Source organism: Lutra lutra, chromosome 4, assembly GCF_902655055.1.
Source record: "Lutra lutra chromosome 4, mLutLut1.2, whole genome shotgun sequence".
In the NCBI taxonomy this organism is placed as follows: domain Eukaryota; kingdom Metazoa; phylum Chordata; class Mammalia; order Carnivora; family Mustelidae; genus Lutra; species Lutra lutra.
In genome coordinates this window covers 142,346,712-142,635,069 of record NC_062281.1, presented here as the reverse complement: position 1 = coordinate 142,635,069, position 288,358 = coordinate 142,346,712, and the positions used below count along the sequence as shown (strand labels likewise).

At 39.3% G+C, this 288,358-nt stretch overlaps 1 protein-coding gene and 2 long non-coding RNA genes across 29 annotated transcripts; 1 reads left to right on the top strand and 2 right to left on the bottom strand.

Moving 5' to 3' along the window:
* The first annotated feature begins 65,662 nt into the window (after positions 1 to 65,662).
* SGIP1 (SH3GL interacting endocytic adaptor 1) lies at positions 65,663 to 285,318 on the top strand. Of its 25 annotated transcripts, none has more exons than XM_047726627.1 (27): positions 65,663 to 66,018; positions 66,827 to 66,954; positions 156,606 to 156,669; positions 162,300 to 162,324; positions 163,320 to 163,403; positions 169,064 to 169,120; positions 173,091 to 173,145; positions 173,857 to 174,032; positions 191,211 to 191,222; positions 196,993 to 197,004; positions 200,490 to 200,514; positions 201,435 to 201,486; positions 202,427 to 202,512; positions 205,584 to 205,676; positions 209,440 to 209,514; positions 211,641 to 212,141; positions 218,905 to 219,032; positions 219,875 to 220,001; positions 225,061 to 225,126; positions 226,045 to 226,104; positions 264,253 to 264,364; positions 272,040 to 272,195; positions 277,606 to 277,738; positions 280,301 to 280,503; positions 281,644 to 281,708; positions 282,297 to 282,461; positions 283,871 to 285,318. In XM_047726627.1, exons 2-27 carry the CDS (start codon positions 66,945 to 66,947, stop codon positions 283,891 to 283,893), a joined length of 2,565 nt encoding a protein of 854 aa, XP_047582583.1. In that variant the 5' UTR covers positions 65,663 to 66,018; positions 66,827 to 66,944; the 3' UTR covers positions 283,894 to 285,318. The 25 variants fall into 25 exon arrangements, with proteins under 25 accessions (XP_047582583.1, XP_047582584.1, XP_047582585.1 ...); XM_047726628.1 differs by lacking the exon at positions 65,663 to 66,018 and adding an exon at positions 66,207 to 66,524 and having other exon boundaries at positions 66,830 to 66,954; XM_047726629.1 differs by lacking the exon at positions 65,663 to 66,018 and adding an exon at positions 66,207 to 66,524.
* LOC125098155 (uncharacterized) lies at positions 173,955 to 175,873 on the bottom strand. Its single transcript, XR_007126741.1, has 4 exons — positions 175,801 to 175,873; positions 175,435 to 175,496; positions 174,758 to 174,946; positions 173,955 to 174,271 (listed from the first exon to the last, which is right to left on the bottom strand). It is a non-coding gene; the product is annotated as an uncharacterized LOC125098155 (long non-coding RNA).
* On the bottom strand, positions 175,894 to 181,810 carry LOC125098154 (uncharacterized). Of its 3 annotated transcripts, XR_007126740.1 has the most exons (5): positions 181,624 to 181,810; positions 180,327 to 180,390; positions 177,179 to 177,705; positions 176,424 to 176,547; positions 175,894 to 176,064 (listed from the first exon to the last, which is right to left on the bottom strand). It is a non-coding gene; the product is annotated as an uncharacterized LOC125098154 (long non-coding RNA). The 3 variants fall into 3 exon arrangements; XR_007126739.1 differs by having other exon boundaries at positions 176,424 to 177,705; XR_007126738.1 differs by lacking the exon at positions 175,894 to 176,064 and having other exon boundaries at positions 176,226 to 177,705.
* Positions 285,319 to 288,358: the final 3,040 nt, after the last annotated feature.

Below are 288,358 nucleotides of genomic sequence, written 5' to 3'. Positions count from 1 at the left end.
AACTGAGCCACCCAGGCGTCCTCATTCACAAATCTTTTTAAACAATTTTATTTTTAATGCTTGTCCCAAGGTTTACAATATTTATCATTAAGAAAGCATGTTTCCCTAAAATAATATTCTACTACTTTGAGTATTATTTAAGAACCTCATAGCGCATGCTCACAATTCCTCTCTCCCATATTTGATCTTGTTGCTGTCATTCATTTTCCTTTTATGTGTGCCATGATGCATCACTATTACTTTCACTTTGGACAGCCAATTATTTTTTTAGAGTGATTAGATATAGAAGAAAACTTTTATATTTATTTTTATTTTCACCATTCCCAAAGATCTTCATTCTTGTGTACATCAAAGTTTCTCTCTGATGGCAACTGCCTTTTACCTGAAGAGTTGTCTTTAGCATTTCTTATAGTACAAGTCTGCTAAAAAGAATTATCTTGGTTTTTGTTTACTAATTCTTTCTTCAGCTGTATTGATTCTCTCAATGCTTCCATTAAATTTGTTTTTCATCTTTACCACCCATCTTTTTTTTCAAGCATTTCTATTTGGCATCTTCTTTCAGTTTCCATTCTCGGGGTTGATGACAATCCCCATCTGCTCACGTATGTTGTCCATCTTTTCTCCCAGAGTCTTTAATGTATTAATCATTGTTAATTTAAACTGATGCCAGATGATTTCAATACCTGGGGCATCTCTGGGTCTGGTTCTTTTAATTGCCTTCTCCCTTGGCAGTGGTTGTATCTTTTTGCATGCAGGATGTAGTATATAGAACACCAGAGAGTGAGGCCAGTGTTACTTAGACCTGCAAATAGCAATACCTCATCTTCTGCTGGTGTTTGAGTCAATATGTTCAGATATTCAGCTGGTTTTAATTTTATTCTTGCTTCTGGACCTCACCAGTTTAATTCTGGTATGACCTTGTGCTTAAGGTGGAGGCTGGTTTGCCAGATGATTTTTATCAATGTTACTGCTCTACCCTCAGCTCTCAGCCTTCCTTTTGTACCTACATACCAGGGAAGTTGTCTCTCCAAAACTCTTGCCTTTCACTCAGCAGTAAATAGAGACTGCTTGTTATTTGATGGTTTCTGGGATGGTAGTGGTGGTGGAGTGTGGGGGATACTCTTTGTTGACATTTTTCTTTCTTCCTTTTTTTTTTTTTAAAGATTTTATTTATTTATTTGACAGAGAGAGAGAGAGAGAGAGGTCACAAGTAGGCAGAGAGGCAGGCAGAGACAGGGGGAAGCAGGCTCCCCGCTGAGCAGAGAGCTCAATGCGGGGCTTGATCCCAGGACCCTGAGACAATGACCTGAACTGAAGGCAGAGACTTAACCCACTGAGCCACCCAGGCACCCCATGTTGCCCTGTTTCTGCCTAATTATTAGGCAGGTCCTACATTAAAGGGTCTCAGAGTTGGAGCTTTCTTGGCGGTCTTGCCTTTCCCCCAAAGTAGGTAACCTCAGATTGTCTGGGCCTAATACAGTTTTCTAACCATCCTCTAGTCACAGAATTTTTTCTTTTTCGCTTCCCCTCACCTACATGCTAAGGGCAAGAAGGTTTGCTGCCCTTCCATTGACAGCTTAAATATTCGTTACTTGGAAGACCCAGGATTTTTTGCTTTTTCCATAGCAGTGTCTTCTCCCCTATCCAGGCTCTCAAGAAAACTTAGGGTTTTGTTGGATTTGGGGGAATCTTCTGTTGTAAGATAAGAACAACATTATTTTCAGCTTATCTACATCCCAGATTGAAACCAGTATTGTTTCTTTGTTCAAAATTGTTCTTTTGTTTCTTTGCTTACAAATTTGACACATGATCAATGCTAAAAGTTTCAGCCATTTTATCTTATTTTATTTTAAATTTTATTTATTTATTTGACAGAGAGTGAGAGAGAGCACAAGCAGGCGGAGTAGCAGGCAGAGGGAGAGGGAGAAACAGGCTCCCCACCAAGCAAGGAGCCCAACATGGGGTTTTGATCCTAGGACGCTGGGATCATGACCTGAGCTGAAGGCAGTTGCCTAACCAACTAAGTCACCCAGGCACCCCAGTTTCAGCCATTTAAAAAAAAAAGTAAGTTCATTGGAAATAATTTCACACAAATATAACTCCCTCAAGATTCATTTTTCTTGGCTCAATTATAAGCTTTGGAGAAAATGGCTATAAATTGGAATTAAAGTATAATAACCCTGGACCTCAGGGTAAGGTACTAATGCAACACTGGGTAAGAATCTGGACATAAAAACGTACCACCTCATGATGGACATGTTTCAATCTAATGGTATGGAATGAGTATTCAGTAGTGAACCATATGGAAATGATCAAAGTACCAGTGCTTGAGGACATACATTTCCTAGTTCTAACTAAATGTATCTGAAAGTAAAACTCTGCCTCTGTTGTATTTCTAGCACCTGGAACAGTGCCTGGAACATAATGGTCACTCCATAATTTTTTCTATGAATAAATTAATGACTGAGAAAGTCCTGTGTTTCCTGTACAATTAATTTTGAAGCTTCAGGGAGACACTGGACTTTCTGCTGTTTGTAAGATTATATGAGAGTTTTAGTCATTAATTAAAGAGATAAAATTAAAATTACAAATTATATCTCGGGCTGGCAAACAGTGTAGTTGTTTTTCTTTAACTGAGATTCATGCTGCTTTGTAAGCTTCATTTTCTTTTTTTTTTTAAGATTTTATTTATTTATTTATAAAAAGATTTTATTTATTTATTTGACAGAAAGAGATCACAAGTAGGCAAAGAGGCAGGCAGAGAGAGAGAGGGGGAAGCAGGCTCCCCGGCTGAGCAGCAAACCCAATTTGGAGCTCGATCCCAGCACCCTGAGATCATGACCTGAGCTGAAGGCAGAGGCTATAACTCACTGAACCACCCAGGCCCACCTTATAAACTTCGTTTTCAACCCATTATTTGTTCTGGGCAAATTACAACAAAAAAGAAGCAAATAAGGGAAATTAACTTAGAAAATAAGTGGTGGAATAAAAATTTTAAAGGAAGCATGTGGAAAGGGTAATTCAACAGGAAGTATAATTAGAAACTTTCTATTTGTTTAACTTTATACTAGGCACTATGGAGTGCAGGTGCAAAAAAGTATTGGAAGGAGTTTCAATCAAATAGCTACAGCAGACTTGGATGGAAGTTGATAGAGAAGTAAATCAAGAGAAAAAAAAAGAACCCAGATCTGCACACACATGTGCCTTATTGATAAAAATTTTTAAAAATTAGAAAAGAATTAGACAAAGAAGAAGTTAAACAAAGCAATTGAGACCCAACATCTGTGAATCTTTTAAGATTCCAACCATAGGGATTTATTGACCATTTTAAGTCATCAAAGAATTTCCAAAAAATATTGATCTACAGTAATTAATTACCTTTTCTCTGGCTAACCCACCTCTGAGAATCTCAAATGTTCACTAACAATAAGTTGTGTCTTCATCTGAATTGTTTTTCACAATAAAAAATAAATGTGTGTTAAAAATGCCATTTTTTGTGCTGCCACCTTAACCTTCTGTCACGGTCAGACTATGTTGCCTTGGCAACTTCACAAGACAAAATGTGCTGTTGTATCTACCTGTGATGTTATACCAGACGGCCTTGTCTTGGCAGCAGAATGAGATGGTTGCTCTCTCCTTAACAATTTTAGCTATTTTTTCTGGACTGTGTCAGCATCATTATTCATAGGAGGGATCACGCAATGTCTATTTGGAATGTGGTATTCTTTTAAGTAGTAGATTGTTCTAGGGTCCATCATCTTTCTTCCTTCATGTCAGACAATCAAAGCAGGACTGGAATATAGGGTGTCCCTGGAATATAGGGTTTCTACAGTTGATCCTGTTTGTTAATTACAAAGCATCCATTCCTTCCTTCCTCCTTCCTAATTTTGTTTAGGTAAACACTCCTCTCCACTCCCTGAAAGTCAGATTTGTGACTTTAGAATAGCTTAACTTATCTGTACTCCAGAAATGGTTCCCAATAACTAAGCCAAGTATGATAATTCTACCCCATAGCAATTGATTTATTCAGGGACCCAGGTTTAAGTGAATGAGTGCACAGGCATTTCCCTGTGACTGCACTGGTACAGGATTAAGCATATGATCAACTTGGCTCAGTCAGATTGCAAAGAAGAATCTCCATTCCAGGTTTGGAGGGAAGAAACTCTTTCACCGGTTAGACAAGAACCAGACAAGAACGAGAATTCTTTTTTAGAATTCTTTTAGAATTTTTTAGATTTTTAAAGAATTTTTTAGAATTAGACAAGAACAAGAATTCTTTTTGCCACAATTATGGTGAACAAACAGGTTGGATGCAAGCCCAACCCCAAACTGACACCTGGGAGAAGAGCAGAACAGAAAGAAGAACATAGTAATAGAGTCAGAGCCCTTGACTATGCTTGCTTGCAGACTGTCCCACTGCTGGGCTTCTTATTATTTAATATAATGCACCCTACGATTTTTTTTTTTTTTTTTTTTGCATCTTATGGTTGTTTAACACATCTTAGAATTTAGAGTCAAGGTTTTTTATAACCAGGAGGATTTTTTTTTTTTTTTTTTTTTTTTTTTTTTTTGGAGAGGAGAGAAAATGAGAGGGCAGAGGGAGAGAAACTTAAGCAGGCTCCAGACCCATCATGTAAGCCTAACACAGGGCTCATTCTCACAACCCTAAAATCATGACCTGAGCCTAAATCAAGAGTTGGATAAGCGGTTAACCAACTATGCCACCCAGCCACCCCTAAACAGGAACATCTTAATTCATACAGTTTTAGTATTTAGTAACAATTATATTATCTTGGATCCACCCTTTCCTGTCTTTGGGACTTAGCTCTTCCATTGAACACTTAAGGGCTTGGAGACGTGTCCTCTAAATTGTCCTAATTTTCTAAACTTCGATGTCTAAAAGATAAGCCATAGGTCCAGGCATCATGTCGTTTTTAAAACAATATAAGTCAAGTGGGCAGTTAAGGCCCAAAGTTTAGGACAAAAGACATGACAATGTATGATACATTTTAAGAACAATGAGACTTTGGAAGTTTACCTGAAGGACTCAGGGGGAGACACCCAAACTGCCCAAACTCTAGTTGTTAGAAGAAGAGCCAAGAAGAGGAGAAGGTAGTGAGTGAACCTTTTGGAAGGTACATAGTTTGAAAAGAGTGGCTGTTTCTTTCCTCACTTTCACCATTGGTGGAGGGGTAGCCAGTTGCTTCAGAGCTCAGGGGCCTCTGGTAGACTAGTTCATAAAGATTGGGGGTGCCTGCCATGAGGGGAGACCTGAATTTATTCCCCAATCATAAATCTGCATGGCTGGTGGTTTATTAATCTGTCCCTTTATCAGCATGAACAGAGGAGTAGAGAACTACAACACCGCGGGGCTGAGAAGGGGGCCAGAGTGAAGCAGTCTGCCCTGTGGATACCTGAGATCCCTGTGCATGGCACCAAGAAAGGTTTGTGGGCTTAATCTGGGTTGTCTGCTGAATCAGGGAGCCCAAGCAGGATGGAGTACCTTTTGGGAGGCCTGGGGGAATGGGTAAGTGGAACAAAGGCCGGGTTTCCCCAATCATGGAGTTGTGTAGACAAGAGATGTCCTGCTGTCCAGAGTGAGGACATGAACTTCTGCATGTCACACAAGGGCTGCCCGAATGCAGACGAAATAGTAAATGTTTTCAGAAGGAGGGCAGGAAAGGAAGACGTGAGTTGGTGAGTTCTCTTGGAGCAATACCATGCCTCCTGCATAATTATACACACACACACACACACACACACACACACACACACACACACACATTTTTTGAGGAAAAGGAAGATGATCAAGATGATATGCCCAAGCTCCTATTACTCTTCTTTATGACCCTATAGCTTAGAAACACTCATTTTCAGGCTCTGACCCCTTTCCTATGTTTTTCACTTCAAGTCCTGATACTCTTTCATATACACGTAGAACTCTTGGTGTCCTGGACCCACTTGCTGCTCCTGACGTATTCTGTGCCCTCTCACACTCACCTGGGCCTGAGCCCTAAGGCCTGCTCTCCTGGTCTGTCTGGAAACTCCTTCTCTGCTATTAAGAAGAGATTTTTCAAGGCTTTCTTGACAGTCTCTTATAAGATTTGGGTCTTCCAGGATACCCTGTGCATCTCTTTCCATTAATCTTTATTTATTTCCTGACTCATGTATACTTGGGACCTCTTGTGTAATCTAAATTTGGTATTTTTCTTAGCTTGAATTAGTACCATTTACTTTCCTCCGTATTTGTTTGCAGTGAACATGTTCCCACTGCTTACTTCCTACTGCTCTGTTGTAATAAAGTTATTTGGAATTCAAACTGCATTCTCCAAGGTGTTATCCACACCTTCTACTCTAGAAAAATGTTGACAGAGCTGCCTATATAATGAAATCTTATTACTTTTATAGATAGGAGGTTTGTTTAAAGATTATCTAATCAACATGCTTGTTTCAATGATTAGGAATCTGAGGTCACCAGAGGTGAAATTACTTCCTCAAATTTACAGAGCTGCTTTATATTAAAGCCAAAACCCAAACCTGGTATCCCAATTGACAGTAAGGTGTGATAGGTATTCCCTCCCCGCCACCCAGTACTATTGGCAAAACCAAACACACCATCTTAAATTGAACTCACTCATGATTCTATGACAAAATTACTAAGCGACAGCTGAGTAATCTCACATTGACTTCAGAACCTCTGGTCACAGCTTTGAGCTCAGGATACTCCAAGCCAATACACGACATGTTTAGCAGGATCACACAGGTCAGAAAAGATAAGGTTAACACAGGACAAGGTAACTAGCAAAAAATTTTATATATCCCCTGCACCATCCTTAGAATTTGGGATTCTTACAACTGGAAGGGACCCTACAAGTTACTCAGAGAAGTGCCTTCTATGTGTCAAGCATTTCCACAGGCCATTGACATACAAAGTCTTATTTATTCATTACAAAACAAATAATGTTGAAAAAAGTGTTAACCTCTGTTTTTAAGATGGCAGAACTTGGGTTGAGATCAGGTAAATTCGTTACTCAAATTTAAAGTCAAGAACCTAGAGGGCTGATCTACAAACACAGGTGTGCCCAGCTCTAAGACCTTAAACTTTTGTATCTAAATCAGATTTACTTCCTCCAATTACAGGATTCTCTTGTACAGATTACAGGGAGTTAGGTCCCCATCTTCAACCAGAACAACATAGTCTGGAGTGGATTCTGTTTTGAGAGGCAGCTCTTCTCTATTTGACTAGCTCTGAGTTTTCTTTGTAATTTTTGACCCCCAGATTTGCCTACCAGAAACTTCCACTGAGTCTTCTGCAGCTTTTTGGAGCAAACCTAAACAAGCTAATTCTTTGTAACTCTACTTTTCCCCAACTCCTGTTATTTTCCCCAACCCTGAGCCTTCATTTCTTTAGAGAAAACATCCAGTACTCTCTTAACCATCCTCTGTAAAACCTTCCTCGTGAGCTACTTCCCAGGTGGTGCTTCTTACACCTTGTATTTTATAACTGCCAGTGTCACTGTTGAAGCACAACACCCAGAACAGGACACAATACCCTACTTGTAGTCTGTTTTCAACTTGTTACAGGGGTATTAAGTTTCAATGAATGCAGTCAAAGTTTATTAGCTTTTCATCAGGATCCCAGCACACTAAGGACAGATTTTCTGAGCACCCTTTACAAGGCTTGAGGACACTCAAGGAACTCTCCAAAACGAAGCCAAAAACACTTAAGATTCATCCCATTAAAAGGAAACACTCTTAACATGCAGTCAAATGCAACTGAATTGGATCTCAAGTCCCAACATTAAAGACTTTTACAGGAAATTACAAGCTACTCAGCCCTGCATTACTTTTGTTCAATTAATCATGGAGCTGAGTTATACTTGGTAGAACTTTTGCCAGCATCTGTGTTGAGATGTGCATTGGCCTTCATCTGATGTCATTTCTATGAACACCCCAGTTACTGAAACCAGGCCATATGAATAAGAGAACCACAAATTCCAGACTGGGTCACCATATGTTAAGAAATGTAGTTTCTTTTTCTGACTGCACATTTTAAGACTGCTTTTTACCTTCATGGGTTCCCAGGTCACCTGTTGGACCCTTCTCTCCAACACAAGAGAGAGTCAGCAGCAACCTAGAAAAATCATTTTTCTCTGTCCTCGATAATCAAGAAAGAAACAGGATAGTCCAAGAAATTTTCAATCAACACCAGTGTCACACATCTTTTATACAGTTAGTGCAGAAGCGATGTGTTATAAGAAGAAAAATACATCTTTTGGATGTCACAGCTAACCAGTACTGTTAATAGAATGCTTGCAAAATAGATAGAAGGCTCAGCTAGATTGTAAACAGCATTTAAGAGCATTTCTGTCTTTAGCATCATGTTGCATACGTGGCAGGTAATGCCGTACACATTTGCATGAATAACTGAATGAACCAACACAAATGGTTGACGTTGGCTTGAATCATGAGGTTTGAGTGTTTCCCTGGTGAGGTCTTTAGGGCCTCCTTCAGTGAGCTGGCCTTTAGATTTTTGATGTCACTGCTGATTAGTAACACCGATAGCCAGTGCCCCGAGACAAAGTCTGATTCCTCAGTTTTATGTTCTTTCATAATTTAGTTGGATGAGTGAATGACCTTAGGTCCTCTACACATATGGTTTTATTCTTCTATCTTGGGAGAGATGATATGATCAAAAAGGGTATTTTCCATCTGGTCCAGACACAGACTTTCCAAGTTAATAAAATAGGCCTTATGTTATGAATAGGTTTAGGAAGAGGTCAGATGTTTTTAACAGTATCCTGACAAGATTATTATTTTGTAAGGAATAAGATAAAAAGTTACAGTAATAGGACAAATGTGTTTCCCTTGTAACTTGTAAGAGATATAAATTATCTTAGAAGAAAATAATATTTATTTCAGTGAAGAGTGCTTCCTCTTAGGTAATTTGTGATGTAATCAGATCTTTTTGATATAGAGAATAATTTGAAAGCAGAGAATGCATGGTCTTTCTCACTCACAGAATGAGACATCATACCTTTCCATTTCTCAGATATCAAAACCTGGGCTAAGAAAGTCCTTTCATGTCCAGGCAAAGAAATTGGCTAAGAAAAAGAACTGGGGCCCTGTTTTCAAGTGTAGATCTTCACACACACACACACACACACACACACACACACACACACACACACGCCCTCTACCACATAGCAGAGTAAGGAGCATTACAGGGGAGAAAGTGGGGTGTGTGAGTGTGTGTGTGTGTGTGTGTGTGAGGGAATCTGTTACACCAGAGCTATGATAGCATTTACATTGTGTAATTGTATTTGTTATTTGATTATTGAGCTAATGCTTTTTCTACACACTGAGGTCCTTTGCCCTGCTCCCTCTTACGTCTCTGCTTTCTAGCCTGATGACCAGCATGTAGTAACTTCTCTATTTAAACAAATGAAGGTTAAATACATAAATGAAAAGCTTCCTTTCTGAGTAAAAATAAAACCCACAGTCTCCCAGGTTGGAACCAGGAGGAGAATTTTCAAGGGTGAGGGAAGGCTGGTGAATCAGCCTATGTCTGTCCCGGTGACTGATCTTTCCCTTCAGGGTCTATCACTCATTGTCTCTGATATCTCCATGTGGCTTACACCCTCTTCATACTCTTGCCCAAGCAGGGACACTGGACCTCTCTCTTAATATCTCTTATTCCAGATGAGGCAGAACTTGAATATCCAAGTAAAATTTAATTACAGACTCATGGATCATAAAGGGGGAAATAAACACAGAGTTGTAGGAGCTTCAAAAGTCCAGCTTAAAGAGCTTTTTTTTGAAATTTTGAGTGATATAGAAATAAATTATCTGGTAGATTACAATGAGATAAAAGAAACCTAAATAAGTTAACATCTGTTTCTTACTAAAATATTAAATTGAGCTTGTAAATGATATAACCGTGAAATATTCCAGAACCTAGAATACCATGTGGTCCAATTTTCTGTATTTTCAGGGAATCCAAAAATATGAAAAGAATTGTCCACCATAATACAGGACTAGTGAAAGAGATAAAATTGAAATTCAGTCCTCTCTATATCCAGTTCCGTTCTTCAGTCACCCAAGAAAATGTTAATTACCAACTGCCAGACTCTTAAGGTCTCCATGGGCCCTAATCACTGAAATCTAAAACTGATTATAAATCAAATTAATTCTACTTGTGATATTTTTACTAAAATATGCTTTATCTTTATAACTTCCTATTGTTTTATAACTGGGGACATAACCCAATGCATTAAAAAAATCTTGATAGTTACTGTTAACTGACGAATTATTTGTAAGGTAGTAAGACAGGAGGCAAGAGGTTAATTGTTTAGAAAAAGAGTTCAGAGATCATTGCTACTTCTCTTTTAATTTGTCAGATGGAGTTTTGTGGGTAATTTAGGAGACAATCACATTCGGGAGATGAGCACATAAGAAATGAATGGACTAAATTGTTCTGGGCCAACAGTGTGATGGAAGAGGTGTTCAAGGATGGACTAAGATGATAACACAAAGGAAATGTTGAGTAAATTTGCCAGGGAGGAGCAAGGAGAATGGGCAGAAAAGATGGAAACAAAGAAAGTGAAGTAGTTAATTTACCTAGAATGTCTGCCTAGAAGCTTATCAATCCTTTCAGGTTGCCAGTTCACCTTTATTAGATCGTCCACCTGGAACTGGAATTGCACCATCAGTCTGTATCTCTAGGTGCATTGCAATCAGCAATGACTGTTTTGCTAAGTTCTTGGATGAACAATTACTAATAAGCAAGTTCAGTCATAACACTAGAAGAGAGAAATGACAATAATGATGTGTGCAAGAAAACTTCTGTCAAAGCAGCGTTTGGGCTAAACAATGGAAAGATGTTATCATTTCTTAAGGGGATTAGACCACATCATATGATGAAACCAGGCATGGTCATTAGGATGGGATGAGGGAAAACTAAGTCATCTACAGAGCCTGGAGAAGGCTAGAATGTGCAATGTTAAAGGACTGAGCAAGTTTGGATATGATTTTGACAAGCATGAGAATCAATGATTTCTTACCAGTGGGGTGGAGTATGTCCCTGGGAGTTATCATAGGAAAGGGGAAGACCCAAAATCTGAGTTATATATTGGACCTAGCCAGTAGGCTGTTACTAGACATAACTAGAGGACTAGGCAGAGAACCAAGGCAAAACATCTTGGAGTTCTAAGGACTGGGACAGCCACAGGAGTGTTGAAGAGAAGTACTTGGGATATACCAGGGCATTCAGGGTTTATTCAGTGTACCAAGGCTGAGTCTATGGCACCAAGGACCATCTACATTTGGTGCACTAGGTAAGGACAGTGACTTGGAGATTAAAAATATTGATTCTGAATCCTGGCTTTGCAGCTTACCAGCTATGAGGCCTTGGGGGCATAGATTAATTAAGCTATTTGAACCTCACTTTCCCATTTGTATAAGATAATGCCTAACTCGTGGGCCTTATCAACAAGATTAAAGGAAATACTATTTAAGTTCATAGTTCAGTATGTTCATGTCAGTGTTCAGCAAATGATCGATATATTATTTTAATTATTTTTTACTGATGAGAGCAAAAGTTGCTAATATGCCTGTGGCCCTAGCCAGGATGGACAGGAACTAGGTGAGCTTGCCTGACAGTGGTGGCATGAGCTCTAGATGAGCAAGCCAAGGAAATTGAGGAATTTATTGGGGGAAGCTGGGTCTCAGCCATCAAAGGGGCCACCTTTGATAGGAATCTATTTAGTTAATTCCTTCTTAAATTTTGTTGCCAAAAATAGAGTACAGAAATTTTCATGTCCCAGTCTCTGCAAAGTTTTATTGTTTTAAGAATCAAACAAAGCCCAAAGTTAACATTTCAATTGAAGGCTTTATTGAACATTATAGACAAGCCATTTAAACCATTGGAACATATGAGTATACTTGTACTGCAGACTGCTCTAAAAAACACTTGGATAAGAATTCATTTTGTTAAGTAGTTAAGCACTTCCCCTGTAGTCCTGTTCAGATTATCAATTGACATGGCAAAACCTTACTCCAGATAATGGAGAAAATATAGTTTAGTGCAATTTCTGCCCATACCATCACAAATCTGTGGGATCTGAATAAATGAGACTTTACTGTGTCTGAGAATATCAGGGGGTTTCCCAAGAGATTTACAAATATAAGTCAAAGTTAACTTCACAGTTACTAAGGATTCCTATCTCCCCATCAGTTGTGAACATGGAAGTACAGTGTAAATGTAATAATCCGGATAAGAAAAGTCATTCTTAGCTTAATTTAATAAAGAAGAAAAAAACCCCAAGACCAGGGGTCTGTTTCAAATCCTTTCTGAAATGTATAGAGTTGTTGACCTTTACCTTTGCCCAAGAGAAATTCAAGATATGAAATTATTTTTATCTATATATTCAACAAAAAAATTGAATTGAGTGTCTACAGCACTGGGAGGCCAAAGTGAGTACAAAAAATAAAGGGGCTGCCCTCATGGAGCTTACATTCTAGTACAAGGAGACAGACAATAAATATGCAAATATACTATAATTCAAATAGAGATAAAAGGAATTAGGAAAAAAATGTAGCAGAATAAGGGCTGGGAGATAAATGGGAGAAGATGCTTTTAAGAGACAGCATATCAGGGGTGGGGTCTCTATGGAAGTGACAGATCAACAGAGACCAGCATGAAAAGAGGCAGTGAATCTAGCAGAAGGCAGGCCTGGCAGGGTCCTCTGTGACATACCATCAACCCTTGTCCCCCTAGTCACAGAGACTCCTTTCTCAATAGTAATGCCATTTTGAGACCTGGGATATGACTCCTGTTTCCTCCAAAGATGCAGCAAGAACACAACATGTACTCTACCACCTTTGTCATGGCCAATTTTCATCACTTTCTACAGCCAACATTATTTTAATACTAATGCCCTGTCCCTATGGATTTACTAGCTCAGGATTTTAAGTACTGTTTATGAGTCTGGGTAAAAGGAAATAAAAACATATGCAAGAACTAATTTAGGTAGCTTGAAAAGTCTTTTATATCAGGAATTTTTCAAAGTTGTTTTGATAGCAGAAACCCTTTTCTCAGACACTAGATTGTAAAATAGATTATGTCATATAAAACAGGAAAAAAATAACTGTTTTGGATGAGGAAGACTGGAGGTCTCAAAGATGAGACTGCTCACAAATTCTTAGACCTTCCTCATAGCGCTAGGAGGAAGTCTCCTTGGAAGAAATAGAAAGAAGATGAAGTTCACGGATGGTGGCAGGGGGATTTTGTGTGTGTGTGTGTTTAAGATATTCAACATTCTTTCTTTGAGTTTCTGGTCAATACAATACACTGCCCAATAAATTGAGGACAAGAATGAAGAGTAGAAAAGAGATAAAAAGAAATCATGTATTGATCATACTCCTAAGGAGATAAGATAGTGAGATATAATGGTTAAACGTATGAGGTTTTAGTCAAATAATCTCAAAGCTCAGTTCTTAGTGGTGTGGTCTTACGTTAACCAACCTTACTATGCTTCCGTTTCTTCAGATGTGCAATGAAACCTATTGATTTGGTCCTTCATCACATTATTGGTGTTCTCTCCCAGGAGATTTTCTCCAAACACTATGGATAAATCACACTCCTCCTCCAAGTAAACTTCACTGGATTGAACAATAAAGAAATAAAAGTGAGTTCACTTTATGAGAATGAGGAATCTGGTGCCCAGAAGAATGACCCCATACTGGACCTATTCTGTTGTCACTCTTGGGCCCTAATTACCTCCTGTCTTAAGAAGTTATCCAGATGGAAGAGTTGGGCCTTTCACATGTTAGAAGAGATCAAGGCCTCTGTTCCTGACTTGAGTTCTTTTGCAAAGCTTTGTTTTAAAAATAAATTGCTGGAAAGCAAAGATCTCAATCAATTCAAAGCCCAATGCCCCTTGTGCTAAGTCTGCCTTGCACAGTCCCAGGCTGGTGGAGGGACCACAATAGAGTACTTGCATGGTTGGTCCTGCATTTTCAGCAACATCACTCAGGTATCAGATGCATTTCATTCTGGTGGCATGTAGAGGCCCCTTTCCCTTTGATAGCAAGAATATATCAGTTCCTTGATAACCAGCTTGAAGTCTGTCTTCCCGGTGCTGATAGAGGAAGGGAAAAGGCTTTCAGGTCTGTGGAGGCCTGTGGAAACACAGTGTTTGAGCGTGTGTGCCTATGTGTGGGGAGTAGCTGAGGGTAAGAGATGAATGCTGAAGGGGACTTCTTTTTATTTTATGATGATGATTATATTAAATAAAAGTATGATCATAAAGTACTTACCTTGCATATAGTAAGCATTCAGTACATGGTGGCTGCTCTTCTAATCGATAACCATGAGGCATGCCAGCATTGGTCAGGAGTCATCTGAGAGCAAGAAACAGAACTCTACTTTAAACTACCTTAAACAAAAGGGGAGTTTTCTTTATAGATTGGAAAAAACAGAAATCAAAAAAATCAGAGAGGAACATACATACGAAGTGGTTTCATGGGTGTTGGAGGCTGAGAGGACAAAACGGAACCCTGCACTAACACAGAGATGATAGCTGCAGAAAGAAGCTCCCTCCCCTAGCTGGGGCACAGAACAGAAGGGGAAGCTTAAAGAACCCTGGATCTCAGAGAAGTGGCTCTGTAGACCTACTGCTTAGACTTTTGAGAAAGGGAAAGCTTCCACCGCAGCTACTGTTGGTTCCCCTGAGGGTCTGTGATAAGTGAGCAACTGAAAGCCAGCTGCCACCATTAAGAAGACACTGATGATAACAGTCAAAAAACAGAAAGAAAGCCCCTGCTCTTCTCTTTGGGTCTACTTCTCTCCCTCCTGTCCCTCCTGTAAGCAACCCCTCAACAACAACAACAACAAAAAGCCAGCTGGCAGAGGGTTCTGGGAAATGCAGTTTGCGGAAAACAGAAAGGCAAGAGGGAGCTGAGAGACAACAGGTAAATAAGTGGTAAATTGACCTATGGGATGCAAGGAAAGTTCAACTCAGAAACTAGAGGGAAGAGGACCTGAATAATGCCTAGACTCCTTCTCTGTTCTCTAACTTGTGCTTGTCACTGCTCATCGACTTAGGCAGTCCTGTTCTTCAGGAACATGGGCTGTAGTCGACCAACACTGATGCCTTATAACTTTGGCCACTTAGGAAGGGAGCTTAGTTCTCCTTTTTCCCAAGTCTAGTTTTAAAAGACTATAGACTCTGAAAAACAATCTGAGGGTTTTGAAGGGGCAGGGGGTGGGAAGTTGGGTCAGCCTGGTGGTGGGTATTATGGAGGGCACGTATCGCATGGAGCACTGGGTGTGGTGCATAAACAATGAATTCTGGTAAACTGAAAAGAAATTTAAAAAATTAAAAATTAAAAAAAAAAAAAAGTCTTAAGAAAGACTCTAGCTAAACTTCCAGCTGGAAACAGGAGCTCCATCTAGACCAGCCAACTATAATGAAGGACATAGGAATTGCCACTGAAAAAAACAGAATTGGTGTTAGAGAAGGAACAAAGAAGTGGATGCAGCCAGGTCTCAGGATAGGGATCCTGGACAGACAAAACAAGAGATAGCGCTCACCATGGTAACAAGGGACCTAAAACAAGAAAACAACAACAACAACAAAACAACTGCTGCAGGGTGGGAAAAGCTTCTCAAATGGCTGGTCATGGAGGTGAGTTGTGAAGCAAAGGGCCTGGAGAAACTGGAGAAGGGCCTGGAAAGGGCTTCAAGGGGGAAGGAACATGGTTTGGAAAGATGTGGAGACCTAAAAATGCACATGATGTACAAGGCTCAGAAAATAATCAATTTGACTGCATCAGAGTGGAATAAAAGTGAGTATTTAATAATAGTTGAAAAGCTAAATTAGGGGCAAAACATGGAATGCTGGGCTGAATTGCACATTATTTATTCTTAGACTGAGAGGTTTACAGAGTTTTATGCTACAGAGATTTAGGAAGGATGGGTGGGAGGAGGAAGTAGAACAGGGGAAAGCTATGCCCTTGGGTATTTGCCCAGGTGAACTGAAACTTAACTAAATTATGTCTGCCTTGCTCTAATATGAACTTGACCCAAATTTGCAGGCTTTTCAAGTTTCTGATTTTTTTTTCTCTTCAAAGTGGAAGGAATAAAATTGTGCTGTTTGACTGAGAATATGCTTATGAAATACATGACCTTGGGCAAGTAGAGATGAGTGCATTTCAAACTTGGTAGTCACAAAGGGTATTTCTGTTCTCTTGTGTAACATTTCAGTGATGGATCAGTAATATTTTTGGAGACATCAAGGTTCCCAAAAGAATCAGACTTTTAGGGGCGCCTGGGTGGCTCAGTGGGTTAAGCCGCTACCTTCAGCTCAGGTCATGATCCCAGGTCCTGGGTTCGAGCCTCGCATCGGGCTTTCTGCTCAGCAGGGAGCCTGCTTCCTCCTCTCTCTCTGCCTGCCTCTCTGCTTACTTGTGATTTCTCTCTGTCAAATAAATAAATAAAATCTTTAAAAAAAAAAAAAGAATCAGACTTTTAGTCTAAGATTTCCTACATACCCGCTCTTCTCTCAAAATACTGGAGTTAATGCTTAAGCATGGATTCCATTGTGACTCCTTCCTTTTCTCTCACTTCCTTTTGGCCTGAATACCATTAACTACTGTACCATAATGAGAAGAGGAAGAGAAAGACCAAATCTGTGAAATGTAGTTCAGATTATGTTTGTTCTTTGGGATTCTCAGGAATTTGGAGCAGGCAAAAAAAAAAAAAGCTAACAGAGCCTAGTTTGCTGTTTTATGAGCTGGTGACCAGGGGCTTTCTCTGAATGTCAGTTTTTTCATTTTTATTGTGAGAATGATAATAATTATATTTCATAGATAATATTGATGAGGGAGCAGAAGGCAGGGTGGGGACAAAGCACAAGCTGACATCCCCTGCAGCCCCTTCCCCCAAGCCCCCACGTGCCATGTGTGATCTGTGTGACATTCCCCAGGCACTCCTAGCTGCCCTAAGCTAAGGGAAGGGAAAAACAAAGGGTTAACTAATAGAGATCACAGTCCTACAGGACAGGAGTCTCCATCAGTTTTCAAATGTCTTAGTGATTTACAAGGAAAAAGCATTCTTATCAATAGCCTAACCTCCAGAGGCCCATAACTCTATTTCCTGGAGCCCTAATATCACCCTCCCCTCCATGAGTGAAGTGGGAAACAGAGGCAGAAGGGAGTGTAAACAAAATTAAATTTCTTTGAGAGCTGCAGCCCATTGACAAAGATTTTTACTGGGAAGAGTATAACATTCCTCCAGCAAACTCCCAACTGTCTTAATGTTAAGGCTTTACTAGAGGGAAAAATAACATTAGCTTGACAATAGCAACAGCCTTCAGCGTCCTGAGAGTCTTCTTTAGCATCTCAGAGTCCTTTTGGACACCTCCCTTTTCCCTTACCTCCCCCAATTCCCAATCTGCCATTCCTCACAACCCTAGTGTGGCAGTACGTTCTGCCCATGGGGTCCTGTTCCTGTGCTTTAATAAAATCACCTTTTTGCACCAAAGATGTCTCAAGAATTCTTTCTTGGCTGTTGGCTCTGGACCTAAACAATATTCCAAAAAACTACATCAATATGAAGACTAAATGAAGTAACATTTGCAATAAAAAAAAACTCACTTCTCATGTTCTTTCTGGTTTTCAAACAGGGACACCCAGATGACCACATGAATAGAGCTGAGGCCAGGATTCACTCACTGGCCTATTTTTGTTCAGGTGATATTTGTGAACTTGTTGCTTGGCTTCTCTTTCCAATTCCCCTGCCATGTTTAGAAGCCAGCAGACTCAGAAGGTGTCAAGGTCAAAGATCAGGATGCCCAAATTTCTAAATCCTGAGAAGGACCCAGAATTCAGAAAAGTTAGCTACTCTGGGGGAAACTACAGCTGTAAGATGGATGCCTCAACTTGAAAGTCCCTGTGAGGATTGATAACTGTATGAACAAGTTGACTAACCAGAAGAGAATAAACAAACTAACAGAAAAAGGGTGAGTAGAGATACAACAATTATATCTGTTTCTTAACAAAGTTTGTTAATTCCAGTCCTGCTGTGTCTTTCCTGATACACAGTAGCTCAGCTAGTCACTCAAAGGCAGCAACTGTAGAACATCCAAGGACTTCTAATTGTCCCCAGGGTAAAACCCAAAGTCCCTGCCCCTTCTATCCAGGAATCTTCATACACTGACTGATTCATGGCCTTCACAATCCCAGTTTCTCTCCCTGGATTGTTCTTCCTCTATTCGCTCCAGCCTTCTCAGGACTCTGGGCTTCTGGAGATGGTGACTTCCTCTCCACAACTGCTCTATTACCACTTCTACTCATTTTTCATAACAGAGATCAGATATCACTTCCTCTGAGAAGATGGGCATTCTTACTTTCTCCCTCCTCATAAAATACAGCTATTAAATAGATGGTCTTTCAACTAGACTATGGGTAGTCCCTTGAGGGCAGAAGCTAGGGCTGATTCATGATTACATTCCACCGCCTTTTCTCTCTCCACTCCAAGTTTGGCATTTATAAAATTTTTAAAAAGAATGAGAAAAAAATATCTTTCTTGCATGAATATCTTTCCCTGAACCCTGTCTTTTCTGGGATCCCTCTTTCAATGAGAACGGTGGTAGAATGGAAAACAGGTTCCAGAGTCCCACAGACATTGTCTTAGCCCTAGTCTGCCACCTGTTAGCTATGTGACCATGATCAAGTTACTCAACTTCTCTGAGCCTCAGTCTTTTCATTTTTGTGATGAGAATGGTAGTAACTATTACATTTGGTAGAAAATATAGGAGGACCAAATAAAAAATATTTATAATTTTTAAAAATATAAATAAGAGAAATTAAAAATTACATAACAATTAAATATTTTAAAGGGGAAACACCTGTTATTTTAAAGTTATTTACTCAAGAGAGTATAGAGTAGGAAGACAGACAGAAAACAATAAAAAAAATTGAAAGAGACAAAGATAATGAGAGCATTTCGTCAGTGGCTTCTGGTAAGAGGTAAATAGAAGGGGCTAATATTAATGTCTGAAATGAAAGTTTGAAGATTTTTCCGGGCATTAATCAATCATTTCCTATGACAGACTCTAAAATTGGTGTTACTGTTTAAATATTGACATTCAAACCCAAATAGTAATAAAATAATTTCTAGTAAAAGGCAATTAAATGCAAGTTTATATTTCAAGAGCAGAATATATATATATATACATATATATATATATATATATATATATATTTAGATTTTTATTTATTTATTTGGCTGACAGATCACAAGTAGGCAGAGAGGCAGGCAGAGAGAGAGAGAAAGAGAGGAGGAAGCAGGCTCCCCGCTGAGCAGAGAGCCCAATGTGGGGCTCAATCCCAGGACCCTGAGATCACGACCTGAGCTGAAGGCTGAGGCTTTAACCCACTGAGCCACCCAGGCGCTCCATGAGAGCAGAATATATTTTTAAACACCTTTTCTTTCTGCCATGCTTCTCTGTCGCTTTATTCATACATCAACCCTTCAAAACCAGCTTCTCAGTTTGACTCCGCCCCCTTCTAGCCTACCCTTCTTGGTTCCGACTGTACCATCCTGTCTTTCCTACACATAAGGTCCATTTTTCAAAACTACTTCTCAAAGCAGCTTGGGAGATCTGATTCATACAATCAAGTCACATATAATCTCCGCTTAGATCAAATAGAGGTTGAAAAGGGAAAATCCTCAGTTTTCCTCCTCCTGTATAGGGAAAAACCCCAGTTCTTTCCTTCTATGGGTCTCTATCCCTGTGTCTCTTTCACTTCTCACCCAGGACACTTCCCTTCTGACATAAAATGTGTAGAGGCTTTTCCCCACAACAAGCAATTCTCTGTGACACCACCTGGGTGGCCTACAATTTATCTTCTGTAGAAAATGTCAGATCACACAGGTTAAGGGTTCAGTCCCATAAGGCTAAGATTGTTCCATTCCCACATATACTTTGGATGCCAGTTCCAAACCCACATTATCACCCACTGGCTATGAATCAGAGGTGCCCTCAACCCCCTCCTCAATTTTGATTAATTTGCTAAAGTGGCTCACAGAACTCCGGCAAACACTTACTTACCTTTAAACAATTGATGAAAGGACATGACAAAGGACACACATGAACAGCCACATGAAGACATACGTATCGTGAGGCCTGGGAGTGTCCTGAACACAGGAGCCTCTATCCACATGGAATTGGGGGGCATCACCCTCCCAGTGTGGATGTGTTCACCAGCCTAGAAGCTCTCCAAACCCCATACTATGGGGATTTTATGGAGGCTTCATTACCAAGGCATGATCAATTATCAATTCCATCCGCAGCCCCTTTCCCTTCTCTGAGAGGTGAGGCTGAAAATTCTAAGCTTCTAATCCTGGCTTGGTCTTTCTGGGGATCAGTGCCCACCCAGGGGCCATCCAGTAACCCACCCAGAGCTGCCTCATTAGAATGAAAGATGCTCTCAGTGCTCTTATCATTTATGAATTTATAAGGGTTTTAGGAGCCCTGTGCAGGAACTGGGGGCAGAGACCAATAAATATATTTTCTATAATCTCATGGCGGTCAATTCCAGGTATAAGAAAACAAGGTAATTTGGGAGTTATTCTAAGGACAGAAATAAAGTACATCAGGGAAAGCTGCTTCTCTTACCAACTATGTGAGATGATAGCTCAGATTTTAGGGGGAAAACAAATTCAAAGGTAATTGAAAGGTAAATTGGGACTCAAGGAGTAATAAAATAAAGGACAGTGATAATGAAAGTTATCCAATTATAATTCTTTGAGGAATATGAAATAATACTCATCAAGTTCTCTATCACAAAAGGCATTCATTTAAGTCCTGCAGTTTTGAATAATTATTCCAATTAAAGTTTTCCATGGGGTCACAATGGTGGTATATAAATACATAAACAATCAGTTAATGAAATGAGCCATAAAGAATGAGATAAACACCTTTAATATTAACTTCTCTCTTGTTTTCCTTTGCATACAGCAATGAGGAATGGGGGCTGGGTGATGGGTATAAGTAAAATTGAAATGTGTGCCCAGTAAAGCAGCATCACTTAGCTGGAGAGCATGTGGTTGGTTACCTGAGCTGTTGATGATAGAGTCTGATTGTCTGAAAATAATGGATTTGACAAAATCTACAAATCAAAGTCACATCCCTATGTCATACATCAACCTCCCAGGTCCTAGCTTACAATGTATTTATTTTTAATTTTTAAAGTAAACTTAATAGTTATTTGGGGTTTTAAAAAGATTATTCAAGGGAAAATTGTGTGATTTTTTAATCCTTCCTTTTCTTTTTTTTTCTATTTTTTTTTGGCTTAAAAAAAGAATACAGAAAAGTTTGAAGACAAAAATTAAACACCCACAGTAATGCCAGTACACAAAATAATCACTTTTGCTATTTTGTGTATTTTATTCTAATCTTGTTTTTCTTTGCATATGAATATAAATAGGTTGAGAAATGAAAATCATTCCCTACATGTAATTCATACCCTGCCTTTTTCATACTGATCGTTATTTTAGGCCCAGCACTAACAAGTTTGGTTGTCTAAAATATTCATAGCATTTTAGAAACAGCAAATTAGAAGAGAGATTTAGGGACCGTTAAAGGAAAATTTACTCTCAACTCACAAATGAATGTCTGAGAGTGTAGTAAGTTAGAAAAATCTTTGAGTGAATAAAATCATAAAAAGCTCAGGATTAGAGAGGAACCCAGAGAACATGCAATTCAACCCTTGTGCAAATGTTCAACTCCTTCTAAGGCATCTTTGTGGAATGAATACCTTAGGGACAAAGAATTTAATACTTCCCAATGGAGCTCTTCCCATTTCCAGAATGGTTTTTATGCTAGTTAGGGCAGGGCTCCTATCTGTAACAGATAATCTAGTCAAATAAATCTAGTCAAGTCAAGTCCAAAATGGGTTACCTAATGGGTAGCAGGCTCCCCTCCAGGCACTCATTCAGGGCCTGATCTCCTTTCATCTCTGGCATGTATCTTTCAAAGCTTCTAGTATCATCAATTTAAGGCCAGTGGAAGGAGAAAGTGCATGAAGGATTGTGCAAAGGAGTTATTTCTGGAGCAGGCCTGAAAGCAACAAATGTCACATTCCATTGGTCAGAACTCGATCACATGGCCATATCTAACTGCAAACAAGGCTGGGAAATGGGTCTAATTTTGTGCCTAGGACAAGGAGAAACACGTTCTTGTAAATGACTAGCCACTCAATGCCATAGTTTTATTCATTAGAAAGTTCATTCTCATGTTGAGCTGAAATTCCATGTAGATTGGTTCTAATTCTGCCCCCAAGACAATATAAAATAATTCTAATCCCTCTTCCACAAGATAACCCTTTAAATGCCTAAAGAATGATTTTAGATTTCTCATATATCTTATTTTCTTCAATCAAATTCCCCCAATTTCTTTAGTTTCTTCATGTGACATTACTATTAAAGCATAGTCATTTTGGAGCCATTTGTTATAGAAATAAGTACATTTTTTACATATCTGCATTCCCCAAAGGCATTAATTTTTTTAGGCATGTAAATAATAACTAATTATGCATAACAAAACTCTTCAATTACCCAGAAATAATTTAAACTTACAGGCAAAATATGTAACACAGTTAAAATATATGTCATTGAAAAATTATTAAAATAAAAAGGAACCTTCCCACTTTAAAAAGTTAAGTTTCATGTATCAGGATGTTACGATGGGACTTGTTTGCCTTATCTTAGTGTCAGCTCTAAGGTACTCCATTTTGTGGCTACACCATCTGGAAAAAAATCGCATCCAAAGTTACAAAAGAGAGAACTTGCAGACCTTTATGCCCACTCCCAAATGTTGCTGTGCAGGAAGGACCCACATCACTTTTGCTCAGACTACTGTTCAGAATTGGTCACATGGCTCCCTCTGACTCTAAGGGCCCAGGGCATGTTCCTTTGTGCTCAGGAAGGAAAGGAAAGCTGGGTGAAGTGGGCATGAGTTAGCTTGTGTAGAAACCACAAACCCCCTGACTCGCTACTGCAGTGTAGATAAGGACATTTAAGTTGCATTCCTGGGAGGGTCAGAACACTTCTGTTCCTGCCTAACTGGAGATCCAGCATTAATCTCATGCCTCCCTGAGGAAGTAACTCTTTGCATCCAAGGGAGAAGAGTGAAATAAGACACCCTTTCACTTTTAGTGAAGATAAGCAATTTGAAGAGAGGTGAGACATGGAGAGAGGTGAGAACAGTGAGGTCACCAAGAATGCTATAGGTTCAAATAGATGGACATATGCTTATTAGGTTAACAAATAATAGTGACCGGGAAGTTGCAAATTATGTCTAAAAGAATATTCTCCAAGGAAATCTCTGATAAAAATTAGTGTCAGGGGCACCTGGGTGGCTCAGCAGGTTAAGCCTCTGCCTTCAACTTGAGTCATGGTCTCAGGGTCCTGGGATTGAGCCCCACATCGGGCTCTCTGCTCAGTGGGGAGCCTGCTTCCCCCTTTCTCTCACTGCCTGCCTCTCTGCCTACTTGTGATCTCTCTCTGTGTGTGTCAAATAAATAAATAAAATCTTTAAAAATAAATCAAAATAAATCAAAACTAGTGTCTGAAGCACATATTAAGGATCATCATCATCAACCAGAAACATAACATAAATAGTGGTGAGATTTGTGACAGGTCAGTGACAGGCATTATTGTAATACTGGTTACTTCACTACACTCAATACACACAATATGCCCAGGAATAGGCAAGATGTTCTACAAACACTTTATCCTTATTACAAAACAAAGAATGGATTATGATACTTATTTTATAGATGATAAACAAGAAGAGATGAAGTCAGGTCATTAGAGCTAGGATTCTTTCAGCTGCAAGCAACAGAAACAATTGCTAAAATGATATGGAAATGCACCGTCTCACTTAACAGCAAATCCAGAGGGCCAGAGGGAGGGCCACCTCCAGGAATTGAGTCTCTACTATATTACCAGTGTGCCAAGGTATTTCCATCTTTCCATTCTGCCACTTATAGCATCTTTTTGGTCATAAGATAGCTGTAACCAGGAGATGCTTCCCAATTAAGATCCAGTAGGAGAAAGGAAAAAAAAAAAAAAAAAAAAGAACTGCTGTCCCTTTCTCAGAAGCCACCTGTTTTCCATCAGACCAGTGATTCTCAACTGAGGATAATTATACCTCCCCAGGGAAATTTGGCAATGTCTGGAGACATTTTTGGTTGTCATGGCAGGGAGCAGAGACATTACTAGCATCTAGTGGGTAAAGATGCTTCTGCAGGTATGTACAGGATAGACCCCCACAACCAGGCATTAGTCAATACAAAAGATCAATAGTGTTGAGGTTGAGGAACCTTGTGTTAGATGAAAGCTACATAAGGTCAAGAAACCACATCTGTGCTCTCACCTCAGCATGTAGCAGAGCGCCTGACTCATAGGAAATATGTAGTAAATATTTGCTTAAAACTGTTGCTGTAAATTTGATCCTCATGACGGTTCTCTGGTACAAGCAGGATCGGGATTATTATTCCTTTTTTTGCAGAAAAGGATGGTTAGATTCAGAGGGCTTAAGTGCCTGACTCACAGTCGATGTCACAAAATCAAGATTCAAATTTGACCTTTCTAAAAATGTTTAGTAGTATTCTTACCCTCTCCCCATGTTTCCCATGCTTCTCTACCAGTATAGATCTTGGTCTAAGAGTACCCTCAGCTAGATTTCAAAAAGCCAAGACTCACGTTGACACAGAGAGATGATCAGTTCCCAAAACTAGGTTGTCTCAATCTTGTACAACTTTTCTCTAGATACAGTCCCACACTTACTTTGCAATTAATTACTAGATTCTACCTATATGGAAAGCCATTTTCCCTGGCCCCAGAGACTGGGAAGCTAGTATGGTTTTGTTCTATGAAGAAGGCCTGAGATCTCAACTACACAGAAGACATCCGCTGGATGTTTTCAGAGCTCCTGTTCTTGTTTCTTTCTTTCTGCTCCTGGAAAGAATTTAGTACTTTGAGCGATCTATGGGGAAGTAGGGCAAGTAGTCAACTACCTGGATCTGATTCTGGAGGTTTTTATAAAACGTTTCTATATGAAAGCTTAAATGAGTGTCCATGGCCTGGGTTTCTTGACAAAATCTGGAATTTAAAAGGTCCCGACGATTAGGAAGAATCCTCAAGGATTGCTGAGAATAGATACTTAATTCTTAATGTTTTGTCACTCTGATCTTCCCTAAGAGATTACTGATGTGATAGGACAGCACACGTACGTCATCTCTTGCATTGTAGAAGTTCAATAAATGTTCTTTTCCTGTATTTTTTTTTCATCCCTGGACATTTAGGTTCCAGACCAGTCTTAAAACCAAAGAGCAAAGTTTGGGGTGGTGCAGAAACTCTGTTTTTAATGGCATGGAAGGGAAGTGCCTAAAAAATGAGCCTTATAGTAAAGAAGAGCTGGCTCTCACCTTCATTTCTCTTCTTGTTTACTTGATCACTCAACTATTTTAATGAAACATGAAAACTAATGATTTTTTTTTTTACAACTTGAAGAAAGAGGATAGCCTCTCAAAATAGTCACAAGGACAAGGATGCTATCTAAGAGGTGTAATGTCATCTGTTGACAAATCTTTATTGAAACTTCTCTGTGTGACACTACCCTGAACACTCTGCAAGCCTCAGAGAAGCTTTACACTCAGGTCCCATCTCCAGAAGCTCACGATACTTCTAACTTATAGTCTCACAGGTTGTACAAGATACGAACTTAGTAAAACTGAATACCAAATGTCTATAATTAATAGCAATCTATTACAACCCCCTAAAAGAAATCTCAAGGTAATATCGGGGGAAAAAAAACCCAGACAAATACAGGGTAATGGAAATTAATTTTAACTAATTTAGTACAAAATGGGGGTTGCTAAATCCATCTTTGACTTTTGCCAATTTTGGCTCCATTTGAGAAGTTTTCAGAAATCTGATCAGATATGAGATTATCTTTAAAAGATGCATAGCATTTAAGTAGAGTGAGTTCACAGCATAGTGCCAGGCCAGTTTGCCTAAAATAATTTCTTTATGGGAGTAGAAGTTGATTGAGTTTATTAGTTTCTAAAACATACACAACTCCAGGAAATGATTCATCATTTCTTGGTATTTTGTTTTTGAATTGAGATTACTGAAAACTCTACTCTAGAAAGACCAAATTCTCAAGGTAACTTCATATATATACACGAAGTTTATTCCATTGTTCCCTGGGGTTCTTCCTACATTGTTTCCAGGGTGTGAGTAAATATAACACATCAAGGAAATCATGAGTCAATAGTACCAGTTAGTAATTCTGAGCCACTACTTGCAGAATTTTAGAGCCCCATCCCAAACTCCCATTTCTTTCTGTGGTCTTCATGGTCTGAGTGACCTAAGTTTTACTCCTTTGGCCACTGGTGCCGATCTCTGATGCTACTCTCTGCCTATTAAACTCTCTTCTCCGAAGCCAGAGTGATCTTTCTAAAACTCAAATCTGCACATAACACTACCTTGATTAGTATAGTCAGTGGTTCCTCATTGCTTGTAGTTATGTTCTGCAGGGTTTATGTACTCCTGTGGATAATCATAAGCCAAGTATAGTTTTTAAAGAGCTAATTTCCAGATACCTAACCTTCATTCATATTCTTTCCTAAAGTTGATGTGCCTGAAAAGGCATCTGTGGCTAGAGAATCCCTTTCTCTACTTTCCAAAAAACAGCCAAAGTTCACACTTATTCTAAATTGCGATAGGAAATTCCTTAGGTTGTAAACAACTTCAAGGTACCATAAAAGGGAACAATTTGAAATATTAGTGTAGCTATAGAGAATGTGACTATCTCTCATGAGTGGGTAGAAAGACTCTATTGTAAGTTTGGTGAGTTCCATATTCTATTTTTGCAAAGATAGAAGAAGAAATTGAAAGAGAATTTAAATTGTAAGCTGGCAATTAAACATAGTTTGATAATAAATCATTATATAATTTTTAGGCATATAAAAATTCCAAGAACTTGGTAACATTTCTGTAACACAACTTCTTCCACATTCATCTACTAGTTTATATGAAAGACTTCTCAGAACCTAAATGTTTAAAAACAGCAACAAAACAATAGAGTTGATGCTTCCCTTGACTCATTAGAGCAAACATTAATATTTATTCATGGATATTTAAACTAACTTTTTAAAACAGCACTATCCTTTCCATTAAATTCAGTGCCAATGGAGTCCTAATGTTTTCTAAACATTTATCAAAATGTATAATACATTTTTGATGTTTGACAGACTATACATGTACTAAATCAAGTTTGGACAGTTTTACTAGCCAGATATATTTTTTGCTAATTTAGAAAAATGTTTTCATTTTGTAAAGTTTCAATTAACTTTTGACTTTCAGGATTTGGTGTAAGGGATTAAGATATTGCTCTTAAGCTAATAATTACAATGATAGTTCAATTAAGAAAAATGTAATAAAGATTTATAATTTCAGAAAAATTTTTAAGTGTTAAAATATTTTTCTTTTAGGGAACTATGAAGTGATCAGTGAAATGTTCTTGAGTAAAAGTCATTCAGATAAAATTCTGAACAGAGGGGCACCTGGGTGGCTCAGTCGGTTGGGCATCTGCCTTTGGCTCAGGTCATGATCCCAGGGTGCTGGGATTGAGCCCTGTGTTGGGCTCCCTGCTTGGCGGAGACCCTGCTTCTCCCTCTCCTCCCTGCTCTTGCTCTCTGTCACTATCTCTCTCTCTCTCAAATAAAAGGAAAAAAAAATTCTGAACAAGACCACATAAGAATAAATAGAGTTTAAGTTTATTCTGTATAGGAATAGAGTTTCACCCAAATGGAATAATTATTCCCTGGGGTTAGCCTTCTTAGAAAGATGTCGGTTCTAGGAGGGTTCAAATGGTGGCCTTTTGAATTGTTTGAAAAACATCTTTCTTTTATTGATGAGGATGTTATCCCTGTTTGGCTGGTAACTGTGTGTACTCTGAGCCATGTAAATGTTGAGAATAATTAGAGTATTCCCATCAGCAATGAAATTTTCAGAGGAGAGTGCCTCTTGCCAAAAGGAAGCAGGCCTGGAACTGAGCAAGGATGAACCCTGAAAAGAGAGCCTGAATTCAGGTTTCTACCTATGAGCTCTACCAGGAGCAAACACATGTTGCTCTCTGTGTGGTATGTCATTATTAGCATTCATAAGCCCCTTCCTCTTTCAGAGTTCATAACACGTTGAGATCCTAGATTGGCTTAAAATAAGGGGAAGACTAATTTGGTTGATCACCAAAGGACCAACAAGAGACCGGCAATGCAGCAGCTCAAGCATATTTAAGAATATTCCTTTAATCAGGTCTTAAAAAACATCCTACTGACAGCACACCATGACCCAATTTTCAAATTTTAGTTCCTTCTTGTAAAACTACACCCATTATACATAGGGTAAAGTGAGAGTAGAGGAAATAGTAGGCATGTCAGAGTAAATTAACTTATTAACGCAACCTTCACTCTTTTTCTTGAGACAATTATGTAAAATCTTTGTAGGCCTCAGTTTCTTCATCTGCAAAATGGGGATAATAGTAATTGTATCTCTGTATAGGACTGTTTGTGGGGATTAGAAATAATATATGCAGGGGTGGCTTTGTGGTGAAGTTGGTTCAGCCTCCAACTGTTGGTTTCGGCTCAGATCGTGATCTCAGAGTAATGAGATCGAGCCCTGTTACAGCTTTGCATTCAGCGCAGAGTCCTCTTCGAATTATCTCCCTCCCCCTCTGCCCCTCCTGCTCTTGCTCTCACTCTCTCTCTAAAATAAATAAATAAATCTTTAAAAAATAACGTGTTCAAATACATAAAACAATATCTAGAATATATCAAACACTCATCAAATGTCAGCACTTACTATTAACATAATGTCTGAGCACTCACAAATTATTCATGATTTATGAGCTGCCTCAAGGCCTCTTAATGGCGAACTGAGGAAATTATCCTGGAGCATTCCTTTGAATAACGGCCTAAGGAATGATTTGCTAAGCTTAGAAAGCTGTTGACCGAGAGAGGCTACCTCACCACACATCACATGCCTCATAATCTCCTGTTGTTTTTACTTCAGGTATTTTTGAAGTACAAACAGGAAATGTTTTATTCATGGATCTGTGGTTAGATAGCTTGTGTGCAAAAAAAAGGCTGTCTGGCACAGTAGTCCAGAAAGCCATGCTTTTGGTTCACAAACTGGCCGAGACATTTAAACCACGGAGATGGAAGATAACCAGTGGAGCTGCTCTTCCAAATGCCAGAAGTCACTGTGAGATTTGTATAATTTCACAGGAGAAGGGAGTTTGGATCTAGGTGGGGAAAGAATTTAAAAACACAGACACACAAAATGTTTAGATCAGAAAATACAGGAAATATAGGTTTTTGAAAGGTATATTTAGTAATAGCCACTAAAAATATGAGAACACAAGAAGTGAGTCTAACAGATATGTGTAAGATTTTCATGGAGAGAATGATAAAATTTTATTGAAAAACTCTAAAGACTGAATTAAATGCTCATGAATTGGAAAACTTGTAAGAGTTCAATTCTCCCCAAATCTTTCTGTAAATTTAAAGAAATAAAATATAAAATCTTAAAAGGTTTTCCATGTAATTTGATGATATGGGCTCATGTCTCTCCAAACTTCATATAATGAAGTCCTAAATCTGAGTACCTCAGATTGTAATGGTGTTAGGAGACAGGGCTTTCAAAGAAGTAATTAAGTTAAAATTGAGGTTATTAGGGAAAATTGAAAATAAGCATACCCTATAATCCAGTATTCCAACTCTTTGACATTCGAATGTGTTCATTTGAACACTTTTTTTAGAAAAATATTTTATTTATTTATTTGAGAGAAAGAAAGCTGGAGCAAGGGGAGGGGCAGAGGAAGAACAGGCTCCCCTCCCCACGGAAGAGCAGGGAGCACATTTGGGGGCTGGATGCAAAGCTTGATGCAATGGGAGGGGTTGAGAGAGGTTGCTCAATGCAGAGGGGCTCCATGTGGGGGACTCCATTTGGGGGGCTTGATTCCAGAACCCTGGGATCATGAACTGAGCTGCAGACAGGCAGACATTTAGCTGACTGAGCCACCCAGGTGCCCCAAACCATTCTGGCAGCTGCAGGATCCTTGAACACATTTTAATGGGAACACAAACACATGCACAAGAATGCTCAGAGAAGCACTTTTTGTAATGATAGATAATTGAATAAAGCCAAAATATCCACCTCCAGAAAAATGATGACATAACCACAGTGGATTCTATTTACCAATGAAAATAAATGTTTAAGAGCATCACAAATAAAAATGATACTTCCCACAATGGTAATAACTGGATTAAAAAATTAGGTTACAAAATATATATATAAAGAGATGCCACTAATATCAAATTAAAATGAAGCTATTGTTAATGGGAATATACATGTGACGTAAAAAAATTATTAAAAAAGAAATCAAAATTATCAAGATAAATTTGGAATAGTATTTCTGAGTGAGTAATGGTATGACCTGGGGGAGAGATAACACAGAAGTACCAACACTTTGGGTAATAATAAACAAAAAGGAAATAAAATTAAACTTTTTGTACTAGATTTATACCTTCTATATATCTTGAATTTATACTTTCTATATATCTTAAATACTTTATAAATAAAAACAGTGATTTCATTGTAACTTCTGTTACAAATTATTGATAACTTTATTAGCAATAATTACTTCCTCTAGCTATAATTTATCAATACCTATAATTTTTATTCTGTCTCAGAAGGATGACTTCCATAAAAATACAGATGCTTACATTTTAAATGGGTAAAGGTTGACTGTGTTGTAGAAAAATTTGACGGAAAGGCTATTCTTATCTCTACACTGAATGACAAGAAAATGCTACAGATAAATCTCTCACATGAGAGACCAAAGAAATTTTCCTTAGTAAGGATGACCAGAATTCATCAACCAAACAGGAACACTTTTGACAGTGACATAAAGAAATATTAAAATAAATGGAGAAATAATAAACCTAAAAGATGAAGTATGAAGAGGGACTGTCCTGGACAATCTATTCCCAATTGAGCACTTCACTGACGAATGCTCTTTGTTTCCTTCACCAGTTATTAAACCTGAGGTTTCTTTTTAAGATTTTTTAAAAAATTTATTTGAGAGGGAGAGAGAAAGGGAGATAGAGTGGAAGAGCAGGGGGAGGGAGAAGCAGACCCCAGCTAAGCAGGGAGCCTGAAGCAGGGTTTGATCCCAGGACCCTGGGATTGTGACCTGAGCTGAAGGCAGATGCTTAACCTACTGAGCCACCCAGGTGCCCTTAAACTGAAGTCTCTTTATTAATACACAAAAGTACCTGAATAAATGAAGTAGTTGTGCCCATCTCATAGTTTCCTCTTTATTAAAGCTGATGCCTAGATTTCTATTTCTGACAAATTGTTAAGTAGTCTGGAGAGAAGTTTCTGGTATATAATATGAAAAAGTGCTTGATAAAAATATTTAAAAGGTACTATTGAGCTAGAGCAAAATAAGGTCTAAAAATGCAAGCCAGAAAAGATAAGGAAGAGGGAAACCAGCAGGGTCAGGTAGCTCTGGAGGAGTAGTGACTTATTATAGTCTTTGGCTTAAAATCTAATTGATCTGATATAAGGATTTCCACCCCAGCTTTCTTTTGATGTCCATTAGCATGGTAAATAGTTTTCCACACCCTCAGTTTAAATCTGGAGGTGTCTTTGGGTCTAAAATCAGTTTCTTGTAGACAGCATATTGATGGATTTTGTGTTTTTTTTTAATCCATTACCATATCCTGTGTCTTTTGATTGGAGCATTTGGCCCACTTACATTCAGGGTAACTATTGGAAGATACGCATTTAGTGCTATTGTATTGCCTGTAAGGTGGCTGTTACTGTATATTGTCTCTGTTCCTTTCTGGTCTACTATTTTTAGGCTCTCTCTTTGCTTAGAGGACCCCTTTTAGTATTTCCTGTAGGGCTGGTTTGGTGTTTACAAACCCTTTTAGCTTTTGTTTATCCTGGAAGCTTTTTATTTCTCCTTCTATTTTCAATGATAGCCTATGTGGATATAGTATTCTTGGCTGTATGTTTTTCTCGTTTAGTGCTCTGAATATATCATGCCAGCTCTTTCTGGCCTGCCAGGTCTCTGTGAATAAGTCTGCTGCCAATCTAATATTTTTACCATTGTGTGTTTACAGACTTCTTGTCCCAGGCTGCTTTCAGTATTTTCTCTTTGCCACTAAGACTTTTAAGTTTTACTATTAGATGATGGGGTGTGGACCTATTTTTATTGATTTTGAGGGGGGTTCTCTGTACCTCCTGGATTTTAATGTTTGTTCCCTGGCATATTAGGTAAATTTTCTACAATAACTCACTCCAATATACCTTCTGACCCCCTCTTTCTTCTTCTTCTGGAATCCCAATTATTCTAATATTGTTTCATCTTATGGTATCACTTATCTTTTGAATTCTCCCCTAGTGATCCAGTAGTTGTTTGACTCTCTTTTGCTCAGCTTCTTTATTCTCCATCATTTGGTCTTCTATATCACTAATTCTCTCTTCTGCCTCATTTATCCTAGCAGTAAGAGCCTCCATTTTTTATTACACCTCATTAATAGCTTTTTTGATTTCAGTTTGGTTAGATTTTAGTTCTTTTATTTCTACAGAAAGGGCTTTTTATTTCTCCAGACAGGTTTTTCTAATATCTTCCATGGCTTTTTCAAACCCAGATAGCACCTTGAGAATCGTTATTCTGAACACTAGATCTGACATATTACCAACCTCCATATTGATTAGGTCTCTAGCCTTTGGTACTGCCTCTTGGTCTTTTTTTTGTGGTGAGTTTTTCCATCTTGTCATTTTATCCAGATAAGAATATATGAATGAGAAAATAAAATACTAAAAGGGTGGCAGAGACCCCAGAAAAATGTACGCTAGCCAAATCAGAAGAGACCCCAAATTGGGGGAAGAGAAGAGGTAAAAAGAAGTTAAAAAAAAATTTTTAATTAAAAAATATATATACATGTATATATTAGACTGGTGAATAGAACAGAGAGACCCACTTGATTTTGGGTGTATTTTGGTCTCTTAGAAGAAACTACCTCCCAAAATTTTAAAGAAAGAAAAACTTATATATATATGAAAATAAGGGTAAACATGATGAATGGATGGAATATGACTGTAAAGATGAAAATTTTTAAAAATTTTTTAAGAAAGGAATTGATAAGATAGTTGGTTGGAAAAAGACAGAAAAAGTGGAGAGAATTTGCTCAGGCTGGAGACTAGAACAAAACCCTGTGCTACATTTAGGGTATATTTTGATCTATTAGAAGAAATCATATCCCAAAAATTTTTTAGAAGAAAAAACACTGTATGTATACAAAAAATAAAGTTAGATACAATGAAGAATAAAGTTAGATACAATGAAGAATAAACTATGACTATAATAATGAAGGTAAAAAGATTTTTTTAAAGAAAGGTATTGTTAAGATAAACTAGTTTTTAAAAGTGTTAAAAGAGGAAAGAGGAAAAGTTAAAAAACTAGAATAAGAAAAAAATAAAATTAAAAAAACTAAAAAATTTTAAAAAATTAATTAACTTTGCAAGGCTAAAGAATCATGGGGAGAAAGTCATGAATTCCATGCTTTGCTTTCCCCTCCTATGGAATTCCGCTGTTCTCCTTGATCAATGAGCTTGGTCTTGGCTGGATGTTCTTGCTGATCTTCTGGGGGCGGGGCCTGTTGTAGTGATTCTCAAATGTCTTTGCTTGAGGCAGAATTGCACCGCCCTTGCCAGGGGCTGGGCTAAGTAATCTGCTCAGGTACCCTCTTGGGAGCTTTTGCTCCTGAACACTTTGCATAGAGCTCTGGAAGATGGGAATGAAAATGGTGGCCTCCCAATTTCCAGCCTGGAGGAGCCGAGAGTGTGGTGCCGCACTGAGTCTCCACTCCTCCGCCCTTGGAGAAAAGCAGTCAATTGCTCCCATCTCCCTGGTCTCTGCCTGCGCTCCCAGCTCACCTGGCCTGTGACCGAGTGTTTCTGTCTCTGCCACATAGCCCCATTTGGAGTCTCCAAAACCAGCAGATTCCTGCCGCTCTGCTCTTCTGGCAGATCTGCCAATCCTTCTGTGACCCCATAGGACCTGAGACCACACTGTCTCCGCAAGGGCCCCACCCCCGCTTAGCTTTTGTGCGATGTCCCTCAGTGGAGCAAACTTTTAAAGTTCAAATTTTGGGGGCACCTGGATGGCTCAGTGGGTTAAAGCCTCTGCCTTCGGCTCAGGTCATGATCCCAAGGTCCTGGGATCGAGTCCCGAATCGGGCTCTCTGCTCAGCAGGGAGCCTGCTTCCCCTCCTCTCTTTGCCTGCCTCTCTGCCTTCTTGTGATCTTTGTCTGTCAAATAAATACATAAAATCTTTAAAAAAAATAAAAAGTTTGAATTTTGTGCTCCATTGCTCCACCACTTGCCAGGAGCTGCCCCCCACCCCACTGTGGTCTATCTTCCCGTCACCTCAGATTCACTTCTCCGCACGTCCTATCTTTCAGAAAGTGGTCAATTTTCTGTTTCTAGAATTGTCTGCTCTTCTTCTCTTCAATCTGTTGGGTTTGTAGGTGTTCAAAATGGTTTGGTAACGATCTAGCTAAACTCCTGCAACCCGATGTCATCTCAGCCTGTTACTCTTTCTTCATCTTGACTCCTCCCCTGTGGTGAGCTGCATTTTTTAATTACCATGAATAGTTAACTTTCTTACCCTACAGTCAGGTTATTTATAAGTAGCTCAGAAGAATATATGGCTTGAAGTACCCCAAAGTTCTCTTTATAAAGTGAGTTGTTAATGATTTTGTTTAGTAAAAGGTACCAGTTATGTCTCAATTTCATGATTATGTTTTCAGAGCCCCAAATCAAAACTCATTGCCTGGGAAAAATCATAAACAATGAATTATGGATCACTGAAAAAAATTAAGTTAAATTAAATTAAATTAAATTAAAGAAAAAAAGAGAAAACTTCAGAAGAAAATGGAACAGCATATGTGAAATCCACACTCTTCCACATCTTAGGCTGTTCAGGCTGCTCTAAGAAATACCTGAAACTAGATGACTTCTTGTCAGCAAACTTATTTCTCACAGTTCTGGAGGCTGGGATGGCCAAGATCAAAGCGCTGGTTGATTCCATGTCGGGTGAGCCTACCTGCTCCTCGAAGCCAACTTCTCAGTGCCCTACCATAACAGAAAATGCAAGAGAGCTTTCCAGAACAGCTTTATAAAGGCACTCACTAACCTCATTCAGGAGGGTGGAGCCTCCCATAGATCCCACCTCCTAATACCATCAATTTGGGGATTATATTTTGACATATGAATGGGGGGAGGCACAAACTTTCTGATGACAGCATTCTGTAAAATTTGAGATGTGTAATTATTGGAACTGGACAATAATGCAGAGCTTTGCATCTGGTTAGTAGGATGAACTCAGAGAATACATGACACTCTATGGCAAATCCTTCTTGTGTTATTATAATGGCATAATCTAAAAGCATAGTCAGCCCATTTAAAAATCCTTTAAAAACAGCTGTGTTACTAGGGTTCCTCCCCACCCTGCCCCAACCTGGAATTTTTTACTCCTGGATTAAAATAAACAAGAGCCTCCATTCATGGTCTCTGGAGGCAGGCAGAATGGGGTTCAGGTTCTAATTCTTTTTCTTACTAGCTATTTGCCCTTGGGAAAGTATTTTAACTCTCTGGTCTTCAATTTTGTTACCTATGAAGTGGAGATAATAACATTTATATCATAACGGACAGATAAAAGAAATACTGCATCTCCTGTGCTTAGCATAGCGTTTGGCACAAGGTGAGCTCAACAAATGGCTGTAATTCTCATCTTTGTATTTCCATGTCCATATCACTTTTGAAGAAACTCAGTATTTAAAATCCTACTTGAACATTCCTGGTTTTATATTTAGCTGTGTACTGGGGAAAGAAGGCAAGAAGTCAACATCTAAGACTGAGTATTAAATGTGGAACAGCGCCCCCCTGAGGTCAAAGTGAATTTGGCAGTTGTAGTCAGCTCCAGTCTCTTGAAGACAACTACATTCTCAGGCAGGAAGCTGGGGATGGAAGGTTCAGTTCAGCTGTCTCTTGCTTTGGGACTAGAACCAGCTACTTAATTGTCAGGGCTTAGGGCAGAATGGAAAAGTGGGGCCTCTTGTTTAAAATTAACCAGAACTTCAAGAAAGCGATAGTAGAGCATTAAATCAAGCCAGGACCCATTGAGCTATCTATGGGGACTCTGCGATTGCACAGGTTGCCTGTCCAGGAAGCTGGCCCTGCCTAGAAACATCTCTCTGCTTTTACTCTTGGAGAAACAGGATTTGTTTTTTATTATTGAAACCAATGAATTTCTTATGTATGACCTTGAATTTCAACTTGGGACTTCCCTTGGAGGCCTACTTGAGACAGGTGTTTCCCTTCATATGGTGATTTTGATGTATAAATCAACTCTATTCATATTCTCCTCTTAGCATTGTATGTTCACACATCTTAATAGGAATAAAAATTCTCCATAAATGTAATTATATTTGGAGGCTGTCCTAATGAAAAATACCAAGTTTGTCATAATGGTAATCTCTGAGGAAGGAAAGAAGTGATGAGATTTTAGAGAATGTGGGGGAAGTGCTTCAATTCTATATTTCATTGCCAAATATAAAGACACTTAAATTTCAGTAAAGCTGGGTAGTAAGTACACATATACTAATATATGAAACTCTCTAAACTTCTGGGTTTGCTACATTTTACAATAAAAGTATTTCCAAAGAACCCAAACCAAAGAGATTATAATCTTTAAATTTAATTTTGGGGAGTTAAGACAACAATTTAAATTTCAGTTATGCCATGCGGTATGGTTGGATAACCTTGAACATGTTACTTTAACTCCCTGTGTTTCCATTCTCTTCTTGTGAATTAAGAAGGTTGAATGTATAATATTTAAGGTAATTTGGGGGCCATTAATTTTTGCTTCTATGAAACAAAAATACACATAGAATATAATTTGAAATGAGTTATAACTTAGGAATGTGGATTCAATTAGTTTAATTGATTGTGAACTGATGGGGCAATGTGATAAAAAATCTTAACACCCAACTGAAAAGATCTCTCAGATACCTAGATATTTTTCTTCTCTGATCTTCACTTTTAAAAATAGTTTTTGGAATTTACACAGTCACTTGGTCAAAATATTCGCCTGTTAACACAGGCGAATGAAATGAAATGAAAATTCAAATGCCTTTGGGTGAGACATAGATAACTGGATAAAAGATGTCAGTAGGACACAAGGGAGTGGTGGGGACTGTGACAAATTGGAGAGAGTGTGTTTTGTCTAATAGGACAGTCACCAGGCCTCTCTAGTCTATTAATCCTGTGTGCCAGTGAGCCCAATATTGACAAAGTTTTTTATTTATTAGGAGAAGATGGAAACCTGGACTTTTATGAGATTAATTCTGGTTTTTATTTTTTTGTCAACTAATCCAAATCTTTTTTTTTTTTTTTTAAGTGTATTGTTTGTCAGGTAAAAATATCAAAGGGCTTGATTTTTTTTTTTTTTAAGATTTTATTTATTTATTTGACAGAGAGAGATCACAAGTAGACGGAGAGGCAGGCAGAGAGAGAGAGAGAGAGAGGGAAGCAGGCTTCTTGCTGAGCAGAGAGCCCGATGTGGGGCTCGATCCCGGGACCCTGAGATCGTGACCTGAGCCGAAGGCAGAGGCTTAACCCACTGAGCCACCCAGGTGCCCCTCAAAGGGCTTGATTTAATTTATGTTTCTAGTGCTTTGCTGGCCTAAGACTTCTTGGCTAAATTGTGTTTATTGGTCTTTATGCTCAGTTTTAAGGTTTTTAGTAATATTACTTTTGTGCCAGGAGAATTGTGGCCATAATCTACTGCCTTCTGGTTATCACCCCACCTTTACATTTTTTAGGTGATGTCAGTTCCTGGCTCATGTACTTTCCACACACTTAAATTTAACTCTCAGTGATTTCCATATATGTATATACAATGCTTTCCTGGCCTGGCTGCTTGTCTGCTTAATATCTTTCTCCCACCGATCTTGCACTCACTTACCTTAGCCTCCTTACTCCCCAAGTCAAACTCGTCAAGATTGTTATCTGCAACCACGCCATATTCCACTCTGATCAGCACCTTTCATCTTTCCGCATTATTCTCTCTACCTGACTGCTCATTCCAATGATATTTTGACTCTTTAAGGCACCACTAATCAGTTGATCATTCTACCTTTTCACAATTCCTCATATGTCAATATCCTCTCTTCCTTTCTATCTGGCTTAAAATTCCAAAGTCAGTATTTATAGTCACTTGCTTGCACATACCAAATCCCTTGCCCATTGCTCACTTTATCTTACCTGCGGGCAAAACCACAATCCTGGCAATCCAACATTTCTCCAGTATTTCGCAGCTGCATCTCAGCTGGAGGTGCCTAGGGAAAAACTATTCACTTGATCTTAGCCAAAAGGCCAAGAAGCAATGGGGAAAACATTCAGTTCTGCTGCTAGAAGTCACCTTAAATTGCACACCAAGAACCTCCAGTAGGTCCTTAATGCTGCCAGGCCATTGCCCTATCTTTCTCTACTTGTTGTGGGCCATGTAGAAAGATACGAAGAAAGGTTATAAGCAAAATGGATAACCTTCTAAGTGCATGGCTAGGGAATTAGCATCCATGCTGGAAGTGCACTAGTCTAATATTCATTCAGGAAGAGGTTCAGGATTTGTTGAAGGTCTAAAGACTAAGCAAGGTGAAAATATTGTAGACAGTTCTAGTGCAGCTCTTGAACATGCTTTGGTCAATGCATGATTCAATGTTTATTGGACTCTGAATATCAAAGCAGTGATGAGGAGGCACAGAAGCACTGGGATGTGCTGTGGCAGCCCTGAAGAGCATCTGTGTGTGTGTGTGTGTGTGTGTTCCTGTGTGTGTGTGTGTGCTGGGGGGTGGGCTGGTGCTTAACTGCCTGTGCTAATTTTTAATGTTAATGAAACTGATATTTTTTGGAAAAAGTTCTCTGAGACAACATTCACCAATTCAAACCTGGGAAAATTCGACCTTGGCTTTAAACCTGTGAAGGAACAAATCACACTTCAGTTTCGTTAGAACTGCATCAAGGAAATATACATGAAACGCCCTTCCAACAACACTTTAAAGTTATAAACAAATGGATTCAGAAATAGCCTTTGGAGCCTAACCTGCTTTGTATTTTTAAAAGGAAAGATTTTAAAATTAAGTAACTTCAGTGATGACAAAAACATTCACTTTTAAGTTATGTTTTGTCATTTCTTGCAGGTCTTTTCATAACATTAGACTAAGAATCTTGAGGAAAGAAATGATATGCTTTGTCTTTGTATTCCTAGTATCTGTTAAAGTGAGCACTTAGAAAAAGGAATCATTGGTAATTGATTGCACAGGTATCATTAGATTCTAACACAACAAAAAATTCCCAAGAATGTACATATTTTATAGATTATGGCTAGAAATTTTTAAAACTTGTCCTTGAAAGGAGTTCAAGTACAAGGATGGAAGAATCATGTTTTGGCCTTCTTTTGCAGTTAACTATAATTCTGCTCTTCTCTTAGCATTTTGGTTAATTAAAAAATTGTGTTGTACTTTGAATTAACTTTTGAGAGTCTAATAGTGGAAATATGCTGTTCATCATGCTCAGTGCAGTTCCAAAATTAACATTATAGATTAAAGGACTAGAAACCAAAGTGCTCAATGTCCTTTTAGATATTAAGAACTGTTCATGCCAAGTATGTGCCTACTCTTTTTACTCACATGGCTTCATTTCTGAATTAATCTCTTTCATCCTTTATTATCTTACTTTTCCACAGGATCGTGACATATCCGAGGGTGAGGCAGATTTGAGAAATAAGTGATCCAGTTGCCTGAGCTTAGGCAACATAACACACATACAAAATTTCCCTGCTGTCTCAACTTCTTCATTTGTAACTTCAGTTCAATTTTCGAGTGCCTCCTATATTCTAGTAACTGGGCTTGGATATTCACAGAGATTGTCTGATTTCATCCTCGTAAGAATTATATGGGTAGGTCTTCTTATGTTCATTTTATAGAAGAGAAAACTGGGGCTCATGGAGATGAAGTTATTTCATCAAAATCAGATGATCAGCAAATGAATGAGGATTAAAAACTAGATTTATGTAATTCCCAGGCCCATGCATTTGCCACTTAAACCATACTTCTACCTTCCAGTAAAAGTGGTAGTGTGAGTGTAGTCCAATGAGAATGACCAAAATTAATGAAAATGAGTAAAAATAAGGAAGATATTATTAATCCTGAATGCAAAGAAAGATTCTTGCCTCATGCTATGGACATTGATTCATACTATTTATGTAAATAATACCAGTCATCCAAGCTAAAAATTTGAGAGTCAGGGCAGTATCCCTCATCTTCCACATCCCCCATATTCAATGTAGGTGTTTAATAGTACTACTTATTTTAAGAAAAGTCTATGTAAGAGGTTCAGTCATCCAAATAAGTTATAGACTCAGAAGTGAAGTGGACCTCCCCTCCAGTTCAACTGCTTCACTCCTCAGATGAATGAACTAAAACTCAGGAAGCTTAAGTCACCTGCCCAAGGTCACCTGACAAGGTAGCAAGTGAGGAAGAACTAGAACAGAGTTCTTTTGATGGTCTATTGTCCCCTTTGCAAGGGACGGCATGGTGCTATCAAATGATACATTCATCAAATATTTACTGAGCACCTATTATGTATCAGACACTGCGATATAATGGTAAAGAAGGGTATAGTGGTAAACAAGACAGGTCATAGTCTCTGTCCTCCTGGAATGTGCAGTGTAGAGGGAGTTGGAATTATTTATTAAATAATTGCACAAATGTGTAAGTACACTTTGTGATAAATGCTATAAAAAAGTACAAAAGTGCTGCTCTGAGAATGTAGTCAGTCTGATCTGACAGGGTAGGTAAGATAGGGGAAGTCAGGCTAAGTTTCTCTAAGGATGTGATGTTTGAAATAAAATTAGAGTGCTGGGCTGACAGGCCTCAGGAAATTCAGAAGGGTTTCTACCTACAGCTGCTAGGGTTTCCAAAAGCCCAAAGGATTAATGAAGCCAAAATCAAGTTCAAACAAGTAAACCCTCTGGTTCAGTCCAGGAACAGGGTTCCCCCAAGCCAGTGTAATGTCCTGAAAAGCAAAGTAAAAATGGATCTTTGAATCAAATGCTGAGCAGTTACTTTTGGAATTTGGTTCACTAATGCTAGGGAGGGTATTCAAAAGCAGACAGAGGTCAAACAAACAAGAATTGAAACACCAGGGTTATTATAGGTGGCAAAGCTGGACAATGGAAATTCATGAGTAGTTATAAAATTGGCTAGAATGCTGCATTTGTGGTCAACTTGATAGTATTACCATCAGTCCCTTTTGAGGTGAAGAACTACATTACCCAGAATTTCTCATCTGTAAGTTTCTGGGTTTGAATTTGCAGATGGAAGAACTTACATGAGATTTGAAAAGCAGAAGTGAAGCGGAAACTATTATGCTTGTAATATCATGGCAGTCACACGTGGCAGGTTTCCAAACTTCTTCCAAAGTTCCTACTTTTTCTCCCAAAGTGGCAGTTTTTCTTCTCTGTTCTATAGCTTTTGCTGATGTCAGAGCGAAACTTTCTTCCATCAGCCAGCCTCAGAATAGCAGATATCCTAGATCCCCCAGATCCTTCTAATTTGTAAGCTCTAATTTCTATATTAAGTAATAATTTTCATTATACCTGTCATAGCTCTGTTTTTCTGACTAAACCAAAACTAATGCAAATTTTAGGTTAAAAGTAGTCTTAGGGACACAGAAACTTGTGGATGGGAGGGTTGCATTGTTTCTCTGACCTGATTAGATTTAAAAGGATTAATAACTTTCATTTTTAGTGGTAGTGAATCAATGGTAGTTTATGGCTGGTGGTAAGAAAAGAAGTCACTTAAATTATTATTGTAGTTACCTGGCATCAAGTACCTATAGAAATCAAGGCTGGAAGCTTCTGCAATAGAACATTATAATGGAAACAAGTGCATAGTAACTGTTGGATGGGTTGGTTGCCTCTAAAGTAATGGGGAATTTAAGAGCCTTAAGGCTCTAAAATTCCTGTTTAAGGCTATGTAAATAATCAGAAAACTTTCAGGACTGCCCTGAAAGGAACCCTATCTTCTAAAGTCTCAAAGTTAAAGTTTCTGACAACCAAATCCAAAGTTGTTGTTTTTTTTTTTCCCTCATGTTAAATTTAGGACACTGATTGGGAAAGAGCAGGACCCTAAAACCTGGGCTGAGAATATCTGGCAGATTTTAATTAAGTGGAGGACCTGGAAGTTCCAAATTCTCCTGAGTCTGTCTTATCAGTAGAAATAGGCTTTCATTCGTGAGTAAAAAGGTTAGGCTGTTCTTGCCCACAGAACCTGTAATGGCCGCTCCAGAGAGAGTTTCCTTTTAGACAAATACTGATCCTTAAGACCAACCTCCATCACCTCAATTGATGCTAGACCTGTAATACAACTCAGTACTAGTATAATCCAGATTAATAGGCATTGCGTGTAAGGTTTTACAGATTCTGCCAGCAGAGACTTGAGAAATACAGATGAGAAGAGACCTTAAGAAAGGCAACAAAAGCAAAAAAATAATAAATGGGAACACAACAAACTAAAAAATTTCTACATAGCGAAGGAAATTATCAACAAAATGAAAATGTAACCTATGAAGTGGGAGAAAATATTCTCAAATCATACATCTGATAAATGGTTAATATCCAGAAATACAAAGAATCATATAACTCAAGGACAAAGAATAAAAACAAAAACAAATACAACTTAAAAATGAGCAAAAGATATCAATAGACACCTTTTCAAAAAAGGCATACAAATAATGGCCTACAGGTATGTGAAAAGGTGTTCAGTATCACTGATCATCAGAACTACATGCAAAGTCACATGTAGTAAGTCATAAAAGTAATGCAAAGTCACAATGAGATATCACCTCACACCTGTTAGAATAGCTATTATTAAAAAAGACAAGAAATAGAAAGTGTTGTTGAAGATGTGGAAAAAAGAAAACCCTTGTGCACTGTTGGTGAGAATGTAAATTGGTGCAGCAACTGTGGAAAACAGTATGTAGTTTCCCCTACAAAATTAAAAATAGAACTACCATTTGATCCAGGATTCTCACTTCTGGGTATATATCCAAAGGAAATGAAAATAGGAGATCAATAGGATATCTTTGCACACATGTCACTGCAACATTATTCACAATAGCCAAGACATGTGTACATCTTAAGTGTCCACCAACAGGTGAATGGATAAAGAAGGTGTGGTATATATGTACAATGGAATATTATTATTAAGCCATGAGATAATAAAAAATTCTACCATTTGCTACAACATGGATGGATCTTGAGAGCATTATGCTAAGTGAAAAAAGACAAAGACAAATAACCAAATTGTATCACTTATATGTGGAATCTTTTTTTTTTTTTAAAGTCAAACCCCTAGAAACACAGAATAGAAAAGCGGTTTCCAGGGACTAGGATGTGGGGGAAATAGGGAGAAGTTGGTAAAAGGATACAAATAATTATTTTTTAAGAAGGGATTTGAAGGGCATTAGACCAGGATGGGAGAAATATAATATTGAATCAGACTGAATTTATTAAAATAGATGCATCAACTAAAGATTCTGAATTCAGTGTACTAGCTCAACCAGCTGAGAATGCCTCTAAGAGTTTCTAGATGGGTTGGTCCAAATCTAGGCCCAGTAGTGGTCCATAAGTAGTGAAATTAAGATATTAAAACTTCCTTGGTATACTATAGAGCAGGGTTTTTCAAATTTAGCACTATTCACATTTGGAGTTAAATAATTCTTTGTTGGGGTTTGGGGGCAGATTGTAGAATGCTTAGCAGTATAACTATTACCAGTTTGATGCCAGTAGTATCTCCCCCAGTTGAAGTCAATGAAAAATGTCTCTAGATATTTTCAAATGTACCCTGAGGGATTGAAATTGGCTCCAGTTGGGAACCATTGCTATGGAGGAAGGTATCCAAAGGCTTATGGAACTATGAATGCTGGAGTGTATTTATTATGAATGGTCTGCTTAACAACCTGCTAGTTATGTCACCTGGGAAGGTGAGGCCCTTCAACAAGGCTTTGAGAAATAAATTGGTTAAGGCATTATCAGTATCCTTGAAAGATTCTATGGTGGCAGTTGTCTACAAATAAAGTAAGAGATTCTACCATGGACATAGGCTCTGAATTCAACGGGTGATGAAATCCCTGAGTCATAGGATCCAAGAAGTAATCAGAATGATTTGGCCTGTAGAAATCTTTAGTAGTGGCTAATTTATCATGGGGACCCTAGAACAACAATGAACTACCTACTTCATTCATATAAGCAAAAGAAACAAAACCCAAACTTGATTGGATGACAGACACCTGACATGAATCAATACAATAGTTGGACATGTTTCTCCACCAAATTCCAAACACAGATTAACTAAGGAGAGTAAGGTCTCCCCAAAGATGGCCACATCATAATATCTAGTACATTTGGATATGTCATATTATGTAGCAAAAGAGAAACCAAGGTTGCAGATAGAATTAAGGTTTCTAATCACCTGACCTTAAAATAAAAAGATTATCCTAGATTAGCTGAGTGAAACCAGTGTAATCACAAAGTCCTTAAAAGATGGCAGATAGGAGAAGAAGAGTCAGAACTAAAGAGTGACATTGGGATAAAGTCTACTGATCACTGCTGATTTTGAAGATACAAGGGGGTCATGAGCCAACGCAAGTAGCCTCTGCAAAAGATAAGTAAAATCAGGAAAAGGCAAGAAAGTAGATTGTCTCCTAGAGCTTTTAGAAAGGAATATAACCTTCCAAAAAACCTTAATTTTAGGCCAATGAGACCCACTTTTGAACTTCCAACCTCCCAAACTGCAAGTAAATAAATTTATATTGTATTGTTTTAACTCATTACATTTATGGTAATTTATTACAGCAGCCATAAGAAATTAATAACACACTAGGTCACTTTAAGTAAAGGGTCTGTATACTTATAAAATTTGTCTGTAAATCTGTCTCCCAACCTTCCCCAAAGGGACTTGGGTCCATTTACCAGGATGGCTGCATACTGAAGAAATGGAAATAGGTACACTTTCCAGGGATTAAAAGAAACTAACTCTGAACTGATGTTTATTCCTGTAGACCCAGGTGCCATGGTGGTCCAGTAGTCAAAGTAAGGACTTAAGGAGGTCAGCTGGTTGGTTAATGAAGTTTCAGCTCATGCCTATCTATAAAGCCATTAGGTCTCTATGCCTCTCACTGTTTATCTAGCTCTGAATACGTAGCTCAAATAGACATATTCAGACCTCTTATATTAGTACCTTAGTCTGTGGAGTAACAGATTATGGTAAGAAAGGCCTCTCTCTCCTAAAATAGTAAGTCAAAAATAATGCTGTATCCAAAACTTGAAATATAAAGGGACATTGGTTCCTACCACTTTACCCATTCGACCTACCTACTTGACCAGTGTAGAGAAAAGATAAATCTTGGAAATGACAGTGGATTACCATAAACCTAATCAGATGGTGACTTGAGTTGAAGCTATTGACCTCACGTACATTTTTACTGGAGCAAATTGACATAGCTCTTGATAATCTGGTATACAGCTATGGATCTAATGGAATTTTTTTTTCTACACTTGTTAGTAAACACAACCAGAATAAAGTCTTCTTTTACGTAAAGGGAGTAGCAATACACCTTCACTAGGTTACCTCACCTCACACTTCTATAATACTTCAGTCATCAAGGACCTTGATTGTCTAGCTACTCCAGAGAACATTATTCTGGTCTACTGCCTTGATGATGTCAGGCTTACTGGAACTGCTAAGCAGGAAGTAGCTAATATCTTTGAATACCTTAATAAGACCTATACGTGCCAGGAGGTAGGTCCATACAATTCAGAGACTGCAAACACAGTGAAATTTCTCAGAATTCTGTTGTCTGGGTTATATTGAAATCATACCTACAAAGTGAAGAACAAGGGGGTCCAACCACTAAGAAAAAGGTGTAACATCTAGGGTTCCTTTTTGGATTTTGAGGCAATCTATACATTGTTTAGGAATTATGCTTTGATTCATCCATTTACTGAGTATTAATCTCTTAATACTGACAGTCTTCAGTAGGAAACAGAGCAATGGAAAGCTATGGGACAGTTCTAGGGTTCTTCCTGTCCAAGCTGCTATGCCGCATAAGCCATATAACCCTGCATAGTCAATGGTGGTGGAGTGTCTGTAACAGATATGAAGGCAATACAGAGTCTTCAGTAGGTCCTTGTAGATAAATAACAATGCAGAAATTCTGAATTTTGGAGTAAATTTATGCTATGTTCTGAAGATCACTATTCTTTTGAGAAATAGCTCTTGGCTTGCTAGGTCCTGGAACAGACATTTTCCCCCTAGAAAACTAGACTGGACCCACTGGCTCTGGGTTCGGAGTCTATAGATTCTCAGCCCTATAGAAGCCCACCTTTCAGAAGCAGCTGTCTGAGAAGTCTGAGGGTAGGATGCAGCTCTGTGGATGTTGGTGAGTGAGGAAAGTGTATTTGGCACTCACACCTTCCTCCTCCAGATAGACCTGGGCCAGGTCAGAAAGGGCAGGCTTTTCTGTGAGGGGAACTCATGCAAAGCAACGATCAATAGCATCTATGTAATAGACAATTGCAGGTCCTTTCTTAATAAGATACATCCTGTTGCTTTATTCAGATATTTGTACATTTCATCCAGTTAGCAGAGATGGGGGCAGAGATGTTTCACCCAACAAGATACATGCACCTTCTCATAAAAGGAGATTTTTCTCACAAAATGTGTGTTGTCTAGCTCACCAAGTTATAAATTTAGGTAAGTTCAACATTGCTTCATCATCAGGTAGAAGCTGTATATACAAGATAAGGCTGAAGCAGGTCTTTTTTTAAAATAATGTATTATTTGCCCTGGGTGCAGGTCTGTGATTCATCAGTCTCACAGAATTCACAGCACTCGCCATAGCACATACTTCCCCAGTGTTCATCCCCTAGTCATCCCATTCCTCCCACCTCCTCTCCTCCAACAACCCTCAGTTTGTTTCCTGAGATTAAGAGTCCCTTATGGTTTGTCTCCCTCTCTGGTTTCATCTTGTTTCATTTTTCCATCCCTTCCCCTGTGATCCTCTGTCTTGTTTCTCAAATTCCTCATACCAGTGAGATCATATGATAATTGTCTTTCTCTGATTGACTTACTTCTCTCAGCATAATACCTTCTAGTTCCATGCACATCATTGCAAATGGCAAGATTTCATTTCTTTTGATGGCTGCATAGTATTCCATTGTGTATATATATAACACATCTTCTTTATCCATTCATCTGTTGAAGGGCATATAGGCTCTTTCCATAGTTTGGCTATTGTGGACATTGCTGCTATAAATATTTGGGTGCACGTGCCCCTTTGGATCACTACATTTGTATCTTTAGGGTAAATACCCAGTAGTGCAATTGCTGGGTCATAGGGTAGTTCTATTTTCAACTTTTTGAGGAACCTTCATACTCTTTTCCAGAATAGATGCACCAGCTTTCATTCCCACCAACAGTGTAGGAGCATTCCCCTTTCTCTGCATCCTTGCCAACACGTGTGGTTTCTGGACTGGTTAATTTCAGCCATTCTGACTGGTGTGAGGTGGTATCTCATTGTGGTTTTGATTTGTATTTCCCTGATGGTGAGTGATGTTGAGCACTTTTTCATGTGTGTGTTTATTCTGGATGTGATCTATTCTGGAGAATGTTCCATGCACACTAGAGAAGAATGTGTATTCTGTTGCTTGGGGATAAAATGTTTTGAATATAGCTGTGATGTCCATCTGGTCCAGTGTGTCATTTAAGGCCTTTATTTCCTTGTTGATCTTTTGCTTAGATAATCTGTCCATTTCAGTGAGGGGGGTGTTAAACTCCCCTACTATTATTGTCAATGTGTTTCTTTGATTTTGTTATTAATCGGTTTATATAATTGGCTGCTCCCATGTTAGGGGCATAGATATTTAAAATTGTTATATCTTCTTGTTGGACAGACCCTTTGAGTATTGATATAGTGTCCTTCCTCATCTCTTTGGCTTAAAATCTAATTGATCTGATATAAGGATTTCCACCCCAACTTTCTTTTGATGTCCATTAGCATGGTAAATAGTTTATCACCCCCTCAGTTTAAATCTGGAGGTGTCTGAGTCTAAAATCAGTTTCTTGCAGACAACATATCAATGGGTCTTCCCCCCACCCCCATTCTGATACACTGTGTCTTTTGATTGGGGCATTTAGCCCATTTACATTCAGGGTAACTATTGAAAGCTATGCATTTAGTGCTATTGTATTGCCTGAAAGGTGGCTGTTACTGTGTATTGTCTCTGTTCCTTTCTGGTCTGTTACTTTTAGGCTGTCTTTTTGCTTTGAGGACCCCTTTCAATATTTTCTGTAGAGCAGGTTTGGTGTTTGCAAATTCTTTTATTTTTTTGTTTGTCCTGGAAGCTTTTTATTTCTCCTTCTATTTTCAGTGACAGCCTAGCTGGATACAGTATTGTTGGCTGCATATATTTCTCGTTTAGTGCTCTGAATATATCATGCCTATCTTTTCTGACCTGCCAGGTCTCTGTGGATAGGTCTGCTGCCAATCTAATATTTCTACCATTGTATATTACAGACCTTTGTCCTGAGCTGCTTTCAGGATTTTCTCTTTGTCTCTGAGACTTGAAAAGTTTCACTATTAGATGATGGGGTGTTGACCTATTTTTATTGATTTTGATGGGGTTCTGTGCCTCCTGGATTTTGATGCTTGTATCCTTCCCCAAATTAGGAAAGTTATCTGCTGTAATTTGCTCCAATATACCTTCTGCCTCTCTCTTTCTTCTTCTTCTGGTATCCCAATTATTCTACTATTGTTTCATCTTATGGTATCACTTATCTCTCGAATTTTCCCTTTGTGATCCAGTAGTTGTTTATCTCTCTTTTTCTCAGCTTCTTTATTCTCCATCATTTGGTCTTCTATATCACTAATTCTCTCTTCTGCCTCAATTATCCTAGCATAGCAGTAAGAGCCTACATTTTTTATTGCACCTCATTAATATCTTTTTTTTTATTTCAACTTGGTTAGATTTTAGTTCTTTTATTTCCCAGAAAGGGATTCTCTAGTATCTTCTATGCTTTTGTTCAAGCCCGGCTAGCATCTTTATAATCGTCACTCTGAAATTTAGTTCTGACATCTTACTAATGTCTGTACTGATCAGGTCCCCAGCAGTCAGTACTGCCTCTTGTTCTTTTTTTTTTTTTTTTTTTTGAGGTGAGTTTTTCCACCTTGTCATTTTATCTTCTTTACATTTGTATCTTCTTTATTTAGAGAAGAATAGATGAATGAGAGAGCAAAATGCTAAAAGAGTAACAATGACCCCAGAAAAAGATACACTAACCAAATCAGAGAAGACCTGAAACCAGGAGAAGAAAGGGGGAGGAAAAATATATATATATATATACATGTATATATACATACGTGTGTATATATATACATGTATATATATGTATATATTCACCAGTCTAATCATATATATATATGATTATATATATATAATCCTATATCTAATCTAATCTAATATATATTATATCATACATCTAATCTAATTATAATCTAATTATATCATATATCTAATCTAATCTAATCATATATATATATATATATATATATATATATATATATATATATGATTAGACTGGTGAAGAGAACAGAGCCACACACTTGATTTGGGGTGTATTTTGTTCTGTTAGAAGAAACTACCTCCCAAATTTTAAAGAAAGAAAAATTTATGTACCTACAAAAATAAGGGTAAACATGATGAAGGGATGGAATATAGCTGTAAAGATGAAAATTAAAGATTTTTTAAAAAGAAATCTATAAGAAGTTAGTTGAAAAAAGAAAAAAAAAGGAGAAAACGTGATCATGCTGGACACTAGAATAAAGCCATATGCTAGATTTAGGGTATATTTTGGTCTGTTAGAAGAAACTGTATCCCAAAATTTTAAAAAAAGAAAAACTTACATGTATAGAAAAAATAAGTTTAAATACAATGAAGGGATAGAATATAACAATGGAAATTGAAAACATTTTTTAAAAAGGTATTGATAAAAATAAAATAATTAAAATAGGTTAAAATAGGAAAGAGGAAAACTAAAAAAAGATAGAATAAAAAAATAAAATTTAAAAAATCTAACTTTGAAAGACTAAAAAATCATGGAAAAAAAATCCATGAATTCCATGTGTTGCTTTTCCCTAGCTCTGGAGTTCTGCAGTTCTTCTCATTGATCGTTAAACATGGTCTTGGCTGGATGTTCTTGCTAGTCTTGGGGAGGGGCCTGTTGCAGTGATTCTCAAATGTCTTTGCCCGAGGCAGAATTGCTCTGCCCTTGCCAGAGGCCAGGCTAAGTAATCTGCTTGGTTTTGCTCTCAGTTGCTTTTGTTCCCTGATTGCTTTCCATACAGCTTTGGAGGACTGGAATGAAAATGGCGGCCTCCACTCTCTCGGAGGAGCTGAGAGCTCGGGGCCCCACTCCTCAGTGTGCCCTCAGAGAAAAGCAGTCAATCCCTCCTGTCTCCCTGGTCTCTGGCCACACTTCATGCTCACCTGGCCTGTGACCGAGCATTTCTATCTCTGGCACGTGGTCCCATTTGGAGTCTCCAAACCCAGCAGATTCCTGCAGCACACTCCCACACCACTCCTCCCAGTAAAGGAAGGGGAGAGTCTCCCCTGATCTGCCATTTGTGGGGTCCCTGCTTGAAAAGGAGTGGTCTGACTGTGACTTGGATCACGGTTTAAGGTAACTCCAAGCTGAGTCCCCTCCTCAGCTCCGTCTCTGCAGCCGGCTTCCCTGCTTTGATACCTTTGAGCTCTGCCACACTCAGACACCCACAGGTCCTGAGACCACACTGTTCCCATGAGTGCTCCCCCCAGCCCCCCGCTTAGCCTCTGGAGCAATGTCCCTCAGTGGAGCACACTTCTAAAAGTTCCGATTTTGTGCTCTGTTGCTCCACTGCTTGCTGGGATCCGGCCCCTCCCCCCGCAGTCTATCTTCCCGTTTGTTGCCTCAGATTCACTTCTCCACATGTCTTACCTTCTGGAAGGTGGTCTCTCTTCTGTTCCTAGAATTGTTGTTCTTCTTCTCTTCGATCTCCTGTTGAGTTTGTAGCTGTTCAGAATGGTTTGATAACTATCTAGCTGAATTCCCAGGACCACATAAAATACAGGTCTCCTATATCCCTGCCATCTTGCTCCTCCCTCCAAGGCTGAAGCAGGTCTTGAAAGCACAAGCCATTTGCATAGGAAATTACTAAGGCTCCTACAGTTCCTCCTACTGGCAGATCTCTTTTCAGTCAGCACCTCTAGCTTAAGGATGAGTCCCCTATTAGCAGTTCATTGACAAAAACCAAAGCTTGTTCACAGATGATCTCCATTATATCCTAGTGGATATAATCGGGCAGCTGCAACAACACAGCATCACTCAGGAGTGACCCTAAAGAATGCTGGTGAAGGGAAATCTTCCCAGTACAAAGAATGTTGAGCAATGTGCTTTATTATTCCTTTTTCTTGGACAGAACTATGGGCAGAGATATGCATCTTTACTGTTTTATGGGCAGTGGCTAACAGTTTAGTTAGATGGTCATAGAATCGAATTGCAAAATTGTTTACAAGGCGGTCTGGAGAAGAGATAAGTGGATGGAATTCTCCAAATTGGCATAGTATAAGGATTTATGTGCCCCATATAAATGCTCACCAGAGGACTACCATAATAGAGGGGACTTTCAATAGCAGAGGGACAATATAATCCCATGTGCAAATGTCAGTCTCTCTCCAGCCACACCTTCTCTTGACCAATGTGCTTATGATCAAAATGAGATGAAGACTATGCACTCATCTAAGGGTAGTGGCTATGGCCTCTATAGAGTACCCAACCAGCCAAAACAAAGATCAATACTGATTCCCTCCATATGGAGCCATTCCTTGGGAGAGCCAGCCAGCTGCATTGTGGCAGTGATTTGTCCCTACTGAAACAAACATTTATTCTGGATAGAGATTTGCCTTCTCTGTCTGCAATGCTTCTGCTAAGCCTACTACCTGTAGAGTTATAGAATGCCTTATTCACTGTTGGGTTTATTCTACACAGGTATTGCTCTTAGCCAAGGAAGTGACTCTACAGTAAATGCTATGTAGCTCTAAGTTCATGTCCTCAGAATCCAGAATTCACTGTCTTGTCATGTCCCCCATCACGCTGAAGCAGCTGACCTAATAAAACAGTGGCATTGCCATTTGAAGATGTAGTCCTATAAGTGCTTGGCAAGCTTTGCAAGGCTGGGGAAATGTCCTCAGGATAGTTATATGCTCTGAATCAGCAACCAACGTATAATGCTATTTCACTCATAGCCAGAATGTGTGGATTTAGGAACCACACAGAAGAAATGGCTACTCTCATTATTACCTCTAATGATCTACTAGCAAAATTTTCCATTTCCATTATTACCACTTGGGCTTGCTGCTTTTAAGATCTGAATTCCTAGAATCAGGGAACACATGATAATTATTATGAACTAGAAACTGTAACTGCCATCTGGCCATTATGGGGGCACCTCATGCCATGGAATCAACAACAAAGTAGGCCGTTGCTATAATGGTTGGGGTAATTCATTCCAATTATAGAGGGGGGAGTAAGTTGCCACTACAAAATGGGAGTAAATTGGGTATGACTAGAACCCAGAATATTCTAGAGGATATCTTAGTACTCATGTGTTCTGTGGCAAAAGATAATGGGAATCTATAGAAACCCAATATAGACAGAACTGCTATGATAGACATCTTCCAGGATGATTTTGGTAACTCCAGTAGGCAAAGAATCACAACCAGCTGAGCTACTTCCTGAAGACAAAGAGGCTAAGGGAAGTTTAGTACCAATTATGAATAAATTATTACTTGTAGAAACAATAATTGTAGCAATTATACACATTTTCTTTATTGCCTTTATTTATTTATATTTCTATAAATTAATGAATTATTTGTTTCTTTCTTCTTTCTTATACTAATATTAGTTATTTTAGTAATGGTTACATGTTTATTTCAATATTAAATTATAGGATTTCAAAGAGGTAAATGTAACTCAGCTTGAGAGGATTAGATATAATCTAGGGAGCGTCAACATGACATTTGGGACTTGAATCTCCTTTTCGGGAAGATTGCTTGTTGGTCTTTGGTTGTTAAAAGATGGTTGCATTGTGCCAATTAAGAGCATGATGTTGTTTTATACCGTATTGGGGGGTTAAATGTGGTAAAAAGAAATGGGCAGAGATGTCAAATTTCCAAAGGAGTCGAGGCTGCTAGATCATTGTCAGTCCTACCTTGTGAACCTGGAAAATACATTTCCCCAATTCTCCTTTCCTATATGGTTCTGGATTAGAATTTTCCAACGAGAATGACTTTCTTGAGATTTAGAGGTAGACGTGAAGCAAATGAATTTTTGGAAAGTCACTGCGACCCCACATGGCCAGCTCCCAGATGTCTTCCTCAGCTAGCAATCACGGAAGTTTGAAAACTGCCCTTCCCTGCTCCTTTGCTTCCGTCTGACATGTGTGACTGTTTCTTCATTCTCCAGCCTTGGTCATCAAGACTGATACTCCCCCAGCTCTTTCCACATTTGTGCAATAAGCCCCATCTTTGTTATTAAACCCAATTATGCCCATTAATCCTTGCAGCATTTCACCTATCTTGAAAAAACTCAGACTGAGGCAGGGAGAGATCATCTCTCGCTGTTTTATTCAGCTCATGGCCTCTGTGACAGTGATGTTCAGTAATGTAAGACTGCAAGTGGAAAATGGTTATCAGTTCTGTTTGGTAAGACTAGAAAAAGTGCCAGAATCCCTGACAAGCAGGTCCTATGAAAAGCAAGCAGGAAAACTAAGGAAAGATCAGGTATATGGACCAGGATAAAATGGTAGAGAGCATTCAGGCATTTAGAGATCACCCAAAGCACACTGATACCACACTGTAAACATAAATAATTGTAAGCTTCACCTGCTGGTAGGAATGAGTGCAATTACTAACATTCTTTCCAGCATTTGTCAGAGAAGATTTACAAGAAGTGCAGTTGAAACCACAGATGAAAGATATCAAAGATGCTCTTTGAATGGGACTGAAAAAGGCATGGTCTAAAAATGGGGCTACAAATACAACCAGGGTCATTATAGATCAGAACTAAAACTAGGGCAAAGCTTATCATCCACAATATTAGTTAACATGCTGAATTATTATCAACTATTACCTTAATGAAATTAACAGCAACGACATTACTTATTTTTGACAAAACAAATATATTTCTCATCTCAAATCCATTTTTCAGGTCCACTCATGTATCTAATTTATAGTGCAGAGTTTTCTATCTCATTTAATAGAATTTATATTCCTATTACTATTTATCAAACAACCCCAAAACTGAAATGATTTATTTGGCAAGCCCCTTTTCTTATTCCATTTCATGGGTTATAATAATTTAGTTAAATTGTCACCTTTAAAAGTGGTAAGATTTAGAGAATTTAGTTAATTTGTCCTTTTTATGGTAGAAACATTATACCATGGCCTAGTTCCAGTGAAGTGACTAAAGAGGGGGAAATTTTTTTCTCAAAGGAAAAAAAAATTGCATAAGCAACTCTGATGTTTTTGTGTGTAAATTCTAAGCCACTCCCAAACTTTAAAGCTTTCAGAGAAAAATGAGTGGTTAATATTACAGCTTGGGCACACATTGATCCAAATGAGCAGCCTTCAAACATTTTTGGTCATATCTTTGACTGTACTGATGGTAGATTCTGCCATGAGCTGGACTGGACCGTAATCACAGAACCCACAAGAAGCAACTGGAGATGCAGCACTTTTTACTGGACTATGGACCATGTGGAAACACTGCCCAATTTCAGTTGATCAACACACTTGCATGTGTGCATGCACGTGTACACGCCACACATACCACACACCCATATGTGCATATCACAAAACAGAGAGCGGGTCATACATGTGTTATTTCCTTCCAGCTAGAAAATCAGAGCAGTTTTCAATTTACTGCAAGTGACAAGTTTAATTGCAGCCGAAGCCACCAAGTCTCCTCCCACATCTGTCAGCGGCCAGCCATGCTCCCTCAGATGGGGCCTGTTGACAAGACACCTTCTGGACACTTGCTGACAGGGACAAGGAGCTTATGGGTTTTGAGTGAAAAGGATTTGCTAAATAAAGCTTCAGTTCAAGCCTTCACCCCTCTCTCCCAGAGGTCAGGGTTCTAAAGTCCTTGGTAGCTATGGAAATCACAAGGTGAACCAATGAATTATTTACATTTGAGAGCTTCCTGCTTGACACGGATTCCCGGTTAAACCCAGTTAGGAAATTAAGCTCATGCAATTATATTTTCAAAAGGAAAATACAGAGTGAGAAAGCTTCTTTTTTATAGTCAAATAATTTGTGGTGAGTATGCCTCTCTGATTTACTGCCAAAGATTGATTCCAGCCTAACCTAAACCTCAACACATCATCCTGGTGAAATTAAGTCTACCAAGAGCCAAGGCTATTTGTCTTCTATGAATAAATTCTCTATCACTTTAGTTTCTTGGTTAATATGACATATAACATACTCAAATGTCCTTATTTCCTTTTGATTCCTTCCTTTGGTCTGGCACATGATTTTTTTTAGTTTGTAGTGGTCATTAAAAAGGAGGTGGTGAACACAGTGAGAAACACCATTTTAAGATGGAGGTGGCTTCATTTGGGCTTGATTTTTTTTTTTTAGATTTATTTATTTATTTATTTGACAGAGAGAGAGAGAGAGATCGAAAGTAGGCAGAGAGAAGGAGGGGGGGAGCAGGCTCCCCGCTGAGCAGAGAGCCTGATGTGGGGCTCGATCCCAGCACCCTGAGATCATGACCTGAGCCAAGGGCAAAGGGCTAACCCACTGAGCCACCCACGTGGCCCCATTTAGGCTAGATTCTTAAGAAATGTATTGGTCTTACTCCATCCATGTCTTTGAGCTAAGTTGACCTACTGATTCTTATTTTGACTAATGAACTTTAAAAAGAAACAAGCTTCATTTGGGACTCCCTTGCAGGTGACAAATAACCAACCTGAATTTGCTTGAGCAAAATGAGAAAGTATTTGTTTTTCTAACTGTAGGAAGATGAGAAGTAATAGGAGAAAAAAGAGGTGGAGGTGCTCACAAACCAATGGGGCTGGTTCTCTCTTCCTCTCTCTCCTGGTCAGGTGCATTCCCTACACACAGGCTTTGCCCAGGGGAAGAACATGGCTGACATGGTTGCCATGGCTTCAGGTCTACATTCTTTTTTTTCTTTTTTAAAGATTATTTATTTATTTATTTGACAGGAATCACAAGTAGGCAGAGAAGCAGGCAGAGAGAGAGAGGAAGGGAAGCAGCCTCCCCGGTGAGCAGAGAGCCTGATGCGGGGCTCGATCCAGGTCTGCATTCTTATAGCTTGAGTACTTCATAGGAAAATGTTCCTCACTCATAAGTTTAGTTTCTTGAACTTCAGGGAAGAATTCTAATTGGGCTGGCTTGATTTATAACATGGGAAATAAGGAATTATTCGTTCATCTTAAAGGTATCTCTCCCTTGAGAGGATTGTGGATAAGGAGGTATAGCCATGTTGGGAGATCACAGAAACCATTTCTTCTTCATGATGGAGTGTAGAGGGAAGAAGAAAGGAATTTCTCCTCCCCAAAAGGGGAATGGTGTTACCAGAGCAAAGGAGGAATATTGAACCCCCAAGATAACAACTAATATTCTTAAGACAAATTTATAATCCTGTAATTTCAAGGTTAAGTCATGGGCTTTAGAATCAGGCCGATGTGAGTTCAAATCCCATCTCTGATACTTTCTGTTTTCTTGGACAAGTTATTTACTACTTTGGAGTCTCTATTTCTCATCTGTAAAACTGGACTAGAATACCTAAATCCTAGGTTTGGAGGGATTACTTGAAATAATGGTCATAAATTACTTAACAGACTACCTATAGAATGCTTAATAAAATATAGAATGCTATGAAGTGCTTAAAAACTCAGATATTATTACAATGCCCTTTGGGTTTTGTTTCGGGTTGCTCTAATAACAACCTCACTAACCAGATGTGGCTTTTGGATCCAGTCTAAGAGATGATTTTCTGGGTTTATAGTCCTAGTGGGATCTTTGTAGATCTCTCTCATAAAAAATCGATATATTTGTTTATCAAATAATTCTTGAACTCCAAATATGCCTCCAGCATTGTGTTATCTATCATAGGAAATGTCAAAGAAATGAAAGGTATGGTCCCTTTCTTCTAGACTTCTGTTGGGGTAGTAAGTAATAGACACAAAATAATTAGGAGACTACAAGCTATATAATCAGAAGCAGATGTGGTACATGCAGTAGGAGTTAAGATAATGAAAGATCCATGCGCTCAGTTTCCTTGAGAGGATTTGAGGTTGACCTTGAAAAAAGCATGGCATTTGTAAAGATAAAAGTAGGCATCTCAGGTGAGTGCAAGAAAAAAATGGCTAGAGCAGAATGGAGCAAGTATTGTTGGGTTTTGAAGGAGAGATTGTTCTCAAGGACTTACCCCTCCCACCTTACCACACATAAACACAGATTTTACTCTCGAGGCTCTGAGAAGTAAATAGGGAAGATCAGCACCCTTAGTAATCACAGTAAGAAGCAAATGTAGATTCATGATGTGTTAAGGCATACGTATGGTATGTGGAGGGTGATGAAGCGCAGATAAATAGTTGAGAGTACAAGGAAATCTACAGTGTGAAATATTGGAGATCAAGAAAGATGAGGTCCAAAATGTGGCTATACTTTTAGTGCCTAAGACTCAATGAAAATGAAGGTCATTGCAATTGAGAAAGTCAAGTGACTGTGAGATAGTATGTCAGATCATGGAAGGGATGCTGAAGTCATGAATAATGAGGACAGGTGGTGAGATAAAGAGGACTATGATACAGTTGCTGAAGTCATAGAGAAAAGTTTAACCTGAAGTTGGTCTGGGGTTGGTAAAAAGAGAAACAACTAAAATGGGAGAAAGTAAGCAGGATGGATCCTGGGAGATAGTTTGGTGATGGCAGCAAATGATTGACACAGAGGCTGAAATGAAGAACTAAGAAAATACCAATCACTGCTCTTCGTCTAGTGAGTTGGGGATGAGGATGGGACATGGGACAGGGAGATGGCCTCCAGTTCATTGTATATACACAGGCTTCCTTGGCCTCCTCTTTGCCCCAACTGTTCCTCCTCAGTGTTGCCTTTAGCTCAGAACACTTATAAGTCTGTGTTTAATTCTCAGTTTGCTCATCTGCCCCCCACACTTGTGCAATAAGCTTCTCAAAAGGTTTATGACTTTTTCATCTTGGTGTCCCAAAGCCTGAAAGTTCCTGGACATAGATAATTCTTAACCTATCTTTGTTGGATGAAGAAATTAATGGATGTGAATGTGGTGGTGAAATACACCATTAGCACATAATCCTGTAAGGTAACCCTTCCCCCTTATCCACAGTGTTTATTGGGTTGGTTTTCTGTCAGTCTCTAGAACAGCACTGTCTAGTAGAAATATGTGAGCCCCAAATGTGAACCACATGTATAATTTAAACTTGCCAACTCCTACTTTCATTATCTTAATTCCTACTGCATGCACCACATTAAAATTAAACATTTTAATCAAATATATAAAATATTATCATTTCAACATGTGATCAACTAAAAATTATTAATGAGATATTTAGATTCTCTTTGTTTTGTACCCTTGTCCAAGGCTGGTGTGCATTTCGAAGTTTAGACACATCTCAAACCAGACTAGGCATATTTTAAGTGCAAAGTAGCCACTTGTAGCTAATGACTAGATAGTATGTAGCTAGTGTAGTAATGCAGTTAGTGACTAGAAGGTGCAGGTCTAGATTCTAGAACATACCTAGTTCTTTCTCTTTTGATGGCCTCTACACTTTCCTCTATTTACTCTTCTTCTAACTCTTCTAAAAAATATGTATTTTGTATATCATCCATAAAAGACTATATACACATATAGTGTGTAAACATATGTAAATATTATACACTATATATAAATTATAAAATACATAAAATAGATATATAATATATAAAAATGTATGAATTATATAGAGATTAATACACTGGGGGTTTGTTTCTTGCACATTCCAAGTCTAATGTAGATCAGATAGCTGTCTACCATTTGGGAAGGATAAAGAGGCAAAAAGTATGTGTAGGATGTTTGCAAAGGCCTGAGATGGAAAATTCTATTGCTTTAATTTAGTCATATAACTTCACCAGGATGCTAGAAAGGCCAACAAATACAGTCTTCCTGCATATCCCAGTAGAGAAAATGGAGTGAGAAACACATATCACTGTTTCTGATACAATTTTATATCTTTTTTCTCCCTAATTTTTTGGCCAGCATCCATAGAACAGTATTAAATACTATGTAACAATGATGATAAAAAACACTTAAGTCTTACTCCTAATTTTAATAAGGTTTTTTTTTTTATTGTTGTCTCCATTTAACAGAGGATAGACTTGGGGAAGAGATTTGTGTATTTTATCATCCTAAGGAAGTTTTTATCTCTTTTTTGTTAATAAGGGTTTTATTTGATGAGGGATATAAGTTGAAATTTATCAGATATATTTTCAGCAGCTGTGTAGATGATAGAATTATCTTTTTAGTAGCTTAATGTTGTGAATTTTATTTATAGATTTTTTTTAGTGTTGAACTATTTTTTCTTACTCCTGGAATAGTCTAACATGATACACATATACATGTATATGTATAATATTTTTGAAAAGCTGGATTTTGTTTGCTGTTATTTTGTTTAAAAATTTTGCTTGATATTCAGGAATGAGATTTAACTATAGTCTCTTTTTTCAAAATGATTTTTACCAGGGTTTGTAATTCATAAAGTGAATTTTGGAGCTTTTTCTCTTTGTCTAGTTTCTTGAACTATTAAAGTTGCATCTGTGTTGACTTATTCCTCATAGAGACAAAGAATTCCACTGGGCCTGGCACAGTCATTGGTGCTTTGGGTCTGTGCTTTCAGCATTTTGCGCTGGGCCTATCAGCGTTTCTTCTTGGCATATTCACTATATCATTGATTGCAGCTATAATGTTTAAACATTTTTTAAAGATTTATACATTTGAGGGAGAGAAAGAGAGAGAGAGAAAGTGAGGGGAGGGGCAGAGGGAGAGAATCTTTCAATCAGACTCCTTACTGAGCACAGAGCCCAATGCAGGGCTGGATCCCACTACCCGTGAGATCATAACCTGAGTCAAAACCAAGAACCTGATGCTTAACTGACTGAGCCACTCAGGTGCCCTTACCATATCAACATTTCAATAAGAATGCTTTTTACCAGGGGCACCTGGGTGACTCAGTGGGTTAAAGTCTCTGCCTTCAGCTCAGGTTGTGATCTCAGGGTCCTGGGATCAAGCCCTGCATCAGGATCTCCCTGCTCAACAGGGAGCCTGCTTCCCCCTCTCTCTCTGCCTGCCTCTCTGCCTACTTGTGATCTCTCTCTCTGTCAAATAAATAAATAAAATCTTTAAAAAAAAAAAAAAGAATGCTTTTACCACTTTCATACACTCTTTCTGGCCCTTAGTCTGCTTTTTTGTTTTGTTTTGTTTTGTTTTGTTTAAGAGACAGGGCAGGAGGGGAGGGATGGGGGTGAGGAGAGGAGGAGAGGCAGAGGGAGAAGGAGAGAGAGATTCTTGAGCAGAGCCCCTTAGCACAGAGCCCCACATGGGGCTCGATCTCATGACCTTGAGATCATGACCTGAGCCTAAATCAAGAGTCGGATGCTTAACTGACTGAGCCACCTGGGGGCCCCCTACTCTTTTGTCATAGCACTCTGATCTTATTTATTGTTGCTATAACCCTAAGATTATATCAACAGTAAGAAATATATGTTTTAAATGCCTTTCCTGTTTTCTACATTTCCTCTGCTTTCAATGAGAGTGTTTCCTCTGCTTTAGTGAGCAGTAATTGTTTATTTTCTTCCTCTGTTGAAGCTGCTGACTCTTCTCATATACTCAGTCTTTATTGCTTAGCTTTATCCATGTACATCTAGATTAAGCAGGACTCCTAGCTGATACACATTCCTTAGTATTCAAGTAGGTCTGGGCAGGGATAGAGCGATGGGTGGGGAGCATACCAAGGCATGCCTTGTATTTGGGATAGGTGAGCCAAGAAGTACGGTCAGCTTCCTCCTACCCCACCCCTCCCACAGTGAGGAGGAAGATGACTATGGGGTCTGCACTTTTTCTCAGGATATAGTAAGTGAGAACATACGAATAACCTCTCAAGCATGCTAGATAGGATTAGAGCAGCATTTTCAGTCCCTGTGTATCATGAATCCTTGTGTAAGTTTTATCTTAGGTGAACTGAGTAATGTCCATGGCAAACAGCTTTTGTTTCACAGTTTCTCTCCCCACATTTACTCTGGTAATAGTGCTCCTTCTTTCTTTGACAATGCCTTTTCTACTCCTCCAGTTATATAGGGGATTCATAGTATTGAGGGTTGTTTGTCACAGAAATTTGCCTATCTCCTTCCCATATATAGTCACAGTGGTAGGCATGTGATTAAGTTCAATGTGAGTTTTGGTTTAAATTAAGTCGTTAATTTAAATGTTAAATTATGATACCTTGTCAACCTGGTCCCATTGATTGGTCCAAAGGATGAACAATGAGCCAAGCCAGTTCAATCAGAGCCCTTCTCCAGCAGTTTTTTGAAGTAGACCTTGAATAGTCAGGCTCTGAAATGTGAGCTTAAAGGATTTAAATGGCCATCTCTCAGATCACAAGGAGAAAAATCAGTAAGAGAAAACCAGCAGACATGCTGAAAGAAACAGAGTTGTGAGTACTTGATTTTGGTAACAAAGTTTCCTGGAGTGTTTTAGTACTTGCTTTCTATGAAGTCCTTCATATAACTCTGTGAGCAACCCAGATAAAGCCCCCTTTGGCCATGTTGGTTCCAGCTGGCATTCTTTATTCTGACATACTCAAAGGGGGTTTTATTTGGGTAGCTCATAGAGTTATATCATATATATATATCTATATCACACACACACACACACACACACACACACACACACACACACACACACACACATATATATATCCAAGCCGAATAATATATATTATTTCACCTATTTCATCCCAAGGAAATCTAACTCTTTGAGTGGGACCTTGCTGATTTCCAGGGATTGGACAATATTTTCTCAGCAGGGACAGCAAGAGGGACAGAATCAAATGCCATGCTAAGCTCACTATCTTGCAAATATATTTGTTTATCTGTATGTCTATCTACATCCATATAAATACATTTATTAAACATTGCCTCTATTTTAATTTTCTTTCCTTCCTTGAGAACTGCCTCAGTTCTCATGAATTTCTTTCTCTTTGTGAACTATGAACAGATTTTTCCTCACACTAAAATCGGGAAATTGTGAAGAAGTTCAACTTTTATAGTAAGAATACAATTTGGATTTGATTCCAAAAAGCATGTGTAACAGGGTATCACTACCATACAAATATTATTTCAGGAAAAACAAATTCCATATCTAGTGATGTTAACAATTAATTTTTTGGTCTTGGACTAGTTTCAGGCCCTGAGAGCCTGATATGATCTGGATACACACTCACCATCCTGGACTAAATCCCTAGGCAGTCTTTGCACTTTGATCCAAGATAATAATTTAAACAATCTTTTTCTTTGACTTCCATTTAAAATTTGCAAAAAAAAAAATTCCATTATTTTAGCAGCTAAAAGTTCCCCTTTTCACGTGATGGTAAGCAAAAATTGTACTAGGAAATAATGAAATTTGAGCCATAATATAAAGCGTTATCTTTGTTCGTGAGAAAAACTTTTCTTTTTTTTTCAAAAACCTATGAGAAGACAAAATTAAGATGCTTAATCTGTTCTGATAACATAATTGAGCAATTTATCTGAAGCAGAACTTTGCTCTTCTTCAGGTGTTCTTACAGTTGGCAATTAGCAATTGGTAATTACAGTTGGTAATCAAGTTTTACAAAGTTTAGCGAGTCTTCTGACTAGCCTTACCACCTTTAATGACACATCCCTTTCTCTGTCCTCTGACAATCATATCCAGACACTTCTTTTTCCTACAAACACCCCACTGATGGAAAAAAATCTTTGAACTATCTTCATTTCTAACTAGCTGGCTTGCTGCATGTTTAAAACAAATCTGTGTCGGGACGCCTGGGTGGCTCGTTGGTTAAGCCGCTGCCTTCCTCTCAGGTCATGATCCCAGCGTCCTGGGATCCAGTCCCACATCGGGCTCCTTGCTCAGCGGGAGCCTGCTTCTCCATCTGCCTCTGGCTGCCACTCTGTCTGCCTGTGCTCACGCTGACAAATAAATAAATAAAATCTTTAAACAAACAAACAAAAAACAAAACAAATCTGTGTCCACACTAAGTCTCTCCGAAAATTTGCCCTAATATACTGTAAAATGTACACTGAGTGTGGGAAGACAGGCAGCCTGGAGTTCTCTGGTTCTCTTGCCCCCTTACATCTCTGACAAAAATTCTCATCTCCACATCTCCATGTCTGCACTCACCTCCAGGTTTTATCTGAGCCATTTTTCTTATTTCAAACTCTCTATTTGGTTTAGAATAACCACTCCAAGTCCATTCCTTTTTTTTTTAAACTCTAAAATTCCATCTCTGAAAGTGACTAACCCCCTTTGTTTCAAATCTCTCTTCTACTCGCCTGTCCCTTGGAGCCTCAGAACGCTCCAACTTGTTCCACCTCTGGTTGTAACCCTTGGTCTTCCACTAAGTTGTTCTCTGTGTATGTGGTATAACTCTTGGTTAGTTACAAACTTCTCTGATGCCTCTGACAGCGCTTTGGTGGTAATAAAACATATTAAAAAGCTAACATGGGGGGGGGGTGGTTATTATGCTCCAGACACAATGCTAAGTAATTTACCGGCCAAGCATTTAGAATACTCCCTGGCATATAGTAAGTTATTAATAAAGCTTTGTTATGCTACTTTTTATGGCCCTATGAACTTGGTACTATTTTTATCTCCACTTTACAGATAAGGAAATTGTGAGGCACAGAGAATTACATAACTTGTCCAGGACCACAGAGCTCATTAAGTGGCAGGGACAGAATTGAACTCAGTCTGTTTGATGCCAATAGTTATTCATGTTTTTAACCACTACAGAAAATTTGGCTAAACACACACACACACACACACACACTCTCTCTCTCTCTCTCTCTCATGAATCTCGTTTCTGCAGGTTTCAGAACAGTGTAAGTTGTACGCAACACAGGTTTTACTTTGAAATTCTTTTCTCTTTTAAAATTCAGCTGCCTCATAGATATAAGGAAAAAGGCACAAGGATTTGTACCTCCCTGGAGAGTGTCATTGTGAAATTTCGAGGCCACTGAAATATGTATCCTTAGGGAGAATAAGAGTTTTTCAAAACTTCTAAGTTGCTAAGGAACTGAGTTTTTGGTGTTTTGTTTGTGTAACAGTAGGCTCTTCAGTCAGCTTTTAAAAAAAATTATTATTATTTTTTTAACTAACATATAATGTATTATTTGCTTCAGGGATACAGGTCTGTGATTCATCAGGCTTACACAGTTCACAGCACTCACCATAGCACATGCCCTCCCCAATGTCCATCACCCAGCCGCCCTATTCCCCCTCAACCCCCAGCAGCCCTCAATTTGTTTCCTGAGATTAAGAGTCTCTTCTGATTTGTCTCCCTCCCTGGTCCCATCTTCAGTCAGCTTTTTGAGTTGTATTTTCTTTCCTAGTTCTTAGCAATACCTCGTATTTGCTCTGGTAGAAAGAACTAGACTATGTCATGGGCTAAGCAATATTAAAAGTTTGTGGATATAATTATAACATAACAGATTAATAATAGCATTAGAGCCTCAACACCCATCGTGTAATGCATCTTAACTTCTTACAGCTATTTCATTGGATGCTCACGATTGGTCTGTGGTGTTATGGCTTTTCTCCCAGTCCTCTTGCTTGATTATAGAGGGAGAGATGCCCCACTTCTGCTGTTGTCCCCTAGAGTTCTAAGTAGGACTTTACTTTTCTTCTGATCTCCTCCCCTTCTCCTCCCTCCCATATGCCGCTGCCTGCTTCTTCCTTAGCTGTCAGAGCCTACTTGAAAGGAACCGAAAATCGCCGGACCCCAGGGCCTGAGGCCCTTTGAAAGGCTCCCGGGGTCCCCGGGGACCAGATTCTCAGCAGCCAGGGTGCCATAACCCTTCCACTTAGCAGCCCGGCACCCAGATTCCATCCCCTGGAACCTACAAACCCCTGAGCTCCACCCACCCCTCCAGGCAGAACCCGGCGCGATCGCCTCCCTTCGGATTTCCACTGGGGGGGAACGAATAGGCTGGAAGGCGGTTACAGATGCCGGGAGCGCCTTGCGAAAAACCGTGGTGTCCTCCAGAAGAAAGTCGGTTTCCTCCAGGGCCTGCAGTTGGCGGCACAGCCCCGCTCCACCTGGGGAAGGAGGCGGCTCCCGCGAGCGGGGCCCCGGGGAGGCGCGCGGCGGGCCCGGGAGCCGGGACTGGAACGCCGAGCGCCGCGGGGTCGGGTCCCGGCCGGCGGCGCGTCCAGGTTGCCTCGGGAGCAGAAGGCGTGCACAGCAGTCCTCTGGCGGGCGAAGGCCTGGCCGCCCTGCCTGCTGCCCTCTCTCCCGCCTCCCGCCCCAGAAATTATCTCAAGCGTTGCCAGTTTGATTCCAGAGCCCCACTCGGGTGGGTTCTTTTGTTTCTTTGTTTTAATGACAGTTCCCAGCTCTTGGGCATGTCATGCGCGATTAATTCCCTGGCTCTGTTGAAGGCAGCTGGGATGAAATTTCTTCTGCATCATCCTTTTGGGGATAATTGCTTATGATGTGACGTCAGCCGGATTGATTTTTCTCTCTTTCAAGAGGGAAAGGGAGGAGGGAGGGAGAGAGACTCACGGACGTGTGCGGAGGCCACAGACATTAACATTTGGAATTCCTTCAGGGCAAAAGGAGATAGGAATGGGAGCTTACAAGTGTGCGGCGAAGACATCAGACTGCACGGAATTATTAAACAAGTTTTTCTTTCAAAGAAGAAAAAAAAACCCAATCCCCTCCGCAGCGAGCCACTTAGGAGCTCCTTTCATGCCCGAGTCCCCCGTTAAGGTGGCAGCGTCTGATAATTAATCTCGGGTACCCAGCCGCTGCAATAGGCTTAAGAAGGCGAAGAGGAGGGGCGGGGAAGTGCGTCACCAGGTGGGGAAGGGGCTGTGCGTTTGGTGACAAGCGGGAGGGATGGGGGTGGAGGGGAATAGGGACGGAAAATAGGTTCTGTGTGCTCTCCCGGGGTATTGTGTCAGGAGATGCAGGCTGGCTACCATGTGACGCGGTCCAGAGCTGAAGGGATTGGCCGAGGCAGCGCAGGCGGTGCAGCTCGGCCGGCTTGCTGTTCCTCTCCCTTTCTCTCGCAGCATCTTCCTGGGAGCCTGTAGGTGAAGCGGCACCAGCAGCATCCATGGCCTGTCTTTGGGGTTAACACTTGTCTCCTTTGGCTTCAGCAGTGGACAGAGCGGACCTCTCGGCAGCAGCGTTGTGAGGACTTAGCTGGGACCTGGAATCTTATCCTCCTGTATTTTTTCAGACTCCTTGGAAATTAAGGAATGCAATTCTGCCACCATGATGGAAGGTAGGATGCTTTCTTCTGTGGTTGACTGGCTTCAGGCAAGGTTTGGGTAGACGAGCGTTGAAGAATGTGTGCAGCCTGGGTTTGTGGCTGGTCTAGAACCTGGTTGCCAGGATTTGCAAACAGAAATGCTGCAGTTTGCTTGCAGCAGACCAGGGCTCAGACTAATGGAATCAAACCACAAGGCTTCTGTTTAGCTCAGAACCTACGAGCTCCCAGCTCTTCTGGGGGGGGGGGGGGGGGAGCACCTAAAGTGCTTCCAGGGAGCTGAGATAGAGCTAAGAAAGAGCTCGCAGAGCAAATAAGTTGGGAGAGAAGATAAGGTTTTCTGCTCTGGGTTCCTGGGACTACATGATTAAACATTTACAATGGAAACTTGTTTTCTGAAATTGACATTAGATAGGGGAGGTCATTGACGGAGTTATCCATGCTGTCGTTTTCAGTGAACTGTTTAAGTTTTTTTAAAAAAAAATTCTTGTAAGACATTTTTATCTCCGCAATTTACATGTTATTGTTGGGGTAGGAAGTGCAGCAAATTTGGTCCATAAGCTATAGTTACACGGGGATGTCATTGCAACAGAACGAGCAATATGAGGAAAATATCTGGGCCTCTTAGCCCCGGATTCAGGGTCTTATCAGGTTAAAAAAAAAAAAAAAGATTTTGCTCTTCCTAAATGCATTCCCGTGCAATGATTCTTAGCCAAGCACCAAATAATTACTTACTGATTACCTTTTTGCATTCGATATTAAGTGTAAGAAGGAACTTTCCCTAGGGAGATGTTGTTTAAACTATATTTTATTCTACTAAATTACCCTTCTAAGCCTGAGATAGTTGACGACCAAGATTGCCTCAAAAAAGCAGCAAGCCGATTAGGAAAGAAGCAGGCAGCCCTACCCTGTCTTTGATTTTGTCTTCGCACTACAGGATGGTGCAAAACTCCTGGCCTTTCCTAAGATGACAGGCAGAAATTTGTCCCCAGCCTGGATTTCACAATGCAGAATCCAGTGCATAATGGGTCTCAAATCAGCCATGAAAATGGCAGAGAGGCCACCTCTTAAGCCAAGGTCTGTCCTACAGATTTTAAACATTCCTTAGAAATTTACCAAAATGGAATAAGAGGACGATGTTTTCAAAAAGCAGTGGTGTAGCCTGCACTTATTTGGTAGAAGTGAATTCTTTTTGCTCTCTCTGTCATCCTGTCAAACACTGTTAATGTAATTTGGGGGAGTGAAGAATTCTACAGTCATGGCTCACAGATTTTAGAAAATAACCTTAAAAGAGAGATTGGGTATCATTTTGTTTTGGAGCCTCGTCTTGTTTGCAAAGAGCTCTCAAGCTAGTTCTTTAAAATACAGGTCTAAATAAACTGAGATTACTAATGCCCTAAGATTAAATAATTTTCATTAATTTGAAATGAATTTAATCTTTGAATTACAAGGCAAGACAAACAGAAAGAGTATTACTGATATATACTTTTCAATTTAAATTCATGTGGATTACCCTTTTCAGGAAAAAAAAAAAGAACAATCTTATCTCTAGAGGTAGTATATTTCTCCAGCTAAATTTCATTTGTAGCATTTCCTAAAAAGAAATCTGCATACATTCTGATTAGGTCTGAATCTTACACAGAGAAGTGGAAGATCTTTCATTTTCACTTCTTGCCTTGCAAACTATGGAGTTAAAGTGTCTTTTTCGAAGGAAGTAATATTTATTGACGCTCATTAACAACTCTCCTGGTGATATCGTTTATTGTGCTATTCTAGAATGTCAGTTGGTTCAAAGCCCTATGTTAAGCTTATCTGAGCTGCCTAAACTGAGATGAGAACTGTAACAAAGACTTGTGTTGGAGCTGAATTAGCACTATTGCCCTGGGTCTGCCAAATTCATCCAATGAAGGATGTTTTTTAGCACCGTTTTGAATTAGAGGTGACACTATAGATGCAGTTGCCTTCTGTGAGATCCCTGCAAAAAAAAAAAAAAAAAAATGGACAGGTGTTCCTATTGGCTTCAAAATATAAATGAAACTAATCATTTTTATATGCCCACAGTTCCTACTTAAATGCTTTTCAAGACTTATTATCTTAATGGTTCAGTGACCTTAGAAAGGTGGGTTGGAACCTTATCTAGAGATCAATTTGCCTATCAACAGCCTTGTAACTTAGTTGCCAGTCTTTTTGACAATACATGTATGTTTCTGATATTGCACCCCAGAATTTTACCTCTGAATTGTTCGTGTCAGGAAGATGTGGCGGAGCAGTTATTTCCACTTAACTCACCCCTAGAGGAAGTAGACTGTTCCATCTATCACAATAACCTTGGAAAAATAAGGAACCCCTCAAAGTCACCCTAAAATCCTGTCATGGAAGCCCTCTGCTGAAACATCAGTGGGCTCTCAGGCTGTGTCACCCAACATTAAGATGGTTAAATGATGTCTCTCCTCAACTAGTACATTTCATCTACGTGCCCACATGCATACACACGGTTATGCACACATGCAGTTGTCAACACATATACATTATTAAGGAAGGGAGAGACCCTACATTTACACTGTATATATTTTGACATTCATCAAAGGGTTTAATTGGCTGCTCAGGAAAAACATGGCCATGGCAACTTTTCAAAGCTACTTCTCAACTCTGTAAAACAGGAGTAAACAAATATTCTTCAGAATGGCTCATAGTTTGTGATCCTGTTTTGATGGAATCAGATATGGGCTCCATTCATTCAATGCCTAGTGGAAATTCTGGTCGTAGATGAGGAACGTTACTACCTCCCTAGTGATGCTAACATCCCTGAAGGTAGGGAAATAATTCTGCAGGGACCTCAGACGTGTTACCAGAAGTTTGTGGCTCCATGATTCCTTTCAAATATTTTCATTTAAAAACATATATTTTAATTTGATACTGGATTCGCTGATTCCTGCTGTCTTTATTTTTTGGGTAGCGGTTCGTATTGAGTTCTGTCTTTCTCGAGGAATGCCACGTGATATGGAGCCTTCTGTATGAATGTGGAGGGAAAGAGGGTGAGCAAAGGGAGTTATGTGCTAAAAGGCTCATGTACTGGTTAAGCTTACAATGCAGTCTGTGTGATGAGGGCAACTCTTCAAGGATTCTGTCGTTTTCATGCATTCCTATTAAAGTTTGAAAAGGCCATTTTAGTTACCCCTTCCTAAGATAAGTGAAGCAAAGTCAGTGTTTCTTAGGACATCTCTGTGTTTGTAGGGCAACCTGGGAAGTTTTCCCTTGTCTCACAGAACTGTCCGCAATTACCTGTGCTTTCAGTTCCATAGTCAGGCTCTTAGGTACCGTCTTGGAAGGATGAGTTTTGGGGTGCCAGTGGTTTCATCCTATATAACAATTTTTAAAATTAACAAGTACATTGTTAAAGGGATGCTGGATATAATTGTAATGTACAGGGTGATTGAATAATTTTTGTAATATTTACTAATCATGATGGCCTATAAACAAGTGTATTCTGCAAGCAGTCCTTTTTTGAAATTGTAAAAATAAAAAAATAATATTTTGAAGCAGAAAATGGGCAGAAAGGAATTTGAACCCAATTTCATTTTTTTAGTTCATTCAAGTTCTTATAAATAGCATAAACCAAATTGGAGTTCTTTATTATGCCATGTATCTATTGCTTCCTTCAATTTTAGAGGAAAAACAATGAACCAGCATAGTCACCTGGATGTTTTGCATTAGCGTGTTTACCCCAGAAGACATAATTATATGGTTTTCCTGAATTCCAATAAATGGAGAAGAGGATTTTCTGGACCCAAGTTCATTTAACAACAATGCCTATATTTTTGATCCCTCATAACATTTTATAATAGGAACTTAAAAAAAAATTTGTATCAAGATGGGCATCTTAACCTAACTGAAAACTAGGAGCTAACTGAAAACTAGTTTCTTGGGTGGTATATTCTGTTTCTCTCTCTCTTTTGAATATGAATACCCACAGACCATACCTTTTATTTATTTTTTGTTTCTTAATACCTTTTTAAAAAGATTTTATTTATTTAAGTGAGAGAGAGAGGGAGAGTGAGAGAGTGAAGCAGACTCACCACTGTGCAGAAAGCCTGATGTGGGACTCCATCCCAAGATCCTGAGATTGTGACCTGAGCCAAAGGCAGATGCTTAACCAATTGGACCACCCAGGCACCCAGACCATACTTTTAATTCCTCATTAATGCCTTTTATCTCCAAAATTATTATTTATACAATTTCGAACAATCCTAGCTTAACTGAGCTTTTGTTGTTACAATGAAACTTATAATAATAAAGATTTTTTTTTCTATCTAGAAATAGAGTTTTATTTATTTGGAAAATTCTTTGATCTGATGAAAAAGGAATAAAGCATTTTGAAGCTGGAATTGTTCATTTTCTAGTTAGCTAAGAAGTTTTAAAGGGAATGCTTCTAACTTCCCAGAAAAAGTGAAGTTATTTTGGAAAATCTTAAGCATGCATATGAGATTCTAGTACATGGGCCATGCTTTATGTAATTTCTCTCCTTCCTCGAGGCTCTGTGTCAGAAAGAGACTTCTTATATGTGTAACTTCTCATACAATTCCAAGGGCCAACACTTTAAATCTCTAAAAAGAATATGCAGTCTTAAAAATCTTATCTTAGATAAACAATTCTAGAAGACTCTGGACAATTCTTTCTTTTGGATTTGGCACATACATTATCCCTGTTTCAAATAATAATTGCAGGAAGTCACCAACTCAGTTTTTATGTTCCTGAAAGTTTGTTTATGAATTGCTCACTTGAAACAGGTTTTCCCATAGGAATAATGATATATATATGATTAGAGTCTCATACGAGATGTTCAAAGGCCACTAACCCAGGATTTAGTTGATGTTTGCAATGAAATGTGTGAAGAACTATACAGTTACCACAGTAAGTAGCCAGAAGAGAACAATGGGATGAAATGTGTTTTCAATTTGAAATGTTGGTATTTGCAAAAAGGAAGGTTTAATTAGAGGACAATGAGAACATGGAAAGACAATCTGAAGAGTGTTTTCAGGTATATTTCCAGAAGTTTTAGAGGCTTATGACACTGGACTTTCAATTATGTTTAATTTTACTTCCATTCTCACGGTTTACCTTTCCTCAATTCAATTTTATTACATGTACTACTGTTAAACCCTGATTACTTTCATTATATAAACTCACAAATGGATTAATAAAAGAAGAGAGAATTTATTGAGATAATGGTACAGGAGTTGGAAGGGAGAAAATGTTGAAGGGATTATAATGGATTTGGGCTTATGTATCTGAAAAAGTCCCTGAGGAGAAACGAACTGAGATAGAAGAGAACTGAGGGGCATGAGAAGGGCAGGATATCCTTTAGGAGAAAGTAGCGTGTGTGGCAGAGGTGTTGGGTCAAACCAGTTTCTATATTGACTACCAAATACTTCTGTAGGCACAGGATGGTATGCTTACCAGGGGCAGAGCCACTAGGGATGGAGGTCAGGCTCCACTGGAGAGGGGTCAATCTCTATTCTCAGAACATGTATAACATTTCACTGTATCCACAGAATGTCAGGGAGATACTTAGAATCTCTATTGAAATACCTCATGTCATGTCACTTCCTTGTTTAAAAAGCTTCATCTTCTTATTTCTGTTAAAGTCAGTCACATAAAGGAGGCTGTCCACTCTGGCCTGACGTGCCTCTCCAAGCACACTGAGTGCCTTACTGCCGGTTTCAGAGTGTTTAAAACAGATACTTTCTTGCCTTAGGGCTTTTACTCCACCTAGAACACTATTTTGCCTATTAATGGAATAACTGATTTTCTTGTGGTCCCAGAAAAACCACCACCTCCTCAGGAGGACATCCCTATCCTCTTGTCATCCCAAGCTCTCAAACACACACCCTGTGCCCCTAGTACGTCCCAGTCCACCCTCTCTCCTCAGAGATGTATTTATGACTCATGGTCGTGTAATGGTGCATGGGCTGAATTTCTCCAGAGCCCAGCTCCACAAGGACGGGAATCTGGTCTATCATATTCACCTCCCATCCTTAGTTCTTGACACACAGTGGGTGCTTAGTATGTTCGTTCATTCATTGGAGAAGGGAGGAAACCAGATATAAATTACTCCAATGACTTCATATGGTGCATTGTAAGGTATTATTGGGGGTGTGATAGTCGATGTAGGAAAAATAAATGCTCAAATTTGTGTTCTCACTGGAAAATAAACATGAAATAATTAAGAAAAAATAATGTATTGTGGAGTGGGATATGGTGATGTACAGAAAATACTTTTGAGAAGCAAAAGAAAAGAAATGGTCCATTTGAAAATAAATGTTTGGGCTTGAATCATTTTGGTGATTAGCTCCAAAGAAATGATTTTATAATGGAAAGAGACGAATGATAGCACAGCCATTCAAAGAAATTCCCAGAAAATCCCAGGGGCAGTGCTGTCAATATGCTGTACATGTTTTTGCCTTTCTCTCTCTCCCTTCCTGCTTTCCTTTATTTCTGCCTTTCCTGTTTCTACTTCCCTCATGCTTCTACCCCATCTTTCTCTCCCAGGGCTCTCCTTTTCTCTGGATTATGACCAGATCTGAAAACACTGGCTTCTAGAGATAGAGTTTGACTTGGAATCTGGCAAAGTATTTTTTTTAAAGATTTTATTTATTTACTTATTTGACACAGAGAGGGAGAGATAACAAGTAGGCAGAAAGGCAGGCAGAGAGAGGGGTCAAGCAGGCTCCCCAATGAGCAGAGAGCCCAATGTGGGGCCTGATCCCAGGACCCTGAGATTATGACCTAAGTCAAAGGCAGAGGCTTAACCCACTGAGCCACCCAGGCACCCCTGGCAAAGTATTTTTAAATAAATAAAGGAATGCAGGTGAATGTAATGTTGTATAATGCATTCATACAATGTGATGGTAAATGAGGTTTTTGCCAAATTATTGCTGATCGAAGAACTCCTTAGTCTTAGAAGCTCAGTATGGTTGCTGAATTTGTGTAGTTTGGATTTTTTTGTGGAAAGAGCATGGACCCAGAAGTCAGACTTAGGTTTGAGTCCAAGTGTTGTGACTGCTTGGCTGTGTGCCTTGAGAAGGTTACTTTACCTTCCTGGGGTTCTGTTTCCTTGCAAACAAAATGAGAGAATTGATCTGCCTACCTCTAGAGCTTCTAGCTTGAAGAGTCTCTGGCACTCACTGAATGGTTTGGATTTCCCAGTCTTACTCCCTCCAAGGTTTAAATTGAATGATTGAGTCCTTTTCCTCCCATTTCAAAATGTAATTGTTCCTAACACAAAAATAATTCCGGTGTATTACTTTCTGCCTTTCAGTGGTTACTCCTCCTCTGCTGTTCTTTTGCGGCGATGCCCCAAGTTTGTTTTGCCCCTTCTCAGCATCAGAAGACAGAAGTGCAGTGACATCACCCTCATCCATAGTCCTTAGAGCATAGAACTGTCCGTGTGTTCATCAGAAAGTGCATGAATTGTACAAATGCGTACTAGGTGTTCAGCCCTGGTCTACATGCTAGAGCTTCAATAGTGAACAACAGCTATAAGTTCCCGCCTATACAGAGCTTCCTGTTTGGTGCAGGAGAGATGGGAAAATAAAATGGAACACAGAGTACATTCGATGGGGATCAGAACTTTGGAGAAGAATTGAGTGGAGAAAGGAGATAGAGGAAGTTGTGGAGGAGAGGAAGGAGTGGGGTAGATGGGATTGCGATTGTAAGGAAGGAGGTAATGGATAGCCTCACTGAGAAGACGTATGAGCAAAGACTTGAAGGAGGGGAGGGGGTGAGCAGCCATTTGGAGGAAGAGTCCAAAAAGATGGGAGAGAGAGCATGTGCAGAGGTTCAGAACATGGGTAGAGCAGCAAGTGCTTCTGAACAAAAGGAGAAGGGGACGTTTAAGAGGGGGACTCCGAGGTAACATATAAGCAGACACCCGTGAATCTTCAGTGGTATGAAAACCAGTTTCCTTTTGCATTAGTCAGTTGGCATGAGCCTGTGTTATCCACATGTCTAGTGACAGCTGGGCATTCAGAAGCCTGGTGTTCTGAAGCTGGTTCTGTTGTGTCTCTTGGACTCATTCTTTCCACGTACTTAAGTGAATGGGTGAATATCATGCTCTTCCCTTAGCTCGTGATTCCAAGCCTGGAGTTAGAGCTGAGTGTTCAACTATAATTTGAAGCTTGAACATTTCCACACAAGGGAAATGGCCCCATGATAAGGGTGACTCCAGAATCAGAATTACACATCAATTCATGAATGTTTTGGCTATGTTTGACCTTCATTTTTATTTTTTGTTCACATTAGCTTCTTCTCTTGTGTATCAGGACTGGTATTTTAGAATTTTTAAAAAAGAACCATGCAGACTGATTCATATTACCTATCTTTAACAGGCAGAATAATGAGTAAAATATTGTGCTCACTTAGGGCATTGTCATAAGATTGTGTGACATTTGCACACACTTCAAACATTCCAAAATGTGTCATTTATTCAAGAGGTTCATCAGAGGTTTATCCACAGTGCCAAGTGTTCTAGGCACTGGGAATATGACAGGGGAATAAAAAGGCAGCTGTGGTCTCTATCCTCAGAAGCTCAGAGTCTAGTACATGCTATCATACACTTCTGTGCATATCCATTTTATTCTCACATCATCATCTCTGTGGGGTAGAAGGAATAAGTTTACTATCTTTCTTTCAAACAGAAAAGTAGGGCCCAGTGAGGTTATGTGACTCGCCTAAGCTGACCATCTTACCAAGTGGCAGAACCAGCATTTATGTACCATATTTGACTCCCAGTCAAGTGGTCTTTATTTGTATAATGGTGTAACCAGAAAGTCCTACTTGTATCTGAAATTGTTTGGCCTGGGTCTCTGGCTGACAAATGTACAACAGATTGACCAGATTGGACATAGTATTTCATAAGCTTTGTTCAGTATGAAGCAAAGGATTTAATTAACAGATTATGATCCTTCAGATCAGCCATCAGCTTGAGGAAGGCCACCAAACACAGAAACGGGTACCTTTCAGTGGCACTCACTGGTTTCCCAGAATTTTATAATGTGGAGGGACATGGGATATCAAATTTCACAGCTCACCCTCTACACAATGTTTTATCAAAAAGCCTAGCTCCCACAATGAACAAAAGCCCTTTCTCCCTGAGAAGGACACCTCGGTGTTCACTGACATTCTGTGAAAGCCTTGGCCATTATCAGGAAAACATGATGGTGTGTGCTACCATTGAAGATGAACCAATCTAGTCCAACCCCATTTTGCACTTGAGCAAACCAGAGCCAAATGAAATCACTTACCCAAGGATTTTTATTCTCTCCGTAAGGGGACAAGTCAAATTTAATTTTAGTAATGATTCCAAAAATGTGAATAGACAAAGACTTGGAAGCCGTGGTGTCTTTCACGTTCAAAGGTGCTGGGACTGGTTGGGTGACTGCCCAAAGACACACAAATGAATGTGTCCCCAGGGGCCACCGCTCTGCTCCGTCCACACACAATGTGGCCATTTATAGCTCTCTCCTGTGCTTCCATGTCTCATGCGTCTGCTGTCAGTGAGTCAGCAGCGCTGTGTGGAGGGAACAACTGGGAATTGAAGGGGCTGGATCTCCTGACAAGCTCTATGACCTTGAGTGAGTTCTGAAACTGCTTTGGCCTCAGCATCCCCATTTGTAAGGTAGGAATGATGCTGGCTCTCTACCCCATGGAGTCGTGAAACTCTAATGAGATAATAACTATGAAAACCTCTGAAGAAATGTGGTGCCCATGCCAGTGATTTTCTCAGATGGCTCTCTCTCAGTTTGATTGTTACATGTGGATTCTTAACGTTCAGTGGCCAGGCATTACTGCTTGCTATTTGACCTGCCAAGTCGATTATTGCTGTACGTCTTTTGCAGTGGGACCTACAGATTTCTCTCTTCCCTTTACCATACTGTTCATTACTAACATATTCTATCATCCTTGATTCTCAGTGTCCAGGGGTTACAACTATCCCTTTCTTGACCTTGGAAGGTATCACCAATCAGTCTCAACCATCATGCTCTCTGGCCTTGGCATCTGTCTCACCATCATAGTCCAGGCCACCTCTGCTAGTTGTTTGGAATTGGCACATGGGATGATACGACATTGCTTTCCCTACCATGGACAGCTTCCCAAAGTTGAAGAACAATGAGTAAAACTGGGTTGTATGTGGTCTCGCTCTGCACCCAACCTTTACAAATGCCTTAGCCTATCACGAAAAGTGGCATGCTCACAGCACTAGGGTTGGTAGCAATGGTAGAAAATGGTCTATAAGCCCTATAACAGGTAGGACCCTTCTCTTGTACTATAGACTTTAACCACCAAGTTTTTCTTAGGCTCCATGGGCCTCCAGTTCAAAGAACTGTGTCTACCAGGTAGTCAAGCCCCAGGCTGTGCTTGGATTCATTCCTCATTTCTCCTTCCAACTTGCCACACAGCAGTTGGTCCTTTAGAGTTATAGATGATCCTTCCTAAAAGATCTTGGCTCTGTTCTCTCCCTTTTATCCTCTGCTACCATACCTGATCAGACCTTGCTGCTTCCCATCCATGCACCTCACAGCCATCAAAGACATCACTTTCCCCACCTGCCTTTGATTTTTTCCCATGCCTCTAAGATGAAGCTCAAATGCTTTTGTGTGCGGTGTAACACTTTCACACACCGGCTACCTCATCTCTTCAAAAACACTCTGCACCAGCCAGACAGTAGCTCCTTGCCCTTCTCTTTTCTTTGTATATGCTATTTCTTCCCTTATCTGCATGGGCACAGTCTGCTCTGATCATTCAAGGTCAAATAGAAGTGGCCCCTCTTCAATGAAGCCTCCCCATATTCTTCGTGTTGAAAGTGAGCTGCTCCTTGAGCTCACTTAGCTCTCAGTTCTTGCCCTCCTAAGGCCACATATCAGAAGGTTTAAGAGCACTGGCTTTGGAGTCAGAGTGACCTAGGTTAAATCTCATGTATGTAACCTTGAGAAGCTAGTGCATCTGCTTCCTCATCTAGAAGATAGAAGTGATAATAACAGTAATTTTCTTGTAGGTAATTTACTTATGTGAGGTTGTAGGATTAAATCAGCCATGCATTTTCCAGAGATACAGGACCAATAGGTTAAGAAGCAGACACAGAGAGAGAGAGACAGAGACAGAGACAGAGAGAGAAAGAAAGCAGGAGAGGGCGAGGGCCAGGGAGAGGGGGAAGGAAGAGGGAAAGAGAAAGAGAGAGAGGGAGAGAAAGAGATATTTTTAAGAACTGGTTCATTTGATGGAAGGGACTGGCAGGCAAGTCTAGAAGCCATAGGGTGGCTGGCAAGTAGGGGTTGATGATGCAGTCTTGAGGTAAAGTGTTAAACTCTTAATAAATCTTACCTGCCATTTTCCATTTATATACCTACTTTGTTTGCTCCTCTGCCAAGAACCAAGGACTCAGAGCAGGGACCGTGTCTCACTCAATTTTATATTCCCAATGTATGGCATGTGTAAGTACTCAGTAAAAAGCCAGTGAATGAATGAATGCTATTGAGGGATCGCAACTTTTTGGGAAATAGACAAGCTGCTCAGTGTATGTATCATGAGAATTATATGAGTTAATATATGCAAAACATTAAGAGAAGCATTTGGTTCCTATGAAAGGTGTGTTAAAGGTTACTCTGCTGGGAACATTGAAGGCTCCAGTATGGTTCCTGGATGCCAGGCAGTACCCAGGATCGTGCGCCCTCTCCTCTCCCCAGAGCACCCATCTGCTGTGTAGGCTCGCTCTGGCTGAGAGCCATGTTCTGGTTCAGGAGCGTGCAGTTAATCTAGTATCTCACACAGTCTGCCTGACTACATTAATTGTTTTGCTCTCATTTTAGGAGAGACCGGGTTTCATTGTAGAAAACTCAGAAAACAGGAAGATACAAAGGAGAAATTGAAATCACCAATTATCTGATTATTATGAAATAACTAACCACTGCAACAATTTGTTGAGTGTAGAATATGGACTTTGGGGACAATCTGAAGCCCTTCAAGCCTCAGCGGTGTTAGCAGTAAAGAGGGTAGAAAAACACCCTCCACATAAGATAGTGGGGGAAATTAGGGCACCTGGATGCCTCAGTTGTTTAAGCAACTGCCTTCAGCTCAGGTCATAATTCTAGAGTCCAGGATCAAGTCCCACATCGGGCTCCCTGCTTAGCAGGGGGTCTACTTCTCCCTCTGATCTTCTCCCCTCTCATGCGCGCGCGCTCTCTCTCTCTCTCATTCTCTCACATATATAAATAAAATCTTTTTAAAAAAAGATAGTGGGGAAATTAAATTAAAAAAATGTACGGACTTCAGGTGACACTTACCTGGCATAGTAGGTAAGCACTCAATGAAGTCTAGCTCTTAATAGCTTTACAGGCAAAATAAATACTTCAAAGGACCCAATTTGATCTGAACATATGTATGCACACATGTGTGTATATCCACATGCAGACACCTACGGCTTTTCCACTTGGCATTAGACTGGAACCACTGTCCTAGGCAGTGTGCCTATTTGTTAAGAGTAATGGATCTAGAGGCACACTTTCCAGATGTAAACTTTGACCCCTCTACCCTTGTCAGCTCTGTAGGCTTAGGCCAATTATTTAACCCCTTTGTGCTTCTGTCTCTTCTTCTGTATGGGATAATCCCTATCGGGAAAGGTTATTATAAGGACTAAAAGAGCTTAACGTATTATATACACTGGGTATTATTTTTATAATATATATTATAATTATATATATGTGACATATAATATATGAAAAACAGTATTTGGCACAGAGTGAATGCTCAGTCAAGAAATGCGAGCTCTCGGGGCACCTGGGTGGTTCAGTGGGTTAAGCCTCTGCCTTCGGCTCAGGTCGTGATCTCAGGGTCCTGGGATCGAGCCCTGCATCGGGCTCTCTGCTCAGCAGTGAGCCTGCTTCTCCCTCTCTCTGCCTGCTTGTGATCTCTCTCTCTCTCTCTGTCAAATAAATGAATAAAATCTAAAAAAAAAAAAAAAAAAAGAAATGCGAGCTCTCGTTATCATCCTCCTGAAATGGTCTTCACGAGCATTATTTGTACTGGTTGTAGAATATCCCATCGTTTTATCATTTATGTTACTCTTCCCCTGTTGTCAGACATTTAGACTGTTAGCTGGAAGTTGGTTTGTATATCGAGCTAGAATGGCTCATGTTAATGAGTCACGTGGTGTGTCATGAAGTTTTCGTTTTCATTTAGTAAGATAGCTGGGTGAGGTGGTCGGAGTTCTGCTTTGGGGTCTAGTCCTGACAGTGCTCCAGCCAGATGAGTGACTTTGGACAAGCTATCTAACATTCGGAAGAGGGAGCAAAGTAGTAGAAAGAGAAATTGATTTTAATTCAAAAAATTCTAACATCTCCTGGCACCATTCTTTATTAGCTATGAGGATGAGGCCAAGAATTTGCCAGGTGGGTGGGAATTGATTTTTTGTGTCCTCTTTGAAGGTCCTGGCTGTGTATTTTGGACAAGTCACCATCTCTTCTATTTTCCCATCTGTGGAATGGCAAATGAGCTTTCCTGCCTTTCTCACTTGGTGGTAAATATCCAAGCACAAAATATACGTGAAAATATTTTTAAAAGCAGTAAATATTTATATAAACGTAGTGTAGCTTTAGGGCTCTTGTTACATTTAGTATCTCAAAAACTGTTTTCAAGTAAAGGTTAGGTTAAATAATTTTGAAGGTGCTAGCTAGTTTTAAGATTCTGTGCTCTGGGGCACCCAGGTGGTGCCATTGGTTAAGTGTCTGCTTTCAGCTCAGGTTATGGTCCTCGGGTCCTGGGATCGAGTCGCCATGTCAGGCCCCGTGCTCAGCGGGGAGCCTGCTTCTACCTCTGCCTCTGCCCCTATCCCCACTCATGCTCTCTCTCTCTCTCTCTGTCAAATAAATAAATAAAGTCTTTAAAAAAAGAATTCCGTGCTCTACCAGAAGGGTTTCTGGATGTAACCCTACTAGAGTTAACTTCTCTCCCCATATCTTCCACCTTTCACACATACAAATGATTTTCATCATTCCTGGATACTGGGCCAAGAACACCGTCCCTCATTTGGTGAAATATTTATTTGAACAGGAAATGCTACATATAATTTTGTGAAACCGGGTAAAAATATTGTTTCTAATAATGACTATGTAGTGGGACAATTTAAAATGCATTTTAAAGTGTGTTCAGATGAAATCTATCTTGGCCTAATTACAAACACAAATATTGTCCTGTATGTGATCTCAGCAAGGTCTAATCCAAGCAATCCAATTGCCAGATCAAAATATTCAACTAGGGTTCTTCTTTTGAGTTTCCCACTATCTTCTACCTTTGTGGCAATGCCCCTCATGAGGGCATATTGAAGAATAGAGTTTGTTGCTCTCTCAGTGAGTTTTGACCAAGATACGGAGGACAGTCTCTAGTGGTGGTGGAATGCTGTGAGCTAGCCGTGCTTCTGAGTGCAGGTTACAAAGGAGCGAAGAGTCCTTGCTCTGGTGGGGCTTGCCTCCGACTGTGAGGGGACAAGACTCATCAACCAATTGAATAAACAAGGTAATTTCAGACGGTGGTAGAGTCAATGAAAAACAAAGACTCACTGGGAAAGGCGTGGGGGAGTGGGGATCAAAGCTGCTTTCCATGGTCAGGAAAGGCATCACAGCAGAGACTTCTTCACAACGTGACCTGTCAAGATCTGGGAGCAGAGTATTTCATGAGTGGGCACTGCAGGGCTAACCCACTGCCTGGGGACTTGGGAAGCTCAAGGAACAAAAAAAAGCCAGAGTGGTTGGAGGGGATGGAGGAGTGAAGGGAGGGAATGGAAATAGGAGAGAAGGAAGGCGAGATTCAGACCAGGCAGGGCTATGTGAGCAATGGAGATGGATCTGGAATTGAGTGGGAGGCAGTGGAAAGCCACTGGAGGGGTTTAAGGAGAAGGTCACATTTCCATTTGCATTTTTAAACAATTACTTTGGATGTTGGATGGACTGGAGTAGCTACAGATGGCCTTCTGGGTTTTTGTTGTTGTTCTGAGAGGAGATTGCCTTGAATCTGTCTTGGAGTAATAAATACTCTAACTTTATTTAAATGTTCCATTTATTTTCCGGAAAACTAAGAGAGATTGGAAGGGATTGCAGTAGCCTTCCCCAAATCCATTTAGCACTGTCTCTGCTGAGGTCCGAGGGCTCAGGTGATGGTTTAATTCAACTATTGAATAAACTCTTTCTCTAACCCAAATGGTTCTGATATTAGATTTTTTTCAGAGTCAGGTTGACAGGTTAAAAACGATGAAGATCTTTGAGTATATCATGTGCTTTTTTTTTTTCATGTACTTGTTTTTAAATGGCTGTGAAGCACTTCAATTATTTGATAGCCATTCTGATATTGAATCAGTTAGTTTATTAGGCTGGCTTTCATCACTGAAACTCTTTCCCTCTAAGCCAGATCGGAAAGATAGACATGCTTAAGAGATCTTACTGCTGACAGAGGTTGACCTCTCCGTGTTCCATTTTTCTCCAATGATATCTCCATTAAAACCCCGTGTGTCCTTGCTAAATTTCATTGATGGAGATCCCTATTGTCTCCGGTAACTGGATTCACCTGTGCACACCTCCGACTCTGTAGCTCCTCTCCTCCTATGTTTGGGAGCTGAAACTCTCTCTCTGCTCTGAAATCTATTTGTAACCCAGAGGAAAATATATGAAGCATCCTGTAGCTGGGACTTGTCCCTGTTCCAGTCTTCTTTACCCAAAGGGCTCAGTTTTTCTTTTCTAGTTACTTATATGATATAACAGGTAAATACACAGGCTTAGAAGCTAAAGCAGACCTAGGTTCAAATCCTGCCTCTTTAAACTACTGACTGAGGACCTTTGGGCAATCCTGAGCTTCAGGTTGTTTTCCTTCCTCCCCTCCTTCCTTTCTTCTTTACTTCCTTCCTTCCCTCCAACCTCCCTCCCTTCCTCCCTCCTTCTATCCTTCCTTCCTCCCTCCCTCCCACTCTCTTCCCCTCCCTCCCTCTCTCTCTTATTTCTTAGCTTTTTAGTCTATCAGACCTTGTAAGATTTTCAGCAAAGTATTTATTCGAGTTCTAAACATGATGCTAGAGGCTAGGTGCATAACTAAGTTACATAAACAGAAGCCCTGTGGAGCTTACAGTATGGGAACGAAGACATTAAATTAATAGAGATACCGCGGTCAACCATGGGGAACAGATGATCCTCCTCCTGACCCTCAGAAAGTCAGTCGTACCCTAACCCTAATTGGCACTGCCGATGTCATTCATCTCATCTTGTCTCATCAGGTAGGCATTTTATCATCTCGCATCATCCCAAGAAGAGTGAGTATTATACAATAAGATGTGTGAGAAAGAGTGACCGCATTCATATCACTTTGATGACAGTATAGTCTTATAATTGTTCTATTGTATTATTATCATTGCGAATCTCTTATTGTGCCTACTTTATAAATTAAAGTTTATCAGAGACATATATGTATATGAAAAAACAGAATCTATAGGGTTTGGTACTATCTGCAGTTTTAGGCATGCACTGGAGTCCCTCAGAGAAGGAGGGACTCCTGTATGGCCTTTGCATTCAATCAGTCATAGCTATGGTTATTGTTATTATTAACATTACTGTTGTCACTGTTAACATTGCACCACCCTGGACCTGAATATATGGGATTCGGTGAGATTTCCCAGAACTTTTTACATGGTGCTCCAAAAATGTCGATCGACCATGTTCTTGGTGACTTGCCTAGAACTGCTCTGCATCTGTGCTCCCTGACTCCTGCCAGCTTACTTCGTTTCTGCCCTGGTATCTGAGTAGTTTCTGGGGCTAGTCACTCAGCGTTTGGGTATCATCCATGCCTTGGCTCTCTCGGATTCCTTAGAAAGCTCTTGATCTTATTGCTCTACCTCCTAAATGAATGCCAACCAAATCCCAACATGACAACTGCTGTGCTGCTATGCTGTGCCGGGATCCTGAATGAGTGAACCTTCTAGAAGATTTTCTGAAAGAAAAGAGAGTGCCTCCCTCTCTCTTGAAGCCCTTTAAAGAGCCCATTGCTACACCCAGTCTGTACTATAAGCACCTGTTTGGGCTGAATTATGAGCCCGAAGGGCATTTCTTGCTTTTAGTTTTCCAGACAGTCTTTTGTGATTTATTCACCACTGACCTAGAGGCTAGGCCATAATAATCTGCAGACTTTTCCATTCCTCCATACCAAAGCCTATGAGAATATTTTTCTTTAAGTTTTGATATTGTCAGTGCATATGGGATAGATACATCTGCACATGGTCAGCTCTTGATTTTCCCATCTCTTTATGGCCATTATCTGAATCACCTCTTCTACTGGAGTCACTTATCACTGATTTTAGTTCTTCCTTTTTTTTTTTTTTTTTTTCTGTTCTTGAGTTAGACCTTACCAATAGGTAGTGGCCCTGTAACTTACCAGAAGATGGCTGTCCCAGAACAACGCTTGATCTCTGGCTATTGTAGAATAAGAAATACTAAGAATTTTTTCTTAGTTGCTCCATAATTGCTCTTAAAAAGTAGGTATAGCTATAACTACTGCCTTCCCCGGGAGGAGGAAATGTTCTAGTAAAGCTCATATTTACTAATACAAAAATATTAATGTAAAAATAGGATTAATAAAAAAATACCACTTCTTGAGCTCCTGCTCTGCACCAGAAACTGTTCTTATATTTTCTATAGGCATTGTCTCATTTAATTGTCACAATGATTCTGTGGGGTTCTACTATGATAATTATCTTTATTATATAAATGACAAAACTGAGAATCAGGGAGCCCATGACTTGCCCAAATATTTAGAATGTGTGTGCTGATCTCTCTGACTTCCAAACTTATGTTGTGAACCACTGAATAGTATTGTCTTTCAAACATTACCTTTGAGAAGTTTTATTTAATATATTCCCAGGCAAGGGTAGAATAGTGAGATCATCTGCACCACAACAACTGAAAGTAAGTACTGTTGTTACAAGGTGCTTACTTTTTTTTTCTTACCACACAAAAATTAAATCTGAGGAGATTCCTGTCCAGTTCCTATACTACTATTAAACACCTATAATACCTCACATACAAATTTCTGGGTAGTTAAAAAAAAGGAGTAAATAATCACGGAAGTAACGAAACTACTATCCAGAATATCTTTGTTCTGATTGTTTTTAATCCGGCTGGCTTCCAGTTTCTCACATTTTACTTTATAGGTTTCTATGGCACTGTATGTTAAAGCAAACTTTAGTAAATCGCATTGGATATTTCAGAGAAATTTACAAAGCTTTCTTTGGTACTTAATGCATTTCTCCCTTGCTAGGCTGAGAAATCTATTTCCTTGTCTTGCTTAACAATCTATTGAGTACATCTCCTAGTTTCAGTTATCAAAATTTTTTATTTTATAGCATTTCAGAGATAATTCAATCATCAGTTGACCTTTGTTTCATATGAAAAAAAAGTCGTTTTGACTGTGTGGCTTGGAAAATGTTATAGTTCCCAATTCCATATTAATAGCTCCATTGTAGCTAAGGCTTTAACATGCCTTTGATTGTAAGGTTTCTAACGGATACTCAGTCCTCAATAACTATAACAAAATGCATATTTTAAGAATGTGTGAAAATATGCAGTCATCTCCAAGTTTATTTATGAACTCGAAACAGCATTTATGCTGTTTACTTTGCAGTAACTACAAGCACAGCTCTTGGTATCACCTTTTTACCGGCACTCTGTGTTTCTTGTTTTCCTCACAAGTTCTTCAGTCGAAGCAAGAAAAACTACAGGAGAGATGAACCCCATATATAAGGCATGTGCATTCAAAGTGTGCAAAAGTTCAAGACTCTGCAGATTCTCTGCAGGCAAAAGTGGCCCGTAAAGAAGTGGGCCCCTCACCTTGTGGGGATAGTCGTGCTGGTCATTATCATTCCTGTGTGTAATGTACAAGTGTGCCGGGCTCCGAGTGAGGGCTGTACAAACGGCCTATCACTTGTCTCTCACAGTAACCCTATCAAGGTTATTCTTAATCCCATTTGATGAATGAGGAAAATGAGGCCCAGGGTTATGTGCACAACTAAGAAGTGGCAGAGCAGATTGGAATCGCAGATGAGTCCCCGATCCCATCATCTCCGAGCCACCGTGGTGAATGACTGCCACCCATCATCCTGGACTAGTCTGGGGCAGCTGGGTTAGTGAGGCTCTTGTCCATTGTCAAGAGCAGCCAACCTCTTTTAGCAACACAGCTTCTAGGGCCGTGCTCCTGGGTTCCCCTGCTGGGTGCTTTTCCGCACAGTGTGTGATTTTGCACGGTTCCACCCCTCCCTCTTCTCTCTTCTTTCCTCGTCCTTCCTAGTGTGAGTGGCACTGTTCTGTGTTTCCATTCTGAGCTCTCTGCTCTTCATGCTCCCCTCAATCCATCAGACTGGGTAGCACAGAGCCGTGTCAGTGAGGTGGGGGGCAGGCTTCTGAGTGAAGCCACTTGCGTCACACCCGGATCTCTCTCACTTATTAGCTCAGCAGTCTGGGCCCATTTACTTCTCTGTGCCTCTTTTTGCCATTTTCTCAGTTTAAAAAATCAATATAATGATACGAATACCTATCTCAGAGAGTTTTGCTGAAGAATGAATGAGCTCATGCATATCGAATGCTTAGTCTGTCTAGTACCTGGCACACATAGTAATTGCTCAACTAACCATTTTTTTCCTGGTTTTGTTTTGTTTTTACATTTGCATGATGGTAGGTAATTTATGTCAGGAAATCCCACCATATTTTTGTCACAGGGAGAAATGACTTCAAACACCCAAGAAAAACCCTGCCCCCAGGAAGAAAACAAACCGAGCTCTCCCTTTCAGATGCTTCCCATTCCTTCGTTGTCAAGTTCCCTTTGGCCACAAACACAAGTTGGCCGCCTGCCACTGGGGCCTCAGAGACCAAAACACCAGCCAAGTTTTGTTTTACTCTTAACTCTTGCATTTCCTGTCTCTCCAGTGCCCTGCTACCCACCTCTACAACGCATGGGTGCGTTGGCAATAGCTCCCTCCTTATGTGGGTGGTAGTTGACTTGGGCTTTGTGGTCTTAGGGCCTGGGCAGAAAGCTGGGGGAATAATGGCTTCCTGATTGTTTGCCCCACAGCAGACGTACCCCAGAGCATGTGTGCCGATGCCGTATGTGGGCTGGGAGGAGTGCTTGTAAAGATGAATTCAAAATGATCCTCAAAGCCAGCTGTGCCCTGTAGTTTTCACAAAGCGTTTCACTTAATAATCACAAGCTCCTCTTACAGATGGTATATTTTTTTTTCCCATTTAAAAAAAGAAGGTTGTCAACATTGAGGCCAAGAGAACATAAGTAATTTGTCTGAGGTCTACCTGCTTCCGACATATGAGCTCATCACTACCCACTGTCCCGCTCCCTTTGCTTTGCTATACGCCTTCCTTCCCACACTGCCTCCTGACCTCAGTGTCCTCATCTGCAAAGTGATAGGATTCAGCACAATGATTTGGAGGGCCCTTCCAGCTCTGACAATCGGCACTCGGGTCAACCTCTGAGCTTAGAGGCATTGTTGCCAGTGGTCATTCTCCTAGCATCTGTCCAGGTGTGTATGAACTGGCCCCATTGGCTCACTGCTGCATGATTTAGGCTGCAACAGTCTGTGACTCTGTCTCTTAATCATGTTCCAGCTCCCATTACTGTGTCTCCTGTACTGACCAAAGACACTTTGTTCTTTTACTCCTGAGTGAATCCTCTACAGACTCGAGTTTCACGAATTCTCTTCCAGTAGTTGTTGAATGTGTGTTGCCTTGATTCACGAGTTTGTGCAATTTTTTTAAAGATTTTATTTATTTGTTTATTTGACAGACAGAGATCACAAGGAGGCAGAGAGGCAGGCAGAGAGAGCGGAGGAGACAGGCTCCCTGCTGAGCAGAGAACCCAATGCGGGGCTGCATCCCAGGACCCTGGGATCATGACCTGAGCCAAAGGCAGAGGCTTTAACCCACTGAGCCATCCAGGTGCCCCAAGTTTGTGCAATTTTAGGAGAAAAGATGCTCCGCATAGTTGAAACAGGTTGGAGTAGAGTGTAGAAGAGAGGGAGCCCAACAGCTGTGAGCACCACTGAGTTGAATGAGTTGAATATCTTTTGCTTTGGTTTGTATAATCTTGTGAGATATGATATTTTCTCCAAGGCTCAGACAGAATAAGACAGACCCTATAGCAAAGAATTCAAATTTGAGTCTGCCTGTTATTTTTTATGTGATTCCGTGACCTTCCCCTTGATGTATGGTAGAAATAGGCACGAGAGTAGACATTTCATTTCGAGTTTGCTACTAATTTTTAATGTGCTGTTTTGATTAAGATGTTCTTCATTGATCAAATCAGTCTATAAAATTGATTATCTTTAAGCTGAGTAATCTGAGGGACTCTATTATTTGAGCCATGTTAATGCTTTAATTACCTTGACTGCTTGGGAAGACATAGGATCACCTTTTATTCTTTTTTGTGCTTGATCTCCTAGGTTCAGTCACCAGGTACTATGAGTTCTGATTTTAAAATGACTCTCTGTATTCTTCTTTCCTCTTTCTGTCACCCACTGTAGTAAATATGGACCTTATTTCACTCCTAGAATCCTAAAATAGATTTCAAGCTGTCCATACTCCCGGGTTCTACCCAATTTCCCTCCCTGTCCTTCATGTATGTCCTCTTTGTGTATATACGCTTCCTCACTTCTTACTCTTGTCCAAACCCTCAATCATTCCTTCTCTCTTGCTTGCTACATCAAGTTCTCCAGGCTTCCATCGGCACAAACTGCCCAAAATAAACTTTTTCTTCTTCCATGTCCACCATTCTTATCTTATCTCTGAACCTTTACCAAGGCTGTTTTCTGCAGCTCTCTTCATTGAATTCTCCCAAGTCCTTCAAAGCACAGCCTCAGTACAAAAAAAGAGCCTTATCCCTCTTGTTCATCAAGAATTCTGAGGGGCGTCTGGATGGCTCAGTCAGTTAAGTGTCTGACTTTGGTTTTGGCTCAGGTCATGATCTCAGAGTCCTGGGATCGAGTCCTGCATTGGGCTCCCTGCTCAGTGGGGAGTCTGCTTGAGATTCTGTCTCTAGCTCTCCCTCTGCCCTTCTCCCTGCTCATGTGAGCGTGCTCTCTCTCTCTCTTTCTCTAAAATAAAAAAATGAATTTTTAAAAAATAGATATCCTGAGCATAAGTGTGATGCCAGGCACATAATGAGCAATTAGTAAATATTTGTTGAATTAATGTGTGACTCCCTCTCACAAAAGTATCCTTGATTGCTTCATCCTACAGTTACGGCAGGATTCTTTCAAATGCCCTGATACCAATTTAGCATCTCTATAGTCTTACAGGGTCAGGAGTTGCTTTGTTTTCATACTAAATGAAGAATAACATGAATGAAATCAAAGAAGAGTCTTGAATTGGTCAAATCCTGGCCCTCACCATTTCTCTTACAAACTGTAGGATAAGGAAGTTCTTCCTGTGTGTCAGGCCCTGTTCTAATTGTTCTATCAATGCTTTACCTATTGAACCATTACAACAACAGTGTAAGGTACGTGCTACACTATCCCCACTATACTGATGTGAAAACTGAGTCCAGAGAGGTTAAGTAACTTACCCAAGATAAAGCTAGAAGATGGTTAAATCAGGATTCAAATTCAGGAATTTTGGCTACAGAGTATACAGTTGTCAGCATGGTACCATGCTACCTCTCACACCACCGCATATCCTAGGAAAATATTGAATATATTATTAGAGTGACTCCAATAATGAAAAACCAAACCAAACCAAACCAAACCTCTTCAGACTTTACAGTCAATGGAACACAATATTATCTTACTAGGAATGGGTAACCCTTTAGACTTAGCTCTCATTTATCCATAATCTCCAGTAAGATGCTCTCCTAGCTGTTTCTGAGTAGATATACTTATGTTTGGGCCTTAAATGACAACAAAGTTGTCCTCGCTGGAGCTTCTCTTTTTCCTTTAAGGGTTTTCTCTGGTTCTCTGAAAATGCCACATTCACATTTGCCTTCTTTAAGGAAGACCTACTTCCTGGAGCTTCTCTGGCACGCTGTCCTAGGAAGCTCGCTACTGCAAGCCTCTAATCTCCTGAATAAAAATGAAGTGGGCATTTGTATTTCCCCACTGATTTAGTTGGCTCAACCTGAGTAGGTTCAGATTCACAAAAGCATAGACAGGCTTGCTTCCAGGCTTGCAATGGAGATGGAGGAAGGCAGGCTGTGTGCCCGGCTTCCTTGCAAAGCATGGCTTTGGATATGTGTCGCTGGTACCCTTTAAGACCAAGGCTCCAGAACTCCCCTACAGCCACCCAGAAGTCACGGGATGATTTGTACAAGACGCCCTACTTCTGATGCCAACTGGACACTGTTCAAATAAACGTGTAGATCAGAAAATGTTTTTAAAGGGTGAGTGCATCCATCATGGATAAAATGATACGTAACATAAGACATCTCAAATTGTTCCCCATTGGTTTTCCAAGCTTAATATTCATGTGGTACTTGAAAGCTCTTTTCTCAGAAAAGCCTAATCTTGATCATGTGAATTCCAGTTACTTAAGAGAATGTCAGCCTGGTTAAATTATGTTTTCTGAGTTCATGCTTGACAAAATATTATAGTAGTATCTTGATATTTACAAGTTTAACATTCAGGTTTCCACTATTCATATAAAGCATCTTAGGTTGACAATAAGGAGTAATTTGTAGGTTTCCTAAGGTAGGAATATGAATCACCATGTAAGGATGCAGGGGTTTTGATGAGCATCAATTAGAGAGTAGACCCAGTTGTGGGTCCAATCTCCACATCTTTCTTTTTTTTTAAAAGATTTTGTTTATTTATTTGACAGATGAAGATCACAAGTAGGCAGAGACAGGCAGAGAGAGAGGAGGAAGCAGGCTCCCTGCTGAGCAGAGAGCCCAATGCGGGGCTCGATCCCAGGGCCCTGAGATCATGACCTGAGCTGAAGGCAGAGGCCTTAACCCACTGAACCACCCAGGTGCCCCCAATCTCCACATCTTAATGTGTTTTGTTACTCTCTCGAATAGGGATTATAATTTGGGGATTCTCTTCCAAGTGTCAGGGGTAAACTTGACATCTGAATCAGTGATATAGCTTTAGATTTTTGTAAACATGGTTGTACATAAGGCCTTTGGAACTTACCCACTCCAAACTCATGCCAGCTTTGCTAATCAATTACTGGCCTGGCCAAATGCAGCTTGCTTCAAATTCCTCTACAAAAGGTTAATTGGATTTGGTATTCAAAGATGTGAAAATTGCTCACTTACTGGGATTTGAAAGGTTTAAAATGAGCTTCCTCTTTTTTTTTTTTTTTTAAAGATTTTATTTATCACAAGCAGAGAGAGAGAGAAAGAGGAGGAAGCAGGCTCCCTGCCCAGCAGATAGCCTGATGCGGGACTCGATCCCAGAACCCTGAGATCAGGACCTGAGCTGAAGGCAGAGGCTTAACCCACTGAGCCACCCAGGCAGCCCCTTTTTTTCCTCTTTTTAATTTGAGCCTGACTTTAAGTACAGATTTCTCCATTCTCTCCTATGCACAAGTTTGGGTCTTGTAGACATTGCCATACATTCTCCAAACACATCAGGAAAATGGGTCACTTCATTTGATCTGCCCACCTCTGGTAATGGAATTGGGATAGGTGTTTTGGTAGGATATAGTGAAGAAAAAAAGGAATAGGGCCCAGATATCATGCATGAGGAAAATAGGTAAGTACACAATTGACAAAATTTCCATGTAGGCAGAATGATGCACCTCGTCCCTCAACCAGAAGCTTGGTTTGTGCTACCCTAGAACAACCTGCTTCTTGGCCTCATTTAAAAAGCTTGCCACACACACCAATAAATTTGTCAGGATGGAGAACTTTACTAATCTATAGAAGACTTTAGATTTTATGGATTGGTGATTCAGTTTCAAATACTTAATACTTTTTGGATTATTCTATCATCATGAGCTGCTGCCTCAGAATATAGACCTATTGTCATGTTAGTTTGTCCACTAAAGTGTGAGCCCCATTAGGAAGGGGGATGTCTCTTCTTTTCTAAATTCGTATCCAAGACACTAGCAGTGTACCTGGCATATGGTAGGTTTGAATCAAGAAATGAATAAATGATATTTAGTATGAATGGTTTTCTCACAATCTTACTCCCCATGAACCAACGCGGACCTGTTCCAGTGACAATTTCTTATTGTTGTAAAAAGTTTTCTGAAAGTAGAGACAACTGCATTGATTTCTCTTCTGCTCATTTTTATTCTGAGAGCAGGGCTGGCTTCACCAGTACAGTTGTGCAAATCTTAGAGGGGTCCGGCCCTTGATGTAGTGCTCAACTATTGCCTTCTTAAAATTCTTAACAATTCTTGGGGTGCCTGGGTGGCTCAGTGGGTTAAAGCCTCTGCCTTCGGCTCAGGTCATGATACCAGGGTCCTGGGATCGAGCCCAACATTGGGCTCCCTGCTCAGCAGTGAGCCTGCTTCCCTTCCTCTCTCTCTGCCTGCCTCTCTGCCTACTTGTGATCTCTGTCAAATAAATAAATAAAATCTTTAAAAAAAATTCTTAATAATTCTTGAGTTAGGGACCCTGCATCTTCATTTTGCACCAAGCCCTACAAATTATGTACCAGATCCTTCCCGAGTACCTGATACAGTGTGTGCCATATTGGCTGCTGTGGGTTGGCTATTCTTCCAATTCAGCTTTTCTTGCCCAAAGTTGAATTCACAAGTAATAGCTGTGTTTGTGAAATGTGGCTCCAGTTCTTTAATTAAAAGCCCTCTACAGCAGGTATAGTACAGGGAGAAGCATCCCTTTTCCCCTGGGCATCAAAGGAATTGTGCTAGAATTCTCCATGTAGGCATTGTGATTTTGGTTTCAAAGAGTCAAAGAGAAAAATCTTTAGAGAAGGGGACAAGGAGAAGAGCTAGCACATGTGAATGGCTTTCAGACCCTTCCCTCCAGCTAGAAAGAAGGGAAAGGAGAGGGAAGCGACCCTTGAAGGCTTGAAAGCTCCTCAGGAAATACCTAGGAAACCCTGTTTCTGGGCCCCTTTCTCCTGCCTTTCTTCCGGGACTCAAGCATCCTCGGATGATGCTTCTCCAACTGAATGTGTAGAGGAAACACTGACCAATCTTGTTAAAATGCATGTTCTGATGAAGTAGTCAGGGTTGGGGCTTGAGATTCTGCCTTTCAAGTAACCTCACAGATAAGGCTGACGCCTGCTGGTCTATGAACCACACTGGGCCCCAGGCTGACAGGTTTGCCATTGTTCAGGTGTTGGGAGAACCCTGAACTTCTGTTTTATCTTGGCTTAGGGGAGCTACCACCTTTCCCTAAAAGCAGTCTGGCTTTTCTTATGTGCCCCATACATGTAGTGACACATGTATGTCACATAAAATGACATATGCACGTTATGACGGAGAACGCACAGGGCATCAAACAAGAGCAAAGCCTAACTCCAACCACCTTAAACAATGAGGAGATTTATTATCTCACATAACTGAAAGGGCAGATGGAACAAAAAACAGGCACTATGAGCAGTAGAGTCCATGACTCTAGAGTATCATGGAAGATCTAGCCTTTCTTCTGTCTGTTGTGCGATCCTTAGCACACACAATGCCCCTATCTGTTACAGGCATTACTTTGAGATAAAACAGTGTCCAGAGGCAGAAAGAGGCTGTCTCTACAGTGTTTCTTTTTAGAACCCAGATCCATTTCCCAGAAGCCCCCAGGATACTGTCTAACATTTTGTATCACAGGTCTGTATCCATACGGGTCTATTCTGGATTCAGTGATTTAGCCAAGGGAGAGAGATGACAATGATTGGCTTAACCTAATCAGCATAATCAGGGTCCACTTGCTGGAGACCAGGAGGAGAGGGTTAGTGCCCTTTGAAACATATGTATATACAGAGTAGATCTCTGCAAAAAAGCCCAGGTTATGTTAGAAAGTAGAAATGCATTCTAACTGCAAAGAGAAGGAATGGGTCCTGGGTTTGCAACCAATCTAGTGTCTACTCACACAAATGCCCCAATAAAAAGCCTTCCTTCTAGAAGGGCAATAAACAATCTCGCCACACATCTGCAACCCCCATCTGGAGCCCCAAACCCTCTGTTTTCCTTCACTGGAGTACTTGTCTGCAAAGCTGCCACATAAAAAGTTTGGTTTGATTTTAGAAAAATAATTCTGACTGCTGGATTTTAGTGGGTAGCTGATCCTAATGCTTAATTATAACGCAGGACAGGAACAATTGTGTGACCATGAAAGTAGTACCAGATTGGTTTTGTTGTATACTAAACGCTTTTTGGGTCCACTCTCATATTCCTGAGCTCCGTTAGTTCCATTAATAAGGTCGTCTCTGTGTCGCATACACCTAAACAAATAGAGGGAACTCCGAAGTTCAATGCTCTCTTGATACAGGTGTTGAGATCTCACGGTTATACCAGCTTTGTCCAGCATAGCTTCTTATCTCATAGCTTAGACACAGGACAAATGCTACAGAAAGCAATTAAAAAGCAACCACACTTCTTGAAAACATTCCTGGAAGACCTAGTGAACTACCAAAAACTACTTTTTTTTTTTTTTAAGTATGCTAAGTCTGTCAGAATGGATAAAATCAACAACAGAAGACACAGCAAGTATTGGCGAGGATATGGAGGAAGGGGAACCCTCATGCCCTGTTGGTGGGAATGCAAACTGGTGCGGCCACTCTGGAGAACAGTTTGGAGGTTTTTCAAAAAGTTAAAAATAGAACTACTCTATGATTCAGCAATTACACTACTAGGTGTTTATCCAAAGGATACCAAAGTATAGATTCAAAGGGGTACATGTACCCCTATGTTTATAGCAGCATTATCAGTAGTCAAACTATGGAGAAAGTCCAAATGTCCATCAATGAATGAATGGTAAAGAAGATGTGTGTGTGTGTGTATAAATATGTATTTATTTATAAATATATATAATGGAATATTACTCAGCCATCAAAAAGAATGAAATCTTGCCATTTGCAGTGACATGGATGGAACTAGAGTGTATTATCCTAAATTAAATAATTCAGTCAGAGAAAGACAAATACTATATGATGTCACTTATATGTGGAACTTGAGACAGAAACCATGAACATGGGGTGCCTGGATGGCTCAGTAGGTTAAAGCCTCTTCCTTCAGCTCGGTCATGGTCTCAGGGTCCTGGGCTTGGGTCCCGCAACGGGCTCTCTGCTCAGCAGGAAGCCTGCTTCCCCTTATCTCTCTGCCTGCCTCTCTGCCTCTCTCTGTCAAAATAAATAAAATAAAATAAAAATTAAAAAAAAAAAAAGAAACCATGAACATAAGGAAAGGGAAGGAAAGCAAAAAAGGAGAGAAGGAAACAAGCTATAAGAGACTCTTAACGATAGAGAAGTGGGTGGGGGGTGGTTAGATGGGTGATGGGCATTAAAGAAGGCACTTGTTACGATGAACACTGGGTGTTGTATGGAAGTGATGAACCACTGAATTCTACTCCTGAAACCAATATCACACTGTATGTTAACTAAGTAGGATTTAAATTAAAAATCTGTTAATAGTATGTTAGGAGAATTTGTTTCTTGTTATAAATTGCCATAGTTAGAAAATGCCATTAAGTGAAGAAGCTTCTGTCCTCAGTTATTAATGAATGCCACTACTTAAAAAAAAAAAAAAGGTAGAGCAACATGGTGGGTAAAAACACAGCTTATAAAACCTAGTTGCTTGCGTTTATGCCTTAAGTTTTTTATTAAGTAGCTGTGTGACCTGAGGCAAGTTAGGTAACCTCTTTGTGTTTCCCGTTCCTCATCTGGGAGATGAGGCTAAGAAAAGCATCCCTCTTTTGGTTGTCATGTACATAAAATGTACATAAATAAAAGAGTGTTTCGTATAAAGTGGGCCTTCTGTAAGTATTAACACATTTACATGTTTTCATATGCCTTCCATGAGACAAGCCCTGTAGTACGCTTTGTCACTAATCCTCCAAACAAGATTATGCAGTATTGCAAATGCAAGTAGCTAGTAATAGCTAACATTAATTGAGGACTTCCTACATACCAGGCACTCTTTGGGGTAGGTACAAAGTAGGCATCATCTCACTGAAGCCTCACAATTACCCACAGAAATGTGATTTTTCTCATTTTCCAGATGAGGAAACTGAAGCACAGAGATCAATCAGAAACGATGTGCTGACCCTTTTTAGATGTGGAACACTTAGCCCCAGGGCAGGGCAAAAGAGCATCATTAGAAAAGAGAGAGAGATGAATTCCTTTACAAAATGAACTTGGACAAATCTGAAGTATTTAGGAATTTCCCTGGGGGGGGGTCATGGAAAGGAGGGGAGTGAGCAAGGAGTGAGGGACTGATGGAAATAAAGAGAATCGCCAGGTGGAAGGTTCTCGGTAACAATCATGACATGTGACTTTTAAGAATAGAAACACTTTAAAAATTCAGTTTTAAGTGACCTACTTTCCTGTAATGTAACCCTTTCTTGGTTATTCCCTATTCGTTGTTGTTAAAGTCTATTACCCAGTCCTCTTTAATATGTGATATTTAGGGGCGATTGAAAAAAAAGGCATTGTTCTGAAACATCAACATAAAGTACAAAGAAATATAAAAATCAGCCATGGAAAGAAAAACAGCATCAAGAACTCAGTGTAAATAGACTGTCTGAGTAAGATATGCCTAGGAAGAACCTAACCCTCCCAGTAAACTTTGGAGGCACCAAGGGGAGGCTCAGTGGGCATACGACGGTCTATGGGGTTGGGGTTTGAAGCATTTCTCTTCAATCCTGAGAGGTGATACACAGGCCAGAGGTTGCAGGGCTGTTCATTTGGCTGACTCCTGGGTTATTTGGAGGAACACAGTGTGTTAGAGCAAGAAGGGACTTAAATAACACATATCTAGTCCAGAATCTTAACAGATTTGGAAACCAAGACCAGCCAGGAAAGTGACTTGCTCAATTCTGAACAAGGAGAGCCATAGAAAAGACCACAACCAGATCTTCTGACTACAAGCCCGGAGGGCAGTTCACGCTGTCCCTATTTCTTTCACACGAGATGATTCTGTGCTTTGAGGATGCTTTGGGAAATTCCTAGTGATTTAGAGCTCTCCAGTGGGCCCACTGGCTTAGCATCTGGGAAATTCTGAATCCCTTCGGATGGAATGTTTTGTTTACTTCCTCCCCACAGTGTTAGAGGGGAGAAAGGGTTCTTTTTTTCCCTCCAGCTAATTTGCTGAAAACAGTAAATCATTTCCCAGTTCATCTGGTCTCACTTGTAACCAATGCCTTTCTGTGGCCATCTATGCTAGTTTCAGAGAAGGACTATGATTTGAAGTATATTTTCAGAAGTTAGCCAAGAGAAGGAAGAAAGTCTGTCTGGTAACTTCTCTTAACTAGCCTCTGGCTAGTAGCAAATCGTAACATCAAGCTCCCACGTAAGGCCGTCAGTACTTCCTGGGATGGAAGAGCACTTGGAGATTGTTGAACCAGGACCATTAACAGTCGTCTACTTCAAAAAAGAAAAAAAAAATCTACTTCAGTGAGTCAGAAGCTCTTTTTTAAACCAAGTGAAAGCCAACACCCAGTAAACAAAAATCAATAAAACTGGAGCCTCCCAGATTTAAGTTAGGGACCGAAAACACCTCAATCTCCTTCTTCCCCGGGAGTCTCAGTCCCTGAGTCAGGTCCCGAAAAAAGCAATTAGACAACTACTAAGCTTGTCCACTTTATTCAGTCTATCAGTAGTGACAGTCAGGTTTCAGAGTGACCCTCCCAGGGTCCTGTGGTTAATGAATGGCATGTCTGAACTTGAACTTGGGCCTCTTCAATCTCAGTTCTTAGACTCCCTGTGGTAAATGCATTTGATCTCTTTCAGAGAGTGAAGGGGTGAGATGGGCAGTATGTCTCTGTGTCCAGCAACCAGGGAAAATAAAGTGCCTCGGAGTCCGAGGAAGCTGGGGTTTGATCTGACTGATCTAAACTAAGGCACATAACCATGCAAACAAGACGCAAAGATTATATAGTGAAATTCTTGGGAGACTTGAGATTTCTGTGTCATCTGACATTTTCTCTTTACATTGGTCCTAATATGGTCCAAAGATGCCCCATAGTCCTGAGGAAATGACACATGTAGGAAATCAGTCCACTGGTTATTCTTTCTGTAAAAATGTGGTGGTCGGGGGCGCCTGGGTGGCTCAGTGGGTTAAAGCCTCTGCCTTCAGCTCAGGTCATGATCCCAGGGTCCTGGGATCGAGCCCTGCGTTGGGCTCTCTGCTCTGCAGGGAGCCTGCTTCCTCCCTCCTCTGTCTCTGCCTGCCTCTCTACCTACTTGTGATCTCTCTCTCTGTCAAATAAATAAAATCTTAAAAAAAAAAATTTTTAAAAAAATGTGGTGGTGGGCAATGTGCACCAGGCCATGCAAGGAGGAGAAGAGAATTAACTTTGACTGAGTGCCCACAGACAGTCACACCATCTACTAACCGTGGGACCTTAGGCCAGGTGCCTCATCTAGCTACTTTAGTCACCTCCCTCACAAGGAGAGAATGAGAGGGAAATGAGACAAGACACATGGATCCCTTGGCATATGACCTGGTAGAGTAAGCATGCAGTAGTAATGACTATTCCTACTCCTACTACCATAATTATGATGAAGAAGAGGGGAAGGAGAAAGAGAAGAAAGAGAAGGAGAAGAAGAAGAAGAAGAGAAGGAAGGAGGAGGGGGAAGAGGAAGAAAAGAAACTGACTTAACAGTAACAGTCCTTATAATAATTCTGTGGGATTTATAGTTACCAAAGTCCTCATTTTCCAAAATGAAGAAACTGAGATATGGAAAGGTTAAATACCTTGCGCCCAAGTTACACAATTAGGAAAGGACAGAAAATGTGACAGGAAACCAGGACCACCTGACTCCAATGCCCATTTGCTTTCTTCCACAACAGCCTCTGATAAATTTCTCTATGGGTTTAATTTCAGGGGGGAAAGGTTTTTGCCACTGCATAACTAGCAACGTGTATTAAGTTGTCCCCCTTCTTCTCAGAACCAAATTTCTGGCCCAAGTATAAATATCTCATTAACTCCAAGAAATTTTATTCTTTCCTTTTATTTACATGGACTCTTACTTTCTGAGACCTGGTTTTTATTTACATTTAAACGTAGTAGCATATTTCCTTTGAGTATATCTTTCCAAAAACTGTCTAGATTATCAGAAACAAGTGGAAATTCAAACTTGTGAATTTGAGGGCTGAATTAAGTTGTAGGGGGAGTAGAGAGGATACACCTAGGTTTCAAGAAACTTGCAATTTAACAGAGGAAAATAAAATATATACATGAAAATGACAAGTGGTAAATAAATTCCAAGTGAGGAGGTATGAGCTGAAATACAAGAGAGTTCTGGAGAGGGAGAGATTTCTAAAATTGGGGTTATAGTAGGAAGGACTTTCTGAAATTTGGGCTTAGAGTTCTAGAAAACAACGTGTGTCACATTGAAATCCAAAAGCTGGAAGACTCTCATCCCTCTAAGAAAATCACATAAATCATTTGCTTACTCATTTATTTACCTCCCCTATGCTAGTCTCTGTGCGGCTGCCAGGCAGTGAGTACAATAGGAATGGTCTTTGCTCCTGTAGAATTTAAAATCTAGTTTGTCAGGAAAAACTTTATTAATTCTGCCATTTTGTGCTTCTAGGAGGAAGCAAAGAGCAAGAGGTGCCAAAAAAGAATAGTCTAGTCTGAATTTTAAATATTCATCTCCTTTACATTTGCCAGCTCATTTTATTAAAAAGCAAATCTTATTCAAGTAAACTATTATGGTTTCAGTTAGGTTCAACACAGACCACTCATTACTCTGAGTGAAAGACGTATTAATTCTAATGTCTTCCTTTTATTAGGGGGAAATTTACCATTCAGCTAGAATGTATTGAAATTTAAACCAGTAACTATGTAAAATCTTATTATTGGAAGGGCACACGGGTGATTTCTCTGATGGTAAGCGACATACCTTAGCACACTCTGCTAGCTACTTTGCTCTTTGAATCATGGAATCTTTTTAACATCAGTATGAATAATAAGCAAGTGCTGTCCTTTAGGGCCATCAGCTTTCCTAGGAGATGATTCTTACTCCATTCATCATTTTTATTTCAGAAACATTTGGGATGACAACTGATAAATTGGAAAGAGGAACTTTTGTATTTTACTGCAAAATCATTTCTTTTAGCCAGCAAAAAAAAAAAAAAAAAGTACACTTTTTCTAGGGGAAGAATTCTTTCATTCATTTTTGGAAGAATGGATTTCCTAGTATGCAGAATGATCTAGTCCAGTGGAAGAACACGGGCTGAGGAAGAGGAGAACAGAGTTTTCGGCCTAACCACACCCCTCAGTGGGTTTCAGTTTTTTATTTATGGAGATAGTAATGACAATAGGATAACTGTGAAAGCATAGTACAAACCAGAGCATGTTTTAGTGTTTTTATCATCCTATAATGTGTTTGCCCTGTTTATAGTAGCAGTATTCAAAATTTCCTTTGGGATCTAGCCATTCCTGTACATGGCAAAGGGCATATGGCAAAGACCTAGCCAATCAGAAAATAAAATAACCCCAGTGATTAGATCAGGGATAGGACAATTATCCAAACTGGTTGAATCAGAATGCAAAAACAGTAATGACAGAGGGCATACTTGTCTTGTTCCTGATTTTAGTGGGAAAGCTTTGAGTATCTCATCAATAAGTCTGATGTTAGCTCTAGGAATTTTGTGTAGGTGTTCTTCATCAAGTTGAAGTTTCCCTCTGCTCTTAGTTTGCTGAGAGTTTTATCATCAATGGCTGTGGGCTTTTGTCAAATATTTTTCTTCATCTACTTATATGATCATGTGATATTTCTTTTTTACCTGTTGATGTGATTACATTGATTTTTTTAATGCTGAACCAACCTTGCATGTCTGGGGTAAATCAGACTTCGTTGTGTGTTTAATTCTTTGTATGTGTTGTGGGATTCAACTTGTTAATATATTATGAAGGATTGTTGCATCTGTATTCATGAGAGAGATTGGTCTTTAGTTTTCTTTTCATGTAATATCTTTGGTTTTGGTAACAGTGTAATGCTGGCCTTGTAGACTGAGTTAGGAAATATTCCCCCAACTTCTTTCTTCTGGAAGAAATTGTACAGAATTGATATAACTTCTTCCGTAAAGGTTTAGGAGAATTCACCAGTGAACACATCTGAACCCGACGCTGTTTTGAAAGGCTGTTAATCATGTTTTCAACTTCTTTAATAGAGACAGGGATTTTCAGATTTTGTATTTATTTTTGTGCAAGTTTGGATAGATTATGCCTTTTAAAGAATTGGTAAATTTCATATAGATTATCCGATTACTTGGCCCAATATTCCTTTATTATCCTTTGAATGTAATGGGATCTGTGGTAATGTCCCCGCTTTCATTTTTTATATTTGTTATTTTGTATCATCACCTCTTCTTCTCTTAGTTAACCTGGCTAAAGGCTTATTAATTTTATGGATTTTTTCAAAAAAAGAGATTCTGGTTTTGAAAATTTGTAATTAGTTTTAATGTTCCTAATTTTATCATGTGAAATGCTAGTTGACTGTCTGAATTCTCACATTATTACCATCCTAGGAACTTTCTAAAAATTCTGTATTATTTGAGGCCAAAAAAAAGTTAAAAGTTCATCCCTACATTCCTGTAATCCAGATATATATTCCAAGGAATACATTTATATTTATTTAGGTATTTCTTTATGTCCCTGTGCTATATAATTTGAAATATACAGTGTCAAACATTTTCCTATGGTACAAATGATAAATAGAGAAATATCCTGAAGGAAAGCCAAATTTGATGGATGTTTCAAATTTTCTCCCCAGCTATTAGTAGTGGTGTTATCACCTAATTAGTCTTCTGTTTTTGAAGCTTATGCACCACCTCTCCACCCTTCTATCCACCCATCCATTCATACATGCATTTAACAAGTATTTATCGAATACCTACTGCAGGCCAAGCACCATGATAAGCATTAAGGGTTCAGTATCAGGCAACATACATATGTCTGCTGTCACAGAGTTTATATTATTTTGTCCTCACCACTGTTCACATGCTCCAACTCTTATCTCCCATTTAAACTTGGAGTATATTTCCAATCATCTAATAATTCTACTCCAGAATTATTTCTTGAATATGACATTTCCTTTGTTTATCTATTGTTCCTGACTTAGATCACTTTCACTTCTTTGCTCCTGTAGTGCTATGATGCCTGATTTGCCTGCTACCAAAGTGCTTTCACCTTAGCCCATCCTTCACACAGTACTGGTAAAGGCATCTTGGAAGCAAATCTGATCATCAATCTGAGCATCCCTGTGAGTGCAGCAACCAGATAGTAAGTGCTTCTCAAAGGGATGCAATCTAAAGTATAGAATACAACCTATGAAGTATTCTTGTCTTAAAAATTGAAGCTGAATCCTTAGGCCCTCAAGAGTCTACTACCCATTGTAGGAAACAGGAAAAATGTAAGAAAAGTTAAATTATATCAACAAAGAAGCAAATAATAAATGCAATATGTGGAACAGATGCCAGGACATTATACCAAATTTCTTTTTTTTAAATTTTATTTATTTATTTGAGAGAGAGAGAGAGAAAGTGAGAGAGAGCATGGAAGGGGAGAAGGTCAGAGGGAGAAGCAGACTCCTTGCAGAGCTGGAAGCCTGATGTGAGATTCGATCCCAGGACTCCAGGATCATGACCTGAGCTGAAGGCAGTGGCATAACCAACTGAGCAACCCAGGTGCCCCCCCCAAATTTCTTTAGTAAGTCAATAGTATGGGAATAAAAGAGAGAGATGAAAAAAAGAAGAAATAATACCAATTCTTCTGAAGCTGTTTCAAAAAAATAGAAACAGGAAGAAAGCTTCCAAACTCATTCTATGAGGCCATCATTACCTTGATCCCAAAACCAAGAAAAAAAAAACCATCAAAAAGGAAAATTAAAGACCAATATCCCCGATAAATATGGATGTCAAGATACTCAAGAAGGTCCTAGCCAATAGAATCCAACAATACATTAAAAGGATTATCCATCATGACCAGGTAGGATTTATTCCTGGGATGCAAGCATGGTTCCACATCCACAAATCAATGTGTGATAGAACACGTTAATAAAAGAAAAGACAAGAACCATAAGATCCTCTCAACTGATGCAGAAAAAGCATTTGACAAAATATAGCATACTTTTTTGATTAAAACTCTTCAGAATGTAGGGATAGAGGGAACATTCCTCAATTTCGTAAAAACCATCTATGAAAAGCCAACAGTGAATATCATTCACAATGGGGAAAAGCTGAGAACTTTTAGGAACACAATGTGGATGCCCACACTCACCACTGTTATTCAACATAGTACTAGAAGTCTTAGTCTCAACGATCAGACAACAAAAAGAAATAAAAGGTATTCCAACTGACAAAGAAGAAGTCAAACTCTGTCTCATCACAGATGACATGATACTTTATGTGGAAAACCCAAAAGACTCCACCCCAAATTATTAGAACTCATACAGCAATTCAATAATGTGGCAGGATACAAAATCAAAGCACAGAAATCTCCTGCTTTTCTGTACAATAACAATGTAACTGTGGAAAGAGAAATTTGGGAATAGATTTCAGTTATAATAGCACCAAAAACCATAAGATACCTAGGAATAAACCTAACCAAAGAGGTAAAATATCTATACTCTAGAAACTATAGATCACTTATTAAAGAAATTGAGGGAGACACAAAAAGATGGAAAAACATTCCATGCTCATGGACTGGAAGAACAAAAATTGTTAAAATGTCTATGCTGCCCAGAGCAATCTACACTTTCATCATCATCCCTATTAAAATATCACTGGCATTTTTCAAAGAACTGGAACAAACAATCCTAAAATTTGTATGGAACCAAAAAAGACCCCGAATCACCAAGGAAATGTTGAAAAAGAAAAACAAAGCTGGGGGCATCATGTTGCCTGATTTCATGCTATATTACAAAGCTGTGATCACCAAGACAGCATGGTTTTGGCACAAAAACAGACACAAAGATCAATGGAACAGAATAGAATCTCCAGAACTGGACTCTCAAATATATGGTCAACAAATCTTTAACAAATCAGGAAAAAATATCCAATGGAAAAATCCTTCAATAAATGGTGCTGGGAAAATTGGACAGCTACATACAGAAGAATGAAACTCGACCATTTTTTTACACCATATACAAAGATAAACTCAAAATGGATGAAAGACCTCAGTGTGAGACAGGAATCCACCAAAATCCTAGAGGAGGACATAGACAGTAACCTCCACTACATTGGCCACAGCAACTTCTTTCATGACATGTCTCCAAAGGCAAGGGAAACAAAAGCAAAAGTGAACTTTTGGGACTTCATTAAGATCAAAAGCTTCTGCACGGCAGAGGAAACAGTTAACAAAACCAAAAAGCAACTGACAGAATGGGAGAACATATTTGCAAGTGACATTGCAGATAAAGGGCTGGTATCCAAAATCTATAAAGACTTCTTGTCACATGAATCAGCACAAACTCAACACCCCAAAAAACAAATAATCAAGTCAAAAAATGGGCAGAACACATGAACAGACATTTCTCCAAAGAAGACATACAAATGGCTAACATACACATGAAAAAATGTTCAACATCATTAGCCATCAGGGAAATTCAAATCAAAATCACACTGAGATACCACCTTATATCAGTTAGAATGGCAAAAATTAACAAGGCAGGAAACAACAAGTGTAGGAGAGGATGTGGAGAAAGGGGAACCCTCTTACACTATTAGTGGGAATGCAAGTTGGTACAGCCACTTTGGAAAACAGTATGGAGTTTCCTCAAAAAGTGAAACATGGAGCTACCCTATGACTCAGCAATTGCACTACTGGGTATTTACCCCAAAGATACAGATATAGTGAAGAGAAGGGCCACATGCACCCCAATGTTCATAGCAGCAATGTCCACAATATCCAATCTGTGGAAGTAGCTGAGATGCCCTTCAACAGATGAATGGATAAAGAAGATGTGGTATCTATATACAATGGAATATTACTCAGCCATCAGAAAGGATGAATGGCAACCATTTGCCATTGACATGGATGGAACTGGTGGGGGTTATGCTAAGTGAAATAAGTAAAGCAGGGAATGACAATTATCATGGTTTCACTCATATGTGGAACATAAGGAATAGCACAGAGGACATTAAGGGAAGGAAAGGAAAACTGAAGAGAGGGAAATCAGAGGGGGAGAGGAACCATGAGAGACTATGGACGCTAGGAAACAATCTGTGGGGCGATGGGTTAGCCCAGTGATGCGTATTAAGAGGGGAACGTGTTGCAATGAGCACTGGATATTATATGCAAATAATGAATCATGGAACACTACATCAAAAGCTAATCATGTACTATATGGTGACTAATATAATAAAAAATAAAAGAGGGAGAGATGAATAGGAAAAGCTCTAACTTAAGATTTTTAAGAATCATTACAACTTAATGCAACACAGGAAATTAATTGGGATCCTCATTTGAGTAAATCTACTGTAAAAAATGTATTTATGGGATAATTGAGAACATTTCAGTCCACAATTGGTTAAAAGACATTAATACAATATTACTAATTTAGTTAGATGTAAAAAATGTGTCATGGTTAGATAAAAACATATTCATATGTAGAGTTTCAGGGTGGAAAGAGATCAGGTGAGAAGTTTGCTTTAAAGTCCTTCATTTAAATATAATGAGGAAAAGTGGTAAAATCTTGATAATTGTTGAGTGGCTGATATAGATATGGTAATTTTTATACTATTCTTTCGTATTTGCTTTTTAAAATTTTTTTAAAAGATTTTGTTTATTTGAGAGAGAGAGAGAATGAGAGCGAGAGAGAGAGAGCGCGCATGAGAAGGGGAGGGTCAGAGGGAGAAACATACTCCCTGCTGAGCAGAAAGCCTGATGCGGGACTCGATCCTAGGATTCCAGGATCATGACCTGAGCTGAAGGCAGTTACCTAACCAACTGAGCCACCCAGGTGCCCTGAGAGTAAAATTTTTTAAATAGTCCAGCCATGTACCTCTTTCTCCTTAAAAAAATATCTGCTAATTCTCTTCTGGTTAAAGAACAAAATCTAAACACATAAGCTTGCCATGTATGTCCCTTTATATAGACTGATCCCAAATTGTTTTCAACCCACTTTTCTATTCTCTATAATTCTTTCTCGCATGACTCCCTTTTTCCTAAACCTGCCATGCCCTTTCATGACTCCAGATCTCTGCATCCTGTTACCACTGTCCAGAATTTCCTTGCTTTCCTTCTCACATAGCAAATGTGCTCATCCTTAAAGATGCGACACAATGTTTTTTCCATCAAGACAAGGAGCTCAGTTAGAATTAGCTATTCTCTCCAAATTTCCCTTTTACCCATGACTTTGTTACAGGTCTTAGCATATTCTGTTATAACTACCAAACCAATGTATCTATATCGTTATATTCTTGGCTCCACCACTGTGTCCTGGAAACAAGGGGTGCTTGAGTGGCTATCAAACTAATCCAATGGATGAAGTCAGTTCTTTCTTTGTGATTGTCCTCCTGATGACCAAAAGAGAGCAAATACAGAAAGAGTACTTTTCCTTTCTTGCAGTGTTTTACTCTTGCCTTGTTAATCTTCTCAGAAATTTAACTTCTCTACTATGGAAAGGCAATCATGGTTCTAAATTTCCAGGCTACAGAAATATGTTAATATTTCATTTGTAAACACCACCAACAAATTGACTCTGTCATTAAGATTTAATGATTTTTAGACTAGCTAGGATTTATCTTTAGAAAAACACTGAGACTTGATTCCTTTAATGAAGTTTTTTCGCTGACCCAGCAATACCTAATTTCTACTTAATTGCTTTGTGTTGACATTAGATTTAGTTCCTCGGGTTCCTCCTCAAGATACTTCCTTATGGAGCCTGCTGCCAGACTGTTTGGTTAAAATGCTTTTTTTTTGCTTAAAATTATTGAGTGAAAAGGTATGAAACCATGCTATCCTCTTTTTTTTTTCATTATTGGGGACTCATTACTCTGAAGGGAGTTTCAAATTGTCTGAGTGATTTTATTTATTTATTTTTTTTTTTTAAAGATTTTATTTATTTATTTGACAGAGAGAGACAGAGAGAGAGAGGGAACACAAGCAGGGGGAGTGGCAGGCAGAAGGAGAAGCAGGCTTCCCACTTGAGCAGGGAGCCTGATGCGGGGCTCGATCCCAGAACCCTAGGATCGTGACCTGAGCCAAATGCAGCTGCTTAACTGACTGAGCCACCCAAGCACCTGTCTGAGTGATTTTAAATCAAATAACAATTTTTTTGTAAAATGTCAATAATTGTTAACCAACCTACAAGAATTTGAATGTGTTTGTGTATTCTGTGGATAAATGAATCTCCTCATTATGGTAATAGAATATTTTAAAGAGTCTGCAGTGGAGATAATAAAAGATTGGGCATGACTCATTGACAAGTACGGTATGGCATATCCATACAATGGAATACTATTCAGCAATAAAAAGGAATGAAATACATACTACATGAATCACCTTGAAAATGTGCCAAGTGAAAAGAGCTGGTCACAAAAGACCATATATTTTATTATTCTTTTTATAGGAAAGATCTGGAATAAGCAATCTACTAAGACCAAAAAAGGGATTGTCTATGGCCGGGGGAGGTAGGGGAGAAGGGGGAGCGACTGCTAATGAGTTTCTTTGCAGAGTGACCAAAATGTTCCAGAATTAGATGCCAATGATTGCTTCAATTCAGTGAATTGTAGATGTAGGGTATATAAATTGTATTTCAATAAAGCTATTATTTTTCTTTAAAGTCTAGGCATGAGAATTCGATGCCATGTTTTTAGGGTAATGCCCGCTGATGCAACAAAATCAAACACTGTAGTGGTTTCACACCAGCAAATTTGTTTGTTTTCTCATTTATGTAACAGTCCAGGGCAGGTATTCCTGGCAGGCAAGAAGCCTCCCGTGCATTCTCTCAGAGACCCAATTCTTTCCACCTTCTGTCTTTGTTCATTGCTAGGCCTCAGAGATCTCTGTATTCAGCTGGCAGTGGGGAAACTGAGTAGGAAGAGGCACATCCATTTTTTTGCTCTCTCAGCTTATGAGTGCCCAGTGTCACTTCCACTCAAGTTCCATTGTGTCAAATGGCACACTTAATTGCAAGGGACTCTTGGAAATGTACCATAGTTAAGAGTCCAGGAAGAAGAGGAAATTGGTTTGGCAAATGGCTGTCCAGTTTCTGATGTGGTCTCCCCATACTTCCCAGTCCTATCCATCCTCTCTCCTTTCCCCTTCCTCTCCTTCCTCATCTCCACTTATTTGCCACATTTTACTCATCACCTAATATAATTTGATATCATATACATTCTCAATCCTTAACTAGACATAGGTAGTATACATCCATGAGAATAATTAAATTGTTTTTAATATTTTAAAGGGAAGGAGAGTATGGTTTTCTTTATACCCAGCACACGGGAAGTTACCAGTCTGCCCATTTGCTCCTCAATCAATAGTCTTTGTCATCAGACATGTCTTTCTTTAACAAATCTCTTGTTACTTCCTTTCTTAGAACATTCAGTGGCTCCCAGTGCAGATAGCTCTGGTTTTCAAATGCCAGTCTGTCAGCGGCTCCTGGTCCATAATGAAGTGTTCAAAATTAAGACAGGGTTGTGTGTGTGTTTTATTTAATGTTGCCAAGTGCCCTTGTTCAGTAACTTTAGCTGAATATTATGTCCTTCTGATCTTTGGGGTATTAAAATATTATTTTCTTTCATGAAGCTATGGAACAAGTTGATTAGTTTTAAATGTCCTTCCATTCTAAAATAGATTGAACCTTATACTTTGTCAAAATGTGGGCAAACATGTGCTTTAAGAGCCATAGAGCTTTCCATGAAGATGTCTTTGGACAGAAACACTGATAGAATTGTCACTTACAGAGTACTTGGAAGGTACATTGTAGTTTGATCACATGATGTGTGATTTTTGACCTTCTGCTTGGAAGGCTGGTGTCTATATGGAGTTCATGGGGATAAGAGTGAAAGACCTTCCAGGAATTTAGGGCATCTTGTGAAGAGGATGAGAGGGCTTCTACTTGGTCATGTGTGAATTTGCCATAAGATTGATTGTTATACAATAGTCTACAGAACTAACTATAGTCTGGAGAGGAGGAAAAACTTCTTTCTAGCCCCTTGGTTCTGTGGCAGGCCTGAGAACTAAACTGACATCAGACAGATTAAAAAGAAAACAGCAAGAAAATTTATTTAATATTTTTATATGCACACAGGGGTCTTAAGAATGAAAATGAAACCCTGGAGAAGCTGTTAGGTTCAAAAGCTTATACATCTTTTTACACAAGAAGTTGAATAAGTTGTGGGCATGAGACAAGACAAAACAGCTTGTGCTGGGGCTGTAAATTGTGGAACAATGACGGAGAAGCTTATGGGGGAAACTGATCAGGGTTATCTGAGTAGGTTTGTTTGCATAGGTCCATTTTGGCATTGATTCTCATTCTGTGGTGATAAGAACATTCTTCTCTTCCTAGTTCAGGGAGAGCACTATTCTCATGGGAAATTTTATGACTTGCTTTTAGGTAGAAATGGAGAGTTCAGAGACGGCTTCCTACATCTGTTGTTTCTCAAGTGCCTTCAACTCAAAGTAATTGATATGCCAAAGCAAAATATTTTGGCATGGCATGTTCTGAGCCCCTTCGAGTTAAAAATGTGCATTTAAAGCATCCTATTTTGGGTGCCTGGCTGGCTCAGTCAGTAGAAAATATGGCTCTTGATCTCAGGGTCATGTGTTCAAGCCCCACATTGGGCGTGAAGCCTACTTAAAAAAATAAATAAATAAAATGAAGAGCACAAAGTCTATTTTATTTTATTTTTTAAAAAGATTTTATTTATTTATTTGACAGACAGAGATCATAAGTAGGCAGAGAGACAGGCAGAGAGAAAGGAGGAAACAGGCTCCCTGCTGAGCAGACAGCCCAATGCGGGGCTCAGTCCCAGGACCCTGGGATCATGACCTGAGCCGAAGGCAGAGGCCTTAACCCACTGAGCCACCCAGGTGCCCCTCAAAATCTATTTGAAAAGCAATTTAAAAAGTCTTATTTTATTTGGCCAACTTTCTCATTCTCATGTTCAAGTTGGTCTTACATTTCTTTGTAGACACACCCCCAACTTTTCCTCTATTTGCTGTTGTTTTAGAAAAGAGTCAGTTAAAAATAATAGTCAAAAGCCTCAGAGCTATAGCACAAAGTTAGTAAACATCTATTCTCTCAAACCCATGTGTGTTGATATCCTGCACATGGCTCAGTGTGGGTCACTACACACAACACACCATCTCTTTGGGCCCCAGTTTTCAACCATTAAAAATAGAAGAGTGGGCCAGTGTCTCTTAATTTCTAACACTGGAATTATTCATGGCTGGTGCATATGTACTCCATGGTAGAATCACATCAAGGGCTTTATTTTCTACCCGTGGTTAGATTCGGATAAACTTCAAAGTGAATAAAATACGCGTTGTATATTTAAAGCTTAAATAGAAACCACTCGTCATGTGGGCATCTTGGAAAGACAACTAGCGACACAGCTTGTCTTTGTTATCCATTACTCATGCTCCCAACAGATCCAGGCCTCCCCTGCCGGTGACAGTTTTAGAATCACACCGGGAACGATGTGCAACTTATTTTGTTTCTAGGACTTGTCTTCCTAGGAGTGGGAAGGCACTGGAGCCGGAAGTGAAGGTGCAGAGAGCCAAAGTGGACCAGTATTATTTATATATTGCAACAAGAGGTTAAAAAAAATGAGAAGTGACAGTACACTGGAAACTCATATAATACTGTACCTTAATTACACTGGACTTAAATAAATAAATAAACAAACGATAGGGGACTTGATAGTAACAAGATGGAGATAGGACCTGGGATAAAGTCCTTCTGTATGTTTTTAAGTTGTGGTTAAGAGGCAAGAGATACTGGATTAGCATTAACATTTTTCTTCTTGAATCGGAGGTGCTAATAAAGTGTCCGTCACTTTGGAATCACTAGTGATGAGGAAGAATGAGAAAACCTGTCTATGGTAGGCAAATTGAAATAATTGTAACCAAGTAGCTTCCTATTGCTAAACTTAGGTGGTTTATCCCATTGCATTGTGCTCTTAGGAGGGACGCCTACGTGGCTCAGATAGTTAAGCATTTGCCTTCAACTCAGGTCATGATCTCAGGGTCCTGTGATGGAGCTCCATGTTGGGCTCCCAGCTCAGCAGCGAGCCTGCGTCTGCTTCTCCCCCACTTGTGCTCTCTCTCTCTCTCTCAAATGAATAAATAAAATCTTTTTTAAAAAGTTTAAAAAAACCCACAAAAAATAAAAAAAAAACAAAACCAATGTAGGGTAGGGGTCTGGGTGCCTAGAGTAAGTAACCTGGGTTCCATCCTTTTTTTAGGTTCAGTCACTTAAAAGTTTTATGAATCTGTGCAAGTCTGTGTCCTCATGTACACGATGGAGATGAGAGTATAAGTCATGGTAAGGATTTAAGGAGATAATGAATCCAATGAACACAGTCAGAACTCAAGGAATCGGTCGCTATTTCTATAACTACACCAACATTTCATACACATCCTAGGAACAGCCTCTCCTATCTCCACCAGTTTGGCTCGAAAAATCCATCTGTTTAAATGTTTTGAAACTATTTGTGGTTCTCTTTTCTTCTCTTCATGTCCTTTCCTTTTTTCTCATCCCTCTTCCCAGAGTAGGTAGGGATGGGTACTGGCTGCATGCCAAAGTGTTCTTGAAAGAATATGCCTTCACATTAGCCATGTATCATCTGAAGTTTGGGATCTGGTAATTATTCTTCAGAACAAACCAGACAAAAAGAGTAATTGTCTTATTTTCTCTCTTACCTCCTCCCAAGGTGGAGCTACTGCCTGCTCGGGCTGCCCCTTCAGCGGGCTTGTGACTGGTGCTCAGAGTGCAGCTGCAGTCAGAGCTGAGAAAGCGCCATTTTAGTTCTTAAGAAGGGCAACTGCCAGTTGGGTGGGTCACACTTGAGGGTCTTGGATAACTACCAAACTGCTACACTCCATCAGGGTAGGTTTTCTCCCACGTAAAGCTCCAGCTGCCACTATCCCCACCCCCGTCTTCCCATCATTGCTTATTAAATGTTTTCCCCATTTTTCGAAGTCCATTCCAAATATGAATTCCTCCATGAACGCCTTCCTTGGTCTGTTTTTTGGACTTCTTTCTCCTCTCAGCCCATAGCATGTGCTTATAGCACAGACTCATACCTATAAGTCTTCTTGATTAATTTGGTGAAGTATTGAAGGACCTCTTCATGCAAAGGAACCCCTTGAAGGACACTTGCCATTCATAGACTGATCCTGCACAATTGCTTTTAATATACTCTCGTATTTTGGTTTGATAACCGTTCTCTACTTTTAATCCATTCTAACTCTGATGCTTAAATTAGCTAATTAGCTTCTTCCCCCCCGGTTTCTGATTCCAACCACATGGGAAGATGGTCACAAGTGAAGTGCACAGAGAGAGGTCATGGGGCTATCTTAACTGGTGGTGTTACCTTCATTTAATTTGTATCACAAGGACAGGTGTACTTGTCCTATTTATGTCCTGTAAGCAAGATTTCAGAGTCTTGTTTATCTACATAAAATGAGGCTTTGAGCATAATAAATACTCAAATGTTTAATATTTGTACCTGATGAGCTATTTAGCAATCTAGAAAAGTGATACTAATCCAGGGGTGTGTGTGTGTGTGTGTGTGTGTGTGTGTGTGTGTGTGTGCGCGCGCACACGCGCGCGCGCGAGCGCACGCATGCGTACGATGCGATGTACACCCAGAGAGAAAAAGAGGAATAGGGAGAACACCATGGCAGCAGGCTTGTTCCTACATTACATTTTGACATTCATTATTTCTTTTGCACTTCTTATGTGAAGTCAGGATTCAAGACCAGATGATCAATTTTTTTCAAGATTGTTTTTTTTTTTGGAATCTTTCTTCTATTAACACCTGTTTTAATCAAAATATCACAAACTAGTGTGACTTTTTCAAAACCTTACTTCTTGCAGAGGCATTTTATTTTAATCTTTCTGCATTATCAAATATAAGTTCCTACTATGTCCTGATACTGGGCATTACTGGGGATGGAGAATATCCAGTGCCATGTAAGAAGAGTTTCCAAGTCTGGTGCCTTGTCCAAGTCACATGGGAGTTCTTATGCTTGAGCCCATATCTGGCAATTCTGAGTCAGGGTACCTGGGATGGGTCCGGTAATGGGAATGTGTATCTTCCCCAATTGGACTAATGAGCAACTGGCATGGAAACCACTGGAGTAAAAAGATTGGGTCCTGACCATTATGAGTTTATAAGCTGCTCAGGAAAAAATAACTCACAAATTATAATTACATTATGAGATATATAATTTACATGTGTAAAGTACTTTACCATTTGTGAAGCATTTTATAATGCTCTCATAGACCCCATTCTTTCTATAAAGTAGGTAAAGCAATTATTTTTATTCTATTGTTTAGTGGGTATTGAGGCAAGGACATCAACTGAATCGCCTAGAAACCCCAAATCCTGACCGGGTCCAGGTTCCAATGCCACATGCCCTTTACTCAACAAACTTACTCAGTAGTCCAAGGAATTTGATCATGGTGAAACATACCTAGAAGCAAGCAGAGAGAACTTGAAAGTCATCTACCAAAAAATTGACACTGTTGATCCAAAGACACATCGGTAACCATGTGTTTTCCAAGTTCTCTGGAAGAAAATCTGATGAAAGAAAAAGAGCAGAATATTTTTCTCTTCATCTTTAAGTATGCCCGACTGTGTTTTCAGTTTTGTCCATCATGGGGGGTTTTTAATCTGCATACTTGTTTGCCATCAAGATTAACCAAGTTTCATTGTTGTCATTTTTTTTTTTTTTCTCTTTCAAGAAGCTCAGGTGAGGAGAAGCCATTTCTGCCCATGTCTTCCTATCGTGCTCTTTCTCAAGGGTAGATGTGCTCAGTTTTACCCACTTTATACCAGCCAGGCCCTTTATATTAGTGTCTCAGGACATCCAGGAAACTATAAGGTAATAGGCATTAGATGGTGAACATGGGGGTGCCCAATACCAGAATTTTTTTTAAGGTTTTATAAAGTGATAGGGACAGACAGAGACATTTCATAGCACAGAGAAAGAGATCTATATGGGATTGGGGAAGCTATATAGGATTAGAAAACTAGTCCTCTACGGGATTATGGAAGAAGGCGGATTTCATATAAGAAGAACTTTATTTTATTTTTTTTTTTTAAAGATTTTATTTATTTATTTGACAGAGAGATCACAAGCAGGCAGAGAGGCAGGCAGAGAGAGAGGAGGAAGCAGGCTCCCTGCCGAGCAGAGAGCCCAATGCGGGGCTCGATCCCAGGACTCCGAGATCATGACCTGAGCCGAAGGCAGCGGCTTAACCCACTGAGCCACCCAGGCGCCCCAGAAGAACTTTAAAGATACGCTTTTAGACCACGGTTCTTGATTCTGCACGTTTGGTAGGGTACCTGTGGAATAAAGTGCACACGTGGAAGGCTCTTCATTATTTGGGCTCTGCTGGCCTCCCCAATCTTCTGCTCTCTCTTTCAGTCCAAACAAACCACTTGTGGTTCTCACAACATTCTTACCTTCTTATCTACCTTTGCTTTGGCTCATGGTATCCATTCTGATGAAAATAAGAGTCATTCTTGTTCCTGCTCCCTGGAGGACTTTCCCTCACTTGATAATATCTACTCGAGACTCTGTTCAAGTATTATGTTTTCCTGCAAAGCTTTTTTTTTTTTTTTTTTTTGGCAACATCCCCACCAAAATACAACCCACCATTCTATCCCCTTACATCTTAGTAAATAAATGTCAACCTCATTACTGCCATTGCTCTGACCAAAAAATTTTGAGTCACCCTGATTCTTCTGTTTCTCATACACCTCATCCAATCAACCAACTATCCTATTGTTTCTCTTGTCAGAATATATCCCCAATACAATCCCTTCTCAGCATCTCCAAAGCTTTCACCCTGGTGTAAGCCCCAGTCTACTCTCAGGTGGCTTATTTTAATAGCCTCCTAACTATTTCCTCTGTTTTCATCTTAGCCCCTATTCTTTACATGACAGTGAGGGCAATGCCTTTAAAAATATAAAGTAGATCATGTCACAGTTCTTTAGTATACTTGAATGGCTTTCCATCTCACTCAACAAAAGAGCCAAATTTGAACAATTGCTCAGGAGCCCCTATGTAACCTACAGACCCACTATTTCTTTGATGTCCTCTTCTGCCTTTCTCTACCACATTAGGATCCTTACTGTTTCTCATTCCCTCAAGACTTTTGCTACGCCTGGATCTTCGCACTTGCTCTTCCTCCTGTCTGGAACCCTCTTTCCTGATAGCCACATGGTACATTCCCTTACTTCCTTTAGGTCTCTGCTCAGAAATAACCTAACTAGAGAGGCCACTCTTGAGCATACCGCATAAAACAGTAACACTACCTCAAATACCTAGCACCTGATTCTGCTTTCTCCTATCCATAGTACTTCTCTCCACTAGACAAAAGATACATTATTTATTTGTTTGTCATCCATCTCTCCATATACAGCAAGAATTTTGTTACTCTGTCTTCAATGCTCAGTATAGTACTTGGTACATTTTTTGTGATCTGCCAGCTCTGACATGTAGAAAATTGATCATAGATACCAAAAGCTTAAAAATATGTATGAAAAAATGGAGAAACTTTTCCCTGTACATTTCTTCTTACTGTAGTTACTTGTTTTACTGGGGGTAAAACTTGACATCTTCTCACACTGTACTGAAATACTCTGAGATATGAGAGAAAATGATGAAACTTTATTACTTTAGACTGATAAAGCCCATTCTGTTTAAATTACCAACTCGTTCATTTAAGGCAGTGTAGTATAGTGATCCAGGCTATAGGGCCAGACTGCATATTTTCCAATTCTAGCTTGAATAGTTACTAGTTGTGTGTCCTTGGAAAAGTCCTTAGCATCTCTGTTTCTTGGATATAAATGAGGATGATAATATATTACGTCCTCATGTCAATGAGAGGATTTAATTATATGTATCCATGAAATACTTTATTTTTTTTTAAAGATTTTATTTATTTATTTGTCAGAGAGAGAGGGAGAGAGAGCAAGCACAGGCAGACAGAATGGCAGGCAGAGGCAGAGGGAGAAGCAGGCTCCCTGATGAGCAAGGAGCCCGATGTGGGACTCGATCCCAGGACGCTGGGATCATGACCCGAGCTGAAGGCAGCTGCTCAACCAACTGAGCCACCCAGGCGTCCCTGAAATATTTTAAATAGTGCCTTGTAGATAGTAAAAGCTTAATCTTAGCTATTGGTATTGCTATTATTATAAAATATAGTTTTTATTACTTTTTTTGCACATAACAACTTTCAAAAAGCTATCTTCTAGTAGGCCCTGCCATTCTTGAGTCACAAGATAAATAAAAATTAAGGTTAATATCTATTTCTATAAAAGTAATTTATGAATTAGGGCCCATGCATTCTTTCTAGTTTAAAATGCTTTGCCTTGGAGGCACCTGGGTGGCTCAGTGGGTTAAAGCCTCTGTCTTTGCTCAGGTCATGATCCCAGGGTTCTGGGATTGAGCCCCGAGTAAGGCTCTCTGCTCAGCAGGAAGTCTGCTTCCCTTCCTCTCTCTCTGCCTGCCTCTTTGCCTACTTGTGATCTCTTTCTCTCTGTCAAATAGATAAATAAAATCTTAAAAAAATAAAATAAAATGCTTTGCCTGGCATAACCTCAACTCAGCTCAAGCCAAGTCATTATACATTCTTCACTAGGAAGCTCCAAATTAGAGGAGTTTTGTGCTCCCTGCTGAAAACTAAAGAATGATTGTCTTAGTGTCATCAAATGTAAGTTTGGTCCTGACATAATTAACACTTCACTTTTAAAAAAAGAAGACTGGAGGGCGCCTGGGTGGCTCAGTGGGTTAAGCCGCTGCCTTCGGCTCAGGTCATGATCTCAGGGTCCTGGGATCGAGGCCCGCATCGGGCTCTCTGCTCAGCAGGGAGCCTGCTTCCCTCTCTCTCTGCCTGCCTCTCTGTCTACTTGTGATCTCTCTCTGTCAAATAAATAAATAAAATCTTTAAAAAAAAAAAAAAAGAAGACTGGAGACTTTTATCAAGTCTTATTTCAGCAGATGAAGAGAAAGTCAGGACATTAATTACAGATAAGTAAGTAGATTATAGTTTGGCTAATCCTTCTGTGTTGTAATCTAATTTTCCTCACAAAGTATCAGCTGCCCACACACACCTGAAGGTGCCCATGCACTTACAGGAGACGACCTCTCATTCTGTGTGTGGCTGGCTTACATCAGAGGATGTGGGACCAGGTGACCAGTGTGTACCTTGGAAAGCCACAACATTTCCACTGATTTCCACGGATGGGTGTCTTACCAGAAACAAGGCTAGGTCACCAACTACTTTAGCATCAGAATTACACAAAAAGAAAAGGAGAAACATTGAACAATAACTCAGAGAGGAGGAAAATGATGACTTCTGATTCCTTCCAGAAAGGAGAGGGCCTGCCTTGTTAGTAGTGTTGACAGGATTAGATTCTGTGTCTCCACAGGTCTGCTTTGGGCCCCTTCCACTTTCTGCTCATGGAGCTGGTAAAGAAGGTTGTGGGTCATTTAGAAATCTAGGGAAAAGTCATCTTGATTTTAAAAGGGCTCATAAGGGGCGCCTGGGTGGCTCAGTGGGTTAAAGCCGCTGCCTTCGGCTCAGGTCATGATCCCAGGGTCCTGGGATCGAGCCCCACATCGGGCTCTCTGCTCAGCGGGGAGCCTGCTTCCCTTCCTTTCTCTCTGCCTGCCTCTCTGCCTACTTGTGATCTGTCTGTCAAATAAATAAATAAAATCTTTAAAAAAAAAATAAAAAAAAATAAAAGGGCTCATAAATTCTGAATGAAAATAAATGGACTAGAATAGTAACAGGATGGATAATATAAAACATCACTTATTGTGTAATGTTGCCTTTGAAAATGAATGGCTCTGCTCTGAGGTATTTTTTTTCTCAGGGGAAGTGGCCAAATGAACTGGCAAGTGAAGATAGAAGGACTTTACTGTTCAACATCCCTTCCAGGGATACTCTGTATGAAAACGGGTCAGGTCCCATGACTACAAATATGAATGGAGAGTCATTGTTCTCTGGGAGGTCTGGAGAAAGGCATTTACCTCTGTTTTTGATTAAATGAAGGGAAAACACACTTCACAGACTGAACATAACTTTTTCTTTCTTGAAAAGGGCTTTGCCAATTTACGTTGGTGGAAAAGCAATTAACTCTTTCTAGCCAAAGACATAGGAGGCAGTAACGTTATCAGTGCATAAAATGAGCTAAAAAGGTGACCCACCTTGAGTAATCTAAGATTATGTTAAAACAGGCTAACCTCCACATCGCACTCTTCATTTACTTTAACACAATGACAACAATTGTACGATGCTACAAAAAAAAGTATTAACCTACAGGTACCTGTTACTTTAAAACAAATGAAATTTAAATTCAAATTTGTGAAAAAAATATAAATTAAGGAATGGTTTTATCTGATAAATATTTATAGAATTCTTTAATACATCAAGTCTCTTATATGATGTTTCACATCAATTGATTTATAAATATGTGAATTACATATGGCTTTTTACATCTTGCCTAAAAATTATGTGCCAAGAAAGTGACAGATATGCCTATAGGCATCTCAAATATAAATGATTTCTCAAATGAGACACTTAGCTATAATGGTAGGCTAGAGATTCTAAGTGCTTCTCTTGAAGCTGGAATTGTATAGGATATGAGCCATTAGCTCTAGAAAGCAGTAGGAGAGCTGGGAATATTATCACAGTGTGGTTTCTGAATTACTTGCCCTGGAATCCCCTGAAGTGCATATTACAAGTTCCAATTAAACCCAGTCTTGTGCACGTCAGGGAGTGGGCTTCAGTACTGAATGAGTTCCTTAGTTTGTTCTTATGCATCCTGAAGTTTGTCAGCCATCAGGACTGACTATTCACCTAGAGGTTGAGTTTCACCTTTGCAAAAATTGATGATGCTAGGGACACCTGTGTCAGATGGCCAAGCAACTGCCTTCAGCTCAGGTCACGGTGCCCAGGTCCTGGGATCACCAGCTTCCAGCTCCCTGCTCTGCGGGGAGTCTGCTTCTCCCTCTCCTTCTGGCCTCCCTCCTGTTCATGCTTTCACTCTCTCTCTCAAATGAAGAAATAAAAAAATCTTTAAAAAATTGATGATGCTAACTTTTATTTTAATAAATAAAAATCCACATTCCTGAGTTTTTGATCAAATATATATAAGCATCATCCTCTGAGCCCAAATACCCACTCATCTGGTGCACCCTTATGCTGTTTCAGCTGCATTTTGTTTACCCCTTGGCTAAGGCCTTCTACTTCCCACCAAGCAGAGATTAGCAGTATATCTTTCTTCTGCATCTTCTTCTGTCACCCGGTATGACATCTGTTTACATGGCTAGCTTCTGTCTGACCCCCTCTGATCCCCCACGAAAGAAGTAAAATTATTGCTAGGAGATCATCTTTTATTAGTTGGTTAGTTATCACTAACTAAAGAAAATGGAATCACTGCATATTTATTTGTCCCCTTGAAGCATTAGAGTACAAAATTAAAATAACAGACAAGGACTGACCCTTATACTCCAACTTGTCCTGACTCATGGTCAGTCTCTTAGACGGTTCTCGCCCTCTCTCTCCCTCAATGTCTTCAGCTGCAAAATATGAAAATATTAGAACCTTCCCTACTTCAGTGAACTGTTGAAGAGAAAGTGGGCAATGGTATTTTAATGTATTGTGAAGGAAAGATTTATTAATATGCGGGATTTCTCAATATCTGAGGCCAAGTGATGTAAGGCAGAGATATAGTCAGTTTAATAATATATGGTAATTTGGTTTTTATCAGAAAATAAAATAAATAAAAATTCATTGAAGGGAGTTAATTTTTCACTGTTGCTAGCAGATCTTTCTTCCTGAATCTTGCATTTCATTTTAAATCTGTGATCTAGAAAGCTCTGCGGGCGGTTAAAGGTGCAGTTAATAACATTTACAATGTCCCATTCTCATTCTTCTTTCTTACCTCCCTTTTGATTTCACATTTAATTTGTGTTTTAGTCTTTGCAGACCATTAGCAATAGATTCTTCATTGAACATTTTCTTAGAAGTAATCAAAATACCATTATTATTAAATGTCCTTTAAATTTTTAAAATAAGAGGAGTGTACTACTTCCTTGGGTCTTACACTTAAAAAAGTAAAATTTGGTAGAAATGTGTTAAGAAAAGAAAAATCCTTCTACCTAACACAGGAAACAGCAGCAGAACGCTTACCTTCTTAATTTTTTCCCCAACTATTAAACTTAAGCCTGCTTTCATCAATATGAAATCACATATATGTTCTGTTTAGCATCTAAATATGTCATCATTAGTTTTCTTCACTTAGATTCCTAATATGTACATGGTAACTTCCTTTCTTGATGAGACTGAGGGTAAAGAGAGGGTGAAGAACTCAAGAATTTCTCATGACTGGAAGCAAATAGAACGAATTAATTTAATGTTTGCTGAAGAGGCTAAGACCTGCCTATTTTAGACTTTGTTTCCTTAAATCATCTGGGCACAAAAATTTCCTCTCTCATCAACGCCAATTTCTCTTCTTCTTCTTCTTCTTTTTTTTTTTTTTTTTAAAGCAAAACAAAACAAAACAAATTCCCTAAACACTGGACTAGAAGGTCAAGAGTCCTTAAAGCAAATTCAAACAGTCGGCCTTTCTAGTCCATGAATTCCACAAGGACTGGTTTTCCCAGGACCTCAGGACCTCGGAGCTTATAATGGGACCTTACGCCTCCCCACCATCTAGACTGCAAAGAGTATCTAGGGTAAAAACCCAAAAGCACTCTCCTGGTGCTCCTTTCCTTTTTTTCTAATGACCCTAAGCCCTGAAGACTCAACCAGTGAGGTGTTTGACAACATATTCCTAAAACATTATCTTTAAGTAAAGACTTCAGAAATCATGGGAATGGTTGTTTGTTTGAACTTTCCACGGCTTTGAAACTCCACACCTCCTTCTGAATATCAAGGTCCTTCCCAGTACTATGGCCTCACTGAACTCTTGTCTCTTCTATAAAATTATTATCTAATGTCTCATAAACACAGAGTTTGCCACATGATAAGAGAATGTTGTGTAGTCTCTTTTATTATCTGTGTGTTTTTACTTCCTCATCAAGTTATTTAATTCCTTGAGAACAGAAATTAGATTAAGACCTCAAGATTTTGACATCCCCTCCACCACATCTAATTCAAAATAAAAATGACATTATTCATTCAAATAAGGGTAAGAAACTCTAGAAAATTTCAAAAATTTCTATACTTGTTTTGGGAAATGTCATTCTTTAAGGTTTTTCTCCCCCTCATTTTGGTCTCCTAAGCAAATACATAGATGGCCTTTTGGATAATCCTGACCTGTCTGAAGATAAAAACAAATATTATCCTCCTTGTGTGTTCCCAGGAATAATTGGATTCTGTCAGCACCTGTTTAATTAATGGTGTCCTGTAGTAAATCTCTATAAAATTAGAAGACACATTAGAAAATAATTTTCATCTGAATTATTGGTTTTAGGTATATTTTCTGTGTATCTGATTTTTTTTTTAAGAAGAAGGATATTCTATTTCTGTCAGTGGCCCACGTGTCCTCCTTTTTGGTCTGCCCTAACTAAAAGTCCACTCTCATCAATGCTCCTGCATTAGTGAGTGATATGAAATTTGCCAAATATTTTTTAGGGGTGATGGAGGTATTTTAATATCATACACTCATAATAAACTTGAAATCTTCTGTGTTCATTGATTTTTCGCCAAAGTTGAGCACTGACAATATCACTGAAGGGGCAAGGGGAAGAGGTCCCTGACACTTCTGTCAATGCTATAGTCTCTCTCTACATTCTGGATTTGGTACTAAAGTCCTGAAGCATCTTATCAAACCATTTCCAAACAATGCAAGATTCTTCCTTACCAGGAATCTTCATCCAATTGCTAAACAATACAGTTTTCTCAGATAACTGTACCTCATTTAAGCCAATAATATGATTCTTAAGCTCAACATAAGCCTGTGGGAATGATCATGTCCAAGAGATGGACAAATTTTTTTGACTTCCATTTTGAAAAATGCCCTTCTTTTGCTGATTCTGTTCACTTTTTATTTTCTTTTAATAGAACATATTTTAGAGAAGTTTTAGGTTTGCCCCCCAAAATTGAGTGGAAAGCACAGAGAATTTCATATCCTCCCTGTCCCCACACACAGATACCCTCCCCCACTATGAACATCCATTATCATGGGATATCTGTTACAACTGATGAACCTACACTGGCACATCATTATCAGCTGAATTCCATATTTTACACTATGGTTCAGTCTCTGCGTTGTACGTTCTATGGATTTGGACAACTATATAATGACATGTATCCATCATTGTGAAATCCTACAGAATAGTTCCATTGCCCTAAAAATCTTTTATGTTCCACCTATTCATCCTTCCTTCCCAGTAAACCCAGGCAACCACTAATGTTTTTACTGTCTCCGTAGATTTGCCCTTTCCAGAATGTTATATATTTGGAATCATACAGTAGGTGGCCTTTTGACTCCTTTCACTCAGTAATATGTATTTATGCTTCCTACATGTCTTCATAACTGAGTCACGCATTTCTTTTTATTTTTTTAAACTTTATTTTAATTTTTTCAGTGTTCCAAGATTTATTGTTTATGTATCACACCCAATACTCCATGCAACATGTGCCCTCCTTAATACCCATCACCAGGCTCACCCAACGAATGCCCCATCCTCCTCCCCTCCAAAACCCTCAGTTTATTTCTCAGTGTTCACAGTCTCTCATGGTCTCCAATTTTCCCCAACTCACTTCTTCTCTCCATCTCCTAATGTCTTCCATGTTATTCCTTATGCTTCGCAAGTAAGTGAAACCATATGATAATTTATTCTCTCTGCTTGACTTATTTCGCTCAGCATAATCCCCTCCAGTCCTGTCCATGCTGATACAAAAGTTGGGTATTCATCCTTTCTGATGGAGCAGTAATATTCCATTGTATGTATGGATCACATCTTCTTTATCCATTCATCTGCTGAAGGTCATCTTGGTTCTTTCCACAGTTTGGCGACTGTTGCCATTGCTGCTAGGAACATTGGGGTACAGAGGGTCCTTCTTATCACCACATCTGTATCTTTGGGGTAAATGCCCAGTAGTAAAATTGCAGGGTCATAGGGTAGCTTTATTTTTAATTTCTTAAGGAATCTCCACACTGTTTTTCAAAGTGGCTGCACCAACTTGCATTCTCACCAATGGTGTAAGAGGGTTCCCCTTTCTCCACATCCTCTCCAATACTTGTTGTTTACTGTCTTGTTAATTTTGGCCATTCTAACTGGTGTAAGGTGGTATCTCAATGTGGTTTTGATTTGAATCTCCCTGATGGCTAATTATTTTCATGTGTCTGTTAGCCATTTGTATGTCTTCTTTGGAGAAGTGTCTGTTCATGTCTTCTGCCCACTTTTTGACATGATTATCTGTTTTTTGAATGTTGAGTTTGAGGAGTTCTTTATAGATCTTATATATCAGCTCTTTGTCTATAGTGTCATTTGTGAATATCTTCACCCATTCTGTGGGTTGCCTCTTTGTTTTGTTGACTGTTTCCTTTGCTGTGCAGAAGATTTTGATCTTGATGAAGTCCCAAAAGTTCATTTTTGCTTTTGTTTCCTTTGCCTTTGGAGACATGTCTTGAAAGAAGTTGCTTTGGCCGATGTCGAGGAGGTTACTGCCTATGCTCTCCTCTAGGATTTCTTTTTAGCAGTGAAAAATATTCTGTTATCTGGAGGTACCCCAGTTTATTCATCCATTCGCTTACTTAAGACATTTTGGTTGCTTCCAGATTTTATGAATTTAGCAATTATAAATAAAGCTTCTATAAACATTTATGTACTTTTTTTTTTAAAAGATTTTATTTATTTGACAGACAGATCACAAGTAGGCAGAGAGGCAGACAGAGAGAGGAAGGGAAGCAGGCTCCCCACTGAGCAGAGAGCTGGACACAGGGCTCGATCCCAGGACCCTGGGATCATGACCCGAGCCAAAGGCAAAGGCTTTAACCTACTGAGCCACCCAGGCACCCCTATGTACATGTTTTTGTGGGAACATAGGTTTCCAACTCCTTTGGCAAATTCCAGGGAGCTCAATTGCTAAGAACGAGTATGTTTGTAGGAAACCGAAGAACTGGCTATACCATTTTGCATTCCCACCAGCATCGAATCAGAGTTGCTTTTGTTCCACAGTTCTGTTCTTCACTTTTCACATAGGTTGGAGGAATCACTTGACTCACAGCACTTACTACTACATGTAGCTGATTAGGATCATAGTCTCCTTATAAGTGTATCCTCTAGTCATTTAGGAAAAGAGAATACTAGTGTGAGTCACAAGGCACCACAAATTCATTTGAGATCAAGAACAGACCCATCTGAGACCTAGTTCTGCTCCTCCTTTGCCATACAACCTGCCAATTATTTTTTAAATCTTTTATATGCTTTTGTTTCCTCATCTTCTAAAGTGAGGAAATACCCACATATTTGATTGATCGATTGATTTTTAAAGATCTATTTATTTATTTGAGAGTGAGAGAGCAGGAGTGGGAGGGGCAGAGGGAAAGGGAGAGAGAATCTCAAGTAGACTCTCCACTGAATGTAAAGCCTGGTGTGAGGCTCGATCCCATGATCCTGAGATCATGACCTGAACCAAAACCAGGAGTTGGATCCTTAACTAACTGAGCCACCCAGGTGCCACAATACCTACATATTTAAAGAATATTTATCTAATAATATTCTTAAATTAGAGACTGGAACAAATATTCTGATAAGCTTTATAAATTTCCATGAATAATGTCATGAGAGGTGAAATAAAAGAATTTTATTCATGATTAGCTAATAACAAGAATGTGTTTTTCTTGTTTTTCTTCTTCACAATGTTATAAAGTGCAATGCGAGTATAAATTTAGGAATTTAAAAATACTGCTATATCTACCAAATGTAAAAGTGAGAATGAAGTGAATTCGTGGGATGATTTAATGCGAATAAACAACATATGTGGAAGAAAAAAATAGAAACTTTTTTTTGTTTGTTTAAATGTAAAGGTTTTTACCCATTAAATTCCTAATACTTATTTAGTCCTCAAAATTATTTCTTTCTACTTCCTTGGAGGTCTGTTTGGGAAATTTGTCCCAGTCTATTAGACCTGTTATTATTAGCATTCTCACCCTATCGGTGATAAAATATAATCACAGCAATCTTTTTTCAGTAGTTTTGTCATTTATGATGAGAGCTGTGTTCATGGTTTGTTAGTGTGATAAGGAAGGGGTTGGCTGCGATAGGCTGGCTCAAAAAAGTGGCTTCAGAAAACTCACTTAATTCTCCATTTCCAGGTCAGGTCTTTAACCTTTGGGGATTTACACCCTTAATTTTGCCAGTGCCCACAGTATGCAGGCTCCAGGAACATGGGAGTGGTCATGCAGCCCAGACTCACCAGAGATTTGTATATTAAGCATAACTCCAGTTTACTAACTTATAATGAGAAATGAAAGGCTACGGGGAAGGAAAGGCAGTAGAGACAGATGCCAAGGTCTTCCTTTTCCCAGTCTGAATGAATTACCAAACTCTAAGCCTCAGCTCTCATTTGTGACTGGGGATAATAATAGGACCCAACTCCACAAGATTGTGTGAGAATTAATGAGATAATACGTATAAAATGTATTAGCACCCTGCTTGTCATTTTCTAAACACTCAGCTAGTAGGGGAAGGGAAAACCTTTCAGCTCCTTTGGCTACTGCTTTCTCTCTCAGAATGAACTATTTTATCGATATGGGTAGAGTTGGAATAAAAAAGAATCAGGAGATTGTAATGAAAGCATTTCTGGCTTGAACCATTCTTTCCTACTACAGAGATATAGTTTCCAGTGATGCCTTCCTTGCTGGGAGCTCCTATGAACAATGCCAGAGACATATTTACTGGGTTTGATCTTCTAAACATTGTTTTTGTATACTTATGTGGGTTGTTGACCTTTCAGTTGATGGCAGCTTTCTTTAAGCTCTGGTTGACAAATAACTGGCACAGCTGTGGCAATATCTCCACCAATGCCTGGGGCAGACGTCAGGAACCAGCTGGGTTCTACTCCTGCTGAGCCCCGACTCGCCCTCTAAATTTTCATCACGGCCCTCCAGGCAGCCACTTCCCACAGTTCATCATTTTTACTGGAAGTGAAATGTATTTACCATCCTGGGAAGAGGTCACAATGAAGTCACCTGTCCCCACTTTTAGCTTAAAACACATTATTTCTCATCTCTGTATGTTGTTTCCATGAATCAGATTTTCACCTTGCAAAGGCATCTTAGGGCACCCACCCCCCCAGTTCCCTTCCGTAACCTCACAAAAAATGTCAGGATAAAGATTAAAGTCATATTGGTGAACTCCTGAGTTCCACTGTCAGGGATTATGCAGTAAGAGTCCGTACTTTGGCATTTCCAGTCACTGGATTTCTTTTTTTTTTTTTTAATTAATTTATTTATTTGACAGATAGAGAGTACAAGTAGGCAGAGCAGTAGGCAGAGGGAGAAGCAAACTCCCCGCTGAGCAGTGAGTCCGATGCGGGGCTTGATCCCAGGACCCTGGGATCATGACCCGAGCCGAAGGCAGTCGCTTAACAGACTGAGCCACCCAGGCGCCCCCAGTCACTGGATTTCTGAACCTATTCATGAAATTCATCATAAGGGTGAATGGTTAAACCACCCCCATGGAATCCATATTACAGAATATGACTCAGAGACAGAAAGAATGAACTAGTGATACACACAACTGGATGAGCCTCGGGGGAATTATGTTGTATTGAAAAAGCTGATCTCAAAAGGTTACATACTGTATGATTACACTTATATAATGTTCTTGAAATGACAAAGTCATAGAGATGGAAAAGACATCAGTGGTTACCCTAGGTTAGAAAAGGAAAGGGAGGGAGATGGCTGTGTCTGCTAGAGCAATACAAGGAGAGGGGTTTCAGAAGAAATCAAACCTGCCCATGCCTTAATCTTGGACTTCCAGCTTCCAGAATTGTGAGAAAATAAATTTCTTTCTGTTGTTTAAGCCAAAAAAAAAAAAAAAAAAAAAAAAAAGACGACGAAGAAGAAGAAGTAATACAAGGAGTCCTTGTAACAGGACTGTTCTGTGGTTTAATTGGTGTGGCAGTCACAAGGAGGTACATACTCTTTGTGACTGTAAAACTTTATTTTAAATTACATATAGATACACAACACACACACACATACACACACACACGGCTGTAAGCCTGCTGAAATCTGAAAAGTTGGGTGAATTGAATCGATGCCAATTTCCTGGTTGTGATATTGTACTAGAGTCATATAAGATTTGCCACTGGAATGGGAAATGGGAGAAAGGGTACATGGTTCTTTCTTTATTATTTCTTACAACTGCATGTCAATCTAAACTTATCTCCAAAGATTTTTTTAGAAATCTGCAAAGACCTGCATCTTGTAGGAATTAAGTATCAAATAAAGAGAATTCTTTCTTGAGAATAGTAGGAAAGAATGATGCTCAGGTGTTTCAGCTACCTAAGCGGCTGTGTCCAAACAATTCCCTAATATTGCTACGTTAGGGACTGTCCTCAAAGATGTATTTGCTCCTTTATTTGACCTGAGTCACCGATACTCCAGCAGAAAGCTGTCCATCTAACATGCTATCAGCCTGGGAATTTTATTTAAAACTTGAGAGGGGATTAGTTTATATTTATTTTATTTTATTTTCTATTTTTAGTATAAAACAGTAAAATAAATAAGCAAAAATGTGATCTGGCTTTTTTCCCCTTAAAAATGGGAGAGGGAGGGTGTTCTGGAGTTGTATGTATTTTAGCCAGAAGTGGAATCATGAAGCATGGACACTGGTGGTCCCTGCTCCTAAGATACCACTAGAGGATCATGGCACCTCATTTTTTGAAGAGCTTGAATTTTTCCTCAGAATCCTTCTTAACATTACACTTCAGAGAGCCCTTAACAGTAAATTGCCATTGACACAAGATGGAGCCCCAGTGTCAGCATTTATGTTCAGTCTCCTTCCCAGATTATGGAATTTTTCTAGCGTTATCTATTCCCAGTCCAGGCAACATAAATAAATAAATGAATAAAAAATTATGCATTAGCATTTTGTTTCCTCCCCCAGTTTCCCCTCCTCTAAATGTGTTGCAGATACTTGCTGAAGTGCCTTTTATCATAAATTAAAATTCCCTAAATGGAGTGTTTTTGTACTTAAATACAATAGTTTTTAAAAAGTAGTGTCACATGCAGTTGGTAAGTCGTGAACAGATTTTAATTCCTTTATAGTTTAAGCAGAAAAAATCACAACTGGCCAGTGCAGGGGAAAGTAAGTTTTCTTGGGTATGTACATATTTTAAAAGATATTTACCCATTTTTTGCAATAATATATACCGGCAACCTTCAGTGGCAAAGATTATCAGTATCTAGGTGCTGACACCAGTAACTTTTGATAATAAGAGTGCCTTTTGATGCAGAAGAAGGGGGAAAATTGGTGACTTAATTTATTCTCTTTACATAAACCATGTCCAGACTAATATAAGGAAAGGAACAAAAAACTAACAAATTATAGAGCTACTCACCTGAAAGAGATAATATATCTAATTCACATCCTTCTTGACTACCTACTATGTGCTAGGGCCTAGTTTCCAAACTGTGTGCAAAGATGTCCCAGTAAAGCGGAAATACTTTAATTTTCTTTTTAAGGGAAACTGATTCTTTCCCTTAGAAACTGAACAAGCTTAACATACGTACATCACACCTTCAACCTTAGAGCGTGCTATGTTCCTGCAGATGACTCTATCTTTACAAACCTGGATGCTAGACAGTAACATGATCAAAATTAAGTGTAGCATAAAAATCAATGTGGAGGGGCGCCTGGGTGGCTCAGCGGGTTAAGCCACTGCCTTCGGCTCAGGTCATGATCCCAGGGTCCTGGGATCAAGTCCCACATTGGGCTCCTTGCTCGGCGGGGAGCCTGCTTCTCTCTCTGCCTCTCCCTGCCACTCTGCCTGCTTGTACGCTCTCTCTCTCTGACAAATAAATAAATAAAATCTTAAAAAAAAAAAATCAATGTGGAACAGGAAACGAAGAAGGCAGTGTTCGTTGTAGGACCTGACGATCATATACATCTCATTAGTGAGTAATTATAGTTATTCACAAATACAATAAGATTGTTATTTTTTTCTTTCAATTTATGTGTTTTTCTTTTCATAAAATTACTAAATTGTTAAGGAGACAAAAATACTCATTAAGCTCTTTGTACCTAACTACTTAATGAATGAAGCCGTTAGGTGTTTCTAGTCTTGTGAAAATATTACTTAGACACCCAAGTGAGTTTGGGAACCTCTGCTCCAGGGCACTGAGAACCATGTTTCATCCGTATTCATTTATCCTCCTGAAATCCCGTAAGGTAGGTATGATCGGTCCAATTTTATGCCGGAAGAAACTGAGACATGTAGTTTTGGTGGCTGTCCAAGTCTAAACTGCTGGTAAGTCACAGAGGCTGCAGGGTCTTAGTGACCTGCCTAAAAATTCATAGCAAATCAGAGGCAGAACTGAACCAAAATCCTGGTGTCCTAATTCTCCTCCTGGGACACTTTTTACAAAGACATGCTTTCTCTCCAAACCCTTATTTGTCTTCTTCCTTCCAAGTTTGAATTTACAGTATAAAGAGGTGGGCTCCATTCTATGTATCTTCTTAAGCTACAAGAATATTTGTGCTGATTTAATTCCTGCCCCTCTTGATTTTTTCAGTATGTGAGGAACATGTACAAGATTTTATGGCATGAGAATTTTTGTTCTGTTTGAGTAAATACTAAAACAATATTAGAACAACTTTCTGTTCCTGTAACCAAGGAGACCTTGAGGCCTTTCAGAGGACATTGTCTTCTCCTCAGGTTTCCTGTAGCTAAATGGTTGATCCTGTGTTTCAGGGAATTGGACACCCAGGATCTATTTTCAACCTGGTGAGCTCCAATTTAACACTGAAGAGAGTCTGGATTTTCCCATCAGCCCTCACAGAAACAATCCCTGATACCATCTTGTGAGTCCAGAAGGGCAGCCAAAACTAAAACCCAAGGTCCAATGAATGTTGATAGAACCTTTACAAGATTTCACACATTGGCCTCTATTGTAATGGGTATTTTAAAACACAGTTTCCCAGAGCTTTGGTGAGCTTTTGGGCTGCTTTTGTTTAGTGGCATTTAACATGCAGTCTTATGAACAGCATGTTCAAAAATCTATGTACCTCCAGGTTCACTTCAATAAACCTATAGAAACTTAATTTTTTAAAGAAGAGTCCTCATCAAAAGATTATGACTCACATCTAGACAAATAAGATACATCTAAGATTTAATCTTTCTTTGATTTGAATAGCTTTCCTTTGTTCAACTATTTCTGAATATATATTATTTGCCAGTCATTCTGCTAGAAACTGGTGACGCAAAGCGAGAAAAACACAGAATCCCACTCTTGTTGATGGAAGTCGTGAAAATGAAATAAGTCATACTCATGAAGTGGTTATAACGGTAAGACTTTATGAATAAGGCGATCATAATAATAAGGCATTCACAACTTCTGATGGCTGTGGCAAGGAAAAGAATACCCAGTTCTCTCTAGGGGATGCTCACGAGGCACCCTTTACAGAGAAGGTGATGGCATTTTATCCCGAAGCTTGAGTAGGAGTTTGGCCTGGTGAATACTCTGAAAAAGGGAAGTCAAAGCGAAAGAAGAGTGTGCTCAGCAGCCAGAGGCCAAAATGGTGCATCGTCAGGAGATGTGAATGGTTGGTACGGGTGGGCTATGGCATGGCACAGGGAGGGCGGCAAGAGATAGAGCTGGTGAGTAGATGAGGTTGTCATGATGAATAGTCTTATATACCATTCAGGGATACAGATTTAGGAAGATAAGAACTAACAGAGCTTAGACAGGGGCAGGGCATGATTAGATTTGCAGATGTGAACAACCACTCTGCCAACAGTGTGGAGAATAGCTTGGGATAGTAAGAAACCCAGAACAGGAAGACCTACTCCAGGATCTTGTTGCCCCCTTAGGGAGGGAACTATGAATGCCTCTTGTCACTGAATAGAACAGAAATAAATGGATTGGATTTACTTCAGGGTCTTACTGGAAATTGCATTTTAGAGTAAATCTGTGAAAAAATTTAAATGTTATTAAAAGTAATTTTTTAAAGGGCACATGGACCAACTTCACTGACTTGAACTTGCTCAAGGCTTTGCCTTGTTAGATTCAGGGACCACTCTATGTGACTGGTTCTAGCGTGTTCACTTACGCCTCTGCTAGAAGACCATGTGCTATGGCAGAAATGTGCTGATGTTGGGAATATACTAAGAATTCAAAAGGAGTCTGAAAGAAAATTGACTTAGAGTTTTTCATCCTCCTCCCATTTACTACATTACTAACCAGAAAATGACAACACAGTAATATGTTTCAGACAGCACTTTATAGTTTGTGAGTCCTCTTTGCATAGACTATCTTATTTGACCTTCATAGGAACCTAGAGAGAGAACCAACATCTGTCCTTGGAAAAAGAGCTCCAAGATTAGCTAAGTACAATGAAACATCTGAGAAGAAAAAGTTCTAGAAAAAAAGAATCCTCTTTTCCACACATCAAAGTTACAAAGACTATAAAACTTACTCTTTGAATTTATTCCTGGGATCTCAATCTTATACCATAATATGGTAGAATGGTCTGTGCAAAAAACCACTAGAATACAGAAATAGAAAGATTCTGACATGATGAATGAAGAAGAAGCCTGCATTTCTGTCATGGGGTCTCAGACAGTGAGATTCCTCCACTGCAGAACCATGTGAAAGTTCCAAAATAGTCAAAATTATGAAATATGGACTATTTTATACAGTATAACTTATTTTTTAATTTAAATTCAATTAATTAACATATAATGTATTATTGGTTTTAGAGGTAGAGGTCAGTGATTCATCAGTCTTATATAACACACTATGCTCATTACATCACATGCCCTCCTTAATGTCCATCTTCCAGTTACCCCAACCCCACCTCTCCCCCTCCAGCAACTCTCAGTTTATTTCCTATGATTAAAAGTCTCTTATGGTTTTTCTCCCTCTCTGATTTCCTCTTGTTTTATATTTTCCTCTCTTCCCCTGTGGTCCTCTGTTTTGTTTCTTAAATTCCACATATGAGTGAGATCATATGATCATTGTCTTTTTCTGCTTGACATATTTTGCTTAATATCCTCTAGCTCCATCCATGTTGCAAAAGGCAAGATTTCTTTTTTTGATGGCTGTGTAGTATTCCATTATTATGGTGTAACTTGAAAAGAAAGATTGTTTTCTAGCTCTTTGGTGTAAGCCTGAGTCTGAGGCCTCACCCTACCACTGCCTTTTTATGTGACTTTGACCAAGTCCATTTAACTTTCCTTGAACCCATCCCTCAACTGTGACAAAATATTTCCTTCATAGAACAGTTGACAAAACACATATTATGATGAATATCTAATTCATAAAACTACTACTACTATGCAAATACAAATGTGAGTTATTACACTGGATTAGCAAAGGACTAACTGGTTTGTGTTATCCGAAACAGTCAAGTCTTCCATGCTCAACCTGTAGTCCCTTACTTCTAACTAAGAGTCATCTTGGGTTCTTCCCACTCCTCAATCCAACATCAATCATTCACTAAGTTTTCCCTACTCTGTCTTCTAAGTAATTTTTTAATCTACTTTTTCTGTCTCCATTACCACCTTTAAGCCCCCATTATCTCTTGCCTACATTGTTATGATGGTCTTCTAGTCTATACCACTTAATCCATCTTCCCCACTGTGTACAAATCTGACTATGTAAATACTTTGCTAAAAACCGAAATTTGCTTCCTAACAACCTGCAGAACAAAGTCCAAGTTACTTAGTGTGGCATACAGGGCACCCTATGACCTGATCCTTACCTACCTTTTTGGCCCATCTCCTGTCACTGTCTCCTTCTTACTGTTACTAACAAATAGCAAATTGTTTTTATTTCTCCATACATATCATCCATGTCATCCTTCTGTGACCATGTTTGTGTGGCTTCCTTGGTCTGGAAGTTCATCTCAGTTTTTTTGTTCCCACCAGACTCTTAGCCATCTTTCAGAACTCATATTATGCATGTCAGATAGGACTCTTCTCTGAGTCCCCAGGTTGGGGTGGGTGCCTTTGCTCTATGCTCTCATGAACTCTTGACTACTGCACATAAGTGTACCCTAATATCATGCTATACTGAGATCATATTTTCATGAATCTTTCTTACCAATTTAGCAGTGCTCCTCAAAGATTGTATTAATTTTATACCCCAATACATAGAATGATTTCCAGCATGTAGCAGGTGATCAATAAGCATTTGCTAAAAGTTTTCAGGTGTGTTGCTAGAAGAAGTTACCAAGGGAGAAGCCAAGGTCAGTTCTGAGCATGACTTTGGAAGACATCATGTGGGCAGGCATTAAAGGCTTTCTTACTTGATGAGGCAATTGCTGGATGGCAGTAACTCCCCAGGTGGAGTCTCTGGGTAGGGTGCCCTGGCTACACAAGTCCTCAGATTGACTGCTTACCTCATCTCAGTTGCCTTGCCCAAGAGGCAGAGAAATGAAGAAGGCACAAAAATGGCAAGCTGGAAAGGTAATGAAGGGAAATGGAAGCCAAAGAAGGCTGAAGAGATATGACACTTCTAAAACACTTCCCTAAAGAATTGTAACGAGGCTTTGTTTTTAACCTGGACACTTGAAATTAATTTAAGGAGACTGGTACCATGGTCATTATAATAGACTGTGTCCTGAGGGGATGTTAGGGGTAGGCAATCTGCCTAGATACCACAAAATTACTGTGTTATGTGGTGAGTCCCAGAGCTCTTAACAAATACAGCCAAACAATGACCAAACAATGACTCGTGACCCCTTTAGAAGCCAACAGAAGCTGATACTCTTGCCTTGGTAGTTCATAAGGTCTTTTACTTCCAATCTAGAAGGAAATATAGGTGAAAGCTAATTTGGTGTAGGAGGGTGAATGGAAACAGGATATGAAGTTTCCTCATTACTGCCTGATACCACAGATTGTCTCTGTGGTTCAATTAGCCACATCTTGAAAGGAAAGGCAGCATGAGTCTGAATGCTCCTGGATGGAAGCCCAGTTCCCCAGGTAAGGTTTCAGTTGCTTCGTGGCTCAGCCAAGACCATGTGACCTTACTGCTGGAATCCACCTGAGTATTCTGGAAGGTGTAGATCACTTTTCTCCTCCATTTGTTTCTTTTCATCTGGGGAAGGTTTGAAGTCTAGGAAGACATAGGGAATTTTAAGATACTGGAAACATGGAGTTAGAGCTCATTTTTAAAATAAGTACTTTCAGAAACATTATATAGTAGGAAAAAATACTAGACTGGGAGTCAGACACAAACATGTTTAAATATTGGTACAATTTTTTAACGAGGGGGTCCTACACAAGTCACATAATCTCTTAGAGCCTCTGGCTACCCACACATAAAATAGTGGATGGATGACACCTCTCCAGTGTGATGGATTTATGCATTCTGTGAAATTAGATGTGTGAGAGGGCCTGCCATTATAATTAGCACCCAGTAGGAACTCCGTGTTTGTTTGTTTTTATTATCACTGTTAATGACCAAGCTCTTTAGTTTCTGTTTTTACTTCTGTTTTTAAAAAAATTTTGTTTTATCCTCCTCTACTCAGTTTTTAAAAGCAGTGGATCTAGCAAAAACACTGTGGCTGTTTGTAACAGGAAGAGATAGGTGACTAGACCAGCCAGAAGAAAAATAGGGAGGCACCATCAGGGAGACATAACAGAGGGCTCAACTGATTGACTATAATTTAGGACATCCATCATCATGGGTCCAAGGACAAACACTGTGAATTCTAAGCCTGACTCAGACTCTGATTCTTTCTAAAGTGTTAAATAACTCATTTAATAACTGATGAAACCACCATAATGCCTGGGATAGCTGGGTTGTCTCAGCCAAGATCATTTATTATACACTATTGTTACCCATTAATGCAAAAAAAAAAAAAAAAAATGAGTTCCTACAGAGAAAACAGGAGTTGGGTCTGTGATACATTTAGGCAGTCTATAAATTCCCAGAAATAGTACATATAGGTCGGTAGATTTATGTGCATGCCAGTATTTTATGGGGAGAGGATCCATAGCTTTTATTAGATTCTCAATGAAGTCTGTGATGAAAAAGAAGTGAAGAGCTACTGTAACATACTAACAGATATTATTTGATATAGAGAGATCATTTTCATGAGTATGTTCTTCCTGGGCTCCTAAAACATCCACCTGATGAAAACAAGTTTGGAATCATGCATTGTTTCTCTGAACTCTACTATCTTGTAATGGGGTTTTTGCTACATTGGTTTTTCAACAGAATTCAAACACATTCCAAGGTCCATTTTAATTTCTATTGAAATATGCTTCCATTTATAACACTCTTCTCCTAACCATGAACTTTCTCTATCATTCCCTCAAATTTCAAATAACAGAATATCACTGGTCATCTCAAACAACAAGTTCCTTGAGGACAAGAAAGCAAAGCTTCGAGTTGGATTACACACAACGGTCCGGTAGCCCAGCAACCTCAATGCATGACTTAGAAATAAAACCTGCTCTATCCTGGAGAGCACCCTTAGGTAGCCGAGAAGCAGCAAGCTGTTTCAGGCCCAGCTCACCGCTGGGCATCGCTGAGTGGCAGAGGATGCTCCATGGTGGTTGAGGGGTGGGAGGGGAGGAGTTTGCTGGTGACTGAAGGCTGAGAGTGTGTGAAGCAAAAAAGCTGGAGTCACTGTCTCTAGCACTAACATAAAAACTAGTAATTCAGAGATAGAAGCAGTACATTCTTTGCTCCTGGCCTTCTGATCGTGTGACTGACTCTATTCTGGGCAGTCCTGAAAGGCTTAGAGTGAGGTTTCCACCCTCTCCAATCTCCCTACCCCACCCCCACCCCAGGGATACCCTGGTGTCTGATCAATGTCTTCAATTTATTCAGAGGTCAGACCAATTCAAAAGGTTAGGAGTTGGTGGCAAAGGAAGTATTGCATTCCCACGTGCAAACCCCTGACTTAGTTCTTGCTCTTGTTTTCCACTTCCCTAACTGCAAACATTTTTCTAGAAGAATGAGAGCCATAGAAAAGCAGACCATACAGAGCAGATACTCCCCGGAGTGCTGGGAGAGGAGACTAGGGAAGCTTCGAGATCATTGGATCTCATGAGCTAGCTTAGCAAGTGCATGATCAGGGCACAGTGTGCTCCACTCTGTCTTCAGCCACCCAGCAGACATGTATATATATATATGTATATATATACATATATATATATATATATGCATACAGCAGACATGCATATATGTGTCAAGAGCCCTGGCTTTGGATTCTGACAAGACTGCATGTGACCCCTGACCCATCGTTTTCTAGCCATGCTGTGTTGGGAACTCAGGCCACTTCTCAGAGAGTTGTTCCTCATCTGCAAAGCAAGGCCAACTATACCATCCACATCACAGTGTGCAGCTGTTTTAATGAGATAATGCTTGACAATTACATGATGGCGTTTAATAAATGCTAGCTAGTCTTATTCCACAGAATTTAATTTTCTAAAAAAAAGAACATAATATTTTTATGTATAATATATGTAAAATGTAATATATATTACATTTTAGAGATATAAAAATTAGGTTTTAATGAATTATATTAACATATTATGGATATATATTAATATATATTTAATATATCTGTAATATACTTTCTTAAATATCAATATTCTTTTTTAAATTTACATATAATGTATTATTTGTTTCAGGGGTACAGGCCTGTGATTCATCAGACTTACACAATTCACAGCACTCACCACAGCACATACCCTCCCCAATGTCTATAGACAGCCACCCCTCCCTCCACCCCTCAATCCCCCTCCCCTCCAGCAACCCTCAGTTTGTTTCCAAAAATTAAGTCTCTTATGGTTTGTCTCTCTCTCTCTCTCTGGTTTTGTCTTGTATCATTTTTTCCTCTGTTCCTCTATGATCATCTGACTTATTTCTTAAATTCTGCCTATCAGTGAGATCATATGATCACTATCTTTCTCTGATTGACTTATTTTGCTTAGCAAAAATCCCTCTAGTTCCATCCACGTCATTGCAAATGGCAAGATTTCATTTTTGATGGCTGTGTAATATTCCATTGTGTATATTTTCCACATCTTCTTTATCTACTCACCTGTCAATAGACATCTGGGCTCTTCCCATAATTTGGCTATTGTGGACTGTGCTGCTGTAAGCACTGGGGCACAGGTGCTCCTTTGGATCACTACATTCTTATCTTTGGGGTAAATGCCCAGTAGTGTAATTTCTGGGTCATAGAGTAGCTCTATAAAATTAGGTTTTAAGGGAGGACAAGGGGAGATGGAGAGGAGAAGGGAGTTGAGGGAAATTGGAAGGGGAGGTGAACCATGAGAGACTATGGACTCTGAAAAACGATCTGAGAATTTTGAAGGGGTGGGGGGTGGGAGGTTGGGGGCACCAGGTGGTGGGTATTGTAGAGGGCACGGATTGCATGGAGCGCTGGGTGTGGTGCAAAAATAATGAATACTGTAATGCTGAAAAAATAAAAAAAAACTAAAAAAAAAAATTAGGTTGTAAGAAATTATGTTAATATATATTATGGTTTTATATTAATATATATTTAATGTGTCTTTACTATATTTGTAATATACCTTCTTAAGTATCAATATTCTTCTTTGCTTATGTTTCCTATGCAAAGACCATCAAACATAATTTAATCTATTTTTTTATGGTGAAAAGAACATTTTTGTAACTACTTGAGACAAATTTAAAAGTGCTTTTTGTATGTATCATTTTTCAGAATTCCAATTAATGCCCTATGATCTAATTCAACAAAGCTATCAGGCATTGTTGTTATGCGTTGGGCTGGGAGCCCCAAGATAAAAGCTCTTTTGTCATCTGAAGAGTATGATGGGTTCTTTCCTCTCTGGCAGCTGTCATAATGACCTATGTTGCCTCTTTGAATCCTTCTGTTTGTCTGCTGCCTTTCTGGTCTGGAAAAGGAGATCACTAAGGTTGTTATCTCTGTCCTTAAAACAAGAGGGAACAGGAACAGAGGGTCCCTTCTGTGTTGTGTATACAAGTGGTATTACACCTCATCTGTACTAACCTCATTACATGCCCAAGTGTAACACCTTCTTTCACCTTTCCTTCTACTTCTTCATTTGCTTTGCTAGTTTTATTTTTGTTTTGTTTTGTTTTTTAGGAGTTTGGCTGTATTTATAATACATGCTCTCAGATAAGTAAAGATTTTTTTTTTAAGGTTTATTTATTTATTGGAGAGAGAGAGCATGAGCTGGTGTGGGGGCGTGGGGAGTTGTGCAGATGGAGCGGGAAAGAGAGTAATCTTTTGCAGGCAGAGAGAGAGAGAGAGAGGGAAGCAGGCTCTCTGCTCAGCAGGGAGGCTGATGCGGGACTCGATCCCAGGACCCTGAGATCATGACCTGAGCCGAAGGCAGCGGCTTAACCCACTGAGCCACCCAGGCGCCCCAGATAAGTAAAGATTTGCAAGTATTTTTTGGAGGTTCTTTTCTCAGTGATGGAAAAAGTCTTAACTTCTCATTTGGTCACTTCTACCAAATAATGATGGAGAAGGTGATTTTTAACACTTGAGTCTTTGCCTGACTTAAAACCTTTTTCCCAATCAGTGAATGTTCACTGGCTATCTGCTATGTACATGGCACTGAATTAGGTTCACTGACAGGACACAGATGAATGACAAGTGGGTCCTATTCTCAAGCAACTTAAAATCTAAAAGAACAAAGATAATGTAAACTGTAATAGGCAAAAAAAAAAAAAATTGGTAAGTTCTAAAAAGAAATCTCAAGTCATGTTTGGAAGAACCCAAAGAGAAAAAATTTTCAGTTCTGAGGGAAAACTTCCTGCAGGCATAGTTGGGCATTTCTGAGCCAGCTTGAGGATGGGTGGGTTCTAGTTTGAAGAGAAGGTTGTCCAAAGAGATAGTCCTGCAAATAGAAGCTAACACATAGGTCATGAATGTGCTTGTTTGGGGAATGAGAAGAATTTACCTTTGGTTATAGAGCGGAGTCTTCAAAGAATAATGATGACAGATAAAACTGGAGAAATGTGATAGACCAGGTCCTAAATGCCATGCTAGGTAAGGAGTTCTACCTTCTGGTAACATCAGAGCAGATTGAATTCCACTGAAATCACTGAGGTAGGCTATATTTAAACCATGTGGCCGAGGTGAAGACAGCATATACATGTGTTGAGGTGGCCATAAAACAAACAAACAAACAAACAAACAAAAAACTAGAACTAGCTTTAGTTTTCAAGGAAGTTTCAAAGGAGAAATATCTGGGGCAGCCTGACTAACATGCTGGCAGATTTTTGAATTAAGCATACAGTTTCTCTTGTAAATGTGACTATTTCAGAAAGACCAAAATACACTTGTGGAAAGTACCACATAATTAGCTTAATTCAGGTTCAGTGATTAGATCTTGGCATTTCTACAGATACCATCTCTAATGACTTTCTTCTGGTTTTGTTGTTGTTGTTGTTGTTTTCTATTATAAAAGTCACCTTTTACTTTCCTTGTGTCTTTGGGGTTATAGTCTCATAAATTAAAAAGTCTTTTTATAGTACTTAACAGAAAAATTAATCAAAATGTCAAGGCAAATTTTAGCTAAAAATCTATGCATGCTACTGGAAATGTGAATCAGATTGCCAAGGCAATGCTATCCAGCCAAATAGGGGTTCATGACACTATTCTAGACATTTAGAAAGTAATGAGATATATTTAAGTATAGAAGTAGAAACAAAAAGTATACTCAAACCTTAAACAACATGGTATTTTAGAGTTCTAGAGAAGATAGGTATAGAGTTTGCGTTCTCTCTCTATATATGCATATATATATACACACATATATACACACATATACAAATTTATATTTTATATTAATACATATTTACCACACACACACATACATATGCCCACTCATACTGAACAGATCCAATAAAATATATTGGACCAAAGAAAACATAAAGGTTTTAGTCCAGCTCTCCCTGTAATACTCTGTGTGGCTGTGGGCCAATTGCTTTCCTCTGTCAGGGCTTTCGTTTTACTAATCTAGTATCAAACCAGATGCTGATCTCCACCCTGCTATTCTGTAACTTAATTACCTGTCAGTTGTGCTGTGTTATTTCCTCTTTTTTGTCCTTTAATGGAAGCTGATTAAAACCCCCTTCCAAGAACAAAAAATTTGGCCTAATTTATGATTTGGGGGAGATGGTTAGAAACCGCAAAGACTTCTTCAACCATAAACCTTTAGGGGGGAAGACGTAAATCAGTAAACCATAGCACAGATGTTTATTAATCCAAAAACTTTAAGAATGTATTGTGGGATCAGTTTTATATTCAGGCTCAATTTTTAGACAATAACGATTGTGACAAGCCATTGATTTTGCTAAGGACATTATATGCATGATTTATTTAGTTTTCATAGCAATCCTGTGACATAAGATTCATTTTATGGATAAGAATACTGAGGCTGAGAGAGGTATAAATTTATTGAAAGAAACATAAGTAGCAAGTGGCAGAACCAGTTCATTATATGGGACCAGAGCTCATGTCTGTAGAGAAGCGATAGTACCTTTCATCCATGTGGATAGAAGGAGACAATTAGCTGTGCAAAGCTGTTGCTGGGGAATTGCTTCGCAGGCAGGGAGTCTGTTTTCAGTACCTCTTACATCTGGGTGAGACCATTTGCTATATAAGCCGTACACTTCTGGTCAATGGTATCTAGGTAGAACTGTCTCTTTCCTGGCTGAGGTAGTAACGGCATCTGAGGTGTCTTTCTCATGCTCTCTTCCTCTTCTACAGCAATCTTAGAGGCCATGTTAAAGGTGACAGATCTAAGAGATGGAAGGAACCTAGGTGAACAGATTGGTTATATATAAAACATAGATCTAACAGCCTCCCTGATGGATTGACTGTGGAAAGGAAGGGAAAGGAGAAATCAAAGGTGGTTGTTAGGTTTCTAGATGAAACATCTTGGGGAATGATGGTACCATTTTACTTGTTTGGGGAGGCAGGGGGTAGCCCCTGACAAAGATCTGTCTTGGAATTTCAGTTTTTGATTATCCATGGTTCACGTGAACATGTGTCATTATCTTGTGAGATTGGTGAAAAGTAGGCAAGAATTTATAGAATCTTTAAGTGAACATATCCAACAGAAGAAACTGGAAATTTTAACTAGATGGTTTGTGAGGAGAAATGGATTTTCCTTCCTTTTTCATTTTAACAAGGAAAGAGAGGGATCTTACTCTTTTCACTGGATTGGATACTTTCCTTTTAGATGGTATATACTACCACCGTTTATTGTTTTTCAACCCTCAATTAAAATGATGATAATAATCAAACAAATAATGATACCCCTTTCTGCTTGGGTAACATTCAAGTTACATATCTGACTCATTTTCTTATCTAATACAATAATCATGGAAGCGGGTATTTTACAGTTTCAGGAAGCCAAAGTCTGGAGCGATTAACTGATTTTTTTTTTTCCAGCATCACACAGATGATTAGTGATAAAGCTAGAATCTGATTTTGAGACTGACTGCAAGTGTAACAAAACTCTGTGAGGGGTATAAGTTCAGGAGTTATAGAGATTTAAACAGAAGGCTCTTAATTAGTTTGAATCTCAATTAGGACTATCAAAACTGGTATATGTACACACTGTCATAAATGGTAACTCTTAAGAAGTAAAAAATGTTCAAGAATTCAAGTTTTCTGGGGGCACCTGAATGGCTAAGTTGGTTAAGTGTCTGCCTTCAGCTCAGGTCATGATCTCAGGGTCCTGGGATAGAGCCCTGCATCAGGCTCCCTGCTCAGCAGTGAGTCTGCTTCTCTCTCCCTTTGCCCATCCCCACCTCTCTTGCGTGCTCTCTCTTTCTTTCTCTCTCTCCCTCAAATAAATAAATAGACTCTTTAAAAAATTCTGCTCTTCTGGCAAATTAAATACTTTGGTTTGAGTTTCCATACCAAAACTATACTCAAATATTAGTTTTCAGATAACTAGCATAACATAGTACTTTTGACACCAAAGAATACTCAATGTAATTTTGTCTTTTGATGATCTAGAAAACACTCATTTAGTTAGCATATCATAATGACATTAAACAAATTAATTACTTTGGGAGGTTTCTGGAACTAGGTAATAGATGACGTTACTTTTCTGCTCAAACACTTTCAGTGACTGCCCATTGCTCTTAAAAGTCTAAAGTCCTTAATTCGACCTTCAGTAACTTGTATGACCTGGCCCCTGACTTCCTCATTTTATGTCACTCTTCACCTCAAACAACCACACAACTATGCACATATGTCACGCTGATGAATAGATAAGAAAGAGCTAAAATGGGTAGCAGCTACTTCATTGAAGGTGGGGGTTTGGGGGTTTTAGTAACTGATCTATGATATCACATAATTCAAGGATAATATTAGATACTGTATCCCTAGCCCAGAAGAGTCCCTGGTACATGATAGATGTTCAACGGGTTCCCATTCTATCAACCCCTGAACAAGGAGATGAGGAGACCTGATAGTGATCACAAATTCGCTGGAGATTGCGTGATGCTAGGCACTGAATAAAAGGTTATATCCTTGGCCAATACTGGGATATTGATGAAGAGAATACTGACCAATATGGAAAAATTTCCATTCTGAGCTTGCTAGGTCAAGTATGAGGAACTAAAACTAGAGAATCATCAGTAGAGTAACAAACATCAGTATAAATGTTTGGAATGTAAGATTTATAAATATAGAAAGGGACAATAATATGACCATTTAGCCAGGCTAAGTAGATTGCTTGATAAATCTGCAAGCCTACCAAGGGTTAATTTCCCAAGAGGGTTAACTTGATATTTTATACCTCCAATGAGAATAGACAAAAGGGGACCAGGTTTTCATTGCAACTTGATAGATTTATGTTATCCCACAGGAATAATTTCATAAAAATGAATTTTGTTATCTATTGGGATTTATAGCCAAAGAATGGGTGGATGGGAGGATGGATGGAGGAAGGGATGGAGGACAGGGGAATGGATAATCATTATCATTATAAATCTTGTAAATGGGATCAATCCAAATGCATCCCAGAGGCCTCTAAGACCTCTCAAAAGAACTTAGAGCTAAATTCTGTATTTAGTTCCCTTTTGAACCCTTTTTTTGTGTGTGCTTGATTATCTGATAACTGATCTTTTTAAAAAGAGAGAGAGGATGAGAAGGGGAGAGGGTCAGAGGGAGAAGCAGACTCCCCACCGAGCAGGGAGGGGACTCTTCACCGAAGCGGGACTCAATCCCGGGACTCCAGGATCATGACCTGAGCTGAAGGCAGCTGCTTGACTACCTGAGCCACCCAGGCGTCCACACTTTAATTTTTAAAACCATTTCTAGTCCATTTTGGAAGTAAGCTTCATGGGTTCTTACTACATAAAGTTGGGTAATAGCCTATAAGGTGTTGAATTAACATCACCACGTAAATCTCCTTTCCTCTTGTCCATCTCTGTGCCTCCACTTGGTACGCTAGAATTAAGCCGCAAGAATTTTATATAAGATGTGTTCCAGCTTTCTTTTTAAATTCACCTTTGAAGAATTTAATTCAGAGCACTAAATGGTACTTATAGTAACAACTTAAAGTTTTTACCAAAGTACTTGCTCCTTCTGCTCCGGATGAAATATAAAAAGACAAGGGCATATGAAAAAGGATCTCTGTTATTGTCCAGTTTGCTTTCTTTTGGATTATTTTCATGGAGTATTTTGGAAATGAAATTTGGTGAATTACGATTCAATTGAATTTTTCTGTTTATGCCTAAAAACCAGAGTCTCTCTGAGCAGGATCATTAGCTTCAATTTTGTTTACATGTCAATGTCAGACAGGGGAGGGACAGGAGATGGACTGTGGAGAAGAGAATTGATGAATGTGGAGACAGAGAATGAGAGAGAACAGTGAAGAAGAGGGAAACCATTTTGTAGAACAAAGTTCTCATGGAACAGGTCAAATTAATTTTATGAGTGTTTGCAGTGTTATTTTCCAAGCAAAACGAGGGTTTCTCCTCCTCGGGGGTGGGGAGCAGGAAACTCCAAATTCCATAGACCGCTAATCCGAGTAGAAGTAACATTGACTTATTTTCAAATCACACTGAGAAGGCCCGCTGATTCCGTTTATAATAGATTTGCATTTCATAGAGGCTTCATCAATGCTGTCTTTTTCTGGTAAAGGAGATAGTTGTGTTTCTTTAAAAGACTGAATCTTGTAATCCCCACTTATTTTTTGCGACAGATGTCAGTAAATTACATTTCTTGGGCCCAAGTTTGGCTTTGTTATTAAAATCAAACTTGGTTTTAGGGGCACCTGAGTGGCTCAGTTGGTTAAGAGTGTCTGACTCGATTTTGGCTCAGGTCATAATCTCAGGGTCCTGGGATTGAGCTCTGTGAAGCCGGGCTCTGGGAGCTCACTGGGAAGTCTGCTTGAGGATTCTCTTCCTCCTCCTCTACCCCAACCCCTGCTGGCATCCCACACATGCGCTTGCTCTCTCTCTAAAAATAAATAAATAAATCTTTTTTTTTTACTTTTTTTTTTAAGATTTTATTTAATTTGACAGAGAGATCACAAGTAGGCAGAGAGGCAGGCAGAGAGAAATGGGGAAGAAGGCTCCCTGCTGAGCAGAAAGCCCAATGTGGGGCTCGATCCCAGGTCCCTGAGATTAGGACCTGAGCCAAAGTCAGAGGCTTAACCCTCTGAGCCACCCAGGCTCCCCATAAATAAATAAATCTTAAAAAAAAAAAAAAAACAAAAAAACAAAAAAACAAAACCTGTAACCAAAGAAAGCTCAAGATTTTGAAAATTTTATTTTTTAAAATTTTTTATGTATTTTCATTTCTAAAGGAATAGATCTATGAATCAGGCATTTAGTTGCTCTTATGTAATCAGTTAAAATGGGTGATTTCCAATTGTTTTGTAACTATCAAAACTAAGACAGGCAAGAGAAATCTCTATAAGGTGGTGCACAATATATTTTAGGTGTATACAAAACTTTTATTCCCATCTTAAACTTTATAAGAAGCTTTTATGATACAGAGCTGAGAAAAATGAAACGCAGAGAGGTTAAGTTACTTGCCCCAGGAGGTAGAGAAGATATTTGAACTCACATCTCTCAGAGCTCAAACCTACTTTTCATTATAACTACATCTGCTTACCATGGATCTTGATACTTAAATCTTAATGGAGGCTGCTCACCTGCTTAAAATTCTTCCTAATTCTACTCAGCTCCTTCATTCCATTAATAATAGCATAAGAAACACAGAACAGATTTGCCATAAGTCCTTTTATGGCAAATCTGTTCTGTGACCATCTACTCTTTAACATTTTCTTCCATGTCACCAAAATGTCAAATATTTCTTTCTTTTTTTTAAAGTCATCACTGTTTTTAGCTCCTTGAAGTTCTTAATTGCCTTTGGCAATCTCCATTTTCATGCCATTAACATGAACTCTCACACATCAAATCTGAATTTCAAGGTGCCATCCTGCTCAGACCCTTTTGCAATCCAATACTAATGGAGCATATTATCAGGACACACATTTCTCCCAGTAGGCTCAGCTCACTCAGAATGGTGGGGTACCATTTTTGTGCTTACACTAACTACAGAGAACCCTTGGATTTCCTTTGAGTCACATGAAAATGAAGCTAGAGCATTCAGACCAAAGGGCACATGCCCAACAATTTGGGACAACTTTGGTTAGCATTGTGTGAGCAACCAGCAAACATTTGCTGAGTGACTACCATGTGCCAGGTACTGCTAGCACAGTACCTAGCAGTACCTAGTTAGGTAAGCCTGACTCGACTTTCTATACTTCCTAGAACTCACTTTTATTAAGTAGTTCCCATATCTTAGGCAGTAGTCTAGGTACTGAAAATCATAAACATCACAAAAAAATCATGGGAGGGACTGACCTTCATCTTAACAGGTCTTACATTGTTCTGTAAGACCCTATGACAAAGAATCTGAATTGGATTATACTACCTCTATTTCAAACTTAGAGGAAGAGCTGATGTGCAGCGCATCTTAATCTTTCCTGACAGAAATACAGTGACTATCCTAATGAATAGATATTGCCAGTCTAGGGTTGCTGTCAATATGGGGCATTGTGCCCAGGGCAATTAAATTTGCCTGTTTTTTATTACTGAGACTAAATGCTTGGCCTGGGTTCCTGCAGAAAATAAATAATTCCATTACATGCGATTCACCTTTGAGTAACCCTCGGGGCTGATGAAGGCTCAGGCTGAAAATTTACATTTATTACAGAAATAATCCATTTAGCAAACATCTATTGGGTCTCCTTATGTTCGCTGGGTAACATACAAAGATCTCAACATGCAAAGTACAGATTTTGTGTAAGAAATGTACATCCCAATTTTCCTAAAAATGTCTTTCAATTAAAAAAAATAGAGTTGCCTTTTGTTTGTTTGTTCATTTAATAAGAGAACAAAGTAAATTGTGACAACGGACACTAAAGATATTTCAAAGACAGAAGAGTGTGGATTCTGGAGTCGGGCAGAAGGAACTCTGAGAGTGGTATCTCAGTTATACTGGTTCCTCCTCCCGCCTCCTGGTGTAGAATCAATACAGTCAATACAGTAATAACTCCCACCTTATGAGGTTGTATTGGGCTCAGATAAAGAGTTTCCTGATGTATTTCCTAAGCCCTTATAAGTACTCAATAAATGACATCGATTCATTTTTATTTATGTTATGCATTTTGAGCTACCCCAAGCCTCTTGATATGCCATTATACACATTCTTCACCTAAAAACGTGGTGAGGTCACAGTACACCCTTCTCCCCGAGTCTCTATTCAGGTGGGTCCATCCTGTGTAGTTGGAGCTCCTTATCCTTCCCTGATACTTCTGTATACACGAATGAATATCAGAAAACTGAACATCAATGGAATGTATATTGCAAATATCAGATAAAGTCATTTGTTTTTGTTTTAATTATTATACAAACTTTGAGTTTGTTAAATTTTTTTTTAAACAGCTTTTTAAAAATTGTTAAACAAATAGTGATGGTGCGTTCAGCACGCCCCAGGTGTTGCTCTGGATACTACAGGGATCCTCACGACCACCCCTTGAGACGTTGCCTTGCTTTCGAGTCAAACACACCTGGCTCAGATCATCTTATCGCTTGTTTGTTTAGTGACACTCGAAGAGGAACTTAATTACTTTGAGTCTGTTTCTTAATCCATAGAATAGGGGGTTGGTAATGACTTGGAGGCTTGTTGAAAGGGTTAGTCTGTGTAAAGTGCTAAGCACACGCGAGGCACTCTATGAACAAAGGCTAGCTGCCCCTCACGCTTGGTGATCACAGAGCGGGGAACTGGGATTATTCCTCCAAACCTCATGCCCTGTGTCAAATAAATCTTACATTAAAAATAACACGTGGCTCTTAGCTTCTCTGTAAGTTTTGCTGCCAGTGACAGCCACCAATAGGTCAGGTTGGTGTTTGATCCCCTGTCTTTGGATTTCAAATTCCATGCGTTCTGATTCTTTCTGCTGTGTCTCCTGCTTGTGTTTCTGGGAGGCAACATGTTCAGGCTCCTGGGGAGATACATGAGGGCATGATCTGTGCTTCTCCATGAACTGTGGTTTATATACCAGCCTGAAGCAGCTGTCCCTGCCACTGTTCCTCCTCTTGCTCCTTCTTCTTCCTGAACCAATAGATCGCTCTAGAGCTGGCTTTGTGCCCAGGACTTGCCTTGTCCAAGCTCTGCTCAGAAGCAGTTTTGGGAGAGGTGGAAGTGATCCCAGGAAGATGATCTCCAAAAGTAGCACCTTCTCAATAATTTCATAGGCAATATGTTTATATGAGTGTGTTAACACAACGAAGAGTTATCAGTGAAAGCCATGTAAGCAAGATTGTGAGATGAGTGAAGATGAGTAAAGGAGCTCTTTCTCCCAACAACCAAATACACAGATTGTGTCCCCCTCACCCCACAGACCTACTCTCCCCTAGTGTTAGAACCTGGCTTTGCCCTTGGTTCCTCTCCTGTCTGCTGCACCCATCCCAGTTGTCTGACCATCTCAGCCCCTTCAGGGGGATAAGCCAGTAGCTGTAAATGTGCTGATAGGACAATGACTGTTCTAAGTCCGGCCTCTCCTTGTTGTTGTCCTACCAGCTAGCAGTGGAACGGCAGGAATTCTGGATGAGGACAGAAAGGAGGAGGTCAATGGCGGACTCTCCAGTTATATACTCCCATGTGGCAGGACAGCGTCTCTGGTTAAAGCCAGCAGTGTGTTCTGTGTGGCTGGTCCTCAGCTCCTGCCTAGAGGATTTTCACACCTTGATGTCTCCTTCTCTGGACTCAGTTCCAGGACCGTTGCCTCAACTTGTCCATCGATAGGACCAGTCTTCATTTTTAGGGAGAGAAATATTTCAAGTGTGATTTTAAAAAAAGATAAAGCAGAAGATATAAAACCAAGCAAGCCTAAACCCTGGAGGTTCTGACTTGATGATTGACATACATTAATACAGAGTCCAAATTGCTCTTTTTGGAAGTCCCCTCTGAAAATTTTGTTTTTGTAGCCTTTAAAGGGTCAAATTCAGAATTTAGTATTTGTTTAATGAATTCCTATAGAACAGTTGTACTCAGGAGGAAAGAAAATGGATAAAGGTAATTTTTTTCTGCTGTACTGTTTTTTTCTTTATCTACAGAGTTGTGTACCCTTAAAGCCAGGAAGTTTTAAGGTATCTTGATTTTCTTTTTTTTTTTTTAATTATTTCAGAGAAGTTTCAAGAAAAACACTAGTTAACCCAATTTGTGTTTTAAATTTAAAGGGTTTTTTTAAGTTTAAAAAAATACCTTCAAACTTTCTGGACCTGTCATAAGAAATATATTTTACATATGGGCAAACCACATTTTATCTATCCATTTATCTGTTGCTGGAGAAAGATTCCATTAATTTTTAAATTATCGAATAGCACAATAATTTTATTATTGTAATATTATTATGATAGTACAGTTGACATACAATGTTATGTTAGTTTCAGGTGTGCAACATAGTGATTTGACAATTCTATGTATTATGCAGTGTTTACCACAGTAAGTGTTGTTACCATCTGTCACCATGAGAACCATTTCATTTTAAGGGTAATTTTATTCAGAAAATGATAGTAAACTAAATGATCAGACCTTCTTTTATGGGTTTAATTGCATGTGTATAAGTGGAGCCTAAAGGCTTTTGAAGAAATCTGACATCTATTTATAGAAGCTTAAGTGTAACAAGTATTATATATTCAGAAACTCATGAGATAGTATTGGGCCTGACCTATAGATTCAGGGTTCATTTATATACAGAGGGCAATTGAAACCATGTGATTGTCCCAGGGAGAGAGTATAGAGGAACCTAGGACAAAGTCCTGAAGAATTTCAGCATCTAGGGAGCAGCAGGGTTAAAGGAGCCTTCAATTTCCTTCGTGGAGATGGTGATAATAAAACCTAACCTTGGCCACCCTCAGGCTCATCATCATTTGAGAAGAAAACACGCCCCCCCTACTTTTTCACATAGATGCAAAGCAGCTGGTCCATAGGTAGGACCTCAGTAATGGTAGCCAATAATATTGAAGTGATAAAACAACTTCTGTATTTTGTGTTTGTGCTATCACTATTGTCAATTTCTATGCCTACGGCTTTATTTTATTATCTGGTAACATCATATCCAGGACGTCCTATTTTGAAATGAGCTTTCCCACCCTCTTAGAAAATCAGTCTCTTTTCAATTTTGTTGTTGTTCCCAGACACGACTGGCTCCTATCATAATACCGAAGGAAACTAAAAGAAATCTAAATTAGATGGAGAGGAGCTAGAGACACAGGCTGTACTTCATCTGTGACTGACCCGAGATTGCAGTTCTGCAAGAGGACATTCTCACTTCTGCAACTTGGAAGAGAACCATTGTAGCCCAAGATCATCAAGACAAAAAGTTCTTTCTCTTAATATCTCTTTGTTTTGGTATTGACAAGGGAATAGTTACTTTAAGTGATTCCCCCCCATTTTTGTTAAGTATAGTTGACAAATACTCATGACCCAGCCTAAAAACAATTCTACTGTAGAAATTGACTTTAAAGTTTTTATGAAGTTCTGGAATCAGAAGTGGCTATTGTGTTTCTGAAGCTTATTAGATTATCAGACATAATGTCTTGAATTTGTTATTCCTCTAAGATCTTTGACTATTATTACTCTCTTTAAAAAAATTTCTTGGAATATTTTTTAATGAACTCTCAAAAGTCATTACAACACCTGTACATTTACTTTTAACACAGTTGGTACGATTGTTTTTCTTCCTGGATCATCTCGAGTAGCTGTTAAGATATAAATAACTTCTAAATCTCATTACTTTGTTTGCTTTAGTCTTTTAGAGTTATCTTCATAATTTCCCAAATTTCTCAAATCTTTCCACTTCTCAAGGGGGAAAAATGTTTCCAACATTTTCTTTTATTTGACACTTGATTAGTTCTATTTTTCTGGACTGTCACATCTAGTATATTCCTCTATATATTCCATATATAGGAATGTATTCTAGGTACAGGAAATATAACTTTCTGTGAAATTAAAATTACAGATTGGCATAGTATTTTGTGAATGTGTGCAAATTCTTTCATCCCTTAATATTGACTGATTTATTGTAGGCTGAGAGATTGAAACACAAAGAAATAAAACTTGTATTAAACTATGTACTTAAAAATGATGCTGGGGGCACCTAGGTGACTCAGTTGGTTAAGCTTCTGATTCTTGGTTTCAGCTCAGGTCATGATTTCAGAGTTATGAGATCAAGCCCCATGTTTAGCTCCACACTCAGTGCAGAATCTACTTGTCCTATTCCCTCTGACCTTCCCCCCCACTCTAATTATCTCTAAAGTAAATAAATAAAATCTTTTTTTTTTTTATGAAAATGTTGCCAGAAATGGACTCTTTCTCCTGAATCCTGATCCAGTGCACATTTCACTGGAAAATGGACAGTTCATTGATGTTCATGACTTAGTTCATGTTGGCTGTTGTCCAAATTTGGTGGTCAAAAACAGGACAGAGCTTATGGAAAACTACTATTGCTTGTTCAGTTACTAACTTAATACAAGAGTTACTGGAACTTATGTGTATTTACTGATCTATTTGGTAGAGCATGCTGTCTCTCATCTCATGGTCAAATTACAGAAAATGAAATGACTTGAAAACATAAAATAATGATAGCATTTGTTTTATAGTCCTATAGAAATCAGTAGTGATTGATGAAGTATAGCATTCTTTGTGATCCCAAACCTGAATTAGAAGCATGGAGAGGCCAGTAAAGAGACTTGAACCCAAGAAAAATTATGACAAGGAGATGATGATTGTCACTGTATTTTTCCTATAAGAGGATAAGGCAAGTAGAGGTGAGAAGGAAGAAAGTTTTTAACAATTCAAATTGAAAATGAATGAGGAGAAGGTGTTCCTAGATATTATGGGTGGGTAGTTTTAAATGTCAGTAAGTTTTCCTATAAAGTCATGTGAAGAAGAATAATGAAGAAGAGCTTAGCTTAATGTGGGAAGAGGTCTTTTTTAAACAAACATTGACATTTTGAAGACCTAGGGATCTTAAACAGAATGACTATTAAAATACAAAATTAGATTGAATAGAGGCATTTTGGAGATTATATATGAGTAGAATCCTGAGAGCCTGATAATGAATAATTCAGATAATCTGAGCAGTTTGGGCTGACTCACATGTTTTGGAAGAAGGTGTCATCAAGTCTCTGATTCTGTCAATGTTTTTCCCTTTGTTCCACCTGTTAGTGCCAAACAAATCCTGAAATTCAGGGACTTTTCCAGTTCCAATTTGTCAAAAAAACTTTCCAAACCACCAGTAGCAAGTCTAAGGGTTTTGTTTTTGTTTTTGTTTTAAATATTTATTTATTTTTTTAAGAGAGAGAGTGTTGGTGCACAAGCAGGGGGAGGGACAGAGGGAAAGAGAATCTCAAGCAGACTTTGCTGAGCTTGAGACCCAATGTAGGGCTCAATGCAGGACTCAGTTTGGGGCTCGATGAAAGGCTCAATCTCACAACCCTAAGATCATGACCTGAGCTGAAATCAGGAGTCACACACTTAACCAACTGAGCCACCTACGCACCCAACAAGTCTAAGGTATTGAAATATAGAGGCATTTAGTATATTTGAATGATACTAAGAAACACAGCCACTTTGTCTGTAGTTTCATTTGTTAATATCTTCTCCCATTCTGTGGGTTGCCTCTTTGTTTTGTTGACTGTTTCCTTTGCTGTACAGAAGGTTTTTATCTTGATGAAGTCCCAAAAGTTCATTTTCACTTTTGTTTCCTTTGCCTTTGGAGACATGTCTTGAAAGCAGTTGTTGTGTCCAATGTCAACAAGGTTACTTCCCATGTTCTCCTCTAGGATTTTGATAGATTCCTGACTCACATTGAGGTCTTTCATCCATTTGAATTTATGTTTGTGAATGGTGGAAGAGAGTGGTCAAGTTTCATTCTATACATAGCTGTCCAAATTTCCCAGCACCAATTATTGAAGAGACTGTCTTTTTTCCACTGGATATTTTTTCCTGTTTTGTCAAAGATTATTTGACCAAAGAGTTGAGGGTCCATATCTGAACTCTCTACTCTGTTCCGTTGGTCTATGTGTTTGTTTTTGTGCCAGTACCATGCTGTCTTGGTGATCACAGCTTTATAGTGAAGCTTGAAATCAGGCAACATGATGCCCCCAGCTTTGTTTTTCTTTTTCAACATTTCCTTAGCAATTCGGTATCTTTTCTGGCTCCATACAAATTTTAGGATTGTTTGATCTAGCACTTTGAAAAATGCTGGAGGAATTTTGATTGGGATGGCATTGAAAGTATAGATTGCTCTGGGCAGTATAGACATTTTAGCAATGTTTATTCTTCCAATCCATGAGCATGGACTGCTTTTCCATCTTTTTGTGTCTTCTTCGATTTCTTTCATGAGTGTTCTGTAGTTCCTCAAGTACAGATCCTTTACCTCTTTGGTTAGTTTATTCCAAGGTATCTTATGGTTCTTTTTTTTTTTTTTTTTTTTGGTAAAGACTTTATTTATTTATTTGACAGAGAGAGACAGATCACAAGTAGGCAGAGAGGCAGGCAGGTGGTGGGGAGCAGGCTCACCGCTGAGCAGAGAGCCTGATGTGGGGATCGATCCCAGGACCCCGAGATCATGACCTGATCTGAAGGCAGAGGCTTTAACCCTCTGAGCCACCCAGGTGCCCCATATTTTATGGTTCTTGGTGCTATAGGAAATGGAATCGATTCTCTAATTTCCCTTTCTGTATTTTCATTGTTAGTGTATAAGAGCAACTGATTTTTATGCATTGATTTTGTATCCTGCCACATTACTGAATTGCTGTATGATTTCTAGTAGTTTGGGGTGGAATCTTTTGGGTTTTCCATATAAAATATCATGTCATCTGCAAAGAGAGAGAGTTTGATTTCTTCTTTCCCAATTTGAATACCTTTTATTTCTTTTTGTTGTCTGATTGCTATTGCTAGGAATTCTAGTACTATTTTGAACAATCAGTGGTGAGAGTAGGCATCCTTGTTATGTTATCCAAGATCTATAAAGAACTCCTCAAACTCAACACCCAAAAAACAGATAATCATGTCAAAAAATGGGTAGAAGACATAAACAGACATTTCTCCAAAGAAGACCTACAAATGGCTAAAAGACACATGAAAAAATGTTCATCATCATTAGCCATTAGGGAAATTCACATCAAAATCTTAGGCATCCTTGTTGTGTTATCCAAGATCTATAAAGAACTCCTCAAACTCAACACCCAAAAACCAGATAATCATGTCAAAAAATGGGCAGAAGACATAAACAGACATTTCTCCAAAGAAGACCTACAAATGGCTAAAAGACACATGAAAAAATGTTCGTCATCATTAGCCATTAGGGAAATTCACATCAAAATCTTAGGCATCCTTGTTGTGTTATCCAAGATCTGTAAAGAACTCAAACTCAACACCCAAAAAACAGATAATCATGTCAAAAAATGGGCAGAAGACGTAAACAGACATTTCTCCAAAGAAGACATACAAATGGCTAAAAGACACATGAAAAAATGTTCATCATCATTAGCCATTAGGGAAATTCACATCAAAATCTCATTGAGATACAACATTACACCAGTTAGAATGGCCAAAATGATCAGGACAGAAAACAACAAGTGTTGGAGAGGATGTGGAGAAGAGGAACCCTCCTAAACTGTTAGTGGGAATGCAAGTTGGTGCTATCACTTTGGGAAACAGTGTGGAGATTACTTAAGAAATTAAAAATAGAGCTACCCTATGACCCTGCAATTGCACTACTGGGCATTTACCCCCAAAATACAGATGTAGTGAAAAAAAGGGCCATATGTACCCCAATGTTCATAGCAGCAATGGCCACAATCACCAAACTGTGGATAGAGCCAAGATGCCCTTCAACAGATGGATGGATAAAGAAGATATGCTCCATATACACAATGGAATATTACTGCTCCATCAGAAAGGATGAATACCCAACTTTTGTATCAACAGGACTGGAGGAGATTATGCTGAGTGAAATAAATCAAGCAGAGAGAGTCAATTATCATATGGTTTCACTTACTAGTGGAGCATAAGGAATAACATGGAGGACATTAGGAGAAGGAAAGGAAAAGTAAATTAGGGTAAATCGGAGGGGAAAATGAACCATGAGAGACTATGGACTCTGAGAAACAAACTGAGGGTTTTGGAAGGCAGGGGGTGGGGGAATGGGTGAGCCTGGTGGTGGGTATTAAGGAGGGCATGCAATACTGCATGGAGCCCTGGGTGTGGTGCATAAACAATTAATCTTGGAACACAGAAAAAATAAAATTAAATTTAAAAAAAAAAAAAAAAAACACAAGCCGGGGCGCCTGGGTGGCTCAGTGGTTTAAGCCTCTGCCTTCAGCTCGGGTCATGGTCTCGGGGTCCTGGGATAGAGCCCCACATAGGGCTCTCCGCTCGGTGGGGAGCCTGCTTCCCCCTCTTTCTCTGCCTACTGTGACCTCTCTCTCTCTCTCTCTCTGTCAAATAAATAAATAATTAAAAAAAAAAAACCCACAAGCCACATATGTGACTATGAAACATGTAGGAAGTAGGAATCCCAGATAGAGCCTTGATAGGATAAAAATGGAAAAACCAAGATTGTGTTTGGTTTGTCCAAGATGGAAGAAGGGAGTCTTGTTACCCCAATACTGCCTGAATGATGTTTCCTGGAAGGTATTTTAAATCCACAAAGACTATCTGGTACCTATACTAGGTACCAGATGTATATGTAGGGAACATAGAGAAGGGATACTGGCCTCTGTCCTAGAAAAGCTCACAGCTTATGTGGGAAATTGACATAAGAACTAAGTGGAACAGTTTGATATATTATAATACATCTAAGAGCAACATTTTGGGGGGGGATGGGTCATGGAATTGTCAGTTTCTTACACCACTAGGACTGTGAGGTCCTCACAAAGGAGGCGGCATTTGGCTGGGCCTTGAAGGATGAGTTCTAAATATCTAAATAGGAAAAGCACTTCAACCAGAGGTAAGACCCACATATAGAAGAGAGAGATACTGGAGTACAGATGTTGGGATATGTCCAGAGAATGGTTAATAATCAGTCTTGTCACAAAATTGAGGACGTAGAAAAAGATTAGTTGGGATTATGGGACACAAGATGTGTCCGATTGATGTAGCTCTCTTGTTATGGTTCATGTGACCTGTGTTTTGGAATTGTCCTAGTCTCGGGAATATGTCTCACCCCAAAACTCCTCTTCATCTAAATCTATGATTTAGTTTCTTGGCAAAAGACCAATTTGGTGTTGAATAACAATGATCTAAGAAAAGCTTACAATCTTTTCTATATCTGGCCCTGTTCTCCTTTTCTCTCAGGTTGCTCAGAGTGCTAAGAATTTAGAGTGCTGAGTCTTTGATAAACATCTGTCAGAAATAATAATGAGTCGTATGCACGTGCACACACACAGACACATACATACCAATGAAGAAATTTTCATTGCTTTTTGAAAGTTCAAATTTAACTGGTATGTTGGAACTTTAAAAATATCATTCCCTTGAATGTTGCTAGGGACACTCAAATAGAAAATAGATTTCCTTGACCCTTTGTTGTTTTCCCACAGGATTGAAAAAACGTACAAGGAAGGCCTTTGGAATACGGAAGAAAGAAAAGGACACTGATTCGACGTATGTACTTTGGGAGGGCACAACCGCTCAGCTGCAGCTGAGGGACCACACGTGGCCGTGTGGAAATGCACATATGGGGTAGTCAGCTACACATCAGAATAAAGAGCCCATTAATCCCCTTATTTGGCTAGAATCCTCGAAAGAACATTAAAAGATGGGAAAATCAATAGTTCTGGGGACATAGGTGAAACTGGAGAGCACTACCTTTATTTCTCACCTTTAGGTTTTCATTCTGTACATTTTTATCATCCATAAATTTGAGCACAAGATCCAAACACTGCTCTGTGTCCTTGTCCTCCAAGAACTCCTAAATCGTGGGATAAAACAGCTACCATACCTAAGAAATATCTTTCATATAACAAAATGAGATAACATAGTTGAAATGCCTCATTTGGTACCCAGTACTTAGTAAATGCTCAGTAAATGGCAGCAGACGCTGGTCTGATTCTTACTAATATGAATTAATATGTGGTAAGTTGCATATGGGCAATTAAAAATGAAATTTCATGGAAATTTGAGGGTGGGTAAATTCACGTTTGGACAGATGATCAGTGGAATCTCAGAGAGGGATGAGCCTTGAGTTTGGACTTGGAGAAGATGAAGACAGGTATCTCAGGCAAAGGGAACAACAGCCAAAGCAGAGAGATGGGAAAGTCAAGTAGGTATTCAGGACAAGATAGCCAGGATTGTTTGTCGACCTGATGGCTACAGGGAAAGGTGGGAATGGATGTCAAAGCTAAAAAGGACATCAGGAGCAGTTAGAAAGGTCTTTAAGAGCCAGGCTGAGGTGTCTGGGCTTCCTTCCTTAGGCAAGGGGCAATCTTGAAGCCTTGAAGGCTTTTAAACCAGACGGTGCAAAGAATTTTGTAAGGGGAGGAAGCTATTTTTGTGTGTGTGTGTCTAGATCTCACATGTTAAAATTTCCTGTCCTTACCTTTTGTTTATGCTTTTCTTTTGACAAATAATTATCACATAGAAATTACATTTACCCTAGCCCTGCAAATTTTTCAAATGATTGAATTAGGAATGTATTTCTGAGAATTATATAATTTCCAATACTTCTTAAGAAATTGTCATTGTCTAGGAATTAACCAGCCAGAATTGGGGATGGTACTTTCACCAGAAGCAGAAGACTGGGGCTCTCATTCCAGTGCTGCCCATAGCTCCTTGGCCTTTGGGATCGATTTTCCTTTCTTGGGCCTCAGTTTACACTACATGGAATCTGACTCCCCTAAAGGGCCAGACACTGTTCCAGTTCATCTCTCAGTGACATCTGTCATCACCTACTATGTGCCACGTCTTGTGTGGGACTTTAGTGGACACATCTCAGGAGAACATATTAGCAAACAACACTAAACCATTTTTCTTTGAAGGCAGTGTCTGTAACAGATTACACAGTCTCTGCTGTGTAAAGAAGGTTCAAAAGGAAAAATAAAAATCTCCCTCAAAAGGGGAAAGGAGGGACGCCTGGGTGGCTCAGTTGGTTGAGCAGCTGCCTTCGGCTCAGGTCATGATCCTAGCGTCCTGGGATCGAGTCCCACATCGGGCTCCTTGCTCGCCGGGGAGACTGCTTCTCCCTCTGCCTGCCTTTCTGTCTGCCTGTGCTCACTCTCTCTCCCTCTCTTTCTGACAAATAAATAAAATCTTAAAAAAAAAAAAAAAAAAAGGTGGAAAGGAATCATACAACTTCCCCAGGGCAGGCTGAGCTAATTTGCAAGTGGCCAAAGCATTGCTCTTCATCATCATTTCTAAAGGTGTGAAAATAAGGAAATTACTCCTCAAAGCTTTGGGTAGACACCCCATATCTCTCTGAAGCACCCTCTCAAGACATGTGTTTGTAAAATCCTAACCATCTCTTCTTAACTTCTTATCATTTGAGCCCCCCAAATTACTTACATGATAGCAAATTAGCCATCAACTAGTTCTACCAGCGATAATGGCCAAAGGACAGGCTGTTTAGTGTAAACCTTTGCTTTTCATGAACCACTGCTCTCTAACTGGGTCATACATCATTCTTGCCAAAGGCTGAGAAGATGTTCTGGCAATTTGCTGTCCCTTCAGCTTTAGGCAATGCTTCTGTTCGTCTGCAATCATCGAAAGCTTGTTGATGCAAACCGTTTTCAGGACTGTCACAGCTCTGTGAGTGTTGCCAAGCAACCTGCCACAGTGAGTGGCCAGCCCCAGCTCTAGCCGATTCAACCTCCTTAGACAGACAGTGGGCTTAGGACCAGCACTCCTTGATTTGATCATCGTTACAGTGGCCGAGAGAGGAAAGGAGCGAGCCAGTGCTAAGTCCTCGGCAGGCCCTGTACAGGGTATTTTCTATGCACTGATATCGTTTTTAATCCTCAGAGTGATTCAATAAGGTCAGAAGTAATATCTCAATTTAGAGAGAAGAAATCAATGCCAAAAGGGATTAGGTAACTCTCTGAAGACTATCTGGAAAGTAAGATTGGAGCCAGTATTTCAGTCCAGAAACGAGTGTCCATTCTTTATCACTCAGAAGAAGAAGACTAGTATCATCAAGTATCATCAAGACCAGTACCAGAGTAAAGAGAAGGGGCAGTGGTTGCAAGGGGTAACTGACACTTCTTAAAATAGACACAAAGGTCCTGAGGTAGATGATTAGTTTTAAAAGAGAAGTCAGTAGGGGCGCCTGGGTGGCTCAGTGGGTTAAGCTGCTGCCTTCGGCTCAGGTCATGATCTCGGGGTCCTGGGATCGAGCCCCGCATCGGGCTCTCTGCTCAGCAGGGAGCCTGCTTCCTCCTCTCTCTCTACCTGCCTCTCTGCCTGCTTGTGATCTCTCTCTGTCAAATAAATAAATAAAATCTTTAAAAAAAAAAGAGAGAGAAGTCAGTAAATATGAGGGGTCTGCTGTTAAAAGGAAAAAAAAATTTTTTTTAAATACATCTAAAACTTCGTAAAAAGGGGTTAGGAAATGAACTGGAAACATTCAAGAGTCTGAGACTGCTAACATTACTCCCCATTCTAGGTCAGATTGTATAATAATTTTATTCTAAATAACATTTCATGAGGGTTTACTATATTCTAGGCACTATTCCAGGCTCTTCAATCCTATTAACTTATCGAATCCTTTAGTAGGCCTATGGGGTATTTGCCAGTTTCATGGCTATTTAGTAGATGAGGAAATTGAGACATCAAAGGGTAAAATGACACAGTTAGGCATCTAAGTTGATTGAATCCAGGCGGTCTGGCACTATAGCCAGTGATCGTCACCGCCACGCTCACTGCCGCCATGCTAGCAAGCACCAGCCTCATTCCATCAATGGTAAAGACAAAGACAGAGCAGGACCCAATGCTGGCATGTACAATTACAGTGTTTCTGATTAAAATTTTTGAAATGCCATCCTTATAGCTACAATATGCATGAGGTTATGTGGCCTCTCATTTAGATTCCCTGTTGATACACACTTGTACTTCAACCCATAGTGGGCAACGCCTTAGTCAGGCCTTTCTCCAGAGCCTTGTCTTCTCTACATCTAAGACTTGCTGCAAAGACATCCCCACAAGGGTCAGTGCCTTTGGATATATCCTGCCCCAAAGTTGATACAACCACCTCTCTCTCAATTCCTTTAGCACAGGTTTACTACCTGAGTAAGAAGTGTTCTTTTTTTTTTTTTTCAGTGTATAGATCTGAAAAGGGAAAGCTGTTTTTTTTTTTAAGATTTTATTTATTTGAGAGAGAATGAGTGAGAGAAAGCATGAGAGAGGAGAAGGTCAGAGGGAGAAGCAGACTCCCCAAGGAGCTGGGAGCCCGATGTGGGACTCCATCCTGGAAGTCCGGGATCATGACCTGAGCCGAAGGCAGTCACTCAACCAACTGAGCCACCCAGGTGCCCTGGAAAGCTGGTTTTGATGAGTATGGGTCAGTACATTTTCTCTGTGCTTTTTATCCAACCTGGGCTTATTGTGCCTATGGTAACCCACTGGATATACTTACCTGTCTCATTCTTTTTATGATGAGCATGTCTTCATTATTTCTATCCCCTTATTCTAGTCTAGTGCCTGGCCCATTATAAGCACTCAACATTTGTTCAGTGAATGATAACTTTTATCAATTTTTTATCTTCCTACTCTTCTATTTTAGGTGAAGTTTCTTTGAACCAACTAATTCCCATAGCCAGGTTCAAAGACCCTAATATTTCTGTCAACTACTATGGGTCTTTTAAAATCTGGGTCCTTTCTGCTTCTAGCCCGTGTATCACTGATTCATGTCTGCATCCACGCAGACACAGAACTCGTTATGAAAAATGATGTACCCTCCCCCAAGTATTTTGTAATCCAAATGGGATATCTTGCTAAATTTGAAGGGGGTGTTACTGGGAAAGGGGAATCACATCTCGGAACCCAAAGAATATGCCACCAACTCTCTGCATCTCTCTCTCTCTTTCTCCCTCTTCCTCCCTCCCTCTCATCTCTCCTCCACCCCACCCTGTGAATCAATAAGGAACGTTGTTACCTGCTCCCACCTCTGAAAAAACAGTTTCAACTACACCAAACTCCACAAAACTTCATAGTTTCCCTCAAGCACTCATTAAGTTTTTCTTCCAAATAATGTAAGTGCTCACCTAAGCATAATCCTGATCTCCATGTTAGTAGAATGACATTTTTCTGGCTCCTTGTAGGGGGAGCTAAAATAGGAAATCAAAAAGAGACAGTGACTACCCTCACACCTCTCCCTTCCTCTGGCTCCTCCTGTTCAATTTCCCAGAGTAACGGTCATATTACTTGCTAGGAAGTCTAATGGGACTGCGAGTGGCCAGTTTTGTGTTCTCAGTGAGGAGATACCATGAAAGAGGAAAAAAATGATAACAAAAGAACGTTTGTAAATAGTATGTGTCAGGAACTCATTATAAGTTCTTTATATACCCTATCTTATTTAAACAGGCTTAGAGAGATTAGGTAATGTATTCAAGGTCACAGAATTAATAAGTGGTGGAATTTGGATACCTAGATCCATCCTACTCCACAAGCCTTACTTCTAGGCACTACCCCACAGTGTCACCATGGATTAATGATCCTGGACTTTGGCCATCAGTGTGAGCCATTTAGCAGACATTGTCCTCTATTTCCTGCTCCCCTATAATCAAAGGAACAGGTAAATATAGAAATAGGGGGGAAAATATAGATTCTCAAAGTGAAGAGAAAGACACCATAGGAGTTCCTTTCTGTAGGGGGAAATTCAGGACTTCTCCAAGGGGAGAAGGTGAGAGCGGGCAAGTCAGTTTCAATTCTTTGTGGTAGTTTAAATGGAGTCAGCTGAGCGGGACAGGTTCTTAATAAACTCCCCTCTCAAAAGTGGACCAAGACATTGCACCAGCAACTCGTGCCTTTTGGACACCAGCCTTTAATGAGAATCTGTCCCACCCTACCCAACCCCAGCCCCGCCGCCACACACACACACACACACACACACACACACACACACATCCCATGCTCTAATATCATCCAACCAATTTATTTTGATTTTGGTTTCATTAGCTGGGTTCACTGGAATGGGAAAGCAGGAAAGGGGGAAAGAGATGGTTTGTGAATCTTACTGTTATACTTTAGTCTATGTAGCAAGAATGATTCTTTTCCTAATAGCTACCCATTTCTTGTCGTTACAGGGGTTCACCAGATAGAGATGGAATTGTAAGTATTTAAATGACCATTTTCAGTAGGTTTGCGCTTCAATATATACTATGTTGAAATTTCTTAAAGCCCCCCCTTTTTTTTCTGGAGGGAGAGAATAGCCTAAATGACTTTTCAGACCTCTTGCTGTTGTAATTTTCTGTAGTAATTGCATGAGACATATAAATGAAGTCTTGGTCAAGTTAAACTTATTTATTGCATTCACCTAAAACCCTGCCCCAGAGTAGGCAAGCAAACCTCATCAATATGGTGGGTCAGAAGCCAGAGAGTTCCTGCAGGGGCTGCTATCATTAACTGTTATTTCATTTCCAATTTAATGATATAAAAGCTCATTATGTGAGAATGTTTTTCTCCAACAGAGGCCACAGAGTCATAATGGAGCTGAGATCCAATAAAATTGAAAGAAGCTTTTCCCCTTTAGTGAGTTGTAGATACATTTTCTACATTAAATTCCTAAGTAGGGAATGGTCTCAAAACCACTTATGCCTGAATTTACAACCTGAAGGAGGAAAATGTCTCCACCAGGTTTAGATTTAACTGTAACTCTGACTCCTTGTGGGCCACCAGATTTCTTGGTTTTTTAAGAAGTCTGTGGCACATGGGCTTGGATTGATCAGAGTTGAGATTATGGGAATCTGTACCAACTTCTAAAATGACTTCCTTAGAATCTAAATCAGATGCCTATTCAAAAGGTTCAAAAGAACAGCTGTTACTGAAAAAAAAAAAATGGACTCACATTAGGCTCATTGGGCTGGAGTGGGAACTAAAATCTGGTGGTTAAAAATATTTTTTTTTGAAAAATCGCCCTTTATATTATTATACCCAAATTAAGGTGTTAATTGCAGCGACAGCAGAAGATTTTCTTCCACACTTGACTCAGGGTTCTGAGCTTTGGGGTCCCTTTTGCATTCATGTAGTTCTCGCCATGAAATGTTAAGAAAATAGACTGAAATTGATCAGACATTGGGTAACACTATAATCAAGGCTCTATTCAGCAGGGGAAAAAAAAGACCCAGAAGACTCAGCTTCTCCTCACCTCTTGCTTCTGGCTCAGAGCCCTCTCGTTAACTCTGTCTCAGGTACTCTCTTGCTTCTGTGTCTTCTCTCTGCTTCTGTCTTGGCCCCCTCCCTGGGTTCTCTGGTGCCCTTCATTCTCACCTCAGCAAGCCTCCGTTAGCTAGCTATTCTCTGCTTTCTGTCCCCGCTGCTCCCAGGCTGGACTGCTATCTCCTGCATCTCTCGCTCTGCCACCCTCACTCAGGCTTATCCTTTTTTCTCCGAAGCCCGTCCCCTCCTGCCCTCCCCCACCTCCTCATCCCCTGGCCCTTTATCGTCTCTTAGGCCCCATCGCTACCTCGGTGTTCTTTGCCCTTCTAGCGACCACCAGTTTAATTCTCTGGTAGAATACGCAGCCCTGGCATGCAGTTGGCAATTATGAGTATGTGCTGTATTAAAGAGCCCAGCCGTGATTCTGTGGATGCGTGGACCCTAGTCAGGGCTTTATACCTGAGTTCCCCAACTTCTCTTTCTCTGCCATTATTCCAAGTCACGTAAGGTTATTTATCAACCATTGTCCCCTCCTTGTCCCCTAATTGGAAGTGCCATAAATATCAATATCACTGGGCGTGATTTTAGGAAAGAGGAATTGCTTAATTTTGATTTCTTAGGAAATAAAGCAGACCTGCTTGGGGGAAAAAAAAAAAAAAAACGGCTCCATTCGAAATAAATGCCATGTTCTCAGAAGCAGGACATACAGCTTCCTAGGTACTGGAAATTATTAGCCAGGTGCTAGTTTTACCATCTGGAAATACTCCCCAAATATTCCTCATTTACTGGGGTCACCAAATTTTGAGAACTCCTTATCACATCGGTGCTACAGGAGGCCAAGATTCTGTTTCCATTCAGTCCTTGGCGATCTCAATCAGACTTTGTTTCACACTCAGACTGATGTCTTTAATACCTTTGTGTCTGTGAACCCAGGTGTACTTTCTTTTACCTTTTACCTGGCTGATTTAGCTTCCAAATTACTGTCTTTTGAAAAGTATCTGACACTAGAAGGAATGGTTTCACTGATGTGCTTCTGCAAATGGCAGGAGTTGGTGCACACACTTAAGGCTTATAATGGCTTCACAAAAAGTTCAATGTATGAATTATTATTTAATGTGTTTCCCAAAACTTAACGAAGCCCATCGCTGGTGACAATGCTTTCGAGGGTTAGTCTACTGAGGCTCCGTGGCAGGGCTGCGTGTATGAAGGTGGGCTCGCCTTGCTCCCCACTGGTGAATGTGATCCCCAGCAGAGCCGCCCATCGTCATGTCTGAGACTTCAGGCAGCTTCGTGACAGTGCATTCTAACCCGGAGGCAAACTCTAATTTGGGCAGGATGCACTCAGACTTTTTCCTAAGCACACAGACTGGGAGCACAGGGAGTCACAGCCACGGCTGGGAGGAGATCTCTGCTCATCCCCAACACGTGTGCAGGGAAGGGCCCAGATTTGGAGCTGGCAGCTGTTCACGCTGTACATATTGCCAACACTCAGCAAGGCTTCGATAAAGAGGAAGATATGGTAGCGCTAGACTTGTCAGACTTCTTTCTATTGGAAATAGGAGCATTTTTATTGGGTCTCTTTGGTGTGTCCTTGTGTCTGTTCTCTACCTGTAAATTAAGTACTGGCTGAATGAGGACTAGATCCGCGGAAAACCTAGTGCCTGGGATGCATCTTCCTTCTTTTCCCTTTTTCTCCTGGCCCAGCCACACTGGCCTGCTGAATAGAGCCTCATTATGGGCCCCAAAGTCCACTCTTTGCTTAAGGAACCCTGCCAAGATTGGTAGGCCCTACGATTTGGCCTAGAAATTGTTTCTTCGATGGTATGTTTGCTGACTCCATGTGATTCTTTATATGTGTCTTGAAGAACAAACAGATCCTTTAACAACTTTTTTCTACATGAAAACAATCAATTCCAGCAGCCCAGCCCACATGAACCACCCTACAATAACAAAGCAGAGTGTGCGCGTGAAGGAGGAAAAAAAGTTTCGGTAAGGACACAGATTTTAGTTTAAAATTTCCAAGGGGTTGTAGAAACAGTGAGTAAAATCCCAATTTGAAATTTGGAAGAAAGCAGTAGCATTTATTTAATCAATTTAAGAAGACTTTCTTAGGTATTTCCAAATTACTCTTGAATATCCAGGACCAATTTTTAAATTAGCCATATAGACCTTATATACTGACGTCTGAAAATACTTTTAAAGAGTGATCGGGTATAAACAAGACATGTGTTTCCTTTGTCTTAGGCAAAGTAGAGGGATTCACATTTCTAAAATACTATGCTATCTATAAGGAAGCTTTGGCTATAATATAAACATCACCGTATGAAATAAGTAGTCATTTATGAGGATAAGCACCGTCTCAGTAGCATCAGGAATTTGGCAGGACCCTGACTTGTGGGAACCAATGCACTTGACCAAAGGATGGTGAGTCAGGGCTGCTGATCCAGGCCCAGACCATATAGCAGCTATTGCTGCATTGTCCAATATGGTAACCACATATGCCTATTCAAAATTCAGTTCCTCAGTGGCACCTGCCACATTTCAAGTACTCTATAGCTACTTGTGATGGGTGGCTACCATATTGGATAGTGTACATACAAAATATTTTCATCCTCACAGACAGTTCTATTGAACTGTGCTATTCTGTAGGATTATTTACAAAGTGAGTCAAGTCTTGCCTCAGTGACAAAAAGATAATATTTGGGTAGTATATCCTGCATTTTTAATACTTCATGTCCAAGGAACATATGTGGCCATGAGCTGACCTTGGAAAAGAGGAGCATTCACAGAGGAAACTGAGAGCTTTGACTAAGGTATAACTGAACCCAATTATTACTACACTTATTGATTTAGCTCATCATATTATCTGAGAGCAGATAATAAGCCTGGCTAAAGTAAAATACCTATTAAAGCATGACTAACATTGATACGAGCCTCAATTAGATAAGAGTCATATTAGAAAACTTACTTATGCTAATGTAGGATTTAAAAATATATAGAAAAGAAAGAAGTAAAAGAATACACAACTTCAACTCCAAAATAAAAATTGCTGTTTATGTGTTAGTGAGTACCCAATATTGCTTTTACTATGAAGCCTAGTGTTTAAATGATATTTTCGTATTTGTATTCTTTCTTGCTTCCTCAGTGTTTTCCAACTGAAAGTCAAAAGAACCATTCCCTTCCTTTTTACTAGTATGAGCTTTTCCTTGCTTCAGTGGTTTAACCAGGAGAATTGCTTTTTCTCTTGGGGTTTGACCAGAAGAATTTCAGCCAGGCTCTAGCCAAGCTTTAACTTGATAATTTCCACTTGTGAAACCAAATATATCTGTAACAGTCTGCTAGTGTGAATGAGGCCAGATTATCCGTTCCTCTGATAAAGCCGTGTGTGCACGTGCATATGTGGTGAATCTGCCCCAAAATGTATTGTTTATGATTTGTTGTTCGTGTTTGGTATATGTGTTAAGTGTTCCTAGTTTAAAGAAATTTTCTTTTTATAGGTTTTACTTTCTCTTCATCTCAATCTTCCATATCAGTTTCCATGGAAACTGGGAAAATTTTCACTCAGCCCAGATCTAGAAAATTCAGGAACTTTTATCCATAATGTTGAATATATGTTCTCAGGAAAGATACACACACACACGCACACACACACACACACGCACACACACTTATTTATTTATTTAGCAGAACATACAAACTATCTGAGTTGTAAAGGGCTTTGGTTATGGAGATGAGACTATTATGGAAGCCAACTGGAATATTGAACACAGTAATTTACCTAATCTGTTTGGTTTTTAGATAACAATCCTTTATTTTGGAAAATTGTTTAAGAACCAAAATATATATTAATAATAATACTATAGTGATAATACTATAGTAATCACAAAATTATAATACTATAGTGATCACAAAATTCATGAGTTTAGTTCTTTGGAATCAACTTAGTTCATTTTATTTCCCATTATTATAAATTAAATTTCTATATTGAATTTATTAATATACTTGTTAAGAAAGATTTGGAGAATTTTGCAAAGAAATCATTTGGAAACAGATTGGTGAAGTAGGAATTTAAAAAGAAAATAGGAACCATGCCCATTCTCCATGGGAGAGATCTGTTATTATTAGATAGCACATTATGTAATGGACCATGTCCTTAGCTGCATAGCTTGTAGAGGTACAAGGTTGATGTGGCAGGTTTTAAAAATTCCCTGTGTTCAAAGTAGGGAGAATATCACCTAAACACTAATCCAATAAAGGCAATTCTGTGAGAAGGCCTAAAATGGTATAGTCTGACAAAGTATGTATATAATCTTTGTCAGGAGCAAAATAGAGGGTCACAGAGCCTATGTGCCTGGGTGCTGGAAGAGCAGAGTTCTTATATTTGCACACTCTGGTGTAGAGGAAGAGAGGAGCACGAACACAATATCTATGCCTTCCCCACTGTTCACCCTAACAAAACTGCTTGTTCTTAGAATGCCCAGTCCAACATTACTAACCAATGATACTAACCAATGATAATGGTTACTAACCAATGATAATGGTTACTGGGTTGCCTCTAATCAACATTTCTAGTGCCATGCATACACGAAAGGCTTACTTCTCCTACCTATTTGTCAAATTCAGTGTTAGCTGTTCCCATTGTACTTCCAGTGGACTTTATCTGTGATTGTAAAATTAGAAGTCCTGTCCTCACACCTCATGCTTCACCATTTGACATGTGCCGTTCTAAGATCTGCTAGTGCTTGGTGACATACCATTGTTCTATGTGCTAAGTACAGGAATGTTGTTGAATGGACTCTCCATTACCAACCTGATTTGTGTTTTTGTCCTTTGCTCACAAAAAGGGAGGAATCTTAGAAATTTCCACATGTAAGATGCCACGTCCTTGCTCAAGTGCTTGTGGCCATTATCGTGATTATTCTAGGTGCTAAAATAGAACTTGAATAGAATCCAGAGAGTAATTCTGATATCTAGTCATCTTTCAATGATGTATGCTCATGGAGGTGTAGAACGCATAGACGACAGAAATCCACAATCAATCCTTGAATCCTATTTTAATAACTTGATAAGAAAGACGACTTGAAAAGAAGATCAATACTATTTTTAATACCAAGGAGCCAAATTAACTTGCAGTTGATTTTTTTTACATTCTATCAAGGGGGTGGTTAGGAAAAAGTTGAGTCAGTGTTAGAGGAGCTAAAGCAAGGTTAGTTAATGACTTGAACACTCTCTAGACATGTTGGGACCAATTGTACATGAGAACAACATAGAAGTCAAAATGTCATATATATGTATGTGTATATATATATATATATATATATACACACATATACATATATATATATATGTATGATTATACCCCCTGAAGGTATAGACGATGAAATTATAATGTAGGTACTTCTAATGTTACTGAATAAAATTTAAACAGATAGCTATTACCATCTCTATGCTTAGGTATCCTACAGTCTTTTGTGAAATAAGTCTGTAAGCTCTTTTATGCAGTGTCACGGCAGCTCAATTTACCATTCAGTTACACCAATGTGGTTGCTTAATAGGCTGCTCTAATTTGTCTTTCCAGTGCTGGATTTTGATAGCTCTTGCTAAATACAGATAAGAGTTAAGTGTTCTTTGTTCCTTTTTTTTTTTCAATTCAAATGTTTCTCTTCTAAATTTATTTTCAAATTTATTGCAGAAGAAAAGCAATGGGGCACCAAATGGATTTTATGCAGAAATTGACTGGGAAAGATACGTGAGTATCAGATTGTTTTTTTTATTATTTCACAATTTGAAAATGAGTTGAGGCATTCTCTTAATAGAACATAGAAATAAGTGAACATTCTCTGTCTCATTAGGCAGTGCCTGACACGCTTAGGTGGTATAGAGGTTAAGAGCACTAGAGTCTGCTACACTGGGTTCAAAACCTAGCCCTTCCATATATCAGCTATGTTACCTTTGGGATGGTTGTTTGCAGACCAGCAGAAATTAACTCAGTAGTTACTTTATAACATAGTTGAAAGAATTCAATGAGCTAATTATTTGCAGGTTATTTTAGTACCTGCCTAGCCTGTGATGTGTGTTTTTTAAAAATGCTTTTTAAAATATTATCTCTAGATTTTGCCATCCTGGTTCTTTTTCTAAGTGGCTTTGAGATTTAAGTCAAGTTAGTTAACTTCTGGGGTTTGGTTCCATAGTGTCTTAGTCCATTCAGGCTGCTATAACAAAAAATACCATAACTTAGTGGCTTATAAGCAATACAAATTTATTTCTAACAGTTGTGTAGGCTGAGAAGTCAATGGTCATGGTGCCAGCAGATTTGGTATCTGGTGTGTCTGGGTTGAGGGCCCACTTTCTGGTTCACAGATGGCCCCTTTCAGCTGTAAGCTCACTGGGTTCTCTTTTACAAGCGCACTAGCCCCAACTATAATGGCTCTTCCCCAATGCCCTAATCACCTCCCAAAGGCCCCACTTCCTAATACCATCACTTTGGGGTTTGGATTTCAACATATCAATTTTAGGGGAACACAAACATTCAGACCTTAGCACAAAACAATTACTAGAGCCTCAAGGTACAGACTCTTTCCTAGGTCAAATGACAATCACTTGTTGCTTTCAGGGAGTGAGTGCGACTCAGATGAGACCTAAACTCTCCACCTGATTCCCCCAGAAACTGACTTACATCATCAACATCTACTCCACCAACCTCAACAGAACAGCCACAGTCATTCTTGAGTTTTTAATCATATAAAATATATAGATCATATTCACATCAAAGATCATTTCTATTGTACAGCAGGTATCCAAGTTCACAACCTTACAAAATGCCTTTGCATGTGTATCTGTTAGATGAATGTCTTGACCCAATCTCTCCTATTATAAAATTAAACTTGATGTTAAAGATTTTGCATATTTCTTAATAATCATTTTATTTTTACAATAAATAATACCATCACTTATTGGATAGTAACTATTAGTCAGTCATAATATTAAATGCTATGAAATCCTTACCATCTTAAAAATCAAATACATTATTGGGGCACCTGGGTGGCACAGTGGGTTAAAGCCTCTGCCTTCGGCTCAGGTCATGATCCCAGGGTCCTGGGATTGAGCCCCACATTGGGCTCTCTGCTCAGCGGGGAGCCTGCTTCCCTACCTCTCTCTCTGCCTGCTTCTCTGCCTACTTGTGATCTCTGTCTGTCAAATAAATAAATAAGAATCTTTAAAAAAAAATCAAATACATTATTTGCATTTCATAGAAAAGAAAGCTGAAGCTCAGACAGGTTAAATTCTTGATGCTTCCCACCCCTCCGCTCTAAAGCATGTCACTCTGTCAACCTCATCACCTGATCCTCTCAAATCTGTTCCTCAGGACTGGGACCTTTTAGACATTTTTAGCAGTTCAGCTCCCTAAAATCTATGCCAGTTCCCACGTTACCCTAAATCCAAATAATTCACAAATAATGTTATAAGAGAAACTACTAAATATTAAGAAAATGTGATTTAGTTTCCCAGAGATAATCCTTCTTTATCTAGAAAGACTTTTTTTGTATTTTGTAGGATTCTTTAATACAGAAAAATACCCTAAGCAAATAAGCAAAATATTCCTATCCTTAGGGATACACTAAGAAAACAAGAAGTATGACAATAAAAATACCACATTACTCATCAAATCACATATTAACACATCTAAACCCTACACTCTAATGCTATCCCTGGTCAACATGTGAATCCTTAAATGAAGCATAACTTCCCCCATATTCCTTCAGTCCTGAAAACTAATTAGGTCATGAAGGAATTGTTGTGGTAATTCTACATTAGACACCACTTTCTCTAAGTCATAAGAAAGGTTTTATTCTTAAGAGATGATGTCATCTTGCTTTTGGCAGAGAGAAGTGAGAGAAGGAAGGCCCCCGGGGAGGATATGACCTTTAAGCAGAGCCCTTAAGTATAGAAGGAGTTCACTGGCTGAACATTTGAGGGAAGAGAATTCCAGGTGGAGAGAATGGCATTTATGAGGACCCCAGAAATGGGAAAGAGTTTGTGTATTCAGAACATAAAAGTTAACAATGGAAAGAAGACCGAGCTGCTCAGGGGCATCAGGGAAGGGACTCTCAGACCTGAGCCAGGTCACACAGGGCCGTGGGCCACACAGAGGCACTGGGCATTTATTCTAAGTGCAATGAGAAGCCAGGGACAAGTTTTTAGCAGGGAAATGACCTCAACACACTTACATTTTTAAAAAAGTAAACTTCAGTACTGAAGAGGGAGACAATGAATGCTTAGGAAATGGTGGCTTTCCCATAGCATTCAGGCCTTCTTTCTCTCCATGGTTATGGCACTTTCACGATGTTGGTGACTCCAAAATCTCTCTCTCTGGCTCTGTCCTTTCTCACTTCCAGGCCTATAAGCTCACCTTTAGAAGGGCCACCCTTGAATGGCTTGACATTCACCCTTCTAGGGGATAGGGTATAGTCTCAAATACGTGGAGTCAAGGCACACAGGTCTGCCATTTGCCGGGTGTGTGTGTCCTTGAGAAATGCCATCTTGTTTCTCTTACTTTCCTCCTTGGTGAATGGAATAGTTCTTTCTGTATGGGATTGTTATGAAGGTTCAGTGAAATAAAGTGTGGGTCACAGCACTTCACATATAATAGGAACTCAAAAGTGGTAATACTAACCCCAATCATGCAAACTCTTTTTTATCTTTCCTCCCTTTAAAAACATTAGTTTTCTGCTGTTACAATCAGTTCAGTCAAGAATACCAGCAGTGTCCTGTGACTTGAAAGTAGAAATCTTGGGGTCTTCTTGACCCTTCCCCGTCTTTTTCTCCCATGACAGATGTTACAAAGAACCAAGCTTATCCTTATAACAAAAGTCCTTTCTGTAAGGACTTCCCATCACTTCCCACCACCACCAGCGTGGTCTGTACTCTTAGCACATCTTCCCTGAATTGATACAAGTATTTTGAATGAGAGCTCCTTTCTCCAGTTTCTTCTGCCCTCATGCTATCCTGAAGCATACTTCCAAAACACCTTTGGAAGCTGTTTTCTACCCTGAGAAGTTGCCGTAGCTCCATCAAGTTTGAATTCTTCCTCCAGCATGTTGGCTCTCCGTGGTCTTATTTCCGATGTTCTCCCACTGTGCAGCTTCCTTTCCAGGCAGTCGTCTTTGCTGTTGCCTCTCCCTTCCCCAATTCCTGCCTCAGTGTCTCAATACAGCCTCTTTCTTACCACCAACTCCCCTGCCCTCCCCATCTGTTCTGAGAGTCACAGGCAGACCCCTTGGATTCCTTCAAGCTTCCTTAACTTCCTCTTCCTCCAGACTCCTTTCACGGATGATTTGTGTATTATATTTCACTTTTAAAATGTTTTGTTTACCAAAATACCTTTCCATTTTCCAGAGGAAAAATAGTTTGCCTTTTGTCTTCCCCCATGTTGCCTAGCACAGTCCTTGGCTTACAAGAAACACATGAGAAATTCTCTTTGAATGTTTTCTTTCATTGACAGTGGATCCTTTGTTTTTCTGATAGGAAGACTCTCCAGGTATCCCTCAGTAAATATCTACACATATACTTCTCAGCATTCACTTCCAAAGGTTAAAATCCTCACCTTCTAAAATAAGACACATAGCTATATCTTTAAATAGAAGTCTCTAGAAGGAAAATGAACAGTTCCTTGATTCTGTCAGAATAATAAAGGCTTAATCTGTGCTTATATTTTGTAGAACTCCCCTGAGCTGGATGAAGAAGGCTACAGCATCAGACCCGAGGAACCCGGCTATATCCTTTCTTTATGTTTTGATTATAATCTTTATTTTCTCTAAGAAAACTGTATAAGTTCAGATTTTGAAAAGGTGCTGAAATAACCCAAGCTTCCCAAGTCCTGTCTCCCCTAATATTAGAAATGAACAAATAGCACAGAACAGCCTGAATGCTAACAAGTAGGCATTTTGCCTTGGTCTATTCATAGAAAAGAGAGAGAAGAGAAAGAGAAAAATGTGCTGAGAAACAATTGTGTAAACTGCGGGTATTGGGTTGTCTGCTAAAACCTGATAAGACCGTGTCACTTGTTGTGGCTAGAAAATAACTCTCACCTGTGCCCTCCCCACCAACCAGCTCTGGGCAGAGCATCTCTGAAGACTGAAATTCCTCACGAATCGTCCTGAGACTGGCTTTGCTCTCTAGGTAGACGAGGAAGCTCACATGGGCTGTCAGGGTTTGTGCTAAGTGGGACATCACAAATGGCCACCCGCAGCAAAAATGTAGGACATTAAACTCTTGCTCCTGGAAATTCACCGTCCTTAATCATGTTCCAAGGAAAGGTGAATAAATGCAAAGGCTTTCCTATTTGCTTTTTTATTCGTCTGTGTATTTTGCTTTGATTTTTCCGCCCTCTGAGGCTACCTTTGCTGCCTCTTTGTGCAAGCACTCTTATACTCATCGTTGCTTCTCCGTAGGAAAAAGAGTTATGTATCTTTAACTGTGTTCTACCTACCAAAGGAAAGCACTTTTATTCTTCGAGTGAATCGGAAGAGGAAGAAGAGTCCCACAAGAAATTTAATATCAAGATTAAGCCATTGCAATCTAAAGACATTCTTAAGAATACTGCAACCGTGGATGAGCTGAAGGCATCCATAGGCAACATTGCACTTTCCCCATCACCAGTGGTGAGTGGTTTTATGTCGAGCTTTGATGAGTCTGCACAGACAGCTGTGTTCCACTCAGATGCATTAAGTAGATCAGAAACTCTAAGCTGGAGGCTGCATATGGTCACCCTTTTATGAACTTTGTCAACCTTAAACAGCTCATTCTATGTTAGAAAACTATGCTGATTTTATATTGCAGTTCCTGTGCTTTTCAAAATGGTAGAAATGCATGGGACCACGTTTCTTTTTTACTTACTCTCCTGCAAGCATTTGAAAAGAAGGGGAAAAGTAACAAAACGATTATCCAGAGTTACTTCTGAGGCAATTAAAAACAATATGAAGTTTACATATTTACTAACAGTGATTTTTAAAAACATATCTTAGTGCCCTTTCTTATGTACCACACCTAGAAACTCATGGAAGGAAAGCCAAGGAAATTGTTTTTCTTAAAAAAAAAAAAAAAAAGGCTAAAAACCCAACTTTTTCATTGCTATATGCTCCCAAGAAATATTAATCTAATATCATAGATCACAGTCTAAAAACATATTAAGATGCATAATATTTATTATATTTTATTATCAAATTGTTTTAAATACTCTCATCTTTTAGGCATCTAAAATATAGGTAGACCTTACTTATATTACTTATATTATATTATACATATACATTACTTATATTATACATATACATATATTATTCAAATTGGTATATTTCTACAATTTGTTGTCCATTCCCCCAGTTCACACCTGCTAGATTTCTGTAGCTGCTGAATTCTGAGTTCCAACATGTATACTGTTTTCTCGGTGGTGTTTGATAAATGCTACAACTGTTTTTCTAAAAGTAGCTGTGAAGTGTAGATGAAGGTTCTCAAACTAGCAGCTAATATGTTCTTGGCATCTTCTTCAGAAAGATGTGATCTTCCTACAGCATCTCCCCTGAAAGAGGTAGTTAATAAATGCTGAACCATTTTTGAGATGCTTTTAAAAATATCTCAGCTAAACTTTCTAGAGAAATAGTAATCATCTATCCTTTGAGAATGAATATTTGCCTGGCTCAGATGAATAAAATCTATAATGATCCCTTCTTTAGAACTTAGGGCTTATAATGGCCTTTATCACAACTGTTAGTGATAATTATAATGATTGCTATTAGTAATCAACCACCGGAAATTATATTTCGGGTAGTTTTTTTTTTTTTTTTTTTTAAAGATTTTATTTATTTATTTGACAGAGAGAGATCACAAGTAGACGGAGAGGCAGGCAGGCAGAGAGAGAGAGGGAAGCAGGCTCCCTGCTGAGCAGAGAGCCCGATGCGGGACTCGATCCCAGGACCCTGAGATCATGACCTGAGCCGAAGGCAGCGGCTTAACCCACTGAGCCACCCAGGCGCCCCTATTTCGGGTAGTTTTTAATCACGTATTCACTTGGTATTTCAAGGTGTCTCCCTGAGAAAAGAGGCATGAAATATATTGGTTTTCTTTCTGTTCTGCAATGGAAAGTACAGATTATAAACTCATAAGCTGGTCTGTAATACCAGTGATTTCTAGTAAGAGGAGAATTTTAAATGCATACACTTTCACTTTTCAGTTGACGTATTTCAAATCATTTTTCACTTACTGTATTTTTTAAGTTAATTATAAAAATTTATCTAAACACTTGAAACCAGTTTATATTCACTTTTCTGTAGGGTCTAATACAGTTAGTGGGCATTTGGATGCTCTCTGGGGGTAAGTGTCAGCAAGATAAGATCATGGGATTAAATGAACAAATTTACGTGAAAGAAAACTTACTAGAACAGATGAAGACAGTCTGTATGTATTTGCTGAAAGCTAGTTGCATCTAGGAAAGAAGTCCCCTCTATCAAAAAGAATACATGTGCCCAAGTCATCTGGCAGATATTCCTCCATCCAGATATGTTGCTGGCAGTGCAGCAAGAAGGTTTAGTCTGAGCTCTTCTCAACACCTATTTTCAAGGTAATGTCTTGACATGATGTGGTTAAGACTCTGATAAAAAGATTTTCAGGAAAGCAGTATGAAGAGTAGCTGGGGACACCCTGGGAAAGTAATTACAGAGTTAGGCTGCTTCTGCATACCAGCGATGCCACAAACCAAGGGACTCCTGGATCCACCCACCACCACCCCTGCACCCATCCCCCCTGCCCCCAGCTTACTCCCTCTAGTGAGAGAAACTGGCTCTGCCCTTATGATTCCCAAAGGTTTGTGATTTTTGGTATTTAGCATAGGGGAGTGAGCTGTTATTGTTCCTTTAGGAAAAGTTACATGTGTTTCTGATTATACGTAAGTAAAAAAAGAGATTGTAACTGAGAACATGTTCTTGGTTTTAGAATCCTTACCCTTTCCTAGAAAACCCACATGTACCAATAGTTCACAAATGATATATGCAGTATGTTACCTCCAGAACCAGATAAGTAGAAAAAAACCTTCTGAAATCCAGTTAGTGCCATGATAAAAATGGCAAATCCTTTATGCAACTTCAGTTGTTTCCAGCCAGACAATCAGACATTTACATGTCTACACTGAATTCAGGTACAAAAAGAGAAACAGAGCCTATGCTAGTTAATAATGTATCAATATATTTCACATGGGGCTATGGTTTTTATGCTACAAAAGCATCAATCATTACATTTATAGAAATAGAGGAAATTCCAAATGGTAAGTCATTCATAACAATGGTTTATGTTGGATTTTTAATTTCTATTTCTTTTAAGGAATTTTAAGATTAAGTTGTGTTTCATTTGTTCTGTTCATCCATCTGTGAATATGAATCAATGAATTGTAACCCATTTGATCTCTTATCATATATTGGTTCTTATTTTATTTGAATAGTTCCCTGTACACACTACATGGCCAAATTACTCCAGAAAAGAATGGATGGATGGATGGGTGGATGAATGCATCATATATAGCTACGTGTATATATAATACAAACCTATCTGAAAATTACTCTGCCCTAAAACAAAGCATCAGCAGCATAGAAAATCAAGGTTTTAATTGTTGGCAGAAATCCCATTGTATAGGTAAATAAATGTAATTTCAATCCAGATCTTGCCTTGACCTTTGGTTTTTATATGGGAATAAAGTATAATGTGGGGCAGGACAGGGCAGAGCCCTAAAAAAGAAGAGGGGATAATGCAAGGGTTAACTCACAGGAAAGGATGTTAATTTCTATTCCTTCCATCATATGATATCCTGGTAAGATACTGTGCTGACTGACCAAAATAGGAACAGCACTCACATTTGAGTTGTTGAGTTGGTATCTATACAAATTAGAATATTGGTAAAGCTGCTTTAACAGAGACCAAAAAAGAAAGAGCTTATACAAAATAAGTGGTTTACTTTTCTCCCCTGTAAAAGTCAAAACTGATAGGCACATCAGATGCATGATAGAGTCCTACTCCAGGCACTATTAGAGAACCCAGAAACTTTCTGTATGAATGTTCCACCTTTCTGAGCCTGTGCCTGCCTTACCACCATCCATCACCTCCGTGGTCCAGCTTTGGGATGGAGGAAAGAGAAAATAAAAGGCAAGTAGTTTCCTTTAAAGGTTTACCTGGGAGTTTGCAAACATCACGACCAAAGCCATAATTTAATTACGTGGCCATGTTAGCTGAAAGGGAGTCTGGGAAATGTAGTCTTTGACTGGACAGACATGTAACCAGCTAAAATTCAGAGTTCTGTTATAAAAAGACAAAGGAGTGAATGAATCGTGATGGGCATTGACAGTTTCTCCACTGTGTCTTAAGTAATCTCAGATTACTTCTGGAATTTCATTAGGAAATGGATTTTTTCCCCATTTACCTGCAGATTATTCATAGAACCTTTTGAACCCAGGATGTTTCCTTTTAAAAATTTCTAATCTCTAAACTCTAAACATGAGTGATACTGTGCTGCCTGCTAGCCAGCAGCAGATGAACAGAAACAAATTTCATTAAAATACCAGCTTGTTTGGTTGATACTGACCCTTCCAATAGTGACAATGCTTCCTGTATCTTGAAAAGAACACTGCTTTTTGAAGCAGGCTGTTTCACTGTTGAAGGAAATTTTTTTTTATTTTTTTATAAACATATAATGTATTTTTAGCCCCAGGGGTACATGTTGAAGGAAATTATTAAACCCAAATGCTATCTCCGTGTAATTTTTGTCCTTGATAGTAGCTGCGCTATTTATTTAGAAGATTAGCGAAGGACAAAAACACTCCTTTTCCACCTTCAAGTTTACTGTACAAGATATTTATTAAGTAGTGACCTTGGGCTCAACTCCTGTGGGGTAGGATGGGCAAGAAGGAGAAGTTAAGCAGTGTTGCATGTCCAGCAACAGACTGAGCTGACCAGACAGGGAACTCCAGAACTAGAATGACCCTTCAGAGCTGTCCACAGTTTGACCAAGAGGAATAACCCTTATACTGTCCCATCAGTCCGTACTCTGATATGGGCAAGCTCAGAAGGCGTATGCCTTGGGTGAGGTGGCCCTCTGCCACTGAGGCAGAGCCTAAAGGGTTGTGCCCATAGCACTCCCGGCAGCTGATTTACAAGAAGCTCTTTTGAAGAGAAGTATCTAGGGTATCTTTGGTGTCCACCCGAAATTTTCTATACCAGACCTAGAGCCTTTTATATATCATTGCCATTCAATAAACGCTTGTGTGTGTGAGTGAGTAAACAAATGTGTGAACTGGGCCAGGCCAAGGACAGAACACTATGGCATGTCACCAGCCTCTAATTGTTTATCCATTGAAAACACCCTGTTTCTCCCTGGTCCCCTTACAATGGTTTGCCTGCCTGTGCTCTCATCCCGGTCATGTATTTCCATTTTGTTCAAGCCAGTGATGGAAACTCGTTAAACACGATGCTGAATTTGAGAGACATGGGATGTCTACAGCTTTACCTAAATCTGCCAGACCAGAAAACCTATCCGAGATAATGATGGGTTTAATTTGCCATAACTATTTCTTTGTGCTAGCACCTAGGGTTATCACCTTTTCCAAGTGCTTTCTGTCTGTTGGGCTACAGAATTTTTTCTAGGATTTTGGGTTAATAGGAGGCAGCTGTGGAGTCTACAGCATTCTACCTATGTGACCTTAGAAAAGCCCCATCATTGTTATGAGCCTCTATTTCCTCTTCTGTAGAGTGAGGCTAATAATAGTCCTTATAGACTGTTTGTGCAGATTATTGCTGGTCTCTAGGAAGTCAAATCTTTTTTGACTTTTTGTACTCCGTGCTTAGTGCAGAACATGGGTTATTTAATAAATGACCAAATGCTCAATGCAAAGCATGCAGAAGATCCGAGTCATGGTACCTGATGCACAACTAGTACTTTGCAATTCTTGGCTCTTCAATACTAGTTGTGTTGGGGTTCTCCAGAGAAACAGAACCAACAGGGTGCATGTGTGTACGTGCGTGTGTGTGCGCATGTGTAAAGAAATTTGTTATGAGAAATTGGTTCACGTGATTATGGAGGCTAAGAAGTCTTACTAGATGTCCTCTGCCAAGTGGAGACCCTGGAAAGCTGATGGTTTAATTCACTTAAAGTCCAAGGGCCTGAGAACAGGGGACCTGACAGTGTAAGTCCTGATCCCATAGCAGAAGGAGGTGAGATGTTCCAGCTCAAACAGTAAGACAGAAAAGGGGGGTGAATTCCTCATTCCTCTGCCTTTTGTTCTATTCAGGCCCTCAATAGATTTGCATAATGCCCACCCACATAGGGGAGGGGGCTTACTTTCCTGAATCCACCAATTCAAATGCTAATCTAGCCCTTACAGACATACCCAGAAATAATATTTATTCTGGGTACCCCATGGCCAGGCAAGTCGAAATATGAAATTAATTACCACACTAGTCTATATATACATATATGAATTTTTAAAAATCTTTTTCTCCCTTAATTGAGAGTCATGGCTTTGCTTCCCAGTTTCAGTCTTCTGCCCTAAAAACATTCTATGTTTTCATGTTTTGGATTATAAAATATCTGCATCTCAAGGCTTGAATTCAGTAAAGGGGTTCAGGGATTTCTTGTGTATCTTAGACTTTAATTCAGAACCAAACCTGATCCACCTTTTAAAGGAACTAACTTTAAGACAGGTTTTTTTTTTTTCATACTGGACATTTGTGATTGATATTTCATTAAACATGAATAGAAGCTTTGTACCTTTATGCCCTGAAAGAGCTGGTGTATCCTGGGAAAGACAATGGAATCTGAAAACCTGAACTAACCCCTGGCTCATAGTACTGCTGAGGCAGGTTCTAAAACCTATTTGCATCTCAGTTTCTTCATGTCTAAAATGGGAATAACATATACCTACCTTACAAGATGATTTGGGGGGATGTCCACCCCTTTCTGTGAATACAACACACAGCTCACTCTTCCTAATGGAGGAGATAGAAACAGGGACAGGAGATGAGTGTGTCTGCTGTTTGTCTCCCTTTGTACCGCTCTCCCTACATTCAGGGTAGGAGCACACCTTCATTATATCTTTCAAAAATGGCTTTGTGCCTAAAAAGTAAAATTATCCTCTGAAAGTGGCTAAAGAAAATAATGGGTGGAAGATTGAACTCTAAGAAAATACACCTTTACAAAAAGCAACAAAATGAGAACTCAACATACAAATGAATACAATTCCATTTTAGATCAGTTGAGGGAGCTAGAGATGGACTCTTACTTCAGTAATGTTACTGTGATTCAAACAACTGGTCTCTACCTCTTAAATGCATGGCTTGGGCAAGTTATAAAACCTATGCCTTGGTTTCTTCATCTGTAAGTGAAGAAAATTCCTGTACCAACTCCTTAAGGCTATTGTGAAGGTTGAATGAGTTAATAAATGTAAGAAGTATCATTACACATACTACATTTAGAGATCATTCCCTCGTTCTCAGAATGATCTGCAAAGCCGGGGGCACAGTTTAAATAATATCATTGATAGTGATAAATCAGGAAACCCAAATAGCCAAAAATCATTTAGAGCCAAGTCCATTAATAGCCCTGTGCATAACACTGGGCAAGTGAATAAAATAACTGTTTCTTTTGTGACTCCTGTGAACTTGTCTTGGAGGAAATTCCTGAAGCATTCCTAAATTGTTTTGAGTACCATCAAACTCTCCGAGCAGGTATGGTGCTTCTCAAGAAGGCTGTTGAAGGCCAGCATTCACACTGGGATCCTGTACTATGCATTCCCCACTAAATTATTTCAGAGAGAACTGACATCGTTTCCCACTTCCCCTTCAAATCAGTTCACCAAATATTTGGTAAGAACCTTCCATGTGTCAGGAACTGAGGGCTAATAGTCACAAATAACGGGCAAGCTTTATGCAACCTTCTAGCTAAGAGTCTGCTTACCAATCAGAAAACAATGTCTAAGCAATGTCACTGACAGCACACAGAAACTGAACTTCCCCTTGTTGGGCCAAACCCCTTCCTGTGTTCACTTCAGTTTCCAGATAGAAGTTATGATCTTCTGCAGCTAGCTTCCCCTATGGCCTCCACAGCAGAGCCTCCTGGCTTCCTCACCACTCCCCAGGTCTCAGATGTGGACACCTCCATTCTTCCCGGCCCCCACAAGTAGCGCTCTCTCTCACACAGCTCCAGCCATGCTTTTCGCTCACCAGGTCCTTTAGAAACTTGTGGTTCCCGCAGCTTTCGGGGACGTGAGAAGACAAATGTTACAGTTTCATTCTCGTTGCACCAGCATCTTTTCCTTTTCTCCTGTGCTGCCCTTGCTACCTTTACGTTTGTGTTTTGGTAAGCCACGAATCACTGTGGGCTGACCTGGAGAAGCTGTCTTGAACCAGAAGTGTTCAGTTCTGTACTGACTGAGAATTTTGGCTCTGGAGGAAGTCGGAATGAAGTTTGCATCCTGGCTCCACCCTCATTACTCACGTGACCCTGGGCAAGTTACTTAAACCTTTAAGCCTCAGTCAAGACTTAATCTTAAGTGTAAAATGAGGTTAACACTGCTACTACTCACCTCATAGGGTCCGTGTAAGGATTAAGGAAGTAAGACAGTAAAGTGCTTAGTATTTTGTAAGTAGCTTTATGCATATAAAGCCCAATGGAGATGTTTTGTAAATGCTAACTATTACGAATCAGAACAACAGAGTATTCATGGTGAATACTCGTCAACATCCTTTAAGTTCATGGACCCTCTGAGAACTCATGAAGGTGATGGTGCTAGTGTTGGTGGTGGCAGCTGTGAACATCTGAGTGTAACTGTGTCAGATGCTTTACACGTATTAACTCATTTATCCTCATAGCAACCCTACAAGATAGGTACTATTATTACCCTCCTTTTACAGGTGAGAAATTTAAGGCATGGAAGGATTAATTAAACTCACCCTAGATGTCACAACTAATAAGCGAAGTTCTGGAATTTAAACCCAGAAGTTCTGATTTCTAATTCAGAACTCCTATACACTACATTATTCTACTTTTGATAAAAGCCATTGGCTCTTTTTCCAGGAAAAAATAAAAAGTTCATTAGCTCCTCTAAAACATCTTATACACAGCTTCTGAGGACTCACAAACCCTTTGAAGGCTATCCCTTTGATGGTCCCTCAAGGGCTCTTGATCCCATCTCAGAAGCCCACCTCCCAGGCTTTCTTCCCCCACTAATCCATAGACCTAGTCTTCTGTGGTACCTCCTATGCCATTCTGTGTGACAAGAGAGCAAGGCTGGGCTGACAGGTCAGTCAGCCTTGATTGCTGTCATGTCATGTGTGATTTCTACTTTATTAAATGTCATTTTATACTAAGACCTCATGCACTTTTGTTTTACTTGTGAAGAAATGAGATCTCATTTTCTAAGACTCATATTTCAGTTCCCCAATCAAGCAAGAAAGTTATTTTTTTATGTTAAAATTTCATTATAATTATAGTTTACATTTTATATGTGCTGTCATGATCAGGAAGATGGAATGAACAGCCACACTACTAAGCAGGCAGAGAGGTGGTGGGGGTGGGGGTCATCCCATTTTAAAGAAACAATCAACTCAGGAAGATTGAGAGGATGCTAAAGGTTTGACGACCAGGACTTGAACTCCAGCATCTGCCTCCTTTCTTCCAAGTTAAAAACACAGCAGGTTTTTTCCATCCCGAGTAGGAGTCTAATGATTCTGTTGTCTTTAAATCCCTCTCAGTGTGAATACTTTGTTGTGTCTTCTGACTCAAGAGCCTCTGTGAGAAGCTCTGTTTTAGGGGCAAGTTGGGGATATGGTAAGAGGACCAAGAAAGAGAACATTTTCTTGAAGAATATTGATTAAGTAGGAAGAGCACAGGCTTCTGAGTCTGTATCTTATGATCTGTGTTCGTGAGCAAGTTCCTTAACATGGAGCCTCAGTACCCAAGTCTGTAAAATTAGAATAGGAATATCCATCCTGTCAGGATTGATGTAAAGAGGACATGAGATTATGTTGCAAAATGGGCAGTTAGTTGTCTGTCTCCCTGGCCTCCCTTTTCATCTCTGCTTCTCTTTAAGTTAAGAGACTTGTGGGAGTGAGAAATAAAATAAAAATAGCGAGGGAAGACTTAAGTAAAGTCAAGGAGAAGAGGGCTGATAGAGAGGATGTGAAAGGCGGGTCTGGAGGCTCAGTTGGTTAAGTGCCCAACTCTTGATCTTGGCTCAGGTCTTGATCTCATGGTCATGAGTTCGAGCTCACACTGGGCTCCACAGTGGTCTGGAACCTACAAGGAAGGAAGGAAGGAAGGAAAAAAGGAAGGAAGGAAGGAAGGAAGGAAGGAAGGAAGGAAGGAAGGAAAAGACAAGTGAGAAAGAAAGAAAAGAAGATCGAGAAAAAGAGAAAGAGAAAGAAGAAAGAATTGATGTGGGACTAGGTGGCATGGCTGCTGGTGCCTCCTCTCTCTCCCCTGTGGCAGGACCTTCTGAGGGAGCTATTAGTTTAAGCTCGTTCCTGGTGATTTGCAATCCATAATAGAGTTATTTAATCAAAAAATATGGGGAGAGGGAGATAGCTTTGAACTGGAGACAGTCTGGTACTGTTTGCCTATTCCAGGTGGCCCACCCACCCTGCCACCCCCAAATTAGCCTTCCAGTGAGTAAAATCCATGAATTCTCTGCTGCTTGGTAACACCACCCCCTTTCCTGTCCTCACTTTGGCAGAAGGTTCAGCACCCCATTGAGTTCAGTAAAAACAAAGAGTCATCTGTGGGGGAGGAAAGCTCGAGTCTCCTACACACTGGCATTTGCTCCTGGTAGGATTGCTGCACGGTGCAAAGGGAGGCTAATGATTGTATGCATTCTGATGCTAAGTGCTCAGCACAGACCTCAAGCACAGCTAGTTGGGAGACCAGAGGCTCAGCTTGGGTTCTACTCTTCAAGGAGAGCTTCAGAGGGCAAACATGATCTTGGTTGGGTCTAGACCAGGGATATCAAACACGGGGGCACATGAGCTGCCACTCCTCATTTCCAAATACTCAGCCAACACAATGACCAGATTCTATATCCCTGATGTAGTCTGAGACGCCCCCTCCAGACAGAGCTGCAGGCAGCCTGACCAAAATCATCCAGCTGGCACATAAGATGTAATGCTTTTTGTTGTTGTTCTAGGCCTTACAGAGAAGGATAGATGGAGAACTGGGTAGGACCTTCCTTTTTCAATATATGTTGTTCTCTTTCCTGCATTCTGATAAGCCATGACTGTCTACAGAAGAATTAGTTTCATATCTGAGATGTGTTTGTTCTTTCCTTCGTTACCAATTATATTTTTCCTAGTGAATTCTCTGTTGCTTCCATTTCCTGACCTTTAAAATAAAAATATAATTTTTTCCATAACTTTCCTGCCTATCCTGTGCTGGTCAGAAGAAATCTCTGCGCTGTGTGTTTTGGTCTTCTTGAAAATGAGCAGAATACGAATTCAATCTGGATTGCCTTTGTCATTATTTCTTCAGTTACTGCTAGTTGGGCCCTCTGAGCACACAGTCTTTTGCTCCCCTCTGTGAGGTGTAAGAATCAAAATTTCCTTGCATAACTTCAGATTCTTCCATCTTGTTCTACTATCTCAGACAACGTGACCCAATGGGGGACGGGAGGGACAGAAACCCGACTACCAGGATTAGAGACCTAAAAGCCTCATTTTCTGTTACCAGCTTAAAATTTAACTGAGACAGTATACCCACAATTTTGACACATAAAAATGTGAAGATGTCCTCGACCGGAGGCAGGAAATTCTTGAATAACATGCTTCTTTTTTAATTACATGCTTTTAATTATAATGCTAATCATAATCAAAAAGGCCAATTTTTATATCGTTAAGTTCTTCTGCCTTGGTTGTGTTAGTCCTCCTGGTGTAGAATTTAGAATTAAAAACTATTTTTATTAGCCAATGGCCATAATCAGGGTAGAATGGGCTCTATAATGAAGCAATCAATTTGGAAAATAAGTTTAGCAGAAGCGTAATTTGTGAGCAAATCAGTAAATGTTGGATTTAAAATAAGTGATCCTGTCCCCAGATGCTACAGGTTCAAGCCCCCCTTGAGGGAAGGGGGCCTTCCCTCAAGAACTTACAACATTGAATGACCTGGAGCAGGAACTTAGAAAATACTTGTAGATTGGTTGGATGGGTAGATGCTCTTCACCGTGAGAAATTACATGGAACTTGGTGTTTCACTGTCACAAAAATGCAACTTACATCCCTCACAGTATTTTAGAAAAAGGGCAGATTTATGGCTCTCCATTTCTTTGATCCTTCCCCTTTCGATTCACCTGCTTTTCTGCATTATTAGATGGATGAATAATATGAACGATAACTTTCTTCCAGCTTGCAAGTTCTTTTTTTAAAGTTTATTAATGTGCCCTTCTTTTCTGGGAGTGCTAGCTCTTTGTCATAATTCTCTTCCCTGATCCCACATATCTAGTGAGATGTCTGTTCTCCTAAGGCCTCGTGTTTCAGTCACTTAGTGGTACACACTGTATTATCTTTTTAATAATATATTTATTTTCGTACTAAGAAGTTTCTATAAGTGTATGAATAATAGTATAAAAATAAGTATAACAGCATAAGAAAAAAGCATCTATCCCTTTGTCCTTTGAAGGAGAATTTTTTTTAGGGCCAGAAATAATCTACAGCAATGGATGTACTTTTTAATTGTTTTAGGGGAAAAAAAAAAACCCTTAGAGTGTGAATCACTCACACTCATTATGTCAGAAAATGTCTCTTTGGAGACTGGGGGAAATTTCAGAATGAATAGAATGAAGTGAGATTTCTTTCTGTCTAAAACATAGCTACTAACTGTCCATGGGCCTGAGGAGACATCATTTGACTTGGCTACGAGCGCAGCGGGGGTACGGGGTTGGTGAGCCTGTATGAACCACTTGTTCTAAAGTGACCAACAGACAGGAAGGAAAGATGGAATGGTGGCCTCACTCTGTTTAGCTCAGTACAAACTCCCTTTCCACTTCCTAACCTATTTGAAGTCCATCTCTGTCTTCTGTTTTAACTTGATATTTGGGAAATCAAAGTCAGCCTCCAAAGAGTAATGAAAAATGGCGGTTCATGTCACAAGCAGGCATTCTCTGAGGTTGCTTCCTCTATGTCATCTATCCTCTTCTCAGCAACCAACCCTGACTAAACCCCCACCCTAGGGAACTCCTGAGAAGGGACAGCAGTAAGCGGCATTGGAAGAAAGTAAAGCCAGGGTCTTTGGAGTGGCCTTCAAGACCATCATGGTGCGGACACCCCCAACCTTCAGGCTAACACCCACCACTATCCCTTCTCATTCCACTCTTCCCTGGCTCCTTGGCTGTGCGCGCTTCCCCCAGAAAGCTGTAGTGTGACATCCTCCTCTCCACCTCAGCTGCTTGTTCAAGTCATGAGCTCAGTGACTTACCCTGACCACCTTATTAAAAATCATGGAACTCTCTACTTTGGCATTCTCAAACCTCTATTTGCTCTGCCTTTAAAAATTGCATTTATTATCTTCTAAAATACCAAATACTTTGCTTCATTTGTTATGCTTATTATTTATTGTCTATCTCCTTCCTCTGATCCCCAGAATAAGCTCATTGGAGTTTTTTTTATTGTTCCTGTTGTTTTGTTCACCCATGTCTAGAGTAGAGTCTGGTTTTTATTAGGCACCCAGTAAATATCTGTTAATGGTTTAATAAATGAATAAATTATCCTTTTGCTTCTGTTGTCAGACACAACTGATAAGAAGTGGTTATATTTATAATAAAATCTCATTCATTAAATATAAAGATCCAAAATATAGCCATCTTATATGTAAGGTTAAACAGTTGCAGACTTCTAAGAAGTTTATAGGTTAGACTTGGTTTTTTGTGTCTTGGTTTCATTCTTAAGAAGCTTGAAGCCAAAAATTTCCATGGCAGCTGGTTCCTTGTTAAGAGTGCAGGGATGAATTTAGAGCACAAAACCTCTAGGCAAGGATCACTAAATTCTGGTGTATACTTTCTTCATTCACCTCTGTTAGCTTTGGCTCTGGGTCTTAAATTCTACTGTAAATGTCGCTGTTTTTGAGCCCCTTTTGCAGAAATGTAGGCTTCAAGACTTAACTTGAATGACTGCTGGCAAAAGAAAGTGATTTAGGATAAGGATGAGCTACGTTTCAACAAGGCTTGCAAATTAAAGAATGATACTTTCTCAGGCTTTAGCACAGGAAAATCCCTGCACTAGAGATGATTCACTGGATTATATTTTAGGTATATGTTTTGTTGTCTAGTCCAAAAATTCATTCATTCTGTTTCTATGTACAAGTGTACCTGAAGGTATATATCTCTTTTCCAATTTTCTTAGTATCTTTTCCACAGTTAAAAATCAACTCTGATGCTATGAGTTCATTTTAAATCAAGAAATGTTTTTGTTTTCCCCAAAGGAGAATTGTCTTATAGGGTTTTTTTCCTTTATTTATTTGTTTAACATTCTGAAGAAATCCTTAAGCCAAGATGCCATAGCCTAGGTGTCGGCAGCCGCTAACAATGAAAGCAAAACAATATATTGGTTTAATCACCAAGAAGCCTGGGGTACCTGGGTGGCTTAGTTGGTTGGGCATCTGCCTTTGGCTCAGGTCATGATCCCAGGGTCCTAAGATTGGGCTCCACTTTGGACTCCCTGCTCCACGGGGAGTCTGCTTCTCCCTCTCCCTTGGTCTCTTCCCTCTGCTCATGCTCTTTCTCTCTCTCAAATAAATAAATAAAGTCTTAAAAAAAAAGTTTTAATCACCATGAAGCCTGGAATGAAAAGGTGTGGGGAGGAGAAAAGGACCTTATCATTTGTATGTTCATTTTTATTCTTCTAATTCTAATTCAATATAACGCATTTAATTCTAAGAAAAGGCTAAGAAATTTACCTTCTAATCAGACTTTAATTCCAACGTCTGAAACCATGCCTAAAAACACAAACTCACATTCTGAAAAGTTCATCCCTTGAGACCTGCTATGATAGAAAGACATGATCTATGTAACTCTTTCCTTTGGAAAGATCCAAGGTTATTTTCCAGGTTCTGTGATCTGTGAGCTTTTAGCTATGCTGTTTCTAGATCCCAATGCTGATCAGGCTCTGAAAGTGGGTTAATCTGTTTAGGGAACTTGGTCTGTTCCATGGACTCGCCCCAGCCAGTCTCTGGGGAGGCAGATAAGTTGGGAATCAGTCCCAGCCCTGCTCCTCTGTAACTGTGTGGTCTTGGAATTCATCTGAGCCTCCTTTTCCTCAGTGGTAAAAGGACACCAACTGCATAAGGTAAATCAGTAGCAGTTCTCAGTAAACATTAGCTGTCAATATCATCCACAAGGTTTAATCCTCACAGCATTCCTACAACAAATCTATATCACTGCCTTAGAAATTATTGAATTAAGACACAGGACATCTTGCTCTAAGTCATCCAGAAAACAAGTGGTTAAACTAATTTAAATATAGAAAAGCTTCTGCTCCTCTTTCCAGGGACAACTCCATTAAAGCTATTTGATTTTAACCCAAGAATTTCTTTTTGTCTGTAGGTTGCAAACATGGGCGTTGATAATTTTCATTTCTCTGTGTTACTTACCAAGGGTCTGAAGGGTCTGAGGCTGAAAGGCAGCCCCTATCTTGACCCTGAAGCATTAGTTTTTTGCTACAGGAGAACATTCTACCCTGGAGATTAGATCACATAGCTCTATATACTGTTTGTGCAAAGCTGTTCTAGTTCCTGGGAACCTTTGTGACATATATTCGCCCCTGGGGTCACTAATGGCAGAGAGATCAACAGTTAAGTGGGAGCTAAGTAAAATATTTAGAGGAGCTGGTGAAGGAACATTACAACTGGGGCCACATCCCTTGAGGCATATACAATTCAGCTTTATTTCAGAGTGCAATTCATCTTTCTGTATTTTAAAAGACATGATGCTTCAAACATTTTATAGTGTTTTAATGGCCCCCCCAAAAGGGAATTCCTAAACCTGCTTTGAATGCCTCCTGTGTCCCTAGCACTGTGTTTGGGACCAGAGAGAGTCCATTCGTGACCATTACTGTGAGCAATAATGGAGTGGAGACACCTAAATGACACAGGACAATAAGAACTGCAAAGAATATGCTAGCAATGTGGACCTTTGTTTTCCCCAAGGCTAATAAATGCCAGGCAAACAGACCTTTAATTATACATGGTTATTGTGAAGAAAAGGAATGTGCTGTGATCAAACAAGAAAAGGGAACAACCCATTCTGGATAGGGAACTTGGAGAAGGCCTCATGGAAGAAACGGTCCCAGCCTCGAAGAATAAGTAAACTTGTGACTGAGGGCTACAGAGGCAGCCTGAGCAGAAGGCAGGGAAGTGAGTGAGGGGACTCAACATTCAGATGGCCAGGAGCCTCTGCGGTTAAGTGTGGGCTTCCTACAGGTGGGAGGTGGGAGGGTGGGAGATAAAGGGTGAGGGTAAGTTAGAGCCCATCGTGAAGGCACAACTGACGTAGAATGGAGAATGTGTTCTATTTTCTGAATAATTGGGAGGCTCTTTAAGGACACAGTAATATATTCACTTCACTATTTTGAAAAATAATTCTTCAGGTAGTGCAGAGGATGAATTTGTGGAAAGTGGAAATGGGACCATCAGCTAGGAAGTGTACACAAAAGGCTCATGGAGCACAGCTTTCAACCAGGGATAAGGCCCTCACCATGACATTTGCTCAAGAAATAAAAGAGCTTTCCGAGGGGGCCAGGGACCACTCACCAGGACAATAATTTGCTATTGTTTATGGGGAGTGGGATGGAAGAATTGGTGACTGTAGCCAGGGTATCCTGAGAGGAGATGACAGGTACCGGGTTCCCTGACAAAGTTGGAGCTACTGGAAAGTCTCATGTTTTAGGTTTATGACCATGCTCAGCTGCATTGCAATAATGGCATCTTCCAAACCCTTTCAATATCACAAAACAAATTTTTCTATTTTCAAGGCACAAATCTATTTGCTAGAAGCAAAGCATTCAAAAGAGAGCTTAGAGTGTCTCCAAGGGAGGCCACACCAATGCCTTCTATAGCTTGAACTTGTAGGGGAGGCACAACGTGATCTCTACCCACCTGGGTGTTCAGCTGGGGCTCTAATGAAAAGACAGGTTAGAGAAAAACACACAGAAGTGTAGTAGCATGTTCATTTCATGTATATGTGGAAGACCCCAGAAAAATAAAGTAACTTAAAGAGGTGGCTTTAGAGTCTTGAATTAAATACTGCTATGTAGGGAAAGGGAGGGGACATAGGCCTCTGAAGGGAGAGCAGCTGATCTTTGGGAAAAATAGGTGGGAAGAATATTGTGTGATCAATTTGTTCCGGTGAGGTATTGACTTCCGGTCTCCTCTCGCGAGCTCCTCTCGCTCCTTAGCGCTCCTGCGCTAAGACTCAGGGTTCCCTGATCAATAACACTCCTGGGAAGGGGATTTATGACAGTTCTCAATATATCTCTGGGCAGATTAGGGTTGATCAGAGAAAGAGTCTCCTTGCATTTACCGTTTTCAAATGCTTGCAGTTCAAAAATCATCAATATAGCGAAGTAGCAGATTTTGGGGTGCGTGTTCTGCCACCCTTCAAGCTAAAGCCTGTGACCTGGGAATGACTATATCAGATGCCCAGAGAAAGCCGTTAGAAGAGCAGTGCCTTGAGAGGTGCTTTGAGGAGGGTTATTCTGAGCCTTATCTCTTTCTCTGAAAATACATTTCACCTCTCTCATTTTCTCTTTTTCTTCTTCATGCCTACGCTTTATAGAGGAAAAGTCCGGTAAGAGATAAGTCCTTTCCACATTTTGGCCAAACGTGACTTCTACTAATTTTCATCATCTGCATAATGACTGACCGTGTTTAACACCTAAACAGGATTTTCAATTTTAAAAACAAACCTTCGTGAACCAGGACAAGGTCTAATTATGCCCCGTGGGGAAAAAAGGAAGTCGGTTGCTAAGTGATTTTATAAGTCTGTTATGAAGAGCCACGGTGTAATTTCGGGAAGATTCACCTCTGCCTCCATCACAGGCATATGATTAAATATTTTAGGTATGAAGTTTCATTTATTGCAGCTTCCCCTTGGATTGGTCAAGCTACATATACATACCATGAGCTAGGCAAACCTTTTAAGTTAATTTCTGGCTTAATGCCCAACATGATAGCATCCGTGAACGAAGGCTTGTGAAGCTGGCCTAGAAGAGGGAAGTTGTCTTCCTTCTTTTATTTTTCAGCTAATCAGAAAAATATCTGCTTCCGGAGTTGTCAAAGAGACAGAGAAAGAGGATCTTTATAAAGTGCAAAGCAACTCTTCCACACTCCTTTTTAGTACCAGTGGGTGATTTTTAGTGGTGGCACAAATCTGCTGTGATGTACCTACATCTTTTTTTTTTTTTCCTAACAACGATGAAATAGATCTACTGGAAAAAAAAAATTCAATGTTCTCTTCTCAGTTACCTGGTATATTGGGAAAATGTTGCCAGCATGCCCATGCTCAGCTATCACGGGTAACCTCTCCACCGAAAATCATGGAAATCTGTGTTTCCACGTTAACAAGCACCGAGAAATGGTTGGTGGTTGGTTGCCCTTAACTCACCTAAGTGGATGGTGCAGTAAGGGCTCTAACATGTCATCCCGTGCATTGCCCCCAGCCTGGCAGTCTCTGTACCACCTGCAGGCTACCCCACCCATGGCAAGTCTGTGTGATAGGGGGGAGGAGAAGTGGAAGACACAGAAGAACAAAAATGGGATCAAAATACTAAAACACATCAAAATACAAACCCTTTTGGTTTCTAAAAATAAAATAAACATATTATTATTATTATTATTATTATTATTATTATTACTACTACTACTACAGCTACTACTAAACTGAATGGCCACTTCTGAGTAATTGAGAGTCTCTATTGTATCACGTGCTACGTGGCATACAATTTGGTTGGTGTGCTGTAGTAGCCTTTCTTTATATTTTGCCAAATGCCCTTATTCTTGACTCTGAATCTTTCTCTGAATTATCCAGATTTGGCCACTTCAAAAATTGACTCAGTTGGGTGGCCTGAAGTTAACCCGTGGTTCATCAAAAAAGCTCGCTTCCTCATTGGTTTCCCCCCCGTTGTCCTTACATCAATTTTAACTGCAAGTAATCCTTGTCATTTTGAGTTGTGTGTTTTTAAGGACGAGTCCTCCTGTCACTCCCTGGCCTCATTTTCCTTTGGAAATGTCCCTCTTGTTGATTGCTCAGTCTAGTTGAGTCTTAATGATTATCTTCGTTAGTAGCGAGGTCTTTGTTTTTTCTTCCCAAATGGTGTTTCAGAAGATCCTCTCAACTAGGTTCTATTGGACATGATAGGTATTCACTGTAGTCTGACTTGTAATGGATACAGGAATGAATTTAAATATAGACCAACACCTACAAGGGATGGGGGTAGAGGATAAAGGCTTGCCTGATAGCTGGCCTTCCCCATCAACATTAAAAAGTAAGTAAGAAGATGGGCTGGAATCAAAATAATATGCATAATGATCACGTATTCTAATTCTTTCCTAGAAAATTCTCTAACATGAATCACTGAATTTGCTATGACTAGCCTATATAAAAATATTTGTTTGGTGCTTGGTAGCTTTTCACGCATTTTCCTCCTGTTCCCCATAGCACTGAATTTAGCATCTTGTAAAACTTCAAAACCTGAGGCTGACTTAGTGATTTTGATGAGCAAGACAGATTGTGTTTGGTTACTTCTTTTTATAAATATCTTAAAACACTTACTCTCATTGGCTAAGACTAAGGTATTCTAGTAGGCTGACTTAAAATTAATCCTTTTGTGCAAAAAATAACAAAGCAAAACTGGTGTGGAATAAGGACACTGCGGAAACTATGAGGACATAGGCTGAAATGTTATTTTAGGGAGGCATATTTGCAAATTATATACATTCTAGAAATACAATATGTTCTAACCCAAGATCTTCATTCTAGTGACCAAACTATAAATTATTAATGTACACCCACTTTGGAAAATAACCTCAAGATACAAAGTAAGAGTTATCTCTTATTTGAACATCAAAATAGAAATGGGGGAATAATAAATGTTGCCAAAACCTTTTCCAGAATGTATCCGAGGATTAAGAGAAATCTAGGAATTGAGCAATTAATATTTAAATAGAAACACAGGAGATTTGTTCAGAAAGGGAATAGACCGATTGCAAAGTCCCTGTTTGAGTAATCAGATGAAGTAATAAGAATAGTAGATAAAATTTACTGAGAGCTTATTATATGTGACACAGATCCCTGCAATCAGAGACAGATTGGCCACCTGCAGATTCTGAACAACGGAGTAAGTGTTTTGTTTGCTTGTGCAGTTAAAAACAACGTTAGCCCCATTTAAAATTAAAACCAGAATGTTTGAAATTAAAAAAAAAAAAAATCAGGATGTGCTTCTTCTCTCTCAACAACTTTGAAGATCTGGCAGCACTAGGCCCAGATTTTTGCCAGGAAGGCATGGGAGCACCTGAGTAGTGGTGAATTCTCCAGAGCTTCGTGAAGACATGACCTTACCAATGGCACCCCTCTCCTTGCCCTGTACTCATCTGAGTTTGCCATTCAACATGTAGTGTTTGGCTTACAGAATACATCAAGACCAGGGTTTGCCTGGGTAGCTCAGTCAGTGAAGGGTCTGATACTTGATTTGGCCTCAGGTCCCAAAATTTGACCTCAGGATTGTGAGATTGAGCTCCACCGGCGGCTCCATGATGGACCTAGAGCCTGCTTGAGATTCTCTCTCTCCCTTTCCCTCTTCCCCTCCCCAGCCCTGCACCACAAGCTCTCTCACTTTCTCTCTCTCTCTCTCTCTCTGAAAAAAAAAGAAAAAAAAATCTAAACCAGAATATACCAAGACTGGATACAAATGACTTTCCTTCCACCTTTGAAGCAAATTCTATATATTGGTAGAACAAAGATGAAACACTAAAGGCTTCAAAGATCTTGGAAAATGAGAGGAGAGGGAGTAAAATAAAAAACAGGTAAAGGCCCTCCTCTCCAGTTCACAGATTTTGCTGTCAAAATTGTTGTTCAGCAGAGCCTACAGGTGTTTTATGCACCTTACTGGTGATAACATATATGGAGCCCTTCAGTCTGATGTGTAGAATTCTTTTTCTTTTGAGGGTTTCAAATAGCTCTTAATTATGGACTTTGAGGCTTCCTAGGTCTGACCTCTCCACAGCTTCTAGCTGGTCCTTCTCTATTTATGCTTGTGACTACATGAATTTGAACAGTTTTTCCCAGATAAAGGCATTTTCCAAGTGGAGTTTACAAAATGCTTTTTTTTTTTTTTAAACTCAAGTTAGTTAACATACAGTCTAGTATTGGTTTCAGGAGTAGAATTTAGTGATTCAACACTTATATCTAACACTCAGTTTCATCCCAGTAGGTGCCCTCCTCAATGCCCATCACTCATTTAACCCGTCCTCCCATCACCTACCTCCAGCAAGCCAAATGCTATCTTATGATGTCTTTTGCTAGAAAAAAATACAAACAGGAACTGTTGACGCTATGGTGAGTGCTGTGAATTGTGTAAGACGGATGTTTCATTCACAGACCTGTGCCCCTGAAGCAAATAATACATTTTATGTTAATAAATAAATAAACAAACGGAGAACCACAAGGAAGAGAAAATACACTTATAAAAAAATTTTTAAAAATTAAAATATAGGTTTTTAACTCATTGGAAACTAAAATATGGCTTAATTTGTGTAAGTTAATATGACTTAATTTATTTTAAAAAGTGTTCTCTATAATCTTAAGGAAGTTTCTTTGAATATAAGGTTCTACCTCTGTATGGGTATGATATGCATTTTATTTAGCATTACTTTTCATAATTTCATCTTAGAGAAATTTGTGTCACCTTTAATCCTCTCTTTGCTGTAGTTTGTTACTTTTAAAAGTGAATTTTTTGTTGTGAGATCGAAGCTAAAATCACAAATTCCCACATCATTTTCTTCTTAGAGAAGAATTTTAGTCTGGTCATTAAAAGAATTATAAATTCTAAATTTTCATATAAAATACTGAATTCCTCTCAAAATACAGTATGAATTAGTAAAAGAACTTAAGCCCAGAAATATATATTCATAAATGGTTTTTTCTCTGATTTTATATAAATTACATCCACAGATACCAACAAATGTATAAGAAAGGTGGGGACAACATAGAGTAGAACCTGGAAAATCAGGCAAATGAGAAATTCTAAAATATTAGAAATAAAATTGACAAGATTTATTTCTAAAATAATGAGTTCTGTTACAAAACATTCAAAACAGGAAGTAACCATTCATGGTTCTCTGCTTTAGGAGCCCTCCAACAATATAATGTAAGAATGAGACGAGAGATCTAAACTCTATGTCTAGTTGAACCCATTCACTAGCTGTGGATCTTAGAGACTCAATTCCCCCTCTTTATCAATAGACCATTGGACCTGATATGCATGGAGGCCTCCCAGGTATAAAACACCAGAGGTTTGTTTCCTGTCTGGTCCTAGAGTAGAACAGTCCTTTTCATTTGAGCAACCTTCTAGATATACATGTTTGTGCTCCTGGCCTGGGTTTAGGGATTTGGGCAATACTGGGTCTCAGGTAGCCTTTAGTATCTTCATGGGGTCGTCCATATTTTGAAAGCAAAACTTGAAGCAACGTCTCTTTCCCCACTCACGAAATAGCCACTATTGTTACTGAAGAAAAATTCTGAAGAGGGAGGGAGAGTAACCAGAGGTTGTTGGGGTCCAATAGCAGTCATAATCCAGGTGTGAGAAGTGAAAGAGAGAAGTCCTATGTCTGCTCCTTGTGTTATTCCAGACATCGCCTGCTCACCACTGTTCTACTGATGCTGGGCACTTTGCATTGTTGCCATCTGTCCTTGTTAGGGGCTCCTGGCCTTTCCCATCACAGCCCTACCCTTTGGTAGAGGCTGCCCAAATCACCAGGCCAAGAACAAATAGGTCCCAAATAAAAGTCCTGATCGGCATTTGTTCCTTAGTACACCAAAGAGAAGAGCCAGGCAGAGAAGAGGTCTTTCTACCCCTGCTCTCTGATTTGGGGAGGCTCCAATTTAGTCCAAATCATGTAGGAAATGAATTACGCCTATGGCATTTGCCAACACCCCGTCGTGTGTGGAAATGTACTTTTCTCTGTCATACCTAGTCTCTAAAACCTCCTCTGCAAATAATCTGGAGAGAAACTCCTTATGACAAAACGTGAAAAATTGTCAGTGAAGTTTTCTTGGATGTTTCTTTCTCGTTCTTGCACGCCCATCACTGAAATGGTATGCCCCACTAGCGAAGCTACATTATATCACAGAGAGCTTCTTTTAAGGTTGTCCAAAACTCCTTATGGTTAAGCCATAATGGTTAAGCCACAGGCATGATGGCTGCCTGTTTTCCTTTGGCCTGGTTACTTGGAGTGTATGTTTGGTTGGCTGTTTATGAAGTCCTCTATTACCCAAAGCCTGTTGACTGATCCATCATTCTCTGACTAGGTATCTGTTCTCTCTTCCTTTTTGCTGATCACAGAGGCGCAGCCCGGTAAGAACTCTCAACATTTTTACCTTGAACGTGTATAGAGAAAATTATTGCCAGGGCAAGGTGGCCAGGTTTGGCTTCCCATTAAATTTATGATAACTCAGTATGAATGAAGCAGATGAGTTATGTTTACTGGCTGGAAGCCTCTGGTCCTATAAGCATCAAGAGCATATTTTAGAATTATTGGAACCCTTTTCCACAATAAACTAAATTAATACATAGACACCCCACCCCTAGTGCCAAATTTGAAAAATGTGTGTGGGGGGTTGTGTATGTGTGTGTATGCAAGGCATGGAGACTGGCCAGAAAGCACATAGAAGTTTATAGCAAAATGATTCTAAAGACTAAGAAAACTATAAGGAAAGTAAGGAAACAATTTTTAAGCCACATTGTTTTAAGCCCGAATTTAAAACAAGTTCCTGGACCACAATTTACCTTGGTTAGTATACTGATATACTATATTACACAATAATATATAATCATAATTTTCATCTTGGGAGGAAGAGAGATGTTTTCAGGTCAACACTCCTCGCTGTCACATAAATCTATTATTTCACCACCGAAGTCGGATCACTATGAGTTTGCATTGCTCCAAGTGAAATTGGTCATTTTTCCCAGGGTGAAGAGTCTGATGAATTTAAAGCAACAAAAAGAGAAAGGTCTTTGCTATGTTTGAAATTACCCCCTCTGTGACAGGGAAATGGGACTGAAAACAATGCCCTTGGAAACAGCTTCCATGGGCCTATGCCAATTTGAATAATCATTATGTGAGGCCACTAGTCTGCCCCAGCTGGTAAAGCCAGTGGTTCTCTGTTTCCACCATGTAGCCAATGATCAAAGGCAACAAGCCCAGGGACTGCTGTTTGGGTGTGAATGACTCCTCCCCAGCATATAGGCAACATTTCAGATTATGACAAGTTGTTCTTCTTTTTTTTTTTTTTAAAGGAAAAAGAGGAAATTAATTCAAAATGAAGGTGATTTATTCACAACATACATGTAAGCACAATCACTGAAAAGAGGAAAATGTGGTCCTTTGGAAAGGAGACGACTTTTTAATTCAATGGGCTTTTTCCTGACTGTGGTTTGTGTGGTCGACATAACCTTAATCTTGTTCTAGACTTGCATCGCTGCCGCTCCAGGCCGCCAGAGAGCTGCGTGCGTGACCCAGCGGACCATGGCGATGTTCTTGTCTGTTGCCGCTGACTTGTTGCCAAGCATTCCCATTATTTGTTCCTTTCTAAAGTGATATTATTTTATTCTTCCTAAGGTCTCAACAACAGAGTTTTCTTGCCATACCTTGTTTGCACTTAACTGGTGATTGTTTATTTATGAGGAGTATTTAATAAGAATATTACTCAACCTTCTTGCTTAGATCCTCTCCACAATAAGCAGCTACTGAATGCATGAATACACCTGGAACCACTGAGTACAAAAGAAGCCTTGTACCTTCTTTGGTTTCATACGCATTACATTTTTAATAAAAAGGGTAAGATAGGGAGCCGAAAGATCTTCGATACCACCTCTGGGGTCCCCTATCTCTTGGATTTCAGGTCTCGTAATTCTAGATGAAGCTGGTTCCCTCACTGATGACCCAGTAGAAGCCCCAGTATCTTTATTACACACCAATAAGAAAATCTGACCATCTGAGGCTCTGAAACCAAGAAAAACATTTTAATTCATTTAGATGATTTGATCTCTTATTTTTGTCTATAGAGCCTTATCTTCTAAAAGCCAACCTGTATCCAAACTCCCGTACTAATGACTGTAGCCGATTTAAATGACTATATTTAATTTAAATGCTTATTAGTTTAAATAAACATGTTAGCGTAAACATATGAATTTAAAATGTTTATTCATTAAAGTAAATAAAATAAATATCTATTTAAAAAATCTTTTCTAATAATGGAATAATTCTCTATAATGGCACAGATACACAGATTGTGTTATTAGGCAAGACAAGCGGAAAATACAGTTTGAAAAATTGAGCCATTCACTAGAAAACATCTAGTGAATTCTTGCTCAGATTGAAACTGCCCCTCTATTGTTAAATGAACTCAAAATGAGACAGAAAATTCTAATAAGTCCTAGGAAAGAAGATAAGTTTCTTCCAAGTCTGTTACAGAGACTACGTCTGGTCCTGTGTTGTTAATGTTATCAAGTGAGAGAAGAGAACCTACCTGTGACCAGCCACCAAGCCCTGGGCACACCCTCTGGAATACTTTCCAATACTTGCCCTTTCCCACCCCCAGCACCAGCCCCCACCATTCTCCTAAGGCAAGCCCTCTCCAGTCATGTCCTACCCCATGATGCTCTTTGTCTAGGGCTCTCCTTTTCTGCCAGCATCCCATGCCTAGAAGATTTCAGAGCAGTTTTGAATCAGATTTTTTTTCTATTCAATCTTTCCGTGATGGAAATGTGAAATTTCTGCTGGGGTATTATAAGAGCAAGGCATGACCTTCTCAAATTATTCCTGTCAGGGCTGTTTGTATTCCTACAGTATCACAATGCCTTGATCTAAAGGAATGACTTCCAGGTGGCAGAGAGGTGGGCCCTGTGGCAGGCAGGTGGAAAAAATTGGGGTGGGGAGAGCAGCTGGAAAGAATGGAATTCCCTGGCCCCTGATTACAGCAGAATATCCAGGGGCCATGCCTCCACAAGTTTTCCTTCCCTTTAACATTTGTTGAGTAGATCTTTACAAATTACATTAGTAAAATAATGACTATTTTTACTAACAATTCACGGACTACCCCTACCCTGATAAAAGCTGAAAATACTCCTAATACATTCTATTATTTTCAAACATCAAACATATATTAATCTTGGATTTATTTCTCTGATAGACTTCAAGTTTGGTTTTATTTATTTTTTTTTTTTTGGTGGTAAGTCACTTTTTAAATTTTATTTTATTTTTTTTAAATTTTATTTTTAATAAACATATATTTTTATCCCCAGGGGTACAGGTCTGCGAATCGCCAGGTTTACACACTTCACAGCACTCGCCATAGCACATACCCTCCCCAATATCCATAACCCCACCCCCTCTCCCAACTCCCCTCCCCCCATCAACCCTCAGTTTGTTTTGTGAGATTAAGAGTCACTTATGGTTTGTCTCCCTCCCAATCCCATCTTGTTACATTTATTCTTCTCCTATCCCCTCAACCCCCCATGATATGAGGGAGAGGAGGTTTTATTTTTTAATAGACTATTCAGTGTTTGCTTAATTTGCCCAGTCTACCCAGGTAAGGGGTTTTTCTGGTTCAGGAGACTTATGATTTACCCTCCCTTTATCTCTATAATCCTTGAGTAAAGTGAAAAACTGATTTATATGTGTGTGTCTACAGTTTCCAACTTGAATGCAATTCGGAGAAAGATTTCATTTTTCCCCATCTGCATTTCTGAGTTCAGTTGAATTGCAATGACAGAAATATACATATTGTACATAACATATATGTGGTCTTAAACCTTATAGTGTCTATTTCTAATTCTAGGGTGCAATTAAAAGGAACTTATCCAGTAAGTATATCCTAGCTACCAGAAATAGATAAAATTTAAAAGGAGAAATAGTTCCTTGGATCTTGGAGCATATGTATATATATTTGCATTATACACTCTTGGGTTTGATTTTTAAGGCTCATGAATGCTTTACTTTTACAGCAAAGAAATCTTGTAATGATAAAGGAGCCTCGTGGGTTCTGAGTGATTAATATTTAAATTCTGAAAATGGATATGTTTCTGGAAAAACATTGCTATCTTCTTCCTATATTTGTCAATTCTTGCTGTATCATTTGCCTTTACAAATAAACTTAATCAAGTGTGTGTTTGTTGAGGGGGTGGGGAGAGGAGAAGGGCAGAAGGGCCTGAAGATAGATGCAACTAATCCATTCCTAATGTTATCAGATATAAAAATTATAGTCAACCAAAGTGATATGATACAGGTTATAATTTATGTAGGGCATGATTTTCCTCTGCTGCATATAGCACATGCTAGCAAATTCTAAATTCATATAACATTTTCTTGGCATTTCAAGAAAAGAACAGGCAAAGAATGCTGGATTCCTATATTATGTACATATGGCCTGGCTTAGTATTCTCTTATGGTAATTGAAAAGCGGAACTGCTCAAGGCGGCAGACATTCGAAGAATGGTAGGCTACTCGGGTAAACTCTGCAATATCCAGTTCTTCTGTTTGACAGCTTATCGTGGTAATTCCTTGGTTAATTAGGCTTTACAAATGCCAGATAAAATGGTACTACATATGTTTGATATGTGGCTGTTACATTGCCCGGGTAGAGGGTTTGTTTTGCAAAATTTTCATATTGAGTTGGTTATTGATGGAACTTAAATCTCTAAGTGTTTCCAAACATAGCTCATAAGACATAGAAGAAAGAAATAGTAAGAGTATGCCTAAAAGCTTTCTTTGTCCTATACATCAGGTGAAGAAGTGGCGAGACCCAGGCGTTCCACACCAACGCCAGAACTTGTAAGGTGAGCACGGAAGGTTTTAATTGTGTTTCCTGGAAGGCATCATGCATGCATTCCTTATTAATAATTCAGCAAATCTCCTTTAGGCTGAAATCTCAACTTCTGTTAATAAAGGCTCTGCTCAATATGTTAAGTCCATAGCATGGTTCAGGTATGTTACCATTTCTCACAAGTGCAGCTGGAGGGACATCCATAGGGGGAAGTACTGTGTAATCACCTAGAGTGACTATCAGACATGTGCAGGTCCCTCACTGATGGGAGGGTTGGAGTTTGTGTGAAGAGGTCTTTTGGTGTTTGCAGTACATGATTGTATTGCCCTATGAAGAATAATCTGTTCAGTTGGTTTCAATTTCATGATACATTGCACCTGTCATACACCAAAAGAATCTTCTATTTTGTTTTTTTGTCTTTGGCAAAGCATTGTATTTTGCACTGTGTGTTCTTTGGGTTAATATTGTACAAAAGGGGATTGTTTTCCAGAAAGACTACTATTTCTATTTAAAAGTTGGATCTTTTTCATTTTCACTAATCACCACTGCAATACAGAGATGTGATAAGGACAAATGTAAATGGTTCTTGAGATCTGAAGAGACTAAGGTGCTTTCCAACAAACTGTTATCTCTAGTATTATCTCTTCTAGGTATAGAGAATCATGATGATTTGAAAGAGTTTTTCTTTTTCACCTCATTTCTACTAGACCATCTCTTTAGTCTCCCATTGAGAACCAGGGATCTTATCTCCTAGCGATTCTCTTGGTCCATAATACATTTGACATTCTTATGTATACTTTCTAGCCCCATGGGGGCCTGCGTACATGCCTGCATATGTACACAAGTACACACATGTCTATCTGCCTCACCATGAAAAATATTTGAAAGCTTGTATATCTTTTTAGCATTAATATTCCCTTTCTCTCTGTTTTATTTTAATCTATGTGATTTAGCAAAAAGCCTACAGATGACACGGTGGCCCTTGCTCCCCTCTTTGGTCCACCATTAGAATCAGCTTTTGATGAACAGAAGACAGAAGGTAAAAAAAAAAAATGTGTATCTCTATATATTTTCTTTCATTAAAGTATAATTTGCCTAGAATAAAGGTATGTGTTTTGAGCCATGTACCATCAGATCCTCATAGGAAAGAAAAGTTCTGATCTAGGGCATGTTGTTGAAACAAGAGCATCATTTGCAAACCTCCAGTATTTTAGGATGTGAAATTTTACTTCCAGAAATATCAAGTAGCTCACAAGTTCACTTCTCAAAAGTGGTCAGTAAGAATTACAGCAAATGGATACAGATCACTGGGAATAAGTCAGGGAGTAAGTGCTCTGTGAGCCAGACGGTCATCATGGTAGATCCAGACCTTCACACTCCCTGGCAGAGTCACTGTCACCGTGACCTCACCTCCCTGACCACATTTACTCTGTTCTCCACCTTGTCAGTGGAGGTGTCAGTTGGGTTGCTCACAACAGACTTGTTTGCAGGTTCAAGACCCAAGAATGACCTTGAATCGTTGAGCAACTTACCAGTAATGTTGTGGGGAAAAAATCAATTTGGCCATTATTACTGGGTTTACCTACTAAATATTTACTCCTAGAATTAAATATTTAACTTTTTAAAATTAACCATCTTTTTGGGATGGCTATAAATAATGTATATCTTGCTGACATAAATGAAGCTTTTTATAAAGGGGATCTAATTTATTCCTGAAGTGTATTTACGTCCAGTACATGTATCTCTGGTGTGTGATAATATCATTTGATCTAAAAACACTATGGCTTATGTATTATAAATGTTATTTTTTATACTGTTGGGCAAAGAAATCAAATTTAACTGTTAAAGACAACAGGACTTGAAAGCATAATGAGTAGACTAAGCTACAGAAGCAAAAAGACTCCAAAGTACAGGGACTTAAACAATATAGAATTTTATTTGTGTTTTATGTCAACAATCTCAATTAAACAATATAGGACTGGTAGGATGGGTCTGTTATTCTTAACATGTGGCCTGGCCTTTGTCTCTGGGTCCAAAGGAGCTGATCCAGCTCTCATCATCTCCCAGTCAGAATAAAGTTGGGAGCCGGTGGGGGGGAAGGGAAGACCAGTATACTCACTGCCAACCCCTGTGAGAGCAGCTCTGGGAGAGACATACATCACTTTGACTAGATTCAGTCAGAGAGAATTCAGTGCCATATGGCCAGACAGAACTTTTTAATAGCAGAAAAATGGAGAATGGATACTGGAAAAGAGCTAGCAGTCAACCACATCAAAACATTTTTCAATAACTTAGTTAGGAAAATGTATCAGGAACATCCCTAAATTACTCCTTCAGGGATTTGAATGTCTACAACTTAGAATCCCTAAGTCGAGGTGGCCTTGCAATGAGGCTATTGGTTGTCTTATTAACTCAACTATGATCAGTTTTGTTATTTTAATGACTAAATTGTGTAGTGACTAAAGGTGGGATTTGATTTGTTGCCTCTGTATGTTGAATCTACCTATTAAAGGAATCCATGACTGTATGGAAACTGGATTTACAAAATAGAAAACATTCTTAAAAAAATCAAGGTGGTGTCCCACATCAACTCCATGATCAAATCACATCTTTGGATAATATTTGCTTTCATGTTAAAACAGAGCAGAACTAAGACCGTCTTTGGGTTTGTGATGGACAGGAGATACACACCTAAACTTATCTGTGGGCCTGGCTTGCTTTGTCTTGAGGTGGTCTCATCCCCTAAAGTTCTATAAAGTTTCAACATTTGCACCAAGTACACTAGCTCTTTCAATATCCACACTCACCTTTCGGATCTACTCGCTCTCACTTCTTTTTATTGATTCTCACATCACTAATTTAAAAAGGCCTGGCGGAAACATTTAAAAAAAATAAAAATAAAAGGTCTGGGGGGGAAATATGTATTTTGGAGTCAAGTGTGCATGCCCAGGATCAGATCTTGACTCCTCTACCTCACAAGGTAGATCTTGGGCACATTATTTAATCATTTTAATTTTTGCTTCCTCTGCTGAAAATGGTACGAACATCAACCACCACCGGGTGGTGGTGTGCAGATTAGAATATCTAATAATAGCTACTGGCCTTGGGATAAGTGTGTTATATGGAGTTTGTATACATTGTATTTATATGTATTATCTCCTGTGATCCTTTTTAGTAACTTTCTGATTGCTCTTATTATCTCTACACTGAAGGAAGGGACAGTCAGAGGTACAACAACTGGCCCAAGGCCCTACAGTCTAGCTGCAGAGACTGGATTCAAATCCACATCCCACTAACTTCCCAGCCTGTAATTTAGCACATAATGAATTACAAGCAGTGCCTACATATATCCTGGCACAGGATACGTGCAGAGAAGACCTGGTTGTTTACATGGTTACCATAGCAATTTAAAAAATCAAAACAAGGAGACAGAAGAAATAGAAACAAATTAAGTTCAATGTCATTAGGCCCATAGGCCTTAATTTCTCTGATTTTACTTTGGGTGTCGAAGCCCTTGTTTATTTTTCTGGTTCTCTTAAGATATTTACTGAACATTTTTAGAATAATGTTTCTCTTTATGATTATGGAAAAGGCTTATTTAAGGACCCTATATGATCCTGTAAAGATACAAACCACTCTACAGAACCCAGGAGTTCTCATTTTTGAAGGATATTCACACCAAACTTTAAATAAACCAACTTGAAATGACCGTCTGTGGGATTAATGCCTGAACCTTCAAATGGGCGCCAGAAATAGGGCCAGTCCATGTTCTGCCATTCAGAAAGTCCTTAAGTCACCAACCGGGAAGAAAATACAGATGCTGTATTTCAAAAATTTTTATTTAGCTATGTGTGCGCACACAGACATCCCCACCATCACCACACACACACACACACACACACACACACACACACATGCATGCCACTACCATTTGCATTCTTCTCTTGAAAAGCACAAGGAGCAGCCCACTGCTAAATTACTTTGGACTGAGGCAAGTGGGAGATAATTTTGCAAAGCTCAACTTTAAATTGAAACTTTACGTTTTAAAATCCAGGAACTTTTTTTTTTTTTTTAATCTCACCCTGGGAAATTTTCTTTTTATGTTTCCAGTTCTTTTAGATCAGCCTGAGATATGGGGTTCAGGCCAACCAATTAATCCAAGCATCGAGTCGCCAAAGTTAACAAGGCCTTTTCCCACTGGAAGTAAGTTATGTGTCTGCTCTGTCTGGAAAAATAAGTGACTCATTTTACTGTCTGTCAGCATGGTGAAATTAGGCAACTTGTAGAAAGTACGTAAGCAACTTTTGTATTATATAATATTAAAAAAAGATGTGATTCTAATAGGCTTCAGAGTTAAAGGGGCCTAGGGCAGTTTGTCAAGGCAAGAATAATACATTAAAGTAAAATTATTGGGCTGCCTGGGTGGCTCAGTGGGTTAAGCCTCTGCCTTCAGCTCAGGTCATGATCTCAGGGTTCTGGGATCGAGTCCCACATCGGGCTCTCTGCTAGGTAGGGAGCCTGCTTCCTCCCCTCTCTCTCTCTCTCTACTTATGATCTCTCTCTGTCAAATAAATAAAATCTTTAAAAAAAAAAAGTAAAATTATTAACTTTGAATCATTGTGTCTTCTGACATCCCATGGACACATTCCTTCCTTCATTCATTCAAGGTGCATATATAAGAGGGAGAAGCAAGGAAGGTAAAGAAACTTACAGTGCTCCAGCTACCAGCCAATCACACAACACAGAAGTGAACAAATCAGATGGCCTCTGAGAGTGCTATAGGACAAGGAGGGTACATGGGACAGAAAGGACCCACTGAGATGAAAAAGGGATAATTGGAGAGCAAGAGAAATGATGCTATTTGATGGGAAGCTGAGACAGGAGGTCAGGACAAACTTGTCTCAAACCAGGGGTCATGAGCACTGCCATTCCAGGATGCTCCCCACTTCCTCCTGAAGATGTTGATGGCCCTTCATCTGTAGCGGGTTGGGCTGTTTGGCCTTGAATGGATTGCTCCTCTGGTCAAGCCACCTGTTTGATGGATTTCTTGAGTTCTCATTTCAGTGGACTTCCCATAGCATGTGCGCTTGAAAAAGCACTCCTTAAAATGCCCGTGGGAGGAAGACTCGGTCTCAGAGAAGGGAGTTTGGAGGGATGGTGGGATGCAGAGGGTATTTTCATTTTGTGAAGCTCACATCCATACCAATTAATACTTTTCCAGTTCAGCATGCCCAGGGTTCTGCTTTATGGGGCCTACAAATAATCACTGGAATTAACCAAGGGGATTTATGATCAAAGGCCTGAGAGGTTGTTTGCTGGAGATACTGCTATAAAACCATGTGATCGGGTCTTTGCAAAGATATTTCTCTCATAAAACAGGATAGGAAAAACAGCATCACCAATAGCTATTTTAAACATCTGAACTTTAAAAGATGTGCTTTGAAAGCATTCGAACCCCAGTGCTGTGATTTTGAATGTTTCTCTCTGCCACTGGGAAATAAATCCAGTGAAAATGCTTTAACTTCCTTGAAAAGCTTTCTTTAGAGACCTGAGCCATCCAGCTTATTCCTAGAAAACCCGCCCTAGATGCCAGGAAAGTCCATAAATGAAATGTTTACCTAGATGAGGTATTGATTTTAAGAGCCATTATTGGCGTTTTCGAGTTTTCCGATTTTTATGAGGTGTTGTTACACTTAGTACAGCTGTTCTATAATCGATGTGTATTGTACACTTTTGCTCATTTCGTGCTTGCAGCATAAGTTTGCTATTTTAAATTGTTAGGGTCTTACGGTGTTTTATGTTTTTGTTGATTATGACCTCAATTTTCGGGGAGAAGCTTAGTCAAAACAGAGCCCCTGATGGACTCCTAACTTCTACAGGAAAAACATGATCCATTGAGGTGTAGTTTCAGAAGCTCCTAACCTAAGATTAGGAACCACACATTTCTATGCTTTAGGATGATGCTGTCAGTCACGCCTGTCGTGTAGAAAGACAGGATGGTCTCTAAAATTAAATGAAGTCAGGTGGGGGTGGAGTGACAGGAAGGAGCTCTTCCCAGTGCAAGCAGGCAAAGGGTACTGCCATGCTCTCTCAGGGCCAGGGCCCAGCTGACATGCTCTGCTTTTAGGTCATGGAAGACAGGACAAGATTCACGATTCACAGACAAACTTGAGTCTAGTTTATGAGATCAGTGTGAGCTCTTTGAATCTGCCAAATGTAGCCAGTGACAGAAAAGCATGCATTTAAAGAGAGAGTAAGAAAAAAAAATGTACCTGTTGAAACAGGAATCCCTAATTTTTTTTAAAGATTTTTATTTATTTGACAGACAGATCACAAGAAGTCAGAGAGGCAGGCAGAGAGAGAGAGGAGAAAGCAGGCTCCCCACTGAGCAGAGAGCCCGATGCGGGGCTCGATCCCAGGACCCTCAGACCATGACCTGAGCCAAAGGCAGAGGTTTAACCCACTGAGCCACCCAGGTGCCCCAGAATCCCTAACTTTGCCTACAAAATGACAAGTCCAGTTCAGAAGGCTGAGTCTCTGGGCTGGGGCCATAAGACAGTACTTTTTCTATCTTGAGGGTTTGGTTCACCATCATTTTTACAAGGGAATCTGTGTATTCTTTCTTGCTCCCAATGATACTGCTTCAACTTTTAAAAATATACTAAAAGTAGGGGTGCCTGGGTGGCTCAGTGGGTTAAAGCCTCTGCCTTCAGCTCAGGTCATGGTCTCAGGGTCCTGGGATCAAGCCCCGCGTCGGGCTCTCTGCTCAGCGGGGAGCCTGCTTCCTCCTCTCTCTCTGCCTGCCTCTCTGTCTACTTGCGATCTCTGTATGTCAAAAAAAAAAAAAATACTAAAAGTTAAGATGTATAACTTTAAGACATCTTTCCAGACTCAATCTAGGCAATATTATCCTGACTATATTAAAACCCCCTCACCCAATATGGTGAGTGCTGTGAATTGTGTAAGACTGATGAATCACAGACCTGTACCCCTGAAACAAATAATACCTTATATGTTAAGTTAAAAAAAAAAAAAAAACCCTCACCCAAGCCTCCATCAAGACATTCTCATTCCCTTCACCATACCCTGGCTTGTGATCATCTGTAAACGTGGTATTCATCCATTCAGTCATAAATTCCTTGACCTACAGAGGTTTCTTTTGTTCAACCCCATGCCCCCAGTTCCTAGTACAATACGAAACTTTGCTGGTGCTTGAAGTTTGTCAAATAAAGGGATGAATGAATAAAATGACATTAGTATCATTATCATCTGACATCCTTTTGACAGATTCTTTTCATCATAAACTGGAAGAATCTGTTTTATGACTCCATCAGAAAGGATGAATACCCAACTTTTGTATCAACATGGATGGGACTGGAAGAGATTATGCTGAGTGAAATAAGTCAAGCAGAGATAGTAAATCATCATATGGGTTCACTTATTTGTGGAGCATAAGGAATAACACAGAGGGCATGGGGAGACGGAGAGGAGAAGGGAGTTGGGGGAAATTGGAGGGGGAGACAAACCATGAGAGACTGTGGACTCTGAAAAACAATCTGAAGGTTTTGAAGGGGTTGGGGGTGGGAAGTTGGAGGATCCTGGTGGTGGGTATTATGGAAGGCATGTATTGCATGGAGCAATGGGTGTGGTGCATAAACAAAAAATTTTGGTACATTGAAAAGAAATTTAAAAAATTAAAAATTAAAAAATAAATAAATAGGATAAACTAAAAAATAAAAAATAAATAGGATAAACTGATCCTAAAAAAAAAAAAAAAAAGGGAAGAATCTGAATGGGTCTTGCTTCCGTTTCTTAGCCCTGAACTGAGAAACAGTTAGACCACTAATGGTTATAACATTTCCAATGGCAGGGATATGAATGAAAACCCAAATCCTGCTTACCTACAGAAGATTTGTAACTTACGGAGAAAGTGATCATTGATGCTTGGTTTCTCATGTCTTTGCAGCACCTCCACCACTGCCTCCCAAAAATGTACCAGCCACCCCACCCCGAACAGGCTCCCCGCTCACAGTTGCACCCGGTAAGTTTCAGTTTGTTTGGTGCTGGGAGGATAACGGCAATCAGCAGTGGCCCTGGACTTCAACCTGCCCTGGACCTGTCAGGAGCCGTAGAGACTCCAGGATGAAAATGTTTGCACTGGGCTTTCCTTCCATGACAATTTACCATGCAGACTTATTTTAAAGTATCACTCTCTGGTTTCACAAAAAGGTTCTCTTTCTCAACTCATTTTTCCTCAGTATCATTTTGTTGAATGAAGGCCACATTTACTTGTGAGATGAAAGAAAAAGAAAATCTCAATATCCCAAGTCTTCGTCCAATTGACATTTCACTTTGTTGGATCTCATGGTAATGATTTACAAATTAAAAATCTCAAGGCACAATTCATATTTTTCCCAAGAGCCAATCATTGTTTTTCTAGAATTAAAACTGCCTAAGCTACAAAGACATAGAATGGTTCCCAGGATGTACAGTCTATGGGTAAGCTTGGGAGGTGGGGAATTTTTTTCCCCCAGGAATCATTATTATCCTGTGGCAAAGAGCTAGTGTAAGGATAATGAAATATGGCAAAGAATTGCCACATGTCTTTAGACAGACCTTTTCTAAGGCATCTCTTTACCTTCTATTAAAATCAATATTACATACTCATGCAATTTATAATCTACCTTGTCCTCCTGGGCCAGGAAGTCAAAAGCAGTAATTGCTATGTGATGTGTCTGGGCCCTTCGAATATGGTTCCTTATCCCCTTTGGAATGCTATTGCTGCTTTGTCCTTTGCTATTTTTGCAGACTGGTGAGTTTGATAGCTACAGGGTAGGTATTTATCTACAAGACCAAGTGCAAGGCATAGTTATTTTTGAAATTTATATTGATTAAAACCCAGCGAAGAGTCATCCAGAGAGTCACAGGTAAAGGTGTTTACAAGTTCAAATCATTTTGGCTCCTTGTATTCCCATAAATACGTTAGGTATAAATAAATCTACCAGCGACAATATTATAAATAGTGTGGGGCATGCAACCTGCTACCCCATTTATCTGTAGCCTTGGAGCTCTGAAGGTTAATTCTTTTCTATCGTGAAATATGGAAGAACCAAGCTAGTTCTTAGAACCAATGAGTTAAAGATGCTTCAGCTCATGCTTTGCAATCACTCAGGGAACAGCTTCTAATTTCGATAACCTCAGTGGGTAAAAAGTGTACTGCTTCACGTTGCAGTTGCTTTCAAGCATTTCCTGCCAAGTGTAGAAGATAGTTTTGAATTTTTGTCTCTTATCACTGATAAGAATTAAAGAGAAGAGCTGAAGCTGATTGTTGTAGCAAAACCAAGACTTTTCTGTTTCATGACTCCAAATAGATGTAGATCACAGTTATACCTACAATGTTCACAGCTTAAACTTGATGGGAAAAGAAATGATCAAGATGTTTTGACAGTTTTCCTCCCTATTAAACACCTATACAGGTAACAGTTGTGATAAGTAGTAGATGTCTTCTCAATAACCTGTGTGTGTTGAATGTGGGATGTATATGTGTGTGTTTGTAAATATACGTGTGAGGATATTTCTTTAAATGACCTTTGTATTGTGTTTCTGGTGTTTTTAAGGCAGAGGATGTACAGCTGATTTTGGCACAATAATTTTTTTAAACTAACAGATATTCTTAGTTTCAGCACACATTTTAATAAGCTGGAACAGACAGTCTTTATCAAATATGAGGGTGATTCTCAGCTGTCAATTATTTTTCTACGGTGTTTGACTATAGGCTAGACTTTCTGAAGGGACCTCCCTTTCGGAATTGCAGTTCCAGAGCCTGAACTCTGTGAACCTTTTCCGAGTGCAGCCTTTTCAAAGGGATTACCCTTCGCACTCTTGTGAGCAGCCTTTGAAAGCGGTAGAGCACTCAGTGCCCAACGGTGGTAAAAATAGCTACCTGGGGTCACCCAGCAGAAAGGGTAAAACCACAATCTAAAAAAGTGATGCTCACGTTATGGAGGCAGCGAATGCTCTCCTCACCTTTAGCTCTGATCCGGGTTATTTTCACACCTTGCAGGGCAATCTGTTTACTATGCTTTGCCTCACCCCTCCCGCCCCCGCCCCATACAAATAATATTCACCAAGTCAATTAAAGTTAAAAATCAACTACTTTAACCACAGGAAATGACCAGTCAGCCACAGAGGTCAAAATTGAAAAACTACCATCAATCAATGACTTGGACAGCATTTTTGGCCCCGTGTTATCCCCCAAGTCTGTTGCTGTTAATGCTGAAGAAAAGTGGGTCCATTTTTCTGATACGTCCCCGGAACGTGTTACTCCAGAGTTGACTCCAAGGGAAAAGGTGGTGTCCCCACCAGCTGCTTCAGACAACCCATCTGACTCCCCAGCTCCGGGCCCTCCGGGCCCTCCAGGCCCCCCAGGCCCCCCAGGACCCTCTGGTCCTCCTCGCAATGTACCGTCGCCGCTCAATTTAGAAGAAGTCCAGAAGAAAATCGCTGAGCAGAGCTTCATTAAAGATGATTACTTAGAAACAATCTCATCTCCCAAAGATTTTGGGTTGGGACAGAGAGCGACCCCACCTCCCCCACCACCACCCACCTACAGGACTGTGGTATCATCCCCTGGACCTGGCTCGGGCAGTGGTACGGGGACCACCAGTGGTACGTCTTATTGTTTGAGTGTGCTTCATGTGACGGGGAATGGCCGTGGCTGCTGCAGTGTGAGCAACACCCTCCTCCTGCCTGGCAGTTGGCTTTAGAGCTTCAGCCATCCCTCCTCTGGTCTGGGTGTTCTGTGGCCCCATGGCATGTCCTAGTGCATCGAATGCTCACCGTCATAGTGCAAGTCTGTGATGTGTTCTGCCCTGCACCTCCCAGCGCTCCTTGGGAGCGCCCTGCCTTCCACCCTGCTGTTAGGAAGTGCATATTTTTTAAAGAAGCTGCTTTGTCATTGTTTGGACTTCAGGAAAGTCCTAGAAAGGCAGATTTCCTAGCCAGTGAGTTTCATGTTAAGTGTCTAATTTCCCTGTCAGATGCCTGTACAAGGACGTTTTTTAGTTTGTTTTATTTTGTTTTCAGCTTTATTATCATTGGCAAAATTATAAGATATTTAAAGTGTACAATGTGATGACTTGAGCTATAGATATATATACACAGTGAAAGGACTCTTCCCATCGAGTTAATTAACACACCACACATTTACCTTTGGGGGGTGGGGTTGGGTAGAGGGAAGGCAAGGACATTTAAGCTCTATTCTCTCAACAAATTACAATTATATGATATGGTGTCATCAATTATACAATACAGCATTATAGTCACCGTGTTATGCATTAACTCCTTGGACTGTATTCATCTTATAACTGAAAGTTTATACTGTTTTTTCCCAAGGGTCTTAATTTTGGTAGGTAGGTCACTGTGTTCTTTCTTTTTCTACTTTTTTCTTTTTCCCCCAGTTCTTTCTTTTTCCGTAGAGGGAGAACCATGTTAACCCCTCTAATTACTTCAGAAAAAAAGAAGTAGGGTTTGAAAAGGAGATTTTTAGGGGACAGCACAAAGAACGTACCTTATTACAACCGCAGTGTATCAAGTTGCCCCTGAACACAAATTATTCTGATTTTATCTTGATAAGCTCATCAGCTGTAAACTCTAGGCATGGTCACAGGTGATGGGGAAGTCTGTCAGAAATGGACATTTAGGACTTTCTATGCAAATGCTGACGTTGAACCTGACATTTTGGTTTCCCTTCTTTGAAGCTTCATTTTGAGTTCCCATCATATAAAAGGATGGCAACACCTGCCATGCACGCTGAAGAAAGATCAAGATTTTCTAATGTCTCTTCTTCCATATTTTTTCTCCTACTGTTGCTCACATTGATCTGGCAAGAACCACCCCCCTCTGCCCCCAGGGCCTTCCCTCCTGTGCCTGTAGGTTTGGTTTAGGCACCTTCTGAGTGCCATGAGTTTTTTGTTTTTCATTTGCTTTGGAAGAGGTGACCAAGTTTATGCTATTTCGATGCAGTAAGAGACCAGAAGGAAAGACATTTGTCTCCACTCTAATAGTCATTAATCATTGCTGCCTCTTTCAATGGAGTAGTTCAGGGCTTGCTCTGTGTTTGGGAATTCCTGTGCTTCAAGCATCCAGTCTGATCAAGGAGAGGGCTGGAGAGTCACCTGTACCCCACACAAAATCGATGTTTTTCTATCACTGCATGTGTCCCAGGTGCCTTCCTCCACCGAAAAAGGACAACTACATAATATGCAAATAAATTTGGGGAACATTGTGTTAAAACAAAATCAGCAGGTTTCTTTACCACAGGACCTCTGAGAATCTAATTTGCCAAGAATAACAGCTATAGTTTCTTCTCCTCGTTATCATCTTAATCCTATGTGCACATTGCTTCGTCCTTACAACAATCCCATGTGATAAATGCTCTCTTATTTCTCCTATTTTGCAGCTGTGTAAACTTGGGAATACTGAGGCTCAGAGATGTCAAGTAATTTTCCCAAGTTTACACAGCTACAGGTGACAGACTTGGGATACTCAGTCATACTCAGGTCTGTCTGATTCTAAGCCTGTGTTCTTAACCCCAGAGCTCTCCAGGCACTCTTTTTTTTTCTTTTAATTTCGTTGTTTATGCACCACACCCACTGCAATACGTGCCCTCCATAATACCCACCACCTGGCTCCCCCAACCTCCCACCCCCCTGCCCCTTCAAAACCCTCAGATTGTTTTTCAGAGTCCATAGTTTCTCATGGTTCATCTCCCCTTCCAATTTCCCTCAACTCCCTTCTCTCCATCTCCCCATGACCTCCATGTTATTTCTTATGCTCCACTACTCTTAAAGTTTAGTTACAAAATCTCCCAAACTTATTTGACCCCTGACACCCACCTGTCGGGACCTGTGTCATCAACAGGGTCACCAACAATTCTCTCAAAACCCACTCTCTCTGCACCTCTCAATAATTCTGAAGGGTTAGAGCACCCACCTTCATCCTCTGTTGCATTTTTAGATCATTTTGGGGATATAAGCCTCCTTACTTAACTGTAAGGGTAATAAAAGAATCCTAATTAAAGCCTTCATTTCGAACTTCAGACCTGTCTCCTGTCAAAGAGGGGAGTGCTTCCAGAGTCTTCATGGTGCTCTTCTCCCAGAATGAGGCTCTCAGTCTTCTGAAAAGACTTCTAGAGGAATAACCCCCTTGTTCCAGTGGCGGATCACTGTGCTTGCCTCAAAATGAACAGGTTTAGTTGGGGAAGGGAGGACAGGGCAGAGTTGTCGCTCGTTTGTTTCTTCCATCACCTTCCACAAGACTCTGGAAGATATTTAATTGAACTGAGCACTGATCTAATGAGTGAAGAAGGGAGCCTTAGCTTTCTTTCTGAAATCTTCGAGAATTTTGTTGTCATTCCTCTGTTTAGCTTCATAAATTATTTGAAATTATTTTTAGGTGTTACCAGTAAAGACTATTGATTCTTAATAATTGAGCTGGAAAAAAAAACCCTATACTTTGCAGGTAAAAGATTGAATTTCTAAGTGGAAGATTGAACTGGGTCAATGAAGCTCATGAATAAATAAAACTTTTGCACAATTATCTCCTTAATTAAGTCCCAGTTTATTTGCCATTTAATGTTTTATTGATGGAATATACACAGACTAGCAGAAATGTAAATTTATGATTAAGACAATGGGAGATGGCCTCATGTTTTAAAAATCAGCCATGCTTCTCAAGACCTCCTTTTTATAAAACTTAGCCTGATAAGACTAGTTTTCCTGTACAGCTCAAACTATATTTAACTGGGTACCATTTTTTTTTTTTTAGATTTTATTTATTTATTTGAAAGACAGAGATCACAAGTAGGCAGAGAGGCAGGCAGAGAGAGAGGAGGAAGCAGGCTCCCCGCTGAGTTGAGAGCCCAATATGGGGCTTGATCCCAGGACTCTGGGATCATGACCTGAGCCGAAGGCAGAGGCTTTACCCCACTGAGCCACCCAGGCACCCCTAACTGGGTACCATTTAAAACCATTAATTTAAAAATTTCACTCACTTTGTCACTGACCAAATGCAGACATTACATGCAGCCTTGTGAATCAGTTGAGTTACCTGATGTTGAAAAGCAATTGAAAGTTAAGGATTTGTTCCAAGAACTTCCATTTCCTTAGGGCAAAGTTATAAATACCTAGTTTGGCCAGAACTTTGCTTTATTGGAATGGAGATGATGATTCTCTTGGCAAAGGCCATTTCTTCTCCCTTGTGGGTGGTGTGACAGGGAATGGGACAGAGAAAGAGTTCTATTGGCTTGTAGAGACCAGGTAAGGAGAGGTGTCCATAAAGATAGAATGTTCAGTACAACACTTTCCAACATGAGAAACTAAGGCAATATTAGAAGATGTTACACACACACATACACACACACACTCACATTTATAGACAAATGAGTGTGAGCTAACTGGGGTTGACCTAAAGAATATATTTCCTAACTACAAGTCTTGTAGAGTGGCAGAGTCCAAATAGGGAAGCCACTAGACAACAAAGAAAGACAGAAGTTGAAGCAGTCACTATGTGGCTACCAAAAATACTATATTAGAACTTCAAGTTGAAGCAGCAAATGGGTTGAAAGCATGTCAATGGCTGTCAACTTTTTGAACTTACGAAACTCAAATAACATATGGGTGATTTTCAAAGTTAAATCTGAAACAGCGAATGTCCAGGTTTTTTCCCAGCACAGCTCTTGGGAATAAACACTGCTTGTAGAAGAAATGAAGGTATAATTCCAGATCAAAGAATGAGGCTAGAGACCTACAAATAGTCTTCTAGAATATGAAACAATTGTGTGATCTCACAAAAGCATGGGAAGCCTCAGTTCAGTTATAAAATTCCCCTTAGGCCCTGACTACCCTCTGCTGAACCTCAGGGTTCTGTCAAGAGGGTTTTGCCTCTTAAGCAGTGCCTCAGTGTCTTTCTAACTGCACAACAAATCAGTTAAATCAATCCAGTTAGGAAAAAGTGAGAGGAAGAGGAAAACAGTTAACTAGCTACCTTTTTCTTTGCTTTTAGTCGTGTCTGTAGGAAAAGACAGTCTTTACCATCATTGTCAACATCTATTTCCTTTTATTTGTGTAGCATTTTATAGTTAATAAACACTTGATATGCATTTTCCATTTCCATTGTTACAACAACACCTTGTAAGGTAGAAATGTCTCATTTTTTAAAATAAGAAGCTGAGGTTCAGAGAGGTTAAGATCCCACAGCCCGTAAGAGGCAGGCAAGGCCAGAACTCAGATCATCTGCCTTTTCATTCAGTTTTTTTCATTAACTTTCCCAAGCACTACTGACAGTGATTTTCAAAACTTTCCCTCTTAAAACATGTAGAAAAAAGATAAGCAGCTGACCTTTTCCTGAGCTTGATTCAGAAGACTATTTCTTGGAAATAGAACCATGGATAGATATTTTGAACCATTCCTATGGCGTGGTTTTCCAGTGAAACAGAACCTAGAAAAAGCCCCATGTAACTTCCTGACAACGACTTTGTTGTTTAAAGATTTATTTTCCATCTCTCTGCTATCACTTCTGTTTCCTTGAAAACATCCTGGGTGTCAGTCTATTAAGTCAAAAGGAAACTTTGTAGTGGGACCTGTCAAAACATATCTTCTTTTTTTATTCAAGAAAAGATTAGCCGAAGACTAAAAATATTTACGTTGAGAGAGATATGTTCAAGCTGCTGTTGCAAAAGTGAGGGCAGACTTTGTGCAAAATGTGGGACTTCACATTCCTTCTAAAGCTACAAGACACTGCATTTAAGAGCTTGGGTCTTGGACTTAAATCAACTATATGAGTTATGGGACCTTGAACAAGTTACCCACTATCTCCGAGCTCTAGCTCTGATTGATGTAACTACAGTACGTTCCTACAAAACTTGGTGTGGGATAAAATAAAATAATGCATGTGAAGCGCCTAGCATTGATCTTGACCCAATAAAATAAAAAGTAAGAATACAGAAAAAAAGAGATGGGGTGGAGAGGCAGTAGAGATAGGGATGGAGATGGCAGTAATTTTAGTAGAGTTTCACACTAACGAAATTACACATAGAATAAACAGCACAGAGAAACACAACACAATCACTATTTCAGGTTGTATTTAAATAAGAGGAGCAAGGTTTACCCCCCAGGGACTCTCCTAAGATGGGAGCAGATTCCAAGATGATGGGTTTTGCTTTTCAACTTCAAAGCTCTTTGGGAATCCGAAGATCTGGAGATGGAGACCAGCATCTTGCTGATCTGGGTTTCTCCAGAAAGCACAGTTTTGTGGCATGTTGGATGGGAGGAGTGGAGTGGGCAGTTATTTTCCTGAGGCGGGATTTCTTAGAATTTTCTTGGAATGATCTGATACCTGTGTGTCTAACCAAAGTGACAAAACCTCCCGAATTAGTTGGAACTTTTCTGAACAAGCACTGTTTGCAATATCGATCAGAATTTCTTCAGGTGTGGAATCAAGTAGTTAATCCACACACTCCAGTGATCTGGCTAAGGATAGTCTGACCCCCTGAGTCTCAAGACCCTACTGGTGTGCTGATTAGTGTGCATGCCAGCCTCTGTGTGTCTTCTGTGTTTCCCATGTTTGTCATTGACAGCCAGAAATGTAAATCCAAGAGGGTCTTTTCAAAATCACCACAAAAATCATCATGGGCCAACTCTATATAGAACAGATTCCTAAACAGCATCCTTCAAAAAATACCATCCTCTAAATTCAGTGTGATTCTGTTATTAAGATTCTAACTGCAAATTACTCGTGCAACATTTCTTTCCTATATTCTGTCCTTTGCTTGCCATCAAGTGTTTACTTTTATTTATTAAAGTTAGCATTCATATTCTGAAGCACAGTAAAAAGGATAATTCTCTTATACATGTTTAAAATATATATATATATGTATATGTATGTATGCATATGTATGTATATAATGCGGAAAAATCATTCACCTTCCTTCGAGGTCTAACCTCCACTTTCACCTTGGACATAAATTCTGAATATGTCAAAACAAGAGAATTTATTAGAAGTTTGGTGTGTATGTGGTGAAAATGAAAGGTCCCCACCACCAGGCTGAAAGGGCCTGAAAGTTTATTTTCCATCACAGAGAATGATCGGATTTACCTTTCGCTGGGTGTCACATGACAACAAAAGGCAATAAGCTTCAGCTTCTGCCATCAACTCTAGTTCAACGGAGTGATTTTTTTTTTCTTTATTAAAAAAAAAAAAGAAAAAACCACACATACACACTAGATGCTAGAGTGTTGAGTGTACTAACTGCTGGGGTGAAGAAGTGTCCGGGGCTGGCGCTGTACTGGGGGGAAGGGGAAGGGGGATTCCGCCATGACAGCTCTTAGCCACAAGTGTTTCGGGCCACTCTTAATACCAGCTTGTTTTTCAGGTGCGTCATCCCCTGCTCGACCAGCCACTCCGTTGGTTCCCTGCAGCAGCACCACCCCTCCGCCACCACCTCCCCGGCCTCCATCTCGGCCAAAGCTACCTCCAGGAAAACCTGGAGTTGGAGATGTGGTACGTTCCCTTCTGCTCTGGCTTGCTCAGAGACTCATGGCCAGAATGACAAACAGAAGCCAAAATGCTGCAACAAAGGCTACCTCCATGGCCTCGGACCACTTGTACGAATGGCCCTGACAGGTGGCATCTGAAAGGCAGTCACTGCAGCATGGGTATACATTTCAACCCTCCCTCCCTCAATCTCTACCATCTTTCAAGTCGAGATCTAAAATGATAGGATTATTCTCAGTTCTGCTACAGGGCATCTGATGCAAATTAGTAGTGCTCAATTGTGCTAAGTCCTTTAGAAAGAAAGAGGTTTCCTTTCACCCTATTTATCTGGTTTGGGAAGACTCCAAAAGAGGGTAGGTCCTGATTTCCATCCCCAGACTAAGAGAACTTATTGGTGTTAAGCACACTGTGTGAATATAGAGGAGGGTGGTAGCCTGATAAATTTGTTCCAGAAGTTTCTTGCATCATGTTTTAAGGCTGAAGAGGTGACAAACATTCTGTGTGAAGGATTAAGAGACTTCTGGAAGAGGACCGTTTCTTTGCTATCCATGCACAGAAGTTACAAACTAGTGATGTCCATAATATTTGGTTTAGCTAGCTCAGTTGAGTATACTGTGTTTAAATATGTTTAAATGGGTATAAGCTATCGCAGGAGGTTACCTGCACACCACGGTTTGTGGTTCCTCTAGCTCCATCCACAAGCCCCTGTAGAGATAGAATCAATTTCAAAATAAAAATGGTGTCGCCTATACTCTTTTAAGAACCTGAGTTGTCATATCCAGGGCTGGAAGATGTCAATAACTCAGAACAAGTGTATCTAATTTTCTTCTCTTTTCTTCTTCCTGCAGCCCAGACCTTTTAGCCCTCCCATACATTCTTCCAGCCCTCCTCCGATAGCACCCCTTGCCCGAGCTGAAAGTACCTCTTCAATATCGTCCACCAATTCCTTGAGCGCAGCCACCACTCCCACAGTTGGTAAAAATTATCTCCTGTCTTTTAATCCGTTTGTTGTTTTGACTGGCTATTTTTTATGATCTGAAAACCTCAAGGCCCTGTACTTCTGGTTGAAATTGTTTTGCTCTGTGTTCTGCTACTATCAGCTGACTCTTCTCTTAAAACCACCTTCTCAGCAAAGGAGGCAAAATGCTTCAACTAAGCAAATAAACAAATAAAAGATCATTTACACCTGTATTTTGCAGGAATTCTCTTATGCTATTCCATACAGAGCTACTCATAAAAGTAAAGAAGAAATCATCAAATAAGGTCCTGTAATTTGCATATTATTACTATAATAAAACTAGTCTCCTTCGAGGAGGAATGTTTATTTAAGTTCCAGTCGTGTACCACATGAGAAATCACAAAATTCAATCTTTTATTTTCTTAAAGCTTTCATTTCTTCATCACTTTTGGTTGTCCTTATGTTGACAGATGGTATAAGTGTTGGCATTGTGGGACTTGAGCAAACTTTGTGACATTCTTTTCTAGTGCGTTTCAGTGATGTGTGGTCAGTTTTCCCTGAGAAATAAGTCATTGCTGGCATTTTCAGTAAATGCCTTTGTGCCTCTTTCCTTCTGGTGTGATGAAAGTCAAGAGTTGAGACTGGCTGCTCAGCTGGATGGTTTTCCCAGGTTTAAATGCCTCATTTTGCCTGGAGCATCTTTCCTCTTCCCAAGGCTCATCTCTCTGGACACCTCTTTACCTGTCTTCCATAAGCAGTTGCCTCTCTCGTGTTTGCATGGTATCTCTGACCTGGGGCTCTGCCCTTCCATTTTCTCCCATTGGCTTCCTTTATTGTCTGAATTCCCCTCCAAGTCTTCCATATTGTCAACCAGCTGGTCCTTCCTGCACTGCTTGGGAGAATCATTAACTCAAAGCTGAATAAATCCCTCTTTTATTTACCAAAGAAGAGCATGCCCATGTGAGAAGTACTTTGATCAAAGCCTGAAGCTCTTCTGGAGAACTCCCTATTTTCCCAGGGATATGAATGAAGGTGTGCCTCATGGGGGCCCCAAAGAGAATTTCAACTATATCATGTGTTCTATATTTTTAATCAGACTAGCCCCAAACAATCCTTCAAATTTGGTAAAAATATAGTCAGTTATTCATGAACAGATATTTAACATTATTAATATAGCCAAGTTCTGTTTTTCTCTGCATCATCCTTTGAGGTAATTTGGGGCTTCCTATTTTAAGATGCCTGTTCATTCAGTTCTCTCTCGAGTCTTTTGTTTTTTCTGTAATGTCCCAACTTTTTTGGGACACTGTTTAATACTCCTAATTGCTACAGCCATTTCCCCTTCTTGCTCTGTTTTTTTTTTTTTTTTTTTTTTTTTTTTTTTTTTTTTTTTTTTTGCTGTTGTTGTTGTTGTTTTTGTTTTTGTTTTATTTGGAGGCTTTTGTTTGGGGTTGGTTTTTCCTCAAGATTACTTGTCCCACCTACTCTGATTTTCCTGGTTGGTCAGAGAGGAAAGTAAGAAGCATAAACTCTCCCTCACAAAGGAGACCTCAACTGACCTCAGATGACTGACTAACATATTCTTTAAGCTCATTGAGATTCATAGAGAAAATGACACACACAGAGAATTTGAACTGTGTCCATGTTTTATACAATGTGTTTTTATACTCCCTGCCACAGAAGTCTCAAATCCTAGCCAGTGACTTTGATTCTTAGCACAACCAGTATGCATTCTTTCAGGATGAATGACAGAGGCGTTAATATATATATATATAATATAGTATAATATTTATATTTATATATATATATATACATACATACATACATATGTCCACCTAAGAAGATACTTATATTGCCTCATTGCTGAGGACCATTCTGATTTGTTTGATTCTGGGGTTTTGGGTTTTGTTTTTTGTTGTGTTTTGTTTGTTTTTTTGGTTGTCCTCTTCCTCACACTCCTGTTCTTTACTTCCTGCTGCTGTGCATCACCTGACAGCCACTTCCCTCTGACGTAAATGTCCTGTCAGATGGCTGCCTGGCAGCTCCTATGTATTGCTGTTTATCTCTTTTTGGAGAGGATGTGCTTTGGCTGTTCAGCACCAAAGGGCTGACTATTCATGACTGACTTGGAATGTCAACTTCATGCAGTCAAATGGCTTGCGGGGGATAGAGAATTTCAGCAGCAAACTTTTGAGATTGCTGGCTCAACATTTCCCTCCTACCACACAATACTTTTTTGACATTTCCTATGATATCTGAGCTAAAACTGGGTCAAGTGTGGTGGAAACTTTGTATGTATTTATTTGTACTCGCTTATCACATAGTGGAATGTAATCCAAGGACTAAACTTTTTAAAGAATATGCTCCCAAAATTTAGACATAAAATGTTTCATGAAAGCTGTGATTATAAAGTAGAAAATCTGATGCCACACCTGAAAATAGGACTTTCTGTGCATTTCCAAATTTAAGAAGATACACTATTATTTTATATATGACTAAGAAAGGGAGAGGAAAACTGCCAAATAAGCTAACAGTGCTTTCTTATCACACTTAATTCTCAAACTTATTCTAATTCCAGAGATATTAAATGTGAAAAAGTGCACATATCAGAATCAATGAAATATAGTATACTCATTTTGCACTAGAAACACTCAGAAGACCTTCACTATTTGATTTTTGGGGGAAAATCCTACTAATTTTACAGGAATAGAGAAAAATTTTTAAAATTAGTCTAAGAAACAAGCAAACTCTTAGACATTTAGAGATAAACAGAGTTACGTCTAACTTCAATATCCATTTTTCTTACTTTTTTTCTTATTTCTACGGCTGAGAGTTAGGGTTTTTTTTTTTTTTTTCTTACCATGAAGACAATTTTTTCATTATTAATACAATTATTAATTGTATTGTTAATTATATTCCTTCTCTGTTAACTATGCAGTTTCAACTGCATCTTTAACATCCTCTCAGAAATCTGAATGAATGAAAAGTAACCATTTACAGGCATCAAAGGAAATAGTATGTGGATTTTGATGTTTCCTTTGGCGTAGAACTCCAAGCAAAAGTGATTTATATTTGGTACTGGAATATTAGCTGTAGCATCTAAATCTTACAATATTTTATCCAAGTCTTTGTCCCTCCAGGCTGGGTGGCAATTCTGAATTGGATAAACATTCTTTTAAAAATACTTATATTAATGCCAATAACTCTGCACAGAAAGACCTTTGGAGATGGATATCCCTGGTCTCAACTAAAAATTCTTAATATATATATATATATGTATATACATATACATATATATATATTATTTTATCTTATTTTATTTTACTTGTTTTTTTTTTTTTTTTGAAGATGTCTCTTGTTCTGACTTCCCCATCCCAGATCAAACTGAGGCGACTTCCACTGTTAGTTCCTAAGGAAATTCTTTTCTTCTGTACTTAATTTGAGTGTTGCCCTTATTTAAAGCAACCACAGAGCTATCCAATAATTCACCTTTTAAGTTCCCCAATTTAGTTATGATGTTTTCTTTGAAGCCCTCGATGTCCACAACCACCACAAAAAAATTATGAGCATGTTATTCAGCTCTGTGAACTATTCTTTTGTAACTTCAATTCAAAAAACAAATGGCAATATTGGAGGCCCATTTTTTGGGGTGTGTGAATTCTTGCCTTCTATTCTTTCTTTTTAAATTTGTTTTTTCTTTTAATCCCATATAGTTAACATACAGTATTATATTAGTTTCAGGTGTACACTATAGTGATCAACAATTCTATATATTACTCAGTGCTCATCATGATGGAGGCTCCTCATTTTAAAGAAATTGTAAATACGAAGTTAGTTCTTCAAAGGGAAGAAATATCCTCCATCATTTCCCACTAACAGGTATGAAAGAGTATCGTAACATTCAGTTACTGCCAACGTAACTGTTTTGCTTCATATTTTCTGGACAGATTATGGAGTGTCCTTCTTACTGCCATGCCCTGTTCCTCTCCTATAAATATTATATGCATTGCGTTAACTTGTTCTACCCACCAAGGAAGCCACCTGTATAATAAATGCTGATTGACAGGTGCTATCCTAGAACCTTAAAAACTGACAAAGAATTTCTTTTCCTGCTTTGCTTCCTAAATCAAGGAGGCAAGCCAGTGGAATATTTTTTCCAAGAAACAATGTTTACAGAATAATTTTACTACTCATCAATTTCCTTATCCTCTCTACATTGTAGGGAGGATTCTCCCTTATGGGTGTTTGTATAGATTTTATTCAATTCTTAATTTAAGTTATAATAATACTCTTAAGACCTGTGGAATCAAGCACTTTTTTTTTTCATCGCAAAGCATAGAACTCCAATTTCCTGTGTTTGTTAGTTGGTGAGAAAGGAGACCATGTGCAGAGATCTGGAATGGTTGGGATCCAGAGCAACTGTTGTGATCAATTTACAAAGACATTTGGCCATAGCTGGATACCATAGCCAAAGATGGAATTACATAATATTGTCCAAAATTATCAGGCCATAACAATAAAGATGGGCTCAAGGCAAACTAAATTTGGATACCAATGAGTTTGAAATGGGATACTTCATTCAGCAACCTCAGATTTATACTGTTGCTTTTTTTTTTTAGTCTTGTTGAAAGCTTACTTTTACCCATCGGGGCAGGGAGAAGTTGTATTCTGAGTGACCCTGTGTACCAAGGGGTTCTATTGATGGGACATATGTCTGGCCACTTGAGAACTGTGTCTGAGTGAAATGCACTTACACAAGACAATTACTAATGATAGTGCCTTTAACAATTCCCTGAAAAGGTGGGAACGTGATTTCCTCCATGGAGCTGACTTCAGCCAAATTCACAGATGCTGAATTTTTAATTTTAAAATTTTTAATTTTTTCTCATAGAACCATCATAAAATAAGCACATCACTTGTTTTGTAGCCTCTCATCCTTATCCCAGCGTATTAGGTTTTGTTTCCTTTTTCCATTAATATCATTTCTGTGTTTCAACCGGTGAAGTGTACTGTTAATTTCATTTGGGGTTTGTATTTGTGTTTTTGTTTTCCATTCCTTTATATTTCTTTGGTTCATAGTGTCAGAAGATGATGTTTTTTATGACAAACTGCCCTCGTTTGAAAGACGCTGTGAAACGCTGGCAGGTATGGTGCTAGCCGAGTGATGTCTAGGTATCCAGACTTTAAAAATCCAAGCCATTATGCCATCTGAATGCTGTAGACTTCATGGACATGCTACTCACCTCATGAGTGTCTGGTGCCTCTCAGAAGCACCCTATCTATTTATTTTTCATTGTGGAACTCATTCCACCAATTTTTTTTTAAATGAACATATTAAAAAGCAGCAGGTTGCATGACAGTTTCTCAAAAGGTTTGAAAAAGGTGAGATGCCACTGCTTTGTGAATTTACAAAGAAAGGAATAATTTAACTGCTCAGAATTACATGTCCAGTGACTGCTTTTTGATTTAAAATACAATAGAACAATGTCAGTAATCTTGTTTTCTCTTTGGTACGTAGGTAAAGGGTGTTTTGTGTCTGGATGCCTAAGGTGATTCCAGGCGAGGGGACGGAAGATGGTGTGACATCTTCCATGAATTTTAAATTGATATGCAATGTCATTTAACACCTAAGCTAAGTTTGATATAACCCATAACACCGAGTTTATCTTTTTGAAAATATAGAAGGGGATGACACTGAAGATGAAATGGATACAGCAATTGCTGAATGACCATTTGCCCTAACTAGTGCAGTTAAAATATGCTGGCGCCCCTGCATGGCCAGGAAGACTTCCACTCCATGCGCTCAAGCACCGAGTATCAAGCTGCCAACAACACGTGCCCATCCCTTTAGGCCTCCATAGCTTTGCTTTTGCTTTCTGTTTCCCGAACTAAAAACAAAAACCAAAACATAGACTGCCAGCCTTCCCTTTCTCCTGCACGCTAATGGCATGCAGTGCCTCCGCCCTCCCCCATAGTAAGATTAATGACCTGTAACTCATACTGTGTCCTTCTCTCTCCCTCTCCTTAACCTTTCCCATCCCGCTTCAACTCCTGGCCATACAGAGAATGAACAGCCTTCCCTCGTTTGGTTTGACAGAGGAAAGTTTTATTTGACTTTTGAAGGTAAGTAGTACATAGCATACCAGATTCTAGTTTACTCCCCTCATCCTTTTTTTCCCATCGGCATTTCCAAATCCCAGTTCTCTTTCCAAAAGACCTGGTCTCACCTTCTATATACAAATGCTATGGCTACTTAGAAAATATGAAATACTAAAGAAAATATGACATGAATTTGGTTTGTATGGGATCTTCAATTTTTCATATAAAAAAAATCAAGCCAATTTGCAGTCAATATTGGTTACTTAATTCACTGTGTTAAATTGGAAAAAAAAAAAGCGAACAAACACCTTTTTTGGCCAAGGAACTTAACTCTGTCAACCAGGGCTCTTTCCAGACTCTTTTGCAAATACGACAGGAATATGACAAATGTAAGGACTTTTTGGTTGGAATCGGCATTTAATTTTGTTTTGGATAACTAATATTTCAGATATCACATCCATTATTGTAAAACACAAATATGTATACATAATCTTATGACAAGGAATGCTGCACAGGAGATCAGAAAAATGAGGAAAAGAACAAAAAAGAGTATTGTAGTAAATTCTATTTGCATCCACTGAAATTGCAACTGACATGGCTGTAGGAAAATGTACAACTATCGCTGGACTTGTCATTTTAGAAGATTAAGGTGAATTTACATAAATATAATGTCAGATAATTAACCTCACTGTTGAATAATTTGTTATATTCTGAATTAAGGATTAGCATTCTTCTGTTTTATGTTAAATTCTAAATCATTTTAATAGGCTTGGCATTTGATAAAAAATACTATTTAAGCTAATTGTAGGGAAAACTTAAATAATTTAATTTAATTGTGGGTGGTCTCACCCACAAATATGTATCACTTAAGCTCCTACTTCCTACCATTTTAAGTAACTAAATTTCTCCTAGGATCAAAAGTTGACCAAAATGTATTCTATTCTAGAGTCGAATCTAAATATTGAACTTGTCTTTGTGTTTTACGACAGCAAAAAGAACTTTTCCAACTTGAGTGTGTGTTTTATCGCAACTTTAAAAATCAGAATGACTGACAGAGATTTTTAAGTAGCTTGTGAGGTGTGGCTTTTTTTCTCTCAAGGGTGAATTTTCCCTGCAAGATGGTCCTAGAGGTGGAAGTCCTTAGCCTGGAGTAGCGTGGGCAGCAGCAGAAAAGAGTGATCTGATTTAAAGCTTCTCACATATCTGATGTCCTGTCCTAGCTCAGGTGGAGGACAGGTGAAGAGGCAGTTGTCAGGGTAGGATGCATGATTCCTACATGATATCAGAAGCCTTCATTGCCTCAGGTCATTACTTTTGTAATAACTAAGATGCAAAATCCACAAACTTATGACTTTCTAAACTTTCTATTTGAATTAGATGGAATTAATTAGTGCCCAGGAGTCTTTTTACTGATCAGCACATATCAAAAGGTGAAGCTACAGTTGAATTGGTTGGTAATCCCAAAGTACAGCAAGTATCTGCCTATGTAAAGGCCCTCTCTCATGTTCAGGCTGGCCGCAGCACAATACTTGGCCCTGTTTTAATGAGGAAATTGAACCATATGACATTGTCAACCCTGCCTCAAGTAATTGGGGCTCCACAAAAAATGAACTTCCATGTGTTTGTTGTTTCCATTTGTTTTGGTTTTAGAGTATCTATTGACTCATTTGCTTGTGTTTGAGTTTGGGTTTCTTTAAATAAAGAGAGAGACTTTTTTTTTAAGATACCTATCTAAAGACAATTTTAAGTTATTGGTCTGTTTGTTTTCAAAATATATATTATCAACCAAATATAAGTATTAGTAACTGTGTGGAATATCAATGTGAACTATATTTTTTTTCATTTTAGGAAAATAATTATATAATATAAAACATAATAGTAGGCAACTAAAGTTGGTAACATAGCCATTCTAATTAATAAGATCTGAATCTCATAAGCATCTTGTTAGATCAAGAAAGTCATGCAAGAAGGTGTTTTAATAGAAATAAATTGTATTTTTAATAGAAATAAATTGTATTTATTTCTCTAGTACCTCTAGTACGTGTTACCTTTATCTTGGACTTTGCGCAAGTCAAAGAAGTATAGAAAAGGCTTCCGGAGGGTCTATGGGAGCAGCCGTATCACAAATATATGCCCCTACTCTCTCATTAAGAAATGCTTATGCAGATAAAAGTACATTAAAATGAACTTCAGGACTTAGGAGAAACTAAACATAACCCTTTGCCATCTGAACGAGAATGGCTGTTTTAAGAATAGAGAAGGGTAGGATTCCTGTATGGCTCAGTTGGTTAAGCATCTTAGTATCAGCTCAGATCATGATCTCAGGGTCATAAGATCTAGCCCCACATCAGCTCTATGCTCAGCGCAGAGTCTGCTTGTCCTTCTCCTGCTCTGCCTCTCCCCCTTAGCTCTACACACCGAAAATAGAAAAATAAATAAATAAAACCTTAAAAAAAATGGAGGTTTGTTTTCACCATTTACATATATTAGCCTCAGGTATTTTTACCTAGTGCACGCTGGAAGGATTTTTTAAATTTTCTGCTGTGATGATAAATGACATGGAAATCCCCTTGAGAATAATTCCCCAACCCAAATTTTAAACTCCAAATAGACAGTCATTCCACATGTTCTATCCAATAGCACTGCTAGCATATTCTCCTAGGGCACTCTGGTTTTGCCCACATTTGTTATTATTCATATTATCATTTTCTTCAATTCTTCATTCAGGGAATCAGAAAAAGAAAATTTGCAGGTCAGATTATTCACTTGTTCTAAACAGCTTTTAAATAATTATTTATTGCCATTCTATAGTGTTCAAAACCTTAGCTGGTCTCATTCATTGCTTTGTTCTCACAGTGCCTTTGTTCTTACAGTAAGTAAGTGTTTGAGCCACTCACCAACCAACCAACCAACTAATGAACATTGGCTTATGAATTTATCTGGATATAAACATGATATGCTTCATACTTTCAAATTGATTTAACAAGAAAGATAGAAAAGTGTTAAACAACAGTTCTAACCCACAAGAGTTCCAAAGCTTTTCTTAATGTTTCACTTTGATAAACAATTAAATTTCAGTAATATCTTAATCTATTTTAGTTGGGTTTTAAAAAAAATAAAAGTTGCAAAAGGTAATGACTTAAATTAATTCACGCAAAAGTATACCCTATTGAAGCTATCAAGTATTCTTCTAAGATGGAAGGAAGGGAAAGATATTTCCATAACAAGTGGAAGATGTGACTGTTAGACATTTGAACAAATTCTTAGAGCACTGTTAACATGAAGATGTTTCCAGAAATTTGCTGTCCCTCTCCTTGATTAGCTTATTTAACTACAAAATCATCTTGTATCTATCTGGTAATGAAAAACAAACAAGAAACCTTGTAACCATTCTTAAGTGTCCTTGTGTCTGAATACCATCTCCATCTTCTGTGCATACAGCCTCTTGCACACCCATCTCTAGACTGTTCTGTGCTCCTGCTAGTGCTCTCACCCCTATCACGCCTTCAGGAATGTCACATCCTTAGCAACACCCTCCTCTACATTCGCAGGCTCTCTGCCAACCTCGCCCACCTGTTTCCTTAACTGAATCCCAGCTCTCTTCAGAGACCATTGCTTCTGTAGCACACTCCCTGGAAAGTTCTCCAGTCTTCTGTGGGCCATATGTCATGGGGCTCCAAGGCACTGTTTGAATTCTCCAATTCCCTGTTGCCACTTCCAGACCACCTCCTGTTGGCTTGTGTGCAGCCCACCTGCTGATTCCACCGCCCACCACTCCTTCTTGCTGTTCACCGTTGACCCACATTCTTCTGCATTTAACTGCAGGCTTCGAGAAGCAGGAAGCTCCTTTTCACTCTCTTCTTCACCTTGCTTCCTAGCTTTATCCTGTGACATAGACTGATGTGGATGACCCAGCCAACATCCTGGTTTTAGGGTCTCTTTGACTTCTTCAGTTCCAACACACTTTCTCTCCATGCTATTCAGTAATCCACACCTCTGGCCATGTCTTGGATCTTGGAAATTGTCCCCACTGGCAAGGTCATTTTGGCTATTTCATAACCAACAATTTGTCATCCTTTCTGTATACCAAGGCTAGATTAGACAATGATTTTTTTTCATTTAACAAATATATATTGAGGATTACTGTGTGCTAGTACTCTCTGTAAGCAATCCCCAGTAGGAAACAAAATGGAAAAATATTCCTGTAGTCAGGGAGCTTACATTCTAATGTGGAGGGTCAAAAATAAGGAGATAAATAAGTAAAATATATAGGATGGAGATGTTAGTAAGTTCTCCAGAGAAAAATAAAATAGGAAAATACACTCTCAATGGAGTATATTGGAAATTGCAATTTTAAATAGGGGAACCTGAGGGTATAAAAATAGTGGGTCATAATAAATAAATATTATTTGAGTGCTTTACTATGTGCAAAGTACATTCCTGTATTATGTCATTTCATCTGCACTGATGAGGAAATTAAGAGTCAGAGAATATATGTAACTTTCACAGGATCCCTCGGCCAAGAAGGGGCACAGTGGGAATTTGAACCCAGATGGCCTAGCTGGAGACAGTAGATGATGTTCTGCTCTGCATACATGACCTCATTCAGTCTTTGCAACAGCCCCTTGATGTCAGGGGTTCTGACAGGTTTCCCCAAATCTCCTGACCACCATTCCCCAGCTCTGAATTTCCCTAACTACACCCTGTCTTTGACCCCACTAAGACCTCTGGTCTCATGTTCACCCCATGCTCAGTGCACTAGCACTACCTGACATCTAACTTCTTTTATAGACCCCTTGGAGGAAAAATATGTTTCTGTAATGACTTTAATTATCTCTACAATAACAGTTACATTTTCCTCCTTGGAATTACATTGTCTATGTGAAAAAAAATTGACTCTTGGACATTTTAAATTTCTGACCTCATTTATCAGGGTTTTAAATATCCCTACTTGATAATTGGTAAGACAAAATCATAGTCATGGACCACACAACTTTCCTTACCATGACATAGCAATCACATCCTGTAAGAAGCAAACAGGTCAAATTTCTCACATAAGGCCAGGGGATACTAATTTATTCATCTGAGAGTCACTAGGCAAAGGAAAATTGGAAGGTGTGATCTGTTTTCTGGGGAGCAACTATTTTTGCTAACTTCGCAATATTCTTTAAGTGGGAAGTGTCCACTAACTGTCCCCACCCGCCGTAGGTAGGCCCTTTGTAGTCAACGATGTGGTAAAGTTATTGAGTCCCCACCTCAGCAAATGACAGCGTTAAGTATGACCAGGTTAAGAAAAAATGTATAGGAACATAAAAAGGAGTGATGCAAGACCATCTTCATTAAAAATAGGAAGATCACACTCTCTAGCTATTCTGAATATTTATATGGAAACTATATGGCAAATATGAAATGTAAAATCCTTTCTATTAATAACTGAAGATCACAGAGAGTTTTTCTAAATAGACTGAGCCTGTTAAGAGCTAAGTGAGACTGAACCTGCAAAATGTTCTACCAGGCAGATCTGCTGAGAGTTTCAGAATTCACATTGTTGCTTCATAAGAAATTAATTGGCCCAGTTTTGAAGATCTCCAGATTGACCGACCTGCTGATATGTCACTTGGGTTCTTGCTCTTTGAGGCAGTTGCCCTGTCTCACTCATGTTCACTGCATGGGTGGCATGCTGGAAGTTGGCCAGGAAGTCAGTGAAGGAGAAGCTCTTTCTCTATACTACTCACAACACTTCTGACAGCAGCTGTATGCGTTTCCCCCCTTACCCTAAACAAGTCAGACACTAATAATCTGGAGTTAATGCAGACCCCACAGGTTAAGGTCTCAGTCTCAGAAGACTGCCCCCTCCCCACTTCAGATGCCAATTGTAAGTCCCAGGTTTTGTCACTTGTACTTCTAATGGACCAGCTATAAAGTGAGAGTTCTTACAAACGCCCATCTTGGGTTTAGTAATTTGTGAGAACAGCTCACAGAACTGAGTTTTACATTCTATTACCTGTTTATTATAAGGGCTGCAACTCGGGAACAGCCAAATGAAAGACATACATGGGGCAAGATTTGGGGAAGGGGCACAGAGCTTCCATGCCCTAAGTAATGCCGTTCTTCTAGTACCTTGACGTGTTTACCGAACTGGAAGATCCCCAGAAGTCTAGCTTGGCTTCTGTACCCAAGATGCATTTGTTTATTATGTCTGCTATTTTCCTTGTCTCCAGAGTAATCTCTCTGGTCTCTGGTACCGACTAAGCCTGGGAGTTTTCTCTTATAGCTCCATGAGACTCACTTAGGGCCATAACAGTCCAAAACACATAGTTGATTCTGAATGTGTCCCTCAGTCAAAAGAAAATGAGTAACTCAATAACTTTAAAATATATAAATGTTAGGGACATGTGGGTGGCTCAATGAGTTAAGCATCCAACTCTTGATTTCAGCTCAGGTCACAGTCTCAGGGCTGTGAGATCAAGCCACAAGTTGGGCACCGTGCAGAGTGTGGAGCCTATTTAAGACTATCTTTCCCCCTCTCCCTCTACCCCTCCCCCAGCCCTTTCTCTCTCTCTTTCAAAAAAAAAAATATATATATGTATGTATTTATATATGTGTGTGTGTGTGTGTGTGTGTGTGTGCCAGATGGCCTTGCTTTGCTCAAGATTGAAGACTTTTACTCCCCAGTAAAGGAGATGAACCCTGAGTTTGAATTACACATGTCTGGACACTGACTATAGTTACCTGATAGAGAACAAATGAGATCAGCACAAAACCCCAGAAAGAAGAGTTGTTATGTGTAGACAATTTTAAAACCTGAAGCATAGGTAAGTTGTTCTCCAGAGCAGAAAAAGGGAACTAGGGTCAATGATGAAAAGAAGGGAAAAGATAAATAATATTCACACATGCTCTCCTCCATTCCAGTAGTCACTAAGCATTCCATGATGTCCTCAGAGCTCTAAGTCCCTGAGCAGGAATGATGGAGGAAAATGATGCTTCTGCCTTCTAGGAATTTACACGAAATGGAGGAGATGGGCACTTCCTACAAAAGGCATACTATAGCAACAGTCATAATAGAATGTAAAAAAGTGCTGGAATGTGTGAATAGTGGATAGATTTTAACCGGGAAGAATCTGGGATAACTTCTGGAGGCACAGGGACTTGAGCTGACTGATGAAATTTGGGGATTTACTGAAGCAGTTCAGGAGAAGTAATAAGGGATTGACAGTACCGTTTTCATCCTGAGATTCCGAAAACATCATCAAGGTAGAATCACTTGAAATCTACTAGGATGTGGAAAGGAGTGAAAACTTCCATCCTGAGACACAGGGAGAAAGGTGCTGTTTTAAAACAGGAGAGAAGGGTATCCAAGAGAACTAGAAAGAAATGAGTTACTTTTGGGACCTCTCAACTTTAAGGTCCTGCACCTTCCACGTAGATGAATCTAGGAGTAAATAGATTGTAAAAATTTGGGACTCATTTACTTAGAGATAAGGACTGAATCCATAGAGGTAAAGGTTTAAACTTGGGGTAAGCCTGCATTCAGAAACCAGATTGGAAAAAGAATGCATTGTGACTTGGAACTTTCTCTATTGTATCCTTTCTTTAAATAGCCACAGAATATTAGTGATTAATTTTTAATGCATGATATTCAGTAGATATGCTTTTGTGGAATGTATTACATGCCTAGATCTTTTGCTGATCTTCCGTCTCTCAGTTGTTTTTGCTCTAGGGAAAGCCTAACTGGCTCACCCAGTTGCACTCGTTATGACTGTTAACCTAAGTACCAGATAGGAAATTTGCAGACATCAAGCCTAGAAGGAAAATACCAGCTTTTAGTCGGCTATTATTGCAAATACAAGTCAACACAGAGATGACGCACTGCCTCCTTTCCCTAACTGCTTCCCATTAAAGCCTTTGTTCTCTTTGGGGATGTGGCCTTCTCGGGTGTCTTACGATCTTTATCTCTGTTCCTTTTTCTTCCTTCTGACATGCAGAGATGAACACTCAAAACTGAACATAATATGAGACTGAGGATAGTTTTAAGATTTCTTGTGTACATCAAAAAAATGTAATGACTTGTATAAATCTTAAAAATAATTGAATAATAAATTTTGTATTTCCTTGCTTATGAATAGAAAGAAACTTGTCTTTTTATAGGCTACTTCATTTTTCTTTTTCCATGAAGCAGGGGCTCTTGCAAAATATTGTAATGTAATAAACTTATAGCCATATCTGTCATGCTTGAAAGAATTTGTTGTCTTTTATGATATTATAGAGTTTGACTTGAAATACTCATGGCAGCTTCAATGTGTATATGCTCCGATGTGCTCATAAGGACTGTCTATATTTGCATATTATATATATATATGTATACATATATATACATACACACACACATATGTGAAATTGATTATGATGGGTGCATAGCAAAATGCTATGGTTTTCTATGTTCACCAATTCTGCAATAAGTAGGTATCTGTTGGGGAAAACAATGAACAAATCTGTGGAATAAGGCCTTGATAATATTGCTCTAGGGACAGATATGGTTATGGATGTATTTATTTAATCAGCAAGTGTTTATTGAGTCCCTACTATGTGCATGGTACTATAAAAGGCATTAGGTTTACAGTAGTGAATAAGAAAGACATGTTTCTCCCTTCATGGGACATAGAAGTCAGGCATTAAACAAGTAGTTACAATAATGTGCAGAGACAGTTATATCCAATTTTGGAGGGAGACCTAACCAGCTTAGAAGTTAGGGAGAACTTCCAAAGGAAAAGATGAGAGTGATATTTAAGTCTACACAGAGTCTGTTCTGAAGAAATATAAAATGTTGCTGAGTTAGAGTTCTAATATAAAATCTTACATAATGTCAAAATGTTAACCTACAGGTATATTGGGTATTATCCTAGATACTAAAAATAGAATAAGAGTCCCTGAGTACTTTATATCAGTTTACTCTCAGCACATACACATGCACGCACATAGACACACACAAAGAGAAAAATATATGTTCTATAAAAATAATGAAAGAGAATGTATATACATATATATATGGAGAGAAAAGGTGTCCATGTGCGCATGCGTGTGTGTGCATGCATTGGCTCCGGAGTTAGCCCCCCAGGTCTGAATTATAGCCTCGGGACTGTGCGACTTTTGGTTAAGTTACCTAACTTTTCAAAGTCTCAGTTTCCTCCTATGGAATTGGAATAGCAATCACACCTCGTGCCTGAGTTTGAAGTCACGGAGCACACAAGGCACCCGACAACCTTTAGCTGCCAGCGCGAGTCTCCAACTTCACACTCCCTTTGCTGGTGACATGGCAGGATTCTGTATAGTTTGTGCCTGCTTTGGAGAAGCCTGGGTTGTATCTCTCAAGCCTTCTTCCACATAAAACATGTAGCAGCTTGGTGGGCTGTGAGTTGCTACATGGGCTCCCTCCTTGTCAGCAGGGACAAGGAGCAATCTTTTCCCCTCTGCTTATGGAGCAAGAGAATGATTTGGAAGCAGAATGCATCCTCCCTGCTGTACACCCCCCGCCTCCACCAGAGCCTATCATCAAAGCTGACTTGCAGAGACTAATGATCTGGCTGGTGGTACACTCCTCGGGGTGCTGTGTTCATGCTGATGGGAGATGCTGGAAGAAAATCTGTTACCATCTCTTTTATTAAAGGGTTTGTAAATCACGGCATTTCAGCAGATTTGACAAGTAATTTCAAACTTCCTGAGACAAAGAATGGAGAAGCTGAGAATCACCAGGGGGCAGCTTCTTTACCTTTGCATAGTTGTGAACTTTCATCATACAATAGATTTTTTTTTTTCATTATTATTACGTGTCCTCTAAGAAGAGCTCTCCATAAATTAAGGCCGCCCATCCATTGTACTCTGGACTCTGGCCACTCCAGACAGAGAAGAACCCCGACCACCCCTTCCAGAGAGGAAAGCTGACATAATGAATGAAGAAATGATTCAAAGAGGCAGTGTCAAGACCCAAGAGAATCTCCCATCTCCAAGCCACTTCATGATGTGAAATGGATATATTTAATCAACACCATAAATACCCCGAAGAGATATTAGTCGTCCTTTGTGAAAGGCCTTTGTAAACTGTAAAGTACTATACGCACGTAATCATTTTCTTAAACAATAATTGGCATTAATGAATATTTACAACTGCTGAGAAGTTTGCATTCATTGCTTCATTTAGTAAGTCCAAGATTGATTTGGGCTCATCAAGACATGGCATTGAAAACAGAGCATTAAGAGAGGCCATTGCTCTTAAGATCTTCACCCTTTTGTGTCTTCAACTATTTTGCAACAGGCATGTGGCAATAATTTCTGCCAGAGCGTGGACTCTTGGCAGTCAGGAGTCTTCATGGACTTATTCCACTTCTGCTGGTTATTTAGTACCATATCAGCAGGATGTGAGTAAATATGGCCTTGGGATTTCTTTTCCTGCGGGCACACCTTCACACAGACAGCATGTGCTGTTTACCATTGTGTTTCTTGGTCTTATATTCAGAATAATTACAGCATGCCTTCTCCTAAGATCTGATTTAGAGGCCTGAAATATGCCTCTGAAAAAACACAAAAGGTTATTCTGGAAAAGTGTCCCAAAAGAGCAAGCGTGATGTTAATTTTTCAAGGATGTTTTGGTGACTTTTGAGAGTTGCAGTCATCATTGTTAAGCATGAAGCCGGGAAGAGGAAGCGTGAGTTATTTAACGGTGATTATTCCTTTCCTTAAATTTTGCCTTTTTTTGGACTCTGCTCAAAACCCATCCCCCAGGAAACTGGTGGCTCAAATCCCAGGCTTTCAGATACATCAGACTACAATAGCATTCTTCATGCGTCTCCATTCATAAACATCAGTGCCCAGGGGAATAACTTTTAGTAGTGTTCAAAATCACCAGCATCCACATTTAATAAGAACAAAAAAGTCATTCACAAAAATAAAGGAGAAATATAGAAACCTCAGTGGTGTTTAAGATCTAAAACCCAATTTCTGTTTATATTTTTAGCCATAATATCAAAGTAGTTATACTCATTATAGAAAATTTAGAAATATAGAAAAACAGAAAATTAGAAAATTTAGAAAAACAGGAAAATATTAAGAAAATAAAATAGCCTGTAGTTTAATAACTATAGATAGCCACTGTTATCCATTTGGTGTATTTCATTTCCAACATTTTTCATGTGATGTGACTGTGTGTGTATATGCGTGTGTAGTGGGTATTTTTCAAATTATGCATTTTTTTATTTTAACATATGATAATGTCTACCATGCCATTCAAATGTATTTTAAAATAGCTCATAGTTTCCTTTATTCTGATCATGAAATTGGTTTAAGCACATTATTTTTTAAAATTCACACAATATGGAAAGTATATATAAAGGAGTAAATACAGAGAAAGAAGGAAATCCTGCTGTTAGCAGCCACATGGGTGGATCCTGAAAGCATTTGCTAAGAGAAATAAGCCAGACAGGCAAAGACAAATACTGCGTGAGTTCACTTATATGTGGAATCTAAAACAAAAACAAAGGAAAGTCAAACTTACAGAAACAGAGAATAGAAAAGTGGTTGTCAGGAGCTGGCAGGTGGGGGAAATAGAGAGAAGTTGATAAAAGGGTACAAACTTTCCACTATATCATCAATAAGGTCTGAGGATCTACTGTGTAAGATGGTGACTGTAGTTGACAGTGCTGTATTGTACAGTTGAAATTTGCTAAGAGAGTAGAACTTAAATGTTCTCACCAAATTGTGTGTGTGTGTGTGTGTGTATGTGTGTGTGTGTGTAAGGTGATGAATGTGTTAATTAACTAGATGGGAGGAATCCCTTCACAATGTGTCTGTATATCAAATCATCATGATGTGCACTTTAAATTTCTTACAGTTTCATTTCTCAATTATGCTTCCATAAAGCTGAAGGGGAAAAGAAGATCCTATAACTGCAAAAAAAAAAAAAAAAAAGTAAAGTAAATACCACCCTGATCACACTTTTGAGAGATTAGCAGAGATGACATTTTTAACAGTTGATGAAAAATCTTAAAGAAAATCATCTCTGTATATATATCTATACACACAAGTGTGTGTGTTACATTTACTTGATCCCAGAAGGCTATCCTTTAGGATATGCTCCACTGGTTTAATAACAATTTTGGGGGTACAAGATAAACTTCATTAAATGTAGAAAACCACTTTTTCTAGCAACATTAATAGACCAAATGCAGGTCACCATCTTAAGTATAACAATTAGAAATTGAGTCTAAACCTATTTCATATTCAGAATATGAATATGGTCTAAGGATCTAAATCAATTCCGACCATCAGCAGTTAGGGTTTTATGCCGCATGCTCATCACCTTGACCTCTTTCTTCTCTTTGATATTGATAGTTGAAGTTGGAGGCACATAAAATATTCCAGGCTTTTAGCTGCATTAAGATTCCCGAGTTGATTTATAAATTGCCAAAGGTAAACAGCTTTTTCAAAAGTCGTCTAGAAGTTTTCGACAGATACAATTTTAGCACCTGAGTTATATATTCTTTCATGATGCATAATTCAGTCATAACCTATTTGCCCCATCTTTCAAAAGTCTGTGGTTTAGTTTACAAAGGGTGTGGTGTTTTCTCCTGCCTACAGTTGCGTAGCCTGGCATGTGACCCTTTATCTCCTGTGTACAAAAACCTTTCACTAGATTGCTGCATCAGAAGGAATCTTTTGTAAAAAGTATTTTAAGGGGAAAGAAGGATCCAAATGTAAGTTCAAATGTAATCATGAGAGGCTGACCAATCCAAGTAACTCAGCTCAACTGAGGAGACTGTGAGGTGAGCTGCTAAATTCTACTCGTGGTGACTTTCCCACAAGTACAGACAAAGACAACGGTGGAACCTGCTCTGTTAGCAGCCGCCACGTTTCTTTTGACCTTGTTTACAAGTTGCATTTCAACTTCAAAAATGTGAAAATGTTATCAAATTATATTTCTTAAGATCAAGGAAATATGCTACCTAGCATTTTATGCAAATAGAATATATAATCTGCCCTGCGATCTCCAGTCAATAGTAGTCATTTCTTTTTTTTTTTTTTTAAGATTTATTTATTTTTTTAGAGAGAACATACACGCCAGTAGGGGGAGGGAGAGAGGGAGAGAGACTCTCCAGCAGACTCCGTGCTGAGCTCAGAGCCTGAAGCGGAGCTTGATCTCAGGACGCTAAGATCACAATCTGAGCCAAAACCAAGAGTCAGACGTTCAACGGACTAAGCCACCCAAGCACCCCAATAGTAGCCATTTCAACTTACCATACGCAGTGTGTGTGTGTGTGTGTGTGTGTGTGTGTGTGTGTGTGTGTACGTGTATGTCCATATATAAACTTGCATCTGTATAACCATGGTAATGAGTCTATAGTATTATATGCATGGACCTATTTTCTATTGGGGGATATTTAGGTTTTTATCCTTTTTGTTGCTATTATGTAAAATGGTGCAATGAGAAGCCTTCAACCTATATCCTCATGTACTTGACTTAATTTGTTCCAAAGATAAATTACTAAAAATGGAATTGCTATATTAAAGGGTATGCACATTTTCAACATTAATATGTTATTACCAAATGTCTCTCCAAAAAGTTCATAGCAGTATTATGACTAACAATTTTTCCATGCTCTTAACAACATAGTTATATCACTACTTCTTATTTTTTCCAACCTAATTGGAAAAAATGTGATATATAATTGTTTTTAGCTCCATTTTTCATTACTGAAGACTTTTTAACATCTACTGAGCATTTCATTGTCATGAATCATGATTTATTTCACTTCAATTATTAGGCATTTAAATTGCTTAAAGTTTTCCCACATGCAGTGAACATCTTTGCATATAATTCTTTGGCCTGAAGATATTTTTCTTAGAATAGATTCTTAAAATGGGAATAATGGACTAAAATTGTGCAGCTTTTAAAAGTTCATGGTACACATTGCCAAGCAATTTTCTAGAAAGGTTATACCAATTTTTACTTCCATTAACATTATCTTATGGTGCCTATTTCATGAAGCATTGGTTTATTAGATCTTTTCTAATCTGAAAGGGGAAAAAGTTCTCTCATCCTGTTGCCTTTCATTGGTAATTAGTGAGGCTGAACTTTTCATGCTTTTTTAGTCATTTATGGTTGTTCAGTGAATACCTTGTTCCTTTTTAAACATCTTCACGTTAAAAAATAAAAAAAATAAAAAAAAAAATAAACATCTTCACGTTGCCCGCTTGTACTTGAGGAAGACTGTAAGAAGCTAATTTATAGTGGTGTCAGCTCCCAGGCAATACCTTCAAGTAGCCATCACTTCTCTAAAAATACATACCAGACCTTCCACAGGAAAACAGATTTCTCCTACCCAAACATGCTTGGGTGTCTTTTTTGGAACCTCTGATTCTCCCTGTTCCTTAACAGACTCTTTGCTTGTTCTCTTGGTGCTCTTGGATCTGTGTCACTATCCCCTACCATTGTAGCTTAACCTTGCTCCTGTGTGGTTTGAAACCCGACCCAGGTTCCTGGAGCTTCTCTGAGGATATCAGATTCCCTGACTATATTCACTTCCTCCCTGCCTCAGCTCAGGGATTGCTCATGTTGCCCATGGGAGAACACCTCTCCTCGCTTGACCAAGCTCTCCAGCCTTTCTCTCCTGTACTCTGTTCCTTTGTATGGTCCTTACTAGATATTTTCCAAAGTATCTTTTTTTTTTTTAAGATTTTATTTTTATTTATTTGACAGAGAGAGATCACAAGTAGACAGAGAGGCAGGCAGAGAGAGAGAGGGAAGCAGGCTCCCTGCTGAGCAGAGAGCCCAATGTGGGACTCGATCCCAGGACCCTGAGATCATGATCTGAGCCGAAGGCAGCGGCTTAACCCACTGAGCCACCCAGGCGCCCCTATTTTCCAAAGTATCTTGATTAGATCACTCATAATTGTGGCACTGCAGATTTTATTCACTCAGCCTAAGTTTGAAGAAAGAAACTGTTATCCTCTAGCAAAACCAGCGCTTGAAGTCTTCCCCAAGGGAGTTGCTGAGAATTACAGGGACGTTCACATCCATAGCTCTTTTAAAAACTAGAAACCAGTGCAACTCAAACTTTTCTCAATTATCCCCTCCTCTTACCCAGGGGTCTATTTAGACCTTTGTTTTACCCTAACTGCCTCCAGTAGAATTTTAATATCACAAGTATACTATACATCTGGTTGTGTACTGTACGTTTATCTATGAGATATATATATATGTATGTATGTATATATACATATATATATATATATGAATTTCTTTCACCTTCTCCCAAGAACCAGTTTTCATACCCTTTGGGGAGATACTCCCCCACTAAGGATGCACACTGTGTATCCAGCTAATCTTGGAGCAAAGCTCACTAACATGAATGGGCAAACATTGGTAATATAGAATAGGATTTAAGAATACCACTGAATTCACTGGGGAGGATATGTGTTGTGGTGACCTCTGTGTATTGTGTAAGACTGATGAATCACAGACCTATACCCTTGAAACAAATAATACATTGTATGTTAATAATAATAATAATAATAAATAGTGCCATTGAATTTAGACCTGGTTTTCAGTCCCAGCACCTCTGCTTACTGTAGAGCAAGTCACCTTGAGCAAATTATATGATTTTACTAAGATTCAGTTCCTTCAATGGTAGAACATACATAATAATGATATGTACCTCAAAGAGATGTTTTGAGAGTAGAAGACAATATGCATGTAAAGTATTCAGCACAGTGGCCATCACACATAGGCACTCTATGCAAATTAGCACTTGACATCATTATTCATATTCTTTGCATACTTTGCTCTTGCTGGCCCAGAATTAGATGCTGGATCAAACAAAGTCTCAGTACTATCCATACAAAATCGTCCAGAATTTGGTCATGTGAGTCCTCATACAAAAACATTTTCATTATGGCTTTGTCTCCCACCTTGTGTCCATTTTTAATAATAGTCCTTGGGTTGAATAAGTTTGATGTAATTTTGATGATGAAAACAAGTATATTTTTTTATTTTCTGAGTCAAATATATTATTTCAGGAAGTTAATTAAATATGGCATTAATGTTGGGTCATGGTTTGGGAACTGTAAGCGAAGACCCAGTTTGAAGAAAATTCTCTATAAAACATGACAAAAATGTCAACTGGTCATGTTTCTGGACCGAGTGGAATTTGAAAAACAAGAAATATATGCTCATCAAATACACACTATATTTGTATGTACGTGTATCTCCAGGCAGGTAAGCAGGGATTTATGAAGAAGAAGACTGAAAATAACTCTAATCCCATTTGTGTACACAGAAATACCCTTAACTCTGCTCTGTGCAAACTGACTTTCTTAGGTGTACCTTCCTCATTTTCCTAGAGGCAAATGTCTTGCGCACTGAAAAGCATATAACAGATAGAATTTACACAATGTCACTGTGAGTCAAGATAAGACCTATGGGGGTCCTTCTATGGAAGGAGCACAAAGTTAAGTGGACCTACACTTCATCCTGACTCCACCACCTACTGTCTGCGAGAATGTAGGCAAATGACTCTTTTTTCAGACTCACTTTCTTGATCTGTAATATGTAATAATGTTTACTGGGCACAGGATTATGGTGGTAATTAAATGATGCCGTACGTGTAAAGCATAAAATACAGTGTTTAGCTCATAGCAGGTACTCAGTAATACTGCTGCCTTCTTTTATGAGGTTTGCCCTTTTTCCTCACAGCAAGTTAGCTTGCTACTAATCTCATGTTATGGGAAGCCAAAGTAGCTACTGGGGAAACTCCTAAACTTTTATAAGCCTCTGGTTTTGTCATCTATAAAATAGTGATGATAGTAGGTCTTTTCTTAAAATTATGAAGATTCAGTAAGGTAATACATATGAAACATTTAACAAAGCCCCTAGAATACAAAAAGTATATGCTCAATTTAGCTCTATTAACAGCATTATTATTTATTAGACTAGGCTATGGTATTTATTAAGCTATCAAAAATTCTCAAATAGACAAAAGTATACAAATATGCCAAAATATACAAAATAATTTATGTAAAGTGTTTATATGCAGCGTACACACAAACACATGTATACAACATATACATATATATTTCATATCATTTAAACCAACCAGTTTATGTAAAATTGTAACATTCAAAAATGTAGAGAAAAAGAAAAAGCTAGACAATTTTTATATAGTAACTTTCTTTTGCCTCCTTTTCTTACAAACCTATCCTAAATTTTTTTTTGAAAATGAAGCTGTTGTTATTTTTTAAAAAAGTAACATTGCTTTATTAATCATCACTTCCACTAAGATTCGCAAGCTCTCAAGAGCACAACTCACCTTCTCAAGGAAGTGCTTTGGATACAATTCTTTCTACTAATGTAAGAAGTCCTAATTGTCTCTTTATCTTCTCTGGTGTGCTAAATGCATATAGTCTTGAGGGGAGCTGGAAGCAGTACATCATGTTTGTGATTCTTCTTTGTTGTTCATGGTGATGGCTATCATTTATTCAGTGTTTCCTATGTGCAGGCAGATACCCAGTCAAACTCTTTACCCAAGTGTCATTACTGGCATCTTTGCAGTTATTGGATTTCATAGGAAAGTAAAGACCAATGTGACATGAAAGTATTTACTTGTAACATTAGTCCCTGTTCAAATATCACTTTTCATAAGTTAACACTAGTGTCTATAGCATGTATCTCTACTCATCACATAAATAAAGTCAGTTTCTCCATAAATGTCTGATCTTACAAACGATGGACATATAATGCAAATACAGTACACATTTGTTGAAAAGTGAAATTGCCAATCATAGCATGGTTACAGGATTATATAAAGTCAGTGAAAGTCATGGTGTAAAGACCTTTAGGTTAAAGTCATTGTCAGTTGAGGGTTTAGCAAAAATAGAGCTATTAATAACAAAGAAGAAAAGGAAGCTTACATCATACACACTTCAAAAGAATATCAAGAAACTGAGAGGCCCTTAGGAAATTTATAAAACTCTCTATTAGCTCTGCAGTAATGGCTTATTATGATCATGAATCAAAGCCAAATCTGAACCTAGATTGGTGTATAAAGCTTTAATACAATTTTATCAGAAAAGTGAACCCTTTCTCAAAATATCAACACAGTCATTTTTGCTCCATCTAAGAATTCACTAATTATTTAACTGCAGTGTGTTAAAAGATTCTTTCACAGATTTAGATGATGACAATTTCAAATCCCAATCAAGCCTTTTATCACTACATACTATAAAATTTTAGGAACTGCTTAAATACATTCTTTTTTTTTAAGATTTTATTTCTTTGACAGACAGAGATCACAAGTAGGCAGAGAGACATGCAGAGAGAGAAGAGGAAGCAGACTCCCCGCTGATCAGAGAGCCCGACGTGGGGCTTGATCCCAGGACCCTGGGATCACGACCTGAGCCGAAGGCAGATGCCTCAACCCACCGAGCCACCCAGGAGCCCCAATACATTCACTTTTAAGTGATTTTTTTTTCTAATACTATCTTCAGGTAACAAGGACATCCTATGTCATCATATTTAATTCTCATAACATCTGTAGGAGGTACCATCTCCATTTCACAAAACAATGAAGCTGGACCTCAGAGGGGTTAAGTAACCAACTCAAAGTCACACAGTAAGTGATAAAGACAGGATTCAAATGTAATTCAATCAGATTCTGACATTATTTGTCTCTCTCACTGCATTGTACACAATATCTTCTATAAATTATCATGGAATTGAACATGATTATCTTTTTTAAATTTTTTTAATTTTTTTATTAACATACAATGTATTATTAGCCCCAGAGGTACAGGTCTGTGAATTGCCAGGTTTACACACTTCACAGCACTCACCATAGCACATACCCTCCCCAATGTCCATAACCCCACCACCTTCTCCCTAACCCCCTCCCCCTGGCAACCCTCAGTTTGTTTTGTGAGATTAAGAGTCTCTTATGGTTTGTCTTCCTCCCAATCCCATCTTGTTTCATTTATTCTTTTCCTCCCCCCAAAACCCCCCATGTTGCATCTCCACTTCCTCATATCAGGGAGATCATATGAAAGTTGTCTTTCTCCAATTGAATTATTTCGTGAAGCATAATACCCTCTAGTTCCATCCATGTCGTCACAAATGGCAAGATTTCATTTCTTTTGATGGCTGCATAGTATTCCATTGTGTATATATACCACATCTTCTTTATCCATTCATCTGTTGATGGACATCTAGGTTCTTTGCATAGTTTGGCTATTGTGGACATTGCTGCTATAAACATTCAGGTGCACATGCCCCTTCAAATCACTACATTTATATCTTTAGGGTAAATACCCAGTAGTGCAATTGCTGGGACATAGGGTGGCTCTATTTTCAACTTTTTGAGGAACATCCATGCTGTTTTCCAGAGTGGTTGCACCAGCTTGCATTCCCACCAACAGTGTGGGAGGGTTCCCCTTTCTCCACATCCTCACCAGCATCTGTCATTTCCTGACTTATTAATTTTAGCCATTCTGACTGGTGTGAGGTGGTGTCTCAATGTGGTTTTGATTTGTATTTCCCTGATGCCGAGTGATGTGGAAAATTTTTCATGTGTCTGTTGGCCATCTGGATGTCTTTGAAGAAATGTCTGTTCATGTCCTCTGTCCATTTCTTGATTGGATTATTTGTTCTTTGGGTGTTGAGTTTGATAAGCTCTTTATAGATTTTGGATACTAGCCCTTTATCTGATATGTCATTTACAAATATCTTCTCCCATTCTGTCAGTTGTCTTTTGGTTTTGTTAACTGTTTCCTTTGCTGTGCAAAAGCTTTTGATCTTGATGAAGTCCCAATAGTTCATTTTTGCCCTTGCTTCCCTTGCCTTTGGTGATATTCCCAGGAAGAAGTTTCTGCAGCTAAGGTTGAAGAGGTTGCCGCCTGTGTTCTTCTCAAGGATTTTGATGGATTCCTTTCTCACATTGAGGTCCTTCATCCATTTTGAGTCTATTTTCATGTGTGGTGTAAGGAAATGGTCCAGTTTCATTTTTCTGCATGTGGCTGTCCAATTTTCCCAACACCATTTATTTTTTTATTTTTTTTTTTTTAATTTTTTTATTTTTTTCAGCATAACAGTATTCATTATTTTTGCACCACACCCAGTGCTCCATGCAATCCGTGCCCTCTACAATACCCACCACCTGGTGCCCCCAACCTCCCACCCCCCACCCCTTCAAAATTCTCAGATCGTTTTTCAGAGTCCATAGTCTCTCATGGTTCACCTCCCCTTCCAATTTCCCTCAACTCCCTTCTCCTCTCCATCTCCCCTTGTCCTCCATGCTATTTGTTATGCTCCACAAATAAGTGAAACCATATGATAATTGACTCTCTCTGCTTGACTTATATCACTCAGCATAATCTCTTCCAGTCCCGTCCATGTTGCTACAAAACTTGGGGATTCATCCTTTCTTTCTTTTTTTTTTTTTTTTTACAGCTTTATAAACATATATTTTTATCCCTAGGGGTACAGGTCTGCGAATCGCCAGGTTTACACACTTCACAACACTCACCATAGCACATACCCTCCCCAATATCCATAACCGCACCCCCTCTCCCAACCCCCTCCCACCATCAACCCTCAGTTTGTTTTGTGAGATTAAGAGTCACTTATGGTTTGTCTCCCTCCCAATCCCATCTTGTTTCATTTACTCTTCTCCTACCCCCTCGACCCCCCATGTTGCATCTCCTCTCCCTCATATCAGGGAGATCATATGATAGTTCTCTTTCTCCGATTGACTTATTTCGCTAAGCATGATACCCTCTAGTTCCATCCACGTCATCGCAAATGGCAAGATTTCATTTCTTTTGATGGCTGCGTAGTATTCCATTGTGTATATATACCACATTTTCTTTATCCATTCGTCTGTAGATGGACATCTAGGTTCTTTCCATAGTTTGGCTATTGTAGACATTGCTGCTATAAACATTCGGGTACATGTGCCCCTTCGGATCACTATGTTTGTATCTTTAGGGTAAATACCCAGCAGTGCAATTGCAGGGTCATAGGGTAGTTCTATTTTCAACATTTTGAGGAACCTCCATGCTGTTTTCCAGAGTGGTTGCACCAGCTTGCATTCCCACCAACAGTGTAGGAGGGTTCCCCTTTCTCCGCATCCTCGCCAGCATCTGTCATTTCCTGACTTGTTAATTTTAGCCATTCTGACTGGTGTGAGGTGATATCTCATGGTGGTTTTGATTTGTATTTCCCTGATGCCGAGTGATATGGAGCACTTTTTCATGTGTCTGTTGGCCATCTGGATGTCTTCTTTGCAGAAATGTCTGTTCATGTCCTCTGCCCATTTCTTGATTGGATTCTTTGTTCTTTGGGTGTTGAGTTTGCTAAGTTCTTTATAGATTTTGGACACTAGCCCTTTATCTGATATGTCATTTGCAAATATCTTCTCCCATTCTGTCAGTTGTCTTTTGGTTTTGTTCACTGTTTCCTTTGCTGTGCAAAAGCTTTTGATCTTGATAAAATCCCAAAAGTTCATTTTTGCCCTTGCTTCCCTTGCCTTTGGTGATGTTCCTAGGAAGATGTTGCTGCGGCTGACGTCGAAGAGGTTGCTGCCTGTGTTCTCCTCGAGGATTTTGATGGATTCCTTTCTCACATTGAGATCCTTCATCCATTTTGAGTCTATTTTCGTGTGTGGTGTAAGGAAATGATCCAATTTCATTTTTCTGCATGTGGCTGTCCAATTTTCCCAACACCATTTATTGAAGAGGCTGTCTTTGTTCCATTGGACATTCTTTCCCGCTTTGTCGAAGATGAGTTGACCATAGAGTTGAGGGTCCATTTCTGGGCTCTCTATTCTGTTCCATTGATCTATGTGTCTGTTTTTGTGCCAGTACCATGCTGTCTTGATGATGACAGCTTTGTAATAGAGCTTGAAGTCCGGAATTGTGATGCCACCTACTTTGGCTTTCTTTTTCAATATTCCTTTGGCTATTCGAGGTCTTTTCTGGTTCCATATAAATTTTAGGATTATTTGTTCCATTTCTTTGAAAAAAATGGATGGTACTTTGATAGGAATTGCATTAAATGTGTAGATTGCTTTAGGTAGCATAGACATTTTCACAATATTTATTCTTCCAATCCAGGAGCATGGAACATTTTTCCATTTCTTTGTGTCTTCCTCAATTTCTTTCATGAGTACTTTATAGTTTTCTGAGTATAGATTCTTAGTCTCTTTGGTTAGGTTTATTCCTAGGTATCTTATAGTTTTGGGTGCAATTGTAAATGGGATGGACTCCTTAATTTCTCTTTCTTCTGTCTTGTTGTTGGTGTAGAGAAATGCAACTGATTTCTGTGCATTGATTTTATATCCTGACACTTTACTGAATTCCTGTACAAGTTCTAGCAGTTTTGGAGTGGAGTCTTTTGGGTTTTCCACATATAGTATCATATCATCTGCGAAGAGTGATAGTTTGACTTCTTCTTTGCCGATTTGGATGCCTTTAATTTCCTTTTGTTGTCTGATTGCTGAGGCTAGGACTTCTAGTACTATGTTGAATAGCAGTGGTGATAACGGACATCCCTGCCGTGTTCCTGACCTTAGCGGAAAAGCTTTCAGTTTTTCTCCATTGAGAATGATATTTGCGGTGGGTTTTTCATAGATGGCTTTGATAATATTGAGGTATGTGCCATCTATCCCTACACTTTGAAGAGTTTTGATCAGGAAGGGATGCTGTACTTTGTCAAATGCTTTTTCAGCATCTATGGAGAGTATCATATGGTTCTTGTTCTTTCTTTTATTAATGTCTTGTATCACATTGATTGATTTGCGGATGTTGAACCAGCCTTGCAGCCCTGGAATAAATCCCACTTGGTCGTGGTGAATAATCCTTTTAACGTACTGTTGAATCCTATTGGCTAGTATTTTGGCGAGAATTTTTGCATCTGTGTTCATCAAGGATATTGGTCTGTAGTTCTCTTTTTTGTTGGGATCCTTGTCTGGTTTTGGGATCAAGGTGATGCTGGCCTCATAAAATGAGTTTGGAAGTTTTCCTTCTATTGCTATTTTTTGGAACAGTTTCAGGAGAATAGGAATTAGTTCTTCTTTAAATGTTTGGTAGAATTCCCCCGGGAAGCCGTCTGGCCCTGGGCTTTTGTTTGTTTGGAGATTTTTGATGACTGTTTCAATCTCCTTACTGGTTATGGGTCTGTTCAGGCTTTCTATTTCTTCCTGGTTCAGTTGTGGTAGTTTATATGTCTCTAGGAATGCATCCATTTCTTCCAGATTGTCAAATTTGTTGGCGTAGAGTTGCTCATAGTATGTTCTTATAATTGTCTGTATTTCTTTGGTGTTCGTTGTGATCTCTCCTCTTTCATTCATGATTTTATTTATTTGGGTCCTCTCTCTTTTCTTTTTGATAAGTCTGGCCAGGGGTTTATCAATCTTATTAATTCTTTCAAAGAACCAGCTCCTAGTTTCGTTGATTTGTTCTATTGTTTTTTTGGTTTCTATTTCATTGATTTCTGCTCTGATCTTTATGATTTCTCTTCTCCTGCTGGGTTTAGGGTTTCTTTCTTGTTCTTTCTCCAGCTCCTTTAGGTGTAGGGTTAGGTTGTGTACCTGAGACCTTTCTTGTTTCTTGAGAAAGGCTTGTACTGCTATATATTTTCCTCTCAGGACTGCCTTTGTTGTGTCCCACAGATTCTGAACCGTTGTGTTTTCATTATCATTTGTTTCCATAAATTTTTTCAATTCTTCTTTGATTTCCTGGTTGACCCATTCATTCTTTAGAAGGATGCTGTTTAGTCTCCATGTATTTGGGTTCTTTCCAAATTTCCTCTTGTTATTGAGTTCTAGCTTTAGAGCATTGTGGTCTGAAAATATGCAGGGAATGATCCCAATCTTTTGATACCGGTTGAGACTTGATTTAGGACCAAGAATGTGATCTATTCTGGAGAATGTTCCATGTGCACTAGAGAAGAATGTGTATTCTGTTGCTTTGGGATGAAATGTTCTGAATATATCTGTGATGTCCATCTGGTCCAGTGTGTCATTTAAGGCCTTGATTTCCTTGTTGATCTTTTGCTTGGATGATCTGTCCATTTCAGTGAGGGGAGTGTTAAAATCCCCTACTATGATTGTATTCTTGTCGATGTGTTTCTTTGATTTTGTTATTAATTGGTTTATATAGTTGGCTGCTCCCACGTTAGGGGCATAGATATTTAAAATTGTTAGATCTTCTTGTTGGACAGTTCCTTTGAGTATGATATAGTGTCCTTCCTCATCTCTTATTATAATCTTTGGCTTAAAATCTAATTGATCTGATATAAGGATTGCCACTCCTGCTTTCTTCTGATGTCCATTAGCATGGTAAATTCTTTTCCACCCCCTCACTTTAAACCTGGAGGTGTCTTCGGGTGTAAGATGAGTTTCTTGTAGGCAACATATAGATGGTTTTTGTTTTTTTATCCATTCTGATACCCTGTGTCTTTTGATTGGGGCATTTAGCCCATTAACATTCAGGGTAAGTATTGAGAGATATGAATTTAGTGCCATTGTATTGCCTGTAAGGTGACTGTTATTGTATATTGTCTCTGTTTCTTTCTGATCTACTACTTTGAGGGTCTCTCTTTGCTTAGAGGACCCCTTTCAATATTTCCTGTAGAGCTGGCTTGGTATTTGCAAATTCTTTCAGTTTTTGTTTGTCCTGGAAGCTTTTAATCTCTCCGTCTATTTTCAATGATAGCCTAGCTGGATATAGTATTCTTGGCTGCATGTTTTTCTCATTTAGTACTCTGAATATATCATGCCAGCTCTTTCTGGCCTGCCAGGTCTCTGTGGATAAGTCTGCTGCCAATCTAATATTTTTACCATTGTACGTTACAGACTTCTTTTCCCGGGCTGCTTTCAGGATCTTTTCTTTGTCACTAAGACTTGTCAATTTTACTATTAGGTGACGGGGTGTAGACCTATTCTTATTGATTTTGAGGGGGGTTCTCTGAACCTCCTGGATTTTGATGCTTGTTCCCTTTGCCATATTGGGGAAATTCTCTCCAATAATTCTCTCCAATATACCTTCTGCTCCCCTCTCTGTTTCCTCTTCTTCTGGAATCCCAATTATTCTAATGTTGTTTCGTCTTATGGTGTCACTTATCTCTCGAATTCTCCCCTCGTGGTCCAGTAGCTGTTTGTCCCTCTTTTGCTCAGCTTCTTTATTCTCTGTCATTTGGTCTTCTATATCGCTAATTCTTTCTTCTGCCTCATTTATCCTAGCAGTGAGAGCCTCCATTTTTGATTGCACCTCATTAATAGCTTTTTTGATTTCAACTTGGTTAGATTTTAGTTCTTTTATTTCTCCAGAAAGGGCTTTTATATCTCCCGAGAGGGTTGCTTTAATATCTTCCATGCCTTTTTCAAGCCCGGCTAGAACCTTGAGAATCGTCATTCTGAACTCTATATCTGACATATTACCAATGTCTGTATTGATTAGATCCCTAGCCTTTGGTATTGCCTCTTGTTCTTTTTTTTGTTGTGAATTTTTCCGCCTTGTCATTTTGTCCAGATAAGAGTTTATGAAGGAGCAAGTAAAATACTAAAAGGGTGGCAACAACCCCAGGAAAATATGCTTTAGCCAAATCAGAAGAGATCCTGAATTGTGAGGGGGGAGAAAGGGGATAAAAAGGGGTTCAGAAAGAAAGAAAAAAAAAACTATTAAAAAAAAGGAAGTCGATAAAGAAAAAATATAAAAAGAGGAAAAAATATATATATATTAGATAAACTATTTAAAAAACGTTAAAAAAAAGAAAACGGTAGAAGTTAAAAAAAAATTTAGCAGAAGAAGAGAAAACGAAAAAAAAATTGAAAAAAAAAATTAAATTAACTGCAAGGCTAAAAAATCATGGGGAGAAAGCCATGAGTTCTGTGCTTTGCTTTCTTCTCCTCTGGAATTCCGCCGTTCTCCTTGGTAGGTGAACTTGGTCCTGGCTGGGTTTCCTGTTGATCTTCTGGGGGAGGGGCCTGTTGTAGTGATTCTCAAGCGTCTTTGCCCCAGGCGGAGTTGCACTGCCCTTACCCGGGGCCGCGCTGAGTCATCAGCTCGGGTTCGCTTTCGGAAGCTTTTGTTCCCTGAGCGCTTTCCGTAGAGTCCGGAGGACGGGAATAAAGATGGCGGCCTCCCGGTCTCCGGCCCGGAGGAGCCGAGAGCCCGGGGCCCCACTCCTCAGTGCGCCCTCAGAGAACAGCGCCAAATGACTCCCGTCAGCCTGGCCTCCGGCTGCACTCCGAGCTGACCGAGCCTGCGACCGGTTCAAGGCAACCCTGAGCTGAGAGTCACTCCTCGGCTCTGTCTCTGCAGCCGGCTTCCCCGTTCTAATACCGGTAAGCTCTGCGACACTGAGACACCCCCGATCCTTCTGCGACCCTGCGGGACCTGAGGCCGCGCTTACCCCGCCTGGGCTTCACCCCAGTTAAGCCTCTGGAGCGATGTCCCTCAGCGGAACAGACTTTTAAAAGTCCTGGTTTTGCTCCGTTGCTCCGCCACTCGCCGGGAGCCGGCCCCTCCCCCCGCGGTTGATCTTCCCGTCGCTTTGGATTCACTTCTCCGCCAGTCCTACCTTGCAGAAAGTGGTTGATTTTCTGTTTCTGGAATTGCTGTTCTTCTTCTCTTCAATCTCCCGTTGGATTTGTAGGTGTTTGCAATCTTTAGATAAGCTATTTAGCTGATCTCCGGCTACCCGAAGTAGTCTCAGCCTGCTACTTCTCCGCCATCTTCTAACTCCCTCCCCCAACACCATTTATTGAAGAGGCTGTCTTTTTTCCATTGGACATTCTTTCCTGCTTTGTCGAAGATTAGTTGACCGTAGAGTTGGGAGTCTATTTCTGGGCTCTCTATTCTGTTCCATTGATCTTTGTGTCTGTTTTTGTGCCAGTACCATACTGTCTTGATGATGACAGCTTTGTAATAGAGCTTAAAGTCTGGAATTGTGATGCCACCAACTTTGGCTTTCTTTCTCAATATTCCTCTGGCTATTCCAGGTCTTTTCTGATTCCATATAAATTTTAGGATTATTTGTTCCATTTCTTTGAAAAAAAAATGGATGGTATTTTGATAGGGATTGCATTAAACATGTAGATTGTTTTAGGTAGCATAGACATTTTCACAATATTTGTTCTTCCAATCCATGAGCATGGAACATTTTTCCATTTCTTTGTGTCTTCCTCAATTTCTTTCATGAGTACTTTATAGTTCTCTGAGTACAGATTCTTAGTCTCTTTGGTTAGGTTTATTCCTAGGTATCTTATAGTTTTGGGTGCAATTGTAAATGGGATTGACTCCTTAATTTCTCTTTCTTCTGTCTTGTTGTTGGTGTAGAGAAATGCAACTGATTTCTGTGCATTGATTTTATATCCTGACACTTTACTGAATTCCTTTAGGAGGTCTAGCAGATTTGGAGTGGAGTTTGGGTTTTCCATATATAGTATCATATAATCTGCAAAGAGTGATAGTTTGAATTCTTCTTTGCTGATTTGGATGCCTTTAATTTCTTCTTGTTGTCTGATTGCTGAGGCTAGGAATTCTAGTACTATGTTGAATAGCAGTGGTGATAATGGACATCCCTGCCATGTTCCTGACCTTAGTGAAAAAGCTCTCACTTTTTCTCCATTGAGAATGATATTCACAGTGGGTTTTTCATAGATGGCTTTGATGATATTGAGGTATGTACCCTCTATCCCTGCATTTTGAAGAGTTTTGATTAGGAAAGGATGCTGTACTTTGTCAAATGCTTTTTCAGCATCTATTGAGAGTATCATATGGTTCTTGTTCTTTCTTTTATTAATGTATTGTATCACATTGATTGATTTGCAGATGTTGAACCAACCTTGCAGCCCTGGAATAAATCCCACTTGGTTGTGGTGAATAATCTTTTTAATGTACTGTTGGATCCTATTGGCTAGTATTTTGATGAGAATTTTTGCATCTGTGTTCATCAGGGATATTGGTCTGTAATTCTCTTTTTTGATAGGATCCTTGTCTGGTTTTGGGATCAAGGATATGCTGGCCTCATAAAATGAGTTTGGAACTTTTCCTTCCATTTCTATTTTTTGGAACAGTTTCAGGAAAATAGGTATTAATTCTTCTTTAAATGTTTGGTAAAATTGCCCTGGGAAGCCGTCTGGCCCTGGGCTCTTGTTTGTTGGGAGATTTTTGATGACTGCTTTAATTTCCTTACTGGTTATGGGTCTGTTCAGGTTTTCTATTTCTTCCTGGTTCAGTTTTGGTAGTCTATACATCTCTAGGAATGCACCCATTTCTTCCAGATTGCCAAATTTGCTGGCGTATAGTTGCTCATAATATGTTCTTATAATTGCTTATATTTCTTTGGTGTTGGTTGTGATCTCTCCTCATTCATTCATGATTTTATTTATTTGGGTCCTTTCTCTTTTCTTTTTGATAAGTCTGGCCAGGGGTTTGTCAATCTTATTAATTCTTTCAAAGAACCAGCTCCTAGTTTCATTGATTTGTTCTAATGTTTTTTTTGGTTTCTATTTCATTGATTTCTGCTCTGATCTTTATTATTTCTCTTCTCATGCTGGGTTTAGGCTTTCTTTGTTGTTCTTTCTCCAGCTCCTTTAAGGTGTAGGGTTAGGTTGTATATTTGAAATCTTTCTTGTTGAACATGATTATCTTTTTTATTAATTTTAATACAATTCACTTTTTTGTAGAAAAAGCTAACCCAACTCCTACTGTCCACTACTTCATATAACTCTTGGAATTTATTCTTCATTTATGCATTCTGAGCCTTTCTGTTGCTTCCATCTGTTGGTTCCATCTGGAGCATTCTTACTCCTGGACATAAGGGTCACTCACCTCCCATTTACAGCAGGCCTGGTGGAGGAGGCCATTCTTTGGGTCAGTACACTGCAAGGTCTTCAAACAAACAAGGCCATCCTCTCCTGCTTTTCGTGTTTTCAGTTGGATTTTCAGAGTGACCGTTTCCAACCCCGGATGAACAGGAGGTAAAACTTGAAGTTCTTTTTTTTTTTTTTTTTAAGATTTTACTTATTCATTTGACAGAGAAAGACACAGCGAGAGAGAGAACACAAGCAGGGGGAGCAGAAGAGGGAGAAGCAGGCCTCCCACTGAGCAGAGAGCCCGATGTGGGGCTTGATCCCAGGACCCTGAGATCATGGCCTGAGCTGAAGGCAGACGCTTAATGACTGAGCCACCCAGGTGCCCCAAAACTTACAGTTCTTAGGACGCTTGGCCTTTTCCAAAGGCAAACCCTCTCTACCATTGGATAGAGTTGTTACCCTGATATCAGGGTAATGCCCCCATTTCATGGGCATGCAGCTGGAATAACTGACCTGCCCAATGTCAGATGTGAACTAAGCAGCACAGTCAAGACTGAAGCCCATACCCTCTGACACAGCCCTAGACTCTTTACTATAATAGCAAAGCATAATAACTAATATAATGGACATCTGGGTGGTTCACTTGATTGGATATCTGCCTTCAGCTCAAGGCATGATAGCGGGGTTCTGGGATGAGCCCCTCCTCTGGCTCCCTGATCAGTGAGGATTCTGCTTCTCCCTCTCCCTCTTCCCCTCCCCCTCTGTTGGTGCTCTCACCCGCGCACCCATGCTCACTCTCTCTCTCTCAAATAAATAAATAAAATCTCTTTTAACAGAAGTAGTAACTAGGTATAGGTCGCTTGATCTCTGAATATGAGCTAGTTACTTAAGCTCTCAGCACTTCCTCATCTGTAAGAAGAGAGATGATAAAAATGGCACCCACTTGGTGAGGTGGTTGTGTGAACCAAAGGAGATAGTACAAGTGAAGCATTGTAAAAGTTTGCCACCAAGTGAGGGCACAGTAACAATAGTTATTGCCATTTAGTGAGCACATAGAGACAAATGCTGCCAACACCCCTAATGGAGGCACTACTTTGACATCAATTTAAATTAAATTTAAAACAGCTGAAAATAAGTCCTCTCCGTGAGCTGGTCTTGAGGTGAAAACAGTTCTAACTTTCAGTACTGCCAAGTGGAGAAGATTATACACAGAATGAGGAAGAGAGTACAAAAAGGGGAGGTGAGACATTGCCCACTGGCCAGGTTTGCTTCCTTTATGCTTTCATGAGAGGCTAACCTCCAGCCAGTGACCAACTGGTGATGGTGTGAGAAGAGGTCGCTCTGTGGACCCGGCGAGCAAACATTCATTTACTTGTAAAGTTAGCCTTCTTGTACTCTTACTCAATTTCTGGACTTGAGTGTTTTGCTTCCCCCTTTTCTCCTTTTTTTTCCCCCCTTTGTATCTTTCTCTTTTAAAATCTCTCTTTCTCCCTTCTCCCCTCCTTTCTCCCTTCCCATGTTTACATCTACAGTTTATATTCCACCCTCATACTCACATTCCAGTGAACTGCTCAGGAAATGCTTCCCCAAGTTAATGACCTTATCTTTTAAAGATGTCATGTTGTTATGAGGGTTTAATTCCCTTTTAGCCTTGGGGGATGTGTGATGTTGCTTGGTAATGAGAGTCATAGAAAAAATTGCCTTTGAGAAAACATCAACACATACTGGTAACTCTCTTTTCCACTTCTCAGAACTCCTTAAGTATACATGCCAATTGCTTTCCAGGACCCTGGAATTGCTATTTTGTCAGAACTCCACAAGCTAGTGGCAATAGCTTATCCTTCTGGGGATACTGCAAATGCACCATCAGATGTCTAACATAATTTGTTCTGACTTCGGGGCTCTTAGAGCAGAGTGGGTAAGAGTGTGTGATCCGGAGTGAGGCAGTCCTAGGTCTGCATCACAATTCTGTTCATACTGCTTACTAACTGGGTGACTGTGGGCCAGGCTGCTGAGTGGCTCAGGATCTCGGTTTTCCCATCTGTGAAACAAGGAACAATAATGGTGGTTGCTTTATAGTGATCATATCAGGATTAAGAGTTAATATCAGTAGAGCTCCTTGAATAATTCTTGGTATGTAGTAAGAAGTACAGATGTTTTCATTGTTGCTACTACTCTTTGTTGGAATCAGGACCTGGAGCTGAATTTTAGCTGTCCTGCTTTCTAGCAGAGTGACATTAGGCAAGTGAAATAGAGATAATTATATTGAACCTGTTCATCCTTTCAGTGTATGAAGAACGTAAAGCCATCTTGTATTTGATATTTTATTATGTAGAAGGATACATATAATAAATACCCTTTTCTACCTTTAATTCTTTAAAAATAATCATTACAGTAATCTAATAATTATAATATTAAGCTACTCTCTAACTTCATATAATGCTTTTTCTTTCATTTGTGTCTAATATTGTAGTCCTCCCCCCAAAAATATGGTAGTCCCCTTCCATACCATAAGCTCTATGAAGGGAGGGGCATATCAGCCAGCATTTAGCACCATGCTTAAGTATTACAGGAACTCAATTGAGTGAATCAAAAGAAAACATACATTCAATCAACTTTTTTGTCCTACTGGTCCAAGCATTATATCAAGCAACTTTAACGGATATAATGGCCACCTATGTGATCTGCCAAAAATTAAGCATGCATGCATAGAATTCATTGTTCTTATGATAACAGAATGTTAGTGGTGGAAAAAATCTAGATATGCTAGTCTATCTCCATGCTCAATGAAGAATACAACCTGTATCATCTCCCCTTGTTTTCTACCTAAATACCTACTCGACTTCAAAACTGAGTCATAGATGATTAAATCACTTGCCTTTAGTCATGCAGGTCGTAAATGGAGCAGTCAGGATTCACACCTGAGTCTATATGACTCCAGAGCTGAAACTTCTTTTTGTTGAGTAACAGAAAAGCCTCCCCTATACTGCTCATTTGGCAATTAATTTTGCAGCGAAATAATCTCATAGTGCTGTCACTTGAACTATTAAGCTCTTGCTTGCATATGTTACTGCTATTAGATTTTTCCATATGTTTATTTTTGTCTTATTTTCTGGAAGTTTACATACTAGTGTTCCCACCACTATTTTACACAGAGTAGAGACTCAGTGAATGTTTGACAGATCCACTCAAATCTTCAATGAAGGGATATCGTTTTCAAAGCAGCTTACTTCTGTCTTAGAAGATTGTTTCTACAGCTCAAAAAATTCTAATTTAAATGCCTATAAACAACTTAAAATCATAGAATCCTAAAACCAAGATTTTATCTATTGCCTTCATTTTATGTTCGAGAAAACCAAAAATAAATTGACTTGTCCACGGTCACAAAGCTATTAATTTGCAGATCCATGGCCATGAACTCTGGTCCCTTGCATCACTTTCTGATAATGTTCTGCTATATATTCGAAAATAGTTTCTGGGCCCCTCTTAGTCCTCTTAGGCCATGAGGCTGAAATTCCTCACCATCTTAGACTCACCAGTTTTCCAATAATCCTATTAACAGGTATTTCCACAGGTACTGCAGGGGAAAAAAAATCTTTTGTCCATATTAATAGCCTTTTCATGGAGGATAAACTTTATGTGCAATAATCTGGCATTCTTAGGAATAAAAACTTTATCTGCCTATATTTCAGCTTGTAGTAATAAAACTTTATCTTGAGGAAATAATTAAAAAGAAAGAGAAGATCAATTTGCACAAAGGTGGATTTAGAATAACTGCTAGCTGGAAATGGCCCGACATTTGGAGACTGCAGAATAACACATACTGGTCAAAAATGGTATGGAGACCAGATAGCAGCAAAGAAAGTCATGCAATAAATGGAAAAAGTAAAGTTTAAAAAAATGGCTTATTAATTGCAATGTAGCAGGATGTGAAGGGTTTAGAATTGTAAACTATACATCCTTTAAGGTAAAAGTGTTCTTCATAAGGTTTTGATGTTTTCCTTTCTCCTGGCACTATAGATTAGATCTAAATAAGGACTATAGTGCTCATAGGTAAACATAGCTTGAATATAGGGTTTCTGGAGGGAATGGAGTTAGGTGGGTCATGAAGGATAGACATGGGTCAGACTGCATGTCTGACCCAGTCCATTCTGGCTGCTGTAACAAATTATCACAGACCGGGTGTCTTATAAAGAACATAAATTTATTTCTCACTGTTCTAGAAGTTTGTAAGTTCAAGCTCAGGGTGCCAAGGGCTAGATCCTGGAGAAACCCTTCCTCCAGGCTACAGATTGCTCGTCTCACTGTGTTCTCTCTTGGTGGAAGGGACAAGATAGCTCTCTGGGGCCTCTTTTATAAGGGCACTAATCCCAATCATTAGTGCTCCACCCTTATGACTGTATCATCTGCCAAAGGCCCCACCTCCTAATACCATTGCCTGCGGCATTAGATTTGCAACAGATGTATTTGCGGGGACACAAACATTCAGACCACAACACACCAGATGGTCTTGCCCATCATTACACTGAAGAGCGTAATTGGTCTTTAGCTTGTGGATATGTGGCCTGATTACCATCTGACGAGCTTGAAAACAAAGCACACAAACAAAAAGCAGTAAAGCCATCCTTTCTGGGGATCCATCTGTTACTCATCTACTGATATAACCCAATGAGTAACATGTTTGGAGCCCAGCAATGACAGTTGATGATCAAATCCATCCCCCAGATATTTTTTCCACATGTTCTTTCACCAAACCAGTTTTTTTTAAAAGATTTTATTTATTTATTTGACAGAGAGAGATCACAAGTAGGCAGAGAGGCAGGCAGAGAGAGAGGGGGAAGCAGGCGCCCCGCTGAGCAGAGAGCCCGATGTGGGACTCGATCCCAGGACCCTAAGATCATGACCTGAGCCAAAGGCAGAGGCTTAACTCACTGAGCCACCCAGGTGCCCACCAAACCAGTTTTTCTCAAATCTTATTTTTTGATTAATTTTTAATCTTGATGGAAAAGAATTCCACACTTAATTTTGCTGGTATTTTTCTTCAGTTCCAGCCCAGTAATTCCAAAAGATCATGTTTAGCACCTTCATTGAGTCTGTCCTTATTTAAGATAACCTCTGTATTATCTTAAATTATGATACCAGTCATAAAAATAGCTAATCATTAATGAGTGCTTACTGTGGACCAAGCACTGTGTTGAATATTTTACCTCATTTTGTCCTCAAAACAGGCTGACAAAGTGAGTGTTATTTTATTATCTCTGCCAAAGATCATATAAATAACAAGTGTCAGAAAAAAAGACTCAATCCCAGGTATGTCTAATGAAAAGTCCCATGCTCTTAGCCACTACAATGTGTCATTTCTAAGCATCTTTCCCACTTTTATCCAAGGCACCAAAGAGCCCAGACTATGGATAGAACTCCAGGGTATTCCACTATAGACTTCCTTCATGACAGATGTAAAACCACTGATTCATGCCCATTGGATACTGTGATTCATCTAATAGTTCACCTGACCAGACTATTATCCACCTGAATTTCACAATTTTATTCATAAGAATAAGATGGGAAACTATTAAATGCTTTGTAAAACTGAAAAATATAATGCCATTCCCTTTATCTGCTAACACCTGCATTTCTTGCCAATTTTACCTTTTTCTTTCTAAGAGGTCTCTTCACTTACATTATTGTCCTTGTCCCTAAATTATCTGCCACGCTATCGCTAGAGCAATCTAAAGTCAAGCCCCATCACAACTCCCCTATTTCAAATACTCCAGAGGCTTCCCATCTTCAAGAGATGGTGCTCTTAACCTCAGGTTTAGGACCTCCAGACACAATTTCAAATTACATGACTGCTGCACACGTGTGCACGCTTCAAAAAGCACCCATAGATCCTGGATATCAACCTTTTGTCTGTATTGTCATTTGCAAATATCTTCTCCCATTCTGTGGGTTGCCTCTTTGTTTTGTTGACAGTTTCCTTTGCTTTGCAGAAGCTTTTGATATTGATGAAGTCCCAAAAGTTCATTTTCGCTTCTGTTTCCTTTGCCTTTGGAGACATATCTTGAAAGAAGTTGCTGTGGCTGATATCGAAGAGCTTACTGCCTATGTTCTACTCTAGGATTCTGATGATTCCTGTCTCATGTTGAGGTCTTTGTGAGGTCTTTTGTCACGAGTTTATCTTTGTGTACGGTGTAAGAGAATGGTCAAGTTTCATTCTTCTACATATAGCTGTCCAATTTTCCCAGCACCATTTATTGAAGAGACTGTCTTTTTTCCACTGTATATTTTTTCCTGCTTTGTCGAAGATTATTTGACCATAGAGTTGAGGGTCCATATCTGGGCTCTCTACTCTGTTCCACTGGTCTATGTGTCTGTTTTTATGCCAGTACCATGCTGTCTTGGTGATCACAGCTTTGTAGTAAAGCTTGAAATCAGGTAATGTGATCCCGCCAGTTTTATTTTTGTTTTTCAACATTTCCTTAGCGATTCGGGGTCTCTTCTGATTCCATACAAATTTTAGGATTATTTGCTCCAGCTCTTTGAAAAATACCAGTGGAATTTTGATCGGAATGGCATTAAAAGTATAGATTGCTCTAGGCAGTATAGACATTTTAAGAATGTTTATTCTTCCGATCCAAGAGCATGGAATGGTCTTCCATCTTTTTGTATCTTCTTCAATTTCTTTAATGAGTGTTCTATAGTTGCTCGAGTACAGATCCTTTATCTCTTTGGTTAAGTTTATTCCCAGGTATTTTATGGTTCTTGATGCTATAGTAAATGGAATCGATTCTCTAATTTCCCTTTCTGTATTTTCATTGTTAGTGTATAAGAAAGCCACTGATTTCTGTACATTGACTTTGTATCCTGCCACATTACTGAATTGCTGTATCCAGGATCTATAAAGAACTTTTCAAACTCAACACACACAAAACAGATAATCATATCAAAAAATGGGCAGAAGATATGAACAGACACTTCTCCAAAGAAGACATACAAATGGCTATCATAAACACGAAAAAATGTTCATCATCACTAGCCATCAGGGAGATTCAAATTAAAACCACATTGAGATACCACCTTACACCAGTTAGAATGGCCAAAATTAGCAAGGAGGAAACAACGTGTGTTGGAGAGGATGTGGAGAAAGGGGAACCCTCTTACACTGTTGTTGGGAATGCAAGTTGGTGCAGTCACTTTGGAGAACAGTGTGGAGATTCCTTAAGAAATTAAAAATAAAAATTTAAAAATTAAAAAGAAGGGAGTTGAGGGAAATTAGAGGTGGAGATGAACCATGAGAGACTATGGACTCTGAAAAACAACCTGAGGGTTTTGAAGGGGCAGGAGGTGAGAGGTTGGGGGAGCCAGGTGGTGGGTATTATGGAGGGCACGCATTGCATGGAGCACTGGGTGTGGTGCAAAAACAATGAATTCTGTTACGCTGAAAAGAAATTTTTTAAAAAAGCACCTATGGATTTGTATCAAATTATCAAAAAGTAACTATGATTTTAATGCCTATAAATCACCTATAAAATAAACAAATTTTCCTGAGTATTTATACAAAACTTTTCAGGATCTAATTTCTAACAGCCCCCAACCTCATCTCCTCTCATGTCTCAACCTTTCAATACCCACGGTATTTGCACACACTCACAAGCAAATAGTGCCCTACTTCCTGTGGTTTCTCAAAATGCCATATGTTTGCTCAGTTCCACATATACGTTTATGCTGGACCTTCTTCCTTCTCCCCCTTGTGAGATCTTATTCATTCTCGAATCTCAGTTCCAACATCAGTTTTCAATGAGATCTTCTGTGATCTCTCTACTTACTTCATACATTCCATAGATGATATAGGCAAAACACACACTAAGTGTGCAACAGATAACAGTGATGGAGGTAATGTTGGTGAATTTTGGCAAAGAGGATATTAGCACACTGAACTGTAACTCCTTGAGAATAGGGATTATGTTTAATTTAACTTGGAACTTTCTGATTATGTTTAACTTAACTTTGAAACTATCATGGTGCCTTATACATAGTAGGTAGTAAGCATGGTGTTTGTTAATAATCAATTACCAAATCCAAAATACTGAACACCAAAGGAAGACAGTAAAAGAAGAGACCAGCATGAATGAGAATTACCAAAGAAAACTTTATTGAGTAGGGAGATAGACAAATTTTTTAATGGCCAGATTTTTTAATGGCCAGAGAAGAGTACAGAAGTTACCAAAGGTAAAAGAAAAAAAGCATAATAAATACATAGTCTGCTCTGAGGTGGAGAAAAGTAAATGTGCTTTGTTTGATAGGAAGGAGAAGGTGAGCGATGACATAACTAACTACTTTGTCATTACTAAAACTTTACTGCCTAGTACCATGACTAGAGATGAATAGCAAAGACAACAGTCCTAAATTTTGTTCCTTTCAGAAACCTCAAGTTGTATCAAAACCATGAAAGAGGATGTTTCATTTAGACAAACTGTATGATATAATGGAGAAAACACGAGCTTTATAGGGAAGCAAATCTAGCTTTGAATTTTAGTGTCGCCGCTTACCGGTTATCTTGGGTTGAGTTCCTTACTTATCTCTTCTAACTTCAGTTTTCTCTTCTATAGAATGGAAATCATAATGGTTATCCTAAAGGGTTGATGTGGGGTTTGAATGAGATAATTCTTGGAAGGCCTCTAGGACAGAACCTAGCATGTAGCAGGTGTTCAATAAACATGAGTCCTGCCGTTATTACAGTATGAACTGATGTACTTGTGCATCTGTGCTAAGTCATGTTGTTATGTTGTGAATGTTTTTGGACATGTAAACTTGAGCCTACTTGATCTGAAGGTAATTGGCTTTCTGAAACAGAAATAATCCAGAAAAGGATAATGTGTAACATGGTACCCCATGGCCATTTGTCTTTAAAATAAAGAAACACAAGAACCTTTGAGTGCAGGGTGAATGAAATAGGAAGCTAATAATTTTCTTTATTAACTACCTGCTGTACAAACTGTCATTCAAATACTGCCTTATGCTTTATGTAAAACACTGAAAACCCCCTGTGACTTTATTCTTCTGCTTGGATTTTTTTTTTCTGTAGAAAAATATGTCATTGAATTAATTTCAAGCGTGTTTGTTTGTAAAGCAGCCAAATATTTTCTTTTAAATACTTGAGCTCTGTGTTGAATATACACACGTGGTTCTTAGTACATTACATTTTTTCAGTAATAGAGTTCATCCTTTAATCTTTTTTTTAAATGGGCTTTAAGTTCCACATATACTAATATGTCTCCTATTTCCATAATAAATGAAAGTTTTTCATTTCATGCAGGTTCTTCCAGGGGACCCAGCCCCCTAACCATGGGAGCCCAGGACACCCTCCCTGTTGCAGCAGCATTTACAGAAACGGTCAATGCCTACTTCAAAGGAGCAGATCCAAGCAAGTAAGCCTGGGGCTTTGTCCACTGTATTCTCCAAACTCAATCTTATTCAGTGGGGGGGGGGATGCTGCGGGGTCAACCTAAACATAACTATTTCATTCCTTACCCTAAAACCAAACAAACAAACAAACAAAAATTTGGTTAACAATAACAGGTGGCATGCATAGAATGGTGGAGAAAATTTAAATTAGAAATATTAATTCACTGTTTTGTTTTTTTTTAATGTGCCAAAAGGACCGATAATCTAAAATCTTACTCCCCAGAAATCTCTGGTTCAAGTTTTGGTTGCAAGTTCACGGAAAATCCTAATCTAATTCTATCAACAATGAAAAAATTTATTGTCTCACAAAAGTAAATGTCTAGATCATGTCTTTATTGTTTTAGTCTTTGCTGGGTGGGAATCACTCACATATAAACTGAGAAATGGTGCACCGGCATGAGAACCTGGAAATAGATACATTTCATAACAGAGGGATTACTTAGAGGACAAGTTGTATGTTACCCTTACTAACTAAGGAAAAACTGGCCAAAAAATTTATAATCACAGAAAAGTAAAAACTCTAGAGAAAAATGTACCACTCCCTATTTGCAGGAGTCAGATTTCACTTATTTCAGTATATACTGACAGTGAACTTGACCTGAACACATATGTAATATGATTAAATATTTTGCTATTCTATAAGGATTTTTCTGGATAGAGTTCAGGAAGTTTATGGATTCCCTGAAATTATACTGCATATCTTATGTGTGTGAGCATATGGACATTTGTCCCTAAGGTCTATAACATCCATCAGTTTCACAAAGAGGTTTATGATCCCCCCCAAAATTAAGAGTGATTATTAGTCTACACTGAAAACAAAACACTGAAAAAGTCAAACTGGCTTTCAAGTGTGTCATTAATACAATTCCAGACCTGAATGTAGTGGATAAAAAAAGGACAAATCTAAGTGAGAAAAGAATTTCTTTTTATTTTTTACTTACAGGGATGAGGGCTTAGAAGACCTTAGTATCCGTGGAAATAAGAATTAAAAAAAGAAAATGTTCACATAGAACACTAGACTATTTTATGAAAATTTTTAAAAGAGTGATAATTAAGTATAATTAGAACTTGGATTTCTACATTATATCTTAAATGAGAATTTATATGACTAATAGAAACACTAGTTCTTATAAGCCTAAATCTAACAATACTATGCTGGGAAACATGATTAGTAACTCCACTTATAAGTGCCCTATCAAGACAGTGGGATCTATCACACCCCCAAATGTCATGTCCTTTCTTACAGCATTTAGATTTTATTTTAAGCCCATACTATTGTAGACAGACCAACACTACGGACTCTGGTGTTTTAGTCCATTTGAGATGCTATAACAGAATACTATAGACTGAGTTTCTTCTAAACAACATAAATTTATTTCTCATAGTTCTTGAGGCTGGAAAGTCCAAGATCAAGGCCCTGGCAGATTCACTATCTGACCAGAGGCAGGCTCCTGGTTCACAGTAAGCTTAAATGGGAAGGTAAGGGGAGGGTGGGGGGGTGGGAGGGAGATAGGGAGCTCCTCAGGGTCACTTTTATAAAGGCACTGATCTCGTTTATGAGGGTCCTACCCTCATGACCTAATTACCTCTCAACAGCCCACCTCCAAACACCATCGTATTGGAAAACAGATTTCAGCATATACATTTTAGAAGGACACAAACATTCAGTCTGTAGCGCTCTGGTTTCTCCCATGTCTTTTCTCTTTCATCCTCCAAGCAGGAAGGTAATTTGCCACATCCACATACCAATAGGAAGTAAAAGCTGCCTCACATCGAGTATGCATTTGAACTGTTAGCACAAGTAAGAGCCATGTGCGTAAGTTGTCTATATACTTTACACATACATACATGTTTATTCTGTAAACTCTTCTTCCAACAAAGAATTTGCGTAACTTTCGAAGAAAGAATTTGCGTACCAGTTCTAAGGATTACTTATTATTGACTGACCTGCCTATATGTTAGAAAGCTCAGGCTGCCTGGAATTGAGAAAGCCAGGTAGAAACATACCTTTAGAGAGTAAGAGTAGTCAGCGGGCACCTGGATGGCTCAGTCAGTTAGGTGTCTGACTCTGGACTTAAACTCAGGTCATGATCTCAGGCTCATGAAATTGAGCCCAATGTTGGGCTCTGCACTGAATGTAGAGTCTGTTTAAGATTCTCTCTCTCCCCCTCTCTCTGCCCCTCTCACAAAACTCTCTCAAAAAGAAAAGAAAAGAAAAGAAAAAAAGAATAAGAGTAGTTAGCAGTGGAAAAGTGTCTATACCAGCATGAAAAACACTGGGAATCATACAAGAAATTAGTTCTTTTTTATCTGCTTGCTAACTGGCTTTCGTTCATTCATTTATTCAGACAGATCTAACTGGTAGTAGAAGTACTCCCAATTTTTACCCCTAAAATCTATTCTTAATGTATCACTCTTCTGCTCAATATCCTCCCATCTCGTTCAAAGTAAAACTCTAATGCTTTACAATGGTCTGTGAGGCTGTCCATTATCTGTCCTTCAAGACCATTCTTCCTTTTCAGCTCCCACCTCTCTGATCTTGTCTCCATCACTGGTGTCCTTATTCACTCCACTCTAGGCACCCTGGCTTCATGGTTGTTCTTCTGACTTTAGGACAACCCTATCTGCATCTCAGGGTCTGAGCATTTGTTGCTTTCAGACTGAGAGAAATCTGCTCCAGCTATCAGAGCTCCCTGCCCTCTCACCTCTTTCGGGATTCTTCAGCAGATACATCAGAGGCCTTCCCTGTCATCCTGTGCAAATAACAACGCTCCTCCCCACCCACTGTCAGCACTTTCTTCCTCCCCATCACTCTTTTCTTTTTTTTTTTTTTAAAGATTTTATTTATTTATTTGACAGACAGAGATCACAAGTAGGCAGAGAGAGAGGAGGAAGAAGGCTCCCTGCTGCACAGAGAGCCCGATGCGGGGCTTGATCCCAGGACCCTGGGATCATGACCTGAGCCGAAGGCAGAGGCTTTAACCCACTGAGCCACACAGGCGCCCCTCGCTCTTTTCTTTAATTAACATGTTGCATGTTTTCAGTGTCCACTGTCTCTTCTCCCACTAGAATATAAAATCCATGAGAACTGGGGCTTTGGGCATTTTCTTCATTCCTACCTCCTCAGCATCGAAAGCAGGACCTGGCAAAATTACTGAATAAGTTGAGTTGAATTACTGTCCTAACATTTATAGAATGATGGCTATGTGCCAGCCATTGTGCTAGACAGGGGTTATATCAGTGAAAATAATACTGGTGCATAAATATAAAAAGTCCTCTTAACTCCCCTTGCACCATAACTACACCTGCAGGGGAGTTAAGAAGCTTTTGATAATAATCTCTTTAAATCCCAAGGAGTGGTATAGCAGTCTGCCAGTCACTTTGTGGGTCTGTGCCTCTACGAGCTAGGTTCTTCATCCTGTTTCAGTTTCCCCAGCATACTCTAGCAGGTGTGTGGGCAGGTGTGTGCACCTGGGAGCCTGATATCCATGACCTTGACATTTCAGTGTGGTGTTTGAGTCAAATTAATATTGGTGTTTTCTTATGCCCTTCCAAATGAACTGAGTCTTTGACTTGAGATGACTGCATACACTGAGTCTGTTTTCAATCATATTGCCATAAGTAGTTGCAGTGTATATTGCATATTTGTAGATGAGAGATTCAGTAAATTTCATTGAAATTATGAGATCTGAAATTTATGAACAGATCATGAGGTGACATTCTTCTAAATTTCACCTCCAAGCAGTGAATCATTTTAATTGCTGTTCCTTTGTTATTCACTTTCAAGGAAACATCTCAAGTTCAAAAATTCTATCAGTGGGAGCGAGGGAGGGGGAGGATGAAGTCAAACACAGCCCCACATAGAGAAATGATACAGAAAAGCCACGGGGATTTGCTTTTGCCTGTGGTTCCTTCTCATCCTGCACCCAAAACCTTCCCCATTTGTTTTCAGACCATACACTGTAAACACAATCTGCTACTTTAATTGTTATATATTATGATATATAATCCATTCTAGTTACACTCTCAGTATTGACAACTCCTGTAGTAGGCATTTTGACACCTGAGTCTTTCTCAGTTGTCCATTGGCAGAGAAGTCCTTGACTTTGGATGCTGTCTGGGAAATTCATCTCCAGTTATTTGTTCCTATTTGAATAACACTGGTGTTAGGGATTAATTCTTTACTTCCCTGGAAAATTTGTGTCTGTCAGCTATATTCTATCCTTCTCTTATCATCACATTTCAATTATTTATTCAAGTGTCTGTCTCCCCAATTAAACTGGAAGTTTGGAGAAAGACGTCTTTTGTCCTATTTCTCACTGCCCATTCCAGGGCATTCCATAATACCCAGTTCATTATATAGTCACCCTATATATAATTGTTCAATCTATGAATTTATTTTACATCTTATTGTACTAGGTTCTATGTCATATGCATTTGCCTTTTTAGAACCCAAGACACAGCACTTGCCCTGTAAACAGTGGGTCAGATATGTGTAAAAAGTGATGAAATCATTTTTTAAAAAATCTGTACCTCTGTCCAAGGAACCTAGAGAAAAGAAAAAAGTAAAAAAGGCTGAATAAAGAATATTAAGGAAGGTCTCTGAAAGGCCTGCCTTTCTTGAACTGAGTCTTGAAACCTGAAACGTTTGCTAAGACCTAAGCCAGTGAAAGGGGATTATAAGTAAAGGAAGGGAGACCGCATCTGCTCAGAGGTACATACACTTGAAAAGAAGACCATGGGCTTAGTTATCACAACAGTCCATAGAAGTCACATTTATGTCAGGGATGTACTTCTGATGACCTCACATATATCAAATTCACACCTTTCCTGACCAAAATTGGCCAGCATCTCTGTTGACTGGCTAATGTGGGGCTACCTGTGGCCAGGGGGAGAACCCAGTTTATGAGTCACTTAGTCAGATGACTTTGAAATTTTGCCATTCTTTTTTTTTTTTTAAGATTTTATTCATTTATTTGACAGAGAGAGAGAGATCACAAGTAGGCAGAGAGGCAAGCAGAGATAGAGGAGGAAGCAGGCTCCCCGCTGAGCAGAGAACCGGATGTGGGGCTTGATCCCAGGACCCTGAGATCATGACCTGAGCCGAAGGCAGAGGCTTAACCCACTGAGACACCCAGGCGCCCCAAATTTTGCCATTCTTGACAAGTGTTTCGTTTGTTGGGATTCACATGATTTCAAATTTTATTCATGAGTGTGTGACTATCTCCATATTGCTGTATTTTAGATCTCTGCAATTCAGACTCACATGAAAGGTAGCCGTGTTTCATCCTGATAGGAACAATCATTAACCAAGTATTTTCCTTTAGTGAGTATGGGTTAAAAATATTCATTTTTATATGGAAAATTTCAGATCTGGAAATAGATACTGGATGAATTAATAAGTCAGTAAAGTTCTGCAGGTGACAGCTGAGAGGCAATCAGAAATGTAATATAAATGAAGAAACTCAGTACTTCTTATATCGGTTTATATTGACTACTTCCTTCAGCGGCCACCCAACACTATAAGCCCTTTGAAGAAAAGGGCTGTTTTGCTTGTTTTTAAATGACATCCCCACTCAAACAAAAATCACAAAATTAGGAGTCAATAAACTTTTACTCACTTAATAAATGCCACTCCCTCCCCTCACTGACTAGTTTTCAAAAGAGAAACTTTATTCCCCGCCCCCCACCAAGATACCACTTAGATCTCACTTTGACAGAGAAGGAAGACAGCAGAGTTGGCACCCAACTGGGAGATTGTGGGAGCAAGTAGAGTTCCCTGTACTCAGATGTGAGCAGAGTTTACACCTAGGAACCCCAATTTCCCTAGAACATAGACTCCTGAACTTAAAGTGGTAGAAGTTATTGTTTTGGTTGTTGTGCACAGGACAGGAGGCTGGAACTGGAGAACCCAGTTGCATTGCAGGATCTGGGCCCTGGGACAGCCCAGACACATGCACTCCAGGAGGCGGATACTAGGGAAGCTGCCGGGATCACCGGGCGCCCTCCAAGCCACATGGGCTGTAATACCCACACACTGGGGATGCCACCTGCACCACAGAGGTCACATCCAGGCCTCCTGCACTGCAAGAGCCTGGCGCTAGATATGCCCTAAGAACTGCAGGAGCCTGCCTAGCAAGTATCCTGGAACTAAGACGGAAAAAGCTCTTCCTCCTGCAACGTCTTTTCAGCGCCCTCTACTGACAAAATTTAACATAGTGCCTTTGGGCAAAGAAAAGGTCTCTAGAAAGGGCCCAATAATAATTTGCTCTGCGCAGGCAATAAAGGGTGAATTGGAACGACTTTGACTTAATGTAGAAACTGAGAGTGATTATAAATTTGATAGGAAAGTGCAAAGGACCTACAATAGCCAAAACAATTTTGAAAAAGAACAAAGTGGGAGGATTCATACTACTTGATTTCAGTGTGATCCTGTGATTTCACTCCTACATTATTTACGAAGAGAAATGAGAGCCTACGTCCACACAAAGGCCAGTAGAAACATATTCATCACAGATTTATTTGTAATAGTTAAAAACTGGAAAATATCCCAATGTTCTTCAACCAATGAGTGGATCAAGAAGAAAAAAGACTGTGGTATGACCATACGTTATACAGCAATGAAGTCATGAATTATTGATGTGTACATTAAACGGGTGAATCTCAAAATCATTACAGAATGGAAGAAGTCAGATTCCAAAAAAAAAAAAAATCACACACTTTATGTTTCTGTTTACATGAAATTCTAGAATGTGCCAATTAATATGTAGTGTCAGAAAGCATATTAGCAATTGCTTAGGGATGGGGAGTGGAAGGACAGAGAACAGCAGGAGAGAGGGGTCACAGAAACGCATGAGGCAACTTTCAGGGATGCTGGGTACATTCAGTAACTTGATTGTGTGATGGCTTCACAGTGGATAAGATACCAAAAATTATGGAATTTTACACTGTAAATGAGTGCCATTTATTGTGTGTCATGTATGCCTCAATAAAGCCCTTTTCTAAAAAGGGATTATTTTTCCTTCCAAATTATCATCCTATTGTGCTAACTTGTATGACTGGTTTTTACAGTTTCAGCCAAATAGACATGGGATAAAGATGTAGCTAAATGGAAGCAAGAAGCTTACCTCTCGAGCACAGAAAAGAACACACTCAAGGCATCAATCCTGTTACTGAGAACTGAAATAAGTCCCAGTGGTTGTGTGATGACATTGTGATTTAATATCTGATTAAATCAATTGATTAAATCAATTGATATTGATTTAATATCAATTAAATTGATTTAATATCTGCAAATATGCTGCCAAAGATTCAGAAATCAGAATAGATGATTCTCTTTGTGAGGTGAACATATAGACTTATCTACAGAAAGACAAAAGCTGTATTTTTCTCCTGACAGTTCAAAAACACATTCAGTAAATGGCCACTTTTTTGGATAAGTATCAACACAAATCTTGCATTCTCAGGTCTTAGAAATGATTTAGTAGTAGACAATGGAAATGTAAGAGCTTACCTTCGATCTCTTCTGCCATATAATATTGGTACATAAATCATTTCTTGTTCACAACTGTCTTGATTCACAGCATACTGACCTGGGTTTCCTCTTTCTCTTTCCTCTCATATGTTTTGATATGCCAGATGTATTGTGAAGATTACTGGAGAAATGGTGCTGTCTTTTCCTGCTGGCATCACCAGACACTTTGCCAACAACCCATCGCCAGCTGCTCTGACTTTTCGGGTGATAAATTTCAGCAGGTTAGAACACGTCCTGCCAAATCCCCAACTTCTCTGCTGGTAAATATATTTTGCACAAATTTTTTAGAGATGTGCGTAGCTTAGCACTGGATACTTACATGAGGGATATACCTTAGCAAGAATGTAGCACGGTAGAGAAATTACCACTATTCATATGTGTTGGTAGATTCATCCAGAATTTTGCCACCGTCAAAATCTTCAGTGGGTGTTCATGTACATATGTGTATATGTATTCTAATGGCCAACTATCCCAAGTGGCTAAAGAGATCTTTAGGGTAAGAGAATCTGTATTAGTGACAGTTTACTCATGGCCCATTTTACTGACCATAGTAAACAAGGGATAAGAAGGTGGGAAATCAGCCCACTAAAAGGAATGAAATCCATTTGTTGTAGTAACGTCTTTTAAAATCAAATGATATTTGAACCCTGAGCTATTCTTCACGTGAGCTTGAAAGTCTTTTTGTGAAATATGTAATTTATGGCAATGGTAATTGTTCTGATGGGACTTTACATCTATTCAAAGAAGCGTATGTGAATTTGTTTGTATAAATACACTTTTTCACATTTTCTAACTATTAAATCTGAACATGATGTCTTTATCATACATACATGCAGATTCACCCAAACATACACATGGATGAAGCTATTAAAAATGATCACTATACAAGTGAGTTATTGGCAATGACTAAGACAGGCGATGTCATTCTTGAGAACTTCCCCTCCATCATGATGTCCTGATATTTTACTTAGAAATCTCTCTCTCATGTGGCCATGTTTTTCTCTTTACTATGACCACCCTGTTTGTGTGGCCACTGTCATTTTCCCAGGCCATTGAAATTGCTTTCTTCCTTCCCTTCCTGCTCCCAATCTTGCCCCATGCCTACATATTTTACATAACAGCTGAATGACTTTTCCTGAGGTGAATCAGGTCATTGCCATGCATAATCCTCAGGTGCCTTCACATTGCGTCTGTACCAGAATGTGAACCTGTTACCATTGCCTTTGAAGCCCTGAGTCACCTACCCTCCCCTGCTTCTCTGTTATCAGCTCCCACCATCCTGCCTCAGAATCCTTATAGCTCCAGCCAGACCTCCCAGTCTTGAGAACAGGCAGAGGCCTTTCCCAATTCAGAAGTCTGTGTGCTTGCTTCCTCTGCCTCCAATACTATTCCTGCCCCCTCTGCACCTGACCGTGACTCACCCTTCAGATCTCAGCTCTGCTTGGCCTCCCCTGACCATTCCACTGCCCTCTCCACCCCCAGCCCCCATCCCCAAACTAAATATGTCCTCTTGTTGTTCTCTCTCAAGGTACCCAATTCTTCCCCCTCTTTGTCCCTTACTAGAATTAATAATTATATTATATATCTATATCTGTTTCTTCATTCATCCATCTCCCCCACTAGACTGTAAAATGCATGAGGGAATGGAACACAGCTCTTAGTTCACCATCACATCCTCGATATCTTCCACCATGCCTGGCGTCCCATAAAGACTTAACTAACATTTGTTAAATGAATGAACAAGTCAATGATGACTTAAAGAATTTAGTCAAGCAGGATACTTATGTAGAAGTAACTGAAGGTTGGGGCACCTGGGTGGCTCAGTTGGTTAAGCCACTAACTTGATTTTCAGTCAGGTCATGATCTCAGGGCTGTGAGGTGGAGCAGGCTCCCTGTGTGGAGCCTGCTTAAGATTCTCTCTCTCCGGGGCGCCTAGGTGGCTCAGTGGGTTAAAGCCTCTGCCTTCAGCTCAGGTCATGATCCCAGGGTCCTGGGATCGAGCTCCACACCAGGCTCTCTGCTTAGTAGGGAGCCTGCTTCCTTCTCTCTCTCTCTCTGCCTGCCTCACTGCCTACTGGTGATCTCTGTCTGTCAAATAAATAAACAAAATCTTAAAAAAAAAAAAAAAAGATTCTCTCTCTCACTCTGCCTCTGACTAAAGGTTGTTGGTATTTAGAACTGAAGGACCAACGTAGTCACTTTCTTCACTGAGTGAGACTTTTTCATTCCAGTGGTGACAAAACAGTCACAGGTCTTTCAGGTGACTACCAAGATCCCCTCCCCCTCTTTGGTTGGTGTCGTGGTTTGACTAGAAAACTTCATTCCAGGTTTAAAAGTATGGAAGGAAATGGTCACCCATTAAATGAAAAATAAACGTAAAAAAATCAAGATTAGAAATCAGCAACTTCTTTTTCAAGTTTCTCTCCCTACTTTTGATGTGCAACATTGAGCCAGTTAGTTTTTTTCAAGTTTTTATTTAATTCCAGTTAGTTAACATGGAGTGTAATATTAACTTCAGGTGTTGAATTTAGTGATTCAGCATTTAACATACAGCCCCAGTTGAGCCAATAAATTTTATTTGTCAAGTTTCTTCCACCTGAAATTAGGGATTATGTGCCACCATCTCACTGGTATGTTAATAAGACAAATGTCACAGTTTCTGCTGCATTTTTAGGTAGTTACGTGGCCAAGATTTTAGGCCTATTTACAAGAGTTTTATATTTATATTAACGTATCAGTCTTATGAATTGAGTTGAATCATACTCTGAGTATGTTTGTGTCTGACAAAATATTATACAGACACTTCCATTATTATTTGCCAAGACAAAAAAACAAAAACAAAATATCCTCATTACTTTGGACCTTATCAACTAAATATTTTTTTTTAAAGATTTTATTTATCTATTTGACAGAGAGAGATCACAAGTAGACGGAGAGGAAGGCAGAGAGAGAGAGAGAGGGGGAAGCAGGCTTCCTGCCGAGCAGAGAGCCCGATGCGGGACTCGATCCCAGGACCCTGAGATCATGACCCGAGCCGAAGGCAGGGGCTTAACCCACTGAGCCACCCAGGCGCCCCTCAACTAAATATTTGATTATTGTGTCAGGGACGTGACTGGTAACCACAGCCATGGGGCCTGTGTGGGTTTGTTGGGCAGGGTGGTTCGACCATCACCGCTGCCATCCCTAGTTTTTAAAAGGCAACATATAAATAAATAAATAAATGGCAACATAATCAAGTATTGTTCTTGATTGCAGTACAAGCCTTTTGACATCTTTGGCCTTAGACCCAGCCAGTTCTCTCATTTACATGTTCTAAAAGACTCCATTTTGGTTAACAGCTCAGCACCTGAAGACATTTGGGTTCGCAATCCTTTGAGAGGGACCAAATTGAAGTTTATTTCTACTTTTCCTTCACAAAAGGGTTTTGCTCATAAAGAGTTCAGGAACAACTGCTAAACCAATCATGAGACTAAAGAATTTTCAAGACTTCTTGGCATTCAAAATTGCATCTCTAGCTAAGTGGAATCTCTATTTGATACTGGCTTTCTCGAATAATTATTAAAGCAAGTTCTGTGAGGAATTATCGTGGGTCTAGGGCTACGCTTAATTTGTTATTAAGCTTAGAAAATACATTAACTTAAAAAATAGTGTCATTGGAATTTTCCCAGCTATTCAGATCTACTTAGTACAAATTAATGACATGTTGCTGGATATTAATTCTGCACCTTTCTTTGGTGCAGTGGGAAAGTGTAACCTGTAGTCTCCTGTCCTGGGCTGGAATCCTGACTCTTACTCTTTTGCTGTGAACCTTAAGCAAATTACTTAATTTCACTGACTTCCTATTATTCTTATCTCCTACCTCTGGGTAACTTGGATGCTTTTAGGTAATAAAAGTTTAGACAGCCCTCATCAGCATCCTGAGCTCAGCCTGGCCAGGAGCAAAGTCTCAGGGGCCAGGAGTCTTTTCTCTCAGAGGTACAGAGTCATAGAGCTTTGCTTTGTCCTCAACCACCTATACCAGGGCACAGCAGAAATTCATGGGTCCTACTGAGACTGGGCCACAAAGCTAGTCCCTCCTAACAGATCAGTAACAGTTTTAAAGAAAGTCCTGATTTTTTTTTCTCACTCTCTTAATTTGTTGACTTTTGGAGGTGGAATCATAGCAACTTATTTTTGACCTGCCTTCATCACTTTATTTATTTATTTGGGGGCAGGGGAGTAGGAGGATAAGGAGAAAGAAAGTCTTTTAAAAAAATTTTATTTACCGGGGCACCTGGGTGGCTCAGTGGGTTAAAGTCTCTGCCTTCGACTCAGGTCATGGTCTCAGGGTCCTGGGATTGAGCCCCGCGTCGGGCTCTCTGCTCAGCAGGGAGCCTGCTTCCGCCTCTCTCTCTGCCTGCCTCTCTGCCTACTTGTGATCTCTGTCTGTTGAATAAATAAATAAAATCTTTTTTAAAAAATTTGTATTTATTTATACTAAAGAGAGAGAGAGGGCAGGGAAGGGGCAGAGGAAGAGGAAGAGAATCTCAACTGAGGAAGCAGACACAGGGTAGAGACTCTACTCTGGGCATGGAGCAGACACAGGGATGGAACCCACGACCTTGGGATCATGACCTGAGTCAAATTCAAGAGTTAGAGGCTTAATCAACTGAGCCACCCCGAGAGAGAGAATCCTAAGCAGGCTCCACACTCAGCATGGGGCCCAGCGCAGGACTCAGTCTCACAACACTGAGATCATGACCTGACCCAAAATCAAGAGTCAGTAGCTTAACCGACTGAGCTACCCAGGCTCCCCTGCCATCATCACTTTATGACTATCACCCTTCTGTCTTCTTAGCCTTTAATTATCATTCAGTAAGTGAGTTGTATGTCAGATTATTGAATTCTTTGGGCCCTCAGTTTCCTTATTATGTGGGAAGTGAGCAGAGGCTTTTCACACTCTTGCCTAATTGCTTTTGTCATTGAGACAAGCGTTTTCAAAATGCATTGGGTAAAGGAAGTGTGGACAGACACCTGAGCAAAACTAACAAATCCCTAGGAATACCAAACTCCTGAATTCATTAAGACTGCATTTCTCTGTTGTACCTACCATAATCATTATCATTCACATTCCAGGATCATCTTGTAAGCGCAGTGACTGTTGTAGGATTTAGATGTTCTTCCGTGAAATACCATGGTAGTTTTAGTATCATTCTGTTCCCCTCAGTTGAAGATAAAGACTGTGTTTACATTTGGCCAAGAATTTAACTCGGTAATTTCTGAGAAACTATGATTCAAGTCAATTTAAATAAAAATTTTAAAAAATCAATGTACTCAGCTCCTTGATTGCATTAACTCACTAATTCAGAGGAAAACTGGTGATGCAGAAAGGGCTATTAGGTTTGGGTTAATAAATAATTCACTCTTTAAAGCAACCAATTATTATCAGGACTGGTTGATACTCACTGAGATTCATAGCAATACAAGTGTGCCTCCCTATGGGTATTAATCTATTAGTATAATGCCCTTCAGAACTGCAATTGTAGTACAACTATACTACTGCTAATAATCGGATCTCAACGGACTGTCGAAGATGGATATAGGAATCAGGTGACCATTTGGGGATGCTTCTTTGGGTGGATATTTGTCACAAGATGCTACTCGATAATTTTTTTCTTCCCGACTGAATAGCGATAATACTCAAAATGATGCCAATACCAAGGAATTCTGGGTGAATATGCCAAATCTGATGACTCACCTAAAGAAAGTGTCGGAACAAAAACCGCAGGCTACATATTATAATGTGGACATGCTCAAATATCAGGTAAGCCTATTCATATGGTCCGGGTGTCTCTTTCACATTATAAATATACATTCTAACATGTCTAACATTAAAGAAAAGTAAACAAAATAGCATTTCTTTTAATACAACTTAAAAGCTATAATTCTTAAGAAAATAAACTCAAAGGGCTACTTGGAGATTACAAAAATGAAGTTGCGGAAACTTTCAATACTTGAGATTATAAATATTGGTAAACTAGTTCACTGTGGTGGTAATATACCCTCTGGGTTGGAAAAAACTTATTTATATTGTGATAAGGAAACCGCTAAAAGTAAAGTATCCATATCATGGTACATTTTACAAAAATGCAAATGACTGTCCTATAAGAATAATATCTAAATTTTGGAGGGTATCAATAACACTGAACAAACATGATACCGCAGAAATTCATCACCTGTATAATCAAAATCTGATAAAAATGCATTTTTAGCTAACTTTTATTTTTCCCCAAAACATTTAAACATTTAGTGACTGCTTTACACTTCTGAGAAATGAAAAGGAGCAAGAAAAGCAAACTCCAATAAAACATTTCTCTGAAGAAGAAATTAAATTTTGAGGCCCATGAAGGGTTCTTTATGCCCAAAGGGGTAAAAATAAAACTGTACTTGCTTTCTTTTACAAACGTTCATTACATACACCACGTCTGTGTTGTCATCACTGATTAAAAACATTTTTTTGACTCTTCAGTGCTATGGGATTCTTTTTGTTGTTGTTGTTGTTGTTGTTGTGTTTTAGTCTCCATATTTGTCATTAAGTAAATCTAGGAAGTAGACAGAATTCATCTATTGCAACATGAGGTTGGTATAAAATTAAACTGTAGACAAGAAACTGCATTCTGAAATTAAGTCAGCTTCCTACCGGCCACTGACTTTAGGCACTTAATCTCCCTGAACCTCTGTTTCCTCCTCTGCAAATAAGGATAATAAGGATTCCTACCTAGATATTTTATAGGTTGTTGTGAGGAGCTAATAGCCTAAGATATTTCAAAGTATTTGTAGAATGTAAGTAGCCCTAGGCCTGTCGTTTTGTTTTAAAGTGAGCTCTGAGGAATCCCTTTTGCTGTTGGTTAGTTGTGGTGGTGTTTTCCAACGATGCGAGGCATTGGGTGGGAAGCGCAATGAGCATTTTGTGGAATTGTCCTCAAATCCCAGCATGTTTAGTTTCTGGCCACCAGGAGCATTCCCCAGGGACTGAAACAATCAAAAACACACCAGCACAAATCCAGAAAGCCCTGGGCAGAAGCCGCGCTGAAGTCAAGGACCCCCGCTGAGACAGAATGCAGAAACAGACAGGGAGGGGTCGGTCGGCTCTGCTTTTGAGTTACCCTAAATAATGTGTTTCCAGAGCAAAGTTCATTCTGCCGAGTGTTGTACTGAAAAAAAACATCTGAAGTTTAAACACTTAGAATGGTTGTTTACCTAAAATTGTCATCAAAGCCATGTCTATCATTTTATAAAAGGATATTCCTATCCGGGCTCTTTCTGCAGCAACCGCAGCTGCCTTACGAGCTCAGCCTGCCCTCAGGCCCCTTCCCCATGGTGCCCATGTGAGCAGGCATTGCCAGGCCTAGAGGAAGCTGTTTATAGTCTTTAAAATCAGCTAAACTCATAATCTGTGCATAAAAACGTGTAGACACCACCCCCACGGCCCCTGTGGTGTGACTGTGCTGAGAGAAGAAGATGGTCCTAGAGCCACATTCATCATGACAGTGAACAGTCATGAAATAATAACGTTACGAATTTTTTTCACTGTGGATCCAGAAATCAAGTTGGTATTACTGCCTTTAGGTAAGACAATATGGTTGATTCTACAAACATGGCTTTTCCTTGGTCAAACTCACAGTGGATTCTGACTAGAACTGATGGGAGACAGTAGAATGCACCTGCTCCAGTTAGAGAATGTGGGTTCAAGGGCTCACTTTGGCAAATCCCAAAGGAGTAATAATAACCTGCTTCATCTAACTCACTGGTGTGTTGTGAAGGGAAAGTATGGTAAGAGTATTAACAGGTAATACAAATGAAAACGTTAATGCTTTACACAGTGCTAAGCACAATGCTGTTGCACATAAAATATCTTCGATTTCCCCACAAGCCTATGGATAGATATGATTGTTATAATTCCCATTTGGCAGCTGAAGAAATTACTGAGACTCAGAGAGGTTTAGTGACTGGCCCAAGATCACTCAGCTTGTAAGTGACAGTCAGAGCTTACATCCAAGACTGTTGAACTCCTTGTCCTCAGCTCTTAAGCAATGTGGTATCACCTCCTTTCCTGACACAAGTGCTTTGTAAACTCTAAAGTGCTATAGAGAGTTTAGGAACTGATTTTGTTTTTAATCTGTAACCATTTCCCTGAAGCACTCAGCTCTCTTTCACAGGGCACCCTTTATGGTGCTGTTTACTGACAGCTCATTTGTGAGCAGCACCAACCACACGATGACATTTGACCCCTCAGAACCTTCCTATGGGAGATCATCATAAATTCCGGTTTTGTTTCAGATTAATGGTCGAGCCTTAAATATTCTCTTTCCTGTCTTTCGGCCAGGTGTCTGCCCAGGGCATTCAGTCCACACCTCTGAACCTGGCCGTGAACTGGCGGTGCGAGCCAGCCAGCACTGACCTGCGCATAGATTACAAATACAATACGGACGCCATGACAACGGCCGTAGCCCTCAACAACGTGCAGTTCCTGGTCCCCATAGATGGAGGAGTAACCAAGCTCCAGGCCGTGCTCCCACCCGCAGTCTGGTAAGGAGCCCAAGTCCCCTCCCTCTTCCCCAAATGGGCAAAGGGCTCATAGCCTTCATAGCATTTGTGTTTCCTACAGGAGGATATCACAGCAGACCTCTGTGTCAGGGTTCAGGGCAGGAAACTGAAACCATTCTGTTATTTTAAGCAGAGAAGGATTTAACACAGGGATTTAGATGCTCACACGACAGTGGAAGCGTGAGAGAAATAAGCTTTAGGCGGATCTCCAAGAACGTTTCCCAGAACGCTGCAGAACTCACTCGCCAGGGAAGCTGCTCCCTCTGCCACAACCAAGAAGCAGATAAACCCGAAAGCTGCCCATGGAGCGCCACTGAATTCAAGAACTCACCACGGCCATGTTAATCCAAGGACGAGAAAGTTCCTACAAGCACTGCCTTCACTGCTTCTCAAACCCACACACCTGGAGATGGGACTTCATGGAGCACTTTGTGAGAAGATCTCCACATCTCACCTACGCCGCTGGCCAGCAGGAAAGAGCCACGAATGTGGCAGGAGAAGGGTCTCTTCCTCCCTTCTAGCCTCCAAATCTCAAGCAGTGTTTGTGATTGGCGGACCCTAACCTGCATCTAGGACACTAACTGCAGGGGCATCTGAGCAATGTAGGGTTTTGTTTTGTAGCCTCTGGACTATTAAAAAGGCACCACTAGAGAAGGTATGGGAACAGCTATTGAAGAGACACTGAGAGTAGCTATTAAAAATAACTTGTTCTCTTAGAAAAAGTATTCTAGTTTTTCCATGTGATTGTCAGAAGAATAATCAGAACATTAAAAAAAAAAGGCAGCCATATGACAGTGAAAACTTAAGTTACCTGAATTAATTGATTAAGACTTATCATCTAGGATAAGTAGGTGTGTCAAAAAATTTAACTGCATTGTCCTTTATATGTTTTCCTATATTGTGGCTAGTTACAATAAGGAACAGAAAAAAGAGAGCATTTATGTCAATGGATGGATGGATAGATAGATCAATCGATCGATAATATTATCGATAGATAATCCTTTAATTGTAGCTAACATTTTCAAGATCCTTTTTTTAAATCATCACTATCTAGAAAAAAATGGCATCCATTAAACGAAAACCTTTCCATATGCAAAAGCCTTTTACCTATTTTATTTTTAGGAATGCTGAACAGCAAAGAATATTATGGAAGATTCCTGATATTTCTCAGAAGTCAGAAAATGGAGGTAATGCAATCACAGGCTTACTTTATTTGATATACAAAGCTGAAATAACTTTCAGGCATTAGAAAACTATTAAAATGCACAGCTTAGAAGCAAGCGAAGTAGTTCACTTTGCTTTGGTATATACTTATTTCAACTAATAAAGAACAAATAATTCCTCAGTGAATCCTCTACTTCCCTTTTTCTGCCCAACCCCATGTCAAACAGACCACACTTCAGAGAAGAGCTTTGAATGAGACATGTTTTCATTTTGCGTCAGATCTCTACTCCATGGTAGTTGAGGTATTTCTCACTTTCCTCTGACTAGGAAAATACATTGCCTTCCAAGTAATATGCTCCCAAATTTAAGTACCATTTGGTTGAATTATAATTTCAACAGTGTTCAAAAAAAAGTTCCTCATGATATTTCATAATAAATTTTATTCATCACCATTTTATCACTGAAACATATACATATACTATTTTCTAATAAGTTAGATTTTATATGTTAACTTTTGAATATAATTTCTAAAACTATATCCAGCATGTTATGTTGACTATTATCTTGTAATGATACATACTTTTTTGTAATGATAAATACTCTTTTTGTAGGGGTAGGTTCTTTATTGGCAAGATTTCAGTTATCTGAAGGTCCAAGCAAACCCTCCCCACTGGTTGTGCAGTTCACAAGTGAAGGAAGCACCCTTTCCGGATGTGACATTGAACTTGTTGGAGCAGGGTATCGGTTCTCACTCATCAAGAAAAGGTTTGCTGCAGGTAAGTGGGCATCCTGTGAGTTTTCATTTGCAAAAATAGTGTCACCTTAGCTACTCTCTCAAGAAGGAATAGTGTCTGATATGCTCATCTTCTTTTTTTTCCACTTCCCCATTCCCAATCCCCATTTCTCATCCCATTAGAAAGAAAACTGATTGTAGAATGAAGTAAAAATGGGATAATAACCTGGAAATCAGAATTAGGAAGGCTGTGGTTACTTATCTGGCTCTGTTTCTTGTATGGGAATGACCAGTTATTCCCATTATATACATTATATACACACATATACACTGAGGTTAATTAAATGGAGTAAATCCTACTGTTTTTATGTTGACAAAATAAATGCTATGTGCCTCTGAATTTACCTCTTACCTGAAGACTCTTTTTCCTCCAATAAGACTTTATAGATTTTATATTTGTCAGGCATAGCTGAAATCTGAGAGGGTCCATCTTTCACTTTAAAATAAGCAACCTGGGGAGCCTGGGTGGCTCAGTGGGTTAAGCCTCTGCCTTCGGCTCAGGTCATGATCCCAGCATCCTGGGATCGAGCCCCACATCAGGCTCCCTGCTCAGCAGTGAGCCTGCTTCCCCCCTCTCTCTCTGCCTGCCTCTCTGCCTACTTGTGATCTGTCTCTGTCAAATAAATAAATAAACTCTTTTAAATAAATAAATAAATAAAATAAGAAAACTTAGGGGCGCCTGGGTGGTCAGTGGGATAAGCCTCTGTCTTCGGTCCAGGTCATGATCTCAGGGTCCTGGGTTTGAACCCCTCATCGGGCTCTCTGCTCAGCGGGGAGTCTGCTCCGCCCGCCACTCTGCCTGCGTCTCTGCCTACTTGTGATCTCTCTGTCAAATAAATAAATAAAATCTTTAAAAAAATAAATAAAATAAGCAACCTTAAAGAATCTAGGGCAGTATCAGAAATGGTTGCCTATAAGCTGAATATGACCATGAGACAGGTTTTTGGCACACATGATAGTTTGTTGATGAAGGAGTTCCCAATATTAGGGTGATTATACTTATCAATGACTTGTCGGGATAACTCCTGGTTTTAATGCCTATTGTACTCATGTAATTATTAGTTATAACCCCTCCATTCTCAAAAATTTCCCAGGTTATATGGTTACTCTTCCCATAACAAGCGGATTCCCACATCCAGAAACAAATCTCCCAACCTATCCTAAAACCCAAACCTCTGCAAATGGTTCATATGTGGAAACATAAAAGGCAACTAGCTGGTCTGAGAAATTGAAAACTTAAGAAATTATATGTATTTTATACTAGTATCACACCCCACAAGATGCAGTATTTGGCTTCTAGGAGTAGGACAGGTGGAATGAAAATGTTGCCCATATCATAATCCCATTTTGAAACAAGCAGGTAACCTGTTGATACGTTGTTTTGTTTTGCAGGAAAATACTTGGCAGATAACTAATAAAATCTTATGGAAGGATTTGGAGGATTCACATAATGGAGAACTGTTGTATGAGAAACAGGTTTTAATTTTGGTTTGATGGAAACAAACCAAAATCTGCACTTGGGATATATCTGCTGGAAATGTCCATGACTTTCAGCTATGATTTCCCTCACACAATACCATGATGACCAGTCTTACAGTATTTACTTCTAGGTGTAATATTGTTAATGGTTTTAAAATGTAATTATTGTATTTGTAAATTGTACTCATTCCAGTAAGGCAGTTAGACACTTGAGTTTTAGCATTTTACCATTCCTGAAATGGATGTAATTTAAACTGTGGTATGTAAATTTAATAGTAGTACTGTTGAATGGCACAATGCTTACAGAGGTAGATTGCATTTTGTCAATATATAAAATTTAAATATAATATTGATAGCTGTCATAAAGGGGGTGCCACATACAAAGAAAATTAAGTGGAACCAGAAAAAAAACCTTCCTTTTCTTCAATCCTTAGTATGTTTTACTCTAGTGCTAAATAAAAATTCTATCTTCAAATATTTAGTGGGTTAAATTCAGAAACTATTTCAGAAAAAAAATTCTAAAGTTACAGCATATTCAAGAAGAGCATTTAATTACCACTTTTTAAAAAGCTTTTTTTTCAAACTGCAAATTTCATAAAAATGCAAACTGTGTAAACAGGGCCTCTTATTTTTATAACTTGTGTAAAAAGGGAAAGCAAATTCATATTTAAAGTTTAAGTATATGAAATTATAATCAAGAGTAAAGAAGATGTTGAAGTCTTAACTACTTCCCCCTCTCTCTACAGTTTAACAAATGTGGAGATTGCTGAATAATATCAGACTAAAGCCCACATTGTGATTTTAAAATTTCAAGACTTTCCATAGTTGAACCAGTGAACAACTTTTGCACAATTACTCTAAACAGAGTCTCTCCCATCTAACATGGGGAATGGTACCACGTATCTTTCTCTTTACCTGCGGGAATCACAACATTAAAACTAAAACTCAGAAAAAAAAAAATTAGTCCCCTGTTTAAGTCCAGAAGGAAAATTTTAATCATCATCATTTATATCATTTGAAAAGGAAAAAATAAAGCTTTAAAAATGAAATCCTATCCACATTATCATGCAATAAATTTCCTTTTGGATAAGATTCATCATATGTCACTATATATCTTTGCCATTCTCGGGGAGTCAGATAGAGAGTTACCCAGAAATTTATGTCATGATTTCATTGTAGCGAGGTATTATTGAAACTGTAATTACTCAGTCTGGCCTCACAGTGTGAGGATTCAGAACGGAGAAGCACTCCTTCTGGGGCGGGTCTCAGCTGTAAACTCTTCCTCCTGCACTATCTGAAAACATAAAACTTCCTTTAAGTCATAGACCTTATTTTAAACATGAACCGATTCTTATTCTAAGTTATATTATTAGCTTCCGAGATCAGACAAGATCGGGTGCGTTCTGGGTGGTATGGCCGTAGACTCTAAGTTATATTATTAAATAACTGGAATTATTAAGCTGTTGTATTCCTCATTAGTTGCTAAATTTTATTTTACATTCATGTATATTTGACAAAGAATCGTTAGTCCCTTTAAATTTTAGATCAAATTAAATTTTGTAAGTCTTACTTTTAAAATGAGATCGTGACGGGCAGTTGTTTATAGTGGAAATTTTTAAATTAACATTTGTACTTCTCAATCAATACTTGCTGCCCACAAAATGTTCAAAATGATCTGTTTTACCTCAGAAGAATTCCTACTATTCAGATACTCAGTTGGCTCCCCAGTCTGGTGTGGAAGTTTTTTGGACAAATTATTAATACACTCATTTTAAGTAAAGATATTCAATTTGATTTTGAAACCAAAATAGGAAAGGCAAACTTTTAAATCCCATAAAACATGGGGAAACATCAAAGACTGAAAACCAATGGAGAGTAAGCAGCAGAAAATTGAGAATTATCCAGCATATGAATATAAAAATGCGTTTTTAAGTAATCAATTCATAAGGAAAACGTATTGAATATTAACACAAAGCATATTAAAAATGTGTAAATATTACTGGTTCTTAATGTCTTGCTCTTTATATTTTATTTTATATAGTTCTAGAGTGAATTAGTAATTAAACACAAGGGTTTTTTTCGAAGAATAATTCTGTTGATATTGTAAAAATATAATTTAAAACATGGATTACATAATCTCTAACATTATTCAAACATTTCCAGGAACTAAATTCGACCCTATGAAGATCTCTTATGATCCCTTGACTGGTCTTTGTGAAACAGAATGGAGGCCATTGGCTTCATAACTATTAAACTTTCAATAACCAGAACCTCAATAGAGAAGATATCCCTTCTTCTTTCAGAAAAATAGGTCAAATAATAACACAATAAACTCATATCAGGGCTTTAGATTTTGGTAGTTTTTTTTTTTTAACCTTGTAGTTTACAATCTCCTCTTAAACCCATATCCATAGTACTGTATAATAAGAATTCCTGTTAGGAAAAAAGATCCTAGATAATTCAAGAGTCTCTACTACATTAAAAAAAAAAAAAAAAAAAAAACATGAAGTCAGGTTCATTATCAATTCCTAAACAGAACAAAATGGGCAAGTACATATTAATATTTTCAATACCAGGGGTTAATATAGAAAGAGTTCTCATTAACCAGAACACCACTTCTTGAGATTTATTATTTTAAAAGTTTCTGTTCTAACAAGATAGGAAGTATGAATGGTATTGCTTTATTTTGACAACATGGAAAGTATGTTTTTCTTTTTAAATAAATTCCATATTTTCTTGATATTTTTAAAAATAAATTCTTGTTAAGAATTAGTCTGAATTTTACCATAGTTGGAATTTATAATTCCTAGGAATTATATTTTTAATTATTTTTAAAGCTCTGTTCTTTTCTACACCTACAGACAAAAGGAAAATTCACTGTATGGTATTTGGGAATCTATTTCACCTATAAAGAAAGGACATTCATATTTCAAATGGTTTTGAATGAATAGAGATGTTTTATTTTTGTTTTTACATATTTTTACTCAATCTGCAAAGTGTCTGAGGCAATCCTGACACATATTTTCATTTCTAAATCTTCCTTTCAAATAAGCCTGGTGACTACAGTAACTATTGCTAATTGCTGCGGTGTGACATTGGACAAATCACTGATTTCTTAGTTTCTCATCTTTAGAACGAGGGATTGGGACTGCCAGTGTTTTTCAAGTTTTTCTTAACAACAGGCCTTTTATCTTCTAAAATTACATATGGAATCCCATTAGGTAAAACAGCTCAAAGCAATGTTGTAGTTCCTGCCACGCTTTAGACCTGGGGTCCCCACCCCCACCCCAGCACGATTTGAACTCGTCGTAACACACCAACGATCTCTAAAATTTCTCTCACCTCTGAGGTTCCATGATTCTACTAGATCACATAGATCCACTGTGGCGGTTTCCTAAGAAAATGTGTGAAATCACATAAATTGACTGATAGATAATAAAACTTTACATTTACTTGACTGCTTACCATATACCAGTCACTACAGATATTTAATCCTCATAGCAACCCCAAAGTTGTAAGCCCTCTTTGTAATTCCTGTTTTACAAACGATGACATTGAGGCTTAGAGTAATAAATTTTCCTGAAGCGACACAGCAGCAGGAAGTAACGCAGTTACAAGGGGGCCCCTTGTTGTTCATTCTGGGAAATAAATTCTTCTGTTTCATTTTACTAAACGTATATCATTTGAATCCCAAGGTTAACGGTGCTATGAAAAATTAGTATCAAAATAAGGATAATTCCAATAACAAAATTGTTGGGAAAGGGTACATTTCCCAGAGTATGACTTGTGGATCACTTGTACTAACATTCATTTAAAAGGGCAATGACTTTGGCTCACTTACCACTATCCCGGAGCCTATACAATAGCAAGAATCAACAAGTTTATATTGAATGAATAAATCTCCAGGGATGAGGTTTAGGAATATGTATTTTGACGAGCACCCAAAGTCTGGGAATCCCTGCCCTAATAGATCTCTGTGGTCCTTCTTGGTTACGACATTATATCGACTATATTAAATTATAAGTTGACTATCATTTTTCTAGTGAATTTATTTTTTCACTCAGTCCATTTAACTTTCTCCAATCAAAAAAAAAATAATAAAAATAAAAAAGAAATAAAAAACTAAAAAAGATTCAAGGCTTTTTCTAGGAAAATCCTTATTTTTTCCTTAGAGTTTTCCTGTCATGCTATCTAGTTTCAAGGTGGCCTGAAATACATTCTCTCATTTTCACATTTCTGTCCTTTTCATCAATGTCTTAAAAGACCTAGAGAAGCAGTAGACAGATTACAAGCTGCCACTCACTGCAAATACAAAGTCCTAATAAATGTCTCCTTCCTTGCAAGAGACACTCAGATAGACATGTAGATTCTGAGCTGACCATATTTATCTTGTAGGCCTTT

Bases quoted from the DNA above. Each gene is read 5' to 3' on its own strand.
- SGIP1 (XM_047726627.1), top strand. The intron at 220,002-225,060 runs GTAAAAATTATC...TTTGGTTCATAG, and splicing joins AGCCACCACTCCCACAGTTG to TGTCAGAAGATGATGTTTTT. The intron at 225,127-226,044 runs GTATGGTGCTAG...CTGGCCATACAG, and splicing joins ACGCTGTGAAACGCTGGCAG to AGAATGAACAGCCTTCCCTC.